General features: G+C 39.8%; 2 protein-coding genes across 10 annotated transcripts in view; both read left to right on the top strand.

Moving 5' to 3' along the window:
- Window positions 1–22,370: 22,370 nt before the first annotated feature.
- On the top strand, window positions 22,371–178,537 carry GRB10 (growth factor receptor bound protein 10). Of its 5 annotated transcripts, none has more exons than XM_064506697.1 (17): window positions 22,371–22,393; window positions 63,300–63,397; window positions 88,379–88,472; window positions 116,858–117,074; window positions 119,829–119,970; window positions 149,175–149,331; window positions 155,138–155,253; window positions 158,194–158,268; window positions 162,210–162,347; window positions 162,965–163,075; window positions 164,449–164,547; window positions 168,349–168,426; window positions 169,093–169,209; window positions 170,083–170,149; window positions 171,176–171,263; window positions 174,084–174,177; window positions 175,402–178,537. In XM_064506697.1, the coding sequence occupies exons 2-17, from the start codon at window positions 63,347–63,349 to the stop codon at window positions 175,546–175,548; spliced, it is 1,791 nt and encodes a 596-aa protein (XP_064362767.1). In that variant the 5' UTR covers window positions 22,371–22,393; window positions 63,300–63,346; the 3' UTR covers window positions 175,549–178,537. The 5 variants fall into 5 exon arrangements, with proteins under 5 accessions (XP_064362767.1, XP_025958084.1, XP_025958085.1 ...); XM_026102299.2 differs by lacking the exon at window positions 22,371–22,393 and adding an exon at window positions 23,207–23,615; XM_026102300.2 differs by lacking the exon at window positions 22,371–22,393 and adding an exon at window positions 38,618–38,639.
- Window positions 178,538–184,150: 5,613 nt separating this feature from the next.
- Window positions 184,151–261,604, top strand: part of DDC (dopa decarboxylase) — a 79,600-nt gene continuing 2,146 nt past the window's right edge. The window contains exons 1-15 of one of the 5 annotated variants that reach the window (XM_064506694.1): window positions 184,152–184,345; window positions 194,071–194,173; window positions 206,452–206,687; window positions 215,172–215,285; window positions 216,004–216,123; window positions 221,389–221,523; window positions 224,927–225,070; window positions 233,449–233,515; window positions 235,425–235,519; window positions 237,060–237,127; window positions 243,008–243,084; window positions 246,809–246,828; window positions 247,583–247,681; window positions 254,599–254,700; window positions 259,561–261,604. The exon at window positions 259,561–261,604 is cut by the window's right edge and continues 2,146 nt beyond it. In XM_064506694.1, coding sequence (XP_064362764.1) covers window positions 206,487–206,687; window positions 215,172–215,285; window positions 216,004–216,123; window positions 221,389–221,523; window positions 224,927–225,070; window positions 233,449–233,515; window positions 235,425–235,519; window positions 237,060–237,127; window positions 243,008–243,084; window positions 246,809–246,828; window positions 247,583–247,681; window positions 254,599–254,700; window positions 259,561–259,776 — 1,458 coding nt within the window. In that variant the 5' untranslated portion in view covers window positions 184,152–184,345; window positions 194,071–194,173; window positions 206,452–206,486 and the 3' untranslated portion in view covers window positions 259,777–261,604. The other 4 variants (XM_064506695.1, XM_026102311.2, XM_026102309.2 and 1 more) reach the window with 4 other exon arrangements.

Below are 261,604 nucleotides of genomic sequence, written 5' to 3'. Positions count from 1 at the left end.
CCTTTCCTTGTGCTGGTTCCTTTATTATGGTATTTGCATTCCTCCACAGCATCCTCCCTCAGTTATCTTTGTTCTCTTTCCTAAGCAGATGGGAGAGCTAATTAGTATTCTTATTATTGGAAGGGAGAAACATGTAGACTAGCTCAAAACCAAGGCCACTGCAGGTATTCAGTGGACTTACTGTAGGTTCTGGGTTGGAAATGTTCCATCAGAGGTCTGAAATGCCATAGGTTTCAGGCAACAACATTTTCATCCTCAGGTCTTTTTGTTCCAAGTAATAGTAGATAGTAGGAGTTGCCTGTTGGGTGTCTGATCCCTCTTCATGGTGATAATACAGAGACTTTCTGCTATGGGTTTTGAGCAGTCTGTACTATTTTGCAGCATAATGGGAGGCTTTTTGTATGCTGAGCTACTATACTGCACGTCATATTTTGATTGCTTCTCATTTCTTCTCTTCCCTTCCTTTCCCCATGCACTGATGTTATGTTGATTGCAAAGCTACCGTTGTAGCTTGCCTGGTTGCTTACATCCATGTAAATGAGGCATAAAATGTCAGCAAACTAGACTGCTAGAAATTTATTCATGTCTGATAAACACATAGGTGGACATGGATGAACAAAGTAGAGGATAGAGAGAATGAGACTGGATATACCTTAGGTGCTCACAGGTGCTTACAGGTTAATTACGGCTTCCTGCATCGATTATGCAGCAAATTATAATCTCTTTTCCTATTACTATAGTAAACTGTTTCCTCTTCTTTCCCTCTGGTCTTCTTGCATTTTTGTAAGATGTTTTTCTTTGCCATAGTTCCCCTTTCCTACTTAAAAGACATTAACTAGAAATTAAACTCACTTTCTTTTCTTCAAGTAATGAATTAGAAATATGACCAGCTGTAAACCCATCAGGGTATATTTGTGACAGGGTTATGATCATATTTTCCTATCTTTCTAAATCTCATTTTCTTCTACACACTGTTACGAGTAGGACTTGCACAAACAGGGAGACCTGACTGACTACAGAGTAAAGACAGAAAAGCTTAAAATACAAAGACAGCTGTCAAATGTAGTGAGTTAGTGGGGAGGAGAAGAAATTTTCTTCTAATCTCTTTCAGCTATTGTAAACACTGATCTCACTTGCAACAGCACATCTTATCAACAGATGTTGGCTGTTCTTGTCTCTAATTGCTGCTGTCGCTTTAGCTCCTAGCTATTGCTGCTGCCAGGGTACAATCAGGAGTCCTCAGTGGAGGACACTTCTCCACTAGCTCCTCAGTGCTTTGATATGCTGCACCCCTCCTGGGGCGCCTATGGGCTTTCTCTCCAGCTTCGCAGCCCTACAGTCGTGGTTGCGCCTCGCTGCGGGTGCGCGTGGGTGGACAGGACAACCCCCTGCGCGCAGGCTGCCCTGCCGACTCGAAGGAGCAGAAAGTCGTCTCCCCTCTGGCCCTGATCCTGAAGCCACAGCAGAACAGAGCAGCAGCTCTCCTAACTCAGAGAGGTCCCCCTCTTCATCCCAGAAAAACAGCAGCAATGTATTTTTCTCGCCGTCATCTGCTCAATTCCTGCCTCTTCACTGCCCTTCTTTCCTCACCCCTACCATGGCCTTTTCTTTTTCCCATGAGACTGGCAGACTCTCAGAGGAAATAAGGAAAGCTTTCCTAATATAGAAGCTCATCTTCTCTGAAACCACGTCTCATTCTGTTAATGGAGTTCTGGAAATGTTTCAGTTCTCTCCCTACACTAATACTTTATTCTTTCTCTCTGATAGCTGTCCAAGCATGAGTATCATCAGTTTTTTTAGCTTTATTAGCTCGTTTTGCAAAGAAATGCACAGGCAGTCTAACCAAATAATAATAATAATAATAAAATGGCTGGAGAGTTTAATAGCTATGTACTCTATTTGAAAAAATAAATACACATCTACAGACATCTTTTTGAGGCCATGCCTTTACTAGGGTTTTACACTTCACAAATGTATATGCTCTACGTACAAATATGAATGGAAGATAATACAGGATGCTTAATAAATTTACACACATTCTTCTCCCACCACCATGCTCAAATACGTTTGGCCCAGGACTCTACTTTCAGAGCCTTTCCACCTTTATAAATGTAACACTGGTGCTGCGTATTTGCAAATCCACGCTGAGAGTTTTATATAACAAAAGCATGAAGCGCCTGCATGTCCTCGCCATGGAAGGGAGTGCTTTTTCTGTGCCGTCCTCCCTCCCCCACAGTTACACTTGTTCTGGGGAGAGGCGAAGGCAGCCCAGAGCAGCAGCGCTGGAGAAGCTCTCGCTCTGCAACAGTGAAAGGGTTTTCTGCCAGGGATGGGGCAGTGAGAGCCAGGGGCGGAGGGGTCTGCCTCGCTGGGCGCCGACCCTCTGCTGTGGGGCAGCTGGGGAGGCAAGCTCAGGGATCTTCCCATCCCCTCGCCACCCCTGCTTTGAAGGGGGAGAGGGGAAACGAGCAGGGAGCTGTGCGCCCTCAAAATAGAAAATGTGGGGAGCAAGAACGTACTGTGCAGGACTGCTTGGCAGAGTGGGAAGTTGGTGGGAACAGAAACTCTCCAGAAAGGTGGCAGCTGAGGAGGCTATGGCTGAACACAGGAAGCAAGCAGGGCCTGTGATAAAAGAAATGACTACGGTCACCCTCTGAGAGAGCTGCTTCTACAAACCAAGCTCGGCAAGAGCACGCGCAAAATACCCCACGTGCATTTCTGAGGCATCCGTTACCTGTGGCTACCTTCGCCGTGCTCTCACCTAGCCGTTCAGGCCACACTTTCCTGCATAACCTTTTCCAGACACAACACGTACCAAAATAGAAACCATCTGAGATAAGCACCATGCAAGAAGTAAATGGTTGCTGCCAGACAGCTCCCTGCCTGAACGCCTTGTCCCACATGCACAGGAGCAGGGGGTACAGGAGGTGCCCGGGGTGGCTTTCCTTTTGGTGTCACTTCTCCCAGTGGAGACTTACAGGTACCCCAGTAATAGGGTGCCCCCAACCAGCGGGCACAGAAAGGAGTTTGCAGGCCAGGTCGCGGTGGTCAGGCTGTTTGCATGGCACCCCTTGGCGACACACAGGCACCCCAACCAGGCAGCCGCTCCTCTGTGGTAGGAAAGAGAAGTATGGGCAAGAAAAAGATACCGAATCCCTGCGAGTGTTGTGTGAAGTGCAGTTTGGGAAAGGACTCGGTCCCGATAACGACGAGCAATGCTAGCCTCCGAAAGCAGGGGCATGGGTTCGGTGATAGCCGTGTGTACTGAGTGAAGAATTAGGTGAACTAGCACCAACTCAAGCTGAAAACTATGTCCTCCAGGATTAACACAGGGCTGAGGGGCTACTTTTATGCTGCACTTTTAGTAGTGGCATCTCAAAAATATCCCTTTCAGCATGTCTTTTTCACTTCTCCCACAGAGGCATGAAAATTAAAATCAGTTAACAAAATTTTGTATTGCTTTGGAGAAATGTGGAGAGGTGTTTATAAATTGTCTTGTTTGCTTCTTTTTTTTGGGGGGGGGGGCTTTAGCAAATTCCAGTCATAATGAAATTAGTTTTTAAAGCACAATTTATTTCTTTCCCCTGCTCACAGAGTTTAAGACATGCACATGCCAACACGCAAAGCAGGAGACCTGTCACGCTAAGTCATTTTCCATGAAATTTCACTTGGGGCTCAGTATGGTAGCTCAGATAAAATATAGAAGTGAAAGCCATGTGGTCTCACACATAGCTCCTGCAAGCAGACAGCAAACTTGTTCCCCAGATTGTTTAACGGCTTCTTCCTGATAGAGCTGATCCTGCCGTGTGTAAGAGCATAGCTCGGTTGCTCTTGGAGATGAGCTGGGGTCACAATTTCTTCCCTGCCTGTCCTCTGTCCTGCAGGAGAAGCATTTGGTCCCCTGGCCTCTCCTGGCTGCCACGTGCCACCTGGAGTGGTCTCTGTGCCACAGGGGACTTGCCCCAGCACCTCTAGTTTTACCACGTCCCTCGGCACTGGTCCCTTCGACGAAAGGGGGCTGCAGAGAGACCATAGCTGCACCCAGTGGTGCGGGCACCTCTTCAGCTAGGACCAGAGGAGAAGACATCCTCAAGCCCTAAGTTCCTTCAACCCTTTACCCACTCACCATGACACATGCCTGTCCTTACCCATTCCTAGATGTAGGAGAGGGAAGTAGTTGTTTTCTCCCAGACTGAAGTGCCCCCCCCCCCCCCCCCCCGCCCTTACGGGTAGCTTATGCAACCCAGGGAGATAACTCTACCCTAACCAGGGACCTAATCAAGGTGAAGGTTGAAAATATCCTGCACTGCTGTTTGGTGTATCCTTCAAACTACCCAAGGTCGGTTTTTATTTAATCATGCTTCCTTCTACTATTTTTTCCTTCCCATATTAAAAAGAAACAATTAGATTAAAAAAGCATATGTAGCTTGTTTTCTTGGATTGTTTCTCAGCTTTTGCCTAAATGTTCACTGCCCCTTTGGACTTCTGCAGTGGGGCAGCTGCCAGGTTTCCACAAAGATGGGAAACAAATTCTATGCAATAAAATATCAGCGCTACATAATTTTAAGCCCAAAATGTACATGGTGACAGTTTTATGTTCAAATAATAAGAAAATCCAAGATATTGGATGTGAGCATAATTTAGGATGGAGAGCTGCAAATATTTCTGTGCCCTGGAACTCTGTCAAAATGCCCTGTTGCACACACTGCGTTTCAGTGGTGAAGTATTGCTTGCCTTAGATTGCTGCAGGGTAAGAGCTTTATTTTTCTAAACTCTAATTTAGTGCTTTCCCTCCCCCTCGTAAAGTGTAACTAACGATGCCCTCTGTGCGTACTGTGATAGCTTAGGGCACAGGGGGAGATGGATGCAGGAGGGGACTGGGATAGGGGGGAGAAGTGAATAAAAGGGATGTCTGCAATGCATAGACATAGCCACAATTTGCTTTCTCAAAGAGCTGAAGGCTGGATATTGGGCCAAAACCTGATTAGCTAATGGCACTGGAGCTCCACCAATTTTGAAGGAACTCAGCCAGCTTGTACCAGCTGAGAAGTTGGCGTGCCAACTCTCAACTGCATTTGGTGCCCAAAGTCATTCAAGTAGGGGAGGTTTGAAACTGTGCTCCTCACATACCATCAAGGGCTCTGGGGGGATAATATTTGCTTTGGCATGAAAGTAGATTAGTTTAGACCTAGGAGGTTTTGCAATGAAGGCTCTATTCTGCTCTGGTAACTCCCATAAGGAGAGCAAATTCATTCAGAGATATAGCTTAACCCACGTCCTTGTCTAATTCATAGGGACTTGTGCAGACCTCAAAGTGGATCCCTGTGGATACTCTGGTGACTGCTTTCACCCCAGCAGGTCCTGTCCTTCCCTGTCGATTGCAGCTTTCACAGAATTTCCCCAGATACCAGACTCCATATTTACTTGCTCGTCGGCACGGTGTCAGCAACTGATAAACTCTTACACATTTGCAATACCTCCTTCCCCAGGTTTGGTCTGGGTTAGTAACATGGAGCTGCTGCATTTCCACCGTCTCCCTTTGCTGTACAGACACCATGGCAAGGTTGTCCCAGACGGTCGGGCAGGCAGCGTCTAGAAGGGAACAAGCCCCTTGCGAGGGAGCTTGCGCTCAGGTTTTCCCGTTTCTAGCACACTTTCTGAACATTGTCCTCTTTTTGCCTCATGTCTTCATCTCTTTTCCCATGATAGCTTCTCTTGTTCTGCCTGCTTAGAAAGATCATCTTCTCCCAGCATGCAAAATTAAGAAGAAAAAGTGGAACTAGGTAACAGGCTTTTTTCACCACAGACTGTCCAGTGCAGAATCTTTCAAGCAGTGCGAGAAGGCCTGAATGAGGGAGGAATGCAGCAGAGTTAATAGCTCATAACCCACTTACTGAAGGCCATATTTTTTTCAGAGAGATGACCAAAGGGGCAGAGGAAAGGTGGATAAGGAATGGTGCCCAATTTCTTTTCTAATGTAATAACTGGAGGACACTGAAAGAAAGCAGCAGAAAAAAGGTTAAAAATAGATAAATAGAGATACTACTTTATACAGCTCATAATGAGTTGTTCCCCTGTTTAACAGCACAATTTTGTGAATATGGAAAAATTACATAAGTTCAAAAAGTGATTGGCAAGTAAGTCAAAAAAAAAAAAAAAAAAAAAACCCTCTAATGCAGGGACTCCCTGAGCCGCGAGTCAATGGAGAACAGGGAGGTGCTGTAGTAAAATAGCACTTTATGCTTGTCCTGCTTTTACACTCTACCCTAGGCATCTACTTACAGTCCACTTTCACAGGTAGGATACAGGGCTAGATGGGCCTTGGTCTGACCCAGTACTGCCACTGTTATGTTCAAAGTCCCAGTCTATCATGTGCTATATGCCATTACAGAAGTGCAAAACTATTCTCCTCAAGGGTTCTGAAAATAGCAAACTGTGTCAACTTTCAAACCACACCAAATACTAGGAAAGAACTGGCTATGCCAGATACTCTCTCCAGAAACTCTGGATTTTCCTCCAGGAAGAGCAAAATGATTGCCCACAATAAATTCTGATTGTACTCACCTATGGAAATGCATCTATTTGATGCATATTTAGTATAAGAGAGTCCTTACATATACTCCACTCAGTGGTAAGGTGCCTACTCCGTCAGCCCTGGAGCTAGAGTAATTTCTTGTTAGCTTCCTCTGAGCTCATAACGTACAGCTAATCCTGATCCAGTTACAATCATGGAAAAGGCTCAGAGGTGAAAAAAGAAGGCATCTTGCACAGCTCCGCAGCTTGCATTTTGTGCAGCCAAGCTCCAAAGACAATCTTTTCCCATTAGTATTTCAGAAGGGCTGTGCTAATACAAAGGACACATATTCATCACGTTCAGGAATGGATTCAGATCCCTGAATGACCACATTGTTTACTTTTCATGGTACATTATCTCTCTTCCAATCTTATTACAACAGACTCTAGAAATCCCAACCAAGCACATGTGTCTACTGCCTTGTATAGGCATTTAGAGCTGCTGCAGTACCTTGTTGCAGGTTGGTAAATGGTGATCCCATACTGACTGCTGTTTGGTGATATATTAAATGTGGCAACTTGAGCAAGACTCTCAGCTCCCAGGTAGAAATGCTTTATCACCAAAGGAGTTGCTTTATTCAGGTTAGCTGTTAGGTCATGGCACACCACACCACACCACAGTTTTGAAATGGTGCAGTTCAGGTTTCTCAGGATCCTGGGGACATGAGTAATATTTATCATTTAAAGGCCATGCTAGTAGTTTATCCAGTTTTTAATAGTTAGTAAAACCTTTGCAGTTCTCTCTTACAAGTATCTAGGCTTTCTTTTCAACAAATGGAAAGTAGATGCCACAGCTTACTATTCACGGTTTCTTCTAAATTATAGAATATATGTCATAATGTCAAATCTGCTTGTTAGGAATAATCGGAAATATCTCACAGTTATCTGTCTGGGGTAGACGTCTATGCTTTGAATGCCCTTGTGTCAGCTAAGGAATATTGAACACGTGGACTTATTAATTCCCCACTGAACAAGCATTTATGGCCTGAGAGTATTTAACAGTGGAATAGATCATTCATCATAACAAACTGATTATAAGCATTTATAGGAAAATGGGACATACGCAAACTTTCAGAACATCACAGCCTGCCACCCTCACATCAAATGCTCCCTCAGCGAGTGGCCATATAACACCTCCGGCTCTCCAGAGCTACTCCAGGTGCAGGGATGACTTCATGGAGCAGCAATGGCATACTTACCAATAGCAGACCCAATGATTTATTTCTTACACACCCCAAACTGTCTCTTGCTTCAGCTCCCTCATTCTGGATACATAACACAAAACTGAATCCATACTAATCTCCAATGTATTTTTTAATTGGCAAAGGTTGTGTGATACCTGAACTATGAGATGTTGCACTAGTTTCTCGGGGACCTACCTGGTGGTTCCTGAAGCTAATGAGGGCAAGGAAGGAAAACTGTTTTTTTCTGATAGATTTTATATGATTCATTTCAATGGGGATCTTCAGGGATTTTCAAAGTACAGCCAAATTAATGCCTTGCACATTGCATGAAGAAACATCAGATTCATAGCAAAAACTGTGTGACCAAAGTAATATCTTTATGTAGTGGGTCTTAGGTGTATGTCAGGTATCTTTAATTTTATTATCTGTTTTCTCCATCCATCCTTTTTTTCTGTTTATTACTAACTCCTTATCACACAGCCCTTTTAAGAAAGTGACGTCAAGTTCTAGGACTTTGTATGCCTCAATGTCAACATCTGACTAACCCGGTATGGTGACCATTGCTCCGTCAAATCTGATATTGTACCTTCAGAAAATATTTGATCTGATCAACCTGTCTACATATTTGATGTATTCAGTATAACTATCTGTATTATAATCACATACCCAGTCATCACTGTAATTTCTGGACACTTTGTAACTACAGCGTGCTGGTTAGTCTTGTTAGCTTTGATATGGGATTTAAAAGCTTTGGGACCTGCCTCTGAGAAAGAAGTCATTAAGACAACAGATAAAGACAATTTAGGGAAACACTCTCAAAGACCAAGATGTTCTGATGAGTAGTTTATAATATTAATCAACTTTTATCCCATTCTGGGATTTCAGTAATGCTTAGGACCTTGCTGGGTGTGATGTGAGCACTGTGTTGGACACAATGTGAGCCTGCTACTTGCTTAAACTATTCTGTAAAAAATTCAGGCTTTCAACTGTCTTTTTTGTTTGTTCTCATTTTCATTCAAGTTCTTGTTGCTTTTTAAGTATACAAAAAAAAAAAAAAAAATTGCATGAAAGTGGTTTGAGCGTACAGATTCCCTAGACTGGATAACTAGATGGATAAAAAAGGTGCAAAGTTTTTTGGCTATTTACTTTTTTGAGTAAAATTCAGCCACTCTCTTTAGTTTGGTCAATTATGGATCTGATCTCATTCTCGCTTATATTAGCAGGGCTTTATCCACCGCTTCAGTGGGCAGAACCTTCTACTATGGTTGTTTATTATAGTCAAGTTTACACCAGAGTTCACATTTCAGCTTGACTTGTAAATCTTCTCATTTTATATGTGTCTTTAAAATCATGATGTGCTGAACCAAAGAGCTGCCTCACTGGAGGTAATAAAATATTTCAAGGAGTTTTATTTGGGGGGAGAGACAGAAAAGATGTGTGACTTGAATAGTAACTATCTAATAAAATGGGAATTTTACATTGGGGTGAATGTAGATTTAATTCAGACAGAAGAGGGAAGACGAAGGAGTAAAAAAAAGGGGAGAGGACAGCTATGTGTATGGGAGAATAGAAAGACAAGTTGCATTGCCCAGTACTGCTCTGAGAGAGGGAGGGCAGTGAAAAAGTTAACATTCCCTGGATCTTCCAAGTCTTTTTAAAATAAATCACAATTTCGGATGGCGAGTCTCAGAACTTTCTTCAGAACCATTTGCATTACAAAATTAAGTAACAAGTTGGTTATCTTCTCAGGAAGAAATGTGCCAAAACTCATACTAAATACATGAATGAAACTATGAGACAGGAGTATTTTTCTTACTTCACTATACTGCCCCTTATATTTTAAATTTGAATTTAGTATCTTTGCCTCCATGATATTCGTTTACAGAGGAGCTTGGATTAGTGCATGTTGCAACATGTCCTAAGCTAAAAATATGATATGTATTTTTTTCTCCTCTATTTATCTTTTATTTGACTATTGGTCAGAACTGCAGCTGTCTCAAGGTACTACAGCTATCTTGCCCTTTTGGCTTTTTGTTCCATTCGAGTTTTCGTCTTTTTTTCTTTTTCATCTCCCTGAGAATGTGCCAAAACCAGAACACTGGGAATGGAAAACTTACTTTAGTATAAAGGAGAAGAAACAGGCACTTTTTTCCATTTCTGTGCCATCTGTTCTCTTTGATCTCTTTATGGTCAGTCGCTCATCACAACTGCCTACAGTGCATTGCATTACTTCTGCTCCTTCTTATTGTACTCTGCCACTCTTCCACATGGCAATCCGTCTTTCCCTCTATAGATCATCCCTTCCACTTTTTTAGCTAATTTTGGTCACCTTCCTTTCTTCCTGCTATAGTTTTGCAAGTAGACCGCGCACATGTCGATTTCCTCTAGAAACACAAATTGATGGGTATGGTCTACCACTTCAAATAGGTTTGTTTACACTGACTTTAGTGATTTTTGGAGTTAGTCATCTCCCTCCAAAATACAGATTTTAAAGAAATATGTTACTTCTTCCTTGTTGGTTCTAGAGTATTCCATGTAATACTGCAATTTCAGTCCATGCTTTGCACACAGCATTCAGAAAGTTGCTGAATGTTGCTTCTGTGCTGTACATTTATTGACTGAAACATTTGAGTTGTTGCTTTTCACACTGGTAATTTTAGAGCACAGATGCCTAGCATGTTTACTCACATACCAGGGCTCACATTTAATGAGCAAAATGTCAAGTATATTGTTATCCACCATAAAAACTGTGAAAAATATCCTTGCCATCTGCAGCGTGCCTTCTGCTTCAGCCTAAAAGACTTTTACAAGCAACTACATGAAATTAAGATTAAAGTCAATATTTATAAATGGAACCACCTCTAAAGGGCCGGATCTACTCCCCTCCCACACCCCATGTTCCTACCGGCGTTAATGAGCTGGGGGAGGAGGCTGGATACAGGAAGCAGAATTGAGTCTGTCTTGGCTCTACATTGCAGTGAGCCATAATGATCTCTCGGGCTAAGGGAAAAGCCGGAAACAGGAGCCTGGCACTAACTGGCACTGACAGCGTCTGAGGGCCAGATTCTCTGCTGGTGTCGACTGGCCTAACGTCATCGTCTGCACTGAATTGATGCAGCAAGCGTAAATCAGCATGAGGGCCTAGCCCTGTTCACAAAATAGCTGGAGAACAGAAAATCTGAAACTGCAATTGGATAGTCTGCCATGAGGCAAGATAGCATCTTTCAAGGCAATGTTTGCTAGTTTTGCGCCAATGTAAGCTTCTCTGGGGCAGGAACCAAGCGTTTGTTCTGCATTTTTATGGTGCTGAGGACAATGGAGATCTCACCTGTCACTGAGACATCTAGGTTGTCCTGCAAGAAGAAAGAAATGAATAATTAATACTAAAATGTCCTTCTCCAGACAGGCTATGACTTTTTATTTTTGCTCTTGAAAAGGTTCAACCCCAGAATGCTTTCTGCACTACAGGATTGAGATCTAAGCATGTTAAAATAAAAATTAAAAAAGCTGTTGTCCACTGCTGTTATCTGAACATCCAGAAGCAGCTGAAATTCCAGCCAGACCTTTATGGGGCAGAGCTGACTAACCAAAGGCAGCACATACTGCCTCGAATGGAGAAGCAAAGATAACTTTTACCATTTGTTCCAGCTGTTCTGCCAACTCGCCCACATAACCTCAGCTCCATCGTGCTCATCCGAACCACAGTCTAGGACAGACATTAGGAAAGCTCCCACAGCTGGAGGCTAATGAAATAGAGAAAGGTAGCATAACTGTATAATCAGCACTGCCTTGCCTTGTTCCTCATACACATGTTGAACAAGAGGATCACAGAGAAAATTGCTACAGCAATTAGCAAATATAGCATAAATATTTATCAAGGAAAATCCAGGTCAAATGGATTTTTAAATTCTTATTTAGAGTTGTTTAGATGTAAACATATTTCCTTAATTGGACTTGAAGGAGGACGTTCACATGTTTCCCTTTGAGCGTTTCTAATATAATCATTGCTTGGGCAATTAGGCCACTCACTAAGCCACAAATCTTATCTTTCACACTGGTGAGTCATAAATAAAGACTGAGTCACGAATAGGCCAGACAGACAAACGGTGGTAGAAAGGAAATAAGACTGGCTGTGAATATATTTAGGCTGGAAATTAAAAGATTGCTTCAGACTACCTGAAGAGTGTAATTCTGATACAGTTTTTTAAACTGGGGGAATTGAGGGGGGAGAAGTAACCTAAATTACTTTACCATTTAGCTTGATAAGTTCATGAAAGGGATTGTACACTAAGTAGGAGAATTTCTTAAGACTCAGGTAGAAGGCAGGAGTCCTTGAATGTTCAGTGCACCTGCCTGCCATGACTCCCTGCAATTACAGGGTTAGGGGCCTGATTACCCAGGTGGCCCCAACCTGCTCTGCTGTTATTAATGGCCCTCCAGGACTCATACAGACCAGAGGAAGTTTGCACAGATGTAACTATGTCAGTGTCATCATACATACAAGGGTCTACTTAATGCAAAATGTTGTGCTTGCATTGGGAATTTAGAGCAGTGCGGTTATGATGCCAAACCCTCCTATTAGAGAAAGTGAGGAGAGTTTGGTCTGTGCCTTCTTGTGATGGTGTTCAAGCCCAAGTGTGTTCAGGTGGGAGGGCACCTAGTAAGGTGGAGACTGGCTAATAGCTCCATCAGCTAATGAAATGCTTCCACTATTTGACTAGCATGATAAATTTCTGCTGTGTGATCAGAGTTCCTGGGGACTATTGTAATGCAAATAATGGGATTTTGGGTGTTGTGCTGCTCTTTACTGTCTCCCTTTTTTCAAGGAGAAAGGGAGGTTGGGATTTTGCTAGTTTTGGAAAGCAATTATTGCTCCCTATGTGTAACTAAATCTGAACATGTTGGTGTAGCAAAGGGTAGCCTGGAAGAATGTCTGAGTAAGTGAATGCTATCTGTTAAAAGATGAAAATCTTGTGTCTGTCAAAGTATGGGTTTAGCTTTGTCTTTCAATTCCAGTTCTACAGCAACAACTTATTCTTTAAATGTGTTCCTTGCTTTACTGTGATGTGACAGAAAAATGTTGTGTTTTTAGTCCACCCCTGGAGCATGGATGCCCAGCCTGTACTGTATTGGCCACATCAAGCATTTTTACTAGTACAGCCAGCACATGGCCTGCTTTGTGTTGTTCCCTTTCCTGCATGCCCTTCAGCTTTTTCCTATCATGTGACAAAGGTACTGGTGCTTCCCCAGAGATATCCATGCCTGGCTATGCAGCAGGAGCATCTATGATATGATGTTGAAATTGAACAGCCATGTATGATTATCACAGGATACTGGGTGCCTGCATTACCCTATGATGAGGGCCATGTTTCCCAGCCAGTCCTCTAACTGCGTGCAAGCCCACAATTAGGTAGTGTTTTACTGTCCTGGAGGAACTCTTACGTTTCTGCTCCTCATCACTCTGTCAGTCCAGACACGGTGACGGTAAGGTTCCCTACCACATTGCCTTTAACATGTTGGACTCTATGGGAAGGTTTTAATTAAACAAAAAAATACAAAGACTTCAAAGTATCTTCCTTCATTTTCCTAGGAATAAGGAGCGGTATAAGTATGCTAGCAGTTAAAATAAAAAGTGACTTTTAACTGTACAATATGTGTTGCAGAATTGGAGATGAAGAAATCGAGTCTGACTTGCACTTTTGCACTATAACCTCACTGGAATCAGCACTGCATTCTAATGCATAATACTGTTCACTTTCTTGAAAAGTAGCATGTCAGTATATGAATGTCAGCCAATGATATAGAATTTGGCTTAAGCTAGGTGTATAAAGCAAAACATTTTTTTCCTTAACCAAAGTACCTTTGTGTACTTGATTTTCTGAAATGCTGAAAAGAGAGATTTGCCTCTCCAGAAACTAATATTGTTTTTGTCTCCTAGATGGTTTGTTTGCCATGGGTTCAGCTTTCTTCTCATTTGCTAGCCTGCATGGTGAAGATCATTATATAAAGATTTTCATTTTGGAAAAATCAACTTTCAAAAATCTCTGAGAAATCACTCTTCCATTAATAATAATAATAATAAAACCTTTGGTTGCTGAATCTCTACCTCAAATCATGTCCCGAGTTCCCTAATCTACGTAAGTGATATTGGGAGATTTGCAAAGCAAGCACTGTATTTGACCTAATGTACACCTGAAAGTCCTGGAGATGATGATAACAGGGTTTTTATAGCTCCACTACTGTAGATAGTTTGTACCAGCTTAAGATCTGCTATTGTTGACATGAACTGTCATTTGCAACAGAATTGTTTCTTGTGTGCCCAGTGCTGTTTGTGCTTGAGGGTTTTGCTTTTGACCTCACTGCACATAGAATAAGGTCTGAGAAGTATGCAAGCTTTTTCCCCACTACCAAATTAGCTTATTTATACCCTCCCCCAATATTTGGGGTGAAATTCTTCACATTTCCATATCATGACTGTATTTGTTACTATACTGGTATAACAAAAAAAAAAAAAAAAGGAAAATCTTTCTGTTTGTCTATTGTAAAAATCTCTCTTTCATTGCAGAAGAAGAGTTTCCTTGGCCCTTGCTGGGGGAGAATACTGAACGTGTGCTTGTGGGGAGTTTCAGTGTCTTGGCGTGTTCCCTTATCCTGCTGTGCTGCAGGTTATAAAGCATAGCTGGTGTCTGCTTTTGGAATTTCAGTTTTCGGTTAAACCAATTGCTTAACTTGTCCAAGAGGCATTTTTTTATTGATGAAGAGTTTCAGGAGTATGTGGGTACAGGCTCAGGGGTGTCCCTAGACAGCGCAGCGCAGCGGTGACCAGTTTTGCTGTGTGCCGCCTTCTGTGACTTGGAGAAGCCCCTTTTTGGTAATGGCTTTCACCTTAATTAACATCCTTTAATTTCATGTGCTTCATGTCTGAGTGCCAAACTTGGGGAAGAGTGCTTGGACTTTAGAGATGGGGGTTTTTTTTCTTCAAATGGAGAATGTGATCTCTTGGGAAAAATATGGCCATAGTAATGGTGTAAGCCTAACTTCCATGTGCTAGGGCGGAGAAATCATACTCACTGTGCTACCAGGGTACTATAAAGTTAAATTAGTTACTGTCTGTAAAAGGCAGCAGGTTTCTTAGATCAATGCCACCACTGAAGTACAAAGTAATACTACTTCTAGAGGAGGAAGAGGATTGCCTTTTGAGTTGCCATCTGCTCCTGGCCTGTTTCCAATTGCTGCATGGTGAGTAATGTGAAGGCAATTTTTTAGAATCAATTTTGTATCACATTTTCACAATATGACATATGTAGCTCTTGGTCTGAAAGAGGGAGGAAGAATCCACCAGTAGTCTGCCTCCTACTGTAAAAGTAAATCCTCTCATTTAGAGGATAGCAATTAGACAGATTCATTGATTTGCTGTAAATATCCTTGCTGTATCGTCACTCCATTCTGGTTCACAGAATGAAGTTTCTCTCTCCTTTCTTTCTTTTTTTTTTTTTTTTCCCCTCCTCTTTAATATGGCATTTTCTAAATGATCTCATCCTTGAAGCATGGGTGAAATAAAGGTCAGTTCAAATGCTTCCCAAACAATAACCAGTGTAAGAGAAGCACCAAATCTTTGGGGGGAGGAGAGAGAATCTACAAAGCAATCAATGTGAGACCAGAAATGTCATTTGTCATCTTAGAACAGAGGCTGTTTGGAACATGCCTTTGTGGTAGGCAATTATTCAAACAGAAGCCAAATTCATGCTTGAAGAGTGGCCTCCTCACTGAAGCCCTAATCCTGCTTGGGCCTTTTAGCCAACCAGTGGTATACATAGGCAGTATATTTGGAAAAATGCTTGGTCAAGGAAAGAACTGACCTTGCCTAATATGTGTAAGAGTTCAGTAAGTCTTTCCCTCAAAAAGATTAGGGAAAGGGAATAGAAAATACCTTTGAAGTCCAGAAGGCTAGTAGTATTAGGTAGAAGTGTGCCTTAATGCTATTAAGTTTAGAAAAATAGAATACATAGCTAAACCTGGGACTATTGCTGAGCAGTTGACCTACCCTAAACTTTATAGATGGTGGGACCTTCTTGGGGATCCCCAGTGGGTCTCATCCCAGCTGCTCTAGTAGCTACTGCAAGAGTCCCGCAGACTTGTACCTGCCTCTCGTCCTTCTTGGTCCCACAATGCTGCTGAACATGAACATCGTTGAACATGAACATCTGGGCTCTGATGTTGCACCACCTCTTTGTTTTTCTGGTTCACGTGTGATAGAGCATCAGAAGAAAATAACTAGGGGCAACTTGATAATAATAACTTTAAATACTTTGATAGCCAGCCAAATAAACAACCCCCCAAAACTCCCCCCACCCCTGCCAAAGGATGCTACAAATCGCACTAAGAATATATGCAGATTATTTGCATACATCTGACAATCAGGGAAAGGATGTCCTTTTGCAAAGAGCAACCTTTGAAATTTCAGAGGAGAAGAGTTCTGCATTTCTTCAGAATAGCAGCTACAAGGGCAGCCCTTTCTGGTAGGAAAGACCTCTCTCTTAACAAAGGATGTATATGGTAAGGAATGGTTGTCCTACAAGTTTTTTCTGTATAACAAAGATACTGTAATTGCCTATTTCTGGATGATGTGAAGCGAAAGCCCATCAGGATTTGCAAATGAGGAATGGGGCCTATACTGACCTCTCTGAAGTGTTCTCTGAGCCCTACCAGACTCACCAGAGTACAAATACTAGGAAAAGATGGCAGAGCTGACTGTTTTCATTTCACAGGCTTACAATTAGATTAGATCACTCATCCTAAGTGGAGAATACTTAGTTTTAACTCTCTCCTTCGCTTGAAGTGAGGTTCTCTTCCATAGAAAGCCTGACCCCATCTGGGATGGCTGGATGATATTCTGGCATGAGACTCTTTCTGCCTGTCTTTTTGAAATTGCTTTGCCCAAAATAATGAATAGAAAAGAGCAGAAAGAGTTAAATTGGTACGTAGTAAACCTTCCTTGAGCTGGGGAGTAAAAGTCAGGTCTCTCCAGTCCTAGGAGAGTACTCTAACAGCTTGAGGGCTGTTCTTGTGTTCTTTCCTTGACTCATTAAATACTATTCCATGGAAAAGGGAATCATTTTCATGGGAGACAGTGGCTTCCTATTCCTCACCTATAGTCTAATAAAAAGTATGTATATAGATAGCAAAGACTTGCAGGAAATACGATTTTTTTAAATCACCTCAGACACAACTGGTATTTTAACATGAGTTTCCAAAACTTTGGGTAAGCAGTCTACCCGCTATTTGCTATAGACAGAACAGGGAATCTCTTCTGCCAGCTGATTTGTGAGGAAAGCTTGGCTTAACCAACTAAGGAGAGTTTGTAAAGGCTTACAACTTTATGACAAGGAGTTAATTTAGATGATAATGTAGTGCAGGCTGATTGGCAAAGATGTGAATTTGTAATTTTTTAAAAACTTCCTCTTGCCAGGCAGGCAAAATGGGACTTCCTCCCAAATCACTTAGACTATTTCAAAGTTTAACCAAGTATTTCCTTTTGACTTAAATAAGTATTGCAAGCCTGAAATTACAGGCATTTTGAAAATGCAGGAGCAGAGAACACAAAGATTTCTACTCCTTAAGAAACTATTAGTTTCTAGCACATACAAGTAAGAGGCATTATTTGTAGATCTTTCTAAGAATTCCACTGAAATATTTTTTTAATTTCTCTCAAAAAGTGATGTTGCATGCTGTGTGTTAGGCAGCCTGGTAGACTGATGAGGCATGGTTAAGGCAGGACATGGTGAGAACCAGCCTGGACATTAAGTCTGCTTCCCCATCACGCAAACCGTGAAAAGGCATGTCAATACCTTACAAGACAGTCTTGTACGGAGACCCCATTTGCTTCTGAGGATGCTGATATCTGCACAGCTCAGTGCATAAACACAGGGAAGATCTGATTTGGGTGCAGTACAGCTGGATTACCATGTCTCTTCTCTTAGTTTGGTGAAGTCTACCTCTGTGTAATGCCTTCCTCTTCGCATCACTGTAGAGTTTCTGGTTTTCAGGTGGCACTAGCTGGGAGATCCTGCTACAGGACTGGTCAAAACATGCTCCTAATAGCTCCAGCATACAAAGCAAGCTGTGGTGTTGAAGATGCGGAGATTTCATATCCACCCCTTCAAGCCCCATGAACCATGAAAAGACTCAAGATGAAATCATGGTTGCACTAAGCTCACAAAATGCATTGCCACTGACTTTCATGTGGCTGGATTTCCTTTTGAGTCACAGTTCTAGTTGTTCTCTCCTCCTCTGTGGCAAAGCTGTGAATGAGCACTACATGTTTTGAATAAATCCCAACTTTTCTTGTCAAAAAAGAGAATATGTAGTATAGCTTGAACTGCATCTCTTCCTATTGCAGTATACTCTTGAATATTTTTTTCTTCCATCTAGTGTTAGCTGGCATGCAAGTTGAAAACTTGTGCATCTGGAAACCAGTTGTCTTTTTGATTTGGAAAGAGCAAAACGTGTTTAAGATGTCATTTCACTTAACATCTTAAATGTCCAAAAATACCTGGTTTTCTTCATCAGAATTGAGGGAATATGGTAGAATATAGCTATTAATATTGAATTAGTCGATGTGTTAATTGTAGGGCTAGAACTGGGAACAGATGTGTTTTTACAGACTGGTGGGCTAAATGTATTCCTTTCTTTTTTATTTTTTTAATGCCGTTTCTGTTTGGATCATCAATGTCTCTTAGAATTCCATTCTCATTTTTACCAACTTGTGTAACTGTTCCATTTTGTGCAGCCAAGAAAGAGCACACATCTTTCACTGGAGCTCAGACTTCTGTCTCAAATTACAGCATGTCCCTGACTATTCAGCCTTTTTCAAAAGCTGTAAATAGAGATATAACTTACCTAGCAACAAAAAGTAGATCTTCATAATGTAGTCTATGAAAACAGTCAGTTTATTCTGCTATGGTTATGCCATAGCTCTTATTTTTCTCTTAATATTAAAAAAAAAGAGACTCCTTTCTATACTCAGCTAATGTTAAAGCCTTTTGATAGCAACTGGGCAGAAAAAGAACTATCTAAACTTCTAAAATTAATGCAGTTGGTAAAGCTTCTGCTGGGTCAGGTGAAGGCAGAGAACTGAGTGAACACTGGAAAAAAGGTAAAGCTTTGAAAATGTCAGTCTTTTGGTGAAATCTGAAATAAAATCTGTATACTTTTGCTCATACAGCAAATGTGAAACAGTGAAGTGAAATGTGAAATAGTTAATGTTTTATAAAAGGTTGAATCTTTCTTAGCCCTTTCCCCTTTTGGCTTTCATTCTCCACCATAAAACAGATAAAATGGGGGAAAAAAAATGAAGATGGAAAGGAGGGAGAATATTTTTTCCTACTTTAACATTAAAAAGACTTCTTTTATTTTTTTCTGGATATTTTAAAAAAATATTCCAAGTATTTGCCTCGACTGTAGTGAAAGCAACAAAAATATTAATTTTAAATTGATTTTGTTCTGGGTTTAACCTTACTAAAATTATAATGTGTTAGACTTCCTCTGTATTTAAGGTGAAAAGCCCTGTCCAGGACAAAAGGAACTTATTACCATTTCAAAGGTTGGTCAGCATTTTTGCCTATATACTTAGTAGGTAATAATGACCATGTTGACCCTTTTTTGATCACTGAAGTCTTTTATCAGTGTATTCATACTAGTTAAAGATGATGTTCAATACCCACTTTCATATAATGCTTTCATGAAAGTGCCTTTGAGAATGAAAGCAGTGGCCAGATTCTGATCTCTCTTCTTCAGATCTTATACTAGTGGATTTTCATTTCCTAAATCAGTGTAAAAGAAAGGAAAATTGTGCCCGTTCTCAGAATACATATGAAATCTAAGACTGTTTAAAGAAAACGTCCTATCTATTGGACATTTTTCATTATTCGATCTGATCAAAACTATTAAAAATGACCATTTTTCACATGCAGATAACTGAATTGTAAAGCTTAGCATCCCTTGGATAAGTTTCAAAAAAGGAAAGTCACCCTGCAGAGTTGAAGTCTCAGTGCAAGGTGGCCCAAGCCCACTGTACTTGAACTTTTAACAGCCACTTATTATTAGGAGCTAAGTCCCAAGTTCAGTGCTAGCCGCGTACAGAATGCCAATATTCTGCTTACATTTAGGTTTCTGAAGCCTTAACGCAAAAATACCTTCCATTAATGAAAACTTCTAAGGGGGTAAAAATGGCAAAGAGGGCTTTTTTCACTCTCTTTCAATACTCTAAGATAGCATGTTATTACGGTAGAGCACAGTTGTTGGTTGGAGTAGTAAATTGGGGAATAAAAGGAGAGGTGAAGCCCCGAGCCGGGCGCTCCCCACCTCTGAGGGGGCCGTCTGTCCCCCCTCATCTGCCTGTGCCCCCTCGACTCCCATGAGTGGGGCAAGGGCCTCTCTGGCAGGGGAAGGCCTGATCATGTCTCTCATTAGCAATCGGTGGAATCAGTCTTACCCTACCCATCCCTCGGCTACTGTAAAGAAGAAGAAAATGGGGAGCTGGAATAAATTTCTCCCTGGCATCGCTCCTTTGTACGGTACTTGTGAAGGCGCGGGGAAGCTTCTGCATGGACGTTTACTTTTCTGGCTGTCCTCGAGGGGAAATAATGTTTACACACTCACCGAATGTTATTGGCCCCTTATTTCTTGTGAGGTTTTCCCTGCAGCAAATTACAATTTTTCTTTTCTTCAAGAAAATATTGGTTAATCCTGCAGGTTGTTTTATATTTGGGCTGCTATTTTCATGATATGGAGTACTTAGGGTTTTCTTGGTTTTTTCAGATTTGTTAGCTAAAGGAAAAGATAAGTATCATAAATATGTCCTTCACTGCTATTGCAAGGATGTATTGCTACTTCTATATTTAAGAGTTTTAATGCTGCTATTTTTGATAAACAATTTTATGACAGTACAGTTTTTGTCTTGAACAATACAGCTGTAGTCTAGGAAACTAAACGTATCTTTCCTCGTGTTTTTATTTGTCAGAGGAACATTTTCAATGCTCATGTATATCTGTTTCTTCTATTCAACCCATCAGAAAATGAAAAATTTTGTGCTATTAAGACATGGGCAGTCTCCTATTTTTGTATGTATGAGAAGGAAATTTAAGCATGGACACATGCTTAACAACAGTTCGATTGGACACTTTATCACTGCCAAAAGCATTTGTAGAGGAATCCATCAACTATTCCGATTTCCATACAAGTCACTTTACCATCTTCAAAATGTACCATTAATGGCACTCAGTGTACATACTGTAATCCTTCAAAATAATGCACATGGCAGACGGATATGTTCTCATGCGTTAATAATTTAAAAGTTAATTTTAGGTACTTACTCCATATGATTAACTGATGGATCGGCAGTCTTATATGGAGAAACAGTGAGCACACTTAAAGAAAGAGCATGCTGGAAGACAGCCAGGTAGCTGCTTCTCTGGTGGCTCGAAAATACCTGAACTTTATGCTTCCAGTTTCACTTCAGCGTTGCGTGTACCACATCGCTGTTCTACGGGTGGGCTCTGGTTTTAATAGGAGATATATGAAGTATCTTGTTATGTTGGAGTATCTGAGAGTTTAGGGAAGAAGCAGCGCATTTGGGAAGCCAGGAATTCCTGCAACGCAGTTCTTCTGCTGCCTCACTCTATGGTGCTGGTCAAGTTATATAACTCCTCTGCTTTCACTTTTTTTTTTTTTTTTTTTTTTTTGAGGACACCCTGTGTGCGGCTTATTTTGTTAAGTAAGTTGATAGCCTAGAAGGGAAACGCTGCAGATGACAAAGTATAACTGTTTCATTATGAGGCTAAAGAATGTGCCGGGGCAAATAGCATGAAGCAAGATGTGTGCGAGGCATGTGGCGAATGCCTTGCCCAGGCCTGAGGCAGCGGGCCCTGCGGGAGGAGAAGAGGAATTAAATAAACAACAAAAAACAGTCTTCTGGACACTTCTCTTACACAAACACAGGTCAAACAATGCCGTACGTGTACGATCTACCCATGCGAGATGGGCCCTGGACTCCTTGTGCACAACGCCCGCACCGGACTCCTGCTGCAATGATTCCTGCCGCAATGATTCCTGCCACTTGCAACTCGGGCAGGGAGGTGGGAAAATCACCGGGGAATACCCATCCACCCCAAAACGCCGGGGTCTGGTCCCAGGGCAATGCAGGGCAAAGCGGCCTGAGCCCGGAGGAGTGGCACTGCGAGGGGCCGTGCACGGAGCGAGCTCTAGAGGAAAGGGGAGGGAAGGGGAAGGGTGCTAGCGGTGCTGACAGGCTGAAGAGGAGAGCTCAGCGCCGGGTGAAGTGGAGATGACAGAGCAAACAGCGGCCGCCGGGGCGAGGCCAGAGGCTGCCGGCACGAGGAGGGCAAGCAGCGAGCCTGCAGCAGTGCGGCACGTGCCTCTGAGAGGCTGATGTGATACCTCCGAGGAGACGGGAGATTTAAGGAGTCAAGCAGGGAGAGTGAGAGGTGAAAACAGGGAGCAAGATCAGAACAGGGTGGAAAACATGGGGGCAGAGAGAGGGAGGACTGATAACAAAATATGCCTCGAAACACAGTAAAGAATGAACCACGGAGAAAGAAAGAAGAGGAGCGACGAAGGTATCGTGTTACACTACCAAATGCATTCAGGGGAGAGTTCAGTCACAGTGCTTCTATCAGTTTATGCCAATATTTACATAAATCGATCTTACGAGGAAAAGCACTAGGAATTTTCCTGCTTCGCCTTGGATTTAATTTCCTTTTATAGCGCTGACCGCTTCTTACAAGAGGTGTTTCTGTGTCCGGCTGAGGGACTATTCCTCTCCCTCTTGGAGGGGAACACATCGCCCTAAAGCGTACGTGCTTTGAAACAGTAGCTCCTACTGAAGCCTGCTTCAGTTACTTGCAAATAAGGTTGCTCCGAGCTACGGGCGAAGCTCTGGCGATCCACGGCGCGAGATGCCGAAGGTCCCCGCGCACAGGCGGGCGGCAGCAGCCCGTGGGAGGGCTGGCGGCGGCGTGGGAACCCGGGGTGTCGCAACGCGGCCGAGCGCGCCTGCACGCTGCCTCGCCTCTCCCACGCGCGGTCGCGGGGCGCGGCAGCCCCCCTCCCCCGGGGGGTGTTACGGCGCTCGGGGCGGGGGGAGAACAAGGTGGGCAGATGGGGCTAAATAAAAAGTCCATGCGGGTTTTTTTTTAAAAAAACCCTCCCCGCAAACAGGAATGCGCGGCGTGTGTCGGTGCGCGGTCCAGCACACCGCGGGGGCAGTTTCAGGGCAAAACGCGCCTCCCCCGCGGGCAGCGCGCAGCGGCGGCGGCGCCCGGCGGAGCCGGCGCGGGGGGGCGGCGGCGGCGGCTGCGGCTGCGGCTGCGTGCGGTGGCGGCGGCGGGCGGTGCCCGGGCGGGCGGGGGCGGGCCGGGGGCGGGGGTAGGGCCCGGCGGGGCGGGCGCCGAGTCAGCTGGGCGCGGGGCGAGAGCGCGGCGGCGCCGTTAGCACCGGGAGCCGGCGGTGGCGGCGCGGGCAGAAGTTTTCTGCGCGGAGCCCGGCCCCAGGCGGGGGGGCGCGCGCGCGCGGCGCCGGCTCCTTCTCCTTCTCTTCTCCGTGGTCGTTGCTTAATCGCGGTTTTTATCATCGCTGTTGGTTTTTTTGTGGTTTTTTTCCTTTTTTTTTTTCTTGAGGCGCGTGGTCCGAGGGCCGCCCCACCCCCGCCGCCCCTGTCCCCGTCCCCCCGCAGGACCGTCGCCCCAGTCCGTCCCCGCCGACCAGGAGCCGCGGCGCGACCCTCCCCCTGCCGCCGGCTGAAACTCGGCGGGGGCGCGGCGAGGCTGGGCCGGGGAGCAGGTAAGGGGCTGGGGGCAGCGGGGGGGCCGGGGCGGCCCGGCGGGCGAGGCTGGGGGGAGGAAAGCAAACTTCCTTTTCCTGCCGCCGCGGAGCCCCCAGCGGCGTCCGGCCCCGCGGGAGCCGCCCGGGCACCTCGGGCGGCCCCGGGGGAGCTGGCGGGGCGCGGAGCCGGCCTGCTGCCGCCGCCGAGGCCGCCTCTCTCTCCCCACCGGGGCGTCCTCTTCTTGTTGTTTGTTTGCTTGTTTGTTTGTGTCCCCCCCTTTTTTTTCCCCCTCTTTCCCCCCCTTTTTTTCGTGTGTGTGTTTTGGTCGGCGGTTGGCCGGGGTCTCTTCCGGGAGCCCGGTTTTCCCGGCGCTTCGCATGGGAGTTGCGCGCCGAGCGCTGCCGAGCCCCCTCGCAGCCCCGCGCGTCGGCAGCCGGCAGAAATGCCCCCAACCCCCCTGGCCCCGAGGGCTGCCCCCTTCCTGCTGCCCGGGGTGGCTGCCGGCGGAGGCGGGTGTGGGGCAGCCGTGCTCGGCGCTGCGGGGGGCTCCCGGTCGGCCGCTGCGCCCCAAAACGGGCTGGGGCCGGGGGTGCCGCTGGTTTGCAGCCGGGAAGGCGGCGAGGCCGGCAGCCACGGACTCCTGGCCCTCGCCTCGTCCGACCGCGGTACCGCGAGCGGCGCCCGGAACTGTGGCATCTCTGCGAGAGCAGTTTGCGGTTAATGGGTTTGGCAGATGAACTCCTGCGAAACCCCCTTGCCCGCTGCTGAAGCGCCAGCCCCCCGCGTCCTCTTCCCCCCCCCCCCTTTGAAGCATCGCATAACTCTGCGTGGAGAAGGGGGTGGGAAGTGCTGATTCAGCAGCCTGCAGCCCCACTCCGCTGAAGTGGTGGTCTGCGTAAAACGCCTCGGTCTGCTGAAACGGGAACATATGTTGCCGGTATGTGGAAGCAGCGTTGATCGGGTTTTATAAAACAGCCTTAAGAATGTGATTTACTTTTCCCTCCTCTATATTAAAATAAATAAAAAAAAAAAAGTCGGGGTGTTGGGGGGGGGTGGTGGGAACAACCCGCACTTAACATGGTGAGAGTGGGATACGAGGGTCGTAGCTACCATGTTAAATTATGCTGCTAAGGGGCAGCTGAAATTGTGTTGCCTCATGAAGGTGCTGAGCAGTTACTCATTTTAACAAAGATTTTGCAGGCTGTATGGTGATGAAGCCTTAACAGTTTGACTTGATTTATTCCTGTATCTGAAGACTAGTTGTACTTACAGCACTGGAAGAGGTACCAAGAAGGGCAACAAGGCTAATCCTAGGATTAAAAGGAGTGAGTTATGAGGACAGGTTTAAAAAAAAAAGTATGGAGATTAGAAAACCTGAATGGAAAAAGAAAATGTGCTTGAAACAGTAAATGACAGGTCTGGCTGCACTTTCTGATCGTTTGGGGGGGTGAGCAGGATGCTCTGTGCATGGGACATGTAGAGCAGAAGACTTAGCTAGCAGCAGGCTAGAAGAGGGAGAGCTATTCAAGAACTGTGTTCCTCTGGCTATCTTTGTACAGTCATGTGCTAATACCAAGGCTGTTCTGGTTTAGAGAAAGAAAACCCTAACTCTTTAAAAATCTGCACAATGTAGAGCAAATGATAAAGCCTCAAGAGCAATGTTTGGGAATCTTATTTCAGAAGGTAAATTGACAGAGCAGCAGACCCTGATGCTTGCCTCCGGTGATCATTTTACCATGTTCTGCTCTGATTTATTTTCTTCACTTGCACTTTATTTGTTCGTAAAGTAGGTCTTGTTTGCCCTGGCTACATATTAAAGATCTTGTGGTACTTCCATTGGTTTTCCTTGGTTTTGTTGATCAAAATATCCCCTCCCTTACTGCTATGCGAGTTGGCTTTCATCCTTGGATCCAGATGGGGCTGTATTTCAGTAATGCATTTCTATTTTTTTCTTTTTAGTCAGGTAGTCCCAAAGCACTGCCTGAACGTGAAATGGACCTCTGCATTTCAGTTCTGTTCAAGAATATACTATGTATTCTATGAATAAAACTAATACTTGCAGCCCTCTTTCTTGCATGTACTTAAATGACTCTGACTGCAGCAAGAATTGTCACAAAGGTTTTTAGAAATCTTTGGTCATGTTCTCAACTGCACTGTGGATATAAATGGGCTAAAAGTATCTGGATTTCTCTAGCAAAGGGATTCTTCCAATGCGGGGAGTTCCCAGCTGGCAGAGGAAAGGTGTAGTTCGGTCATGTGCCATTTCTGCCAGCAGCATGCAAATACTGTGCTGGGAGTTTGTTTTCTGACAGTGCCGAACTAGCAGATGTCCCTCTAGACTGCGCGGCACAGGCGGTTCCCTTGTGTGCGCTGAGCCGGGGGGCTCCTGAGTGGTGTCGCACCGAGGAGGACTTTGCTGTCACTTCTCTTCTCCCTTCCATCATGCTCCCATACATGTTGGGTGTAGAGGTTTACAGTGACAGTGCTAAACGAGGCCATATTTGTAGGCTTTTTTTTTTTTCTTGGACTAGCTGAGGTCTTTCTCAGGAAATGGGATGTGGGGAGAATGCACACAAGCACTTCTTTAGAGACCTGGTAGTGCGGGAGTCTTGGGGGATGGAGTGCCTTCTAACAGTACCCGTTTTTAGGATGCACTTTAAGTATTTGATCTTTCACTGGTTGTGACAATCACTATGGTGCAAAAGAACCTTGATGGTTTCTATCTAGCATACTGTGGAAGCCTTTGTGAGATTTGCTCAAGCTACTTTCAAGCCAAGACTTTTAGGAGCAGGTCCTGGAGGTGAACAGGCAGTGGCAGTCCTGAGTTCCTTGACCTTTTTATCCTAAATCTCTATGTTTACTGTATTAGTGGGGATGCGTGAAACACTTTTCTTCATTTTAAGCCAGTAGTTCTGCGAGAGCCAGAACTAAGGAAGCGTGCTTTCCTTCGGATTTGTCTCCTGATTAATTGCCTTTGAATAAGCTGTGAGCTCTGACTGAGCCATTTCTGTCTCCAGTATTTTCTTGACTACAGGCTATTGGTGCAGGTTCATAGTGCGGCATTTCTTGCATGTGCCCGCCTGGTCTTGTGTTTTCACAAAGGAAGGAGTGTAATGTTCTGAGACCACTGCCTCCGTCAAATTTGCGTGCAGCTTGCCAAATGGGTTGGCTACAGTGTGATTGCATAAGCCTCCTTCTGTAGGAAAGCAAGCTAAAATAAGCATTATTTTTCTTGGAAACTGGACATGCTCTGAGACATGTCCAAAATTTAACAGTTGTGATTCTTCACCTGGGAAGTCTAGGAATGGAAATCCTTTTCCTAAAAGGTGAAACTCTGCATTGTAGGCAGTGTTACAAGGAACGAGGTTTCCAAGAAACCCATTTATAAGCTTTGAACTTTCTTTATTGGTTTGCCATTCTTGCACTGCCTCCTTGTCAGATCATTTTGCAACCTAAACTCAGACATGCCAAAGTAGCATTATTTCTCTTTATTTTTCTCCCAAACCAGTGATTATTATGAAACATAATTAATTTCAAGTAAACAGATGTCACATCATTGCCTTTCTTTGCTTGTACTTGTTGAGCTGCTGCACTTCTGAACTTGTCCAGTGCCAGGTCTTTCTTTTTTCCCATTCCATCTGTTGAAATGGATGAGCTTTTTGGACAGCAGTTCTTCCATTAGCTCAGTAGGGCTCCTCTGTTGCATCTCAGATTTGGGGGGGGGACTATCCAAGGAAACCAGATTCCACTATGAATGCAGCAGAAAATTGTTGATCACATTGAAACATACTGTCTGCATATGTTAATCTCATCAGTGATGAAACAACCAGGATAGCCTGGAATTATGAGATATGGTTAGATATATATTACTAGTCCTTTGCTGGCATGTTTTATTCCACTGGGCACTGTCTCTTCAATCTGATGTTTGTGAGAGAGAGGCATTACATTTTTCATAGAGGTATGTTCCTCTTAAAGTGTTTTTGGTTGTGATTTCTAGCAGCTTTTGGACTTACGATATGCACAGGGGCATGGAAGACTGAAGGATTCATGAAGTGAGTCACCACCATTGCCAAGTTATCCTGAAACTTTAAGAGATATTCACATCCACACTGATGTGCCTGAAAACTCATCTCCCTCTGATTTTCTAGGGTCTTTCACAAGTCCCTGAGGGATCAGTTCACACAGCCCAAATGTATGCAGCTATCAGGACTGAAGTCACTGCAAATTCAAGCCCTACATTAGAGTAGAGCCCTTGTGAATGTGTCTGTCTTTCCTGACCTCTGCAATGGGAAAGACCAATGACTCCACTGGCTCCGGTGAATTTGAAAACCTGTTGGAAAGCACTCTCACTGGAGAGTGAGGTGTTGATCCTGGTGAGTCAGGAACAAAAGTATAGACAGGATGAATCACGTGAGTTCTTCAAAAACCCAACATTAATTCTGTGCTATAAGCCAGAAGGGTTTTTAATGATACCTGTAGATTGCATGGGGAGATGTAGATTACCAGTCCTGAATGGCAACAGCAGAACTGAACCCTGGACATCCCAAAGGTTGGTTGTTCTGAATGAGTGATCTTCCTAGCAGCGTGGGTTTGCACTGTTTATATCTAACCAGTCGTCTGAGCTTCTCCAAGAAGGTCAATTTAAAGATTTAGGAATCCAAGCCTACACACCTCAAAATTGAGGAAAAACCTCACTTATTCCATCTGAAGAACCAAAGAGGGGAAAAAGAAACTTTCTCAGATTTTAAATAATATGAGGAGTTTTTTTTTCCTGTTATCTTTTTCTTCTATCCTTAACTAATTTGAAAGCAGCTAGCCAAATATTAACTAGAAGTTTAACTGCAACCAATACAAGCAATAAATACGCACAATAAAATTAGTATGGGGGACCCTCTTCCTTGCTGAAGCCTTTCAGGAATGTTTGAGAAGTTGCTTTTGCAAAGTCATCAACATGCATCTTTGGAAATCAAAAGATAACTTGGGGGAGAGCAAAATGTGTAGTTTTATGATGTAAAGTTACAGGATGCATCAAGTTTGTAGATTGCTCTGCTAGATCTGGCATAACCCAGGCATGTGGCGTGAAGCTCTGCTTCAGTGATAGTGAGGGAAATGAGCTCTCTGTAGCTGGAAAGAGGTGAAACACTTCTTTTTCTTCTTGGAGCCCTTTGTAGCATTCAAGGCTGTTGGCTTTGAGATAATGCTGGTTCAGTGATGATGGGATAAGTGTTATTTGCTAGAATGGGTTGACCTCTTTTTAGAGAAAGGATCAGCAGTGAGAAATTGCCCCGTTACCGCAGGAAGGTAGTGGAACAGACTCTGCTTGTTCTTCCCCAGAGTGAGAATGAGGGGGGGGGGGGGGTTGCAAGCCTTAATCATGTGGTGCAGTGTTTTTCTGAAAGATGTTTCAGGGCTATAGTCTTTGGGTGCAGAAGTGACAAATGTGGCAGAAGAGTTTACATGGAGCATCTTGACAGTGGCTGCGTTCTGTTCTTGCTGGCCTATACTATTGTATGTCCGCAGAAGAAATGCGGTGTCTTATTTCTGTTGTGCTCTTTTGATGGGCTTCAGGGGAAGACTGCAAGAGGCTTTCCCATTATCTTACCCTCCTGCTGTTAAGCTGTCATCCTTTGACCATCAGCAACAAGTCTGAGCAGATATGTTGATCTTAATGCCCAGCAGTTGCATTATCATTAGAATATGAACTACTGGACAGTCAAATAGCACTGATCTGTTCCGACAATGTATTTCTGAGTCTGTTTAAGCTTTTTCAGAGGCCAAAGCCAATGAACATGGGCAAATTCCAAAAAGGCAGTTTTACACAAGCAGGTCATGATGAATGGGGTAATTGTAAACACATGTTTGGTTAAACCACTAGCAAACCAGCCTCTGATTCTTTGCAGCCTCAATCAATGCCAGCTTCTACTAGTTCTCAACAAGACAAAAATAGGGAATGACTTTCCTGGCAGGCAAACCATAGAGGTTTGCCATGCCATGCCATCCCCTTTGAATAAACCTATAGCAGAGTGGGAAGAAACTCTGTTACAGAGCAGCAGTAGGGATTTCTACATTTATTGACGAAGTAAATTCAGAGCAAAGTTGTTAAAAGCTTCCTTCAATCTCATTGTTACAGAATTTATGTCAACAAATACACATGAGAAACCAGAGTGACTGCTGTGAAGCTGAGCCAGTGGCTGCTGAAGGCTGCCGATAAGTAAGGGTGGATAATACTCCATGACACTGTTTTAATTCTGCCATTACGTATCCCTGGTGAGAAAATCAAGTAGGGGGAATCTCTAAGTCTGTAGACTCTTTTCATAGTAGAGATTAGCACTTGATGAACACTTGGAAACTTCTTTCAGTGCCCCAAATCCAAATTCTCTGCTTCTGATGACTTAGTCAAGTGGCAGCAGCCCTGCCTTAACTTTTCTCATTGGTTCGTAGCAAAAAGTAAGTTTTCAGCAGCTCCTCTTTCTTTTGATGATTAACTTTATTTCTAGGTAATTTTCAGGTGCTAGTTTGGTTGTGAAACCATGGGGAAGGGAATCCTTGAAATACTTACTAAATCTCTTTCACCCTATATATTCTTCATATAGAATAATTTAACACTTAAACATATCCTTGATCAGGAAGTTGCAAGGAGCCTGTGTCTCTGTGCATACCTCATACATTGGTAGTGTGATTCAGATCTCCAAATTGGCAGCAGAGATTTAGATCCTTTTCTGGAGGACAAACTAGTAGAAGAATTTTCCCCAGGTCTTGATTTTAGTGAAAAACAGCAAGACAAGATAGTTTTGTATTAGAAAGGAGCAGACCAGTGGTTTTTGAGAGCCAAAATAAAAATGAGTGGGTTTTTTTTCCTTTCTTCTTTCCTTCCTCCCCCCAGTGTTAGCTTCAGCCAAACTGCCAGGTGCAGACTCAGGTACAAGAACACTCTCTCCTCCAGCATCGAAATTTGGAAGGGGTATGAGAAGGACTGGGGAAGGGTTAAGTCTATGTGTTGGTCTCTGAGCATCCTTAGAAAGGACTGAATAGTTCTTGTATCAAAACTCAAGTGTGGAATTAAACTTCTAGAAGCCTGAAAAGCTAAAAATCCAGAAGCTTGTGGTATTTTAGTCTTGTGCCAAAGCCTTTCTTAAAAGGCCTGCTTTCCCTTCTGGCTTGAAAGTATTAAAGTCCATTTAGGAGAACGTTAAGGGGGAAATGTGTATTACAAGGCCATTGACTCTTCCCAAATTACTGTCTTAAGGGTGATCATTCTTCATTCTAATAGCTGCTTGTGCTGACATCACCTGAGATGTCAGGGAATTATGTCAGAATTCGAGCCTTGATATTTCGCAGAACAACGGCTCAGGTGCCAGCAAACCCTTTTTCTGTGGGTCAGGTTGCTTTATTTTTCCTGTCCAGCTTTAACTGTGGTGTTCCAGTTCCTGTGCTTTGTCACAGCAAGCAGTGCAGTAAACAGTTTCCAAGGGTGTCTGTGCAGCTCAACTGTGAGGACAAAGTATTTATGTACTTGCCACTAAATTTCATGCTGGAGGCAGATCCGCCATGAGGATGTACACTCTAGATACAGAAATAGGTATGTTTTTAACGTGACTTTCAGAAGAGGGCTCACCAGCTGTAACACTGAGTCGAATTTTTCATTTTCTATGGTGATAAAAGTATTTCATTCCAGGAATCTCAAAATACAAAAAGTTGAGGCTGAAAGTTACCGTTTCTCTTTTTCTACTTGTTGGACACCTGGATTGAATCCTTGTTTTAAAATGATGGTTCTTAGTGAAGGTCGTTTCTTAACGGGAAAGCAAACAAAATGGCCCATCGTTATGCCCTGAAGCTGATCAGAAAAGAAGAATGTCACAGATCATATCTTATTTTCATGAACTGATAGTTTTTAATATTCTTGCCTACTGGGATATTATACGTCTATGGGTAATGACATTTAATGTTTCAAAAGAGATATTGCTGTTGTTTTCTAAAAGGCTTCAGGGGAACTGAATGAGGAGGCCATGGGATGAGATGTAGGAGAACAGAGCAAATGCCATTTGGGTTGCTAGCATTTCCAGTGTGTGTGAAGAGTTGTTTTACGTTCAGCTGTTCAACTTGGTTTGCATTCAATGTGCATCTTTTGTTCTAGAGCTGAACACAAAAGGTCAGAAAAAAATCTCTGTGGAATTTCTTGCTAGCAAAGGCGGATTATGTTGTTCACACATGGAAAGTCAGAGTAGCTGGAAAGAATATTTCAGCTGACGCTGTGTGTGACGGGCTGAGTTCATGTTTGTGATAACACTTGCAATGCTTAGTTGAGTTGCAGTCGGGTAACTTCCCCCTTTGTGTCCTTGGCAAAATAGCACTGCTGATACAGTGTTTGATAGGAAGATGGCATTGCAAGATGCCTTGCAAATCCTAGCTGTAGCTAATTTTGGTAAACATATAATTTACCATGGTTTACTCACAAGTGGTTCCACTCTTCCCATTACGGGGAAAAATTTTCTGATAGATGTCTTGAAAATGGGTGATTTTGAAGGCAAAATGAATGAAGGAGTTGTGTGCTTTAACAGCTGGACTTTTAGATCTGCTTATGTTCTTCTCGGAGAATTTCTGAGGCCCTTTATGTCCAATAGTCTAAATCTCCCTTTCCAGGTTTGTTCACAAGGTCTGTCTCATTTAAAACTTTAGATGTGCTAAGCTGACATTTCTGCAGATTGTAAAGTCGTCTATCAGGTCAATTTGGCAGTTCTCTGTGGACTTTCATAGTATACAGCCAGAAGCAATACAAGTTACTTTTTCCTTTTTTAGAGCGCAGACATATAAATTTCCATTATGGAAATCTCTAGATGTGAAAAGCTTGAAGTTTTTCACCTGCAAAAGAGGTAATCTTTCATTTCTGAAAAGGCGTGAGCCATGTTAAGAGCTTGCTGCTACCAAAAGAAGATGCTATTTCTGTCACTGCATCCGTCTCTCTTACCTTGTGCCAGCTTGGTCATACATTATACCTGCTCAAGGCTGATTCTCTAACCAGAGAGAAAACTGGCCAGTGTGCTTGTTGGCTTGCACAGCTCCAAGCAAGCCAACATGTATAAAAGAGCTAGATCTGGTTTTCCGTAGTATCTCCAGACGCTACCATGAGACGCATACCATGGTATATGTTGCCAGACATATACCATGGTTATGTACGGGAGGCAATTTTCAATGCTGGGTATGTGTATTTAGAGAAAAGAACTTGGATTAGCCTTGAATCTGATCTGAATACCGCCCTGAAATGTGGATCTGAATGACAGTGTCTTTATTCACGTCTTTTTTGGAAAATTGACATGCGTTGTTGAGTTGTTTTCTTAAGATGAATAGCAAATGTGTCAGTGCTAGGTGGGTTTTTTTTACTGAGCAGCTCAGCCGTAACAAAAATGTTACTATTGCTCTTGTACATTTAAAAAAGAAAGAAAGAAGAAAAACACTTCCCCGATTTCTGACAATTATGTAAGTAACATGTAGCTGTATCTTGTTATATGATCATCATAAACCAGAACAATCGGGGAAGTAACTGTGGTAATAAATTCATCATTATTCATATTAAAATATTAAGCAGAATAGGGTTGGCATACATACGAACAGCCATGGGAAATGCTGGAGAGTTTATTGACTTGCCCTGAAACACTGTGGTAAAACACTCTTGTTTCAGGACAGTTATGGGTTGAAATGTGTTTTGTCTGTTTGTTTTCTTTTTTTCCTGGGATGTCTCTGCTGTTTTTGAGTCTCACTATTGTGGATTTGCTTGTAAGCTGGTTCAGCTACACAGCTGTGATGAAGAGGGATTTTCATAGCAAAAGTCAAATAAAGGCATTAGAGTTGCCTGCTCCTGTGTGTCTTGGCAAATTGTCTCAGTAGCTGTTGGACACATCTCATTCAATGAACTCTTCTGATTCTTCAAGGGCTCTCTGTGATACTTCTTAAGGTTCTTCCTCCTTGCTAAAGCTAATGCACTTTAGACTTGGAAAAAAAATCCTGCAAAGCAAACACGTAAATGAGATGATTCTTAAGTAATTTCAGTTACTATTCTTGCTTGTGATAAAAGTGAGCAAGAGGTGTGGTTTATCTGTTCCTTTATAAATGTGGAATCATTTTTGGTGTGAGGTAACAGACCATGCCTTTCCTCTGTTTTGCCTCACAGAGCTTATGAAGACCTGGAATTCAGGTTCTCAGGTTTTTGACTGTAAAGCAGTGAAGGCCGTTTCTCTTCAGAAGCACTTTTGTTTGGCCTTTTCCATAGTTTAGCACCAAAAATGTTGAGCTACTTGACTACCTCAGTCTTTCTGGTTAAGTATCAACTGTGTTATGCATAAAATCTTGGATGCTGGGAGGAAGAGATCTGTTTTGGGTCTTCGCTACAGGGGTCTGCCTCGGTCTAAAGTGAGGTTCTGTCTTTTGCAAAATCTTTCTGAGAGAAGGTTACAAAACAGGTATTAAATGTTCTTGCCATCCCCTGTGTTTTGCTTTGAATGTTCTATATGAGCTGCTGAGTGAAGTGCAGGTTTTACAACAAACTTTACTCATAATGTTTCAATCACTTTGCATAGCTATATTTGGTCTTTTGGGTATTAGGATGAGAGGTAATGAATGACAAAGAAGTAATTTTATGGGCATGTTAACTTTGTTGCTTACAAATGTCAGGTTTCTGTGCTGCTCTTGCAGCAAATCTAGCCCACTTGACAAGGCTGAAGTCAAGCAGACATACCTGTACTGATTTTGGCAGCTATTCAGAGAGGACTTGTCTGGCCAGAGAGAATCATCTATGGGATGTCCCCTTCCCTTTCCTTCTCCCTCCCACCTCCTCCCCCAAAGTGTGTGGGGACTAAAGCTTCCTTCCTTTGTGCTACTGCAGCTTGTCTAAAGTCAGTATTTGAGTATGGATCTCTGTCCAAGCTGCTTGGTCAGAGTGGATTTTTGCCTAAACCTATGTTTGAGCCATAAATCATTGCACTGTGTGGACAAGAGTGTTTTTATCCAATAGCTGGTTTTAGTTTACATCTTTTCACAAACTGTGTGAATATTCTCTAATCCCAAATACAGAGTTTTAACCCTGTGAAGCCAAACAAAGAAATGCATGCTTTATGTCAGGAGCTTGCTAACTCTTCTAAATCCTGGCTTGCTGTACAAGAAGTTTCCTCTGCTCCTCTTTTTGGGCCAGGGCTGCCTTCGTACTGCTCATCCTGCAGCGATATCCCCATTCTGCTTCCAGCCTCCCTGTGACAATGCTCCCTTCCCTCTCTGCTGCCCAATGCCCTGTTCCCCTCTCAGGGTTTGGAGGTATGTGTCTCTGTGGCAAGAACTGTCAGAAGCCCCCCTGCAGTTACTAAATACAGGGAGCTGAAGCTGATGGTCAGCACCAATGCTGTGCAGTAGAAGAGGGAACATCTGAAGGATTAGTAGTAATCTCTTCCTGCACTGATCTCTTTTGAAGGTGAAACAGAACATTTCTGCAATAGTTTTGAGTGAATCTGGGCAGTCTCATAGTGTCTTGAAAAGGTAGTAGGTGTATCGAAAGAGAGAACCTTACAGAAAGACCAGTTGGCCGCTTGTGTTTTGCATTTTATTTATGTGCTGTACAGACATTGTATGTCAAAGCAGGTTTTATGGTAGCAGATATATTTACATGAGATAGTTTCTGGAATATCTGCCCCATAGGGACTTGCTTGTGAAAGATCTTTAATGAGTGCTGAAGTAGTTCAGTGGCACACTGGAGGTTGGTGTAGATTTTATAACTAATCTGTTGATAAAGTTGACCACTTGATGTAGCAAAGAAAGTGGGAAGACGGGGGAAGAGGTGAAAGGAAAGCATATATTGCTTTTTGTAGTCAGAGTAATAAACTTCCTTCTGTGAGTTAGGATTAGCGCATCATCAGTATGATTTCAGTTGAAGTTTATCAGATTAGTAAGTGGAATATGTACTCTGACTGTAATTCATTATACAGTCCTTTTATGGAGCCTGAGAGGGGCATATTCTTTCTGCAGTCCCTTAAAAACATGTAGGGTTTCTTTACAGCATCCTCTGCTCTCATTGAACACTTCACTGAGACTTAATGTGAAGCCCTTCGGGGGTGTGATAAGCACAGATACATCTTTCATGTCAGAATGTGGAAATGGGAGCTATAGTGTTTTGAGCTATGGCAGAGGGACCATTAGGCTCTGTAATATCTTGGCAGTTGTGCAGCACTCTAACCGTGTGTAAAGTTGAAGAGTTTGGAGGAGTGAACTTTGGTTTTTCCCTTCCTACAGTCTTCCTGGATTCTTTTGAAAGTCCTGCTGTAACTAGGTAACTCATGCAACCTGATACCACAACTGCTTTGAATTAGATCCCAAGAAAACCAATGGCTTAAAGGAGGATTGCATTAAAATTGACTTTCACCCGAGATGCTGCTTCAGAAACCTGTTAGTGTTTTAAAATTAATCAAGTACTCTAGCTTAAATCTTAATGATTTCCTACCACTTTTATTAAAGAGTCTGTTTACATCCTTGTTGCCTTAATGCAGCCTAGATTGCAGAGTGTTGTGTTTTTTTTTTAATCAGTGAAGATGATTTAGCAACATAGCAAGATTTGTCTGGATAATAAAGTAACCTGATTTGTATAAACCAAGGCAGAGCAGCCTGAATTAGCTATATCCTAAAAATGTCCCAACAAAAAATGACCCAACAGCTTTGAATTATAATGTCATCTTCCACCAGAAAGCACTGCAAAATCGCCTTGCATTTTTACATCCAGAGAGGATTGAGCCATCTTGTTGTTGGGGAGAAAAACTGAACAGATACTTAGAGAGATGAGATATAATAAAAAATGTAAACTTACCCTGGATTTGAACACAAATAAGCACCAACTAAAATGTTTTTTTCCTTGTTACTGTGACACTTACTGTAAAAGAAAGATTAGAAACCATTTTAATCTGCTTTTGTGGATTTGACTGACTTCTTGTAAGTGACCTCTCCCTGCTCACGTGTGTGTTCACAGCAGCAGAAGGGAGGGAGAACTACTTTAAAGGCGAGAATTTGAGATGCACAGTGAGAGCCTGGAAAAGAAAGCATGGACAACGGCAATACTGACACTACTTAAAATTTTTTTTAATTGACTTGATTTTCCCAGTGCACCCACTTGCCAGCTATGTGAGAGGAAAAGGAATCAATTTGCTTTCCGCAGTTCTGTGGATATTTCTGGTGTGATGGAGGGCTAAAGTAAATCAGGCTCTTTCTCTCCCCTTCCTCAGGTGAAGATGATGTGATGGATGGGGAAAGAGCAAGGGATGACTCGTAGCTCACAGGATGGCTATCCCTCCCTCTGAAAATGCCTAGCACTGACTGCCATTTCAGAGTAATGGTCACAAGTTTTAGAGATGCTACTGTGGGTCTGAAAGAGGGATCTTACTGTTTTGGGGGCAGATATTTGACCTGTGAGATTCGTATATATTCTATTCCACAGCCACAGTTTGTGGAAATTAACTTCTTTGCAATGACTATTGCCTCTTCAAATGTGGAGGAAGTGTTAGGAAGAAGAAAAGGGCCGGAAAGAGCCAAGTGTTTATACCACAATATGTGGTAAACATCCCACTTGTGATACAGGTAGCTAATTCACATCTGAAACTTGGACTGACTTCAGTCCTGGTCTAAACCACAAGTGTCACTTTTGAGTAGATGTTTATTTGCCATGTCCTGTGGTCTGGTGGCAATTTGGACAGCCAAGAATTCCCGGGTTTACCACACAGTGAGGTGGCTAAGCAAAAATGCTGCTGGCTTGAATGCAAACTGTGGAAAGTCTAAACTCTATGAAATGGCAATGCCTACTTGACTATCTTGACTTAAAATGTCTACTTTTTACCCCCAGCACTGTCACTCTAGGAGTGACTGGCAATTTACCTTCATGGACTGTCAACCCAGTTCTCCAAGACAGCAGTATCTGCTGTTGCAATGGTGCAAAGCAGGGAGAGGAAAGTCCTTTCTGATAATGAGGGAAGGGCAGTGGTGCTAATGTGGTAAATCCCCACTGGGCCCCTCCTGTGCACTGAGACCTAGGCTCAGATTTCTGATCCTCCTTGCTGTTGCTGTCAGAGTTGCATGTAATTCCTGTTTCCTAGAACAACAAGAGGCCACATCTAGTCAACAGATTTAAGAAAAACTGCATGAAATACACTTGCAGGTATCCCTCCCTGAATCAGCATCTAACTGTAGCACACCTGACAAAAGATGGCAAATTGACTTTATTTTCAACACTGTATGGTGTAAAGCAAATGCAGTCCCAAGGCTTCCCTTAAGACCCTGGGGCTTGCTTAAATAACTTCCAGGTGCATGGTTACAGACTAAACTTAGTCTTGTACCCACAAGGAGTGTATTTGGAGGACTTGTAAAATGCATGTCCCAGGCTACTTTAATTGGTGCAAATGGTGGAGGCTAAACTGGAGGAGGATGGGAAGTGAGAGGGGTTGGAAAGAAAGAATTGGCTGAATTATGATGATAATGTCTGCAGTTCTGTTGAATCACACAAGAGTTCATTCCCCCAAATATTTCAGTAGCTTTTAGGTGTGTGAGGACAAATATAAACATAGTCTGGAATATGCTGGGGGCACACTTTGATACAATTACCTTAAAAAACAGTGAAGGGTGAGAGTTTTTTCTAACCTCTAGCAATACTTAACACACAGTAAGTGTTACTGTCAAGCTACAGAATGATTAAAAAAAGTGGTGCACTAACTTCTCCAGTTAATTGTGCTGAAATAGCCAAGATGATTTTCTTCCAGACTTTTCTAGAAGACATTTCACCACTCTTTGTGTCCTTCAGAAACCTCTGACAGCCAGTGAACCTTGTGATTTTGATCAATGGCTCATAGATTGAGGTTAAGCATATAGCCACGTTCAAGCCATTAGAGCAGTATTTCTGCTGTTTGTCCTCCAGAATGGGACTTGAGCAAAATGCCCAGCGCTGCTCGCTTGCAGGGTCTTGGCTCTTGTCAAGTTTGGGTTTATGTGCAGCATTGGGACATAGCTGGATCCTTGTGTCAACAGGGGTAAGTACCTTTGTTAGACTTTTTTTTAAAAAGATATTTCTACATATAAGGTTTGCAAAATGGTGAGTTTTTTTCAAGGCATTTCAGTGCTGAAAATTATACATGGCATGTGCCTGAAAACATGTTTCTCAGTCCTTATGCTTTAGCTGGCATTCCCTTATCAGACAATGTCCGTCCTTATAAGAAAGGGAGGCCGCATAACACAGCAGTGTTAAGCTTATTTCTGTTACCACACGGTTCTAGATCTGGAGAAGAGACTTTAGAGAGGTCAACTAGTCAATGAAAAGCTGAAGCATATAGTTGTGATTTCTGACAGCAGTATGGTGATGATGATGGGGCAACTCTGCATCCTCCCAGACAGTCTGTCTGTTGACTCACTGTTTTTTTTTCCTTTTAGCAATTTTGATTTGATGTTTGCTTTTCCTCTTTCCCCAAGGCCCTCACACCACACCTCCTTGCCCTCCACCCAATCATGTTTTCCTGAGTTGTCTTTGTTGCTTTTTTAACCTTCTTGTTTCTTGTCCTGAAGCTCATGGGCATGGAGAACAGGCTCTTCCCTCTCTCCTTGCAGCAGGCTTTTAATATCACCGTGACCCTCACTCTTTCTCTTCTTTCAGTTAAGCTTTTCTTTTTTCTCTTTTTTTCCAGAGGTCATGTTTTTCTAATCCTGTGATGTTCTTACTGCTTTCTCTTGGAGCCTTTCCAATAGATCTTTTCTGAAACTTGCTGAAAACTGGATACAATATCAAGATGGAAGCTTTATCAGCTATGAGTAGAAAACTGTTACTTCACCATTCTTGCATGTTTCTTTAAATACATTCCTATATAGTATCTGTCTCTTTCTCAACAGAGAAATCTCCAGTTTGTTAAACTTGCTTTGAATTCAGCTTTCCAGCAAGCTGCCAGATTCTTCCAAGTTAGTAGCTTCCCCAAGTCTCTCAGGTGTCACTTTCTACAGAGGTTATTGAGTATGTCAGGCTGTTCAGTGAGTCTTTCCATTTTTTGACTGTAATTGATAAATAGAGTTATCCGATCATTTTTAAACCTACCATAAGATGATTGTTTTTGTTGTTTGCTGTAAGGCAAAGTTTTCTTAGCTTACTCATGAGAATGTGGTTTGAATCTTTTGACATGGTTTTGCTGTTGTCAAGATTCAGTGTCTACTGTTTTCTGTCCTCAAAATATATTATCCTGCCATAGTAGGAAACTGAATTAGGTTGACCTGGCTTATCCACGAACAATAGGTTGATTCTGATCTCTTATTTTCTTCTAGGTGCTAACAGATGGGTTTAACTGCAATCCATGTGCAAATAAGCAACAGCTATCATTCCCAGGTTCTTCTCTCCCCTCCCACCTTCTTAAGATATCACTATTTGCCTTTCCCCAGCCTCTGTTACCTTGTCAATCCTCTATGAACTCTCAGAAATAACTGCTAATCGTTTGAAGCTTAAAAAAAAAAAAACCCTCCAAACTGACCAATGTGTTCCTGAATGAATTTCATCAAAACCAGCTGATCTGGGAATGTTGATTTATCTAACTAGTGCCCATTCTGTGATTTCCTTTTATATTTTTTATATATATTTAAAAACCATACCATCATAACCAGTGTTAATTTTTTTTGTAAAGACTGATTGGAAAAACGCAATGAAATTCTCGGCTTTCTTGTTACCCACGGCTTTCTTGTTACCCACGGCTTTCTTGTTACCCACGGCTTTCTTGTTACCCACGGCTTTCTTGTTACCCACGGCTTTCTTGTTACCCACGGCTTTCTTGTTACCCACGGCTTTCTTGTTACCCACGGCTTTCTTGTTACCCACGGCTTTCTTGTTACCCACGGCTTTCTTGTTACCCACGGCTTTCTTGTTACCCACGGCTTTCTTGAGAATGTGGTGAGTGGACTGACCTTTCCCTTGATCATTATTTTACAGCTGTGGACTTACAAGAATGAGGTTTTTTGATGTCTCCTGATTCATCTTCATTTATTTGGGTATTTCAATAATTATGTCTTCAGGCTATTGCTCTTGCTCTTTTCAGTGCTGCATTGTACTGCACGTGGATGGACTTTGCTTGAACTGTGCAGCTAGTGAGGGAGAAGAACTAATTGTTGCTTGCTTTTGATCATATATGGGTAAGAGCAAAATTTAAACATCTCAGATCTGAGGATTAACTGGAAGCCCGTTAAAACCCAGAGACGAGAGAGCAAACATTCAGTGTCAGGAGGCTCTTTTCAAATACAAAGGCAAGTTCATTCAGCAGTCATCACCCCACTGAAATGGTTAATGGGCAAATACTGAAAGGTTGAATCTTCACCTCAGCTGCTTTCATAGAATTTGGTTTTGAGAACAGCTGAGCTGGTGTCTGTGATCAGCTCAGTTGTATTTCAGAAGCTGTAGAAGGTTTTATATGTGGTTGTTCTGCTGCTGTCTGAGACACAGAATCATTTAAAATAGAAAGTACTTAAATATACGGAGGAACCCCAGATGGCTAGATAATCATAATGATAAACTGGAGGTTTCGTCCTGTGTCATAGCCAGTTCTAGAAATATGTTGGATAAGGGGATGTTTATAGAGTGGAGATGGTGAAAAATGATCACACTGCTCACAAAATGAGAACTCCTTCTGAAAGGAATGTACAGTTTCAAGAACACATGGTCTGCTGGTAGGAGGCCAACAGATTTCTGTTGGCTCACAGTCTTCCCCTCCAGGTTAGGAGCTTGTCCCAAAAGCTCTTGCGTAGAGTTGGCTTCCTTTCTCCAAAATACATGATAAAAGTACAAAGTAAATTCCTTGTGGAGATTTGTTCTTCCTTGTCTAGCAAAAATGCGCTTACAATGAAAGCACCAGGTAAGAGGCAGTAAGCTCACAGAGATTTTGTTGGAGCAGTCTCTGGTTATTTCACATTCTGCTCTGCTCTTCATGCCCCAGATTAGCTTATTGCAGGAATGCTGTCACCCCTTTGGAGAGGAAGGTGGGAAGGCAGACTTAGAAATGCGCAAAACCTTTACTTTGATCATCTCTCATTTCTTCCACAGTAGCATATTGTTTGTTAAATGCTGTTTACATAATCCTCTCTGTAAAGATGAATAATTTAAAAAGCAATTGACACAGGCCTTTTGTTTCTTTCACTAGTTTAAATTTATCAATAGTGTCTGTGTGGTGGGAAAGGGAGCGGAAGAGGGGTAAGTCACAAGACACATTTTAGATTTCACTTTTTTCTAGTATCTCATAACTTGTACAGCCTCATAACAAGCGAAACAGAAGTGAAAGAATCACATTTTGATTTGCTGGCAGCGTATATCTGTCTATGCCTCTATAAATTATTGGACTACCAGGCAGCTGAAAATTGGACCACTCGTTACTGAAAGTAAGTTCTCATGTGGCAGCATGACTTCCTGACTTAAAGATGTTCTTTTGCACAAAATATTTTGATTCTTCTTTTTGAAGCATTTCTCCTTCAACTGCTGCCTCCATTAGCTACACAAGAAACTTAACTTTCAATTCATTCCATAGATAGTTATACATCGGATCTGACTTGTTTGTTCCCTTTCCTTTTGAAAGGATGTAAACTAGAATTGCAGAGGAATTGGCTAGTATGATGACTGTCTTTTTAGAGCAGACCACCAGCTGCAAATGGCATCTGTATTGCAATGGATAACGGGGCTCAAAAGCTGTATTTCCAGTACGGAGATGATTCTGAAACACAACAGTTTCTGTTCAGCTAGTCTCTCTTTCATACTAGAGCTGCAGGAAAATGCCGTAAATCCTCAGAAAGAAGAAGTATTTTCTCGTTTTCCACAAAATGACTTTTTAGAATAGATGCAGTTCCTCCTAACAGATGATGTTGTAATTAATGCATAATATTACATCCTGCTAAGAGAAATTTGACTGCCTCTTTTTAAACTAATCAATGTTATCCAGAAAAAAACCCTGCTCTTTTCTTAGCATGTTGATTCTGCTGTCACACAGTAGCTGGTAGAGAGGCTTAAAATGCTCTTTGCTCTAACAGCAGCATTAGAGCACATAAGCCTGTGCCATTTTTGGCTTGCTGTTAGTGTTTTAAGTCTTTAAAGTCATCCACTAAAGACAACGAAGAAGAACAAAAGTTGGCTTAGATATGTGGCATGTGTGTTCTTGTTTAATATCGGAATTTCTGGTATGGCCAGGGACACATGCCAGCTTTTGCAGTAGAGGCCACAGTTCAGATACTTAAGTACTATACTAAAAATAACAGGACTATTTTAGACTGGGACCCAATTAGGGAGAGAATAACTTGTTGCTCTACAATCAGTAATCTAAAGTAGTAGGCAGACAGCAATGTGCAAGTAAACTCTACTGTTTTGCTTGCAAAGTTGCCAGTTTTGACACTGCTCTCTCACTGTGCCCCTTAGATGCATTTTGCAGAGGTTAAAAAAAAAACACTTCTTAAAAGAGACTTTGTGTGCTTTACTTCAGGTTTCGATATTGCAGTGTTTAATAGCATTACAGCTTTTAATCCGGCAGCAGTGACCTGGGAAATTCCTAGAAGGCAGGGTGTGGAAGATGAGAGAAGCAGCAAAATGCCCTCAGCCTTGCAGCTCGCAGGCTTTGCTGAGGTTCCCTGCGGAAGGGCAATGAGAGGAAGTGCTGAATGTGAATCTGGGCAAACAAGGAGCAGAGGGGCTAGTTTGGAGAAGGCAACTCTTCCCCTGCTTTGCCTACTAGTGACAGAGGAGAAGGGAGTACAGTTACTGAAATAGGCTGCTGTTGCTTGCTTTCCTATGTCAAGAACAATGCAAATAGCTCTTGCACGCTTTAAGCATCTGAAACAAAACATTACTTTACACTTCAGTAATTTCTCTCTAGTGGTTTTGGTTTTGGTGATGCTGCTTACTGCCATCTTTTATTAGATCAGTCAGATTTCAGTGAAGCAAATTCAAGGAATCTGAATTTCATTGTGCGCAGGGGGCATGGGGCGTTGGTGGGGAATGTGCGTGCTCCAGCATCCGAATCCTCTAGTCTTGGAGTGCTTCAAAGTGAACAGCTGCCTTTGGTCCTGGATCTCTGCTGCTCATCAAAAAGGGGGTGTAGATGAGGGAACATTTTAGGTAGCTGTATGCAAATGTTGAGAAGAATTGTGCTGATGCTCGAGATGAAAGCTAAGTGCATCTGAAATTTCTCTTTTTGTTGACGTCTTTCTGGCATGCTATTTTGAGTACACGAAAAAGCCAGAGTCTTTTTGGTGTTATGACTCTCATACTACTTTGAAAGCAGCTTTCCATTTTATTCAAAATAGAAAGCTGATGGAAGAGGAGTTCAAGTCCTTGTTCAACTGTGGACTCTTAAAAACTTTTAGTATTGTGTTGGATTTATTGTATGTTGTGGTTTCAGGAGGATTTTATTGGATTTGTGCAGAAAGTGTGACATGCTTTAAAATCTTGGATTTCTATTTGCTCTTGTCCTTGCCTGAAGTGCCAAGGCAGAGTCTTCCTAGATGCCGGTTTTGAAAGCAGCACCCTCATATTCCATGCTGAAGCATGTTGCATCTTGGTTGTAGTAAATTCCCATGCAAGCAGTGGGAGAGGCACGCTAGGGAAGCAGTTTGTTTTGTATCCTAGAGAGCCAGGTTTTATGCATGTAACTCGCAAGCTACTTATATTCCACCTTCTGCATACTGCAGCAGCCTGCAAGACTTGCTGTGAAAAGTAAACGTTATATGGAGGATGCCTAGCAACTGTAGCTTTAAGTCTGTGCTGTGTCTGTGTTGTTAAAGGTGCAAATCGGTTCACTTGATGTGGCATTTGCTAGAGGACGGAGAGTGCTGGTGCTGGTGGTGCTGCTACTTGCCCTCTGTGGGGTGGCTGCCCCTCCAGCTCTCGTTCATGGTTGAGGTTAGATTGATGTCTTAGTGCCCATAATTCACAGGTGGGAATATTAAATAAAAAAAAGTGTTAATTTGAATTGCCACTTAGTTTAGGTGAATGTGCTACATTAATAATTCAAGCTGAGGAGCGAGTAGCCCTCCGTTCTTTGCTCTCTGTCTGGGGAAGTGACCTCGGGCTGAGGGATGCTGGGGTGGGCAGCTGGGTTTAGCCATGTCTCGAATTCCCGAGTTTGTGGGTCAGAAACCTGCATTTGGCTTGTGTCTGTGCTTTGAGCCTGCTGGGTGACCTCAAAATCCTTTCTCTCTCTCTTGGTTTATTTGAAACTGGAGTTGGTATTGAGCTCCTTTGGGAAAGCTCTTGAGAATGGTCGATAATCTGCGTAAGAGTGAGCATACTTTTGGCTGTTTCTCTTGATATGAATAGCTGTAGCGGGTCAGACCATAGGTTAACCAGGAATAGTTTTGTGCGTCTCTGGGGCAGCCGGTAGCAGTTGCTTGGGCAGGCAGTTTGAGTTTTCCCCTGTTTTAGGCACTTTACTTTACGGTGATCTGTGCAGCATTTCTCTGAACTGGAGTATGTATCTCCATTACTGTATCTGCTATTCCTTCATGGGCTTTTTCCAGTAATTAGCCTAAATTATTATTTTAATGCAGTAATATTTTTTGATGACCAGAGCATTTCAAGGAAATGATTTTCACAGATCGTGTTTCTTACCTATTTCTTACACATTTTAAAACTGTTACTTACTGCTTCCCCTTTTGAGAGGGAATAGTCATTCTCTACGCACTTTTTCCATATCACTCATGACTGACTAGATGTGTGTCGGGTTCCCCCTCAGATGTCTTTTTTTGGAGGGGTGGGAGTGGGGATGGAGCTCTGAGTTTAAAAAAATAGTAATAATAATAATAATCCAGGTCTATTAGCTTCTTACTTGTTTCTTCTCTGTACTTTTTCTAATATACCCTGTTAATGTCATAACAGCACACAGTATTCAAGAAGTGGGTGTGCCCTGAGTTTAATTTCTGTCATGATTTCTGCTTTGCTTGCAGCAATTCCTTAATTCTTAATGCCGTATTATGTGACGTAGTTTGCTTTTTTTTGCTGAGTGTTTAGCTGGTGCTTTCAAACAAGATTTCAGACTCCTGAGACTTTACTCTGCACAGATAGGATTATTTCTCCTTTTGCGCAATGATTTGTGTTTCAGGGAATTAAATTTGAGATGCCCTCGTGACTGCCCATTTGCGCAGGATCGTGCTATCATTCCACTGTGCTTTTGCTTAAAGTTCTAGCTCTGACGACTGTGAGTACGTTATATTGCCAGGAAATTTCCTATCATCTCACTGTTCATCCTGTTTCAGATTGCTTGTGAATACACTGAAGAGTGGCCAAAGCAGTGGTTCTTGTGAGATTCCTTCTATGGAGAAACCTCACTGCGTTTTCCCGCTCCTGAATTCTCACCCTTCAGGTGGCAGCTAAGGGGGGAAACCAATTCTGTAAACTGTGGGAGGCGAGGTCCTTTTAAGAGTCTTTAGTTAGGGATATTGTCAAAATGTATGTGTGTTCTTTTAATTAAGCTGTATGAAGTAGACCACCTGTCTGCATGTGACTATATCACAAAACTCGAGCAGATTTGCATCGTGACTTATACAAAAACTGTATTGATTCTTCCTTGTGATATCATATTTATCAATGTCTGTATTATTTTATTCTGTGTTTAGTTTTTACGAGTTCTTCTGACATAAAATCACTTACTGATTTGCAGTTCCCTGGGATTTCCTTGAACCCACTTCTGAAGACAGATCTGAGCTTACCATCTTCCACACTATGGCCAGACCAATTTAAGTATGGGGTACAATTAATAGTTTGGCCACTTTATATTTTATTTCCTTAAGAAATCTGGGCTGAATTCTTTCTGTTCTAGCAGCTTATTACTGTTTGTTAACAGTTTTCCTAAAATACTTTCTATTAGCGGTTGCTGAGTATAGTCAGCTTGGAGATTGATTGGAGACTGATGACTTACTGCTGCTTTTTTCTTATAAACAGAAACATAACAACATCTCTTAAGGACCATTTTTCTTTTAGTTCCTTATCTCCTCTTCCTATTGAGAAACCTTTAAAAAATTTGCAAGTAAGATGCTTTTGGGGGTAAGAGGGAGGAAAGGTGTCTTACTGTATTTTGCATTAAAATTGGTAGCAGATGCCTGTCTAGTGTGGTCTTTGGCTTTGGCCTTAGAACCAAGTTTGCTCTTGGCATTTGAAGCTAACCATAAACATGAAATTATCTTTGCTATCCTGACTTTTGGGCCTTTTGCCTTACATTAAAGGGACTGCCTTCTATAGCATCAGTACATCCTGTGTTTTATTTCTAAACTTTAATGTTCCTCTTCTGTGTTACCTGTTCTCAAGTTACTGCAACATCAAGTTAACATCTTCAGGTATGCTTCGGCAGAATAAAATCGAAGGAGCATACTTCTTCACTAGAAAATGTAGTCTCCAAGTTCAACAGCAAAAAGTACAAAAATCCTTAGGATGAGCAAGAAGTCTCAGGGACATCTCCCACTAGTGAAGAAGAAGAACTGGGGAGTTCTCACGTTAGCTATTACAATCTTCCTAGCTCAGGCTGAAATGCTGCTCTCTTGTTGGGTGTGGGAACTTGTTTATGAAACTTAATAGTGCTCTGTGAAACTCGCCATGCTGCTTAATACTACAGCCCGAATGATGCTCAATGAGGTGGACAGGGTGCTTTGTGTATCAGCTGTTTCAGGCATCTTGAAGTCTAAATACAGCACTTCCTTAGTTGACATTTGGAAGCTTCACTTGCTCTCAGGGAAGGGGGAAGGGAGGGGAGAAGCAATCTTGGTGTAGCAGCACAATTCTGTAGCAGATGTATCCTCCAAAAAATAAATAAAACACTGAGTCACTCGTTCCTTCTTTTTCTTCCATACTGCTGGCCAATCCTAATACCCTTGTATTTCATGCAGGAGGGAGAAGACAGACAATACTGTCTTTTATTACTCATACCCTGCAGGACACTATCTTCTTCACAAAATACGGGTGGCGTCTGTCTGTCTCCACTTCATGGGAAAGATTAACAACAATTAAGGTCAACAATTAAGGTTGTGAAAACCCTCAAATAGCTGCAACATCTGCTTTTATACTAAGAAAAATAAAATAACCCTTGATTTCTAATTACCAACAGAGTACTTGCTCATATCTGTTTTGTAATTGCGGACTTGTGAAATTCACGCTGTTAACCAGTCCCTTGCCAACCAGCGCGAGTTAACAGGGATCTGCCTGAGTATTGGTTTCGCCAGGAGCTATACGCTGAACCTGAGCCGCAGTAGAAGTGGGAATCATATAAGATTGGGGACCTAGTGAAACCTGCTGTGGCAATAGTGGCCAAGGGTTTCCCGAGACAGTCTCTGTGTGTGCAACTGGCCCCTCACCTGAGGCCCTGTTGTGGACTACATGAACTTTCTGGAGTGTTTCAATGTTTTCTTAAACTGTCATTGAATCTAAGTGGTTTTACTGTCTTTGAGACAGAATAGAGTTGTTCAGGGATAATTTACTGTATCTCAACTGACTGTTGGTATTTCCGTAAGACCCATAAATTTGATGGAGAAAGAACACCTAGGTGTGTTCTCAGATGCATGTTTCTCAAAGTAATCAGTGAAGAAGCACTGTAAATAATTGTCTTCTAATGCTTGTGGACCTTTTGCTGGTATATTTGTACAGACTTAAAGAAAACATTCTCCAGTTTGGAAGCATTCATTCAGATAAAGAGATTTTGGCAGAAATGAATAGCCTTCTTATGATTTCTGATAACTAGGAATCACATGTTGACTTCATTTGTCTGACCATGCAAGGCAACTACTTAATGTCGCCGATCACGTCCTCTGTGGACATGTTATACCTTCCCTCCAGAGAATGAAGACTTCGGTTCTAGTCATGTGCTGAAAACTGGAGCCTAGTCCATCCTCGCTTGCATGTGATTGCTACTGGGGGAGCTGTTTATGTTCTGGCTCTGCACGAAAGCGGAGTGGTTCTGCTCTTTCTGAGGCTCTTCTGCACTTAACACCTTATATGTTCTTAAACCTTACAAAGCTTAACCTGCTAAACAGAAGTCTGTACCAAGAGGCTGTGAGGGATTTATCATCAAAGTCTGATAGAAAACAGCCATGCCTTTCCATTCCTTAGACTATGGGAGAAATTCAGGTGTGCTGCTCTGGGTTTGCTCAGTATTTCTACTTCCTGCTCTGTAAGTAGTGGTTTTCTAATACTCTGTGCTTCTTTACTCTCACTGCAGTGACTTTTCTGACCAGTACTACTATTTGCTGCTCCTTGCAATAGTGGGAAAATGATACCCTTATTTTTCTTCTTGTTAACCTCAACATTCTGAGTAGCTGCATTGGTGCTTACCAGAATATTGTGCAACCTGCTGTTACACAGAGGGTCGCACTTCAGCGGGAACAGAATATGACTGTTTGTAATTTAGGAGAGAGTGGGGTAGGAAGGTTTACAACTGGAAACTTCCCTGGAAACCTCAGCTATCTCCCCAGCCAGGGAAAGAAGCATTTATTCCCTATTGAGTAGTCTTCTCAAACCTGGCATCTGTCTTGTGTTTTGGGACAGGGAAGATTTTCTGTTGTGTGTAATGAAGAGGTTAACGTTTAGTTAAATGAGACAGCTCTTGTTAAAATGCTGTTGCTTGCTATAGGCTATCAACTTCTATGAATTACAAGGCTGGAAAAGACATCTAGGCAGAGGTGTTCCAGAAAAGAAGCCTGTGATGGCTGCCAAGCCATACTATATTTTACCTAAGACCAAGAACGGTATAAAGAGGAGAGACTATCAGGAATTTGCCTGCAAATTCTGTAGTACTGCTGCTCATCTGAAGGAAAAAAAAAAAAGCTGTTACAACGTAGGCATCTCTTTAAGATTAGTAGGCACCTGAGCCTTAGATGAAGGAACCATTTGTCATCTTCCAATGACAGGAGGTAGCATGAAAGCCTGTGGTAAGTGTTTGTCTAAAGCAGAAAGCTGTGTGAAGCCATCTCTTCTTGCAGATCTGGATTTTAATAAAATAGTCCTGAAAATCAGTAGAGCATTGCAGATTAGTGAGGCTGAAATGAAAACTGAGGGTCTTCTGATGCATCTGCCAAATTGATTGTATTAATGATGAATAAACACCATTATAGATCAAAATACAAAGGAATAAACACTCCTCTGAGTTGCTATTTCATCGATTAACAGGAGCAATTGGAAATTCGGACTTTCTGAAATTCATGGAGGCTTCTGAGAGAGAGCTTATCTTCTGCCTTTTTAATGAGAACCTTTTGTTTTATTTTACTGCAGAGGAGAATTTCATGCTGTTTTTGAGGCGGAAATCATGAACAGAATCTCTGCCTCAAACAGCAAAGGAAACTTAGGAAAGAGAACTGAATTACTTTTTTTTAATTATTATTATTATTTTTTGAGGTGGAACAGTTGCAACAGAGTTCTGCCGTGTCGGCTGCAGGGATTCTTGCTTCCTTTTACATCCTGTACTGCTGGTTAAGAAGCTCTTTGTCTACTTAGTTTCATACACATATATAAATGTGTGTACATATATGTATGTAGAGAGAAAGAATCCTAAAAGATGCTCAGAGAAGCTAAAGCTTCATCAGGATAAACTTCTGCAGCACAAGGGCTAAGAGCTTGGGAATACTTTGGAAATTGTTTGGAATTATTCTCAGTGTTGTTCTGAGAAGATGAGTTTGACGTGACAGTGCTGTAGTGTGTAGCTCTATGTCTGGGGTGGGATTCCTGTGGCTATTTTTGCGTGTCTAGACTGTAGATGTTTACATATGAGCTAGTTTCCAAAACTCCCATTCTACTCAGCGGAGAGAAATGGGCACCCTGGAGGTGTAGTTCTTCTGACCTGTTATAACTACCATAGAATGAGATGAATCACATGTAAGCATTGCCTATTTCACTTTGTGAGCTGGTGTGAGAGTGGAGGTGTATATTTACCCTGTAGGATAAGTGATTATTTCCCCCCCACCCCGCCCCCATACAGACTTGTGGTCAGTTCTGAACTTAGCTCAAACGTGCTGTTCCAGCAGAGAACATACCGCTGGCCTGTAACAGTGTTGCATATGTGGATGCTTACACATTGGCTTCTCCTTTCTTTCTGCTGCTGCTAATACCAGTTGGACTACCTCAGCAGTGGGAGACTGCAGATGGGGCCTGTGTGTGGCTTCCAAGCTTTTGGAATATAAATGTTTTGTAGGTTAAAATACATTGGTACATAAGATGAGAAATTATGGAAGGCGCTTTGACTGCATCTGGAGCCTACACCTTTTGAGGACAAATATTCGCTGTTTCTAGTCGGAAGGTTAACTAGGGAGGTTTCTGGTTTAAGGCATATTTAATTAACCTTCAATGATGATGACGTTCACTGTTTCATGCTTCTTCTATGTCATATAAGGCCTGAAACAACAGGTTTCCTTTACGGCATCCTGGAAGAACAGGGAAGTAGCTCTTAATGTAGGTGGCTTGGCAAAATATTCTAGTCAAGTATTTGGCCTGCTACCCAGCCTTCGATATGTGATCTTTGGGTGCTGCCAAAATACCATTCTAATTAGGTTGACATAGTCTATAAAGCCTGGGTGGTATTACTGCAGTTTTCTTCCCTTTTCTTTCCAAAGCTGCATTTTTGAAAAGGTCGATGGAAGCTGTGACACTTAACCTGACCGGAGTCCTCACGTAGCTGGGATTGCAGGCACCTTGTGACCTTCAGGATCAAAGGAGGGAGTAGTCTCTGTCGTCTTCACTCTGCAGGTGCAAGTTAATAGCAATAAATAAACGTACACTAATGCACATGGAACATGTGATCTGTTGGCCAGACTTCAGTTTTTATTGAACATTAACACATTAACCTTTCTACAAAATATTAACCTATTCTCTAAGTTTATTTTCTGTCTTGTGTATGCTTAGTTGGGAAAGCTATGCCCTGTTTGTCCCAGGGTGGTGTGCTTGCAAGCAGGTCAGTATACTTGCTTTTGAGATGTCGAAACTCGAGAAGGGCGAGAGAAAGACCTTTTGTGTGTGTGTGTGTGTGTGTGTGTGTGTGTGTGTGTGTGTGTGTGTGTGTGTGTGTGCGTGCATGTGTGCACGCACTTTTTTTGTTTTTAAGAAACTCCCAGGCTGCACTTGAGAGCAGAGCACTAGTAACTTTGAAACCTGTTATGTCCTGAGAGTCAGTGTTAGGCTCTGTTACAACACTGATTGCCCTCTGCTAACTGTAAGTCACCCTTGGGTTTGAAGCTTGCATGTTACATAATCTGTCAGATGCATTTGCTGGTATTACAAAATGGTCTCTTTGCTCTAATAAGAGTTTGTTGTGATCTGTTAGGAACGTGGTGTTAAAATACATACAACTGTGACATCAAAATCTTAGAATTGCAAGTATTGTTGCAATTGAGAATACTCTGTCACTTCTAGTGTTGCGTTGCACAGGAGCGATTGAGTAGAGGGTCAGAATTGTAAAATTCCAGCTACATTGGTGCAATTTATATATTCCAGTCAATCAAGGAAGTGTGTGTTGCTTCTCATTTCTTTGGGTTATGCTCTGCGCTACTTGCATTTCTTTACTAGATCGTTCTTCAGTAAGGTTGGATTTTCTGCTCATCTCCAGAGCAACACAGTGTTTGCTGGAGTCGCCTCCTTGTGCTCTTTGCAGCTAGAAGCTGTCCTGGCTGTCGTCTGCTCGCTTGGGGTTGATAGACTCTAGGGCTCAGTTACATGGTTGAGCTACTTGCGGCTTTAATGGTTTATCACTTACCAGCTATACTGTGGTAACTGTCCTATCCTAGTGTGCATGAAAGGCAAAATGTGCTGTCTTATTTATTACTTATTTATTCCACTGCAGCAGTTCAGCTGACTTGTGGTGATTTCTTCATCTTAACTATACATGATCAATCGAATTCTTTGGAATAAATCATATTTTGGACTATGTCCCTGGGAAGCAAAATCCTCTTTAGGGTGAATTCAAATGCTGTTGATACTGGGGAAAGCTGCTGTGCTTACAGCATGTAATTTTTCAGTGACTAAACAGAAAGGCTTCCTTTAGATGATTCCAACTATGAGATACAAGAGGTATGTTAAGAATAACCTGTACACTTAAGTGGACCCCTTATTAGTGAGTAGCATGCTATTTGAATTGAAATGTCTAAACTTGCCCTCTAGCTTCAACCATTTATACAGTATTAGAGAATGTAAATAAAACAGTGCCTATTCCCTAACATAAATTATAGATAACTGTAAAAGCTGCTGTCAATTGATTTGCTTTAAAAACATGAACCTTGCTGTCTAAATAAAAGCTTTTGATAATCCTAGTTAATAACTCTTCAAAAAGAAAAACTTCTACTAAGAGAACAGCAGATGACATATGTATACTTACCGATTGTGTGTTAACTGTTAGTATTAAGCCCTGTAAAACATCAAAATGAAAAACCTCTCTGACTTCCTGCCTTCATGGTGCTGCTTCTCAGAGCTTTTTAAAATCTGGGAAACGTATTTTGACCCACCTGAAAATTTCACAGAGCAGGAAGGACATAGGAAGGAATGTGGCTGTTATGGATAGGTATCTGTCTGTCTGCAGCTTTCTCTGCGCAAGCGTGGGTTTTAGCTTTGAGGTCAGTTTTATGGTCACCTCTCTGGAGGTGGTATTGTGTTGGAAAGGCTACCGAGTTCTGGGAGAAGCTTTTCCGAGCCTTCTGCGTAAATCCTGCTGAGAAGGAAACTCCCTTGTAAAAAGCATCCAAGCAAAATAAAGCAGGCTGTGAATAACTGCGATGATTGAGGAACAGATCACTTGAGTGAAAAGGACTTAAAATGGCTCATGTGACAAAAGATGGCTTTTTTTTTTTTCTTTGTTTCAGTCAGAAAGGGAGGAAGGGCTTCTGCCTGCTCTGGAAGGTTCTCCAAAATCCAGCAGTGCTGTAGAGAAGTGAGGAAGCAGAAGCAGGGAACGGTGTTTAGGTGCTCTAGGCTGCTGCTCTGTTGCTTTGAGAGTCCCTCTTGCGACACCTGTATTTTTGCATTGCAACTCTCTGCTCTCGACTGTTGCAGTCAGGAGTCTGGAGAGGTTACGTCTGTGGGGAGCATCCTTCCGTCTTGACATGCTAGTAAGGGGAAGTGGAGTAAATCGGATAAATCTTTTCAGTGTAATGCTAAACAGCTTTGCGTGTTGACTAAGCTGTATTTTCAGCCATAATCTGAAATGGTGAGATTTTCTTCAACAAAAGCTAAACTCAGTGCATGCGTGCCAATTAACTTCGACACAAATAGCATGCATTATGAGGAAAAATGCCTTGTGTGTAGGTCAGCTGCTCTCCCTATGGTCTAAGAGCATTGACTTTCAATGTCCCGCTCCTGCACAGGGGGAAAAAACTGTTCACACCAATGGAAGGCATAGGAAGGTGTAGAGGCTTGGTGTGCTTGATCCAACAAGAAATACTTTGGTAAGTATGCAACAAAAGTAGACTTGAGTTGATACCACAAAGGGAAAAAAAAGTACTTTCTAGAAAATGTAACCTTATATTTTCTTGGAGACTTACCAAATGTTTATCTCCTGTGAGATGCCTGGAAAGCGGCTATTCTCACAGACCTGTGGTAGGAAAAAATTGCCAGCTCCTGATGACAGTAAACAAAGAGGAAAGTTCACCGGTTGCCTGGGCTGTTGCAGTCATTTGCGGCTACTGGGAAGGGGCCATCCTGTACCCCTCTTCTCCTGCCATTTACTTTGTGGCAGCTGAGCTGCTTGTCACGTCTGAGTTTATTGCACTTGCTTCCTTAACAGAAAACTAACCCAGGAAAACAAATGACACTGCAGAAAATTGTTTTTTTTTGCAAATTGAACTTGTTGTTAAGTGCTATGTATGGCCAAAAGCGAGGCAGAGAGCTGCCACAAAGCTGCTGGAAGAAGTGGAGAAAGCAAGCAGTGCAAGGGATGAGGAAGAGAGTGGGATGTCCCCTGCTTGGCAGTTGCAAGCTATTAAATCATCTTAACTGTTGTATAACTTCACTCTAAGGCTTCAGGTTGGATAACAGCAGCCTAAAATAACAAAGGAGGAGAGTGGTATTTAGATCATTTCCCAACAGTAGAAAATTCTGAATTCTGTGATTTAAAAAAAGGTGACTAGACTGGGAAAAAAACAAAGAGCAAGAAAATGACAAGATGGAAGACAGGAAGAGACAATAGGGGTAGGGCTTTTTTTCCAGTCTCTAGAAGAAAGGAAGGTTGTGAGAAAGTGTGTAGGCCAGATTAGAGGCAATTCGTCCCTGTATCTTCAGCTGAAGTGATCCTTAGGCTGCCTTGGTAGGCGTCCTGTGTCCCCCTCATGCAGCTGTGGGCCTGCCTCACTTCTGCATGCCATTTGCTGAAGGGGTAGTGCCCTCTATGCTGCATTGTTCTTTACTCCAGTTTCTGGCTATTTAACATTTCATTTAGGCTCAGATGCAGCCTGTTTAGTTGTCAAAAGTTCCTACTTCAAGTCTATGGACTTGAAGTCTATAGGAGACGATTTAACTGTTAGGAGGAAGAACAAGAGTTTGATCAAGAAGTGAAATGGCAGAGTTTCACAAATATTTCATAACTTGATAAGTTGAGATTTTAAACTGGAATACATTCTTCAGGAACACAAGGGAAGACCCTTACTTAAATGGGCAAGGGGCTGAAGTAACTGTTTCTCTCTCAGGACTCTATTCTTGCTATCAGTAAAGCTGCCCTGACAAGAGAAAAACATGAATTCACATGTTACAAGTCTTGAGGAGTCTTTTCAGAATTTTAGGCAGCTTCAGGAAACTGAAAAATGCTGAAGTGCATGTATTTTATTTAATTTTTTTTGGCAAGACTTAAAGTGGGATGGCATCAGTTCCCCTGTGCTCCTTCTAAAGCATGTATCTGTTTTGGTTTTCAAAAGCCTGAATTCCTGTTGCCAAGATCCTTCATTTTCTGGCAAAATTACAATGGCAAATGGCTTCCTTTACAAGGTGTAATATTTAGACTAACAGCTTTGCAATTAAGAATGGCAAAGAGAATTATATTCCCTTTTTTCATAAGACCAGATTTTTTAGTATGGAATCGTGGGAGTATTTGGACTTGACTGAAGTGCTTTTGATTGATGATTTATATTTTGAACAGTGTTTTTCATTTTAGTGTGCAACATTCACTTGAAACTTTAACTAGAACAATGCTTTGTTTTCAAAGCCATGTTCAAAGTATTACTCTAGTAATACTTTAGTAATACTCTAGGGCAGTTGCTCTATATCATAAACTTGCAAATGCATTTTGACTATGTGTATTACATAAAATATGCATGCACATATGAGCTTGTGCAAGGGAGATGGGAAGAAATTAGGAAATCTGCAGGTAGTATTAAATATTATCCGGTACTAAGCTCACTAGGCCAGTAAGTGTCAATGATAATGTCTTTGAATGCTTTGCAGTTGGAGAGAGATGGAATTCTGGAGTATTTGAGGAGGTATTGTGGAGGGTCAGGCAAAAAAACTTGCTTGAGGGGGAATTTCCCAAGTATTGGTTTCTAGTGTTGGGAAGATCTGAGATACTGGGTGAAGGCAGGGACTTTCAGAGCTGAGGAGAGAGGTAAGCGTGTGTTTGGAGTGAGTAAGAGGGGGAAGTGGAAAATAAGAGACTTTGGAAATATATTCAAATGCTATTGGAGTGTCCTTGGCAAAAAAAAAAAAGCGACAAAAGGGGTGGCCTTTAAAATTTGCATCTACGATGTAATGTATGCCATTAATATATGACAAATCACAGTTCTCTGAGTGCTTAACTGAGCAACACTGTGGTGTTACTTGCACAGAAACTTGCCAGTATTGGTTTGAAGTTGGAGTCTTTTGGTTGTATTTGTTTGCGAGCCTGCACTAATGAAATGCAGTGAGTTCTGCTGACCAAACGATTGCCTGAGAGCTGGGGTAGGGGGTGGGTATTACCATCCTATAAGATGACAATCTCTACCTGAAAGCAGCACCACAAGAGAAGAAATCACTTGGAAATCCTGTACTGATTGCTAATGGTTTGTTGAAATGCAGTGGCAAATGCACAAACTATATAGCATGCTTTAGGATCTAGTCTCCTTGGTCTGGCCAGCCAGGGAATCTGCCTGCACCTTTTTTCCAGCTTGCGTGGCCAGCTTTCCCCTTATGGGAAGTTATATGGATATTGTCCTCATATGGAAAAGCATGAGTCCCACAGTTTCCACACAGCTGAGGGCACTGTTAGGTTTCAGGTCTTTTAAGAAGGTTCACTGGCATGCCTCGTGCTCTCTTTATCCAAATCTTATTACTGTTTTAACTATGGCAATATGAATAGACTAGTAAGGGAGTGTAAGCAGATCTGTCCTCACATCTTATACTGGTGTTAAGGCCTGTGTTAGATATATCCATGTAACTGTGTTACATCACTGAAGTATGGTTTCAAATCTGTAGGTCTGCATAAAAATTGAAGAACTTTCCTTTCCCAGATGCCATGGAGCAATGAAGACCTTGGACAGGGAGACGGCAGTTGAGCTCTTGCTGATTGCTCTTTGTATGGACCAAGAAGACAGGTCTCCCTTCACTTGCTCCTCAAGATGTTAAAATTTAAGTCTAATAGAGTTGACTCAGACAGTCTTGAAGGTGACTTACAGAGGAGAGTATTTTATGAACTTCGTTGCTTTAAGATTTTGTTCTAATTTATTTTAACAATCCAGGTTTTGCGTGCCCTGGAAATATTACAACATGGGGGGAGGTTATGACACTGGATGTCTGAGAGAGTAAAAGATGTAGAGAGAGGGAGAAAGATGTAAAAAGGAAAGATTTTTAACCTGTATGTTAAACCGGAGGTCTTTGAGGTAGGTCAAGATTTGAGAGAACCCTGAGGGTGTTTGTGTATTTTTTTTAATTATTATTATTTTGTCCTCTTCCTCTTCTTCCTAACTATTGGGGTTTTTTTTATTTTTCTTCTGGATTTAAAGACTTTGACAGATGGCACATGTAGAACCTGGAAAACTTCCTGAATTGGCAGGGTGACCATACCATTGCCATCTTCCTGTTGCAGTATCTGTAGGTGCGTAGGCTGTGTATGCCTCTAGAGCGCTAAGTAAGATACCATTTCCTTTCCTGAGAATATGCAAGAAGCAAGCAGTAAATCAAAAAGCATACCTGATGACAGACTTAATTCACTGATAATTGAATCTACTGGTTTGGTACATAATTTGACTGTGAATAGAAACAACTCGTTCAGACCAGCAGTAATCTCCAGGGTGTGTACCTAGAATGTTTTTTCTGTGCTAGATTGGCACGGAATAGCTGAAGTTGGAAGGGACCTCTGGAGATCACGTAGTCCTCCCCCCCTACTCAGGAAGGGTCAGCTAGAGCAGGTTATCCAGGACCATGTGCAGTTGGGTTTGGAATATCTGCAACGATGGAGACTCCATACAGTCTCTGGGTGACCTGTTACAATGTTTGATCACCCTCACAGTAATGCACACACGTGCACGCACACACACTTTTCTTTTGTTCAGACAATGACTTGTGTTTCCGTGTGTGCCTATTGCCTCTTGTCCTGTCACTGGATACCACTGATTAGAGTCTGGCTCTGTCGTCTTTTAAACACTCCCATCAGATACTTGCACATACTGATAAGATACTTCCTCAGCCTTTTCCTCTACAAAGCTAAACAGCCACAGCCTGCTCAGCCTCTCCCCATGTCAGATGCTCCAACCCCTTAATCATCTTTGTGGTCCCTGTGCTGGACTCGCTGCTGTATGTCCATGTCTCTCTTGTACTGGGCAGCACAGAAGTGGACAGAGCACTTCAGATGGGGTCTCGCCAGCGCTGAGCAGAGCAGAAGGATCCCCTCCCTTGACCTGCTGGTAACACTCTTCCTAATGCAACCCCAGGTGCTGTTGGACTTCTTTGGGGCACATTTGTGTCTTATGTTGTCCACTTGGGAGACAGCTTGTTGGCCTCCTGTGTGTAGTAGTGCATAAGGCTATTCCTTGACAGGTACAGGACTTTGCATTTCTCTTAGTTGAACTTCATGAGATCCATGTCAGCCCATTTCTGCAGCCTGTTGAGGCCCCTCTGAATGGCAGCACAACCATCTAGTGCATCAGCCACTCCTGCCAGTTTTGTGTTGTGTGCAAACTTGTGGAAGATGCACTCTGTCCCTTCATTTAGGTTACTAATGAAGATGTTAAACTGTATTGGCTCCAGTATCAACTCCTGGGGTATGCCACTGGTGACTGGGCTTCAGCAGGACTTTGTGCCACTGGTCCCAACCATCTGAGCCCAGCAGTTCAGTCAGTTTTCAGTCCACTTCACTGTCTGCTTATTTAGCCTGGACTTTATCAGTTGGTCTGTGAGAATCTTTTGAGAGACGGTGTCAAAAGCCTTGCTAAGTTTAAGATAAACAACATCCACTACTCTCATCCACCAAGCTAGTGATTTCATTGTAGAAGGCGATCAGGTTGGTTAAGTATGATTTCCCCTTTGTAAATCCATACTGACTACTCCTGAGCACCTTCTTGTCCTTCATGTGTTTGGAAGTGGGTTCCAGAATTATTTGCTCTGTCACCTTCTCTGGGATCAATGTGAGGCTTACCAGCTTGTAGTTCCCTGGATCCTTCTCCCTGAAGATAAGAGTGGTATGTGCGTTCTTGCAGTCCTTAGGCACCCCTCCTGATCTCCTTGACCTTTGAAAGGTAATTGAGAGTGGCCTCGCAGTGACATCAGCCAGCTCCCTCAGCACTCATGAGTGCATTCCATCAGGGACTGTAGTCTTGCGTATGTTGTTTGTATAAGTGTTCCCTAACCTGATTCTCCTTCACCTTCCTTGATTTAGACTTTTCCTCTGGTCTCAGGGGCCTGTGATTCCTGAAGGCAAATCTTACTACTAGAGACTGAGGCAAAGAAGGCATTGAGTACCTCTGTCTTTTCCTTTGTCACCAGGGTTCCTGCCCCATTCAGCAGTGGGCTCACATTTTCCCTCTCCTCCTTCCTTTCGCTGCCTGTAGAAGCCTTTCATGTTGCCCTCCATGTCCCTTGCTGGTTTCAACTCCAGGTGGGCTTTGTTTTCTGTGATCCCAATGAGATGATAGCCCTGTAACTGCATACAGACTTCTAACTCCTCCTGTTTGTTCCCCATGCTGTGTGCATTAGTGTACAGGCACTTTGGAGAAGCACCCCAGTGTGTTGATTTCTGAGAAGGGCAATGAAAGCTTTCTCCATAATGCACTCCTGTAGGCACTTCCTTACTTACATACATACACTTGGGGTGATTCCGCTTTATCTCTTTTCTTGGTTAGCATGTTGCTTTTGTTCACATCACCCTGCACCCTTTGTTTACCAACCCTGTCCATCACTTTATTTGATTGCTGGTCATTCTTTTCCTCCCCTGTCATCTGTAATTTAAAACTCTTCTTACCAGACTGGCCAGCCTGTTGGCAAAGACACTTTTGCCCTGCTTTGCCAGATGGATCCCATCTCTACTAGGCAGTCGGCAGCCCTCAAAAAGTGTCTCATGGTCATAGAAAACAAAACTGTGTTGCTGACACCAGCTGTGCAACCAGTTGTTGACCCACAGTGCCCATCCAGTCCTCCTCAAGCCCTTCCTTCTCACTGGCAGGATCAAGGAGAAAACCACCTGGAACTCCATGCCCTTGACTATTACTCCCGGAGCCATGTAGTCATGCTTGATACTTTCCAGGTCTCCCCAGGCAGTACGGTTGGTGTCCATGTGGAAGAGCAGGGCAGGTAATAGTCTGAGGGCTGAGCAAGTGTTGGCAAGTCTCGCCACAAGGTCCTGAATGCAAGCACCCAGCAAGCAGCAAACCTCTCTAGACAGCAGAGCAGGTTGGCAGATGGGAGTCTCCCACTACTGTCACTTGCTGCTTCCTCCTGGTGCTCCTGTGTGGCTCAGGGTCAGCGAACACAGATGCTCCATTTGACAGTGCTCCCAATGCCTCATTAGCTACAAGGGCGCTGAACCTATTCTGTAGTTGTAAGCATTTAGGGTGGAGCAGGAGCATTCCTCCCAGTGCCATAAGCTTCCAGCCTTTGCCATCATGGGAGTTTCTGCTTTTCAACCTGATAGGCACTGCGTCTGCCTGCTCCTCTGCTACTCATGGAGATTTGGGGTCTTTAAGCTGCAGAGTCTCAGAGGAGATCTAGTCAGCCTCTTTCTCATCCTCTGATGCTGCACAGTCTGATGACCTCCTCCCGCAGCTCCTGACTTTGCAACACAGCTCCTTAACAACTGTACACCTCGTGAAAGCTAGGTATGCCTCCTGCCCCAGCCTCAGTGCAAAGCCCCAGGCCCTCCCTGCAGCCCCAGAGCTTCTGCCTCCTTCTGAAGGGTTGAAGCCTCCAATGTTGCAGGGACACTTGCTTCTGGGGACCATGCCCTGAGGTGTATCAGCACTGTAGCTGAGGATGTGCGTGCTGGTCTGAGCAGAGTTGCTGGCCCCTTCTTTGCACTCTTCTGCTCAAACTGCAGTGTCTGTTAGCTGCGCTCTCTTCTATCAATCTTTGTTTACATTATGAGAGTTGCTTTAAAACTTCAGAGAGACTGAGATGTCCAATCTATGCATCATAATAGACCATTTCTTAAATTGGAGAATATCATCGTAAATGTGATTCTTTTTATGGCCTTCGAAGTCTGGTTTATCATGATTATACTTCTTTCAAGGACTGTCCAAGGAAGACCTCTTAAACCAGTAAAGCATGTGAAGTCTCTTGGTTTTGAATGTGCACGTACTGTCTGGGTTGCTGCTGCGTGACAGTTCTAGCCATTGAACATGCCGAGGTTTGTAACAGTGCGACTACATGGTTTGTGTTCTATTTAGAAGCCTTCAGAATTTCCCACCCCTATCTAAGGCATTTTAGGAAAAGGGCAGTAGCTTGGCACTTGAATAACTTCTTGTGATTTGTGCTGTTTAACTTGCATAGAAAGAGACCGTTCAAGTTAATACACAGTTAAGATCTCTGAAGAGAACTGACGGGCTAAAAATCAAGTTTAAAGTCTATAGGAAAGAAAACGTTGTTTTTAAATACTAATTTTTATCTACTCAACATATGAATTGTCCCTATACAATTTATTACTTATTGATGTTGTGGTACAATAGGGCTTTAGATCTCAAAGGTGAGCAAAGGCCTTTTGTATTACTAGGGCAGGACTACTGTGATAAACTGCTTTTAGACAGACAAAAGAGATGTGATCTTAAATCAGTGTTAATGTATGACTGACTAGGAATGATACCATCTGAAGATTATTGCTTTCCTCTGTTTCTGCGGTGTTTACCGATGAATACTCAGGAATGTAGCAGTGAAACAAATAGATCTTGATAAATTATGCAATCTTGACTCGAACTATTGTTTGTGGTAATTGATGATCTTCCACTGATGTAATGGGGCTGTAGTGTAAACTACAGCACGCCCTAGAGTAGACAAATTGGTCTGGTATTGTTTTGAAATATATTTAGTGTATCTTGCAATATATGAATCAGTGGCTCTTGCTGAAACATCTAGATAGAGAAAGACTGGTATTTTTATATTCAATGCAGAATAACCTACAGTTAAATTTACAGCAATCATACCTTTTCCTGTTCTGTAAAAACTGAAGTAATAATAAAATTGTTGCAGTGCAAGACTGATTTCTTTTCCCTTATCCAGTTTCCTAAAGTTTCTTTAATCTCTCTGGATTTACAGGCTCATCATGTGGTCCTCTTTGTTCTTGTTGCACTATCCCAACTTCAGGACATCTACTCCAATGACCTGCCTGACTTCAACTTTTGATGCACTTATAAAAACCCATACTTCCCAGAACAAAAGGCTTTTGGCACACATGAGCTAAGATAAAAGGCATTTCCTTAAATCTGTGTTTAATTCTTCCAGAATACATTGGGAGAATGAGGCACATCTTGCCCTGAAAATGAGATCTTCCGTTCCCTGTATAAAAACTAACTGCAAACTTCTAGGTGTGCAGTGGGAGTTAGATAGTTGTAGACCATTGTTTATATGTTTAAAGACATGTCTGATGAAAGGTCCTAGCAACAGTACGAGTTGGGCATCATGCCTGCAGAGTTAGATATTTGAGGGTGTGTTTTATTTCTACTGTGAATCCTATAAGATTTGTCTTCAACTTAAGTAAATCTTATGGAAAAAGTATCTAAAATAAACAACTTGATTTATGCATTGTAGTGCATAAAAATTCATTTGCAAATTCGTTGTTGCCAAGAATACTTTCTTCCCCAAGGCAATTAGCTGTATGAACTGACCCCAGAAGGTTGCTATTAGGGAAACAAGAAGCATAGCAATTCTTCCGTGAAGGGAGCTCCCAGGAATTTGTCTACCTTTCTGGTAGGCAAGAAAGCTACTTTGTCTCAGGCAGACTTTTTCTGGAACTAGATAAAATAAAACTTCCTAGATAAAATTTAAGATCAAACCTAGATGGTTTCCTTGGATTATAGGCTGCAACTACTCCTGGAGCATTTTTGCCAAGATATCCTGTACCTTTGTCCATGACTTAACTGACACCAAACCAAAATTCTCAGCAAGACATCTGTGACAGTTCAAGCCTACTGGAGAGCAGCGGGTAGTCTGTTCAACCTAAGACTTTGTGACTCCAAGTTGATGCAAATCCTTGTCACCTCATCTTGCTGCTCTTGGTCTTCCATCTCCAACTGTTTTCAATAATAAGTTGATGAAATGTCTTCAGTATGGTTTCTGACAGTCTGTTTGTACTCTGCAGGTCCTGTGAAGCAGTAGATGTAATTTGAAGAAAATTTGAAGGAACAAATGGCTTTAGCTGGCTGCCCAGACTCCTTTTTGCATCTTCCTTATCGGATAGTAAGTTATGGAACTGCATGTTTGTGTCAGACTGTAGCATCGTGTTGCTATGTACCAGTGATTGATTGTGAATTCAAACTTTTCATCAGTCTGCTAATAACTGTTTGGCTATTCTCTGAGTTTCGCTAACTTTTGGTAACAGAGCCTCTATTATCATCTTGCATTCAAGACCTACTACTGAAAAAATTGGATTGGTAGGATATATTGGCTAAGATTTGATACCTTTTCTTAGATCAGCCAGTTCATATTTGGAAGAAAGCACTCCATTCCCCCTGAAAAATGATAAGCAACGATACCAGTGAAATGCCTTGCACCAAAAAGTATCCGTGTTTGCTGAATGTTACACTTGTAGGAACAAAGGCAGAGATTTTTACACTCAGTGAGATCATGTTTGTTCAGTCATTATCTTGTATCTGAGCAGCCAATATGGCATACTGCAAAGAACATATATTAAAACACACACACACACACACACACACACACACACACACACACACTAAAACAACTCAGTTCAACGGTGCTAGGCAAAAATGCACATAAGTTCTCCTTTTTTCAGGCAATTGTGGTTGGCATAATGCATGCTTTGTATTTTTGATGGAACTGCAAATCTGTTATTTCAGGCATGACCTGCTTTTTGCCCCCTCCCCCTTTTTTCTCCTCCTTTGTTTTCATGCAATGCCTACTGCCATAAGGATTCAGTTATGATTTTGGGCCCTGCAGATACACAAATGATTAAATAGAGTACCATATAACATTTAAAACTTTTTTCCCTTTGTCTCAAGAGAAACATTGCCAGCAGAGATTACTACGGTCATGCTACTTTCTTAAGAAAAGAAAAAAAATCCTCTATAGGATACTTTCATTTCATAATACATGAACTTCAACTTTTTTTCCCAACAGGAAACCTCAAATTAGTTAAGACTAACTTTACTATATGCTGTTGTCAGTTGAATTCACCCTAATGTTTTTCCTGATAACAGGAAAAATGTAGCAGTTCTGTTCTAATCTCTCTTCCAGTTATAAAGATTGAATAGACTTTGAGAAATCAGATGTTGTGAAAATATGTATTATTATACCTAAGTCTGTGGTTTTAAAAGAATACATGAATTGATATGCTTGGATTTAATGATTTTTGTCACACTGAAATTATACTTCAAATTTACTTGGAGCATCATCTGAGTCATGATGATAAGCTGAAGGAACGGAGATCTATAGAAGAGAAATTTTAAATTGTAGGCAGTCATTCTGAATCACAAGTTCTTTACCTGATATGAAACTTTCTCATGAAAATAGTGTCTTTAGTGACCCAGTTCAGCAGCCAATGAGGTACATCAAAGACTTGCTGCCATTTCACCCAGGCAAATTTGTGATGGAGAAGCCTCAAATTTGTCTCATAGCTGTGGCAAATTCTTACTGCTTATGAACCAATGAGCTGGGGAAAGCAAATATGTGTTATCTTAGGATGGGTTATTTAAATATTTGATAAGAATCTTTCTAAAATGTTTGAGCAAATTTGTTTTCTGTGACTTGCACGTTACTTTTCTCTTGGAGATGGATGAGCCTCTAGCCCAGAAAACCTGCATCTTCGTTCAGCTGTTCTACAGTGTTGAATTACAATTAATAATTGTATCAAACTTTTACCTGCATTTTTTAAATATTGCAGTTAATCTTTCAAATTAGACTAGTCAGGCTTTCAGAAAGTCATCAGATTGGGGTTGCATAAGGAACAGAAGACTTTTATTTTTGAGTTCTGAGCTGTCAGGCTCTGCTTTCCAGCCATGCACTTAGGCTTTTCTTGGTAATTAGGAGAACTAGAAACAAATTAAAAGTGAAATTGGAGATTGTAATGTGATCATGAGAATTTTGAAACCAAAGCACTAAGAGGACAGTCTCCATTTCCCCCATCCCAAAACTTGCTTACCTTTTCTCAAAGTGCAAGAGCATTTGTAGCTTTCCAGCACAGTTGGGCAACTGTAAATTTCCCTTGACACTTCCCCTTTTCTTACAAAACCTGTAGATAGTCTGCTTTAGTCTAGGACAATCAATAGACCAGAAGTCTCTTTCACAATCAAAAGATGCTCTTGCCCATGTCTGCAGCTCATTGGTTGGATTCTGCACACTTGTAAAAGCAATGTGAGTGACTTAAGATGGTGGCAAAGTGACTCCCTGCTAATATTTTTGGTCATAGCTTACTGTATGTTAACTATCCTAAATGCTTGTAACAGGTTTAAAGACTAGCTTTGGAAGCCCATTCACAACTCCTTTGCCTTCTGTCACAAGTTAAATTCACATTACAAAAACTGAACATCTGTTTTTCCACCCCTCCTAATTCTGACTTAGAAGCTTTCATCAACTTGTCTTTCAAATTTGGCTACAGCGCCAGCATTGTGTTGGTAAAGGTCTAAAAGAAGGTTAAACTAAATATGCTCTAGATTAGAGTGTGAACAAGTATTCTTATTCTCTTTTTTTCAGTATATTTTCTGACTTGATATGAATGGAAGTCTGTACGGAACATTCTTCCAAAGTCCCGAAGGTTGGGATCTTAATGCTGCAACTTCGATGTTTAGAATAAATTGACACATTTAAGTTTGGGGTTACATTCAAAACACTGACGGCAAGAGAAACCAAGACCTGCGAAAATGTATATGTACTACAGAATATCCTTTAGGATGGCCTCTGGCTAAGCCCCCTCTGCCCTTCTTTTTTCCCCACTTCTGCACTTCTGGGGAGAGAGGAAAGGCTAGAAGCCTCTGACTAACTTCCATGCTGGGCTTTTTATGTATGATATTTGCTGCTTTTAGAAGCTCTGGAGTCCTGTTTAAAAGGTGTGCTTTTTTAATTTAATTTTATTTATTTTTTTATTTTATTTTTTTTAATCTTAGCACATAAACCAGTCACACTGAGTGCATTCTCCTGGAAACAACCTCTTGCTTTGTGGAAAAAATCAATACTACCTTTTAGTGGCTTTCAGGAGCCCTTTCCAAATTCTCTAACTCTTCAATAAAAATCCGGCAGTGAGAATTGGCAGTGTTTGTCTTCTGTTCCTGGAAATTCAGAACATAGTCCCAGAATTTCTCAGAAAAAATGGGATGATTTACTGTGTTTCCGTTCTTTTGCAATCTGTAGTCACAACAGTATTTATGTGCAGTGACTTGAACTCTTAGGAAAGATTTAATTCTTTAACCCTTTGATGTATGAGTTGTGCAAGTCTCAGTGACATCATAAATAAGAAAACAATTTTCCTAGTTTCTGAACATGAAAATCTGTGCATGCAAGCATGAGGCTTTCTGTTCATCTTCTGCCCCCGTGTCCCCCTCCCGCCGTTTACTTTCCCATAACCAAGTTGTGGGAATGACTGTTTTATTAATTAAGTTCCACAGAGTTTGTTTCCACAGGGCTGAATTCTTATCAGAGAGGAGACTTGTTTGGATCATGTGCGGCATCTAACATTTGCATGAAATGCAATACAAAGCCATGCTCAAAAAATAGGGAGAAAATTCAAATTTTCTCCTATATGTACAGAACTGTATATTGCAGGATTGCAAATAGTCCTGTTGATCGAATAAGAGAGCAGAATTTTGCATATCATACTTGAAAAGCTTTGTGCACTTCAAGAGTAGACAGAGAAGTACTTAAGAGAATTTGTCCATTACAAGCTAACTAGTGTGATATACACCTCCTTTTTAATGCTGTCAGATTTATGGATGTGGAGAAAATTTATAGTTGTTAAAATGATAGAAATTGTCACATATCCTTGCCTTAGGTTGGAGGAACAGCTAGGTACAAGTTCTCCAGAGTATAGTATGGCATTTTGATTCTTGTTTTCCATAAAATCATACAATAAATTAAAAGGTGTCTTTGGAGGTAATCTAATCCAAGTCCATGACATACAGCAGTTATCTGGTGTCCTTTGTCTCTATGAGCTTGTGTTTTTTGTTTTTGTTTTTTTTTTTTTTTCCACAGGTGTTGATTGCTTTGGTAAGTTTTTTTTGGAGAGGATTTCTGGTTTAGCAGAAACATTGAAGATGTTCATATCTCTAATTCAAAGTTACCTGTGTCACGGTGGGTGCTGGAAACCTCATTCCTATGAAATCTGGATGCCTCCTGTATGACTTAGTCCTATTTCTGATACAAAAAAATATTTGGGGATGGAGCAATCTCATACTCAGTATCAGTATAGATGCACATGCTGTTGTATGAATAAATGTCTGAGTGCCATGAGCTTCTTAGTGCTTCATAACAAAACATCAAAAAAACCCCAAACCACAATTGCAGAATTTGTGTCCAAGTGGCCTGAAAACCTATGTGGGGGAGGGCTGTTGAGACCTATGTTTTGGCCCTCATAGTCTGTCTGACACGGTTAGAAAACTTTCTCATTCACTGAGCTATTGACAATTATGTATTGCAACTATGGTGAACTATGCTTTTCTTATTGGTTTTTAAGATTGAAAATAAACAGTTGCTAAGCTTATTCTCCTTGGGCTGAAACGTGCAAGAACATTGCTTGTATAGACTTTCGCCTGGAGTTTGGGTTTTTCTTGCTAGCAGGGCCATGTGGAACAACCACAGGGCTCAAACAGGCTTTCAAAGCACTTGAGCATAGCTGAGTGGAAAACACCAGAGGCATGACTGAATTGCATCATTCCTCTACATATTGTATGAAGACATGAAGCTGAAATGTTGCTACTGCCAATGCAGAAAGTCATCAGATTTCTGAAATATGGTGTCAGTCAACAGATATTTTGTTGATGATGCTCTTGCTTTAGCAGTTTGCATGTTGTAAGTGGTGCATAGGGTTGATGGACTGCAGCAGACTTGAAGTACAAAGCAGTGAGAACACTAGTAAATGTTTTTACAAGACATCTTGCCTCCAATATGAAGTTATGAAATCTGTCTCCCTGAGTGCATCTTGCAAATGAATTTTACAGATAGGGTTGATGCTACTCCGCAGATTTTGTTGAAGAGCAACTGAAGGTATATTTCTAGCCGCTACTATTGTTCGTGGAAAGAGATCTACCACAAGAGTTGTCCCCAAAGCCGTTGTTTGCACTCGCATTAAAATAAAAATACAGTACTTGCATTTTAAAGATGGCATTGGAAGTGTACGTGGCTCCACTTTCAGATGTGATCAGAGTATTGTATAGGAAGCAAAAGAACGTTGAAGAAGTTTGTACTTCACGTGAAGTTGTTTTATACAAATGATTTCAGTCTTCCTTCTCCTAAGAAATACCCATCATTTTGTGTTTTTTGCTGTACCGGCTTATATCTGTCCACAGTTCTAATTGAAAATCTGTATTTAACCTGCTTATCCTTCTATTTTTATATCCTAATTTAGGTGGAAGTTGACTGGCAAAATATAAAGAGCATTTCCCCAAAGTGAATGTGAACAAGCAATTTGAATGTCTAGATCCACATTTCTCTCTACACATGATTTTCAACCTGCAAAAAAAAGAATTGAAAGCATTCTAATGATCACGCGTCTCTTGTACTATTTTTCCCTGGATTTTGAACAGCAGTGAGGAAACAATCTAGGTGTTGAAAATCAAGTGAGGAAATTACAAGTAGTGAAGCTCAGCTTTGCATCTTCCTGTTGATGGTTTCACGCTCGTGCTTGACTGATTGAATCTTTCTGATCTCGTTGCATCGTTCTATATGAACATTCTCTTAGATTTATCCCTAGATTTAGTCATACTTTGCATACACGTTCAGATCTGCCAAGTTTACTGCTTTTCTGAGGAAACTCTTGGTCTTGATCTGCTTTGTCATTCTCCTGGAAAATATGAGCAGTCTGGTGCGGCTTGTGAAGCCAGGCTCTTGGTGAAGTCAGGCAGGTGCCATATGTGTTCACAGCTGAGGGCGGAGTTGAAAACTGCGCCTGCCTTGTGCCATTTTCATTTCACATGTTCAAGCAAGTGTTTTTCTCTTATTATATCTCTTTACTGCAGTTGAAAATTGATGAAAGAATTTATAGGGAAAATTTCATGGATTTTATTCATGTTCTTTGCAAGACCACTTTGCAAGAAAGCAAAAAGCAGTGGATCTCTCCAGGTTCTGACTTGTGTGCAACTTTGAAGATGCCACTTCTGCATTCTAAGAACACCTACATTGATTAAAAAACAGACCCATTTCTGGTGTTTTTTCACAAAACTTCACAAGACACCACTGTGAAGTAACAATAACAAGCAGTTTAGCAGACTATAGCACCAAATTAAGTTCTGTATATTTATTTATTCTGAATGGGATCTTTTCCAAAAGAATAAATATATAACAAGCTATTTACCAACTAGTTATTTTGGAGAACTACCAGGAGGAATGTTTTCATGTTAGTAACAACTCTCTCTTAATGGAAGAAAGAAACTAATGTACTAATCCTAGGACAGCTTCACACTTCCAAGTCTGTGGAGAGCCTGAAATATAACAGAATGGTTCTGTTATTTAAAATTGGCTTTGTTTTAGTCAACTGGAATTACTTTAGTGCTTGTTTTGTTTGGGGGGGTGTCATTTTTGTTTTTAATGAACCTTCCTTCTACAGCATAGTCTGTATTTTACATATGGAGAAATAACTGCTGGAGAAGATTTTTTTTATTTTTATTTTTTATGAGGAAGATCATATTCCTGTGTATTTGGAGCTGTTGCTTTTCAGGAAAATGCTTGTGGCTCAGATAATTCTTAATGTTGCTGTCCATGCCAGTTGGCTCAGAGAGGCCTATTCTGTTCTTGGTGAAAAACAGAGATATAATGTTGTTTTTATATTCTTTAAGTATTTCTAAGAAATATATCTTGATGCAGACCCTGCTAAAAGTTTCACACAATAGACTTTCTTGCCTAGCACAGTTTAAAGGGGAGACTGGTTGATCAAAGAAAGGGCAGAATTTCATAGGCACTTAGGCTGTGACTTTTTTTTTTTTTTTTTAAAGTTGGGGGGATGCAGAAACCCATAGGAAGCTGGTTAAGTGTTATCAACTCTAAAAGCTGAAATTTCCTATTTCTCAAGTGAAAACGTGGGTGAAGTTTCCAAAACTTCCTTTTAATGTGATGTCTTATGGCAGGGACCATTTGTTTCTTTGCTTGCAGACCATGTAGTCGTAATGCTGTGCCTGAGTCCTGGTCTTGAGTTGCTCCTTCAAATGAGAGGACAATCTAAACTCGCTGAGCACAGTGAGCTCTGCTTTGGTTGGGGATATGTCACTTCCTTTGTAAAGCTAGGGATGAACCCATCAATTCTAGCTAGCGCTAGCTATGACTGGAAAGGATCTTCACTTGCTTGCTTTTCATCTTTTAGGTTTCTTTTTTCCTTTTCAATACCTAATATATTAAAGTCTGAAATACTTCTTTATTTTATTTTATCACCAGGTTCCCACAAAGCTTTGCTGCTTTTCATGTTTGTATTTCACTTCCACCATTGCAGGTATGTGCCGTGCTCAGAGATGTGGCATGGAGATCAAGATATAGAACTAGGACTTTATCTTTATTCTTGAAGAATTGGCTTTGCTTTTTTTAGGATGGAATTTTATTGAATTGATCAGATTTCAGTAGTAGTTTACATAGGACCAGAATACTCGTGTTAAGGGTCCTTCTTGCTGCATAGTACTGATGCTTTAATCTGAGGCATTATGATAGCATTTTCTTTCCAGTTTTGAAAGACAGCAAGCAAGCAGTCAGAGAACACGAACATACAACAAAGCTCTGAAGCCTTGCTGCTATTTTAAGATAGCTTTGGCTTGTGTAGTGGTAAGACCAGTGTGCATGTCCTAGTCTCTACAATGAAAAGACAAATCCTCAGAAACAGCCAGTGGTTTTGCAGCATGCTTGTCCTCTGCAAGCTGAATGTTAAACAATGACTTAAGACTCTACTACATGCTGGCTGTAGCTCTTGAAGTCTCACACACTGGCTCCGTTTTTTTTTGACATAATTTTGGCAAGTAAGGGGAACCTGGCAATCCTTCATGCTGGAGGCCTCAGCTCTAATAAAGTGCTTTAGTTATTAGCACAAGTAAATAGTTGTCCATTTGTGCTTCGTTAATGCATATTAGTCATACAGTAAATACTGTCATGCTGGCAAGTTCCCCAGAATACTGAATACTTCTGCACAGTTCAGAAGGGGGTTTCTGATAAAGTGGTGTTGGCACCTTTCTTGAAAGTTCATGAAGCTATTAGTGTAGGAGAGTGACAGACCATTATTTCAATTCACGTAGGTTTTTGTAAAACTGATTCTTCAGTGAGGGCAAAGGAGGATTTCTGATGAATCTACATTGTTGTAGTGGATTCTTCTCAAAATTGTAGTTAACTTTCTATGGTCTTCTGCTGTATCTGCAGCAGATCATTTTGGGCTGTGCGGAGTCCAAATGGTATGCCTACTTTTGTAATGAAAATAATTTGATGTTCTAAATTACTACCATGGGATTGTCCAATATTGTAACATTTTAGCTATATATTAGAAGAAATCAGTGTTTACAACAGTATGATGAAATCAAAAGACAGCACCGTGATCCATAATCTATGTAAATTTCTGAGTTTCTTGAGAGATGAGACTCATAAGAATACAAACAGTGTAAAACTGAGCTGAAATGCCAGGTTAGTTAAGCATGGCTTGTCCTTTGGAACAGATAGCATGGATTTACCAGTTGATTTCTTGTCTTTCATGTCCCTGGACATGACTTCCAGGCAGATTTGTTCTATAATCTTGCCAGACACTGAGGCAAGGCTGAGCAGCTTGTGGTTCCCCATATCCTCCGTGCCCATTTTGAAGATGGATGTGATAGTTGCGCCCTCACAGTCATCAGGACCCTCCTGTGATCACAGTGGCTTCTTGAAGATGATAGCAGCCTCACAGTGACATCAGCCAGCTCCCTTAGCACCCTTTGATACATCCCATCTGGTCCTATGAATTTGTGTATGTCCACTTAGCTTCTGTGGTCCATAACTTCACCTTCCTTTACTAGGAGTAAAGTCCCCCAAACACTGTGCTTGGAGACCTGGGAGACCTGAGGGCAAACCTTACTAGTGAAAAATCAGGCAAAGAAACCATTGATCTTTTCTGTGTTAGTTACAGCATCTCTATATTCCTCCTGGGTAGCCCCTTCCTGCTTCCACCTTCTTTGCATTTGGGCATTTGAGCTTAGGTAGGAGCTCCCTGTCCATTCAGGCTGGACTTGCAGGAAATCGCATGGATGTGGCACATGTCCAAATGGACCATTCTTGTGCTTGGAGGAGACTGCCCTTGGAGACCAGCTTCTTCTCCTGGGCACCTTTGTCCTTCAGGCAGATCCCTGAACAAGACAAAATCTGCTTTCCTGAAGTTCAGGACTGTAGTTCTGCTAGTAGTCTTGCTTCATTTGCTCTTGCTCCCTTCATCTCAGGAGGGTATCGGGCCACCATCAACCTCTGCCTCCCCAGCCAGTTTGTCTTTGTCCATGAGTCAGTTTTAGTGGTTCATCAATAAAGCAGAGCACCTCCCCAATTTGCTCACTGATCATCTGGGTTGTGAAGTTGTCTTCAGCCCACTCCAGAAATCTTTGCAGTGCACAAAATTAGCTTCTGCTGGAATTGCACTGCTTGCTTGTGAGTGGGTCAAAGGTGTGATTTAGCTGAATTGTCTCCAGTTTCTCTCCATCCCACACACCCAGCTGCAAAAATGGACTTACCTGCTCTAGGCAGCTAGAAAGCTCCATGTTTTCAGCTTCTCCAGGCTGATGGATGTCTTTTATTAGCCTCTTTTGGAAACAAGCATTGAGCTGGGACAGAAGGACTCACCAATGTATAACAGAGGTGAAGGAAAACCTGGGGTGCTAGCCTGTGGCCAGGTGGTTCCAGGCCCATTCTGTCCTTTGTGGCTTCCCAGCTGAGCTCTTGATACTCTCTCCCCTGTTGTGGCACCCTCCTACCGTCCCTGGTGCTTCTTCTCTGTCCCAAGGTTTTTATCCAAGTGGGCTCTCTGCTCTGCTGCCTTCGCTGAGGATGTGCTGCCAACCACATCTCCCCACACTGCCTATATGTTTTGCCAGCTTCTGCCTTCAGGCTTCACTGGTGTGGCTGTACTTCGGTTAGAAGCTCCCCTGGCTCTATACCCCTGTGGTGGGGTCAGGATTGGGCATGCTGGGGCAGGAGTCCTGGCCAGGCCCTCTCCTCCCCTCTCCATCGGGGGTCCAGTGCAGAAGAGGTGCCACCTCTTCTCACTGCAGGGGACAGCACAGGTCAGGAAGAGAAGGATTCACAAGAGACCTGAAATGCAAGAACTGTTTTAGTATTGCAAGGACACTATGCCTGCCTGTGGGATTTCTTTCTTCTCCACCTCTCTGGCAGGCACCTAAGCTGCCTTGGACTTCCTTGAGGGGTTAGGTGCAGGCTGATGAGGAGCAGTGCTCTTTTCTCCTGCATAGTCCTCCCATGCACTCTTTTCCTGCTCCTCATCTGCATACCACCCCCCACCCCCATCTCTCCCTTGGGCTTATCCTTGTTCTCTTAGCAGGTGAGTGTGGACCCCTTGGCTAGGCAGGAGTGGAGGCCATGGGGTCTGCCACCACTGGTGATGCTGTTATAGCTGTGGGTGGCAATTTGATGGAAACAGTGGTTGTTGGAGCTGACCTGTGCAACTCTCCCCTGCAGTCTGGACTGGCCATTGGGGAGATGGTCTTTCTTGGGTGTTGTAGCTTCTCAAGGAATCTGCTCAAAGTCCTTCAGGCACCAGCCAAAGGGTGGAAGCAGGTTCCTGATTGTGCACAGAGGGGAAAAACTCAGCAAGTTAGGGGCTAGTCCTTCTTTTAAGGATGCTGGCAATGGTTTGCCCAGCATGGACCAGGTAGCTCATGCCATCAGGAGGCCACTGTCGTGTTGAGCATAGTTTGGTTGCCCAGGTCTGCTGCAGTCAGCTCTCCCCTCAAAGGGGGCTAGTATGGGCTGAAAGATGCCGTAACTTAGAAGTTATGCTCCCTCCTCAGCCTGCGGGCCTGCCACTGGGCTCAATCCAGGATGTCACTGCTGGGCTCATCCTGACTGTCTGCAGAGCCCCAAATGCAGCAGCCCAGGTCTCGGTGTCTCTCTCTCTTGAGCGCACATGCGCGCTCTCTCTCTCTTTTTTTCCCTGCTTTTCACAGTATTTTTTCTCAGCTTAATTCTCTCATAATTTGCCACTGATGGCACCTATAGTAAAGATGAAATGGTAAACATGTTGTGAGAGCTGTTGAAATACATAAACTGCCTTTTGCAGCTTCCCTGGTGATGCTTTTCTCTCATGATATCACCTTCATTTTTATGCAAAATAAATAGTTTAAAAAAAAAAAAAAAAGAGAGGGACCTTGGGAGAGGAATGCTTTAAGATCCTGGAGCCATGTAAATCGTCAGGCACAGAAAGAAGTGGTATTAGTTTAAAAACTGCAAAGAGAATATGTGATGGAAAAACGGGGATGATACCTTACTGGTGTTTTATGCGTGCCTGTGTTCTCCAAGCTGTTTAGATTATTTCAGCCTGTGTTCTGAAACTGCGTAACAGATCCACAAACTGCTGACCTGGCGCTGGAGCTTCTGTAAAAAGCTCTGTTTTTGCTATCTTGCACTAACTGTAATGCTTCAAATATTCTCATTTAAAATAAAATGAATTAATGAACTTAGCTGGTGTATCTTAAAAGGGATCTAACTAAGGAGCAGAGTTCTAAGAGTGGGTTTGGTAAATTCTTTAAGGAAAATTATATAGAGAGCATTTTGCTACATCATCTTGTCAGATATTCTTAATGTAAAGAGCGTGACTTTGTGCATCAAAAGTATGCTTTTGCTTGAATTATTCTTTAGAATAATTCCCTGTAAGTCAATGGCAAATTAGATATCCAGAGTAAATTAGGTTTTTGAGTAACATTCTACTTTCCATCCCCAATACATTTTTTTTTTCTGTGCTGTCTTCTGATTTTAAAAAAGGAATTGCTAAATGAAATGACAAAGGATATGGGAAGACTGTAGCAATAGGTATGATTTATAAACTATTATTTCACTTTTCCCCCTTCCGTTTGTTGTTCTGACTCTTAAAATCTCACAATTAGATCCTGCTTCTGGATTGAGCCTTGATATATAGTTTTAGCTAGAACAAATAGTTCACTGTATTGGATTGCTGCAGAAGGTAACTCTGGGATCATTCATGCATAACATATACGTTCTTTACTATGTACATGGAATGTTTTAGTGTTATACTTGTTAGATCATTTCAGTTTGTCCCTTAAATGTAGCAGATATCCATATATTAGAGCAATTTATAGCATGTGTACCCACCCACATATGCACATTCAATTTTATGTGAATTTTTTTTTAAAAAAACTGATGACAGACTTGGAATTTTTCTAACCAAATATTAATATTAACATTTGGGATAGCTGTCTTATACCTTTTGTGGTTAGAGGCACTTGCAGAATCTCTTCCCTGCATTCTAAGGTAAACATGAATTTCACCTTAGGACTTGAAATTGCCTGTTTCCCTACTGTTGCCCATAAGGAAGTATAGGGTAGCATAATAGAAGTTTGGGTGCCTTCCTACACACTTGCTGATGAAATTTCTACATGACTTTTTTTTTTTTTTTTTTTCTTTTTTTTTTTTTTTTCCCTGACATCACTGACAGGTTAACCAAATGTGCTAAGTATGTTCTGAAAAAGGCATCTCTTGTGATGCTTTTTTCTGGAGCCCTTTATACCCTCAAAATTGTGATAAACTGCTGGCTGTTGAACATGAATTGGCTGGACAATTTAGTAGCAAGATATAACTACTATGTTGGATGAGAACAGGTTGGAAAAATAGTTTTCTGACAGTGTATTTTTTGGAGCACGACTTGCCCAGCAGCTTAAAATAAAAGCAAACCCACAAGATCAGAAACTTCTCATTGCCGTTCCCACCAGCATCTTCCAGAACAGGAATATACTGACGTGATAAGGTACCTTATGGGAACGCACGATTACACACATGGTGTCAGTGTTGCGGTATTGTGCTAATAACTCACAGGTAATTTGCAACAATAAAATTTCTTGTTTTGACTAGATGACATGGTCTTCAGTACAGTTGTATCCAGTAGGTGGCTTGTTCCTTTCACTCAAAGCTTGCTTCTGAAGCCTAATTCAAAGTTTTACTCCTTTCTTCCTCATTCTGCTGTTTCTTTATTTGATCTCTGATTTGACTTTAATCTCTGCAAGAATCTCTCTCACTACCTTTATTCCATCAACTTGTGCTTTCAGGTCAGAAAAAATAGCTCAAAAGTTCAGGAAGCAGTAGAGTAAATACTGATCATGCTGTAATGCTACCACCCTGAATTCTGGAGTTAATCACTCTCTCAGCTGAGATATGGTAGCTGCTCATGTGCAAGCTGCTAGCCTCTCAAACTGCAAAATAAACAAGTCTTGTATTTTCCCCCCTGTTCTTTGGTTTCAGGGGAAAAGTGGGGAGAGAAAGATCTTTCAAAGCCAGTTGAATACTGGTTTAACACCAGCACATCTGATCACATGCTAACTTCCTTGGAGTCAACAGCCTAAGTCGGTTTGACAGCAGGGTTCTTGTGGTTAGTAGCTGCAGCATTTCTGCATTGCTAAAACCAGTGCAATGAAATACTGCAGTATGTGCACACATGCTTCTTATTTATTTATTTATTTATTTATTATCTGTTTGGGGTTTCTTAAGCTGGAAACCCTTTTCTTCTGACTGACCAGGGTTTGCATGGCTGTTGAGATCTGTCATCGTTTGGGGACCCTGTACATGTGTGTCTTGTTTGGGTTGGTTTGTTTGCTTTCTTTCATGTGCTACCTTTGTAATTTTTGGCACACAATACCATCCTCCAATAACACACTGGCAATTATGAAAGCTCTTTGATCTGTTAAGGTCTTAACATAGCCTAGTATTCAGAGAAGTTATGTAGAATTAAAAGAGCCATTGTTGTTAACCATATTAAAATGTTGCAGTGTATGTTCTCAAGTGCTGTGGGTCACTTTGGATGTATCCAGTAGGCCTCAGCAAAACGCAGGGAGAAGCTGAATATCAAAACAAGTAGTCACTCAACACTCTTTGCTGTGAAGTAGTTTAAAAAAAAAAAAATCCACACAAGAAGAGGTGATTGTCAGTCTTGCTTTTAGCAAGCAGTTTTTTTAATCCAGTGCCAGTTTGTGCAAAAAATAAAGATTTAGGCTTTGTATTGGGCTTTCCAGGGACAACTTGCAACTTTACATGTAATCTGTTACTATTTAAATACAAATTGCTGAGCTTTTCAGAATTTTTTTCTTTTACAGAATGTTAAGTCAATAAAGATGTTCTGATAAATCCCTCTTCTTGATGCAGGATAATTGGTAGCGCTACTTTCAATTAGCTCACCCTCCGTGAGGAGGGGAAAAGGTGGCAACCACTGCATTAAAAAAAAAAAAAGACTGTTTTAGTAATACTGGGACAACTGTAACAATGCAAGACATTTCATATTGTAACCAGATTTTTCAAAATCAGACACATAGGTAAAGTATCTGCTAAGAGAATCCGTCATGCTAAAAAGTGTCTATGAGCTGCTCAAATGTTACTGTAGCGAAATTAGTTATTTCTTTATCATACTCTGTTAAGGGATATGGAGATGCTCAAAATACTGCAGGTTTCATTCATTTCAAGAAATAGAGATAAGATACTGGTGTGCTGAAACATCCAAATCACTGGTGTTAGCCTTTGTTTTGTTTTCTTTCAAACTGTTGTGAATTGAGAATTTGTATGTAGGTGGCACTGTAGCATAGTTCGTGTTCAAAATATTGTCCTGCCTTCACTAAAATTTGGGAGCAGTGGCTTTATGAAGTCTAATAAAGCAACACTCTACTGAGGACACTTTTTTTTTTTTTTTAGAAAAACTGCTTTCATGACCAGTCAGAAATATGCAGTCACTTTCTTGAAAATATGAAGGTCAAATAAAATTCAAACATGATTAAAGAATGAAAGAGATGCAAAAATAAATGCATCTTGTTTTATTGGTAACTTTTTTTTCTGAAGACTTGCTGCAATGTAAGGAATACAAAAGAACAACATTAATTTTTTAAGAACCTATATGTTGTAGACAACTTTATTTCTTAAACTCCATCCTTTTCTTTGCATAAACTACCATATTGATTTGCTCTGAAATTCTGGAACCCTGCCATGTGGTTAGTGGGTGAGTGCAGTGGTCTGTTCCCATACAACATCTGATGCTGGATTGTTAATGATGAAAAGGCACAAGTGTCATGGTTTAGAATAGCTATACCTGTGATTTTTTTTTAATAAGTTATAGAGCTGTCAGCTGGGATATATGAATCTTTACCTCATTTCTGAGATCTTAAATACCTTCTTTTTAGTAAGACTTGCTGTTTGGGAGATGTGTGAAAAGTTAATTCCATATCTAACTGCAGCAAGCCACGGGAAGCATTAACATCCCTGTCCGAGGTGTGGAATTAGTTCTGGGGCAGATTGCACCATGCAGCAGATAAATAGTTCTTTAAGCAGAAAGGTGTGTGGTCAATATAATTAAGATCAGATGTTCAGTCGAACGGGATAACCCATTTCTAGACCTAGTTAATTGCTAGCTAATGCCAAGGATCACTCTGCAGGGCAAGAGGGGAGAGGTATCAAGCACACCCTGAACTGCAGCAATTGAGCGGATAGGCTAGGAAATGCAGACAGAGATAAAGGCCATATTGCTGACAGCTGAAGTGGGTAAGGACAGCAGAGTACTCTTGTATATGAAGTTGTTCAGCATGGCATTTGAAATTCATCACGTTTTCAAGATGAAGACCCAAAAAACAATTTCACTGGTACTGTGGGAGTTATTTTGCTAGCAGATGTCCTATGAATTATGTCATTGTGAACGTGGTGGCCCTTGCCACACAGGAAGTTTATTATTGTATTGGTTCTGTCAAGGGCATTGAAGAATCATCTTCCCCTATCAGCCTTTTTCAAACCTGAACCATCAAGAAGACAAAAGGGAACAGTACTATTGCCTTTAAGAAAAGAGACCGATTTTCAGGTGGCATCAATCTCTTTGCTTTCTGTTTCAAGCTATTTTCATTCCTTTGTTAGAGTTTCACTACTCTTGAGTTTTCAGGGGTACCTAGCTAAAAGGGAACATGCACTTAAATGTAACTTAGGCCATCTAGCTGTAGCTGCTGCCTTCCAAAGTGTAGTTTTGAATACCTGTTCTTAAAAGGAGTGTACTTGCATAGAAACAGTAGTTCCTACAACGTAGGTAGCACCTTCTCTCCCCTTTCCCTCCCCAACCCCCCCCCCCAGGGACACACAAATGAACTTCCGCACTGCCAAGTCCCAGAGTCCACTGGGTCATCTCTTCATGCGTTGAGCCTTCCAAAAAGGTTAATGTAGTACATCGTTAGCGTGAGCTGGGACAAACTGTCCAAGGCAGTTCGTAGAACATCTCCCCTGCACTTCGTGCAAGGGTGCTTTCAAAACCCAAATCCCACAGCCAGTATTCTTAGAAGCCGCTGGCTGCCAGTGTTGCTATAACCGGAGCTGTAGTAGGTTTGATGCCAAGTAGAACAGATGAGCTACCTTCTATTTCGTAGGTCTGATGAGTTTGGGGAGGGCAGCAGGTTGAAAATGGTCAGATAACTTGTACCTTCTTTCTGTGTGTAACAACTTCTCCCAAAGGAACATGTCGAGGTTTTTTTGTAGTGCAAGTTAAAACATTTTGAGGAGCCTCTCAGAGTAGACTGGTATGTTGGTGTTGGCAGGTGCATTATATGCTCAGATTTTCCATAGCACCTGCAAACAAATATTCTCATATGTGTTTCTCATGTTTTCCTCTTATAAGGAGGGAGTATAGTCTGGCCAGGCATTTCAGAAACTTGAACAAGCCCTGGGAGGTTAGCCTATTCAAGAATCCTTATGGGGGTCAAAGTTTTACAAGCAGCTGCACTTCCTAGAGGTAAAATACTCCCTTAGATTGGGTGGGCACCCGATCTAGTATAGTAGTTGGTATGGATGTATGCCCAAGCTCATTAGAGTCTTGCTATGTTTTTAACTCAATTTAAGTAGAATAGTCTATTAAATATCAATCCTTTGATAACAGAACGATGCTAAATCCCACTGGAAAACTTTTATTTATTTATTTATTTATTTATTTATTTTTAAAAAGAGGAATATGACATCTTTCCTTGGTTTATCTTATACTCTGTAGTAGTAGCAAAATTCAATTTCTTTTTAACTCCTGTCACCAAGTACAGTGTTCTCTGGCAGAAAATGGATCTTTCAGTGACTTTATGAATAGAGTCAATATTGACCAAAATGAAAGAACTTGGAATGTGCAGTAAAGCAGGGTTTTTGTAGCTTTGTCAGTGGCAGTCCTTTGGCAGTGAGACTGACTTTCTTTGGAGGTAAAGCTAACTTACAATTAAGTACAAACTAAAGATTCATTGTCAGGATCTATGGGCACTAATAGAAGAAACAGAATTTCCATATAAGCATATAATTTTCTACTGTGAAAATCTCTAACCAATGCTATTTCCTAACATAAACTTCATCTATTCAATGGTGTTTTGTAAGAAATGAAATGGAGCCTAGTTTATATATTAAAATGAAGCGAAAAACTTGCATCAGAAAACAAATGCTTCATTTCTGTAAGTGCTTTCTAGCTGAAGACAGGTTTAAGAAGTGATTGCTTTCACTGTGCACTTGTTTTTTTTTCTCTGTATTTCAAGACTTTACTTTAGCTGTAAACTATGTAAACTGTCTCTTAACAGCCACAGTGGTTTTAGTCTCATTAAAAATAGAACAAAGCTTTTAGCATTTCTAAGCCTGTCAGTTGGATTCCCTTCTTGCTAGATGATTAAAAGACAGCAACCATGATGCATTGAATCTCTTCTACCATAATAAATGAGGTCTGGTCCAAAATGTACACACTGTGGAATATATTTATGCATTTTCTCTGTATGCTAACTGTGCGTAGACCCGAAGGGCAGCTAAAGTCTTGCAGAAATTGTTAGTTTGTAGTAAGAAAGGACTGTATCAAGTGAGATATTTATTTAATTTGAAGCAATTTTTGTCAAATTACAGTTGCAATAGAATTTAAAACCCTGATAATGCAGGTTTTACAAAGTTCAACCTATAGAAGCTGAATCTGTAATGCTCATATGTGTGCATGCTGTGGAAGTCCATTGCTGAAGTTTTTAGCTAACATGGGGTGCTGACTCCTGCCTTGCTGGAGAAAAGCCTTTTAGAATAAACTGCTATTACTAAATGGCTTTGGGGAGGTTGCTAATTGTAGTCCAGCTCTTACTAAGTGGAGCAGAGCACTTCCGCAGAGCAGAAGAGCCATTTTTTTGAAAATGGAAGAAACTGGCTGGTTGCTGAAAGTATCTTCTAGCGTGAAACAGTGCTGTCTTGATAGTAGCCGCAGTGCAGGTACTGGCAAATCACATAGCTGTGATAATATTCTGTAAAATAAATACGAAACATCTTCAGAAAATAGCTCCTTTTGGCTTAGCTATACCAATATGCAGTATAAATATGTCAGTCTGAAAGGCACTTTCTTTATATATAATAAAGCTTCTTTTCTTGGTATAGAAGAGGAAACACTTCATTCATTGATTTGGAGTATGCACAGTAGTGGGTTTTGGTGTAGATTGGATCCAAAAAACCCATTTTTTTCTGAATTGTAGCAGTTTCTGGGCAGTGGGTTAGTAAAACTCAGATGGGGTTCAGGAGAGAAGTTCTTCTGAGGTCAGACTGGCAAATATTTCTGCCTTCCCCTGCATCATGGGGTGTAATAAAATTCCTGTGATCACAACTTCATTTAACAAATTCCTTGCCGCTGCAGAGACGTAGACCATGGGCACAGGTCTGTCTGTTTTTCTTTCTTTCTTTCTTAATGGCATGTTGTGATTCTTGTGGGTATTGCATTTGTATCGAATGGGCTTTTCAGTCTATTGAGGGTTGTACGAATGTGTGGACAGCAAAGGTTCTGTGTACCCTTCCAGGTTATTGCATGTTTTCTGTGATTCACAGTGATTATGTTCAGAGGTGATATAGCGTAACAGGTGGACTATAGGAAGCAATGTTCTCCTAGCTTCATTGCTCTAACAATCCAAAACTGGGCATGTTTACTGTAGATCCCTGGGGTTATCTCTGTCAGCCTTGACAGTCAGTATTGTAAAATCAGATGAATTCCAACTGTTAGTGGTTTTGCTACTTCAGGATAGAGCCTGACTTTTGACAAACCTAAGTGGCTTTATTTTAAGCCCTTGTTTGTACAAGCTCTCTTAGCAATGAGGAATGTTAAAATTCTAGGTTCACAGTTGCTTTGTTGACTTACTGAGCCTTTCAGTTGGCTCTTACCTAGCCAAATGACTATAGTTAAGAGGCTGGAAAGCTAGTTACAGCTCTTTAATTATGTAATATGTGGTTTGTCTGAGAATGTACTTTCAAGTTTTTTGCCTGGTGTGCAAAGCCTTCCTGCGCGCCCCCCCCCCCCCCTTTCTATTACATGTTAAGCACTAGCCCAGGGAAGATGAGTTTGGAGCACCCCAGAAACAGCTCTAGGAGAAGACAGTAAAAAATGTAAACTGTGCTTGAGTAAACTTGAAAGCGTATGCAAAACAATAACTTTGGATAAACCCAAGAGCCTCGATCTTCCCTCACAGCTGTATTTGAGACAAATTTCCTCATGCTCTGGGGTGTCAGTGGTAAGGCAGGCTGAAAATATGCTGTACTGAACAGCTTCCTGGTAGGAAACAGTACTGCTGTGTTTAGCTGCTAAGAAGCCCAGTGACTTAAATCTTAAGAAAGGAGCATCACATGCATTACTAATTGGTCTAGACCTTGGAGTTTGGATTAGAGCTTGGACGTTGATCTGGGTCTGTCTGGTGGTTTTCTTCTTGTAACAGTCTACGCGTTTGCCTTCGTAGGGCGAAGTGTAAATTTGAGTGACAGAGGAGAAACTGTTGCTGGCTGCAGATACCAGTAAACTAAAGGAAAGTTCACTTGGGTAAATAGTTGAATACTCAGCATGTCCCATAACTGATTTTGTATGCCACCTTGTAAAATGTGGGGCTTTAAGTAACCCAAAGCTGCAAAAACATGATGTAAAAAGAAGCATAGCTTAGAAAACAATGCAGAAACAGATATAGATCACTTTATTAACTTCACATAGAAAAAAATTAACTTTACTTACATGCAAAATGTCCTTTATTTGGGAAGTAAAGAATGGTATGAAGTCACCCTCAGAAGAAATGCTGCCTGATTTGTTTGTTGTCTAGTGAGACAGAAGGAACTGCAGAAGCATGCTAAGTATGACAGCCTGGGATCAGACCAAAGAAGTGTTCGCCTACCTCTGCATCCAGTCTCTAAGAGTAACAAGTTGTAGATCTAAGAGAGTGTAATTTCTCAAGGTATCCTCTTCTTGCTTCTGGATTCCCTGAGCCAGGAGCTGTAAGTACTCCTTAATAGCCCTTGGTGGACTCCTCATCAGTGAATTTTAATAATTGCTTTTTTTAAACCTACTTATATGTGAATCCTCTGCCATAGTTTCTTTAGTTACTTCAGAAAGTACTTAATTTGGCTTTACACAGGCTGCCTGAACAGAGTAAAGCTAAGGTAGCTCAAGTAATGAGCTGGCTAATTTTCTCTTCATGCTTGATTAGTTTTGAGACATCTACTTTGTGTGATAAAGTGACACCTCTAGGTGGGCAGAGATGTGCCGTAGCTGTAGGAGAGCTTCTGTGCAAACCAAGGCATTATCTGTGTTGATCGTCTCTTAAACTGCAGTGGAGCCCCTGAGCACATCTGACTTTGCTTTCTGTTGTGCTGGACAGTGTACAAACATCAGAAGTATGTCATGATCTTAATTTGTCGCTGTGGGATTGCTGGCAGGAGCCTGCGTGACTCTTGCTCAATTGAACCTTTTGTTCAGGGGCATGGCTGTGTGGGTTGGCAGACAGCTACAGCGAGTCCAAGCTCAGGCACTGTCGTCTTGGTGGTCTGGACATGCAAAGTCTGGACGTGCTCCCAGGGGCTTCCGAGAAGCTCTGCTGCCACTTGTGTCCTTCCTTAATCTCTTAAACTTCCAGTGGCTGTGCAAGCTGGAGTAGCTTTCTCTAGAGGCCAGGAAATTGCCTGTTACTTAAGACTGCAACTTTTTCCATCCTAGTTAAATTAGGGTTGCTTTCTTTGTAAAGAAAGGAGGGGAAATGGAAGTACAGATGGTAGTTTATTATTTGTACTTGTGGATCCACGTCCTCCCTTCTAAACCCCATTTACCTGTAAAATTAGTCTGAATGACTGGAAAATCTTCACTGAAGGAACCAAGATGAGAGCAGTAGTGATGGCGAGTAATACACTGGTCAGCCAAAAACCGTTGCCTCCCACTGTTAAATGCTGCTCTCTACTGAGCTAAACTGCAGACAGGAACAGCAGTCCTTGGAGCCAAGGCAGGCAATTAAGGAACGCTTATGCAGACAGCAGAGCTACTCCAATATGCGGTTGATTGAGTCTCTCTCTGATTAAAATGTCAGATTTAATGTTTTCTTTGATAACTGCAGCAGCTACCATACTAGCACAAATAGCAGCAAATACAGTATGTCACAGATGAATGAGCGTAACTTGAAAGACTTGCTTCTGGATTGAAAAATAATCCCACATTGTCCTGGTTATTGATACAGGGAGATAATACTGTTTATGAATGGACCGCAGCTCTTAATGTGATGCAGACGGGTAGCACTTTGCATCGTGTGGTGCGGCTTTGCAGAGGGCCCTGGAAGCTAACCTGCAGCGCCAGTGTGCTTGGCCATACGAAATTCTGAGCGCACTAAGGGACTCTGTAAAACTAAACCTGGCTTCAGTTCCTTGTAGCGCTCTGGCTAGTCACTTGATTAATCAACCTGGGTCGCAGACGCTGACTGACAGAGCAAATAGCACATGCAAACAAGCTAGCGAGGGCTAATGCCCAAACCGGCTTCTAAAAATACCGTAATAATAGCTGGGCGATACAGTAAGTAAAGTAACATGCTTTAATTTCGTATTGAGAGCGTTTATGGGAAGAGGGGAGCTAGCCGAGGATTAAAATACGGAGAAAACACATGACTCGTTGGGAGCAGGGTTTTGGGGGCAGCGGGGGGAGGGAATGATGGACAAAAGCAGGTGCCCATCTTGCCGGCAGCCCCGGCCAAGGTTGTGCCGAACAATGCAGCCGCGCCGTGGAGCCTTGGCGCACAGCAATTATATAACTTTTTTTTTTTTGTACCTTGTTCCAGTGTCTGTCTGACTTCTGCTGCAGTTGGCGAAGTGCCACTGTTTGTCTTTGAAGGACTTACATAAATAGACTCTGGAGGGTCATGTGAAACTATCATGAGCTCTTTAAAATTGCCCAGTGCTTACCTCTCCTGCGCTGCCCGCATTGCTTTCGCAGGTGTGGTTCTGTTTATGCAGGGCTGCTGCTCGACTTCAGCCACTGCTCCAGCAACTGCGGCGCGCTGGCCCATGGGCCTGGAGGGACATTTTGTTCCTCGCTTTGCTTAAGCCCCAGGCAAACTCTGCTGCCCTTCTGGGAAGGGGCCTTCAGCCACCGTGACAGCAGGGGCTTTGGCTTTGCGAAGGTCGCCCTGACCACCCCTTCACAGCTTCGGTAACTGGAGCCTCTGTTCCTGGCATATCTCATTGTGACATTGCCTTAAACTCTGTGACTGAGGCCTGCGGTTCTAAGCATGGCCTATTACTCTGATCCTATTTCTCTAAGTTAGCAGCAATTGCTCTAAAAAAAAAAAAAAAAAGAAAAAAAAAAGAAAGAAAAAGAAAAGAAACCTTTTAATTGAAAAGTTATTGGCTTGCAGCTAACTGTAAGCCTCAATCTCTGAAGTAAGGTCTTCTCAGTAAAACTTCTGTGTCTTAGGGCCATGGGAAATCCACAGGTAAAAAAACGTGTCTCAGCCACGTCTCATCTCTGTAACTGCATAGCTCTGCGTGAATTTTGCCTTCCAGTGGGTGCTTTTATGTGTTGACATAACTGAAAACACGTTAAAGTGTGAGGCAAATACCTTATGACTGTCTTATCTTGTTCCACCTTACGTTTCTGTTGTGATTACATGTTGCTCTTCCCCAGTGTGAGGCAATGCGCAACTGCATCCACGCAGCAGAAGACGTCTGAGCTTGTTCACGGGAGGTGGAGCTGCCGCTTCATACTGCTAAAACTGCGTCTGCTCCCATGGGGTTTCAGCTGCCCCATAAAAATACAGGATGTTGACTTACATAGGGTGCAAAGAAGAGTCCTGCACTACAAGGAAGAATATTCTGCTTTATTCTCAATGCCCGAGATGTTTAGTGCTCAGCCTTTGTACCAGGTTGTAGTGCTTTGCACTAGGCTTGAAATGCCTGAAAAGCAAGCAACTGCAGTTCAAGTTTTGACTCGGACTTTTCCCAGACAAGGTTTTCCTCCCCACTCTTGTCCTTGGAGCCTTCGAAGGAATTGTGCTAAGCTTTCTGGGGACGTGACTCTGTTTTGTAGGTGCTCTCTGCATCCTGCGGAGTTACCTTGCGGTACTGTTAAGTCTCAACTGCCCTGCGCGAGATTCAAAATTCAGGTGTTTTCTGGTCTACATCAGTGCTGGCTGTGTGCTATCCCAGGGAAAACTAGATATACCTGGGGAAAGCAACGGGCTCTCTAAAAGTGGTACTGATGCAGTTGCAAGGGATTTGAATGAGACGGGAGCTTGAGTTGCTTGTTCCTAATACATATTCGGTTAGCTTCAATGAGACAGTTAACAAATGTTGTGGTATTTCAAGAAAGCAAGAGCAAATACAGTAATGTTGATGGGAAGTCTCCTTTCAGTTGGCTCTTGAATTGAAGCTCAAGGATTTGCCGTTTGAGGTAGTCTCTCCGAAGGACGCAAAATATATTTTTATTTTCATATCCTGTGTAACTATATGCAGTTCTTATCCCAGAACGCTATACACGTTACAATTTTGAACATTCATTTGCAATCCGCAAACTGGAAATGTTGCGTGAGGGGGTTCACAGTTGTGTGCAGTGGAGTTGCCAGGCGCTGTGTGCCTGTTACTGCTCTGCCGTAACTACAGCGTGATTTGCCATGAAGGTGCTTCCTGGGCTTTGATGTACATGTGATTCATGGCACTGGATTTATCTCACATTTTGGGCACAGTAGCAATGTGTATACAGTCACGTATGTCATTGCAGCACACCTTATGGGCTGTAATCTATTAGTATAAGGAACTTCATGGCCTTGCTTCTGTTTTTCCATACCCACCTTAACTGGTATATACAAAGTTATGTCAAGTTTGTAGAACTGTGTACCTACTCCAAATTTCCTTCTCATACTGGTACTTCTAAAAATCAATGATGTGACTTATCTTACTTTGCTTATTTTTTGTTTATGTTTCAACTTTCCTATTCTCTCCTAGTCGTCTCTTTGGCAAGATCTGTGAGAAACTGTGGGATTTTAGACTTAGCCAAATTCAGTCTATGTTAGAACTTCTCGAAACCTGATCTTGTGAGAGTTCTAGTATGACAAAAATTCAGGTTGGCAACCAGAATCATGAATGTTTATCTAAACTGAACTTCTGATTCCTCTTGAGGTTTGGTAGTTCACTACTGAATCTGTTTCAGTCCAGTTAATTAGTTACAAATCCCTAAGCCACAGTCTCAGAATTAAAGAAAACAAAGCCCTAAGCCTCTACATAATTTGATGCAAGAAGAAACTTTTGTTAAACTAGGAAGTACATTTGCATCACTGTTGCTCAGTCTGAAATGTAAAACTGACATACAGATGAGCCAACAGCACAGTCATTTATTCTACATTCATGCCCACCTATATTTTTTGTGACAATCTTGTGCCCCCCTATGTGTATGTGTATCTTTCCCCCACTTCTGCTACATCTGTTTCTCCTTCAGAGTTATGGCAAAGATTTTTTTTGTATCAGTGTTTTGGCTCTGAGCAGTATAGCTTACGGGGAATACAGAATGCCTGTTTTTGATAAGGTTCTCTGCTGTTCTGCTTTTAGGACAATGTAGATCAGACTTCAGCTCATGGTCGTCAGGATCTGGTGGAACCGGGATTCCAAGAACCATCTAACCGCATCTCCCTAAATCACCAAGGTAAGGAAGGGTGGGTGGGAATCCAGGCTTATCGGGGGAAAGCCAGAGAGCTGCATATCCAAAAGTAGTTTTGCCTCCATGTTGCAATTTCTCCTCCTCATTAAAAAAAAATATATATATACACCCACACACACACATATGCATGCATGCATACATACATACATGCATATGTATTTTTCTTCAGCTTTCCTACTCTGGCCATCCAGAATCTTTTATCACAGCTGTCCTGTCTGACCTGTGGAAGAAGATGACTATGTATTTGCTGTGCATCTCAAGTCTTTTAAACAGAACTGGGATTGTTAGCCTGGGAAGGGTAAGGATTTGCTTTTGTCCTTTAGGAGAAGGAGGAGAGAAGTATTGAAATTTATTTCAACATTTGCAATACTAAAGTTGCATTTTAAGAGTTTTCACCTGCCATAGAAAAGGTTCACAGCTCTGGCTTGACTCTTGTACTAGGAGTGAAAGAGGAGAGAGAATGTTTTCTTGCCTGGCATGACAGAAATCAGCTTATTTGGAAAAAGAGTCCTGAACGCACGTCATAGTGCCAGTGCAACAGTCTGTTTAGGTCCTTTAAGTCAACAGGAATATATATCAAAAGTTACAATTAATCTTAAAAGTCTGTCTAGATTATTGAATGATTTGCCACTCTTGAGTGCAGCTGTAATGAATACCAATGCTTCCTGATGAGGCAGATCTCCAAGCAGTGTCTCAAAAATACCATGATGTCTAAATATCTGTTGGTTCACACACCTACAAAAGATGGTTAAAATTGCAGCAGGGATTATTTTGGCTCAGCTTTAGTTTTTGGCTTTGAAATAATAATATAAAGTGCTGTCTTCACCAGTGAACCCCCTTCTCCTCAGTCCTCCTGATTGATTACAAATTAATCCAGTGCTTAAAGCTAGTCTTTAAATGCAGTTTCTTTAATGCATCAGTTTACAGTACTGTAGTCAGCACAAGGCTAATGAAACAAACAAAAATTAATGAGTAAATTAGTTAAAACATTATTTACAGTGTGTGACATACTTAACTTTTTCTTCAGAAAAATCTGGTTTCCTTCATTTGCCAAGGGCAGCAAGACTGGAATTTCATGACTTGCAAATCCTCAGTGCTATTTAAGTTTGACAAACAAGTCCCCAGACATAATGAGTATTGTATTTTAATTCCCCCCCACACACACCCCTCAAATTTTCCAGGATTTTAAATTTATACTTTTAATTGAAAACAGAAGAGAACACGTTGCCGCAAAGAGAAATCCAGAACTTTCAGCAGCGCAAGCCATGCATTGTGGCCTGCTTACATGCATATGACACAGAGTTTATAGATTCCATTTTTCATTCATTTTAGGACAGTATTTTTATATTAATCTCATCTGCTGTGATGGGCAAATCCTAGAGCAGATTTATATAGCTGACATTTTCTGAAGCTATTTGAAGATATCTTTTTAACAAAGGATATTTGTTGGAGCACATTCTGTGTGGTCTAAGTTCACATGATAGAGTGAGAGTATGCAGCTGCTGCTAGTGAGTGAAGGCTGAATATATACTGAAAAGACACGCTGAATTGTATTTTGATGGCAAAATGCTAACTCTGTAGCCTGACATTTTTGTAATAGATTAATACTTCCTTTTCAGATCCTTCCTTTCTTCTATCAATATTACAGTAGTGTAAAAGGATCCATAAAATGTCAGGTTTCTTTAGGCAGCTAGATGTGGTACTGCTTACAGTCCTTTTTGTGAGTCTTTCTCTTGTGCCTTCAAAGGATTCATATCTCTGGGCACCCAGTGTAACACCGGATGTTTTCTCTCATTGGTTACGAGCATTGCATATGTGAAGCATGCTTAACGCCTGATGTGTGGCTCTGCCTGAGCTGCTTTGAGACAAATATCTGTATTTAATTTATGAAACAATTATTTTTAAACAGAATATTTGTCACAGTAGTACTGGCAGTTTAAGGCCTACCTCTAAAGTAAGACCCATTTAACATTTTTCGTAATAGCTTCTGAAATAAAGATCACTTTTTGCAGCTACAAATTGTTTGGATTTTTTTCTACATCAGTGGAGTGACAGCAGTCAAATTATTCTGTGTTTCGAAAATCTTTGATTTGGTTGCTGAAGTAGATACTTAATACATTATTAATCTTGTCTACCACTGTGGTAGACTAGTTGCTGTTAGTGTAAGTGGCATGGGTTAAGTGAATTAGGAAGTAGGATAGTACAGTGTTTTAGATCTAAATATCCAGTAGTGGCCTTTAATACTGCATTTGGCTGTAATACCTTCCTCTTTTTGTGGTTTTGGAGGGACACGCCTTACAGGACTGATGCCTACTTTTTCGGTATATTTTTGGAAGTGTAAGTGGCTGTAAACCTGATGTTACGTCATATCTGATTTTGTCTGCCCAAGTATGTATTTTTACATTATTATATACCTATGAAATACACATTCATATCTGATAACTTGAAAGTGCAAGTATTTTCACATGGAACAGCTGCCATATATTTAAATGACTGATTAAAATATAACATCAAAAACTTCAGAGGGAATCGACATGGTCTGAACTAGATCCAGTGCATTCATCGTATCAGAGTCACACAATAAACAAAGATCAGATCACTAAAAATAAGATGTTTTTTAAGTTCTTTGGGGGTTGTTTTGTTTTGTTTTTTTTTTTTTTTTTTACTGTTACACTTTCTGCCTGCATTTAATAAGTGAATCTGTGTTCGGTGATTGTGTCTGGATTATGCTGACATTAAAAGTATTTGCAATAGGCTATGACTGACTTTGCTTCCAGTTATATAGGACGTTACTTTCTGAGTAATCCCACTGACTTCAGCTTGTACTGACTAGCAGATCTAAAGCTCTTATTCCTGTATTTCCTAAGAATTTTAAGGAAAACTGGTAGGCTCAGACTTGCACCAGAGCTGATTTAACACATCTTTAACATGAGCAGAAATTCTGGAAGGACTACAGTTGGCTAAACCACTTTGTATGTTAGGTTTTTTCTTTTTTCATCCCCTCTTCTTTTTTTCCATTTAGTATGCTGTGTCTGAAATACTGCAGCTGAACTTTGAGCAACCTTACTTATTACGTTATTTTATGTATGCACTTCCAATTCATACCTGACCACACTGCTCAGTGAGTACAGCAGATTTGCCAGTTTCTGTTGAACATTAACTTATAGCCCTTTGCTTTCACTTGGAAAGCTTTGGTGCAAGCACTTACAATTCTAAGCCAGACCCTGCTTTCCATGGCCTATAAAAATGGTGATTAGCTTCCTCTGAGGCATCTGAATCTCTTCAACACAAACTGGAAAAAGAGCATGCGAGTGGAGTCTGAGATATCCCTGCCAACTGTCCCTGCATGAATAAGCTCTTTCTTGTAAAGGGTATTTCAAGTGCATGTTTCCTGCTGAATCACTCTTTTACACAAGCAGATGCTTTATAACTGTTCAGCTTTTTATTTTAAAAGAATACCTTGTAAAGACTGGGGAGCAGAGAATACTTTTTGTCAAGTGAGGAGTCTTAAAATGTGCAGGTTTCACGCAAAGCAAATGTAAAAAGCTGAGTGCAGATGAAATAGTATTTTCTCCTGTAGGTACGTTAATAACTGCTTATGTGTAGATATGCTAAGAATTCCCTTATATGAACAATAAGTAGTATTTTTATATCTGAGCCACTATTTAATGATAATTTTTCAATAATTCTGCTACTTGTGTACATTTCATTAGGGTGCTAAATCCAGACCACAGGAACTGAGATTTCTCACCTATACCCCCAGAAGGCTACCTTGTACATTCAAGGGAATAGGAAAGTTTCTTTCTATACGATTTCATTAAAGCGGAGCAATACTTATATTCACTGCTGTAAGGAAAAAGACACACTTCAGTTAGCTATTGAAAACTATAGAGAGTTAACAACAGTCAGACAGGATTTGGCATTTAATAAACGTCAAGTCAAGTATTTGTCAAGCAGTCACTCCAGAAGTCATAGTAAATTTGCAGTACAGAGAAGAAAAAAAGTATCTAAAGTGTGTGGCGTTTCTTGAAGAGTTAAGGAAAGAGGTGAGGAAACGATCAAAACAGTTATCTGCCATCTCTAAAACCACAAAGAGAAAGGGGAAGTCAGAGCTTTTCTTTTTTTCTCCCTCCCTGCCCCCGGTGTGGAGCGTGGAGCTGGAGGAAATGGTAGTCTGCTTAGCCGAGCCTCAGCTCTGCAAAACGTTTAGCGCAGACGAATGTTTAATATTTCACAGTGCAGGGTTGTCCGTGTTCATCCAGCTTTCATACCCTGTCCAATAGTGAGGGGCACCCCTGGAAAGCAGAAGGACACTTTTAGTCAGAAGTACTTCCATTCACACTGGGCTATCATTTTGAGGCCTTTGCTAGAGGTCATCAAGAGCAGAACCACCCCCCCCCCCCCCCATCCCAAATTATGCTGCTGGTTTTCTTCTCTCCCTCATCGCCCTGGCAGCTGAGCCTCCGTTTCTCTTGGTTGAGGCACCAGCATGGGGTGCTGTAAAAGCCAATCGTGAATGCATGTTGTTAGGAGGAGAAGGCTATCTTACTGATTTGCCCACGCTGCCTAGGAGCACGTGGCCTTGCTATGTGAAATACGACAGCAAAATACAACATGCTATGGAAAGAACTGTAGAACCTGTTGGAAATCAACTGAATTTATTGACTCTGAGACTTCATCAGGTTTTAAGATGCGAGCTGTGCCAACACTGTTTCTTTTCTCTCTCTCTACCTCTGGATTTCTCTTCATTGAGGCATGTTTCAGAGCTCATTTTCCTGTTTGTTTTCTTCTAATAAGTAAATAATGACAACTGCAGTCCTGGTAGTGCAGTTTATGGGCATTGCCTTTTATTAGTACTTGCCATGTACTTTTTGGGGTAGTGCAGCCACTTATTATTCAGGACTTTGAAGTCGAGCATAAATGAGATGCATTCTGTCACCATAACTTCTTAATGGAAATATTAGACATGAAGCTCTGGCACTTTCTTTATGTGTATACTTGTAGAGATGATTCTCGGTGGTCTGTACAAAAGCATTTGGGTCCTTAATGAAAGATTTATGTTCCTTTTACTTCTGCATTCTCATGCAGCCCTCCCTCCAGAGGCTATTTCTCAGCTATTGTTGGACTTGATGCTTTTTGTCGCAGGAGTTTCCAGACAGAACTGAAATGATTACAGCTGCACCTCTGCCTCTGCAGCCAGATTGCTGCAGCAGCAGAAGGAAAATAGTGGTAAGAGTTGTTTTGTCTAACAGCAGTCCTTTGTCAACAGCCAATTCATCCTTTGTTCTTTCTTGGTTGGTCATGGTAGGAAACGTTGCCTGCGGTGAAAGGATGAAGGTGCCGTGATTGTGGATTAATCAGCTGTAGATTTCGGCAGTGCTTGTGCTCTTGCAGGATACCAGTTGCCCGCTGAACTTGGAGGAATCTGGCGTGGCTCCCAGCTTGCCCCTCGCTGCGGTCTGTTCTTGACTGAGGTGGATGCTCACCTCGACCTCACTAGCTACTAACTGATGTATAGCTTTCATAAAGATGGTAATTATAATTTCATTATAATGAAAGCTTCCATTCTAGCACACCACCTGGGTCCAAAAATTAAAAGGCCATGTAAATTACATGGACTTTTTGGGTGAGTACGGACTTAGAGAAAGTAGTACAATGCCTGAGATGTAGCACAGAGAAATAATCTTCTGTAGTCCTTTCTCCAGCCTTGCTGTTCTGATCTGCTTTAAACATCTTTTCTTTTGTATCTGCCTGAGGATAGGCACACGAGATTGAGGTGAATTCATTATTAGTTTCTGTAGCTGAAGAACATGTTTGGTAACTGTCAGTGCTGCTTCTGATATGCTTCAGTTATGGGATTCCACTCGGATGAATCAGATATTTGCTGTATGAGAATGAAATCCTGTTTTTGCAAAATCCAGCTGGTCCTGAATTGAAAATGTAGAATGAAAAACAGATAGTTTTGTTCGTATTGCAGAGACAATACCAGAGGCTGCCAGACATTCATGAATTCTCATGCATTGTACAAATGTTGTTGTCATTGTCCGGGCTGAGAAAAAAACGCCATTAGCGCCAAAAAGATTTACAGTAACTACCATTACACACAGAAGTGAGCACCCACTTCCTGCCTAGCTAATTACAGAATCTTTGTCTTACTTTAGAGAAGGCTTCTCTTGTCCTTCGTGATGAATCTTGCTAGCACTGTTACTAGGAGCTGTGCAGAATAGCTGTGCAGAAGTTTAACTTCCCTAATGGTGTTTGCTCCCAAATGCTTGGACTGACAGCACTGTTTGAAAAAAATAAAAAACGATGAAAATCGAAGACACACTAGGTTAGGTTTTTTTTTTTTTTTTTTTAATAGATAACTTCAACTCAGAGGTTTGCATCAAGCTGCAGGAAGACAGCATAGAGCAGCCTCTGTATATAAGAATGCTACTAAGGATGATTGAAATGAGAAGAAACAGTAAAAAATGTTTGCATGTTCAGAGAAGTATATCTGCAGGTGACTGATGGACTTTCTTATTTTTCATTAACTAGAAGATTAACTCTCTCTCCTAACTAGACAGTAAAAAAGGGAGAAAAAGGCTGTGTGCGTTAACCAGTAAGAGGTCTAATGTCAACTTTGTAAATCTTTAATTTAGTATGTATTTAAAATTGGATGTATTCCTCTGAGGCCACATCGTATGAGTACAAAAGCTCAAATACCTCATAGTCAGAAAGCATAGAGTTTTAAGCCTAATTATAATCTATCAGGTTTCAGTGTGTTTCTCCAAAGAGTAAGATTCTTTACAGGGAAAAAGCCCTCTGTCTTTGTTGTATAAGGCATAACATAGGGTATCTTGGGGCTCTTATTTATTGTAAGATTCACATAAGGAAATAGAGGAAAAAAATGAGAATTTTAAAGTAAGCTCAACATGGGAAGTACAAAGGTATTAGAAATAAAAATTCTCTGTTTACCTGATCATCAAAGTAAATTTTAAGCCTATTTTCCTTTGTGAACTATAGAAAAATAGTAAAGTTATTACCGTGTTCGTAATCAATCTTGGCATGCTGGAGGAGAGATGTTGCTAAGGCAGAGTGACTGCTCTGAGAAGAACAGGTGGAGCTGAGGAGTTACTTTCCTTACTCAAGATAATCCATGACACTCAGTGCCAATCCCTTAGGGACTAAAGCTATATAAATTTATGACATTTGATGAAGTATTATTTCACACTGAAGATAGACGGATGGCGTTCCTACTCCTGTTTCAAGATTTATACCTCCAGTTATCCCTATGGGGGTTCACAAGGTGTGAATGTAGGGTGATTAGAAGCTCAGTTGTTGTTACTCTTTTTTAATTCTTGTTTGAGGCTTGGCAGGAGAGAGATAGATTGTGCATCTGGATACTGCAGTTCTGGTGCTTCTTTGCAAATACTTCTCCATGTGAGAGAGCATTCACTTCCTCCACCCTTTATGAGTATGTATGGGGGAACAAGTTAGCTTAATAGTAGTATGATTCTAATGTATTGTGGTGCAGACTCTTTAAGAAAGTTACCATAAACCAATATTGTAATTTGTTTGGTAGTGTCATCCAGTAAAATAAAATTTCCTTTTTTGTTCCTTTTTTGTCCTTAACATTAAAGGACACATTCTTTCTGTTGCCACTGAAGTGGAACTAAGACTAATTGTTGAAGCAGTCATAATTTTGCTTTCTTCTTTTGACCAGATTTAGGCTATGTAATGAAAGGAGTAGCGCACAGATACCCCTTTCCATGTGTGGGAAGGTGTACTCACAGGCACCTTGTGGAGGAGTTTCTGTCTGAGCTCTAGGTTTTGCACAACTGCTGGCCCAGTGAAGCAGTACAACTTTGGGGGGTGGGCAGGGAGGGGCTGACATGCTATTAGGTACATAAATCTATTAGTCTGTTAGGAGAGCCTGTTCTGTTAGCAGACAGTATGTGTTCAAATAATGTATTTGTTTACTGTTGGCACGCTTTCCCGGAGGTATATCAGTTCAGTGAGGTGATGTCATCACCATCACAAATAGTTACTGTGCTTGTGCAGCTACTCCTGTTGTGTTACGGTGCCTGGCTTCTTGCCTAATGTCTGTCTCCTTAGAGTCTGATGCAACAGCCAGGACTGGCCCCATTGGTCTTGCTGACTCTTTGGATCAGCGGGACAACAGAATAGTTACAGCGCCTCGCGCAAGCTGTGAGGCCTCCGGGGGAAAAGCAATCCTAAAGTCCTTCATAAAGATGACTTTGTTCAGGCTTTTCGTTTCTGTGCCTAATCATCGGGTGTATCTGCTTCAGGGTTCCAAGGAGCGATTGCTAATCCAGGTTCTTCACTGAAGCTAGTGTTAAGAAGTCATTTTGGCAAATGATACAGATCATCTATTTTATGTGATGTGAATCATCTTATGTGATTCTGCATGTGAGCAGATGATAAAATTTGAACAGGGTTGAGTTCTGGTATTTGGTCATCAATGTAGACTGTTAATTGAGGATGTGGTCTTGTGGGCGGTAAAATATGAGACTTAACAGCAATCTGCTTCAGTGACAGAAAGGAAATTACGGCAAACCGTTATTAATTTGGAATGTGTGTTCTTCATCCTGTAGTATTGGACTCGAGTTCATGGGTCCAGTACTTCTAATGGAAATAGCATGCTTGGTTACCAGATGGAAATCAGTGTTTCAATATCTACTCATGACGAGGTGCTTCTCCCAGGTACCTGAACTTAGCTGATTTCTTGTGTAAAACATCTCATGTATTTCTGTGAGTAAAAATGTCCAACATCCTACAGGTAGTATGCTCATCTCCTGTGTAAATGCATTTACTTAGCAATTTGTATCATCCCCTTCCTTTCTGTAATCAGTTTGCTAAAGTAGCCAAGTGTAATGTATTTCAATGCCTTTTGTTGTTTCATATATTTATTTATATATATGATCGTGGTTTCATATTGCCCTCTGCCTTCTAGGTGGCTTATTTCTTTCATTAGAGTTAATGGTCCTTAATTGAGCTGTGTGATTTGAAATGTCTTCTTCTAATTTAATCAATATAAGTTAACTGTAAGATCTTGAGATGAGTTTATATGTTTTCTGGAGTAACTTCATTATCTTTGTTTTCTTTTGTAATTTAACTCGTACTAAATGTCAAGACGTTAGGAGAGTGGAAAGGTGGAAATTAATACTGTCGACAAGGGCTCTTTTGCTAGCTTGTAGATGCCATTTTTAACATGACTGAGTTGAACTATTACCTGTGCCACTCTGACATCTTCCTGCATGTCCTTGGGTTTTGCTTGTTTTTCCCTCTAAGGGGGCATGTTTTAAATATATTTAGCCTTATTTAAGAACTTTTTGAACCTTTCAGGGAAGGTGCTGTCACTAAATGTCAAAACATGGCAGTGGGCACTTAAATTGTCTCAATACCAATGAAATTTCAGCTAGGAAAGTTGATTTATTATATAGCCTAGCTTTTAATCATGCTGTAATGAGGGCAATTGTTCAGTAAAGACAGTGTCTCTATAGCCTCATCATATTGACTTCAAATTTTGACACTGTAACCAAAATGAAATCCTAAGTTTCAAAGGCAATTTGACATGTAAAGAGGAAGGGTATATTTAGAGGTGGACGCAATCCATACTAGCTGCAGTTATACTGCCTGTTATGATACAGTGCTTAAAAGAATATTTTCCAAAGCTCAAGTATCTTTAATTTTTGAGATAAAGGTACAGTGTCACTATGCAAGGTCAACTTTAATGGAGAAAGAGCTGCCTTACAGTATCTTGTTACATGGAAAACTGTAAGGTGCTAATCCAGTTTCATGACTGTTATGTTCAAATCTGAAAGACAGACATTCTGCTTATTCGGACATTTACGGATGTCAGCTGTAAACAGATCAGAAATTGACTGCCACTTATCTACAATACATGTAATGTTTGCGATTACTGTAACTAGGGGGGAAAATGATTTTCTTTATTAAATCTCTTTATCTACTTTGGTGAAATTAGTAACAAGAGCATAGTGTTGCTGTACTTCTCTCCTTTGTGCTTTCATAAGATGACAGGGAAAAACAGACCCTCTTTACTATGAAACTTATTTCTGAGATCTTCCTAAACAGTGGTGTGGCAAAGTGGAGGAAGTTGTAATGCCAGAAACTACTCATTGAATTCTGAAATTGGGTAGGGTTGAACTTTGTAGGGAACCTTTTAATACCCTCAGTTCCCCAATACATTTAGCAATTTTGGGGAGTAGGTATCATTTTTTTTGAGAATTAAATCCATTTAAAGTCTTCAGATAAAGACCAGAGTTACTCCCACCTCCATTTAAAGCTTATTGAACTGATTTGTTTTCTCTCTCAGCCGTATACTTCTGATTTCTCTGGTGATGACAGATAATTTCTAATAGCACAGTGCAGCCCTCCTGTCTGCAAAGAATTCTGTCAGTCACGTATTCAATTTTTAGATTTTTATTTTCACTCACCCTTCAAGGTTATATTTTTGGTCTCTATCAAAGTAGTGGGAGGGCGGAGAACAGGCTGTACAGCTCTTGGTTTCCTTCCATTGTTTGTCCTAATGATAAGTGTCCTAACATTTGGCTTCTATCTCTTCTTTCCATTGCTTCAGGTGGAACAAAAAACAAGTATATTTACCTTTGTATGGGCTTCATCCTCTAAATAAAGCTTTTATCATCTTGTAAATGATTACGGCAATTCACTTTGCTCTTCTTTTAAAGAAAAAAAAAAGTCCTAGCAATGTCTAAATCTATAATCTTCTTAGGGGTAAGAAACAGGGCGTGAGAGTGAAAGTAGGTAAGATTTGTTTGCAAGACTGAAATGGGGCCTATCTGAGATACTGTGGTTCTCTATGCAAAGGTTTAAGTTCCTTTAGGATTCCTAACAGTTTGGTGGACTTCGTTGTAAGTTGTCTGCAGATCTAAACTAGAGGAACAGTTTTCAATGCTAAACAAGAGTTGGCTTGATGCTTAATGATTGAATGGATTTTAAAAGTTGGCTGACACTATTACAGCAAATTTAGGTTAAGCTGTCTGGACAAGTATAGAATTACTTTAAGTTTTTAATATCCTTTTCTACATATGAGAACAACTTTTAGGAGCTTACATGCTAGAAAACCACGGTTGTCAAATAATGATGGAACACATGCTATATAGCTGAGAGGAAAATGTCCACTTCAAGTTAAAGCTCAAACATCATCTTCCATAAAAATGCCTTTTCTAAATGTTTACAAAAAACTTTGGTTCTGCCAACGACCGGGAAATTGAGGACTGCGGATTTTAAGATTTTTTCCAGCATGGGAACTTATTTCCTGTAGTTGAGACAAACAAGTTGCACTGGAATGTGTTGATGGTCAGTATCGGCAAGTGTAGCATAACTTAGTTATGTCAAGATGAGTATACTGTGATATATTTGAGAAAATGGATGTCACTAAAAATACCTGGCTAATAATTTTTGGTGGCGTTGGGTGAATGTGAAAGTAGGCTTTCTTAACGGCAAAGTTGTGTTTATTTAAATATAAACATGATTTCCTATGTTTAAAAATGATTAGAAGTTCATGACTGGAGTCAGACTTTAGATAGCAAGAGCAGTGTAAAATGGTACAGGTTTTGATTGCAGCAGCATGCTGTTTCTTTTTGTGAGACCTACAGCTAGACATTTGTATGTACCCACAGCAAGCCCTCATTCAGATAAGGCAATGTGAAGGCAACAAATGACCTTGGGCCTGCCGCCAGCTTTAATATCAGTCTTGTGGAGGGGGGCGATTCCTTTTTCACTCCTATTGGAAGTTGAATGGAGTAACAACCCTCCAAAGTCTACGCTGCAGGATTGCACAAAGATTCTTATGCTCATATGCAAACTGGATGGATTGCATACCTATAGCAGTTAGTTACGGCAGCAGCAGAGCTCGTTTGCATGTGTCATTAGTTTTTAGTTTATACCTCAGGCAGTTATAAGCTGTTTAGAATCATTGGACTTTACCTGAGGTTTTAATGAAACTGGACCACGTTGCAGAGCATTGCTAGGTGTTCATTTCTTGGGACCACAGAAATCATGGCGGAACACTGCTCCGTGTTCATTTCTGCGCAGGAATGCACAGAAGCATGGACAGGCTGTGCTGTCCCACTAAGCCCCACATGGTAGCTGTGAAATACTTGCTGCGGTTGGGCGTTGGGCCTGCAGGGGGGCAGGCAAAGAGTTAGATACGCTTGTTCTACAAATTAGCTGGTGTATGGGATGAAGCAAATCACAGTACTTGTCTACCTAAGTTTTCCCCATCAGCAAAATGAGGATATTCCTATTGCAAAAGTTCTGTTAAGTATGCAGTTGAGGTTTCCTAGTAGTGTGCATGCTGTTTTTGAAGGTGAAGTGCTGTTTTGTTCATCGTATGAAGTTGGGAGCTAGCCATGGAGATACATAATCAAGACTGAAATGTTTTTGCCTTGATTTTTGAGTCACATATGCCCTTCTGTGGAAATCCTCCTGACCTCAGAGGCTCTTTCAGAGATTTCTGGGTTTGTTTTGAGGCTCTGATATTATACGAAGAGTCATGTAAAAGTCTCTGGGAAATAGGCCATTCTTCCTGTTCTGAATGGTGTATATTTAATAGTGGATGAGGTTTTACTCGTTGATAAGAAAGCAAACCAACTGTCTCATGCCCAGTGCAATATCTTGTTTCTGTAATGAATACAGTAAAGGCTCTAGAGGGAAAAATTAACGTGTAAACATATGTGAGATTGCATCCTAAAATACAGGGTAAACTGTAGATTCCTGCTCTGACATGCTGGGTAGCTTTGTTAGAATGTGACTTGTTTTATATGCAGGGCTTGACTTGGAAGTGGTGAAAGGTGATGTACCTTTTAAGTGCTATAAATGTGCTTTTTAGGAAGGATTGAAGGTACGTAATTCTTGACCCACAGAAGGGAGGTGATCGATGAATTAATCTGAAGGGTAGCTAATTCTGTGTGTGTGTGTGTGTGTGTGTGTGTAGTAAAATCAAAGTCAGATATGGTGAGCAGCCATGCAAATTGACCTTGAAATGTTTACAAAAAAGAAAAAAAAAGTCATTAAATGTGGGATAATGAGATAAGGGAAAACCACTTGAGGCATAATGCGTGGTAAAAAGCTTTGGAGTTTCTTTAGGATGGTTTTAGTATTTTATTGGAGGTGAATATGAGATATAATTCATTTTCATTACTGTAGGAGCCAAGATGTCTACCAGTGCAGCATTTGTTTGTAGTATCTTTCCATCATTGTGTATATCTATAAACCTTCTGTTTAAAAACAAACAAGCAAAGCAAAACAAAAAACCTCTCAACCCTCTATCTGCATGGCAATGGTGCCTAGCTCTTTGGGCCAGGATACGTCTCCCCCTGTGTTAGACTGGCAAAATATGAAACGAAGAGATCCCTTACTGAAGAGCATGTTTTGAGATGAATCTAGCAGGTTGTTGGCTCCAAGGCAAATGGGGACTATCCCTGAGAAATTTGTTAAAGGCACTGCATGAGTGAAAGCCTCCTTTCTTACAGCGAGAGTGTTTGAGCAGGAGCCCTCTGTGATCACAGTGCTGATGACTTTGCCCTGAAAAAAGATGTCCTTTCAAGAAGGCTGTTCTCAGACGATTTACATTCCCCAGGGTCTGATGTCTCCCAGAGGTTTGGTGGTACAGCTGTGCTGGCACACTTCCTAATGTACTTGTAATGGCAAAAACCCCACTTTCTCTGAAGGAATTTTATTCTGGTTTGACAAGTGAAATGAAATGTAGCAGTAAAAGCATTCTCAGGCATTTATACTGGGCTAGAAATACAGATATTTTAACAGGAAAAAAGTTGAAACATGGTGTCATTTCTAATGAACTGGTTGTGAGCAACCTTTCTTTGTATTTCAGGCAAATGTACTGCTGTATACTGAGTGGGGACAGTGAATTCAGGAGGTTAACATCAAATATTGCACGTCTCAACTCTGGCCTGACTTTAGTCCTTTCTATGTTTGTGCTGTAAAAACACAGTTGGCTCAGCCCCTGACCGATACATCTCATTAGTCATTGTGAGCACAGATCTAATGCAGAAAGGAAAAGAAGAAACACATTTGTGCTATGAGTTATCTAGGTAAACACTTGGTGGTTTCAAATCTGTGAGGTGAAAGACAAATATTAGTGCCGTGGGTTAAATAGCTTCTAAATAGGCATGAAGGAGGCTTCAGGGCAAATCTATCCTAAAAACTTTTGTGGATATAGTATTATCAATATAGGTTTGCAATCCCTTTCATGTATTTTATATTTGTAATAGGTCCTCATATAGATTCAGTTATCCTGGAAAAATGCTGCTGTTCAGCATACCTTGTGTTATCCACCGACTCGGTATACGTGATGGGAGTGCTTTTCGCACGTTAAGAAATGCCTGGCCTAAAAACAATGGTCAAAATAATCGTCTTGTTTCCTGCAGGCATCTAGCTTACTTCAGGATGCACTTTGAGAGCAACTGGGAGAAGAGGGTGGGCTAGCGCGGCCTTACTTTTGGAGGGACCAACACAGGGGCTGGCTAATCGGAGACAATTTAAGGGCATTATTGAAGGCGTGGACGATACAGAAGCTAATGTGGTAGAAAAGATCCAGCAAGTAAGTGGCTCTCAGTGAAAAAGAACCTACTGAGGTGAAACACGAAGACGACAGGAATCTGAATTTTGCTTGAATTAAGTACGAAAGAAAGTGTCGCTCTTCAGCTGATACAAAATACCTTTCAGAATTAGTTCATTAAAAGCTTAAAAGAAGCTCCTGTGGAATGTCCCCTCTGGACAATGGGAATCAAAAAAGAAGCTCTTAAGACAAGCCTTTCCTGTTTGCAAACCGTATGTTGGACTTTCATCTGTGATTATGATTAGCATGAAGAATGTGTAGTTGTGCAAACCATCAGAAAACAGAAAAAAAGCTTCATTTATTTTTTACTACTGAAACTTTAAAATACTGTTAGATACTTGTGCATTCCGAAGCTACGAGGCAGCTGCTGTGGTCTGTGCTTAAGCTGTATATTTTTCAGATAGGAAAACAAGCTCCATGTTTGTTTGTTTCTTTTCCTAATTGGATATTCCTGAAGTCCATTAAAGAGCTAAGAAAAGATTGTGGAGAGTCAGCCAAAATACACTGTGGTTCCAAGGAAAATCATTTTGAATTTTGTAAAGAGGGGCATAGAAGCAAAAGATAATATTGCAGTGCTGCATTATTTATGGTGCCTATAACTATGAAAAGTCATCTTATGGTGTTAAGACAGCCTCAAGATGAACTGAAATGGTACACTTCTGTAATTGTAATGTCTTATATCTTCTATAAAACAGCCATACCAAGCTGAGGCCCGTTTTAAGCTCAGATAGTGAAGGAAAAACAAAGAAGAAGAAGAAGAAGAAGAAAATCAGAGTCCATAGTTTAATAAATCACGCAAAGTCTGTAGAAAAACAATTCTGGTGTAATTTAATGTCAGTTGTGCACTTAAATTCTTCACCACAGTGCTGCATTGTAATAATAAACCTCAGTCATCACTGTCTTTGAACTTATAAGCTGTGATAAGCACTAGAATATTTATTTCTGCCTTTATGTAAACACTGTGCTGCAAGTGGTTCATGACAGCACTTCAGTAGGAGCAGGCTGTGTCATGTGAGGATACTTTAAAAATGCAGGATTTCAAAGCTGCTGACATTCTTGCGCTGAGGATGCAAAAGTTTGTGGCACGCTTAAAGCCAAGAAGCTTCAAGGGGAAGATCAATTTGAATTTGTTAATTTATCTAAGTCCCTTTGTGTCCATTAAATGGACAAGCTTCTGTCAAGCTAGTTGTATTTTCAGCTAGAACAGATTTAAAGTGGGGAAAGGCAGCTAAACGTAAGAAGACCAAAATACAGCATTTAAGATGTTACTAAATTTGGAGTTCTTAATAGCATGCAGCTGAGTAAATAATTAAACTATATTAGATACCACTGACCAAAGCAATTAGTATGTAATTTCATTAATATTATTAGAGTCACAGGAACAATATTTGAATCTCTCTCTCCAAATCAAGATTGTGGGCAATTTGTGACATGTATAATGTGAGGTTAGAAGCAGGGCAGTATTATAGTATGTTATAGCACCACTGTCTGAGTGGATTCATAACTGCCCAAGAACACATTTTAAGCTGGCTCTATTAGATGTTAGTGTTAACAAGAAATATATACACATTGCTTGCGAGTTCATATATGCATGCACTTGTACATTTTTATGTGTTTGTAATCAAGCTGTTATGTAAAAATGCTTCATGGGAATGAAAATTTTTTGTCTGATTTCAACTTTGTGATTCAGTTGTGAGCTTGTTATTATTTGACCAAAAAAGATGAATCATTCTTTTTGCCTAGGTCTTTGTGGTTCTGCCTTAAGTTGTTGAAAAACTCTGGCAAGTTCAAGCATATTCAAGTGTTCTAAGTCTCTAGTTGTCTAGTTCTCTGGGTTGTGTTTCAGACTTGAAACAGAACTAGGTGAGTGAGTTGCGTAATCTTGTGCGAGTGTTGATGCATCTTGGGGCGGGGGGTATCTTTCTTAATAGAGCTTTTAGGGATGATTTCAGAAGATGCCCCCTTGGCGGGGGCTGCCTGTCTGTGCTATGTTTGGCTGATGTCCCCAAGCTGGTGGGGGAGGGGAGGGCTGGGGAGGCCGGGACAGCTGTTGAAGGGCCAGATAGGACAGTAAGGTCCATAATCTGGCCTGAGGCGCGTTGTGTTCCCCATCTCTAAGGTGGTGCTGGCGGTCAGGTAGGGTTAGGGCTGTGTCCTGGATGTTGATTTTTTTCATGCCTGCGTCTGCCTCTGGGCCTCAAAGGTTCAGTTGTCTGCGGAGCAGAGAGATGTAGAGAACATAAGAAATACTGGCGTGTTAGCAGAGTAACCTTACGGGGTGAGGCTTGTTCGGTTGCTGGCTTCCAGCACTGTTTTGTAGGCATGCGAGAAGGGGAGTCCAGGCAAGGGTTTTTGGATCGCTACCCAGAACCGTGTAAAAACTGACAAGACTGGGAAGAGCAGCAGAGGGATTTTTCAAAGAAACAGAGTACCCTTAGTAACTGGACTGGAGGTGCACACATCTTTTAAGACCAGGCATACTGGTCTAATAAGGAAAGCTGGAACATAACTGGCAAGTTCGCTTTGCCTCATGTAAAGCTATGGTGAATCTTTTAGGTAGCATACCTGTGGCGGTAGCTTTTAGGTGAGTCTCATCCTAACGTATTTTAACTTGCGCGGCTTGCCTGCAGTACATAAAATGGTGAAGGTTCGCATTTGGATAAGATGATTTAAAAAGGAAACCTGATTCGGTAAGTCTTTGGTAAGAAGAATAAATACTTCTCTATTTTTCTTATCCCTAGATAAATTTAGGCTAACGTGATTTTTCTTCATGGAAGATTATAGAGTGATAAATTCAAATTAGTTTTTCTTTTGCATCATGGTTGGTCTCAAGTGATTGATAGTAAGCAGTTCCTATCAATTAGCTAGTATGTTAATGTTTGTTCATACAGTATGATAAAAAAGTAGGAGAAGTGTTAGACCATCAAGGAAGCTTTATTATGATTCTGTTCTGTGTTATTCCCTGCCTCTCTTTTTTTGTTTGGCATTTTTGTTTTTTGTGTTCTCCATATCTATAGACCTGGTTTCAGCCTCCATTCAGTTTTTTTGTTTGTTTGTTTTTAAAAAAGGTCAATTTAACAGGAGATCTTAGGGTCAATGTAAGGACAGTGGAGAGATGCACTGCAGAGCTTTTATAAATGGCTACTCCACGAAGTCTTTACCACTTTATGAGGTTTGGTTTCTGCATCTGCACAGTATGAATATGGATGCATTCAGCAGCGGATCCACGCAGCCATTTGGGATGCGATTCCAGCAATATGTTCTGCCATCTGTGAAGCCGTGTGACAGGACTGTGGTGTTCCCTCGTAATACAGCAGAAAGGATTGCATTTTATTACAGCAGTAATTCTTGACAATTTATCCACCCTAATCACTTTGTCTCCTTTACTGGCAGAGCTGGAGGAGAGGCACTTGTTCTGCACCTGAAGGGATTGCTTGATTTCTGAAATGAAAAATAGACTGGCATGAAAGGAGTGCCTAAAATAGTTCAGGGACAAAGTATCTATGTGCAAGTGAAACTAAATGCATACCCCAAAACTCTTTTGCTTTAGAAGGACAAAAAAAGAAATGAAAAGTTATACTGAGGTGCTGTCAAGAGAAGAAGAGAACATCTGATTGCAGCCTTCTTCACCTAAAAAGCGAAGTTAAAATGGCAAAGCGAAGTTAAAATGGCAAAACTTGTTCTTTATTACTTGTCAGTTGCCAGTTTTGAAAGTCTCAGATCCAGGGCTCTTCGGAGGCTTTTTGGTGTAGCTTTAGGAGGCTTGAATTATGAACAACTCACTTGTAGTTTACTCTTCTGTAGATAACTGACCAAAATTAAAGTTGGAGTTAATACTAAACTATTAAGGCAAGTGGTAAAAGAACCCCAAAGTAGAAGAATTTTTCTTTTTCATACGACTACAGTCCTGTTAGCTAGGTTCTGACTACAAGTACCTTCAAATATGATATGTTCTTCTTGTCGTCTTCATAAGCACATGTGTCACAGCTAGGTAACTATTATGTGCTGAAAATGCAATCCTAAATTAACTCAGAGGAATAGTTGATTCATTAGTTGTTGTGTGCAAACTTCTGGAACTTGTATTGCATTCTCTTAGACATGCTTTCAAAGCCAGTAAAACTGTTCAAAGGAAATTTTGAAAGCTCATGCTTTAAAGTAGGTAGAATTAAGGGTTAGCCCAGGTATCAAGTAATGAGGTACACCTAATTTAACAGTAGTGACTTCTCAGCATCGGCTCTTAGGATCCATCGCTTCTTGAGGAGAAAAGCTAACGGAATATCTAATTATGTTAATCCAGCTACCTTGCACTTAAAAACTTTATTTAAATTATACTGAATTAGCTTTGAAATGAAGCTGGTCTAACCCTTAAGATCCAAGAAACCTGGAAGCATACACTGTGCTGACTGCCAGGTTGGGAGCATCAAATCCTTCCCGGAGCAGAGACGTAACAGCTCTCGCCTTGCTGGTGGTCCAGCAGCCAGCGAGGTGCTGCAGGCTTTGGTTGCGGCCGAGCAGCGGCAGGTTATTGAGGTTCTGCATGCAGTTTTGTGGAGCTGGGGTAGAGCTTGGGCTTTCTTGGCAGGGCTGAAGTGACTAATCCATGCAGTGTATTTATATGGATTTGTAAGGATTGTTCAACTGGGATTGTTGAGCTGGGCATTATTATGTTTAATCGGGGAAAGAGGACACAGATTCCTTAAAGCAGTAATTCTTTGACTGCGTTTTTAACTTTGCCTGTAATACCTTAAGACTTCTGAGATATGTGGTAGCTTGAGCTTTTAGTCTGTCTAAATTTTTAACTCCTTTTTGGACACTGGCTTATTTGTCAGCATTTTATTTGATTTGCACTCTGTTTAATTTTTTCCTCTGACCCAGGTAATAAGATAGGATATTTAGTGAAACTTAAGAAAAGCATTATGAATAGAAATATATATATCTCTATGGGAAAGTGATAAAATAAATTTAAAAAATAAGAATTTTTATTCAGGTAAGCATAAGAAAATATGGAATGTTAAAGAAATACAGAATCTTAATAAATATTCATGTAAACCTGAACTTTGCTGTGTCAGATCACAGCTCACACTGATACAGAATATTCTTCTAAAGTCATTCAACCTTGGGTATGACTTTTTAATATGAGATCTGCTGAGCATTTACCCTGTGGACAGCAGACAGTATTTCAGTTCATCCATCTGTTGCTGTCCAACATTGTGCTTCCTAATTTCTGACTGGGAGTACCTTAACAGGTCAGTAGGCTAACACTGTTCTCCTCATTACCTGTAAAGCTCAAAAGTGCCCAATTTTGTTCATTCTTCTTGTGGACTACACAGGCTACGAGCAATTCTTCCCATTTTGCTGCTCCATTGGGTTTGCCTGGTTTTACCCCAACCATTTCCCTTGAGGGATGAATGACAGTCTTTTGCTAATCATAATTTTGGAATGTAATGGAGCAGCTTTTCTTCCCAGTTTTACTGTGGGACGCCTAAATGCATCCAATGAACCGTATCAGGAAGATAAGACACAAATAGAGAATCTTTGGGTTTGTTTCTCTCTCTCTCTCTCTCTCTCTATTCTCCCTTCCTCTCCTGCACAAAAGAAAAAAACAAAAAACAAAAAAACAGGTGTATGACTATTAGTTGTATTACTTGTACAGTTGTGACTTAGGCTTTATGTTTCCCTCTGCTGAGTCTCTCGTTATATTGGGAAAATCAGACTGGTCTGCTCACCTTATCTGTGAGGTTTTCCCTGATGTACCTACTCTTGTCCTTCTCCAGGGCTTTCTAAGGATTAGTTTCTTCTGACTCCAGGTTTGGTCTTGGAAAGAATACCCCTGCCTTGCCTGTGTGGTTCTTGTAAGCACTGCTTCTCCTATCAGTTAACGTTATCTTTTTATCGTCTGTGTAACTGAGGCTGTTCTGTCTGTTTTCAAAAACCCAACCAAACAAAACCTTTCCTGTTGAGGTCTTTCACAGTCTTTTTCTTAAACTAATGCAAAAAGTAGGTGATATGGTACAGGGGAGCCACTGAGCCTAATATTTGTAGAAAAGATGCAGATCTGTTACCAGTTTCTTGAAAATGGATCTTCTGACTTTATTTTGTAATCATCCCAAGAATGGCAATTTCCCAGAGGTCTGCTTAAACTCAGATTCTGCTTTAAGTGGTCTGTTTACCCAGTATTTACTATAAAGCATTGTTTCAGCAAGCATTGGCTGTGCAAAGAGCAATTCAAAAGGCTGACAGTTGCTGGTAATTGCTGTTATCAGGAGCTCTGCCATCAACAGTTTCTGAAACAAGGGTGTGTAGTGTGTTCACTGAATGGGATTTGGTCATTCCTACTGTATTTAACAGTGGTTCAACTGGTGTTGTATTTGACTTTTCATTCAAATGTTGACCTGACGCTTCTTTTAAGAACTTGCATTTCTATCACTTTTTTTTTTAAAGACTGCAAATTTCAGCTCACTAAAAAATAGGTTGAATTCAAACTTTATGTTCCTATGGTGGGGGGGAGGGGGGCGTTTTGTATGTGGATATGGAAAGAGGACTGGCCATGACTTATGTATTTTATTTTAGCTCTTATACTTGTAATAAAGCTCAGATGTGTGTGTGTATTTTTTATATATATAGAATATATATATGTATAGAAGCAGCATTCTAGGCATTTCAGATATTTTCTCTTAGATATTTTCCTTCCCGTTCAAACGTCTCTTTCATAGCCACGTCATTAGTACTTCAACTGCTTGAGAATCCAGTGCAGACTCAATGGTGGTAGCTGTGACACCCGCTGGGAACAATCACCTGTCCAGACAATGAACCTAAATGTGTTCCAGAAAAAGGCCAACATGACTCGTTACAATTCTTGGATCAGAAATAGGAGTGTGCACTGAGGTTTAGCTGGAGGACACTCAGAGGAGCTTCTGAATGTTGTCTGTGAATAATTTCAGCTTCATCAAAAAGAGAAACTGTTAAAACCTTCATCAAAGACATGCTTTACCTTAGTAGTTGGTTTGTCTCTGGAACTAAACAGCCAAACCAACCCTCTGAATCATCATCTTCTCTCCATCCCCCACCCCGGCATACCTAGCTTTCGTTGTCTTTATTCTCTATGGTGACAGGTTACTAGCATCTGAAATGGGCGAGCGCTCAAATTTTCATTGACTCACCCTCCATTTTTTTCCCATCAGAATTCTTAAAACTTGTTTTATGTAGTGAAGTTCGATACGAACATACAGTTGCATTATTGCCTTCTGTAGGACATCTATAACCAATTGTTCCTGTACTTGTTAAGGCTTTGATTTTCGCTAACATCTTTCATATATAGCTTACTTTTATAGCTGTTACCTAGCAACGGTAATTTTGTTCAACTTAGTTTGTGTTCTATTTCAAGATATCTTTAAGGTGTGTTTTAAGAATGTTACTGGAGTCCCATCATAAACTTTTAGTTCAGAGGTGTTCATAAGCTAAATTCTCCCCAGCACCTACAATTAATGCACTTATATTTTGTGTTAGCCTTTCCAGCCTTGTGGGCAGAAATTGGAGTAGATGCACGTGGGATTTAAAAGTTCCCCAGAGATTACTGGAGGAGTTGCAAGTTCCCTCTTGTCTTGTCTGTATGGCATTTCAGTGTACTCAGACATTGTAGATGCCTAAATAAGTCTCATGCACCTTCTCGGACCGGTGTCTCTACTTTTTGCCTATGCTTCCACAGCACGGTCCGTTCAGCATTTCGGAAGCTTTGTGACGTTTTGTGGGCTAACAGCCATAGTTCTAGTATAAACTAGAGGATTTCGTTGCAACTGATGAGTGTCAGAAAGGAAAGGCGAGAAAAGGACAGGACTTGACTCTTGGGTGCAGGACAACTTCTATAAAGTATTAGTATGTTCTGGAGTTTCAGGGTTGTCACTTACAGTTCAACATATAACCACTCTGAACTTGATGTTGCCTGTAGGAGACAAAACTGGAGGTGGCACCTCTGCAGAGGTCACTGTGGGTTTTTTTTGTGAAATTGTAAGAAATCTGTTTGGTATCATCCAACTTCTGCTGCAAGATTCTTTCTAAAGATGTAGCAACTGTCAAGTCCTAGATGCTGCAATGGTGTTTGGGGGGATGTTGGTAACCCTTTCAGTGCAGGAAGATTGCAAGTTTGAGTAAGAAATTGATTGAAACAAGTTGAAAGAGATTCTGGTGGAAGTGAGACATTTGTGTAAACATATATAATGTAGTTACAAGTTTAAAGAGAGGAGGGAACAGAGGAAGGTGAGTGTTATCTAGAGTGGACTTCTTTATGCAAATTAAAACTATGTGTTTTTAGCAAGTATCGTTCCAAAAAGTTTTAGTGGCTGAATTTCTTTAAAAACACCTATGAAAACAACATTTGGACATGGTACTGGAAGGGCATGCCATTAGTACTACCATGCTTTTCTTTTGCAAAGGTTCTGCTTAAGAAAAGGGTTATCTTGTAAAAGAAAAGGAGTTTGTATGTGGTAATTGCTGTGGTAATCCTTACCTGGGTGGTTACTTTTGATCATGAAACATGAGATTTCCCTGATACCAAAAAGCTTGCAAAACATGATGAGATCACCGGTATGAATCAGAATAACTTATGTACGAGTTCAGGAGCTCTCAAACAGGATGTTGAGCTGGATACTGCAATTATTTTAGATGCCTAGGTGGTGTGCACTTTATTTTTTCCTAAGTTCTGATGAAGTCCTTCTGTTTGTTTTAATATAAATGTATTTCCCCTGCATTACCTAGAATTCATACAGTGTTTCCCCACGTAGTGCATGCAGAATGCTAGGGCACGTGCAACAGTATGTCCTTTTCTCTCATTGCTTCCCTCTGTTGCCTTGCAGGTTGGTTAATGTGCATGTGAGGGCCTTTTAAACACTTCAATCTCATGCTTTGTTTAGCTAAACTTGAGTGAAATCCTGTATTAATTATATCTTAGCTTCTTTGTTTCATCAAGCAGGATTTCTACTGGGCTACAGCGAGCTTGATCTTGGGGAACTGCTTACCAGATTCAGTGTGTCGGATAGTTGATCAGTGGCTGCCTTGCTGTAATATCGAACACTTGCTTATGTACCCTCTGTTGGGTTTTGCATTGTATCAGACTTGCAGGTAGAGACAAAAAAGTAGTATAGCCTTTGTGTAAATGTTGTGCTGAGTCCCTAGTAACGTTCACAGCAGTCTTTTCTATAAACTAATACAAGGTATAATGCCAAAGATTAAATTCCAAAATGAGCGGGCAAGAAGGAAATTATTTATGCAGGTATGTTTTCAGTTTAAAAAAGCCTCTTAAATCACAGCTCACTTCTAGTCCTATGACGTTTTTCATAGGTGTTCCCTATGAACTGCAGACCATATGTAAGAAGGAAGGCTGTTTGCTGGGCCGCCACTTAGAGAAATAAAATGTAACCTGGTCTCTAAACCAAAGCCAGGATTCTTTCCACGTTCAGCCTTTTTTAGTAAACAAAAGTTCTGCAGTGTAAGGAGTCCCTTGACAGCCATGGAAATACCTACTTTATTCAGGAGGTTGACACAGATGAAACAGAACAGAACTCATTTTGGGATTATACTGTTTTAGAGTAAGTGGGATCCTGCTCATTCCTGTTAGCTGAGGTGACACATTGAGGCCAACAACAACCCAAATAAGGAAATAAAGTAGGATTTAGGGGGCTGGAGAAAGGGAAGAGGCAGAAGGACAAAACGGACTTGGAAGGCTTTTGGTTAAGCACAGATTAAAGTTTACTCAGGACTAGTTGAGTGGTTATCATTCCCTCTTCTGGTATGCTCCAAAAATTCGTAATGGTATTCAAATGAAGTGCCTTTATTTTTGTGGAATGCAACAGCTTAGCTCACTAGCTCAACAGCAGTTTTATAACAAAGTTTTTCCTTCTTTCTTGCCTTGAATAAAACTTTTAAAATTTTTCTTGTAACTGAAATCATGACTTTTTTACTTTACCAAAAATATTGCATGCAACATCCAGGAGAACTGTGTTTGTGAGCAAAGCCAAAGTTTAACAGATTGTGGGCAAAGCAGCAAAATGAAGTTCAAACAGCTGCCAGTGCACTTTGATTCTAGTTTAGGAAAGAAAAAGGCACGCCAGCATTACTCACTGCCATACCAAGTGTTTTCTTATAAGAATACAGAACTACCAGTACCCTGCCACCAACAAAAACTTAACCACGCCAAAAAAAAAAAAAAGTAAATGGAAGTGTGTTAGAGCTAGGCTTTGCTAAAGCTTTCCTTTAAAAACAGCTTCTAAAAGCGAAATGCTGCTTGCATGTTTATGCAATAGAAGTGATAAGCTGGCCACTGTGCAGTTGGATTCAGAGGAAAAAAATAGACCTCAAATATCCATTGTCATACGCCTTGATCTTATTGCAGAATTTCTTGCAGATTAAGGAAAATAGCCTTTAGTATCCCTGAAACATATTACTGCAAGATAGATGGGGAAAGTGGCTCCATGGGTACCTGCAAGTCCACTTGCCTGCAAAGGTAATTCTTCCCGGTCAGCTGCAAAATACATGTGGGCATGCTTCGCAGAGCAGCATGACACCGTTCAGCAAATTTTGCTGTTAACTAGCTAGCCTGTTCAAAATCAGCTCCAGTAAGCTTTTTTCCACTGGAGGATGATCTTGGTGAAGACTAGATTGTTCTGGTTGGTAGAAAAAATACTTTGAAGGATTGTAGTGTGTCTGAAACTTCCTTTTGAATAGTATAACTACAAATGTTTACGGTGGATCAGAAATCCCATGGATGGTTTATTTCATTTTTATTCATTTAAGCTCTGTAGAGAGCCATCAGAAGTAACATACTGTATTACTTCCCAGGCTGAGACATCTGCTGGCACCTCCAAGGTAGGCTACAGCAGTGAGATTTTCTATTGCAACATGCTGAAATATCTCTAAAGCGTAATGGTATTTAGTGGTGAATGCCACGGTATAGAGATGAAACTGTATGAAGTTTGAGATTGTATGCTTTATCTTCCAATAGCTTAAGGATATGGGTTCCTGTAAAAGTTTTATAGAAAGACTGAGGGCCACGTTTAGCAGTGCTGCACCCATGGAGAAAGGGAACTGCCGGATGGAGAAGCGAAATCACATTCTGAACTTCAATGCAATACACTATATACACTATATGCAGCTTATCAACACCTATCCCAGTGGAAACCGAAGTTGCATGTAACTGATATGCTTAAAAGCTTGCTAATGGAAATTCAATGGCTTAAACTGTGTACTTGGTTTCCTTAGTATTTTGCTTGAAGGCCTCATTTTATGCATATTAAATTTCGTATTGCACCTTTGTGCCTATTTGATTTTTCAGGGATAGCCTGAGCTGACTCTTAATCATTCCTCCTATGTTACAATCATCTGGAAACTTAATGATGTTGCACATTGATAGCTTTGTCTAAGTTAATAAATTAGCACCCTCGGGAACAAAACCATGCTGACTTCCACAGAACATACACCTTTACTTTCTTCCCTTTCTGCCTTTGACCCTGCTAAACAATTGTTAGTTGCTGTAATTTACTGCCTCACACTGTGGCCAGGGTCGTCTTTTATGTGTCCTTCATCCAGCACCCAAGTTTTCACTTGACAGCCGTCTGGTTCTTCTCTTAATGCAACTGACGCCCTACGGTTTGCTCCTCTAGTACTTTAGATGAATGATAAAATTCAGAAGCCTTGTAATTCAACCTCTACCTCTTTGTACTCCTACTCTTGTGGTTCCCATGTGATTGCTCAAGAAGTGTTTTAGATATGGATATATGAATAGGATAAGAATCTGGAGGATGGAATGAAACTTAAATTGCAACTCTGTTTCAAGATCCCTAAAAATAGCAGGAAAATTATTGTAGACTTTGTCCAAGCATAGCAAAGCCCAGGTTATTGAAAAATGCATGAACTAGCAAACACATAGAGAAAATCGTGCAGCCTGGTGAGGATTTGTCTTAGCAGTTGATTAGCAACTATTAAGTACAGAGACTAAGGGAAATAATAAACAAATGAAAGGAAGAAACCTTTGTGGTTTTTGTTTTGTTTTTTTTTTTGTCCTCTAGACCTAGGAATACCATGAGTACTCTTTCAGTGAAGCCTAAGTGACTTACACTTTATTAAAGGACCTGCTGACTTTCAGTAAGGAACATAGAGTCTCAAGTCATTAAATAGCTCTCAGACACATGAAGCAAATCTTTGATTCATCCAACACCCTGAACTATGGTCATCAGTGTCCAAAACAAATGCAGTGTTCAGACCCCATTACAGTTATTGAGGCATGTTATTGGCGGACACAATAAAGTAGTACTGTTTCAGATGGATCCTCCAGAAAGGTGATAGTGGTATAAAAACTGTTTATGATATCTCAGAAACAGTCTTGTAATTGGTGACTGAAATACAACAAGCCGAATTGCTGCTTCTGGTGGCTTGAAAAAGTGTAATGCTTGTTTACCTAGAAAATGAGACAAAAGAATTGGTGTCAGAAGCTATTTGGAATAAGAAGCATATTTTAGCTGCATAGTGCTGTGTAAATGTTTGTTAGCTCAGTTGATTGGCTCTACTTTCCATCCATCTGCGTCATGAGTAGTTTTGAAAGACACAAGGTTTGTGGGGAGCAATGGTATCTTTTTCTAAGCCAATTAATGTAGTTGGAAAAAGTGGGCAATTTTTTTGCATACACAAAGCTGTCTTTGATCTAAAGTAGTTGTTTAGCCAGTCAGCGTGAAGTAACCAGAAGCAGATATCCATGTGTGTGTTTGTTAGCGTGTTGAACTTCTGATCCAGAGTGACGTGACTTGTGGCTGGGGAGTGATTGCAGTACTTTGAAATAAGAATTAGAGGGTGGTTATTTCAAAGGACTTGCAGAGTTTTGTTGTCTTGCAAAGTAATAATGATAGTTAACAAGGAATGAATTAAGAAGAGTTACGTATTTATTGTAGGTAAGATGGCGTATGTGGAAGGGTGAGTACGCGTTTTAGGGGCTGATGTTTCTCCAACTACTTGCATCTCATCCCGGGTTGGTTTACTTTAGGCTCTCTAAGGCAGGGGTCTCTTTATTGCATTGAAAGTGTAAGCATGAAAAAGTTTTCATAAAGTCCTTGTAATGACAGCTACAAGCTTGCATTGCCCTTCAAAATGCTTTGTCTCAAAAATATGCAAAAATGTGAGCAAGGGATTTTTTAAAACATGTAATGATAGACTTCCAGCTTGTGCAACAGAAGTGCTTTTTTTTTTTCCACCTACTGACTTATGCAATGGTATCTTTTTTTTTTTTTCCTATCCCTAAATTATTGGATGTTGCACCCAGTGTTTATCATACTGTTTGACAATCTGAACTTGACACATTGACAAGCTGGACTGAGATATTAGTAAGTGATGTACATTTGAAATGTATGTCAGTTGAATAATAAGTGAAGCGGTGTTTCACATTCGCATTGGTGTTATTAAAAATTCTGCAAAATATTAGTGATTGATTAGTAAATACTATGGTAGAAGTATTTCATTCAGCTTTTCACCAGGGAAAACAAAATAAACTTGACTATCACTGGCCTGATATTAATTTGGTTTTCTTGAAAGTTATTATGTGCATCTTTCTGCTATAGAGTAAATGTTTTCTGTAATAAAAATTTTCGCTGTAAAAGTATAGCCATAGAATATGTGATAATTTTCCAGAAACTTAGTCTTCTTTCTTTCCAAACTGCTTTTGTCTGTGACTTCAGATATGTTATGCTGCCTTCATTTTGTCTTTCAGATGATGATGTGGACCTAGAGGCTTTGGTAAATGACATGAATTCCTCATTTGAGAGTTTGTACTCTACGTGCAGTATGCAGTCAGAAACCACTCCGCTCCTTCAAAATGGTCAGCTTAATCGCAGTCAGTTGCCAACCTCAGGATCAAGCTCATTGCAGCCCACATCTCCAAGGCAGAAGGTGCAGAGGTCTCAGCCAGTACGCATTATGGCAGTCAGGTAGGAACAAGGGACTTTCTTCCATTTTGTTAAAATTTTCTTGAACTAGCTTTAAAAAAAAATAAATTTTAAAGTCTTAGATCAGCTTCATTGGGGCCCTAATAGTGTTACAACAGACTTACGCATAGCAAAAACTTTTACCAGGTCGGTGGAGGACGTGATACTTCCTTGTATTTTGTAAAATGTAAACATGTTTGCATTTTTACTGTTTTTTTTTTAACAAAGTTTGATATATTTGTAGTAGCAGACATGCATAGAAGCATTACCATCAGTATGAATTTGCAGAAACGACATCCGTGTTTGGATTTAGTTCCAAATCTTTAAAAACTGTTCTATCAGCCATGGTGCCTATGAACTGCTTCTTGATCTTATAAAACTTAGTGAATCATGTAGATAGATGAGGTTGCATTCAGCTAGTCTTGATGCACAAAAATGCCACTCTTAATAGGAAGTTTCTTGAAAGGCCTAAGGCCAACAAACAAAGGAGCATCATATTTCTTTAACCATTCTTCCCAGAGCACTTTCAGTTCCTTCACTTGAAGACATTACAATAAAAAAGCATGTAAATTGTCTCACTCTTGTCAGGATGGGGACTTGAATTCAAGCTTCAGGTGGAACACTCCTGGTAGCGATTGGAGACTCTATACCTAACGGTCAGGTTCTTAAAAATCTTCTTTTAAAGTGGCAGGAAGAAGGTAAATTCGATCCAAGTAGGTAAATTGCTCGAGTCAGATATGTTTGTAGTTTTTCTTTCCTTTTAGTTAATGGTGGCTTTCCCCAAAGAAGTGGGAATCAATAATCATAGAAAAATAGGTGTCTAAGAGTTGCTCCTGATTTTTTCCACTGATGTACTTCGTATAGGAGTGGTATTCTTTAGACAGGCAGCTCTTCTATAAGAATGGATAGTATGCAGTAACTGCAATACAATCGAGTCAGCTAATGACATAGTGATGTTTTTACCAATATTTCAAATGTAACCTTGAATGGGGCTGCACTAGAAAATGCACTCTCTAGAGTGCTATAATTCTGCATGTTTTGTGAAAGTTTCAGTGAAAGCATTTCTAAACTGTTTTTGGTATTTCAAAATGTCACAACCTTTTTGGAAAACACTTTGACTTTCTGAACTCTCTACTTCCATAAGCCCTAGGACATCATGTATTTATCACTAAAGAGAATAATAGCAAAACTTGTATTCTAGGTTATTTAGACCCCTCTCCAGTACCGGGGAATGGCTGTTTCTTTTTCCTCAGCCAGAACAGAAAGGTTGATTGTGGTGATTCACTTTAGCATACAGCTTTATTTATATCTCAGTAATGTGGTAAATGATGAACTGCAGCAGTATAGACAGAGTGGAATGCACTGTACTGAAATACTGAAATTTCATTTTAAGAAATCCATGCCTTTCTAATTGTACTGAATCTTTAATTCTGCTTATTATAATGGGGGTCAGCTCAAGCACCTAGTTACAAACTTGCAATAAGGAGGCCTGTTTGTTACATGATTGCTGATACCTTAAATGTACTGCCTTATGCTGTACAGAATTGGCAGCAAGAAAAAATCAAGCAGATCAATCTTAGTCATTTGTGCAGTCCATAGTTGTGACTGGAACCTGCTATTTATGGAAAAAAACAAATCCATAGAGCTCATTCTTGGAATAGCAAGGAAACTAAATTGTGGAATAGAATTATCTGTGGAGCAGATTTCACGCTAGTTATTTTATGAGCTCCTAAGTTCTCATATCGGCACAGACAATGAAGGTGCCCAGAATGGGACCTGTAGCCAGAGGCAAAACAAACAGTTGCATCCAAGGCAATTGTGTTAAGAGTCTGTTGGCTGAAGGCAGTCGCATGAAGAACATGAAAAAATGGGAGCAAAACTATGCTTGGCTTTTAATGGTTCCCCTATTCCAAATCCAGGAGTTGATTGCCTTTGGAGATTTTTGTGATCACCACTAGATGGCGGATTCTGCAAAGGAGTTGCAGATAATCCTGATTTGAACAGTCAGATAGTATTTCCTCAAGGCTGGTGCACTGGCAATAAGAAAGCTTAAAGCAATGTGTCAGTGTTCATGAATAGGTCTCATGTCTTTCCAAACTTTTCTGTGGTAACTGGCAGGCTTTAATCTTCTTTCTGTTGGTGAGGACAGTACAGGTGTTTTACAAACTGGGACTTTGAACTGTGTTACTCCTACTTGGAGTCATGAGACCTGTCTCAGGAAATGCATGTAAAAGTTGTCTAAACCATAACATTACAACTAGCATAAGATAAGAAGGTATAACTGTTACTGCTCTAGCTGAGTCTTTGCCTTTCCATCACTCCAAGAAATGCTGAGTTGCTTAGAGATGGCATCTTGTATTGTAATAAGGTGGCAATACTGGTTTCAGTGTCATCCTAATGACTTTACTCAGATACACGTTTGTTTGCAGATCCATGTGGAATTTGTCTCTAAATTACTGCAGTTGTGTCCTCCTTTTACGACTGGTATCTCTGTTTATTTTATGTACACGATTACCTCAGTTATCCACCCAAGTGACCAAGTTACAAGCAAACAGGCATAGATGCGTGACTGGTCATTTTACACATGCAGTTACCTAATTTGTGCTTGCAGTTGCTGTAATCCTAAAGTAGTTGCTTAGCAAAAGAATGATTTTGATTCTTTTCTTGAGCGTGAATATATCAAAAAGTGGGGCAGGAGATCCAAGTGGCATGATGCTGGTTTGCTGTTCTTGATGCCTAGTTCTTCTGTGTTTGCAGACGTCTACAGGAGGAAGAACAGCAATTTAGAACATCATCTTTGCCAGCCATACCAAATCCGTTCCCAGAACTCTGTAGTCCTGCAAGCTCTCCAGTGCTGGCCCCTGGATCTTTACCTCAGAGTCAACCTGCTAGTAAGCATGTGAGTATGGAACAAAGCTTGGTGTCAAGCATTCACGTTCAAATCAACAGTGGACTACTTCATTTTGAAGGCAGAAAGAAAATTTCAGGATAATTAGAAACATTCATAGGCTTTGCCCTTGATTAGAGCAGCACTGGCAACAGAATATTGCTTGCAACCAGGATTCAAGTCTTTGAAAGATGTGTAAGAATAAAGTGTATGTGTGAGAATAAAGCAAGTCTTTTTCAGGTAATGTACATGTTTGTTGTGAATGAAGCAATAATGCCCAATATCTTTTGGATTTCATTATCCAAGTTAATAACTTGTTAATTCAGAAGTCAGGATGATTGGCTTGGAGTTGGAGCAGCATCTAGGTATGTTATACTGCATATTCTATGTGCTTACTTCTGGTTTAAATTCATTGTCTCGCTAAGTAGCTGTCTGCTTTCTCGGGATATGGGTCCTCTCTATTTGTATTTTTTCATGGAACTGCTCAAAAAGTAAAATATTACTCCTAGAGCATGTAACTATGCAGGATTCCTTGCAATAGGACTTAAGAGAATATCCCATGGAAAGCTGGCTGAGTGGCATTTAAAGAGTACTTTATAATGAAGATAGCACAGGTGGAGCCCTCCCATGGTTCAGGGTGATGAGTGTGTCGGTGACACTTTGAAGAGTTGTTCTTCTCCATTCCTCTCTGCTCCCTGAGAGAGAACCATCTTGCTTGCTTTGTATTAATCCTGGAGCACGTTTAAAGGCTAAGGTTGGGCTCAAAAGCTTTGTTTTGTGAACTGTGCTGAAATGCACTGGGATGAAAAGATGGCTCTGTTATATTAACTTTTGGCATGGAAAGGATTTGCACTTGAATACCCAAAGATATGGTGACATTTGGTATCACTGCTGAATTAGCTTGTACGTTGTTGCTGTGGGCGCTCTGATTGGTAAGTGGTGGAGGTGGGCAGTTCACCTACAGGCAGTAGACCATAATGTGCGCCCTGACTTCTCTTGTGTTACACCTCTCCATAAACAGCTGTCTGCTTTCTTGAAAGATACAATGCATCTTCACTGGTTTTACTGTACTTCTCATACATCTGAGTGAGACAGATAAACACGTAATGGCTAACAGGCCCTGATCTGAGACCTGGTAAGTGCTAAGCCGAGAGGCTGCTTTGCCAGGGAGCGGCACTTTGAGCCCGAGGAGGCAAAATCCTGGGCAGTTGTCTTGTGACTCCCGCACTTGCAAACAGAGCAACAAGATCTTTGCCTTTTCTGAGACTGACTAAAGTTACTGGTGAAACTGTGTTTCTCTTTCCAAATATTCCACTATTTCAGAGGTTATTTGCTCTTTAGCTTTATATGTTACTAAAATTAGCCAAAATGCAACCCAAAAGATTGCTCTGTAAAGCCTTACGAATTCTAAATGATCTGTGCATCAGATTTTGATGAAATTCAGAAACTAGTGGTTTAAGAGTAGTTAAATATAAAAGTTAAAAAATCCTTTAACATATGCCAAAGGATTGCTATAAAGATAGAATAAAACTAGATTTTTTTCTAAATCCTAATTTATTTTTTGTAATTAATCTATTTAATTTTAACATGAAAAATTATGACAAGCCTTTGCAAGACCTAAAACGAAATCAGTATTTATGTTGAGTAGATATGCTTGCTGCTGAAACTTTTAATCAAAGACAAGCCATTGTAACGGTAAAAGTTGTAGGGTAGGAAGTGAACCTGAGTATGTTAGATAGTAATGGCTTCTTCTGTAGATGTAAAGACACTGTTCATTTCAGCTTGTCAGCTGACTGGCAGCAGATGAGAAACACTGTGGCTCAGGCTGAGGGATGTGTAGGAAAGCATTCTTCTCCTCCGTAATGAAAGAGCAGAGGAACAGAAGTGAAAGAAAATCTTCTAGTTTTAAAATATTGATGGACAAAAGTAACAATAAAGGAGTAAGCTTGTGTTCTTCATGAAGATAAAGCTTAATTTTTGTTTAATAAATCATTTTTAAATGTGAAGTGTTTTTCTGATTAATAAAAAGTATGTCCATTCAGCTTCTTTGTAGAAGTTGCATTTAGTTATATTTAATCCAGTTCCATTCAACAGAGTCTGCTAAACATCATGAATAAAAAATGAGCCACTTAGGAAATGTAATCATCATTTCACTTTCATCCAATTAAGAAAAATGTAAAGATTGGGAATTTGAATAAATTATTTTCAGATATGTTCTTGGTTGGATAAATATCCATAGATACAGTATAAACTTTTGGTTAACAAAGTCAGTGATGAGTTTAGTTACAGAACTGCAACAGCACATTTCAATGGCTGGCAGTTAGTGAAAACTGGCTGTATTTTGAAAAGTATAAATGAAAGCTATGAACTCAGAATGCTAAAAGCAAACCAGGATTAAACAAAATGATGCTTAATTTAAGGTTCTCTGCTTGCAGATGATAAATTAGGAATTAAAATTGGAGATTGGAATGAGCCGATTCTGATTACAGGAGATATACAAGGTGTTAGTGAAAAGTAATTCCCTTCGTGCCTATGGAGCCTGTGGGAGTAAGGAGGCGAACAGCAGTTCCAGTCTGTACTGCTAGAAGCTGTACCCCAGCAGCTGTAATCAGAAATGGCAGTACACACAGGGCTTGAAAGAAATGTTACCTGTAGTCAGCAGCACTTGAGAAAGAACCAAGATAATGTAGTATTAGGAGATTTCAGAAAAGAAAGGATGTTTTGTTTGCTGATCATGTGAAAAACTGGAGTCACTGGGGAGTTGGGATGCATGGTATGGCTTCATAAGAAATGAGGTGTCATTAGTGTTGCTGCTTGTAGAACAACTCACTCTCATTTTTGAGTAACTTTAAAACATGACCCTGTAATAAAAACCTTTTAGCTGTAATGCAGGAGGAATTTAAAGATCCAGTCCTGTAAAACACAGAAGGCTCTCATGTCAAATTGCCCTGTCTTGGGTGTAAAGAAGTAACAGTTCTGTTAAATAATAATAAATTAAAAGCTTTTTCCAATATATTGTTCCATATAAGAGTGGGACGAATGTCTGAATGGAAGAGTTAGTAAATAAAGGAGCTTCCAGGCCATAAATTTATCTGCTTCAATCATGTTTCCACCTAAAAAAAGGAATGATGTCTTCTGCTTTTATTGGCACAACTTTATTAGTGTAGCTGAAGCTTGAGATGTATTTTTTGTCAAGGCACTTTTGATCTATTTCCCCCCCCCCCCTTTTTTTTTTTAGTTGCCATTGCTTTTTTCAAGAAGTGGTTTGCAACATTGCTTATATGCTGGTTGGCATTTGTTTCACAGTCGTTCTTTGCCCAGCTCCAAAGGGTGCCGAATTTTGGATTTTTCAAAAGGGAAAAATCCTGAATTAGTCAAGAATCTTTGTCCATCTTTTTTCCTGCCATGTTCTTGGTATTTCACTGGTAAAGCAGTTAAAATTAGCTGTAATAAGCCATTCTCGCTTTTTTGCAGTAGGTACTGTTTTTGTTTGCTCATGAAGATAAACCATTCTCTTCATTTTACCCAGAAAAATGTTCATTCCAGGGATCACTTCATTTTTTCCTGAGGTCTGTTGGGTTATCTTACTGATTTCAACTCAGCAGGAAGCAGCATGCCATCTCTAGCTGTGCTGCCAGTCAGACACTGAATACTGCTTTTAAAGCTGGTGGTTGCAGGAATGCATTGCAGCTGCCTCCCAGAAGACTGAGAGAATGGTGTGAAACAAGGAGCCTTCTGTAGAAAACAAAAGACAGGCGTTTCTGGGACTACGGTAAAGTCCAGGCCAAATTTACCTGCAGTCCAGATCTCTGATACGATCTGCTGCTTTTGTAGTCTTGGCCTGTATACTGTGTTGATCGGCTTTCTTCAAAAGTAAATACATGTTGACAAATGGGGATAATCATTTAATGGGAAGCATCAGTATCAGTCTGGGATGTAAAACTGGAATGCTAGGCTTATTGAAATCATCAGAGTGGTGGGGTTTGGGGTTTTTTTGTTTTTTATTTGACTCTGGATAATCTCTGTTTAAAAAAAAGTCTCAAAAAATATCATAGTTTTTTTTGTTAAAGCAGATAAGTTGATTAACCAAGATATAATTTAATGGTGAAAGACTGAGAAGACACCCTACTGTGAACCTTTAGATTAAATTACGAAGGCCGTCCTGCGTTGAGCTCCTACAGTGTAGGGAGTCTGGGCTAATACGACTATGTGACCAAATGTTTCTAGCGTTAGAGGTGAAAATATGAACTGTAATTGAATAGATGTATGCTTCTATGGAGTTCAGTGCTATAATCATTTAATTGCAGTTCTGCAGCTAGAAACAGCCATTTTGAGTTAAGTCTCTTAGTGAGAAATTTTACATATCAGTGTGTTTATGCTGAATGGCATAGAGTATATAAAAGTTAGCCTCACTGACATTTTAGTGATAGGACCAACCAGCTAGTGAGTACACAGGCGTAAAGAACTGAGCAGCTATACTATTGAATCAGTAAATAGTTCAGAAAAGCAACTACAAATTGTTGTAATTTCATAAGCTACTTGTGTGGTGGACAAGGCACCTCAGATGTCGTTTTTCTGGAGAAATTCTGACTCTCTGCGCGATATCTGCCAGAAAGCTCTTAAGTAGGGGTGGGGGTTGGTTTTTTGGTTTTTTTTTTGGTTTTTTTTTAACCTAAAGTAGCAAGGAAAGAATTGAGCCGAGAGCAACGTTGTCCATGAGTTTCGAGGTGAGAACGCTGACCTGAGAAGCTACCTGATCAGCGCAGGTCCAAGCGTTTGTTCCTATATTGTGTGCGTTCCCTCGAGGATGCTCCGTGCAGACCACCGAGCCCGCTCACTAGCCAAGTGAAACTGCAGCAGATCTCTGCTTGCCTGCTTCTCGTGTTGGGGAATGAAGATACCGGGGGCAGGAGAATGGAAATCCTCCAGGAGAAGTGCCAGGGGCGTTCCAAGACTGCCTGATTTTTCTCTCCCTTTTCCCCACATCTGTGCTCCTAAGACGCGTCTGCGCGCACCAATGTGAAATCTCCTCACGTCTGAGGGGGACAGTGATTGCGGGGTGGGAGAAGGGACAGCTGAAAGTTTTTAAACATCGTTTACTTAACAAGATAAATATGTTTGTCTAAGAAAAATGGTAACTAGAAAATTATACCAAACCAAAACCAAACATTAGTCTAGAAGATTGCTAAAAACATCAGACAGCTAGATTACCACTAATTGAAGTCCATCTTTGTGTTGCTGGTATAAACTAAGAACTAGTTGGTAACTTAGGCTATAATTTCTGGTTGTGTACAAATATTTTGGAAAAAGTATGCAATAATTACATGTAGGTCACTGTGATGCCACAGGATATTAGTCTAAAGTATCTTGTGTGAGTCAATGAAGCTTTCAACTGTAAAAATAGGGCAAATTTCTCACATCCCCCCTCTATACAGCCCAGGCAAACTTCCAAATAGCATTTTGATGTACCAAAATTATTTACTCTTTTCTAGCAAATTAAACTCCCAAATGGGTTTGAATTAATGTCATCGTTTTCCCAGATTTAGTTGCCCTTCAAAGGAACCCTTATAAACAGACTTTTTAGTTTTAATTGTTTTAATTACATGTTACTATATGCATTTGGTAATTTTTCTTCCCATATAACTTTTATATTGGCCCTTTTGAAGACAAGGATGTTGATTTCTGAAAGATAAGCTGTATAAAAATATGAACTTGCCTATAATGAAAACTTTATGTACCAAATGAGATTTTGCATATGTGATGAGTAGCAAATTTTGTATTTAAACCTGTATTTAAATAACATTCAGCAACATTACTTGTTGAAAATAATTATTGGTGTCAGGAGGAGTCAACAAGTCTTTACTTCCTCTAAGCAGGCAAAATCCTGTAGCTGCATTAATACAGAAAATTCCTTAGGTCCAGGTCCAGATACTACTGTTGGCCCAAACAAATATGGGTTTCCATGGGTATCTGCTATGGTATATCAGGTTTTTCTCAAATCTTTCCTCAAAGGAGGACTCATATGCTAAATAAATGAATCAGACGTAGATAGTTCTGCAGCATGTTTAACTTGGATGCCTTTTCTAAGGAAGTTGCTATTGCATTAGGGCAAAATTGAGGAAAATCAGGCCTCCGCTGTGGAGCTGTGATCAAACAGACCTTGCACTTCTCTGAATGCCTCTTCTTATTTGGAGAGATTAGAGGAAATAATACTTCCCCAAACTAGATGGACAACTGCTAAATCAGCAGTGTGGGAAAGATGGACCATTACTTCTGTCCTTGTCACCTGTGCCACCATGACACGTTGTCCCATTGTTACTGGAGAAATCAAGTGGTGTGCTCACGTGGTTTTGAAAGTTGTATTCCCTTGTTGCTGAAGAAAAGCTTGCGCTCCTCTGGGCTAAGCTGACAAAAGCTGGTCCTCCGCACTGCTGCTGCCGTGCTGTCAATAGATGCGTAGGCTTTCCAGCCGAAGCGCTGCAGTGTGCCAGGGACCGGGACCAGAACAGACTCAAAGCTGCTATTTCTTATTCTTCACGCCTGTTATATCAAGAGGCTTGGAAGAAAGAAGTGCATCTCTTTATTCTTGTTTTTGGAAAATGCCAGGACAGTAGTTATAGTCCAAACATGAATTACTGGAAATATTAAGGGTGTCTCACATTCAAACTCAGAAGTATGTTATTTGCTGTTTTTTTGTTTTTAATGACACAAACCTGGCCATGCTCCCAGGAGCATTTTGTCTCTCTACTAGTAAGCAACGCTTCAGCAGCACAAATGTGCTCAGAGGAGGGCTGCTTGGTAAGGACCGACGGCAGTGCTCCGGAGGGATGCTGGCGTGGCAGAGTGGGACCAGGCATGCTCTGCAGAGCTGGGTCCAAATCTGCACTGCTGTACGTGTGCTGGCAGCCCCATGGGCATTCAGGGACATGATCATGCTGTTATTTTAGAAACTGTTTTGCAGTAGTAGCACCATTGCAATTAACCTTTAGGAATGCTTTGTGTAAATATTGAGCAGTACTGTAGTATAAGCTGTAGTGGCTGTATGTTAACATATTCACACTAGATTTTGTATGTGCATCTTAATTGTGTGCCCTGACATGATTTCTATTATTTAACATTTCTCTTGCTCTGTTTTTCATAATGGTACAGTGAAAATATAAGTGATCTATCCTGTGCTTCGATCAGGCATTGAAGGAATTTGGAAGCTTGCGGGCTGAGAGTGCAGAGAAAAAGGAAAATGAGAGAAATTCTAATTCTTAATGAGCAGACGGAGGTGGGTTTTAGCATAAACATCAGTGCAGTGATTCTAGTTATACTGTAGGTGAATGGTTAAGATTAAGCAGGGATGTTCTAACTTAATACTGAAAGGTTTGAAGGATGCAGTCAACACAGTGGGTACAGCTATATTGAGTCCAAGCACCCTCCTTTCCAGTCCTGCTGCCTGTCAGGGCTTAGGATGTGGATTCAGGTCAGCTTTAGGCATTTGAGATAGAAACCTTTTGGACCTCTGCTATTCAATAGTAGGACAGGTGCAAGAAAGCATCAACTCATAGGTTAGATGCCTCGATTAACCACTGCTGTGTGTCCTCCATGTCCTTGTGCCCCATGTCATGGCCAGCGACAGGCAGATGAGTTGGCCACCAGGTCCTTTCTGAAATCTGAGCTGAGCTGAAGCAGCCCTTAGAGCAGCACAGGCACCCACAGCTGAGCTGCAGGTGATCTCCTGCCAGATAACATGGTCATGCATAGTGTAGGGCTGGGAAGGCACCCAATTTTTTGCTTGTTTATTGGAATATACTTCTAGGGCCAATAGGCAAAGCCAGTGCTTAGCGTGTTCACTTTCAAACTGTCAGAACAGTGGGTTGCTTAAATATTAGGAGTAATGGTATTCTTTCTCAGCAGGAAAAAAGCTTCAAGCTTGCTGTAATTGCGTGGGCAGCGAACTGTGCCCACATTTAAAATGGAAATATGTTTGAAACTTTGGTCTTTGCTCATGCAGTATTTGTGTGTGAAAGTGTAGAGGAAGAATGAACTTGCAAGTTCATTGGCATGGTAATTAGATAATTATGTATTGCTCTAAAGTTTGCGTATGTATTTTCATTCCACTTCCTAGATGGAGAGGATGTTAGTTAGAATTCAATAAAATTTTTGCATTAGAAGAACACTGCTGAGTTAATTAAATCATTGTGAGATGAGTTTCAATTCTCTGCTCTCTTGATTTATAGTCTCCTTGTTACTATCAAATTCCTATTGTATTATTCTTTTTCCTAATAGGATTGGAGAATTTCTGTTCTAAAAAGTGATTTTGTTTAATAAAAGTCCTTTCAATCTTAATTTTAGCCTGGCTGTAATCTTCACATTATTTACAAAATTTGCATAACTTGTACCCAATTTAATCTGAAGTTATGCAAAGGCAAGCCATCACTGATTCATAAAAGCAGCATGTCACGTTTCCTTATTGGCATTAGGATTGCTTCTTCCCTCCCATGATAGACCCTGCTGCTGCCAGGGTTGCTGGGGCCAGTTCCTCCTGCTGCAATTCAGGAAGCAATGGAGTTGGAAATATCTTCATTATGGCATGAAGCATAACTGTTTGGGTTTTTCTTTTTTCTCCTATTAATAAGCTTCAGAATAGGAGGGAAATGAATAGTATTTGAAAGCAAATTGGGTTAACAACAAACTGGAAGTTGGATGTGAGGTCCATTACTGAGCGTGGAATATTTCTGGGTAGTGTGGATAAAGCACCTTTGTCTCAGCAGATTTGGCATAAGTGAAATGTTGTTAACAGCAAAACAGAAAAATGTCTTATAGGTTTTTGGATGGGGAGGGGTGAAAGTGGGAAGGATCTTTTAAGCTTGCTTTGTTTCTCCCTGTGAAGGGTGCTATTTTAAGGCATGCGGATCTTTCCAGCCATCCTTTTTGTCTGCCTAGATCTCATCTGGCCAGAGCAAGAAATTGCTCTGTTTTTCTGGGATATTTAGGTATGGCATATACCCATGCTCAGTGGGTGGTTTTAGCACTCACTGACCCTGCACATAACTGATGTCAGCAGTGTGCACTATGTACCCAGAAATCTCGGCGTACCAACATCTGCACCTTGTGGCTCCCTAATGTCTCAAGAATAGGCCTAAGACTTTGTAAAAGGCATCAGATGTGCTGAAGTATGCTCGGCAGTCGCAGAGGCCCTGAGCGTAAGCAAACAGCTTAAAGCACCCAGAATATCTGTGCCCTGCAGCCACAGAGGAAACTTAAATATGTGGTAGTCTTGCACGTGTTCCTTCTCTCGTCTTGTAGTTCACCTTTAAAAATTCTTTCCTACTATCCTTGGCAGAATAGGCAACGAGAATAGGAGCAATTCATCCCTAAGGAAAAATATTTAGTTAAAAGATCGGGATCTGCAGCTCAGTATGCAAATCACTGTGGAAAAGGATGTTCTAAGCTGCACAAGAAGCACTCTGATAGTAAAATAGTGAGATCTAATTTTACAGGCAATTTGACCTTGGGCTTCTGTGCATTGTTTTTGAGCTTGTCCTTGCCTGCAAACTGTTAGAGCAGCTAATCACTCTTTAGCTCATCATACTGTTGGTGGTCACACTTATTTTCCCCATTGCCTACTAAAATCCACTGAAAGCTAGCAGATCACAGTATTTCCAGACCTTATAAAAGCCCTCACAGACATCCACAGCCAAAATATTCAGTTGTGTAGACTAAACTGTAGATATGGCTTATGATAAGTGACAGGTATCAGGTATACAGTTTTAACATTAAAAAATATATATCATGCTTCTGCTTAAGAGCATTCTTTAGTGAGGTGTCCCAAGCTCCAGGATAGTGTTATTTTTGAATATTACAAGTGTGTATATATATAAGAATATCAGAAGATTGCTTGTGGTATTGTCACAGACCTTGCAAATGGTTTGTGGAGCAGGATGAAAAGACTGTAAATATAAAGAGATCACCCTCTTCTTCAGTGGGAACAACAGAAAGCTATTATTACAGGAATAGCAAGAGCTAATCATACAAATAAAACCTCACATTTGATGCTTTCAAAGTCATTTTCGGAGTCACATGGTGTTTGGCTCTGCAGATATTTTTTGTAATGGTTGAGCTTTGAACTTTTTTCTTTAACAAACTACCCAGCTTGGCAAAGCTTTGTAAAACTTGTCCGAGCGAGACAGCGACTGAGCCTTGGCTCTTGTGTTACGGCCTTGTCACATGGATGTGCTCTGATAGGCAGCCCTAAATAATGTCTCACTGGAAAATGTACTTGCTATGCTTGAGGTTGATGTCATTGCACTTGTAGCATTTAAAAGATACTGAATATATTTAAGAACCTAACATTAATCTCCTCCTTTGTGTGCTTTGTGGGAGGGGCCATGGCTAGGTTTTACTCCTCAGTGTGGATCCAGTTAATTTTTTTAAGATGCTGTTTGGTGAAAGTTTTGTTTACACTTTTTATTTATCTTTGAGCATCCTTATCTGTCATGATTTGCATCCTGGTCTGCTGGCAGGGTTTGCCTTTTTTTTTTTTTTTTTTTTCCTAAACATTAAAAAAAAAAAATCCAAATCCTCCTCCTCCTGCAGAGAGGGACTAGCATTTCAAGGGGACTAGAGAGCTCCTGAGCTGGAGGTGGCAGGAAAGCATTGAATTCAGCTCCAAGGAGAAAGAATGTGTATTTATAACCAGTGTGACACATTTCTTAATATTTTCTAGGATATTAATAAGAAAGCAAAGACTGTCAGGAGGCAGCAAACTGTATTTGTGCAAATGTACCTACAATGTATTTTCCCTACACTCTTAGTGAACATTTCATTCTGCGTTACACTGCATGCAAGTTATGCGTGAGCATTTGCTTACAGGCAACTGAAGCATAGCTTAGAGGAGTACTTAATTGCTACAGTTGGAGCACAGAGAGGCTGAAAGCTATTCTGGCTAACAAGAAGTTAACCTATTACTCTGCCCAAGGTTGCGCTGGTTGCTGTCTCTGTAAGGTTTCATTACTGCTTCCCTTTTCTTATTTGTGTGGAGTGGCATTTGGGCAATTTCCAGAAGTCGCTCTTTGGGAGAAGTTTTTAGGATTTAAACTACAACAGGAAATACTGCAAGGAGAGAGATGGGGTGAGGGCGTGATGGAGTCTTTCGGTGAGTTGGGAAATTGCTTGTGCAGCAGATGCTGGCTTTGAGTGTCTCTAGCAGTTCATCCATCGAGCAGATATCCAAATGGGTCTAAGCTGAGAGACTTTGCTGTGTTGATATATAAAACCATTAAAATAAAAGAGCTGAATGAACTTTGTAGAAAGCTTTCTATACATTACTTTTATGCATTAAATAAATAAATAATGTAGTCCTTCTGAAGATGAAAACTTACAGCACTGTAAACACACTTTCATCAGTTTCTCCTCTTCTCCTCCTTCTCAAGTCTTCTCTAACAGGCAGCTGTAAAACTGTGGTCATTAGCTGATTCCTGTCAAGCAAAACGGTTGAGGATGATGTGGATGCAAAGGGCTTGTTTTTTCCCTAAGCCACGGCCTTGCAAGTGCTGATCACCCTACATTCAAACAGCAGTCATAAAAGAAGGAGAGACCTAATAAAATCCCAGCAAAAATAATTTTAAAAAAGGAAGTTTATAGTACCAGACGTGATTCACAGTGACTGCACTTGATGATTCCTTTATGAGTTTGCAACAACCTCTGATTTCTACATAATTAATTACGTCTTTACTAACATTTTTTTGTCTTCTGAGCATTCATTTGCAAACTATTTGGAGATGCTACTTAGAGACAATGTCTGCATGAGTACTGATGAAGAAGAGTGTGAAGGAACTGATTGCTTTTCTCTGTGAACTGCTTTGTTACTCTGTTTTAAAATCTATGAATTTGGGAAGTAGAAACTGAACTTTGTTTTTTTTTTGAACAGCGTGACAATGTGTGACAATACTTAAACAGAACAGCCAAGTAGTGAAGTCTCATTGAGTTCAATAAATGTAATAACAGAAATACTTGAGGAGAAGATATTTAAGGTCTGACTTTGTAGTGGCTCAGATTGCTTGGTTTAGACTTGTGTGTTGATGCAGAACTCTGACCCTGGTGTAAGAGGAATTCTTCCATTATTTGTGTACAAAAGCACTTCTGTTGGTGAAAACTTCCATAAGGCCAGTCTTGCTGCAGTGACTTGGCAGACCTTTTAAAAGACTTTTGAAGAACATTTTTTTGATGCTGAGAGAGCCTTCTTTTCTTTAGACAAAAATTAAACAAATATGCAAAAGTTTTTATATTAAAAAGTGTGTTTTAGATTTTTCACTAGAACTGTGATGATATGTTTTGGGTTACTCAGAACACTAGTGGTATTTAGGAAGGATGTATTTGACTTGTTTGCAAAACATGTTTGGGTTTGAATGCTGCAGTCGAACTGCCAATATCTGGAACTAAGTACTTCTGGTGATTGCATATTAAATTATAAAGGATGTGCACTAGTGCAAGACATATACTCAGAGGTCTGTAACTACATCAGACTAGCAGTGGCTACGGTTTTCTTACGGCTTTCCATGCAGTGGCGTTTTTTTCAGACTAATGAACATATCCAGCATAGCTGTTTGACCCAGATATAGGTAACCCCTTCTTATATCTCAGCTTGCAAAAAGCTGATGAAAATCTTTAACTTTGGGAAAGGATACTGGAATTTCTTGCTGGAGATAATCTTCACCTTTCCATGTCTGTCTTGGTGTCAGGCATGCAGGCATCAGCAGTTGGTTGGAACTCAACATACAAGTCACATCTAAGATCTTACAAGGAGTCTGCTTTAACTGCCCTTAAATTTAACTGCCCTTAAATTATCAGACCCCTGCTAACAGGCTTATTCAAGGTAAACAAGATAGTCCCAATCTTTTACTGTCGTTCCGTTCAAAGACCTCTTCAAGTAGCTTCTTGTTTCATTTTAAAAACAATTTACAGACTCAGTGCTAGTTTTGGAAGTTGTTGCATTCAGCATTTTGTTTGCTCAGTCTCCCATCTGACCATGGGAACTTTGTGCATGCTCCACCTAATCCCCCAAGTTTTGTTGTTCTGTTCGGGGACAAAGAATTCTTTAAGGAATTTTATCTATTTGCTTTTAGGTTTATCCTGTAGTAAAAGCAAAATAAAACTTTCTAACAAAAATCAGTACTAAGCAAATGTTACATAATACTGCCTTCCTTTTAAGGAAAAAGAGAGAAGACGATGTAGTATTATGCAGCCATTTATTATAGTTTTTCCAGTGTCAGGGGACAGGATCACCTTTACGGTCTTTCAATGGGATTTATTTTTGTGAACGTTAGTCATATAAGCATTAAATCTCTAATTTGAGTTGGTTGTCTGGGTGTCTTCAGTCAGTGGTGAGATAGAGAAGCACCCCCGGAGTACACTTGTGGCATTTTAGGGTGTCAAACCTATAGAAAAGGTAAGTTTAATTGAAGTGTCTTTTTCTGTTGACTATAGTAGGAACCTAGATGATTAGTGAAGACTTCATACTTAGACTGAGATGGCTAACAACAGCTGAAGTGAAGACCACCTCTAATATATACGTTGGGTGGGTTATAACACAGACTGTAAACTAGCTAGTGATCTGTGGTGGAGAATATCCTTGTCCTTCCCTAAGTCACTGGACTGTTTTGTTAGGAGCAAATCTGCCTTTGTTTCTAACCAGAAAAGTTTTTATTGACCATTCTGCTGAATGGCCAACCTCCTCATCAGTTACTTCACATGGCAAAAATAGAGTTTGTTTATCTGGAAAGATGTTGGCAGAGAGGAAAGCTGTAGGGCTGATATTCCCATCATCTGTTAAGGGCCCATGAAAAATGGTCAGTATATAACCACATTCTTGTACAAATTAATCAAAGTCCATGCTCTTCTGCATGTCTGCTTAGTATTTTAATTTCAGTATGTAGTGTTCAGATATCAGAGGGAGCAATTTTCAGTAGATATGTGTACACATACACAGTTTGGGGAAGGAATATGAACTTTCATAGGCAGATACTTTTAGTATTCCGGATTGATACCTGTTAGTGACCTCAGTTCTGTGGAAGGATTTTTCTGAAGAATAAGCAGGAATTTTTGAGAGGGAAAAATGGTATTACAGGGCCTGTAAGCCCACAGGTTTGAGTAATGATAGGAGTTTCTAGAATAGGGTTTTGTGGGTTTGGACCACAATTTCAGAAGTAAATGACTTCTGATTTGGCAGCTAATCCTATGATAAGAAAAGCTACCCTCAAATATTTTGGGTAGAAAACCAAATGCAACAAGCAAGCTGGTTTGTGAAGAGGGAGAGTTGATTCCCCAATTTAATTATCCTCCCAGTTGACTATCAAAGTTGTCACGCTGTCTCTCTGAGGTTTTAGATAAAAAAGTTAATTTATCATCTCAAGGTGGTTTCAGTGTTGAACTGCAGATTGAAGCTACCTGCTAATTTATCTAATCCATTCTATACACATGAAAAAAATGGTCTTTACAGAAAAAGTTAAGTCACTAGGCTTAACACTGCACTGTCTGTGAAAGTAGAAATACATTATGTGGCTTCTAGAATAGGATGAACCTTTTCAATTATTCTTTAAAATGTAGTTTTCATAGTATATCTTGGAATAAGCTGATGCACTAGCTAGTTTATTAGGTTTTAAAAAGTGGAATTAAAAGAGCATATAGGTTGGCATAACCCCAGGTGATGCAAGTACAGCTACCAAACTTGGATTGTTTTCTGTACAGTTGGATGCACTGAAGGAAGAACCTGGAGTGATCTGGTAGCAAACCCACAAAACCAGTTATTTCTTATAAGTTACACTTTGGGTCTGATCAATGTCTGTTTTGTTGATGGGGGTATAAGAAACATTTGAACTGAAAATAGTTTCAATACAGTCTGTTTTTTGTTAATACTCTGCAGTTGGCCAAAAATTTTTATTTTTGCCACATGTATTCTCATGCAGTAATATGGGGGAGTGGTGGAAGAAGCAAGTGTTGTGTCGCTTTTCTGCTTCGTACAAAAGGCGAAGCACGTTTTTCTCCAATAAGAAATATTGTTATGCTAAATCAACATCAAAAGCCACAGCCTTCTGAAGCGGGAAAGGGCAATAAAGATTTTTCTGCGTGTGGAATCGTCTCTAGAGGAATGAATGAATAAATAATGATGGATCAGAATTTGATACATTTGCTGAAGTCAGGATGGATTTTGTATTGAACACATCTGAAATTAATTTAACAATTTTTTTAATGGACAATTTTCATTTCAAAATAAAATAGCTTTGACACGTACAACTATGCATTTAACTTAAGAAATTCTATATGGTGATTGAATAGAAGAGAGGTAGTTGTTGCAAGTTAAAATCTGTGGAATGAAGTTTGAGCGTATGTTACTAGTTTACATGAAAGACAGCAATAAGCATATAGTTCAAAGCCAGCAGATCTTAATAAGTTCTCAAGTTCATATAGAAACCAAGCTATTTAAAAAAAATCAGTTTTCATTTATTTATTTATTAATAGTGTGTGGTTTTGGCTAGAAAAAGTTATTGAATATATTATGTACTCCAAGACCATATACTGAGATGCTTATATTTTCTCTGTTATATGTTGATCTAAGTTGTACTTACGCACTTAAAGCCTAGGCATCTTAAAGTTGTTCTTATATAGCTAGGCCTGTTGGGTAAGTGTACGCTGTTTTTAAAATGCTTTATTTTGGATGGAAATGGAATTAACTCATGGAAATGGAAACTTCAGAAGAAAGGTGATCAAAAGTTGATCTACCTTATGGTAGTCACCTGGAAAAAAATGAGCTTGTGGAAGGTACAATAAATTTGACATGAGCATCTTTACATTCTCTTTTGGTTTCTCTGCTTCAGTTTGAGAGTTCAGGGAACCTCTGCACTCTAGTTCAGGGAAATAGATTTTTCTTAGCATAATTCTTCAAGAAGATCCATGATGTAAATACAGTGCCATCAAAATCCTTCTAAAAACTCCTGTTATTTGTGCCAGGAAGGAAATAAAGTTACTAGTGTCTTTTCACAATGGGTTTCTTTAACTTATTGACAATAATTTAGAGGGAGGGGGAAGGGGAAGAGGGAATCATGCTTGAACATAGCAATGACTGTTACTTATGTTTTGTATAATGTGTAAAAATATAGAGTCAAATCTCTTGTTATTTTCTTTCTGAGTCTTGGGAATGGTTGATGCTTCCACCCTAAGTTACAGTAGCAAGACCACTGTTACAAGATTTCCCACTTAATACCATGCAGAATTGGTTTCCAGGGAGTGTCTGTTGTCTTAAAGAAAAGAGTCACCCAACATTTGATCTGTTCCTCTAGGGATCTTTTTCACATTCATTTGCCTATGCTAAACAAAGAAACTAGGCATGCGAGCTATTTGAATATAAGTTTCTTTCTAATACAGCTAATTATTCTAAACGTTTAATGGGAGTCTCATGAAAATTGTTGCATAAGCTTTTCAATTAGAAGGCTCATTGATTACATTGGTGCAAGATGTTTAATTGGCTGGACAACACAGAATAAATACATTTGGAAATTACCTCAGATTATCTAGCTTTAGGGAGATGCCTGTAGGGAGGAGAAAGCTTTGCTTCCAGTGAACTTCAAAGGTAAGATGGCTTAATTGGAAGCTAGCTGTGTCTTGACAGCTCCAGAGCAGCAGTGACTTCCATGGAAAATAATCTGAGGCAGATGCTGAATGAAGAAGTAGCATTTTCTTTCATGCAAGATTTGGCATCAAATCTCTATAGATATGCTATCTGGTTCTATATTAGGAAGCATTTTTTATTGTGACATTGATTTCAGCACACTCCCTCATATTTAGACTTAAATGGTTTGGGTCAGTTCATCAGCCTTTGACGAACTGACTTTAGGCGTTTCTGAAACACATACTATACTTAAAAAGAACTTTGAATTGCTGTGCTATGGCTTGGGAAAATACTGATGAAAGATCCTAGGAAAAGATCCATTTAGGCTTCCCAAACTTTGATCAGACTTCACTAGATTTGTAATGCTTTTAGTTAAGTATGGTGATATTTATGTAGCTCTGCACTATTTGTATAAGAGATTGTTCTTAAACTTTTGTAATGGGGGGAAAAATGGTGGAAGGCATGTTGATTTTGAAATATACCACCTTTGTGTTATGTCCTAGTATTAAAGTTGTTTGGAATTGTGAGGATAAATCCCACTCTTAATTCATTTATAAATATTAAGTTTCTAAGAAGAGTGCTCTTTTTACTTAGCGCACACTCTGGTTGCCTAGTGTATACATTATCAATATGATCCACTTAAACGTCTTGTAAGAATTCCATTAAGGTGGACATTTTGGGGGGATTTCTGTGCTGAATGTTTGAATCCTATTTGGCCACATATAGGAATGAAATTAAACAGTGGCAACCAAAATATACCCTAATACTTAGTCTAATTCATACTTGAGCAAAAATAGAGAGGAACCAGTTGTCTGATTTATTAATGCTGAGGACCTGGAGCGGAGTGCTTAGAAGATGATCTCTTCTTCTGGGCAATCCTCAGTCTTGGAGACACTAAAATGAAATCACTCAAAGGCTTATTGAAGTAATCATAAGTGATAGGACAACGTGAAAAATGAAACATTACCAGCTGGCAAGAAAGATGATGGAAAATGTTTTAAGGGCTGTGAAATGAGATTTGTATGATTCAGTGAAGCTTTTCGCTGAAGTCTGTTTCATAAGCAGCAAGGGGCTACTGATAATGATACACCTGTAGGGCTGTAAATGTGGTCCAGGAGCATGACGTGAATCACTCGGGGTGGGGGGGATGCACTGATGTCAAGGTAAGAGGAGCTGCTTCCGGACAAGTGGGTATGTTGGTCAACGACACAGTGCAGCACTCACGTTTGAGAGAAAAACCCCAGTGATGTAACCTGTCACAGGAGATGCAGAGAACCAGCATGTTGATCTTCAAGGACAGGTTAAGGAGAGCATTTGTGAGAAGGAAGGAAGGAAAGCCAGTCTGAGGGAGCGCTGGGCAAGACTTCGAATTAGGCTGCTGAACGCGGAGAAAATGGGAGAGGAGAGGCGAGGTGAGCCTGTTATCCCTCTGAGGGGGCTACATGGCCACGGGCGCTTTAAAGCCTCCTGCATGGCTATCTGCTGAACATTTCATTGCAACTTTAGTTATGTAACCTTCTTTTTGAAAGTTAGAGTGCACGCTGAAGATTTCCAGCCCAATAATGCTGTACACGCTGAGCTGACTGCTTTGCTTTTGTGCCCCTGCTGCTCCCAGAGTTAATACTGGGAAACCTCTGCACACCTACATGGTGAGGGAGAACTTCCAGAGGGTATTGTTGCGAGTACGACTGTACAGAGGACCATTGAGTTGCCTTTGTTTCTCAGCTTTTAGTAAAAACTGGCTGAATCCTTTCATTTCCTAATAGGCTGTGTTCAGATATGGAGTGCTCTGTTTCCAGAATGTCATGTGTTGCTTGTTCGGCATCTTTTTAATTAGTGACATTTTATTTAGTCCAAATTAAATATGGCAGATGTAGCTGATTTAGTGGCTAACAATGATGAGTGAGGGGAGGGAGCGAGAGCTAATGCTATATAGCCTTCTGTTCTCCGGGAAGTTTTTTTTTTCCCTTTCTTTTTTTTATATTTCTAGTTCCACAAGAGAAGTTGGAGTGGTAACCATGGCAGCAGGGAATTTGTCCCTGTAAGCTAAGCAAAGGGTTGGGTTGTGTGGGGTTTTTGTTTTGGTTTTTTTTTGTGTTTTTTTTTGGTTGTGGTGCTCCCACTAGGAGGAAGGGGTATATAAAATGGTCTGGAGCGAGCCCTTGAGAGGGAGGGCAGGACAGATGAAGTTAGAGACACTTGCCATGGATTTAAAACTCCTATCGTTGTTCGTAGGTTGGTCCTGCCATAGCATGCAAGGCTGAATGAGTATAAAAGTGAACCTGAACAGGGGAGTTAGACATTGTATATTAATAATGGGGGGTTTTCTCCCATATTTTTCTCACTTTTTATTTTTCACTGAATGTGAGTAACTCTACTTTTCAGCCGGTTGAGATGGAATGAGATGTGTATGGGGCTTACTGCATTCAAGAGGGAATATCTAGCTTAGTCATGATGGCATATCCCCAGATTTTGCATCAGCCTGGGAAACCTGTGATAAATTACTCTTGAATATAGAGGAGACTTTATCATTCTCTAATATGTAAATTACCAAAAATAAAACACCAGAGCAGTTTTTTTTTGGAGATGTTTCCCATTGAAACAATTGCTGAAACTGAGAATTATACGTGGACTGGGGAGAGGATAACATGAGCCCTTTTCTCCCATTGATGTAACCTTTCCTGGGCTAAAATCCATAGGGGTTTAATTCTGGTCACACAACTGATGCCTACACAGTTGCGCAGAAATACTTGCCCAGCGCGAGCAGCTCTGTATAAAGCATTCTTGCATGTGACAAACTGACCTATAAAACACTCAGGAAGTTGCAGTCAGCAACAATTAGCCGATACTCTCTGCTTGAAATCGCTGGCTTCCCGCGCCAGTAACTTGGGAGACAGGAAGTTCAGCAATATCGCTGAATGCTGTACATTGAGGGAGGACCTGACGGCTGGGCATTAGCCATGCTTTGCCATGCTGCTGCAGTTAAGCCTGTCAACCATTCATTAGAAAGCACCCCTCTGTTCTTGTCGGAGCAGTATGAACTCAGCCCTTTGGGGAAAAAACCCTGTTGTGAGTTTCAACTGATGCTATCAAAGTGCAAGAAATTTATAACTCCAAGGTGTGCTTGAGCTTTCAGGATTTTTGGCATACAGGGGCCATTACTCTGGGACTTTCATGTAATGTATTGGAGAGCTTTATCGTTCAGGTCCACCTCATTAAACGGTCATCGTTCCTCGAGTGCCCATAGGTTATATCCAGTCTTAGGAGTCTTTTTCTTTCTCCTGTTCATCCCTTTTCCACTACCCTGAGTTTCTCTGAGCTGCTTATCTTTGTATTTTCACACTTTTGTTTTGTTGTTGCCCTGTATTGTGTCCCCATGTGCTCTACCACAGCACAATTGATTGTTTTCTGGTCAAGCTGTGCATATTAAGTTCATAGAGTTTTTCTTAAAATGTTTAATTTTTTGTTTTTGTTTCCAGCTGCCTCCCCCTCTCTTTCTGCAGTTTGATTATAACTTTATGATCTGGGATATCAGCGGTGGTTCAGTGGTGGGTTGTGGAAGGGAACGAAGGGACTTTTGGAGAGAAAGATCATTGCTTTTAATCTAATGCACTTCTGTATGTGTCATGAAAACACATTTTTATTCAGATATTGTCACGTCTGGCAAGAATTGTCAGAGGCAGTTGCTGGGGCTTCTGCTGAGAACTTGTTTTCTTTAATTTCTTTTTAGCCTTCAGGGCTGCAGAGAAAACTTCAGGGAACTCTGCATTTGCCAACACTAGGGAGCAAACTCAGAAAGCCTTTGCTTTTTCCCTCTCCTTGTTATTTGCTTTTGGGGGAAGGGAGGAGAGAGGAGATAGGGGGTGGGAAAAAGGTATATGTTTGTCTACCTCTGTATTGCATTTTAAGTATTGTAATAATTGTAATTTCTGTCCAAGTCTACATCTTTTGGGTCTCAAAAGTACAGTGCTTGCTTAGTTTTCTTTGTCACCAGATGAGGTAGATTGGATTGCAGTTGTTCAAGGCAAATTTCATAACTACTGGTTCTTAAAATAATGTGTTTGTTTTCAGCACGGTCCAAATATAGCTTATTTGGCTTCATCCCTCATTGTTGGGTTTTTGTTGTTTTTTATTTTGTTCCTGTTATTATATCAACCACAGTCAAAAACCCAGGATCCTATTATATTACGTAAAATGCAGTCACTGACCAAAAGATTTTCCCATTAAAAATGCACATATTTTTAAATACTAGTCCTCAGTTTTGAAAGACCTCTTCAGAAGTTGTCTTTGGTCCCTTTCCTAATAATATGTGACTGGACCAGTGCATGCAAATTGAAGAATGGAGGTCAGTCCATCCAACTCTTAGGGGTGCTCCTGTTTTCTGCGTGGTAACCTCTCTGCTGCTCTCTCCTCAAATAAGCATGAGAGGGAAGGGAAATTTTGTAGACTATCCATGTGGAAGTTGCACTTGGACAATAGTAAATCATAGTGGGAAGCTAATTGTATGTTGCTGGACCCTATACTGAAATGGCTTTCTGGCTCTTAACTTGGCCTGAGCACTCAAATGGCAAGTGCCTCAGCTGCAATTGTCCCGGTATCCTACTGGGTAAGAAATAGCCGTCCAAGTCACCAGGACCTGCACCGTTTTTCTAAATCCTATGTAAGGCTGCTCCCCGGAGTCTTGTTATGCTGTCTGCCAAGTTTCAAATTAATGCGGTTCTTGTGGTTGAAAGCCTGTACAGCAAGGAAGATGTGGTAATAATTCCTTTTCTAAAGAATAATTTATAATGGCAAAACAATTTAAAATGCTCGGTAACTAGCTTGGTTACTTAAGAATTTTAATCAAGAAATTATCATGGTTTTTTTCTTTGCATTATCCTTTCTAGGATTGTTTGTGACTTAAATTGTGTTTGCAAGGACTTTTCTACTAAACCTTTTTCTTGGAGCAAATTCAGACAATAAATGATGCATTTTGTAAGCACAGCTGAGGAAGATTGCAAACTATCTAGGGATAAATTACACAATAAAATATATGAAAGATAAAGGTTAAATGCCAGCAGCGCGACTTAATGTCTTTCATTACATAATCAAAGGAGTATAACAGCGTCTGTACCTGTCTTTTCTTCCTTTCGTAAAAGATCTAGAAATTAGGAAGGATTTTTGCATGAAAAGCACTTGCTGTTGGGAGGAGCTACGTGGAGAGAAGGAACTCATTTACAGACTCATAATCAAAACTAATGGAAGAAGCTGGGTGGGGAAGGACAGGAACAATGACGACAAATGGGATGTGGCCACATAAAGAGGCTGGACCCCCAGTTTTAGGACTGGGTGAGAGCTGGCTGTTGCTGGGCTGCCTTCCAGTTGTGCAGATTGATACCATTTCAGAGTGCACCTAAATTCCTTCTGAAGCTTTCTCACTTTGAATGTCCTGCAATACCCAGGAGCTGCAGCAAAATTCATAGATGCTTGTTGTTACTCTGTAACAAGGATGGAAAATTAGTCTTTCTCCCTCTCTTCTGACCTGAAAATGTCAAATGGGTCAGATGACTTACTTGAAGGTGTAAGCAATAAACCAAGATGGGAAAGGGAGTACGTGAGAGAGCTTTTGGGGATACTGTCACAAAAGCAGTGTGTTGTCTATCTGTAGGCATGTATCACTTAAAACTGCATTCTCCTATTTATTTATAAAATATGGAAATTATAGGGTAACTGACTTACAGTTTCCAAACCTTCAGTCTCCAAGTATGTGAGTACATGCTGGAATAAATCTCTTCTTCATGCAGGCAGTGCTCATGTCTTGAAAACGTGCTCTGTACAGCCTTCTCGTGAAAGTACATTGCGCAGTTCGCACCTTTACATGTAAACAGCTGGGCTTTTTGAAGAAGCTTCAATGCAGTTATTATGCAAGCCTAAGCCTATACAGAGTGTAATAGTAGTTGAAGTTTTGAGAAGATAAAAACAGATAATGAGTATAGATTTCATCAAGTGTCTCCAAAGCAAATAACCACTTTCATACGTCCGTTTGAAAGAGAGGAAGAAAAAGGCAACTATTTTGTAGAGGGGAAATAAAATAATGCTAGAACTTTCATTTGTTTTCACTATATTCTGGCCTTAAACTTTAATAGTACTTCAGGTTCTCATTGTGTAAGTTGTTTTAACTGTTCTCTGTGTATATGCAACATCACGCACTTCAGAATTTTTTTTTTTAAGCTCAAATGCCAACAATTGCAGTGTGTAATTATGCCAATAGTGCAGAGAGACATGTTTGCTTGATTAGTCACTGAGGCCTGAATTCAGCCAACATAGCTTAAGGCATTCAACTGAAGTCCAGAGTTAGGAGCCTAGATTCCCTCTGCAGTTAACGGAGGCACACAAATGCCTTTATCATGTGCTTTAGATCTTAAGTTACCTCATGTCTCTCTCTTAACTACAAAAGTAATTTAACTCTCTAAAATTACCTGGGGTGAATCCGGCCCTGAACGTTTGGACGTGACCAGTTCTGAAGCGCTAGCAAACCAATTATACCTGCATATTAAAATTCACTGTTAATCCTGCCCTGCCCTTCTCTGCCCATACTGCTGTAATTCTCCAAATCTGTCTCATTGGTACAGCCCTTGGCAAATTTTGTGAGTATAATATTGGCGTATGATGATACTGTGATTCCCCATCAAGGTCCAGTTGTTTCTCAGACTCTTGGAAATGGGTTTAAAGTTTGGTAACCCAATAAAGAGGGACAGGATCAGGGTTTTATGACATTGACAAATTAGTCTGTTAGACTTTATTTGTTTTTAAGATTGCTGTTCCAAATATGAAAGTCAAAGACGAAGACATTGTGCTTACAATTGCTTTCCTTTGTTGTTCATAGGCTGTTAAATGTGTACCTAAATATAGTATATGCCAGATGAGAGAGTTAATGTTGCTATGAGAACCTTAACCTCAGCATTTCCTAGGGTTTTATGTTTATATGCAGGAAAAAAGCAATGATCAAATAACTCTGATTTTTTTTTTTTAACAAGGAAGTACTGCCTAGTGACTTGTATTTAAGTGGTACTATCTGCAATTTATTGCTGTTGCTGCTGCTATTTTTCTGAAGGGCTTTTTTTCCTGCATGAGTAGTGTAACAGAGGAGGTGAAAAGAGCTATAGGGTTGACCTATATATTTATTTCATTGCAGCACTTGAAATTCCCTTGTCTTACAAAGCTGCCTTACTGCTGCCAGACAAGTAGGGGGAACTGGGTGGTACTCCAGTGGGTAGCTGTGCTTGACTGAGTCGCTGGCCTGTCAGGTGAGCACAGAGCAGCCCGCTTACAAGCTTTTCTTTATCAAAGGTTTACAACTTTAGGAAGCAAACGCTTCCTTTTTTGTTACCTCTTGAGCTAGGCAAATAGCCATTCAAGGATAACCTGCATGCAAAGCTCGAGTCTTCAGCAGCTTTAAGTTGACTGATTCTAACTGAAAGCTCTTTCGCTTCCCTGTTTCTCCAGTGACTTTGATTCTGCTCTTGTGAGCCTGTGAGCTTTGAAAATAGAAAGCTTTCTGGAAAAATGATCTCATCATTTCCAATGAAAACTGCAAGTATAATCTTAGTGTACCTGCCTGTTATGTAGGTGCCTTCTGTAATAAATCACTTTTTCTGCTTGTGCAAGATACATGCATTTCAATTTAATTTTCTTTTAGTTACATCACTAATAGTATGTTTCTCATGTCTGAACAAACTTGATGAGTGAAATCTGCATATATGAGTCAAGACTTACTGGACTGATTTTCAGTTTGTGGGGCTCTTGCATGCAAAATTTTGGTATGTCGAACTGAAATCACTTTTCAGTGTATTTTAATGGCTTTCCGTGATTGTCAGCTGTTATAAAAGAAAACATTAGAAGAGATAGTGTACTGAAACCTTTTATGTATTAGATTTCAAACAAAGCGCCTTCTGATAACTGGAACTCTTCTCACTATAGCTTAGTCTGCAGTCATAATCCACAATACCAAAGGCTGGTTAGCACTGATGTAAATTCTCCTGTGATCCATTTCATAGACTGAAGAATGGCAAATTTGGAGCAATTTGCTAAAAATTTTCAGCATAAAAGACTTCATTCAACACTGTGATTTTTTTTATGATAATTGTATACAGTCAGAAGTTGTCTTTTTCAGAAAAAAAAAGAAAAAATAGTACAAATAGAAAAGTGGAGGAGAAGGTAGAAAGCAATGTGACTGTGACACAACTGGGTTTGTCTTTTGTCCTTTTTCCTAATAATGTTTGGACTACTTGATGCACACGAAATACTTCAGTCGCTACAGTGCAGTTGAGGAACCAAGGCTGGAAGATGAAATAACCATGAGGGTGCTCATGATATGTGACCCGTTATATGAAACCACTGAAGTGATGAACATTAGCGTTCTTTAAAATTTTTATTTTTTAAGTCTTTCTGTCTTTAAAAAAGCAGGGGAAAAGGAAGAATGCTTTGCAGAACAATGGTGCAGTCTGTTATCTGCTCCTTTGCACTGTAAAGTACTGAATGTTCAGCCAATATAGTGCTCTGGTTGGCTTAGCATTCTTAACCTTAATTTTGAATAGAAGGTGCCTTGTGCTGCTGATGTAATTAGGGCCTTTTGTAAATCACTGTTGCAGGCAGTCTGCTGTTGCATTTCATTGCATTTTTTCTGAGGGATGCAGGAGAAAAGTAGCAAACTAACTTTCTGAACCCCTCTTCAGGTTCAGTGTTCTCCTTATTGGAGTATTTTATGCAGAATGCAGCCTGCTCATTTTCCTTTATAGATATGAAGCCTCAAATCAATTTTGCTTGTGAAACAGTCTTCCTGGTGAAGAAGTTTGAATAAGAAGCCCTTACCAGCTTAAGATAATAGACTCTTCCTAGAAAAGAAAGGAAAAAGGAAGTCTGAGATGGGTGGATTTAGCTAACTCGCTTTAAATGAAGTCTCCCCTTTGATACAGGAATCCCTCTTTTGTCACTGAAACCGTCAGAAATTTTTAAAAGTTTGAGCTGCGGCTTTTTCATGGAGCTGGTTTCTTACATGTGGTTATACATCGTACTCGGCAGTATTCTGAGGGGGACCTGGCGTAAAATCCTCTTACCTTTTGCATAAACCTCTTATGGACCATCACACTCTCCTCCACAGAAATATGGGGCTTCCTCTCACTTCTGTCTCTCCCTTGTCCTCTATTGCAGGGTTCAGCTTGGGCCATCACATCCTCTACTGATGTATTCTTTTAGATCTGTGATGTCAGTGGTGATACATAGCCTTGTGCTGTCCTTGATAGCAAACACAGCACTATTACTAGTCCATGAAGTTAACCTGTTCATTTCTGTGTTCCCTCCCTCCAGCCACTGAATTCTAGTCCATTAGCTTTAAAGGAAGCATTTAGGAAAAAAGGAACCACCATTGACCCACCCTGTGAATGAATGTAACGGTGTTTTTAATGCAGCTCGAGGAGTAACTTCAATGTGGGAATACTGGGGTGTTGCCTATAATGCATAACTACTGGAAAGAAAGTGTGTGGAGTTATATCAGAGTCCTACACAGAACAATATCAGTTTTGCATCCTGTAGTGGCTTTGAAATGCTGTTGTACTTTAAGGTAGCTGCCCATCAACTGAAGCTCAGGGCAAGAGAGAGAGGGTGGAATACCTGCACATAGACCACTGTTTCATGCCAGGGAAGCAGAGCAAGCAAATGTAAAAGACAGCTGCAGCTGTCTGCTGTTGGCCTTACTTCATTAAGTCCTTCCATTCTTGCGAACAGGGAAAAACGTGGTTATTGTCTTTTGGCTTTCCCTTTTCCGCATACAAAGACTCAAGAGGCATCCTCAGTTGAACAGCTTTTCCCCTCAGCTGGGACTTGACAGTGACAAGGATCAGGTGCAATCTGTCCTACATCTCTGCCTAATTCCCTGCAAAACACCAGCTAAGGAACAGCGCCTCTCTATGCTGCCAGCGTCGCAAAGGTGGTGGTTCCTCCGGTGCATGCCTGGCAAAGGCAGGGGCCGAGGGCGCAGGGCTGTTCTTCCCCGGGAGTTATGGATGAATGATGTCACCAGGTTGGGTCCTGAGGCAGGAAAGCCATCCGAAAGAGTTTGGTGCCAATACAGAAAGTGGAGTCACATGCGCAAAGTAAGCTGAAAGCGGAGATAAATTCTTTCGCTGCCTTCTGCTCGGTTATGTCACACCTTTTAAATCTAATGCGACAAAAAGCAGTAAAAAAAATTGAAATGGGTGTTATTCCCTCCCCGTTCCTCACTAAAAACAAACAAAATACCAACTTTCTGACTTGTCAAATACTGGGTTTTAAGTTTGCTTGCACATTCAGAGAGGGAACATGAGAGTTGTGCGCCCTGGTTGTAAATCGATGTCATTTTTGTCCAGCATCTCAGGCATTCACTCATTTTCCCCCCATTCAACAAACACATTGTGGCAGTGTGGGCTGGTAATGCTGCTAGTACCTCAACACTGAGCTCACTCTGTGTGTGCATATAAAGCACTTCTTCACTGTAAAATGCGTGCTAATTACAGAAAATAGACTTGCCCAGAGGACCAAAAAAAAAAAAAAAAAAAAACAGGGGCAGCCCCCTTCCACACACACAGAGCACACAGCTTTCTGTATGCGAGGATGTCTGTGACTTAGTGGAGTGCGACAGGAGTGGGAGTGCAGCTGTAACATTGTACAGCATGCATACCTTCCCCAGAGCTACAGCAACCGGGATTCCCCCCCTCCGCTCCTCCCGAGCCCCCTTCTGAAAGAGCTGGCTCATCCCTGCTGTCAGATGAAGCGGTTCCCTGAATGCAGGGGTTTGAGTCACTTTAGCTAGCTTAAGCTTTAACTCCTCCCTAACTGGGCTCCGGTTTGTGCACAGCGGTGGGAAAAGACGAGGGGGGAGGAAAGAAGGTGGCGGTGGTCCCACTGCACCTCATCCCCGGCGCCTTGCCAGGTCCAACCTGTGGCACCGAGATGAGCCGCTCGCGCGAGCAGCTCAGTTTCCACTAGTGAAATCGCCAGCGCCTGGTTCCGGGGCTTGGACTGCCGAGCGGGCGCTTGGTTGGAGGAGCAGGGGGATGGAGCGAGCCTGCTGGGGAGGCACGAGGGGCAGCGGTAGTGAGCAGCGTAGAAGTTCAAGTGCTGAAGTTGCCTGTGAATGACATCAGCCGCTGCGAGGCTGGGCCATCGAGGGCTTTGGCAAGGGAGTGGGAATTCAGGCAGCATGCGTGCTCCTGGCTCCGGGGTTTTTGCTTGCTTCTCCTTTGAACTTTTTGATTATCGGAGGGGTTTTAACTGGCCGTGGGTGGTCGCAAAACAAATTTCCTTTGTAATTTTTTTTTTTTTTGGTGGGGGGGGCGGGAATAATTTGGAAGTCTGATAGTGTGTGGGAAATGATTACATCAGTCACAGGGAGGGCTAGGATTGGTCTGCACAGTGTGGTTTGATTCACTACTGCAAAGATTGCGTGTAACCCTTTGAGTGGAGCTCTGGCAGAGTTGTTTCCCTCCCCAGAAACAGTCCCCATAACAGGGGCTACGTGACAGGTACAGTACAGTGATCCGCTGACACTACAAACACCCCCGCGTGTGCAGCTGTAGTCTGCAAAGGGTTGGAAGAGGCAGAGAACAAACTCTCTTTCAAGAGACAATCTGTGTTTAAAATGCCATCTTGTTCTTCTGACTGCTGCCTTTTACGTGCTGTTGAGGTAAGATTTTCCATATCCAGTTACCCTCCAGGTTGTTGTTAGATTTGTCTTCTCTCGCTAGGATGCAGAATGTTTTAAACATGAAGTTAATCTAAATCCTGAACCTGCACATTTGATTGCACAGGGAAAAAAACGTGCAGTAAGTGTGTCTGGTTTGAGCAGAACAATGCAAAGAGGAAAGCATCTGTATGAATCAGGAGGTGAGGAGAAGCTTCCTGACTTGTTCTTTCATCTCCATTAACACTTAGAACATGCAATATGTGCATGTTTGGGTTTGAACTACTTTAAAGCGAAGATCAAAAGAGAAGCCAGGAAAGGGAGAGAAATGCGTGGACTGTGCTGGCTAATTGATCCGCGAGCGAACTGCAAGTGGAACTTCCAAAAGCGAAACAATCAAAAGTTAGCAGGGAACCAGAGAGCCATTTTTTGATTTTCAGGGGTTTTGGCCTGTTTCCCTGTAAATGTTCAAAGGCCTCAAACTGCATTAAAAGGAAAACTGTGTTTATTTTTTGCCCAGGTTTAATTTCTTCTACCTGCTAATTGCAGAAGTACTCTCTTGATATTGTTTCATGTTTGCTTACCTTATACAGCTTTATAAAGAGTGTGTGTGCTTTACCTTGCTCTGTGTATGTGTTCACATTAACACTGCTTAATCTTTGTTTAGTGCAGGGAGGTGTTGGGGCAGGGGGAGGGGAAGCAGGCAAGGGGCATGATGAGAAAGTGTTATAAAGTAAATCATACATGTTACTTGTCCTGGCTGCCAAGACGCTTGCAATTGTAACGAGAAGAGGATGCTTTTCTGCGGTAGCTGTGCGGTTTACATCTTTTCGGAGCTGTTGATCTGTAAGTGTATCCTTTATGTTGCAGGATGTAAAAGTCTTTAGTGAAGATGGAACGAGCAAAGTGGTGGAGATTCTAGCAGACATGACAGCCAGGGACCTCTGCCAGCTGCTGGTTTACAAAAGTCATTGTGTGGATGATAACAGCTGGACTCTAGTGGAGCATCACCCTCACCTAGGATTAGGTAGGGAACAGTCAAAGGGGTGGCGTGGTTACCTGGGAATATAACATATGTATAATTCGTATTAATGTGCTTCCAGCTGGAACATTTTCTGGTCACTGCCTTTATTTGTAAAATTAGCCGAAGTCAGATACATGCTTTTTATGTGTTACAATCTGATGCGGTAAGCATTTAAGCCATTTTAAGTCCTTTCTTGTCTCCCATCCTCTATTTTTATTTTATATAAATATGTATATGTGTGTGTATATATATATATTTGTCTAATCACGCTAGTGCTCTGTTACCTTGCCGTGATATGAAGCTATTGCAAACAAACAGCTTAGGCAAATTAAGCCTGATCCTTAGAGTCCTTGTCCTGTGAAACAGCTCAACTCCTGCCCAGCTGGGAGAGCTGGGTGAAGCCTCAGCCCCGGTACCTGCAGGAACGCCTATGAAAGCCAGGCGTGCTGAGGCGGAGGAGGGGGGCGGCCAAACTTGACTTCCCGAGGCGGAAAATGGTAGTGCCACCCGCCATCCAGGGGCAATTTCTGGACCAGTGGTGGCATCTGCTCTCCAAGCAGCAGCTCCTCCACCTGATTGAAATTAAGGTGTCATGGTTACAGTTTCAAGAAGGCAGCAAGAGGAAGAACTGTGGGGAATTAAATAACACTGTGAACTGGTTTAATTACAGTACCTGAAAGAATCTCATGTTATTCAGTCTTGCTTTTGCTGTTATTTTGTGAAACTGATTAGTTGCAGGGTTCTGATGTGCAGCTTGCAATTGCTTATTGCTGAGATACCCTGTGTATAATTCTATGTGACACAGAATAATTGCTTTAAAAAGTGTGGCATTTGCAGTATTACTCGCTATGGTTCATGCTGAAATTTTGCTAGAAAATACAGGAAGGCAAATTGTAAGCTGTAATCCAGCACTGGAACTGTGAATGCTATCTGCAGCTAATAGAGGCTTTTATGTCTAAAAATGTAATTTAGAACCCCTATTTTACAAAATGAAACAATTTGCTGGAAATGTAATGCCTTGAACTGATACTATTAAACACACAGATTCACTACTCCACAGAGTAGCATTCAAAAAGAAATCTAAGAATCTTAGGATATCCTGATTACCCAACGTTTTTAATTGGGTATCTCTCTTAATGTACAAGTATGTGGAAAAAATAAACATGGAACAACACTTCTTTGTACGTGTGCGTGGCGTACTTTCCATTCTGAGGACGTAGGACAAGGTGCAGAATTAAGGTATAAATGACGGAATCTTTATTTCCTTAGCTTATCATGCCACATCTGCACTTCTAACGACCTTTAAAAATTTCTAGTTTTATCAATGCTTATTAAATGACCAGGCGCTCTTTTTCTATATTCCCTTTCCCATCCTTGCTGATTACCAAGGTATTGTGTAAACAGAAGCCTTCTCCTTTGTAACCAACATCCTTCTCCTGCCAGATTCATTCAATGATGCCACAATTCAGTGTTTGTGACATCACAATAGCTTCCATGGTGACTAATTGTGCTGTCAAACTCTGGTGTGTGACATCTCTGAATGAACTGGGCAGGAGGCTGATTAGGAAATCAAAAGCTTCTGTTTACACACAAATAACGTGGTAATTAACAATGATGGGAAAAAGAGCAAGATACTTATCAGACTGCATCTATATACATTAGAACCTGCCTGTCTCGGAACTCCATTTCGCATGGAAGCACAAAGCCAGGCCCAAATTGTCCCCAAGAAATATGGTGCACAGCTTACGACTTTGGCTGTCACGAAACTTCCTCCGTTAGTGCTGCTTCAAGACCGTCCACTGCAGACCATGCAATAGATCTGGGTAGAAAGTAATCCTTTGTTTTAGAGTGTAAAAACAAAGTATTAAAATGTTTAAAATCTCGGAGAAGATGCAACGGTGCAGACTTTATTTGTAAAGTATCTGAAAGGATATAGACACTGAAGTGTTTGAAAAGATGTGGACAGAAAATGGAATAGAAGGGTTCACTTTGTGGGAAAAAATAACATCCAGTCTCTTGTATTTTGGGACCAAAGTATACCCTGTGACATATTCAATGAATTTCAAATGCCAACCTTTATCCATCCACCCAGTTTTGGTTGCTGTTGGAATTTTTTGTTTATATGGCCACATATTTCTACTTCTCAGTAGCTTAAATGATTCCACGCTTCCCTGTGTATTTCAACTACTGTCAGATCATGGCAGTAATCTGTAAAAAAGAAACTTAGGTGAAGTTCCTGCTAGGTGTCTGATGTTCCATATTTTTCCCTCTACAAATAAAATTGCTTATAGCACATCTGATACAGTAGAAGTATGAAACAATGATAGGAAGGTATTTATCAATGTGGAAGGAAAAATGTTTCTGGAGCAGTAAGAATTATGTGTTTCTAGAAGACATTCTTTCTTACTCAAGATGTCCCTGATGACTTTATGCTGCAGGTGGTAATCCTGAAGCCCACCAGAACAGACTACTTCCGAAAAGTTTACTATCTTTATTTTCCTGGTCTTGCTAATATAACTCTTATTTTCCAAAGGAGCTCAGTTTGCAGAACCAGTTCATATTTTTTCTATTGGGCAGCCTGAGGACAAGAGTAAATTTATAAAGCAGACTGTATATTTATCAATGTGGTGATCTTCTAGGTCCCACTGTTAGAGGGACCTTCCTCTGACTGGTTACTTTGCATGCATAGTCAATTGTATTCCAAATAACATGTGTGCTTGCAAATAACTTCAAACTGCTAGTGGACTGCACAAATTATTTGTATTCTCATTGGCGGCAATGCTGTGACAATTTATCATCAGCCTGGCTTACATTTGACATCTGTAGATGATTCATGCTGCACTTCACCACTAAGAATCTAAAATACTTTGTGGTCAAGATGTAAGCAGTCTGTGAAGCTTGAATTCCATCACATTAGTTTGTTTGTAACTAGAAATATACCCTACCCCCTCTTAAAATGTGATACTCTCCCTATCTGCTACTCCATTCTTAACTATCATCAATTTAGAAAGAGGCCTGAGATATTTGTATTGGATATTAACAGGAATAATAATAATGAAGACAGACTTCATGACAGTATGTTTCTGGATATGGAAAGAATCTTTACCTGCCCATCTCATTTTTTTCCAGCTCATGAATTGACTGTACATCTTATTTAACATAGCTGAAGTAGAAAGGAAAAGTAGTAGAGCTCTCAGTTGTATATAGGGTTAGAAAAAACAATCACTGTATAGTTTCATATATGGATTTTCTTGTTTATGTGTGTACTGAATTTGCTTTGCCTTCAAAAAGAATTAGAAATGGAACACTTTCTTAATAGACATGCTTCCTAAAATATGAAAGCAAGGCAGACTTTCACACTTCTGTTCTCATGTCATTTATAGTGATTCACTAATTGGAAATTTTGGGACATGTCTATAAGTTGTTCAACATAGAATCCAGCTCACTTTCCTATCTTTTTTTTAATAAGTTATGCACTTCTGTGTAAGTTTGGATACTAATACAAAGCAGTTTCAGGGGAAAAAAAAAGGGAGTTGTGTTCCTCTCCAGGAAGTGCATAGAGAACACTGAATTGAGCCTATCAGATAAACAAGGAGGAGACATTTCTGGTCACTTTAGCTGCAATGACACTTGAAAACGGACTGACCTATTAAATTTCTGTGACTGACATTTGTGCTTCTAGTTTTGTAGCAGAAAGTTCAATGCAGGGCTGAAGCTGAATTGCTGGTGTGTCAAATAGCATTTCATTGCATTTGCACTAACCAAGTGCAACTCACCAAGGGCTGACCAAGCGTGCAACTTCTGTTAAACGGTAGCAAATGGACTAGGACTACCTTGCTTTTTACATGCCCATCCCATAAATTGCTGCACCTTTTCCTCAAGTTGGCTTTCACTGTGAAAATGAAAATGTGGCCATTAAACCAGCAGGAGTGCCACCACAGGATCTCAAGAGAGTCTTAATTTGGTAAGAAATACATCTCGGCCAGTTACATAAAGCATCTAATCATTTACTGGTTGTATGTGCGTACAAGCTCACAAGTAAAATACAAAACAAATTGACAAATGTTGAAAGCAAAGATCACAACCTTGTAAAATAACAGAAGAAGCCAGTAGCAGAACACATGCTCTTTCAGGGTTCATACTGTGATGAAGGTTCCTATCAATACAATTGAATGTTTTGGATGTAATTTAAAAAACAAACAAAAACTCCCTCTTCCACTAGAGACCCATTGTCCTCACAGTGTGGAGAGAGGAGATTTGACTTAACCAGCTGCTTAAAACCATGGCAGTAGCCACAGATGAGTAGCAACACCTGGAACTTCGCCTGGGAAGCCCCTAGATAATGTGATGGTTTAGGTGATGAATGCTCAGGTGGTGCAAAATGTCCTTAATTAACTGGTACTAACAGTAGTGTACACTGGTACATTAGTTGAAGAACTGCCATTATAAAATGATGTTATGGCTAATGCACTAATAAGCAGCTCTTTATAAGCGAACAGCCAAATATTAGCAATCTTCAGTGTTAACCTCTTGAAACACAGTCTATCCCAAGGCTGGAGATCCAATAAGCATGGTAAATTCTGAAGTTATCAATGAACTGGTCATGGCTGATACTCTAAATGAAAGTGAAAAAGATAATGGGATCATTCAGAGATAGGTTAAGTTTTCAGTCAAAGAACTTAATAATTAAAACTTAGCATCCTAATGTAAGTGCTATTCAAAAACTTGCTAGTGTTTGAGATACCAATTACTGCTTGCTTTATATCCTGAAAATACCCTAAGAGAATTTGAATGGTAGCTTGGCATTTCCAGTGCTGAGAATGCAAGCATTTGTGAATATAAAGTGGGAAAGAGGCTATCCAAACTTTTTTGGTCAGCAAATCACATGCATTTTATGTACAGCTTTGTGAAAGGGGTTTGGTTTTTTTTTTTTTTTTTGGACCTCACTTTTTACTTTCTATTACATAAGAGATGAAAGTACTGCCTATTAGACTTTGGAAAAATACCTAAATATTTTCCTAGAAACTTTTGAAGATTTGCCAAGATAATGATTCATTAAGTAGTGTACACTTGTGCCAATTGCCCTCTTTGGAGTTACTGTTTTCAGTGAATTGGATTCGTTACGCTATCTGTTCATGTTTTAATGTGCCATTCTTTTGACCAAAGTAGTAGTGGTTGTGGGGAGTTACCTTGTAACCAAATCTAGAGCAGAAAATTGCCCTGTCGTGTACAAAACATTTGTCTCCTTCAGTATTCCCGTAAAGTAGATCCTGTGACCTCTTTCATAATAAACCTCATTGTCTAGCGTCTACAATACAGGCTTGAAGTGCACCTTGAAATGAACTATTTTTATAGAGTGTGGTCAAATAGAACACTATATTCCTGTCACAGTTCAAGACCTAACAGTGGTCTTTTCCCAACTTTTTTTTTCTGAAATTTTTCTATCTTACCACTTCCAGAACATACCCCAAAGACCAAAAGAAGTGATTAGTGTGTATTATTTAAGCTACTGCCAGGCAGTAAGGTACACAAACAATCTTACATACTTCCCTTTCTCTAAAGTCTGTACTTATTAAGCCCTGATGTAGGAAATCTTTGAAGAATGCTTGCCATGCGATGACAACTTCTTTGTATTTATGTCCTCGTTCTTTTACTTGTTACAGTATAATTTCAAATGTATAAAAGGTTTGTTAAGTTCATAAAAGATAATAGAATTATTCTGAGTTGTTTTAGTTGTGTTCTTTGGAAGTTATAGTCTTGCTTTTTTTGCTAGTTGGTCATATGCTAACCTTATGTTCTTTTTCCACAGAGAGGTGCTTGGAAGATCATGAGCTCATAGTCCAAGTCGAGTCCACAATGGGAAGTGAAAGTAAACTTTTGTTCAGGAAGAATTATGCAAAATATGAATTTTTCAAAAATCCCATGGTGAGTTTTATTACGTATCTGCTTAAGCCAGAAAGAGGGATGTATTGCAGGGGCAATGGGGTATGGATGTGAGTGGTAAGGAGTGGTAGGAGGACTGCAGAGTCAGCAAGGAAAGCACTTAACAGAGAATAACATTACTGGGCACTGTTAGGTATTAAACATCTATTTTTATATATATATGTGTGTGTGTGTGTGTATATGTGTGTATATACATATGTATATACACACACGTATATATACATGTGTGTGTGTATTTATATAAAAAATCTTTCCTCACAAATTTTAACCAGTGTTTAAATTCCTTGTACTCTCCTCCAAGTCCAAAACACTCAACTGTTTTCAGGTTACCAAATATACTTGTTTCAAAATGGCTATTGCTATGTTGGAGAGTGACCAAGACAGTGAAATCTTGGTTGTTTTGAAAAAAAAACCAAGCAGAGGTGCAATTTACTCGTTGTCTTCAAAGTTCCTTGATTTGAAGCAAATTGATCAAATATCCAGACCTTTTAATTTCTGCCAGTAATAAACAAACCCCTGGGTAACCCCTAAGACAGTTCTTACATGCAAATAACTCCCAGTTTATCATTATATATGTTGAACAGTGATTCACCTATGGCTGTGCTTTACTAGTGTGCTCTCTCTTTACTGTTCATAGTAACTCACCCCTTCCATTTCCTCATATCTATCCGTGTTGGAAAAGTCAGTGGTATTATATGGCATAGCTGTGCTCAGCCCTGGTGTTATAAGATCCTTAAAATGTTGTAATTTTTAACTGTTCGCAGTGTAATTGCTTATTTGGTGATTATTTTTTACATTTTATGTAAACAATCAAGTGGGAATGGGCTAGTGATGTGGAGCTGTATCAGCTGGCACAATCCATCTTGGTAGTTGAAGGAAGGAGAATCCAAGGAAGATTTGGGTTAGAACAAATTTTGGGTCAGTCTGACATTTGTAGAGAAGATCTTTGGTCAAATGAAAAGTCACTGCTCAAGTTACGGCAGATGAGAAATTACTGCCTTTCCTCATGAACACACTAGTGCACAACTGCTGCGTACTCACATGTGTATTTGCACATACATTTGTCATCTGCTAATGCTTGTTTAAGAACCTGTGCCCTGAATTACTGCTGGAAACATTCCTGTGCATGGCATGCTGGTAATCTTGCACTTCTGTTGAACTTCTCAGATGATAACCTATGAACATCTGAGTGTTTTACACAAATTTTTATACTGTAAGAACTGGCACATTGGTTTAATGTGGTATACTTTAATTAATAACAGAGTATGGGAGTAAAACCCAGAATGTTTGGCAGTCAGTCCCAGGCTCTTGCAGTCAGCGAATAAATCATTCTTTTGGTTTAGGAATGCAGTGGCTTCCTCCCCATTGCATTAGCTATTGCCATATGGTACTGTTTCTACTCAAAGAAGCTGGTGAATGTTAGCTTTCATAATTCATCTTGCAAGTTACCTGACAGAAAGGTGATTCCTCTTCAGCCCTTCTCTTCCTGCCTGAAGGAATGGAATTTATATGGCCTGAAGAGTGATGGATGTTCTAAACTAGAATCATTTTTGCTGTTATTCATTGTGTTAGAATCAGTCATTGTTTTATCTCAGGCATTTCTGCATGTCTTCAGCCTTCAAATAATGTTTAAAAACTTCAAGAGTGTTTTAATGTAATTGCAGTATATAGTAAGTTCAGTGTACTGAATTACATAGGTATTTTTAAGCATGGCAAATGAAAAGGAGAATTGGAGGAAAATATCTGAAATTAAGTCATTCATTTAGCAGCCAGAAAGCTATCTGACCTTTGCGATGTAAAGATTCAGCATGAATGAGATACTGTAGGGCGCATACAGTTTAAAAGCTCTGTAGAAGCACGATGTTTGCGTGTTGCACAACATTTGCTTCTGACTATGCTGTGATGGCATGATGGGGGAAAGGAGGGACATGTCTGCTTTGAGACTGTTCATACCTGGCTCGTGAAGCAGGGAATGCTACACAGTGTTCAGGTCTAATTTTGGCACATATGTCCTCTCTGAAGTTTTATTATTTCATTTATATAGAATATGTAGCTGTCTGATCATTATAAGAAAAACACTGGGCTCTCTTACAGGGATAGATTTTGCAAAGGGACTTTTTCTTGACAGACTGAAGGGTAGCAAGTCTCGAGCATAAACTGAGGGTTGAACCAATAAGCAAAAACGTCAAGAATCACACATGAGTTCTTTCTCATAATTAACGTCTGGGAATAGCGGTTCGTGTCAAGCAGTCTGTTGGCACTGAACAGGTCATGTGTTAAAGCAGATACAGCACTGACCTGTATTTTGGACAGAAGGAGAATACCATCAAAGGTAAAGGTACTTCTGGTCTGGAGATCTCATAGCATCCCCACCTGAGACTTCCTTTAATATATTTTCATCCCGTCTACCCCTGCGAGGTAGAGAAGACTGTTCTTTCTCCTGCTCTGCACCTCCCACATGACAAGCAGGGTTACAGAGAGGTTGCTGACAGAACGGTCTTCCCAGAGGGGGAGAGAAGCCCAGAAATCCTGTGGCAGAATATGCGGTAAGCAAGGAGTCACTGAGTACCCTATCTGCTGGACCGTTCTTCCTATCCTTTTCTGGAAAATAGAGGCAATTAAAGATCCTAAAAAGCCCTTAGCGGAAGAGGAAGCAATCGGAAAATGCCCTTATGAAATACTGCATATCTGATATTTTAAAAGTCCAAATTCTGTCTGCATGGCTTCATTTATGGCTTTTGGTGATTGAAAGGAAGGAAAGAATTGCCCTTGAAAACCCTAGTATTACTTTCTGTGAAAGGGGATCTGTAATTTGATTAAAGAATAATAGTTTTAAAAAATTATGACTGGAAGAACATTCTGCTGATTCTAGGTAAAAGTGTGCAAATATAACTTCAAATTGTCTTCTCTTTTTGTGTCTAGAATTTCTTTCCAGAGCAAATGGTTGCCTGGTGCCAGCAAACAAATGGCAGTATTCCACAGTCACAGCTTTTGCAGGTACTGTAAGTTATCTGTATGCATTAAGAAGGTTTTGGAGATGGAGGGAAGGAGCTGAGAGGAAGAAAGGTCTAGAAATGAAATAGGTGGTCAGAGAAAGTCCAGTGTAGGTAGTTAGCATATATTAATAATGTTGAAAATACCTAACAAAGACCTGACCCAATGGCACTGAGATATAAATTATAAACAGAAAGTGTTTGTAGTTATGTTCATATGTATTTGTAGCTGTTCTATTATTATTCAGCTTCCCCACTTACATCGGGGCTATGCGGTTTGGTCCCGTCTGTGCAACTTCATCTTGTCCACTTAAAGACACAAATGGACTTTTTGTTTTCTTTCTCTCCTTCCCTTGTAACTGCCAGCCCCTTCCTGACTTTTCACATTAGATCAGTCAGAGGTCCTAATTTGTTTTTTGGGCTCCTAATCTTGACCTATCAGTTTTTAAAAAAGTAACTGAGTTCCTATTTTTAAGAGCATTCACATCAGCTTCACACATGGTAAGCCAGTAGTGTTGTTCCTAAAGCAGTATCAGCAGATATATTTGTAGAAAAACAAATATACCTTGTAAAAAGCAAAACAGGGGTATTCTTCTGTATACTGCACATCATAGCATAGGAGAAAGTGCAAAAATATATTTGTACATTGGAAGATGGGCTTGGGATAGAGAGAGGTTTGGCCTTTTGGGTTTTAGTGTGCCATGTTTTATGTCTGGTGAAGTTAACAATAAGGACCAAATTCTTGATGGTTCAGCCAACTAGCTGCCCTTTTATATAGCAGAAATAATGATCTACGAAGTAAGTACAAGTAGTTACAGATAATTGTATGTAGCATTTGTGAAGTAATCCATTTAAAGCTCCGAAAGTTAAGTTACAGGTGTGTGTAGCTTATACACGTGTTGGTAAAGTTATGGAATCTGTGTGGCAATGGCATGTGTACTGAAGTTTTGCTGTTATTGTAGAATTTCTTGCTTGCTCATGAAGGAACTGTAGTTGTGGCAGAGTTGGTTGAAATAGCCTTCTTCCTCTGAGGATGATGCCAAAGGATCAGTTCTCTGACCAACAAGTCATTCACTTAAAACTCTAAATTGGAGCACTCCAATCTAAACACTGCAGTCTACATCTTTTTCACCTTAGCCATTTTCTCAAATGGGGGACAGTCAGCTCACAGGTGTGTCGAGGCCAAATTAAAACACATTGTTTCTTAAATGGTACTATATTAAAAGACCGTGATGCTTGGAAAACAATGCCATGAATGACACATGCAGATTATAAAGCAGGAGGCACAAATACAAAAAGAGAATAGAAATACAGATAATGGATTTTTAGCATGATTTCTATCATTTTGCATGTTTGCAAATATGCCTTGACCATCTATTTAAATAAAACAAGTTTCCACTGATTTTTGAACTAGTGTGTTCATTTTGTCCTGTAACTGCTTCAAAATCTATTAAATACTATCTCCAGGTTCACTGAAAGGAATTTAAAATGTTAGCATTCCCTCTTAATTGGGAAACAAAAATGAAAATCAAACCAATTTCTGGAATTAAAAACGAATGTCACATGCAACAGGGTTAAGCATCCTTCAGTCAGCTTCGTACTTGTGCTGCTCTAATTAGGACCCTCCTTATCGTGGCACATTAAAGACCTGCAGAGCAGGAGCGTCTCCCTCAGGTTGCCATGCAAGTATTTCATGGCCTGTTTAATCAGTCTGGATTGTCTGCAGAGAAGTAGGCCAAACAGGGAGAAAGCACACTGAATGGGCAAACATTTGCATTTCCATTACTTGATCTAAAACCTTGTGGAGACACAACTGGGGTGAACAGACTGCCACAGACTTTTGCATGGAGGCGCTTACATCTGGGACCCTTTCTTGTGCAATACACTTAGAGGATCAAGTTTGCTTGTGTTTCTAGAAGGAGGATGCCCTAAAAGAGGAAGATGCTCTTGAAGATGGAAAAGTTTGGAACCTAGTGTAACTCAAATAGTAGAGAGAGGAAAATCTCATGGTTTTGCGACATCCAGTAGTTTGTTTCTGGGAAGTTTTAGTTTGGTACAGTCCTGGAAAAACGTAAGTCTTGGGGATTAACAGTGAGTTTGTTTGAGGAAAGAAGATAAATACCTTCTCCTTGGTTTGTTGTTTAAGCATAAAAATCAATCTTACTTAAAGCATTTATATTAAATTCACTTTTCTTTAAGAAAGATAAACCTATTTCTCATAATTTCAATGACAGTAGTAATTTGTTAAAGGTAAACTTCCTGCAATCTAATAATCATTAAGCATGTTGCATCTGAGGCCTCCTCAAACATTGAGTTAAATGTGCTGGGCTTTTTAATTATATAAAAAATAGGGAAGAACATTAAACATCATCACAGTATCATGTGCTGCATTAAGAGCTAGTATTTTTAGTCTTACCAATAGCATTAATAATGGTGGGTACTGTTTTCCCTAGTATCCGTCTTGTTCAGATGTGCAAAAAAGCTTGCATCTTAGTTTATTTTGGTTTAAGTTTATCTAGCTTGGCAGAAGGAATATTTTCTCCTTGTGGTCTATTCTCTTTACAGTTGAGAAGTGGATTCATAGTACAAATAGAAGGAAAACTGACTATTCTTTTCCAGTCTGTTATGTAAGACGTAGTGGGGGAAGAAAATAGAAAAAAACAAAGTTTTAATACAACCAAAAATTCTGACAGAGGGCATCGATTTTTAGTTCTGTTTCCTGTGAGCATTGTCTACCAAATAATGCCAAAATATGACTGTCAAGATTTTCAGAGGCACGTAGGCCAACCAGGTTTATGCATTTTTCTCCCTATTATTGAATTTGTTGGGAGTTCGGCATTTAACCTACTTACCAAGCCTTCTGTCATTTAAAAATCTGGCCCAGTGTAATAAGGGAGCAATCCATCAACTCGCTAACCATAGTTAATACTTCCTTCCTTTGACGTACTGCAAATCAGATGATTCCATATGTGGTCCCTGTAATTATGTCAAGAACTTAACTTCCTTACATATTTCTGGATCTTGAAGTCTAATCCCATTGTAGACGTTTATTTGATTGCTCTAAGTTTCAGTTTGCATTAAATATTGTATTTTCTGTCATACCCCTTGTCATGGGACGGATGTGTGTGTATTGTGTATGAATTCGGTGTGGGAAATCCTGAAGTAGGTAGTTCACATTCTGAAACTTCTCTGTGAAATTCCAGATTTTGGCCAATGAGTCCAAGTTAGACTAGTTGGCAGAATTGTTGTGGCAAGCCATTATGTTAATTTATTTTTAAGAATTAATAAGCTTACTTTGTGACAATTCAGACCAAGGCCAAGAGGAATGAGGATGCAGAAATACGGTTAGCCTTTTGGAGATTTAAGTATTCACACAGAAAACACAGGAAAATGTTAGTGCATGAACTTAAGCTGATTGTTACTACAGCGCTGGAAATCCGCACTGTATATAGTAAATACAGCCATCCTGCCTGAGAAAACAGTATCTAAGGCTGCTGTTTTACATCTGTATTCAAACCAATCCACCTGCAGCTGCCACTGAAGGGTGGTTGTCTTTTGCCCCTGGCTGTGCAATCTAATTACCTCCCTTGCTTTGGAGCTCAAATTGGGTGGAGACTGGAGGTATCTGCACACTTCACTTAATCTCTCAGGAAATAATTTTACCTGGGCTGGGGAGGGTCAGTGAGTGAATCAGTAGTTCATCCAACTTTGCATCACTCAGCTTGCTAGTGGTGATGCAAGGGAGGTGGCGGGAATTGTTAGGTAGATGTAATGGGAGGAGGAGGTCTATCCGTTTTGGTCCTAGGTCAATTTAAGCATAACGTTAAACTGCACCCTAAGTCAGAGAAGTGACTCACCATTTGCTTCTCCTTGCTGCAAATACAGTGCCAATTTTATGATAAATGTAGGAGACACAATCATTATTTACATTTTCCTCTCCAACAGAACTTTTTAAACTCCAGTAGCTGCCCTGAAATTCAAGGTTTCTTGCATGTGAAAGAGCTGGGTAGGAAATCATGGAAGAAATTGTATGTGTGTTTGAGGAGATCAGGACTTTATTGTTCTACAAAAGGAACTTCAAAGGTAAGTTTAAAATAGAAGTTGCACACTGCTAGCATGTGAAATGATTTTCTGCTTTTACCATGGGTATTCTTGGTTGTTTTTTAAAATCTCCATAAAGTCCCCACCCCCTTTTTCTAATCAAGTAGAAAAGGATAAGCAGGCCATGATCAAATGACAGTCCAGTCCTTGGTTCTCGTTGCATGAAAATGGCTACCTAACATTGCTGTATAATGAAACCAAGGTAGCCAGGCATCGAACTGTGGCTACGGAAGTCACAGTGACAAGGGCAGCAGGAGAAAACATGCAGTCTCCAAATGCGTTGTTCATTAATTTGTTTAAAATGGTATCTTGAACAATATTTTACATTATCTCATTTTTAGATTTCTCAGGAGCATTGTAATAGGCTATAGCATTTTGTATCTAAATAAGTATTTTGTCAACTTTTATAAATCACCTTCTGGTAGCAGGCTGATATTTAAAAAGTGACATGCACTGACAAGTTTTAAACTGTTTGAGAGACAAGCAAACCGTTCATACACTGCCCTCTGTTGGATATTGTTCTTAGAGGAATGCAAAGCTTGCAGCAAGATGTTCCAGTATCTTATTCTTACATTTTATAAACCACATTATTTCCACAGGAGCCAAGACATTTGCAATTGTTAGCTGACCTAGAAGACAGCAATATCTTCTCATTGATAGCAGGCAAGAAGTTGTACAATGCACCTGCAGACTACGGTTTTTGTATAAAGGTAATTCTTCTCATTAGGTTCTTCCAAAGTTATGGTCATTGTTCATAGCTCAGATTGCCCTTTCTCAACCTCATACTAAACTTAATTTGGGTGTAGAACTCCGCAAGTATTTCTGTTGACTTCAGGAAGACCTGATCTTTAAAGTTTTTCATTTGGGAGGTTTGCTCTGTGACTCTTGCCGTGGTTTTACATGACACTTTTAACATTTTGTCTGGTGCTTCTTTTGGATCAAGTAGGAGTATTTTTTTTTAGCATTAGGCTTACCAATACAGCCTCCCTTACAGACGATGTTTTTCTAGAGCATACACTTGTACAGCTTATTCCTACAGAGGAAGTAGAGTAAGGCATAGCAGCATAACCATCTTTTTCCTGATCAGATTGCACCCATAACGGGGACAGAGCTGTCCCTTTTATGTACTGTCACCCATGTGTCAGTAAAAAATACTTCAAAGCTCCATCTAATTTTCTGACAAGAAGTCTGTATGTCTCCATATTACAAGTCCAGTAAGAGTATCTGAAAAACAAGGCTGGGAGCTGCTTTTATTGGCAGAAATGAAGTAGTCTCCTTCCTAGCAGCCATTCCAGAGCTAGATGTTTGGGTTTGCCTCAGGGAGTGGAGACTGGCTGCAGGACACAGTCTGAACTCATCAGACATTTAGGAAGATACCAAGTAGGAAGAGCACAGGTGCGCTCTCTGTAGTACAGCATCAGATTGCAATATAGGCAGCTCATCTGGTCCGTTGTGAACAAGGCCTGCCATTCTCTGCAGGCACAGGCAGCTTCTCCTATGGTCCATGCTAGCAATGATTCCTCTGCCCCGCTGCCAACAGCTGAGTAGTTTAGAATGGATAATTCTGAAAGAGATGGGTCTCAATGCTAGCACTGTAGAAGACTGCAAGTGTAACTGGTGTGAGTAGTGCTGGTGGAGTAACTTAGCATCTCAGTATCAACAGTAAAATCGCAGAAAAAAATCCAGAGCAAGCACTGGCTTTAGGAGAATGATGATGGTAAAAGAAATGGGTGTTGAAGGGGAGATGTGGTTTCCGGATCTGCTCCTGTGGAGTCTTCAGTGTGCCTTTGGGTGCGTTACTTTGGGTGCGTTACGTTGGTTCTTCATCTTGAAATTGGGGCTAATAATTTTTCCTCTTATAGTTATAAAAAAATACTTGATTCTGGGTGTAAAATAGCCTAGTACTTGTTCCTATAAATTGCTAGAATTGCAGAGTTTTTCAAGGCAGGCACTGAAGTTTATCCTATCTGGTCTAGCTGTGTTTTTAGGTCTCTCTTTCAAAATATGTTAAACTTGTACAGTAAACTTTCAATGTTGGTGGTTTCCTACTGAATGTAGCTGAATTACCTTGAATACTTTATAGCCCAACAGAGTGAGAAATGAAACTAAGGAACTGAGGTTGTTGTGTGCTGAAGATGAGCAAAGCAGGACATGCTGGATGACTGCCTTTCGACTCCTCAAGGTACCTAATCTCTCCTGTGTGAATAGAGCAACATCTGTGGTTAAGTAGCATCTGTTTAAGAGAAAATATAAGATGGTGTTCTTAACCATCATCTACTTCCAAATCAGTAGCAAAATTCCAGATAGATCTGTCCCTCCTAAGCATTTGTGCACAACACTGAGCTGAACTCCTTGCACATATGATCGAATACAATTTTAGTTTTTGGGACAAACTTATGTGAATGAATCAAGAAATTGCATAAGAAAATATCTGCAAATATCTATCTATCTATCTATATTTATCTATCATAAAGCTAAAGAAAAGGTTTTCATCTTGCTAAGTGGTTATCTGAAATAGAACAGAGTGCTTTCTAGAGCCATTGACGTTTTCTGAAATTTTGGAAGGTTCTGTAAAATATGAATAACAAAAGTAAGCAAGCCTGTCTCTGGGTGAAGGTTATTCTTACCTGAGAGCAAAGAGTGAAGTTTCTCGATAATAGGGAAGGAGGCTTCACAGTGTTTTGAAACAAAATCAGCATAGAAAGAACTGAGGAGGAAGTTGAATGTTTCGTGCTCTTTGAAGCAGAGCCCTTCCTTATCTTCGCAGGGAAATGTACAGAAGTTTCTTTTATTCCTTCCCTGAAAATACTGCTTTGAAAACTACTAAATTCTTCTCCATGCCTTACTAAGTCCTCCTTAATATTAAGGGGAATATATGTATGAATATCATAATCTATTGTATGTATACACTATATAATATATCATAGATATACTATATATCATATATATAGTGTACTACCCATGCAAATCCCACTTCTCTTTCATGCCGTTATCCTACTTTCTAATACTCTGTGCCAAAGTCTAACATACAACATGTAATAAAAACTGGAGGCATGTACAAACTAGTACTGCAGTATCTAATCTTACATACTTGTCCACCAAAATAGAACTGAAAGCCTTGAGCTCAATCAGCTTCCACTGTCTCTGTAGTAAGCAGATAATTTCAGATGCTTTGAAAGGGCAGGCCAGAAAATCCCTGTACTTTATGTCAGGGAGCAGGAGAAGCAGGGCCTGATCTCTGGGCAGGGAAGCCGGGTGCCGTGAATGGCATGAGATGGCAGGGCAGCCCCGCAGCACCCCAGCCAGGCAAGCAGCGTGGGGCTGGTGATGAGGACTGGGGCACACCTAGAGCATGGCCAGCGCTGGATAGTGCCACAGGGATGAGGCCAGGCCAAGACATCAGGTCAGCAAGGCTAGGGCAGGGTCAGCGAGGTGCAAGGCATGCTTACAGCATGGCACCAGCAAGGGCCAAGGGCAGCAGCCTGAGCTTAAGAGCAGCTCCCAAACAAAAGTGCATGGCCCCTGAGGCAGTTTGTCACAGCGCTTTCTCCAAATTTAGCTGTTTTACCAGCAGTATTTGACCTGCCTTGGGCACAGGAAGCCAAACCTTGTCTGGGGCCAGGTGGAAGAGGCTGCAGAGCTTGCTAGGGCATACAGGGCCCTCGTACCACGGTGAAGATAATGGCTAAACCCTGGGACCATCCGTTGTCCAGCGCACTGGAAATTAGACAGACATGGCACTCTGCTGAGCATGTCGGATCTGGAAATGAAGGCTCGCCTACTTATCGCCAGCCTCTGAGGTTGGCATGCCCATGCTGGGTCGTTCTGGTGACCTCCTCATACTGAGCTGTTCCCAAAGTGGGGGATTTGTCGCCTAGGGGCACCGTGAGCAAATTGCTAGAATGTGGGCGTAGCAGGGTTTTAGAGGTTATGCCAGGGTGTGTCTTGAGGCCGGCGTGGGTTTGCTGTCCTTGGTCTCTCTGAACCGAATGACCAGAACCACCTTTCTTGCCTACATTGCAGGCCATATCAGCAAAACCTTTATCTCCTGCTCTACTGCAAGCTTCTCACTGGCAAAATACCCTCCTTCCCACCATAGTTTCACTGCCACCAGCTGCAGGTGCATTCCTACAGTATGTGTCCAAGGAGCTGAAGGGAGGAGGGTGTGTATTGAAAAGAATATGAGGTTTTACCACTTCCCAGTCTGTATGTGGCACTAACTAGCAAATCTCCAGAGATGCCCATTGTTGCATGAGCATTTTTTGTTCCCCATCTCTGTACCTCTGAAAACTTTATCTTGTTACTTTCTTCTCAAGACATGACAAATTTTCACTACAACTACCTGTTCCTCTCCTTAGATAGACTTTCCATCATGCAAAACCCTGTAAATGTAGGGAAAGCAAATTGGAGTTGTAGGCCTGCAGGTATGAAAATGCAGCTTTTTAGACCCCTGCCTGTTCTCTATTTACATTAAGTATTCATCTTCCAAACCAGAGCACATCTATTTGAATGCTCTCCAAAAACTAATTCATTGATCTTAAGGAACGATTATGTATAAAGTAAAGTACAGAAATTCCTTTTCTATTTCAAGTTGTTACAAGAGAAAGTGTACTAGCCATAGGTACTTCAAGTGTGGTCCAGGAAAACAGTCCCACTTATAAGACGCATAATTTATTTCTGTGGAGTTGATGCCTCTGTTGACTGTCATAATCCTCTCTCCAGTTACTTAACTTTGCTCAAATTTAATGTATTGTAACACCTGGGGTAGGAGTTTTATTCACCAGTCAATTCCAAATGCTTCCTCTCAACTGTCTTTTACTTTTCCTGTTTACACAGAACTTTGTACTGTGGCAAAACTGCTCAAACAGAGGATCAGTATTTGTAGTAAATCGTGTCTTAAAGATACCGTTTCTCTTGAAGGAGCAAAAACTAGGATTTAGTTACATAGGTGAAGGTGCTAATGCTCATGAAGAAAAGGGAAAACGTTACCAGTGTGTAGAAATAACTGTTCTTATCAAATGTGTAGACATGCCTCTTGTTGTGCTATCAGTAGCAGTAGATTTGGCAGTAGATTTCTGTACGCTAGTGTCTAACATTCACCCTTAGACAGTTAACACAAGGGAAAAACCGTTACATTTTTAAGGAACACTAAGAGGATTAAAGATGTTCAGTCAGGCAATGACAAAATTAAGGCTGTGCCACAAGGCTCTTGTTGTGACCCTCCTTTTATTTACCTACCAATTTAGCTTTCCATAGTCATATAATATTACCTCGTTTACAACATTATATATACCATTTTAATTAGAACATTCAATACGTAATGTTGATATGCTTTGGCACAGTGTCTCTAGGGAAGGCACTGAGTAGGTGTTTTCCTACCGTCCTAGCTACTAGTGTTTCTAAAATTTATCATGCTCAATGAGAAACATGACTGGAATTCAACTGATTTTTATAAGGATGAGAAATGAACAGAAGTGTTATTTCCTGATGAAATTTATTAAAAGTGCTAATAACATTAACATTTAAATTCAAAAGTGAATTAGAAATGTTCATATTTTATTATCATTACAAAAACTGAGTTCATCTTTATATTACCTTGTATAGAACTTGACATGCAGATTTTTTTTTATTTCAAATTATTAGAGGATAAAGAGAGGGGAAATTAATGTGTGTTCTGTCCTCAAGTGAAAGCTTATATTCTATAAGGAAAGCATGTCCATATTTGAGCGTGGCAGAAATACCTGTGTATTTCACTACAGCTTGTAAAGGTGTTATCTTTTAAATAAACTTATGCACATTTACTGCTCAGTTGGCACCTGCCAATCACTATTGCTCAATGCAAATTGCTTTGGGACAGCTTCTGATCGTGAAAATAATAAGCTGACAGCACTTTGCTCCAGTGTAAGTGGTGTTATGAAATCACTACAAATTTTTTCCTGGGGTATATCTTTGAATAATAATTTCCTTGCATTTCTGTTGGCAGTATGGAATGCTACTGTATCAGAATTACAGAATTCCCCAGCAGAGAAAAGCCATGCTTCCACACTTTTCCACTCCAGTAGTAAGTAATGAACTTTACTTCATCAATGTATATTATTGGAAGAGATACATTTGCTTTTGCATTTCAAAAGTGGTAAATTTTACACTAATAAATGCAAACTCAGAATTGTATAGCAAATCATTGTAAAGTTCGCGTTTTGAATGAGTACAATTTATGTAGTTGGCTCTCCAGTATCTTAGGCTGATAGTATCCACGTGGTTTAAAAATCTTGGCAGTCTCAGGTATTCTGAGATGTGCAGTACAGAGACATCTGGCAGTCCCTGCAAAAGCTAGCTTAGGCCTGGCAAAACTAACACTTAAGATCTCCTAAAATAGGTTGGGTCAAAGCTGACCGTTAGCTATGTAAAAGTGAAGATCCTATATTTGGGTCCAAACTGGTTCTGAAAATGCCTGGAACATAGTAATAGGGAAATTGGGCAACTTGAGCAATACAGATTTTATCCTGACTTAGGATTCTCTCTCTCTCCCCCATGGTCTAAAAAGAAAAAGCCATATATTTTTTTGTCTGTGAACCTTTTCTAAGGAAAAAGAAATTATCTGTGTTCTGTATGATGTTAAAGGATAGCTTTGGAAAATCTTCTGAAACCAAAGTATTTTGAAATGAAGCTCTCTCAAGTTGGTTTTTTCTTTCCCTGTTTTTTGAAACAAGTGAAAATTCCTTTTCAGAGAAGTGTATCTGAAAACTCACTAGTAGCAATGGATTTTTCGGGGCAAATAGGAAGAGTTATTGAAAATCCTGCTGAAGCACAGAGTGCTGCCTTGGAAGAAGGACATGCTTGGAGGGTAGCTATCTTCTCTTCTTTTCTATTTTTATAATTAGTAAGTGTCTGTTGAGAGCCAAAACACAGAGTGTGCTATGATATTAGTGCAGTGCTGGTCACAGTATAGCTTAGCTCCGACCTGAAGCAATCACACTGCAAGCATGCAGATCTGAAAGTCAATATCCATCTTTAGCAAAACTGTCACATTCACAACAACCTTCTACCACTGCTTCTCTGTCCCCCTAGTGTCCAGAGGAAAGTTGAGGGGGAAAGCAGACCCACCAGAACTTTACTGCCAGTTTGCAAAACCAGTCTCTGAGGAGGAATATGTCAAATTAAATGCTTCCCCACATGGAAGAGGCTGGGGCTCTGACTAATGGCTTGCTCCCAGTAAGTTTAATTGCAGAATCTACAAGAGGCAGGACCTCTTGCAATGAAAACTGATGTAACTTGTTTATAGTGTCTTGTGGACAGACAGCTGCAGTACAAGTTTTCCCACATGCTCGTCTCTCAGGGAATAGGAGTTATTACTGAAGCACTAGCTAGTGCTTTATGTATGGGAGGGAAATACTGCTTGATTTACTGAGTGCCTGGTGTTTTGCCTGAGCAGAAACATATCAGACTTTTCTTTTTTTCTTTTCTTTTTTTCTTTATTTTTCTTTTTTTTTAAGATACTGAGCTTTCATCATTAACATCTGGCTTCTGTTTTAAGCCAACTGAAATGAGCTGCTGCTTGTAGATTAGCCCCCTTCAAAGTTGCATTTCTTTTTCTCATCCTTGCATTAAACTTGCCCAGCCCCCAGTTTCCTGTAAATTAAATCCGTATTGCATGTGCACTAATTCTCTTCTGTTGAGGTTTTAGTCTGGATTTAACGGTAATTCATTTTCTCTATAGAAACGTAGCACAAGAATGAACATCTTGGGTAGCCAAAGTCCACTCCATCCTTCCACACTGAGTACAGGTAAATTCTGCTGTTTTGTAAGGATAGTATATGAGGCCCCTATGGGCAAATGAAAACTATATTTAATACAGGGATAGAATGCAGCCCCATAATATTAATGCCTTGATTTGAAATACTGTGTTTTATCTTTATCAATAACTTGTATGTTGTTAATGTGCTTACATGTTTGAAAGTATAAATATATAGAGCCATAGTAGAAGGACTACTTTTTTCCTTTAAAGAGACACTCAAGCTTCTTTCAATTTTAATCATTTGAAACACAGATTTTATGAAAATTAAGACTCCATAAATGTTTCCTTTAAAAACAAAATCCAGAAGTTGATTCTTCATTTTAGACAAGAAAGTTAATGAGTAATCTGTTAATCTTTAAGGAGTAAAAATAGAAGTCTTTAAAATAGCATTCATTCTATAGTAATTGAAAATGTAAAATATGGTTGCCCATAATGTTAGTCCTGAGATTTTAAGTTTAGTAAAGTAATAAGATATTGCATATTAATACCCTGGACTTCTTAGCGGAAACACAACTATTCCGTGTTTCTATTCTGTTGAATAGAATTTAAAATACCATTTGAAAAACAACAAAACATACAACACGTTTGGAGGTATCTCCACCCTTGAAAGCCCAAGTTGAAGTGCTTTTCATCCTACAGTTAAAGGGTCTTGGGTCTAACTTTCCATATTAGCTCAGACACAGTATTCTAAGAATTGTTTTGTTACAGTGTTTTCAAGGACCTATGAGAAGACAATGTTGTAAGAGATATCTCTTGATAACCTAATAATACATTTGCAAGTCATAAAATACATGGATAATATGCCTATGTACTTGTGTATCAAGTATATGCAACTGCTGATGCATTTTTTCATACTGATTAATTTTTTAGATTGATTGATTAAAGATACATTCTGTAACAAATCTATACCCACTTTTAAAATGTTTAAATAATTAGTGTGTCTGGGGAAAAAAAAGTTATTCATGTTACTGTTATTAAGCATTCTCTCTTTCCCTCTTTTCCCTTTGGCTTCCAGTTATTCATAGGACACAGCATTGGTTTCACGGCAGGATTTCTAGAGAAGAATCTCACAGGATTATTAAGCAGCAAGGACTTGTGGATGGGTAGGTACCCCTGTTGTTTAGTGTTTATGTTCTCATGGAAAGCAATTATAGAAAAGAGCATGACTTCTGCTGTAAGACTTTACAGGGTATGAGCATTTATGAGTAGCCTGATTCTTGAGTAGTTCCAGTTTAGCCTTCTAGGATTTCAAAAAGACTGACTACATAAGTGTTTGTAGGAGTGGATTCTAACTCTTAGTCCAGAGAATAATATATTAAGAGTACACATAAACTCTCTCTTCTTTTTTCAGTAGAAGCAATCAAGTTTTTGGGAGAATGTTAGAAGTTGAAAGTAATTAATTCCTGTAATCTGTATTGAGGGAATAGTTTTTCAGGCAAAGCTATAGCTAGTTATTTGCACACAAATGTATATAATAAGCCATTTGTGCTCTTTTGCATGTATCAGAACAGTTGATGATGATTTCTCACTACTTATTTCTCTTCTAGAGCTAAGAGATGCAAGTACCTGTTCCAGTTCTCTGAAATGTCTGTAGCTGAGATTTAAGTATTTTCTCAGCATCCCTGTTTCACTTACTTATATATGTAGTTGGGTTATTGTAGGGAAGTTGCTTAACCTGCATTCAGCAATTTTTTATTTGTAGGATGAGAAGAGCATGGATGTCTTTAGTTTATTAATCTCACTGCAGCCAGGATTAAGGTAGAAAATTCCATGCTGGCTTTGCAGAAGACAGTGAAGTTGAAATCTCTCTACAGCATTTTCTGATTCAGGAGCATCACTAATCTTTTCGACTGATGGCTTGTGAAGAATGAAATATATTAGAATATATTAGAGAAATGGCTAGTGCCTGTACACATTGATCAAGCAATGAGTTTTTATTGTCTTGTTTTTCAGCCAGTGTTGCTGGGCTATAGTTACTAGGACTCAAATGAGAAAAGATTTTGGCTTAGCAGGCAAAGGGAAATCTGCAACAGAGAGAAGAGCTTCAGTAAGCAAAAGAGCACCACTGAAGGGACACACTACCGATTTGCTGGGTTTCTGCTTCTCTCACCCTACAGAACTTCTTTGCACTCTTTGACTCGTTTCAGCTTTTTGTCTTAGAAATATAGTGGCCCATCCTTCTTTGGGTTTTCACAAAGGAGTTAATGCTTTTGAGACAGTGTTTTATTTGTGCTATAGGCAGCTTACTCACTGTGGAAGGCTCAGATTGGTTAGTTGTTGGCTGTGTTGAGGTCAATTAGTAGCAGCAAAGGAGCATGTTTCTCATGTGCTCCAAGATCTAAGGATGGTGCTTTTCAGGATTGAAAAGTCTTGCCTGTGTTTTCCTGCTCTTTATGCTCTTGAACAAAAAAGGGTAGAAAGTCAACCCTGGGGAAGAAGTGGAAATCTTCTGATGGCTCATATAAGATGTTCAGCAGTATGTGTATGTATGTATATAAGTATACACACAGCTGGTACTGCTAGCTTGTGATAGTTTCCGGAAGCTATTGTTGAGGGTATGTCTGTATTACAGTCATTGTGCGGACAACCCATTGCTTGCCAAAGAGGTTGAATAAACACTTGCAGGATCAGTTGTGCTGAGTTTTGTGCCGTTGAGCTTATGTTACCATTACATTATCTGAGATAGCTAGATCAAAGGTAATTTAGAAGTGTCTCCATAAGCTGCAGTGACCACAGAGCAGGTAGATTGGCCTCCCTGAGAGGGAGCCTGATGTGTAAGGTCTTAGGTCCCTTTTCCGCACATCTGGTCTTGTTAGGAAGAAAAAGGAGTGCTCAGATACCATGCATATTTTCCAGCAGTGGCAAGACATGCCTGACTTTTAGTATTGGCATGATCCTGGTTATCATAGTGCATTTTTGTGGTATTGACATTTCTCAATTGGTTTTAAGAAGCTAGAGTAAGTTCTTTCAGGTCCATAAAACTACAAGCAGTTCTTGCAACTCTGCCTAAGAGACGTTTGTTCCCGGCATAGTGGTTAGCAATTCAGAGGGCTTGAGGCCTGCCCCAGTAGTATGCTTGGCCATCTCACAAATCCACTAACGATTAGCACTTTGAGCCTTATGCCAAAGGTATATTCTTGTTTCCTGTTGCATGGAAAGGTTTTCCTTCTTTAGTTAATATATGTTAAGGGAAGGAGCCATTTTTGACTGCCTAAAATGTCTACATTTTTTTCTTTTTCAAAGTGTGGATTTAACTGTTTGAGTTAAGACTTCAGTTTTGTGGTTCAGCATAAAAGTGTTATCTTCCACTAAGCGCAATAAATTAGTGTACATTGTCGCTAGCTGTACTTCCTAAACTGTATTCTTCTCTGATGCTGCTGTGAAAAAAATACTGCGATGGTTTTAAGGCAAAATCAGTGTGTGTTTTTCCCCTATTGATAATGTGGATTCTACCTAATCGATAGTCATTTTAAGAAATTATTGAGCAATAGCTTAAAATTAATTTTGCTAGCACTGTGTTTCTGAAAACTGATGCAAGATACTGGAGAATGGGAACAGATTCTCACGTATTAGTTTCTCATCTTCAGATTTTCTTAGAGAAATCCAAATGTGCTTTTGGAGTTAAGAACATTCTCTTCATGAGAGTACATATCAGTAATAGCTGAATTAGAGAGACTGAAAAAAAAAAAAGCATCATACAGATAGAGAGGAAGAAATACTATCATTACATTTCATTTTATTTCTTGTGTTGATTAGTGTTGCATAGACCTGGTATAAAGTAAATTGTCAGATATAGAATTGCGTGTAAATGCAAATAAAGAAGAGTTAGGCAATGATACAAAATGACAAAGTGGTTCTGATTATTTATAAAGAAATGTTTTGTGGTATTCAAATCATGAATTTAAAAAAATGTTCTCTCCTAGATTATTTCTTCTCCGGGACAGCCAAAGCAATCCAAAGGCATTTGTACTTACACTGTGCCATCATCAAAAAATAAAGCATTTTCAGATCTTGCCCGTAAGTAAATTAGTTTTGATACTAATCACAAAAAAAGCAATTTTAAATCAAAAAGCTTTGACGATATCCAAAGAGACCTCTTTAATAAGTACTGATGTAATTAATAGGGATATTCTCATTAACAAGTATAATCCTTAGAATTTTTCAAATGTCTGACTAAAATTCCATGTTATCATTGCCTGGACTACTAACTAATATAAGTCACTTAGGTTATTGAAGTAATGCACAGAACTTCATCTCTGTGACTGACAGTTCGCTGCAGTTGGCTGCATATCACTTAAGCAGACAAAGAATAATTTATGGAAACTTTAAAACGTTTTTTTTTTGGGGGGGGGGGGTTAGCCAATGATATGTTACACTGAGATTTTGAGAACCTATTTGATTTTATTTTGACCACAAAGAGCATCAGAACTTTAAGATTGTGTATATCGGTTTATTGGTCCAAAGACTTTTTTCTCTTGCTTTTTTTTACAAACAGCTAACAAATATTTTTGTGGTGTTTCTGCTTTATATAATGGAGACAAGTGTGGTCTCTACAGTTTTCAGTTACTGTGTGCCCATGAGCTTTCACTTTTCTGTAAAAGGTATTTCTAGTGGGCTTAAGGTATGTTCTTTTCTAGTGGGATTCATGGAGACCATGGTTTCCTGGAGATCTCTGGGCACTAGATTGTTTGGGCAGTGCCCATCATTTGGGCATTATAAAACTAAGATATTTTTAAAAAATGAGGTCTCTGATAATGGGGAGATCAGTTTTAGAGATGCAGTCTTTCTTACACTTAACTTGGGGAATCTTTTTGGAAACTTTGCTGTAGTACAGCAGTGCATGTATCCTATGAGAACTACACTGTTGGCTAAAGCCAGGAAGTTCAAAGACAAATCTCTCCAATCCTGTACGAGTCCATTGCATAAATAAACATGCAAAAGCCTACCCAAATGCTTCTTGTAAGCCGATTAGTGCTATTAGTACTGGGGCCATTTTTGCAAATACATTTGAAGTTAACATCTCAAGAAAGGTCTCGGCCTGCAGGCAGTATTACGCTAAGTGAGTTTCAGAACAATGCTTTTTCATTGAGAAGCTGTCAAATTTTGATTGCCAAGGTGTTAAAAAGCATTTTTGTTGTAGTTATTGTTATCTTACACCACACACTTTGAACCATTATGTTTTGCCATGCTTGCATCTCTTCCTGTGCTGTCTAACTTGAAAAGGACATTTTATTTCTCCAGTGTGAGGATGATGGACAGATATTTTTCAGCCTGGATGATGGGAACACCAAATTCAGTGATCTTATCCAGCTTGTTGAATTCTATCAACTAAACAAAGGAGTCTTGCCCTGCAAACTCAAACACCACTGCATCCGAGTGGCCTTATGACCTCAAATCTGACTCTCACTGAAGACTGGATTTGCTAGAAGAGTAATTGTAAGAGAAAGTTGACACTGGGGAATTGGCAGATCTGTAAGTTGGTAAAAATAAATAAAAATATTATGCACCTTGGGACTCTGAAAGGGATGGATTCGACTGGTGCCAACAGACCAAGATTTACTGGTTTGTCCTACACCTAAGAGTGATTGCTGCTGAGTGTCCCAGCATCCCAAAAATGGGGGGAGGGTATGTAAAACCATTAGCAAATTTGAAACAAAACTGGAAACTATCTTGGCTGGGCCACTTAACAGGAACAAGTGTGAAGAGAAATCTTTGAAAAGAACTCTTGCCCTGGAATAATCTTGACAATTAAGACTAGTGTGTTTACTTTTTGTATTGATCACTTTTTTTGCACTCCTACTTTGTTTCGGATATTGTATGCAGCCTATATTAGGAGCTGATGTGGCTTTTAAAATTCATGCAGGAGTTGGGTATTAATCCGCACCCTAAAATGTATGGAAAGCTCCAGCCTAAAAGGATTTAGAAGAAAATCGAGAAGTATGTGGGTGTGTGCGCGCGTGCGCGTGCGTTTCAGAACTTCTCTGGAGACCTGAGGTCCGATCATCTGCAGATGTCTTTGAAGAAGCAATGTGGATACAATTCTAAAAGAACATAGCACCATATATGTAATCTTAAAACTGTTGATTTGTAGCATTATGGCTGTAGTATGTTGATGGCATATTAGTGGCACCCAGTCATGCAAAGACTGTGTTAGATTCTATGCACAATTTTTTTATTGAAGTGGTGGTTTGTTTTTTTACAGCCTTTTGACTGTTCTCCTGAGGAAACTTAGTGTTACTAAATAGTAGTAGGACTGAATGACTACACTTGTATCTAAAACCACCATTTTTTTTTGTGAGAAGATTCTTCTGCTGGTAGTCTTAGTATGACAACAAAAAACAAAACACTGTTGTTAGCTTTATAGCTCCTTGAATTTTCAGACTATTTCAAAGAGCTTTTTCCATATAGTAAAGCCACAGTGACAAAAAGCTCTTTTGGGGAATAGGACTTCAAAAGAACTATACTCCCTCTGCTTTCTGTAGGGCCATGAAAGTTTACATGGTGAGAAAGAACATACTGGGAATGGAAACTCATTTAATTGTGACTGGCATTTGTGAACTAGCTGCTGGCAATATCATCCATCCAGGTGACTGGTGATTCTTGTGTCACACACACTAATGCATGCTGGTATCTATTGCAGACAAGCATATATCCTGCTCTAGTGCTGATTTGTCATCAGAACTCCTTTATTGTTAATGTTGAAATTAATTATTTAATGTTTACACAATAACTTTTCTGATGATAAATCAGTATTAAAGTTAGGGGAGTCCCATTTTAATCCTCCATTTGCAAATACCATTCTTTCAGCAACACAGTTGGTATAGGAACTATTACTGAATTAATTTTCCAATACTTCATGGAGTCTATCCATAGTGGGGAGTATTTCGCCCTGGGAACTTTCAAAACATAGTGAAGAATGGAGCATTCTTAAGATGGTAAATGATTTACACAGACTAGTTCATCCTTTACTAATATTTGCCACTGGGTTTGAAATCCTAGCCATCTGAAAGGGTAAAGAAGGAAAAACAATTTTACACCCTTAGGTCTTCATATAGTGTTGAGAATAGCTTAAGACAAACCATAACCTGCCTGAGTTGTCCATATCAGCTTATAACTATGTCAATGGTATAGAAACACTGTATTTTAGTTTACAGAACACATTTAGTATTTTTTTCCATTTAATGTCTAGATATAAAAATGAAGAAACTTGATTTGTTTTTAGTAGAAGCCTTTTTTGTTTTTTTTTAATTGTACATAGTGAAATGAGTGTTCCTGCTTTCTAGACAATGTATTTTAAAACCTTGAAATTAAGCTAACTTAAGTCTGACTTCACTTTGCATGCTTCTATTTGGCCCCTATTAGAAAAAAAAGATACTTGTATTGACTACATTACCAGTTTAATAAGACCATTTATGCTGTAGTTTTAAGTTTTTCTGTTTACATAGCTTAGTGACAACCATGCATTTTTCCCAGTAGGCGCATAGTATTTGCAGTGTTTCATATTTATAAAAAAAAAAAAACTTGCATCTTATTTAAATTGAGAATAAAAGTTTGACTATGAATCATGATTTTTGTATGTAGATGGTTGACTTAGTATTTTGTACTTTTCCCAGCTAAAGTGAGCTGTTTTGAGAAAGTGACCACCTTCAAAGTGGCAACAATCTTACTTAAGCAGATCACTGCTTTTGTCTTCTTTCTGCTGGAAAACAGTCAATACCACCTTAGTTTTCCAACAGATTCAGCTGGCTGCCAGCTCAGAATACCAAGGACTGAAGGACATTTGACTCTTATTTTTGTATTTAAATGACATGAATGTAAAGGGGATGCTCAGGGTTGTTTTGGAGCCTGTTGAATTTTTATCTTTTTGCCTGTGATTTTATTTTCTAAATAAATACTTCATGTAGCAATCTTGAATATGTTGAGAAGGAAAATGCCAAACCATTTTGGTAATGAGGTTACTAGTTAAGTTATGTTACGATAGGTGTTAAAGTACAAAAACTTTTTATTTGTTAATTAATCTTGAAGAAACACGTGCCTCAGTTTAGATGTTTTGTCTTATCTTTTCTGCACTAAATACCTGACAGTTTGACCAATCAATGCACCTTTCCAGTGGCAAGACTTGCTTATCGTAAATTATATTGTCACAATGCAAGACTTAGTGACTGTAAAATGGAATAAAGTTTAAAGTTTCAGGGAATGCAAAAGGTATTAACTTAAGAGACAAAACCTTTATTCAATATGCTTTGCTTCATACTGTAAATAGCTTTTTGGCTTGTGAACCTAATTGTAATCTTTCAGGTATTTTTGTACAAATAAGGGACTGATATTCTGTTTCTTGTAATTAGAAATAAACGTTAATACAATGCTATTCATTTTATATTGGAATTTATGTCTTCTTTTGGGTATATCTCCATACACAAAACATCTCTTGCCTAAATTCTGAGTTATTTGGGGTGAATTGTCATATTAAAGATCCTTTAAGAAGAGTTAAAAGGAAAACAGAATCCACATGGTATGTTTATTGTGGCTGTTCTGTTTTATAATTCCTATTAGGACAGTTTGTCATTTGCTTAAATCAGAGCTTGTTCACACCTGGTGTTTGAGGAAAATGTTTTTTGATATTCTGCTATGATATTTACAGTGCTCATTTGGGAAATGTTGCTCAAATTGAATCGGCAGTTATACCACTAGCATCTTTGGGATCATAAAACAAAACTGTAGTTCACTGGAAATGTAAGCTGTACATAAAGCACTCCAGTGGCCTGAGAGTTGCTGGATCACAAAACTTTTTAGTAGTACTTTTAGAAAGCAGTTATTTAATCCTGTAATGCTTGTATTCATGTGGTCTTTCTGCAGTTGGATGGAAAAGCACATCTGCACAAAACATGTTTTTGCTTAAGAAAGCAGTTTCACTGTGGAAGGAGGTTGGGGGTTCTTCTGTTGGATAGAATATATTTCACTTCTTTTGTTCGCGATCCTTTCCTGTCCCTGCTTTGCTAATCCACAGAAGCCAGCAAATGCATTGTGCTTAAAGCAGCAGGCACACTCCAGCTTCTGCATGCTATGATTTTATGTGAGTTTGTATTGCACTAGGGCATAACTGCTGTGTTCTGTATTATGGAATCCATTCAGCAATACATAAAGGCAAAGTAGTTGTTTTGTTTTTTTGATATTGCCACGATTCTTTCTATCTCGATATGCATGTTACTTTAGAGACCTATAGCTGGTAAGCCCAAAGTTAAAGTGCTTGGAGTTCACTATGCTGCATGCAGCTAAATCAACTTACGCTTTCACTGAGTTGCATAAAGGGAAGTACTGGCTTACAGAAAGTTTTTCAGGTGCCTATTTCTTGCTTAGCTAAAGGAAGCCATGCTAACATTGAAACTGTCCCCCTCTGTAATCATAAGAAGTCATTCTCATGTTATTTTACAAAAAAGTAAAAAAGAACCAACAATCTTAGTGCCTTGTGTATATCATGTTTGGAACAGACAAGGAGATGGCACACAAAAAAAGCAGCATGGTAGATAGGTGTTGATAAGCTGGCCCAATGGCAGGGCAGTATTGCTTGCATATTTGTCCAAATGTGCTCATTAGCAAGGGGTGGATACCTCTGCCATCAGAACATCCAGCAGGACCAAATTAGTCAGGGTCAGAAAGAGCTATATGGTACAGATTCGAATTAATTGCTGTGCCTGACAGTTTGTGCTGGTTTTATGTTAGCTACAGAACAACAGACGATATCTGACATGATCAGACAATGTCTGATCCCACATGAAGCCCTCTAGTATGAAGTTAACATGGCAAAATATTTTAAAAGCGTTTGGATCTATGAGTAAATTTATATCAGATTAGTGTTTTACAGCATGTGACTGCAGCACATTTATCCTGACATATAGAACCCTAAGGCTGAGTTTGTTTTAAAATCAAATCACTGCTCCAGCCTTTACCCGCAAATCCAGATGAGAAAAACACTATCAGATGAGCCATTTCCCTTCAAGTAAGTCAAACTATAGATGATCTTGGGTTTGTGTTACTGCTAATTTAGTGATGCTTTAATCTGGTTTGTTAATGTCCAGCTTGTCTATTGCTTTGTGTCTCAGGCATTGTTTGTTTAACATATTGGAAACTTATGCAACAATATCAGCAGATGGAGAAGAGAGAGATCTTTCTTTGAAATACCCACATTGCATTAATTTGGGTTGCTTCTGCATCCTAACTATCATGTCTTCCTTCCTTAACTTTGAGCACAATTTAATTAGGGATTTGAAAACTTAATATAGCCACAACTATGTTCAAGAGCTATATGACTTGCATTAGATACTGCGATTACTCACATCTGAGTCTTCAAAATAAATTAGTTTATACAACACTCACATTGCAAACTCTTAGCCCAAAGAAATTCTGCTCTAATTGCTCATCATTTTGCACAGATACTAGCAGATGTTCTTACAGGAAGGATTAGTTCATCTCTAGACACTGAACTGTGACTAACAGGGTCTTACAACACTTGTTGGTTACCCAGGTTGTGTGCTTTGCTTTAATCAGGTGTTTTTCATCTCTTGGCTGCAGGATTCTGGTGCTACAGCTGTCTGACAGGAAGGTGAAAGTATAAACACAGCTGCCAGCCCTGAGTCAAAGTACAGCCTGGTTTTATGGACTCTGAAGCTCAGCTCAGCTGCAGACAGAAGTGTAAGTCTTAAGAAAAGAGGGCTCAGGAGAAATAGGAAGGGAAGCAAGGGAAATGAAGTGGGGAAAAAATTACCCTTAGGCAGAAGACTCTAGGTTACAATTTGGGTGTGACTAGGGACACAGCGAGGATACTACTGTCAGCCTTAAAGAGCCATTTTCCCCTCCCCTTCCCTCGGACTTGTGAAGACACTTCTAAATAAAGAATGCCCTTTTATTTGCCTTTCGAAACACATTCTCCAGAGGTTGGAGGATTGCTTTTTTCAGTCATCAAACGGAAAAATAGCTATGAAATCAGCATTCTCTGCAGCTTGCCCAGTCTCAAAACAGATTGTCTGTCCAACTGTCATCAAGAGTAAAGGAAGATAAAAGTATGGTTCTACCAACAATAATTTTATGATAAGAATTATTAAGGCAAATGGATAAGTTAAATACTGAAAATCTACTACTTGATTGCCTCTCAAAGATTGCGAGATGCATCCTATGTTGACATTGAAATATTTCACTTTTCATTTAGCTAGACCTTTTTTGGCATTTAATTTTTTCAATGACCTTAATATCTGCAACGTGTTCATGTGTTCTGTGTGACTCTTACATACTTAGTTTTTCAGTGTTTAGTATTCTCAGAATCAAGTCCAAAGACAAAAAGAAATACAGAAATGAGGCAAGCAGTGAGGATTAAAGCTTCTTGAAAAATTACCCCACAAAGCAGTTAGTCACAGAAGAAAACAAGTTAATTATTAAAGGATGGGTGAGTGGAAGAAATCACCTAATTTTTCACCAAAGAGCATGTGGTTTGTCAAAATGACTGGCCCAACAAGGAAGAAAATGGTTGAAGGCTTAAAGTTTCTCTCAAAATATTTATGATGAATTGCCTGAACAAGCCTTTGACCTGCCCTAGAAAATGGACTGCTTCAGCGAAGAGGGTGTGACTGAGAAGACATTGCATCTTCTTTCTTGTATGTACACCTTCACAAACAAAATCCTAGAAGCTGCTGTCTCTGAACAGAGAAGGGAGCAGGAGGTCCCGGGCCAGGAGTGGGAGGAGAGGCTTAGGACATCGTAGAAATGGAAGAGGTACAGGAAGAGCAAACAGGATGGGCAGAGGAACAATCAGACTAAGATGGTTCAGCAGACTGGAAAGTGGTAACTTTTGGAAAGCAATGTAATAGACTTCCATAAAAACATAGGCAGCTGATGGAAGGGGAGAATACAAAGCATTTAATTCCTGTTTCTTTCACTACCAAGGTTACAGAGCATCACCTGAAAAGCATAGGGGCCCAGTTCAGTAAAAACAAACAATTTCTTCACAGGCTGCCCAGGTAAGCTCTTAGTATATGCTTCACTGCAAAATGTGGCAGGTGATAGAGGCTTACCCAGGTTCACAAAGGGATTAAAACACAGTCATAGAGAAGGAGCTTCCACCACTTCCCTGATGGATGGTAACTACAAAACCACCATCAGGAAGTCCATGGGCCACTTGTCACCAAGTGCTGGGGTATTATTCAGAGCAAGAATCACAACTTCACAGCCTATATCCATACTCTGCCCTACATGTCTGCTGTTACGTATTAGACCAGCTATTGGGCTAGAGAGATCTTTGGTCTGATCCAGCACAGGTGTTCCCATGAAGGTCCATCTGTTTGAAAACCTCTGCAATTAGCACCACTACTTGGGGAAAGACTAGGGAAACCTGTGCTACCATTCATGTTGATCAAATGGCAGCTGCACTTGTAGCAGCAGCTGTGTGAAGATCATGTTTGCTCCCCACCACTTCAGTGGGAGCTGCTCTAGGGTGTGTGGTAGCTGTCCTTCACAGTTTCTCTTGTGTGGGATTTATCGTTAAGCTGTTATGGCTTGGCACAGCCCACTGGGGCTGTAGGAATGCAGTGGCAGGCTTCACTTGGCCCCAGGATGGGGCAGTATATGACAGGGACCTGAGCCTCCCTAACATCTCCTCTTCTGCAATGAGTTTATTTGATGTGATTTACTTGCAAATGCTGGAAGTTGCTTCAGATACTGGCATATCCCTGGGGAGCCTGCTTCCAAAATGCGTCCCAGAAATATGTAACGAAGGGTGGCTGTTTGACAAGGGCCAGCTGGGTGCTCTCCCTTTTGGCGTAACTCATTCTGAGTCCCTGTTTCCACGTGCTTGCCCTGCAGAAGACAGTATTTTCACTGGAAGGGACCCAGAATTGTTCCAACACGAACATTACCCCTAACTACCAGCACCTTGTGACTAAAATCAATTTGGCGAGTTCCCAATCAGAAAAAAAAAAATCAGTCTTCAAAAAAAAGGCCTGCCTGGCCCTGGAGCCGGTTACACTTCACTTGTCGGAGAGAGAAGGGCGGGCAGGTGGCAGCCATTCCCCCCCCCTCCCCGCGGCCTCCTGGGGCGAGGCGAGCGCCGGCCGCGCCGGCAGGGAGCGGGTGCGGTCCTCGCGCGGGGCCCCTGAGGGAAGGGGGGTGGGTGGTTTGGTGCTAAATGCGTTTTTTTGGTTTCTTGTGTGTTTTTATTATTATTATTAGGGCAACCGATCCGGGCCGCACCGTCGGCCACGTCGCCGGTGAAGCGCCGGTACAGCAGGTCAAAGGAGATGGCGGTTTTTCGTCACGGGCACGTTGCTAACGGCCGCCGCCCCTGGCCCGGCGCAGGCTTTGCCCCTGCGGTTGTGCCGGCGCTGTCCCCCGCGGGCGCCTCCAGGGCGGGCCGTGAGGGGCTCAGGCGCAGGAAGGTCCGGAAAAGGGAGCCCTCCGCTGCCGCGGGCGCTCAGTGGCGCCTGGGCTCGGGGGAGGAGGGCGCTGATAGCGGCACGCCGGCGGGGCGAAAGGGCGGCGTGGCCTGCGCGGACAGGTCACGCGTGGGGGCGGTGCAGTGGCTATGGTAGCTGCGTTACCTTGGGGTCCGGGACAGGAGGAGGGACTGAAAGCAAAAAGAAGAAAGTGAACTGACGCGTTTTTATTTAAAAAGAATCAGGCTGTGTCAGACCTCATAGGAGTTGGGTCCCTGATTCTCCTACTCACTTTCTAGTGTGGCCCTGCAGACATCTTAGTTGTGTAGCTACTTTCGAAAACGTGACATCCTGCTTTATAAACAGAGACAGGCTCTGTTTATTCCACTTTGTGTTGACATCTAGTATATTTTTACTTTATGCTTGCTGAGTACATGAAAAGCCACATATCCATCCCATCTTAATATCCATGTACTGCTTCTGAACTAATTCACAAGTTTTCTTTTTTCCCTATTGAGGAAGACTGATGGGTAAAACTAATGAACTTAGTACTGCAGGTGTTTAATGATTAACTAAAAAATTCAGGATAAGCTCAATAGCCATGAAGGCTAGATCTTCACAGGTACTGTAAATGTCTAGGAATTTCTTGAGAGTAAAATTCCATAGCTGCTTGTTCTGATCTCATTTTCATAGGATGAGAGTGTAAGGAAATTGCGGAAGATAACTGTTTCCAAAATATCTGGAAAAGGAGAGAAGTCTGCAAACAGGTAGGGATAAACTCGCTAATGTTTGAAAGCAAAATTACCTCTGTCCTTTCACCAAATAACACAACCTGACAAGTCTACATAATTTGTTAATCATTAAATTAGTATTTAGAAATGTAAATACTAAATTCTATTTTAACTGTCATCTAATTAAGCTAATTTTCTTGAAACAATCGGGAGTTCATAAAGTATTTTAAAATCAGAACGTTGAAATTAACAAAAGTTTTAAGAGAATCACTTTTTAGTTGCCTCTAAAAATTGACTTGAAAGTGCTGCTTATAAGGTGGATGAAGGGGGCTGGAGGAACAGCAATACCTTTGAATGATGGCATACTGGACAGTCTGGGAACTGAATCCCAGCTGACAAAGAGGAGAATGTCGTTAACCCTTTCAAATGTCATCAGAAATAGTTTTCATTTTTTTGAAAATTCAGCTCTCTTGCTCCTGCAGCTGGATTTTGTTGTAAATGTGTGAGACGGCTTGCACACTTGTAGAGGTCCTGTTTATGGCACAGGAAGTGGAGTGTTCCCCATGCATTGACATTACGATTTGATGTGTGGTGAATATATAAAATAGTAAAAGTTACTTCAGCACTAGTGGAGTTCAGAGAGCAAAAAGATAATCAGATGAAAACTACTGTTACAGATACGTCTGGAAAAGGAAAAGGGTAGACTGTGTTTATGTGGATGGTAAATAGGAAAAAAAATAAGGCTAGATGCCATAATTACAGCATGATGAAAAGCACGTTTCTAACACAACTGTGGCTTGTGCTGAAAGGTTTCTTTGGAAGAGAGAGACTTTAGGGAAGAGCAGCCTCAAAGTCTGGCGTTCAAAGTACACATCTTACACCAGTAATGTGAATTAAAAGCAAAGTGGGGGAACTGGAATGTCTGTTGTGAGAACTAGAGATTAACTAAGGGCAAGCTGGCAAACTTATGCAACTCTGTCCTGTCTACACACACAACGGGGTAAAATTGTTGCTTCATTGGTAAATCAGAGACTGATGTCTGTCCCATACGGTAAAGTGAGTAGAGAGAAGTAGCAGGATTGGAGGAAGTGGAAGTTTCATCTGTTTAAAAAAATACTACAAAAGCTCTGTTAACAAAGAGGTTGCTGAAACCGCATGCATATTTGGGGGTATGGTACAGGCTAAATAAGGAGACAAGATAACTCTTCAAAGAAGGCTGGCATGTTCATCTTGCAGTAGTGCAGAAAACTTCATATATATTTTGCCTTCCCCTCCAGTCAGCTGGCTTCTGTTGAACTTCAGTTGCATGGACTGTGTGTAGACCCCAGACAAGTCAGTGAGGGCATAGGCAGTGGTATTTGGGATGGTTAGTCATTACACATTTGCAGAAAAGAAACTACTTAGAGTTGTTTAAAATTATCAGAGAATCTCTTTGCAGAGGCAGTAGAAACAGGGCTCTGAGAAATTTCCCTATTGCTTCAATCTTTCCCATATTCTCTCTTTAATAGGTTTTTCTCACTCTGTTCCTTCTGAGGGACATAACAAAGTGGTCTCTTCTTTCTTCTGCAACAGCAAAAAATGTTATAGAGGGTTTTTTTTCATCACATAACATATTGCATAATCAGCAAAAATGTGAGGACCAACAGTAATTTGTCATACTAACATTCGTAAGCGAAAAGACTTAGTCCTTTTTCCAACCTATACAGCAAGTTAAACTTACTTTAAGTGTATTGCAGTAGCAGTCCTATTACGTAGCTCAATTAAATCCCTTGCCTGTACCTGTACACAGGCCTCCATTCTTCCTCAGATGAGTGCTTCCCAATTTAACCAGTGCTCTTGGCTATTACGTGTCTTATGTACTGGTAAAGATACATCTGTTATCTTTCCCATAGAAAATGTTTCGAATACAACAGCAATTTTGTTGTAAATTTTTCACCTTCAGATTGTATCTCTACAGATTGACCAAAAAATAAACAGGAGAAGAGATCATTTAGTAAATAGTCATTTGTTGAAGAATAAACTGGGATTTTAACATTGCTTCCTTTGTCAAAAAGAGAGATGGTGAAAGCATTGTACACTTAAAAGGTGCAAGTTACTCATAGTTTACTACTGTACAATACTGTGCCTACTTTTTCCTTTTGTTTTAGAAAAGAACATTTGTTTTTAAAACTCATGGAAATTTTGGTCTTCCTGAAGGTGTAGTAGATTTTGATTTTACTGTTAGTTTTATATTTTCTGTAAATAACAGAGGAATTGGCTGGTATATAGGAATTCAAACATAGTTTAATGTTGATATTCTTGTATTATATCAGACATATTACTTTGTTCTTGATATAATTGTTTACAATTTCAAAAGCAGAAAATTAGAGATTCTTTCCCTAAGAAGAATAAATATATATATATATGTATATATGTACTACGGTAGTCTACTAAAATGAGTGTTAATGGCAATATGTTACATGTTTTCTTGAGACCTTTCATCAATAAAGTGCTGTGCTGTAAGTCTGTATGTAAGGACACAGGTGGCTTGAAGGCAAAGATGTGATTCCAGACCTACATAATCTATTACTGGCTATCTACAGAGGATCTAACCGCTGTGTAAGGTACAGCCCAGCTCTACAACAGTGGCTATGGAGTATCAAAACATGGGGTGGGGATGCCAGTGGAGAAAAATAGTATGGGTAGCTTGGGAGATCTGAAGTGCTTAGAGGAAAGGGAGTCACGTAAACATGAAGAGAATATGAGAACATGGGAAAGTAGGAGGCTTAAGAGAAAGGGGTTCAGAGGAACAGAGGTTAGGAAGGTTTTGAAGTGACTTGAACAGAGATAAGGTGATAAGGCTTCAGTCATGGAAAGGAATATAAGACGACAGGACATAGGAATCATCTGATCTTAAAATAGGAGACAATTGAAGCTGTAGTGGCAGTAAGAGGATAGAATACATATAACCACAAGTGAGGGTTATTTTTTGCATTTCGGAGTTTCAAACCAGGTTTGCCAAACTTGGGTTTGTTACATTTCCTTCTGTTTCAGATAATTCCTTTTCTTCTATACCAAGTACCAGCTACTGTCTAATTGCTAGGATAACATTAAGCACTGGTATTAGCAATACTTCAATGTAATAGGGAGTTACTTTGTTCAGATAAAGAGAAATGTTAACTTCTTAAAATGCATAGAAGGGTGCTGCAAAAAGGAAAGGAATAATCTTTTCCTGCTCAGTGAATAGGATGTAAACTAACAGGCTGAAATTGAAGGAAATGAGACCCTAGAAAAAAAATGATTTATCAGTAACAATAGTGACACACTGGAATGTATTGTTTAGGAAGTCTATCAATTCACTGTCACGGTAATATTATCATTAAGTTTGTTATACCACCTCTCTTTGTTTTGCCGTCTTGGGCACACAGTTGTCTTGTTGACAGACCGTTTCATTTAAATGAAAATCACATAGTTTTTTTGTTTTCTTTTTTCTGACAATAAGTCCACATGACAGAGTGCAGGTATGGATATCTGAAATAACAGGAATATTTCTGTGGGGAGTGCCCCATATTGCTTGCCTAATGCAAGCAGCATTTTTATGACTACTTAGTCTTGTAAAAGTGAGATTGGAAATTACAGAAACACTGTACATAGTGCTTACAATGTTTAAAACATTAGAAACAATCTAGCTACTCCTAGGACCAGATATATTCACATTTCCAGGTGAATATACATTTCCATATATTTTGGACAAGCTAAAGTTTGCTGAAATACCAATGTGCCAGGAAGATGTCTGGCAGACACCTTTTCCTTCAGACCATAAAAGAACTGGTGTTTGCAAGAAGGCTCAGGTTGTCCCTTTCTGTGCTATTCCTTTAAAGGGAGGGGGAGTGAGTGAATGCAAAGGATTTAGGAGGGGTTGCCTTGTCATCTAGACATTTCTGTAATGGCATCCAGTGTGTGCATTGTTTTGCACATTCAGAGGCCTTTTTGTTTGTATTTTACTCTGGTTTGCATATTTCTCTGTGCTATTTTAGAATTCTTGGACAGTTGTCCTTGAAGAAATGCATGTGCCTTCCAGCAGTTTTAAATTGGTCTGGATATGTTTGATATCCTTACACATCTGCAACCTCATCAGAATCTTGCTGAGTTCTTGACTGCAGTGCTTCCTGTGGTAAATATATTTTCTGCAGTTTTAACCACACATCATGCAGGAAAAGTGTTTCCTTCTGCCTGTTTTTAATCTGCCATCTTTTAATTTCACAGAGTAGTCCCTCTTGGGCTTTTGAAATTTGAAAAACAGAAATTCGTTATCTTTTCCCTTTGCTCTTTCTTTCCTTTATCCTTTCGTTTGTTTCCTTTATGTTCTTCTGTTTTCAGAGCTAACCAGTCCCACTTATTTGAGTCTTTCCCCAGAGGAGGGAGTAGTATCTTTGAAGAGAAATCTCTTAACTCCAGGAGGGCTGCAAAGTCTTTTTGAGTGTGAGTATCTGGGAGAATATTGAATATTCCAGAACCATTCCACCAACAGATCAGAAGTCACTAGAATATTTCTGTCGTAACTCACCAACTTGTTCTTATTGGAGTTGAAGTTCTTGTTATTCTTGGTCATACTACTTACTAAGCAGAGGTTTTTGCTGAACTCATACAGTGCCACTAAGGTTCCTCTCTTAAACTGAGTCCATTAACTTGACTCTTAAGATTTTGGAAAATTTAATCTCCACCTATGCTATGTTACATCATAATTAATGTTACTGAGCTTCCTGAAGCTCTGTACTATCTATTTGACTTGTGACATTCTTAGATGTACTCCCTGATTCTTGTGGCTGCATCTTTAATAGGGAAAAAAGGGGGATGATGTCTCTTACGTGGTTACTAAGAGACAGAAAAGCTTCAGCTTTTCTAGCTTTCAGCTGTAATACAGCTTTCAATATAGCTTCCTCCTCAGCAGGAACTGTGATGAAAGAGGGAAGGACAGCTAAGGAACGGAGTGGGGAGATCAGTCAGTACAGTGGTGGCTAATGACAGGTCTGAGACAGTAGATTATGAATAAGCATTTCCTGTACTAACATACAAGACAATTTGTGGGAGAGAGAGAGGGATATTGGGTGTATCTCACTCCCATGATTATTGACACCTACTCAAGGTGTTCCATAAAATGGTAATACTACCTGCCCAAACGTAAAAGACCAATTAAATTTTATGGGATTTGCATAGGAAGTGGGAACACCCAGGGAATGGAAGAAAAGAATGCATTTTTTTGGAGTGAAAGAAATGACTGGAAAAGGGTGTTTGGGGTGGGGTTTTTCTTTTTTTGTGGTGGTGGGGGAGTTGGAATCTTTGGTCATGAGAGGTAGAAAATACAAAGGTATTGTGATGTCTTTACGTGGAAAGCATGTTCAAGTTGGCATAAGTGGAGTTAAAGGGAGAGAAGCCATCAGGTATGAGAGCAGAGAGTTCTCTACTTTTCAGGAAGGGGAAAACTCAATGAGAAGTAGCCACGTGGAATAGGGCAGGCATGGAGGAGAGGGTGAAAAAATGAGGCTTGACTGGAAAAAAGCTCAAGAAAGATCAGCAGAAATGAACTATGTTTGTGGAGAAGGATGAGAAGAAGGGGTATCTGGAAGATAGAAAGCAGAAGGTGCAGTGGAGTATTGGTCTTGATATGAATATTTGTTTTGAGAATAAAGATATCAAAGGACTAGGTGGGAACAAAGGATTTCTAGGCTAAACTATAATATTGAAAAGAGACTGGATGACCTTGAGCTCTAGACATGGGAGGAGAATTTTTTTCTTTGTGGGGAGCTCCAGAAAAACAGAATGTTTTCTTGGAGGAACTGTGGTTTGCAGTAGCTACTCCTGTCTTAAAAATAACTGGTCCTTTTTTAGAATGACAAATTATTGTGTAATTAGTACATAAAAAACTGCTCTCAGGTAGTTCATTAAATATGTAAGTATGCAGTCTACATGTGAAAAATTGTTTAAGAAATAGCTAGTATTAATATTGGAACTGCACTGCATATGAAGATTGGTAAGTGCAACTTCTGCATATCAATATTTCTCTTTTAAACAAAGGGAAATACTAAAAGGTTAATGGCTAAAAACATCCATATTATTGACCTCTATTTGAGAAGAAAACTCTTATCAGTAAGTTTCAGAAAGAATGTGTAAATAAAGTTTAATGTTTATAATGCGGATGCAGAAGAAAGGCTTGATATTTTTTTAGAGAAACAGCTTGGAAATCTCTGTATTTATTCACTATAGTTAATTCTATTCAGCATTAAGCACCAATAGTAAATTGGGGTATGCAGTTAAATTTCGTAATAGACTTAGATACAGAATTATCATTGCCCTGTAATATAAGTCCTGAAATCAAGTAAATTAATTGAAATCCATTCATTTGCCTTACTTAACCAATTCAACTCATTAATTCAAACAAAATGATAGAAAACATGAGAAAGTTTGTGATGCAGCAACAATGACAGCAGAAACATTAGTCTAAGGAATGTTTATACTGTAACAGAAAGCATTTCACACAAAACTTTCTTTTCAACTTTTTGTTAAACTTCCCATCCCCAACTGTACTGCAAGCGTAGGCATCCCTGGGCAGTTGCCAGCTGGTAGCAGAGCCTTGTAATAGTCCTGAGTGGGTTAACAACTGGCCATGTGGCCTCAGCCAGCAGAAAAACTGCCCACTGTAACTGAATACACACTCTCCACACACTCCTGTGTTTTTCCTTTTGTTTTTTAGTTGTCTCAATTGCTTTATTCTGGCAGAATCCTCTACTCCTCCAGTATTCTTATTCCTCCAAGGAAATTTATATTTAATGTTCGCATCTGTCCCTATAATCCTCCTTTTTATCACCAAGTCTTAGAGTTCATTGAATTATTTAGTGATACCTTCTTTGTCATGTTTGTTGAGAATATGAAATACTACTGCATAGCTTTTACTCAGGCGAGATGTGAACATGTGTTTGTGTATGTTAAGCTCCTGTTACAAGCCATCTTTCCAGGCTCTCAAAAGTCCTTTCCCTGCCGGTTGCTAACATGACAGGTACCTCATGATCTTTTTCCTGTTTGCTGTTGCCTTTCACATGCCAGAAAGCTTTCCTGGCACTGCTGGCTAGGAAGTCTCTACTTCCCCTTGCGTGCCTTCATGGCCAGCTTTTAAGTGGGCCCATATTCTGTCTGTTATCTTTAGATACCTGGAGAGCAGGAACAGATGTGTTGATCACTGCATAAGCATTGCAGGGCCACTGTTCTGGGGCCTGCCACACTGCTTGGGTAGGTGCCTTACTATGCTAGGCTACTAATAATAAGGTTTATTACTATGCAAAATGTAAATAAAGCCCATAGGCTTACAAATGTGTTTTGCACTAATGAAAGATTGAAAAAAATAGAATACGTTATTATGAGCATATGCAAGTATAAGCGTTCTCTGTAGCTGCATCAGGCTGATCTCAAGATTATCTGACTGCGACACACAACTTCTGTGTGATTCAATGCCTTGGGTTGTTCTACCTTTTTACCTTCCTGCCTCCTTTTCAAGGTTACTTGATGAATGTTTTTGTTGTATATCCTAATGAGCACACTCCTGGCTTTGGGTCATTTGCTTTATATCACTATCCAGCCAGCTTACTGTGACTTTAGGAGTTACAGATTCACAAAGAAAGTTCTCTTTAAGCTTTCTGAAGGTTAGTATGCCACAAGTTTTGCGAAATCTACTCAGGACAGAAAACACAACCCAAGCCTGGTCGCCTGTTCGTCAAGACTCTGAGGCAGTGTTGCCATAACTACCCCTCTCTGACCTCATTGTTTGTTTCATTTTGAGGAAACTGTCACAATCAGGAGGGATTTAAAAAAAAAATGCTGCTTGTCAACACAGCTAAACAAATGGGATTTGGTTAATAAATGGAAAACCTGAATATATGGCTGTATATGCTGATAATTGTCCCAATTTTTTGAAATTGATTGTTTCAAAGATATAATGGATCTGAGAAACCAGCATTATTTTTAACCATTTAATCTTCCTTTTTCTAAAAAACTTTTCTTTCCATCAGTATAATTTGTTACTATGTTGAAAGTTGTTCTGTTCAGCCCAGTGATTATTTACCTATGTACTAGTCCTTAAATGACTTTTTGATTGAGCAGTAAAGTACTCATTTGTTATTACTGTGACTTATTTTACCATGTTTCCTTCAAAGTTAAAGAAGAGTATCTCCGTCTTTGTTGCTAAAACTTGGCCTTTACTGCTTGTGATTTTTTGAGAGTAGATTTCTTACCCTTTCTTCTGTGCAGTATATATTTCTTAAAAACACATTGCGTCCTTCTGGAACAACAATTTTTGATGTCATATTTTATCTTTTTATAAGTATTCATTCTAGGGAGCCATAAATTTTGGAGAAATGTCATTGCCCGAAGTAGGTGTTAGGTGTTAAGGGAAGCCAGTTTTGTTCTTATCTATACGAGGCCTTACTCCCAACATAAGCTACTCCTGGCTGGACCCAGTTTTGCTGTGTATGAGAAGGACGAGATTCTGCACCAGTGAGGGCACAACAGAAACATGCAACAAGGAAAATATATGCAGCAATGAGCTACGCTGATGGGGAATAGAGAAGAAATATTACTGTTGTCATTAATTCCCCTAAAAAAGCATTGCTGTGGAAAATGCTGGTTGAAAACCATGCTTTAATTACCTCCTTTTATTTAGAAAATCTTCCCTAACTCTGATGTTTCATTGTTTTTGCAGCTTAAAATAAACTTAATGGTCTGCAGGTTCCGTACTGGACCTATTAGTCTTGTTTCTACTACGTTACCAGGAAAGACATGTTCAGACACCTTTGATTTATTTGCTCATTCCTAGCATAAAGTTTGCCTTCCACGGGCTCATTTTCAAAAAGAACTTACGATGCAGGCTATTTGCTGCAGAATGCTTTTGAAGTGTTCATTTTTACTTCACATATATTAGGTACATAAAATGCAAAAATGGATGTGAAGAAGGACAATCACTATTCTGAAGCATTGAATGTTGTCAGGAGTATCACATCTAATAATGCTGAGCTTGCCAGCAAGTACTGATTTGTCATCTTTTTGCATTTCCTACTGCTCAAAACTACTCGGTGTTACAGGTGAGATTAGTACTTGTTTTCAGAAGATGATTGTTCTTTTGAAAAAATACAACTCCTACAAACTATTGGTAGTTATTTTAAGGTTAGAGGCATCTGTAGTGATTAGTAAAGATCTTTTCATATTACTAAGATGATACAAAAAAGTTTGTTTTATCCAAAGCAGCATAGAATAAATGGTACTTTTGCTCAAGAAACATATCTGTAAAAGCAAAGCAGAAGAAAAACAAGAAATGTAGACCTAGAAGCACCTTTTCTGGTATGAAATGGGACTGGTATGAAAATAAGTGGCTCATTCATATATTTCAGGAGGTATCCTGCAGAACAAACGTGGCAAGAAATAATGAAACAGATAGTGCTGGGTAATGGATTGCAGCTGAGCTCTGAGTACAGAGAGTTGTGCCCTCACTGCTGTAACCTGTAAGCTATTCTCTGCTTCACTGCAAATTGTGTCTGCAATCCCAGTTACGTCACTTCAGCCCATTTCTTCTGGAAAAAAATAACTAATTTTAGATGCCTGATGCTATGTAAGGATGTGAATATAGGTTCACTGTAAAAAACCCCACAGTTCCACCTATCTCTATTCCACACTCAAAAGGCAGAGCCACAGTGAGTGTTTTGAGTCCTGATAGGTATCCTCGGTCTTCTATTCCCCAGACTCCTTCGACATGCTAGTTGGAGAAGCTCCTGGTCACTTGGTCATCAGAGTTTCACAGCTTATTTTCCAGGGTAACAGCAGTAGCAGCCAGCAGAGCTGAAAGTAAGTGTATTGTTTTGAGGATCCAGAAACACTGTTGTGCTTTTCATCACAGCTTGTTATCCTAGGATTGGTGGAAATCAACTATTTTTCACGAGTATCCATTGACTACGTAAAGCTATTTCACATGGTTATCCTGTGAATAGGAAGCGTTTTCCTATGCACAGAGGTCATGTAATTCATTCCTTGTTTAACGTCACATTGCATTATTTGCTTTATCTTAGCAATGTTGCAGGCCTGCAATGTGCTTGATGTGCACTATACAAACTTGCAGTTGAAGAATTGTGAGTTAAGTGTTATGTTTTCTGTATAGTAGATTAATTAGTGTAAATATTTTTCTTTAAAAGTTCAGCTATATAACAAGTAGGCTACTGACCTGGATTGTGTGAGTTTATTATTGTGTAAGATACAGTAAATCATAATTTGGATGAAACACTTGTGTGATTTTTACATATGATCACATGTATCAAGAAAGAAAATCGTCAACCAATTGTAGAATATTTACTGCTGGTAAATAAGTCACAAGTCAGAGTATGTAGATGTAGAGCAGTTTTCTTTGTTTCTGCTTTGATGGGTAGTAGGCATATGTTTCGCCTGGTGCCTTGTTGAAAGGGGGACATTGAAAATAATATTGCCCAGAATTCAGCGGCAGCTATGGGCACTCAAGGTATTTTGCTCCATTATATTCTGCAATTTATACAATATAAAATTGTACTAGTGATTCTTGTTGTCTCAACATACTTTCCCATCCATTCCCTCTTCTCTGAGCACTGAAGATGAATGAAACATGTCATTTCTTAATCACTTCCTCCTGTTGAAAGTCAGCCTGGTAGCAGATGTGGAAGTGATGTCTCAAAACAAGAGATGCAAGTCAAGGTCATTCCTAAATAAAACAGATAGTTCTAGATTTAAAGTGTTAGCAGAAAGAAAATACAGAAATTGCAAAAATCCCTAAAAGTTTTGCAAATCATTTTTCACAGAACTATGTAGAAGTCAGATAGGCTTAAACACAGGTTGCTTCTAGACTGGCAGCTCTTGACTTCAGCACACAGAGATTCAAAATTTGTACCTCTGACCAGAGACAGGTTTTGCCGGAGTATGGATGGGGGTGTGCAGCTACTTTAAATCTGACACAGATTTAGGCAATATGGACTCCAACTGGAGTCAGAACCAAATGTGGAAACACACAAAAATGAGCTGGAAAAGAACAACCTTTCCTAGCAAAATATTACATGGAAAGTGCTCCTGAGTGCTCCAGAATCACACAGCATATGGTAAGAACTTGCATCTGTACTAGAAAATAAGAAATCCAGCTAAGGTCTCTGAGCACAAAGGTAATGAATGAATCACAGGGCTGTCCTTCTTGTTTAACTGCCTGTCTCCTCTAGTCACATTTAAATCCTGTCTAAATGAGTGCCTGCCTCTCCTAATCACAGCTTTCACATTATCATTATCTGAGGTGTGGAAGTTAACAGTATTGTAAAGAGAACAGATGGCAGGCGATTCTGACTGGGAATATGGCTAGCTGTGCTGTGGTGAAGCTACCTGCAGCAGCTTAAGCTGTTGTCATTCCTGGTTGGCTGTTTTGCCTCCTACCTGGAGATGATTACCCTTCTCACAGAGTTGGCAGGATGGAGTGTGTGAATGCTCAGTGGCTCCAGCAGAAAGCCTCACATCTTAGTTTAAATGCATCTTCCTAAGCAGAAATCACACATTGCACTCAAGCAGTCGAGGCATGTACATATATCACTCTGCCACCTCCAGGATAGAGACAGTAAGGTTTGCTACCACAGCAGAAGGTAGCCAACACAGCCTTCCTCACTGATTTGGCTGTGAATGTGTTTCTGTGACCAGGTAGACCCGTGGATGTGGAAAGTTCAGTTCCCCCTTGATTTTCCAGAGCCCTGGGTTTGTGTTAGGCATAAAGTGATTTCACTTTCTGGGATAAAGTTTAATTCTATGTAATCTATAATTTTTATTTTTGTGTGTTATATTAAGCACAAATTGTCCAGTGAATTGGTATTTGGATGGTCTTTTCTAGTAAAGGAGTTCAGGTTAGCACATGAAGGGGACTCAACACCTTTTTTCCAACAAAGTTGTCAGGGAAGGAGGGCAAGAAACACGAGTTTGATGCTTCACCATAGTACTTTCTGTGGTCCAGACAGCACCAACATGCTCCTTACAAGGAGACTCCAGTGTTGTTTTTGTCCATAAGGAATTACTTGAGGCTTATATTGGTGGCCAAGGCTCTTATTGTGAGAACTGTGTGGTAGTGCATGGTCCTCATGACAATGCATTAATCACAGCCTGTGACAAAATGTCACCTTCTGGATAGAAAGCTATGTGATCTTTGATCACGTTGCAAACAGTGATCAGAACAAATTACTTACAGGCTCCGTATTAGGTTCGGTCTGTATCTCAGGCCATTCTGTTCCTCATGCCTGACCTGAGTCTGTCTTTTTGCCCACACAGAGAACATTTCATTCATAAACTTACTGCTGTAACTCACTTTTCTGATACAAGAGGCCTGATTCACGCATTGAAGCCCTTACAGCAGTTTATTTATCAGCCACAGCTTCCACCTGCCTTACAGTGGTCAATACTTTAGCAGTTCTTTTCTGTGAGCAATACGTGTCAGGATGGATGCCCCAGCAGTATACCTAGGTAAGCACATCTCCTGTGTTCAGAGCACAAGTCACTCCTACGTCTGTGTTGGAAGAACCTGCCTACTGTGATTAGCCTGCTCTCACCATCTTTATGACTCTTCAGAGCTTGTCAGCTTTTCTGTTGACAGTTTTTTGAGTTCATCACAACCTCTCGTTTCCATAGGCTTTCTTCCATAAGAGTAAAATGCTTTAGCCTTACTTGAACCAGGAGATGGTGTGTTAACTCCTCCAAAGCTGTGTACTTGAGTCTGTCCATGTCACTGTTTAAATTTTTCTATTCACTTTGTTAGCAGTTCCTTTTTACTCTTCTTTGGTTTATCTTCAGCTGTTCACACAGACAGCAATACAGAACTGAATAGAAAAAACAAATCACATATAACATATTCATAAAAGATAAGACAGATACTTCCCCAGTTTGTCAGCTCTGTCTTCTCTGATTCATCTCCTGGCTAATCTGTTGCAAAGTCTACTTATGTTCTGCAGGAGACTTAGTTTTTATCCTTGTATGACGCATGTAATCCATCTATTTGTGTCTGAGGGCTTTATTTAATTCTTACTCTTTTTCAAAGCAAATGCACCCTCTATTTTATGCAGAAAATTGGTAGTTGAACTTTTTTGCTAAAATATTCTCTTCTGTCTTGTCTCATCTCATGCAAATTTGGACCTTCTCTATGGAATATATATAGACTTTTCATTCCAGTACACCTGAGTGATTCTTAGGGTTCATTTCTTTCCTCTTCCTTTTTGTAGTCAATTTTCTCTTCCATTAGCAGTATTATAACATTCATGGAAGAATTTATTGAAAAAAAGCCAGTCAGCAACATTGTACTGCTGCTACTACTACTTCCTTCTGAAGGAGCAGCAGTGAGGGAAGTAAGAAAAAAAGGCATGCACCCTCCGAACAGCCTGCTTAAACTACAGGTGAGGAGTAAACCAAGTACGAAGCAACAAACCAGTGCTTTTTCTTATGTTCAGGCAACACTGACTCTTCTTTCCACACCAGATGTTGAAAGTGAGCACAAACTTCTTGCTACTGCAACTCCTAAAGCATTGCTGCAAGTTATTTGCTCGGTATCTGAGATACTGATTGTATCTTAGTCAGTTTAAAGCCCTTAACATTATAGCTCAAAACAAGTTTGTTCAGTTAACATTAGGCTCAATGATCTACAGTGCAAACACATCTTGTCCAAATTCAGTAACTGTAGTCACACCAGGAGGCTAGTATGAGTGTCACTCTGTTTAGCACAGCTAAGGGAAAGGTAAAGTTAGGAGTAAAGCAGGCTAGTAACAACTGGACCAAAAACTTGGGAGAACTGCCTTCTAATTTCTAATCTGTATTGTATAATGATGGAAGTGATGAAAAATACTGGGAGGTGGACACAAGCTGTTTAGCTCCCACTGGTTTCATCCATGTCTGTGTACGTGTACTGGCACCTGGGACTGCAAAACAACTGATAAGACCTTGTCTGTATTGTTCGCCAATGCTGAGCCAGAGCCTCCTGTTCAAATATGTTATCTCTCTGACCTCATTTGCAAACCAGAACTCAGTGAGGATGTTACGATGATAATAAATTGGTACCATCATTGCTTGGGCATAGCATCATTGTATATCATCATTAGGGTGACATAACTCAGTGTGCGGTAACATGCTGAACAAAGCCTGTCTCCCATTACCTGTTGTGAGTAATATGATCTGATGGTTACTTAACAGCATACCCTGACCTTTAAACCTTTCAGGATAGTCTGTTATTTCTCTCACACTGGTATGTCAAATTTCGGAACAGTTTTACAGTAAAGGTGAGATCTGTATTCATTGTGTTTCAGCAATGAGATAAGTTCTTTGTGAAAGAGCCAGCACAGTCAAGGGTCTGGAATAAATTTGCAGGGCCACAGCAGTTTCCACTTTGCCAATACCTGATACAGAAAACTTAATGATCTTGGTTTTGTCCACTACAGAAGGATTGTGTTAAGCGATGATTTATGTATTGTCAACAGTTAATGAGAAGATTTAAGAAAAAAAAGTATGAAGCCAGAAGAATTATTAGAATTATAGAGACATGGGATATGCTGTTTAGAAGGGCATTTAATTTCCCCTTTTCACCTTACCTGTTGTACGTCCCCCTCTTTACTTTCTTTTTCTTCTTGAGGAATAATATAAATACGGTTTTAGTAGAAGATGCTAGTATCCCTTGGTCATAGCAACTTTTAAGGCAAATTACAAGTACAGCAGAAAGGTAAAAACACATCAGATAATACTTTGAGGTGGTATTTCAACACAGTAATTGATTAAAACAGCATTTTAATACTCCAATTTTAATTATTAATTTCATTTGAAATTTGTTTACTTTTTTCAAGTCTTTTGGTGAAACATCGAAGCCAGATTAACTTATCTTTCTGTTTTTGCTAGAAATGTCTTCAGTTTCCATATTTCCTACCCCCTCACAGGACATTTTGAATTTTCCACCTTTTCAGCTGAATTTGGGGAGAAGGAAAGAATTAATTAATAGGACAAATCTTCAAAGCACTTCTATTTCTGTGGAATGGAAATTTGTCCTGGCTGTAACTGTGCTCACTATGGAGTTGGTTTGCAATGAAAAAAACAACTGAGCCAACTGACTCGAGGATTTCTTGATGCTCACAGGATTATGGACATTATAATAGACACAACCCAAGAACTGAGTATGCAAGTCATGTCACAGAATCAAGTGTAGCACAACAAGCACAATGAAACCCTTGAGCCCATCTCTGTTTTACGTCCCATCAAATAGGCTCTTTCACAATTGTAGCAGAGTTATAATTGGGCTAATATAATAACAGCAAACATGGCCATGACGGTTTAAAAAAATATGCAAAGTCAGAAGACAGCTTGTCCCTCTTTCAAAAAAAAAAAAAGGTTGGCTGTAGTATTCCAGGGTGCTGTAGACCAGTCAGAGAAGTGGCTGTCCTACGTCTGCTGCCATCACTGTCTAGCTATGAGCTGTTCAGGACTATGAAATGCTGATGATATTTTCTAAAACAAGCTGGAACAAGCTATGAAGTGACAGAGTAACCACCTATACTTGTCTAGGAAAGAGAACTCCTCAGAAAACTTTTTTTGGAAGAATAGAGAAAAAAATGTATTATTGCTTTTAAGCATACATGTGGAAAAACAAAGAAGCTGGGAAAAGTTAGATACAGTGTATCTGCAGATTATTGTTACACAGTCAATCCACATGTATACCTATTTAGAGCTTGGAGTCACTTGAGTGATGTTTCAACTGTATCTGTGTTTCTTTCCTGAAAATAACATTTCACAAAAGTGGTTCAGAGAGCTGCTTTTGCAGCAACTGGAGCAATCACAGTAGGAATGTTACAGAGCGTGTAACACACACTGAGAGCAAGTGATCACACACTCACTGCAGGACTTGTTAGAGTTCATATAATGAAAAATATCCTGCTTCACTTAACAGTGAATATAGGCAACAACTATTTCTCTGTTAGATCAGTTTGCCTTTTGTGTAGCTTATTTTCTGATATATATTTAGGATGAGATGTGGGAGGAGGGGGAGATGCTGCTGCTGAATGTTAAATGCAAAGCACTTGGCTGTGATAGGCTGAGGAGATGAGGATACTCTGCCTATATATACTGGGAACTGCATCCTCTGAGCTTTATAATTGTCACAGAGGGGGACGAGAAAGAGGGGGCAAGGAAGATCCTTACCAACTCACTGTAAGTAACATTCATTGTTCTTTAAGCTTTGTGGTTATTGGTATATCCAAGTGGGTAAATTTGGATTAATGCAACAACTGGTTACTGAAATTGGGAGCTTGGCTAATAAAGAGCCAACTTATGTTATTTCAGGGATAAACTGAGATGCTCAAAAAGCATCTGCTTTTAATCTAAGTTTGCACAATGTAGTGTGCACCTCTCATTTTGTATTTGCTTGTTTTTACACAGGCTGTAAATCAGCTATAATCGTTTATGTACATTTATGCAGGATCCCCTATATCCAGAAGTTTATATTGTCTTTCCAAGTGCTACAGTTTGGAACAGCCATGCAGAAACCTTCAGAAATTCTCTCCCAAGTGTTTATAATAAAAACATTTTCCAGATAATTTCTGTGCATGACTTTTTAGGGTGAGGTTTTTCTTCAGAAATAACCCTTTCCCTTCACCATAATAAGAAATCAAAACTGAAGGTTAGTAAGTTGCAGACTCTTTACAAATGACAGCTAGAGATGGACATGGTAACTTCTAATCAGAAAATGAAATTGTTAAATGAAATATAAGGCCTGTTACATGTATACATAGTTTTTGCCCTACGTAAAGGTAGTACAAAGCAGAGCCAGTCTCTTTCTACTCATGCTGAAATCAAACTCATCCTGAAGTCCTTATTCAGGCAATACTCCTATTGCCAGTAGTGGAAGTTCAGCCTAACAGCAGCAATAGCTGCAAATTAAGCCTCCAGCTTGTTGGGTTCAAGCACAAAAATCATCATGGTTTCAGTGGGGTCACTGTACTATCCCAAGCCTTTAAATTATGTTTGACTCTGCAACAATTAGTTGGCAGAATAGAAAGTGCACTTGTCTCATGTGTTGAAAAGAAATACAGTTAATACATTTTTGAGCCAATGGAGCCATCAGTTTAAGGTGCTATTAATGTGTCTAATTATGCATTCCTCCTCTTTGTGTTTAATGAAAGCTGCTAAAATATTTTATTGATGTTAGTTGCTTTTCTGTTTTACTTTGATGAACTGGAGAGCAGCTGCTCATAAAATTATAATCTGTCAAATATATCCTCATTTTCTTGCTTTTCTCTCTTTTCTCTCCTCTTTTCTCTCCTCTTTTCTCTCCTCTTTTCTCTCCTCTTTTCTCTCCTCTTTTCTCTCCTCTTTTCTCTCCTCTTTTCTCTCCTCTTTTCTCTCCTCTTTTCTCTCCTCTTTCTTTTCTCTCCTCTTTCTTTTCTCTCCTCTTTCTTTTCTCTCCTCTTTCTTTTCTCTCCTCTTTCTTTTCTCTCCTCTTTCTTTTCTCTCCTCTTTCTTTTCTCTCCCCCCCTCTCTTTCGTCTTTCTGTCTGCTAGTCTGTCTTTCATTTCCTGGTAGTATTTAGATAGCTTTTACATTTATATTTGGTTACAATCAAAAACCGATTCTAAAGAAAATGTGAAATTGTACACAATAGTTTGTTAACAGAAATCATGTATAATCAGAAAGTTTCTCTGCTCGTTTCACTGCTCCGAGGTACAAGGACTAGTTTAAACAAAGCAGCAAAGGATATGTCAGCTTTAGATTGTGTAGTATATTTGTCCTGTGACAAATCCCAGTAAAATTAAAGAGCAAAGTGCTTATTTATAAATAAAATCAAAGATACGTTAAAGATACGTTCATGATTTTCCTGAAGTTAATAGCAAAACTCTGTCTTATGCAGTAGAGCAGGACTTGGTCCCAAGATGTATACGTTGGTGAGAATATCCATATTTTTTTGCTGGGAACAAAAGTACTCTGACATAATATATATTTGATAAAATTGTATTTTACCAATCAGATTGAGGCTGTTAATGAATTTGAGTACAGACTGCAGTTATGAAGTAGTAGAGGTCGATAATTGGATAGGGTGCCTCCTGAGGAGCCATGCTCACCTCAGTTGGGATTCAGCTGGTAGATATTGAAGATGCTAAAATTCCTTGTGGCAGGTGTGGGATCCCTGGGAGCACAGGGCCTTGCTCTTTATGGCCTTGGAAAAAATAGGCCACTACTGAACACGCCAGAGAAGCCCAGTTTCTGTGAGATTTCTGTTTAGTTTTGGAAACTCAGATCCTAGGCCTGCATTATCTTGCAGTTGAAGTCCTTTTGATTTAAGTGGCTCTTTTGAGCACACCCAGATTGTAAAACTCAGCCCTTCAGAAAATATGGATGCTCTGAAAAAAAAATTTTTTTTAATTTCAGACCCTAAAGGCTGAATCTTCTGAGGTATTTTGCTTCTTAGAAAACCGCATTCTATTCTAGTTTTAAAACTTGCTAGCATAGAGGAAAGTTCTCTGTGCGTTGTGTTGTTGCGTTATACATGTCGTGTAGGCATGTGAGAGGTAGATGAGAAATATTCTGTACTGGTGGAGAAGTAGAAGAGAAATATTCTGTACTAGTAGAGAGATTTAAAGTAGGCATTTTTAGAGTATTAACTGGAAAGCATTACAATTGTCAGATATTCAGTCTACTAGATGTGGCTTCCATAGCAGGTAATACTTTTAAGCAGATGAAATGAAATCTATAAGTAACAGTGGAGGAGGAAAGTAAAAATAGGGATGAGACTGTAAGTGGGTTTTGTCACTCACAAGAGGACAGACACAAAATATGAAAAGGAAAATTTAAATGACCAGTGTGTTCCTATGTAAGTACTGCACATTCACAATTCCCTTAGAGATGCATGTATTACAGTAGGTAAGGAATTTTCAGCCAAGACATTTTAGGAAAGAAGATGCATGGATAGATAGATAGGTATTTATTTTAATTTGTCAATATTGTCATTGGGGAAAAGAAGAATTTTGCTTGAAGTTGAAGCAAATTATGTATTTCAGTATATCAAACTGAATTGAATGAGTTCATTTGAAGTTTGCTAGATACTAGTTTAAATCAGTCTATAACACTGCAGTAACTCGTGTCAGATTTGGGATGGATATTTCATTCTCCCATTCTTTATGCCTAAGCTTCCTAGATGAATTACTTGTCCCATGCAAAACAGTGGGCTTCCCCTGTAATTTAAGTCTTTTTCCTGAATTGTGAGAATCCTATTGTAACAGAGTGTTACAAGAGAAGTAGTGCAGCCAAAACAATAGTAGGATGAGCCAGTAGTCCTCCAGTTCTTGGGAAGAACCGTAGTTAGGACAAATAGTATCTCAAAGTGATTATCTAAAATGTGTATTTTGTCAAATTGAGTTGACAAATTTTGGTTCAGTGGTGATAGGCCTGAATCATAGAATATGTATCAGATGTTTAGATCCAAACTTTATTTGCTTAAACTGATACCCTGAAAGAACTATGTCCAAACTGCTGATAATAAAAATGACAATAAATTATATTAACATCCTATATAGGAATAAGATGATACAAGTATTACTTGGAATAGAAAGGAATTTCAGATCCAAAAAAATCTAGTAATATAAAAACAGTGACAAGATGTATAACATAATATCTATATTGCGGTAATGTGATAAAGCACATTATTTTTAAACTATGTGTTATGAGTTGCTTTGAGCATGTACACGATGCTATTTAATTTATGCCTTTTGATTTATATTTTGGGAAAAGATCAAGTGATGCACAGAAACTTCTGTGTTAAATGATGGCCTACCTTTGAGCAATATAATGTACAACTAGAGAACCACTGAAAGTATAGTGGTACTTTTATCTTTTCTGACATTATACTAACACGTCATTGGATGCACAGATATTGAAGGAAACATTCAGCTGAATTGATCCACGTTTAGGAGTCCACAGAAATAACTGCAAGTCAGTGTTGAGCAGCAATGTTACTAGAAGACCAAATCCTCAAGTTCTGAGTCAGTTTGCTTGCAAACAACTTGAATGCCATTATTTTGGCACTTAGGAGTTAAATTCTTACTTTTGCAATGTTCATCTCTGAGACCAGAGTTAAAAAAAAAAAAAAAAAAAAAAAAAAAAAAAAACAGATTACCATGCAATTACTACATAAAACAAGTAATAATCACATAAGTTAAGGGTTAAGATAGAGATATTTTTGAAAAAGAAAATAATACAATATTTAGATTTCTTCTGGTGAAAATGTCTAAACCAAAGAGCTGTTTGCTGGGATGTAATTATATTGCTGCAACAGAGATACATATTGATTACTGCATTTCATGCTGACTTATTTAGAAAGGCTATTATAATTTTGAACTATGATCAAAGACGTGTTAAATGAAAATGCACTTAAGATTTGTAGGGAAGGTATAGAAAAAATAGAAGCATCCTGATTGTAGAGGAGGAGACACAGAACTGCTTGCTTAAACAGTCTTTCAAAGGGAGATGACACACAAAGCTGCCCACCAGAATCCTCTAAGGACCATACTGACTATTAGCAATGTATTTCCGGCAACCTAGCAGCAAGATCTGAGAAAGGTCCTAATTCTCCTCTCAGAAAGGCACAGAGAGAGCCAAATAAACACTAATGTAATGGTTAAAGACAGTAATATAACTCTAACACAATAGCAACAAGAACAGCAATTTCCTGGTGGGCTAGAAGTCCCTATTATGCAGATCCCCACTTTTCCAAGTGGTTCATGACCTACAGCTGCACACTGCCTTCTTACATAGCAGCAGCAGCTGCTCCACTCAAACCCCAGATCCTCTGTTTGTAGCATTAGAGATGTTTCTGGGATGGAAGACATCAATGATGTCTTTTTTTTATAATGTGACAGTACTAATTCTAATATAATAAATCCCCTAAAGGTCTCTTTTCACTCAAAATGATGTCCTCCACTATAAATCTTCAACTGAATTCACTGCTATTTAAGAAATTGTCTCTTAACCACATGATACTTAGGTTGTGCTTAATATAATTATTCCCTTACAAAGTGAAAATCTTTGGTATGTGAACTAGGTATAACTGTTCTTTACAACAGCAGTGAGCATCTTTGTTTCACCTGCCAATTTTTATACTGGATACCAAGAAATAGTATCACTTAATCAGTGTGAATGTTTAAAGACACTTGGAGCTTTTTAGGTGCTGTGGTCTCAACTTTGTATTCACTGAGCAGTCAAAACCCACAACCACATATAATACAAAAGTTGGGTGGGCCGTATTGGCAGGAGCTGGCAGCCTAGTAATGTAAGTTTATGTTTGCACGCCACTGTGCAAGCAGACTCCAGCTTTCCTAGCCTAACCATACATCACCTTGAGCGTGCTCACAGTTTCTGCCTGGCTCATAGCACACTTAGAGCTCCAGCCCAACTTATTGGGAATAGAGATATCCCTAGGCAGAGCTTCCTCGCATCCTCCTGCAAAATACAGTACGGATGAACTCTAGCTGTTTTCTGTTAGAAACCTCAGTAAGGAATAAGGCTCTGTTGTAAAAGGCACAACATGTGGATTCACAGTGTAAAGTGTAAATAAGCTAAAATCTAGATGAAAGACGTGGAGGTAAGAAGTAGCCATAATAAAATGACGGGGCAGCATAGTGGATCACTGTGATAACTGTGATTATTACAGCTTATGATTATAGACACACAGCATGCTTTTTCCATCTTTTTTAAAAGCAGGAGAGTTCATTATAATGCATGAACAATGTCAGTCTTGTGTAAACCGGTAGCAGTTAAGGATTCAATCTGTGATTTCTGAATCTCTGAGATAAAGATACAGACTATCTTTATTAAAATCTAATCTACCGCACAACCTCGATGTCAAAGCTCTAGCAGCCTGATTTACCTCTATACAACATCCAGCTAACACTGGAGCGGAGCAGAATGCAGCACTGTGCAGGTTTTGGCCTCATATGCAAAAATAAAAGAACACAGTCTAGTTTCTGCAAAAAGGACATGAGTCATCCTCTAAATCACCTAAATAACAGGTCAGTTTTTTGAAATTAGTGATATTTTCTTTCAAAAGTGACTTTTCTTTCTTTTAGGGCTTTTCTGATACTAACTTCTACCTCCCAGACCCATGGATGCTGCAGAGTTCCGCAAGAGAGGGAAGGAGATGGTGGACTATATTGCAGATTACCTGGAGAAGATAGATAAAAGACAGGTTTTCCCAGATGTGGAACCAGGATATCTGAGGCCCCTCATTCCAGACTGTGCACCCCAGGATCCTGAGAACTTTGAGGATGTCTTTAAAGACATTGAGAAGATCATTATGCCAGGGGTAAGAAAAATGGATCTATAGTGTAATACTCAATACTGTACTTAGATATTCAAAAGCTTTAAGGAAAGTGTGGATGGAAACTGTCCAGGTAGACTTTGCAAATAGTAGTGCTATTTGTAGTGCTGATTAGCTTTTAGAAGGCATGGGTCTACTGTATATCCATAGCTAAATATGATCCAATACTTCACACTATTCATGTTTTCTGTTCTTGCTAAAAATAATCAAATCATTCTTATGCTTCATGTGAGGCTTGCTTTTGGAAATAATCCCCCTGCCCCTCTTAAATTGGCTATGGCAAAGCTTCATAACTTTCAGTTTCATGTGATATTTTTGCTGTTTGTAAAGCGCAGTAGATATTTTATAAAATGGGAATTTTACTAGTCTGCCTTACATAAAGTGTTTCTTCAGGCTGATCTTTAAATGTCAAAGTTCTCTCCTGAGACTTCTTTTTATTACAGAGTTGACCAGAAATTATTCTTCCCAATACTTGTTCTGTTGACTTACTTTCCTAAATGTTGACTTCGTCAAGTACCTTTTAAGGCAGATGGCTACTACCTAAATATCCTTTGGATAGATCAGTACTGAACAGACAGTGCGAAACAAAGCATCTGACATCACTGGTTGAGTTCTGAATCTTTCTTGCTATTTTTCCACTCATGGTTTACTTTTTGAAATTTGAGTACATGCTTGTCTCTTAAGGTCTTTCGGTAGCTTGAAGAGGACCAGATGATTAGTGAATGTTAATGAGGAGTCTCTTCTTTGGATCTCTGCAATAATCAATTTGGGCTGCTTCTCTGGATATAGATAGGTCATATGATCACTGTATGACAAGACATGGAACCACTGCTCTGCGAATGTGTTTAGTCAGTATATAGTAATACCAATTCCTTTTCATTGACCAATGTAAATATTTGATATTTGATATGTTTTTATCTTGTTTGCCTTCGTGCCAACTGTGCTGTCCTTTCATAGGCAAATCTTCCACTGAAGTCAGTGGAAATCTCTCTACTCTGCTCAAAGATCTCTGAAGTTTTAATCGAACGGAATTAAATCAGTACAGGTTCAATAGGAGAATTATGGCCAACACATGAAAATCCTTTCATTGCTGCTCATAGATACCAAGGTTGCTTGCTTCTATATAATCATGTGTGTTTAATATTGCATGCAGTGTAGTATGTTGTAGTTCATTTTAAAGACAGTTTGTACCAGATCCTCATACCCAACTGATCATAGTATGACTCTGAAAAATATTTAATTATGAAAGCCTTTTCTTTTCGACAGGAGAAAAATAAGCCATTTCTTTAGTGTGTGCAATAGAACAGAAAACAGGACCACTTTGCTTTGAACCAATCAGAATACTGTTTTGATAATATTCAATAAAATAATACCAAATTAAAAAAAATGAGTCACTTGAAAATAGAAAGTGAAACATTGCATTCCAATTATGTCATCAACACGTCATGTTCCCTCTTCTGTAAATTGATTTTTTCATTGATACTTACAGGCCCTGCAAATAAATTGACTTTTACAAAGTAGTACATTCCGAAGGAAAAATGCTCTATCCAAAACTTTCCTATGGTATGAAATATTAGTGGTTTTGACACATAAAAAGGAGTACATAAGTCCTAGTTCTTGTAGCAACTCTGATTACTCCTTATGTCTTGTTTATACTAAGTACTGAAGTCTTGTGTGAACACAGAATTACAGAATGGTTGAGGTTGGAAAGGACCTCTGGAGATTGGTCTAGTCCCACCCACCTGCTCAGAGCAGGACCAGTTAGAGCAGGTTGCTCAGGACTGTGTGCAGTTGGGTGTTGAATGTCTGTAAGGATGGAGACCCCATAACCTCTCTGGGCAACCTGTTCCATTTTTTGACTCACAGTAAGAAAAGCTTTTTCTTATGTTTAAGTGGAATCTCCTGTATTTCAAATTGCACCCATTGCCTCCTGTCCTGTCACTGGATACCACTGAGAAGAGTCTGGCTCAGTCTGCGTTACACCTTCCCAGACGGTATTTATACACATTGATAAGATTCCCTGAAACTTCTCTTCTCCAGGTTGAACAGCTCCAGCTCTCTCAGCCCTTCTTCATATGCCAAATGGTCCAATCCCTTAATCACCTTCATAGCCTATTGCTGGGCGCGCTCCAGTATGTCCATGTACTCTTGTACTGCAGAGCCCAGAACTGGACACAGCACTCTAGATGTGGTCTCACCAATGTCAAATTGAGGGGAACAATCACTTCCCTCGACCTGCTGGCAGTACTTTTCCTAATAAGGCCCAGGATGCTGTTGGCTGCCTTTGCTGCGAAGATACATTACTGGCTCATGGTCAGCTTGTTCACCAGGACCTTCAGGTCCTTTTCTGCAGAGCTGCTTTCCAGCTGGCTAGCCACCAGCCTGTACTGGTGCAGGGGGTTATTCCTCACCAGGTACAGGACTTTGGATTTCTCTTTGTTGAACTTTGTGATTCCCGTTGGCCCATTTCTGCAGCTTGTCCCTCTGAATGGCAGCACAACCATACATTGTATCAGCCACTTCTCCCAATTTTGTATTGTCTGCAAACTTGCTTAGGGTGCACTCTGTCCCATCATACAGGTCATTAACGAAGAGATTAAACAGTATTGGCCCCCAGGAGTACTCTGGTAGTGACTGGGCTCCGGCTGGACTTGTACTGCAGATTACAACCATTTGAGTCCAGCAGTTTAGCCAGTTTTCAGTCTACTTCACTGTCCACTTATCTAGTCTGTAATTCATCAGTGTGCCAATAAGGATGTTATAGGAAACAGTGTCAAAAGCCTTGCTAAATATCAGGGAGCCATGAGGGCTGTCTGGTTTGCAAGGGAAGGTGAGCTGGGAGCAGAGGGCGATAATAGGGCAGGTGCAAGCAGTGACCTAACCAACAAGGAGCCAGGATGCGGAGTGGCAAGTCTGTTGTGACGAGGCAGATCCAAGGCCAAGCCAGGAAGCTGAGCTGGTGGGACCAGGTCAGGGTCAGACTCACGCAGGTAGGAGACTGAGTACAGGCTTAGCTGCTGCATAGCTGTGCTGTAGCACAGGCAGGGGCCAGTAGTAAAGCCTCAGCTTAAAATGTGTTCCCAAGGGAAAGGAAGAGTAGGCCTTCACTTCAAGCTTTCTTCACAACAGCTCTTCTTAGAAATAGAGCTGACTTTGGACTCAGCCAGCTAAAATCGCTACCTTATCCAACTAAACTAGAAGGGAGATGCTCTCCAGGCCCCACTAGTAAAGACAAAATAAACAATATCCAGTGCTCTCCCCTTGTCCACTGAGCCAGTCAGCATGGTGTAGAAGGCTATCGGGTTGATTAGACATGATTTGCCCTTCATAAATCCATGCTGACTACTCTCAGTCACCTTGTCTTTAATGTTTGAAAATGGCTTCCAGGATCCATCATCTTCCCTGGGATCAAAGTGAGGCTGAATGGTTTGTAGTTCCCTGATTTTCCTTCTTGTCCTTGAAGATAGGAGTGACATTTGCTTTTTTTCAGTCCTTGAGAACCTGCCCTGATTGTCATGACCTACCAAAGATGCTTGAAAGTGGCCTCACAGTGACATCAGCCAACTTCTCCAATGTTTGGGGGTGCAGCCCGTCCAGTTCCATGGGCTTGCGTATGTCCAGTTTCTTTAAATGTTCCTTAACCTGATCTTCCTCCAGAGTAAGTCTTCCTTGCTCCAGACTTCCCCACAAGTCTCAGGAGTCTGGGACTTCTGAAGGCAAATCTTACCTAGGTGAAAAAGACATTGAGCACCTTGGCCTTTTCCATGTCCTTTGTCACCAATTCTATGACCCCATTCATCAGTAGGCCCATATTTTCCCTACTTTCCTTTTGCTGCTGATAAACTCGTTGAAGCCTTTCTTGCTACTTTTCACATGGCTTGCCAGATTCTACTTCAGATGTGCTTTGGCTTTCCTAACCCCATCCCTGCATCCTCAGATAGTATTTCTATAGTCCGCTTCTCCTAGGTCACCTGACCCTCCTTCTTTCTCTTATATGCTTCCATTTAACTTTTGGGTTTTGTCAGGAGCTCCTTGTACATCCATGCAGGACTCCTGCCATTCTTGCTTGAATTCCTGCTGGTGGGGATGGACCATTCTTGAGCTTTGAGGAGGTGATCCTTGAAAATCAACCACTCTCTCGAACCCGTCTTCTCTCCAGACATTATTATGGATTGCTTCCAAGCAGGGCCCTGAGCAGGTCAAAGTCTGCTCTCCTGAAGTCAAGAGTTGTGATCCTGCTTTGCGTCTAGCTGCCTCCTTGCAGGATCCTGAGCTCCACCATCTCATGGTCACTGCAGCCAAGGCTGCCTCTGACCTTCACATATTCAGTGAGTTCTTCCTTGTTTATAAGCATCAGGTCCAGCAGACTATCTCCCCTCATGGACTCCTTGATCACCAGTGTTAGGAAGTTGTCATCAGTGCACTCCAGAAACTTCCTGGAATGCTTGTGCCCTGCTGTGTTGTCCCTCCAGCAGATATCAGGGCAGTTAAAGTCACACATGCTGCATGGCTCACGCTCAGCTGGCTCAGGCGCTTCATTGGACACAGCTCCCAACCCCTCATCTGCAACCAGGGCATTGCATCTATTCTGTAGGTGCAGATCTGCAAGTGGAGCAGGAGTCATCCTCCTTGTGTCAGCAGTCACAAGCCTTCAGCTTTCACTGTCTTGGGAGTCTCCATTTCCTGACCGATAAGCATAGTCTCTGCCTGTCCCTCCTTTGGTACATTTCGGGGTTTAGGTTCTTGTATCTGAGATATCCTGTATCGTGTCTCGCAGAAGATCCAGTCAATCTCCCTTTTGTCATCTCCAGTGCTGTGCAATCTGCTGACCTCTTGCCTTTTCGTGGTGACACAGACCCTCCGCCAGCACACACCTCGTGCAGACTAGGAGACTGTCTTCCTTGCTCCAGCCTTGGTAAGAGGCCCCAGGCACCCTTGCGGCCTCAGACCTGCAGAGCTGCCTTCTCCCTTGGGAGCTTGGTGTGAGTTGAGGCCTCTGACATGACAGGGATAGTTGCTTCAGTTGATGCTGGGGACATGCAGCGCTTCACCACCACTGCAGAACCCATGTACACTATCCTCAGCAGAGTTTCTGGTCCTCTTCTGTGCACCCTTCTGTGCATAGCACTGCACTAGCTGCTGTGTCTGTTGGCTTCCTCTGTGAGCTGTGCTCACAGAAACTGAAGTGTGAAAATGACGGTACTGTGCAAACACATGGAAACAGGAAGTATTGGAAGAACTGTCTTAGCATAGGAAGACTTGTTCACGTTTGTTTTAGAGACCTTTAAAACTATTTGTAGTTGATTTTAGGGACTTTTAAAATTTGCTATGGAGACAGTCCCGTTATATTTTACCTTAATCTTCTTCATCTGACAGTATTAACTTTCACACTTTTCCTGACAATACTAACAATTGTAGGTAGCACCTAGTAATCTTCTGCTATAGTGCTTTTCCAGTGTTTCACAGGGGAAAGTCTTATCTCCATTTTATAAATTAGGAGCTGAGCTTCTTCAAAGAGAGTAAGTAACATGAAGGAGGTCACACCGCCTCTCTTAGCCAGATCTGGTAGTGTCCCATATGTGATTCTTTTTTTGCTTCATATTGGCTTATATACTGTGGTGACTGTGTTCAGATATTTGCTACTTATTTGATGGCTTAAAAAGTGAAAATGCTTTTCCTTCAACAAATTCAGAAGAGCAAGGATCAATTAGTTGTCTTAAGCAATAATGCAGTATCCATTGCATTCTGTCTTTACCTAACAGGAAAACAAGCATTCATGAGTTCATAGTGGTAAAACTTATTTATGAAGACTTTATGTAAAACTGGATATAGACCTTCAAAGGGCAGTCCACTATATGATAATGACCATAATGGTTCTAAGTTCCTAGTATTAGCACAGGGACTGAGGGAACAACTGCTGAACTCCAGTTGCCACAACAGTGAGTCTGGGTGAAAGGGATCTGGATACAAAAATATTAGTGGCAGTCACCTTTGTCTCTCAAACTTGCTTTGCTCTCTGGAAATGCATCTCCTTTCTAGAGCCAAAAATGGTCAAGTTCAGTTGGCGTTGTAAGTAGCAGTACTGAAGAGGTTAATTTGCCATCTCACATTGGCATTAAGCTATAAACTTTCAGCTGAAATACCAATCCCCAATATGTGGTAAAGGAAGACCCTTTTTCTGACTAAGCAAGTCACAGAAAGAAAGGCATCCTTAGATGAAATCTGGGAAATAAAATGTCTCTGAGAGGCATTAGAGTGGGAATTATTGAACCCAAGACACTTGTCTGTTATTGTTTATCATCAGAGGGCTGAATAAACAAGCATCATTAATGTTGTGCTCTTTGCAATATTTGCGTATGCGAATCTGTTGCAATATGGCAAAAGAAATGAGTTTTACGAAGGGGAGGCAGGAGGAGAGAAGAAGAACCAGCTGCACTTGCCCTGGGGCTTTTGGCCTTTTTCTGCTTTGTGTGAGTGGTGCAACTAGAATCTGCTGTGTTTCATCAAACAAATGGCTCCCAGCAAGCAGGCAGTTTAATTTGATTAGCCCAAGATGAATGTCACAAATCTTACAGATCACAGAGGATTATAGCTGGGGAGATGAACAACAGTGGCCCTGGCTGATTACGGATGTCAGTGAAAGTCTGTGAATGTGAGTCCTATCAGGGACTGTTGGTTGTTGGGATTTTTTTTTAGCTGTTTAGTGTTTTCCTGTGAGGAGCTACGTCCCAGCCTATTTTTTTCTGTTTTGCTAAAGATGACACACAGAGAAATACACTTTTGTGCCTCTCTAATATCTCTGAAACTCATAGCTGATGCTCTTCCTGTTTCTTACTAAAATACAAGCTTATCTCTGCCTGGGCTAAAAGCATATACTTAAGATTTGTTTTAGATAGTTTGATTTTGGAATATTTTATCACAGTCATATTTTACTTAATAAAAAATAATTTCCAGCAGAAATGGTATTAGAAGTCAATGTAGATGTTTTCCATATTTAGGTGACTCCTTTGGCATAGTGATCTTTGTCTTTTAGCAAAATGCTTCCACTATTGGGTCATCTTGATCCTGAAGACAACTCAAACCTACTCAGAAATTCTAAAGAAGCAGAGAATGGGGGGAGGAAAGAAGGAAGGAAAGAAATTATTAAAAGGCTAAGAGATGTCACAAGACAATACTCCTTGTTTTCACATGGCAAATCAGAAATAAAGTCTTTGCCACAAGTGCTCTAAAAAAGATCATTGCACTAAAGAGAGAGATCCTGACCATATACAAGAAAGAAGCCAAAAATGTCTGCAGTGGTTTGCCTTTGGATACCTTGTTTGAGAAAGTTTGCACCCAGTGACCAGTAAGAGTGAAATCTTGAATATATCATGGACAGGGCTAGCTTAGAGACTGGAAAATTGCATTGGGCCAGAGCTGGTTTGATTTGAAAGAGATGGGGCATCCAAAAGATAATACAGGTTATACTGCAGCAGAGAAAGTTGTATCTAATTCATTATGTATGCAAGAGTTAAGACAGACTTCCCTTATCATGGAGCATATTCCTTAAGAAAGAGCTGGATGCTAGCATGAAAAAGATTAGAAGAGGAAATATAAGGGTTATTTGCATTATGCAGAATAGTGCAATACAGAGATCTCTGAGTTAGCTACAGAACCAGCAGCCTTATCACAGGCAGTACATTTCCTGTTTTCAGATTTTATTAGATTCAAATTGTGGAGCACTATCAAGTATCTTACAGATTCTTAAAAACTGCATAGAGGTTGCACAAGATGATTCTTACTATTGTTGCTGTAAGCTAATACACTAGTTTTTGTGCAGGTATTGTAGTGTTCTCTCATAATAGTACGTACAAATTTGAATTGTACATAAATCACAATTTGTTATAGGAAAGGACAGTGTAATTTTCCACAGAAAGTATTGGATACTGAATTGATTGTTTCATTTTGTGGTGAGGGGCTCTTTGGCCGGATTTGGTGTCTGAATTTAAACAAGTAACTCTGGAACATGGGCAAGAGAGTGTTATGCACAGGATAGAGGAAGCATTTAGACCTCTGCTCACTAAGGCACCCTTGCTAATTCACTCCCATGACAGAGATGAAAGAACAAAATAACATGGAGAGTCCCTGAAAGCAGAGGTGCAAGCTCAGTGTCCTGCACCGAAACACACACTGCCACTGCCCATGCAATTCCTGTCCTCTAGGCAGAGAAGCTGAGAACTCCAATTTCGAGGGGTGTTAGGGGTTGTAAGAACTAAATTCAGTTTAGCTTTTTCATTCTAATTTGGGAAGACGGGAGATAAAAAATTGAGAAAAAAAACAAGGTAGGCTTCTCTAAAAACTGGGATCCTATGTTACAGCTGTACTGTGGAGAACTGTTCACTCCAGGTCACCAACCTCAAATTCTTTCATGATTTCATGACAGTTTGTTTCCTGTAGTAGTTAAAAATGACTATTTTTCCCCTAATTTAGGTGACTCACTGGCACAGTCCATACTTTTTTGCCTACTTTCCTGCAGCCAGTTCCTTCCCAGCTCTTCTTGCAGATATGTTGTGTGGTGGAATAGGATGTGTGGGCTTCTCTTGGGTAAGTTTATTGGTAGTATATACTGCTGTGTGGTAATGATGCTTCACTTTGCCAAGATTTTAAGCATTTCAGTAACATTCTTCAAATAAATTATTGATTAATAGCAGTGAAGTCACAGGACTATTATAGGTAAATTTACCTATATAATTAAGTGTTTTCACATAGAAGGCCTGAATGTCTCCGGTAATAAAAGCCTATTTCCTCTTAGAAGTTTTGTCCTTGAAAAATTGCCAGCTTTTAGAATTAGTAGTGGCAGAACCTATGCACTTGCATTTCTGGACCCATAATAATCCTAAGAAGTGAGTGCAAACTTACTGATAACTCATTAAATAATATGACTGTTGCCTATCACCTGGTGTTATGATTTCTCTTATTATCTGCATTAATGGAAAATTGTATTGAAAAAAACATTCATTTCAGATGAGCTCTTCTCAAAAGAGTTTGCTACTTGCTGTGGAAAAAATATACAAGGTGCAAATTCTGGGTTTGACATTTGACAGTCATGGTTCTATGTGAGGTCCTGTGTGGCAGTTTTTAACGTGTTAGGAATACCATGCACAAAATGATCTTCATGTCCCTAATTTAGCTGGTGAAGTTAGCCAGCTAGTCTCTTATCTCCATAGCCAAAGACAGAGAGGGAGACACCCTTGCTGCAGTGGATCCTGTCCCTCCTCATGGTCTAGTGAGGTCATTCCCTTTGTTTTATTTTTCAATACAGGCTGCAAGTCCAGCTTGCACGGAGCTGGAGACTGTTGTGCTGGATTGGCTAGGAAAGATGATTAATTTGCCTGAAGAGTTTTTAGCTGGGAAGGATGGACGAGGTGGAGGAGTCATTCAGGTAAGACAGAAAATGAAAACAGAGTATGTGGTGAATTTGTGGTTATGTTTTGGCAATGCTTCATACCAAAACACTAATAAAGGGAAGATATATTTTTCCGGCAGCCTGAGTTCCTCTCAGATTTTCAGAATGACCAACGTGCTATGGGAATATCCATAGATGGATAAACCATTTATGCATGTAATGCTTTTTTTTTCCAGAATAAACACAGTTTGACTCACAAACTGTCTTCTCTGTGAAAAATTTATTAGTAGTCCAACTTCACAGCCCAATTTGGGGCTTAACATTCAAACCATAATGTTAAAGAATCCAGTAGGATGAAAACTCTAATTTGTTGATCAAGTAAAGTGAGCACAGAGAAGCTTATCAGCACTCTTCAGCAATGTTGCATGGCTGAAAATAGAACATAACTTCTCAAATAGAAATTATCTGAGGATTTTGAGTAGCGACTGCAGACATCAGAGCACCATGGAATGGGATTAGAAAGGCTTCTGTGAAGTTCACCTTAGACATGTTCAAGTATTTGCTTCAGCCAGTTTACAAAACACTCCTTTTTTCAGGAATAAAAAAGTGTCAGAGATCAAGCAATGGATAACAAAACAAAATGTTGTCATGTTATGATAAAATGAATCTGCTTAAAATTAGAACCTGAAGGATTTAGATAATACAAATTGCAGGCTAAACTCCAGTATCCAAAATAGAAGAAAAGTTCCCAAGCTGTTGGAAAGTTGACTGCTTAATGAAAGCTTGCAGATTCCAAACAGAGCAAAATTCATACAGAAATGAATACATTGTCAGTGGACAAACTTGCATACATAATAAAGCCATACTGTGTATTAGATGTGGCTCTAGTGGTGTATGGTCTTTCTGCAAATGCACTGGACTCTGATCACAGCTATTCATCTAATTAAAACAGATCCCTACAGTGATGAAGACTAAATTTTAAACAATTGTTCTGTGCTCCTTTGATAATCTCTGGAGTGTGTTTGTTGGAGGCCAGGGCACAATACATTTTATCCTAAAGTAGACCTCTAAATGGATTTGAATTACATGCTAAAAATGGGGGCTTCTTTCACTGATCTCAGCTGCAAATATCTACAGCATATTCCAATGAATTTTGCTGCACATTTCCCAGGAAAGTATGAATTTAACCTAACTCCTGTCATGACCTAATGCAAACTTTTGCTCCACTTACACCAAGGTGTATCCAGAGCAACTCCTGACTCATCCTGCTTGCTGTGTTATGACCTTTTTCATTACAATGAGTCTGGGTTTTTTGTGTTCAAGAAATCAAGCTTTCGTCATGTGTCTCAGCAGTATTTATTTTATCCCAGTGAAAGCAAGCAATTATGCCTGATGATTATCAGCAGGAAATATTGCCCTTCCAGGCTGACAACACTGGATTGCCTATAATTTTCATCAGATACCAGTCAGTTTCAAGAATCGAAAGTGTTCTCTGTGTTCCTGCTTATGATGAAGCCGTTTGTGTTGTAGATCTTCACATCTTGTTCTTGAAACAATAATGATACACGTAAGAGAGGGTGAGGCAAAGAGAGCATGAGTGTGTGAAACTGCCAGTCATTCCCTTGGTAAATACCAAGTAATTATTGTAGTATTGGGTAAAACTGAGCCTGTGAAAATTGGCTCTTAATTACATTTGAAAATCTATGTCAATATGAAGCACTTTGTTGTGTACAGGATGACACTTGAAAATGGCAAAAGATGAAAGAAAATTTCAGTTCAGAGCTCTGGTGGACATGAGCATCACCTCTCTGAAATTGCTTCTGCCTCTTGAGCCTGCTTGCCATGGCAACCTTTGTTTGCTTGCGGTAAAAGGAAAGGTATCATCATCCTTCACTTAATCCAGAGTACAGCATTCAAGAGGGGAAAAGATATCTTTTAAAAATGAGTGAGAAAGCAACTTTCTTTCCGAAGCTTGTCTGAATATAGGTATCCTGCTCTTTGTTCCAGATAAAGTGCTGAAAGATGCACCTACTTTGAATTTTCTTGTTCTGCAAAAAAAAGAGTATTTTACAGGTGAAACGAAACAAGACTCAGCCTATCACCGGTCTGGCAAGGCACGCTCCTAATTCATGTTTGTTGTCAGTAAACTGAGTAATTCAAGAGCCAAGGCATCTTTCCCCAAAAATATTCAGTGCGAGACTTTGGTGCCAAGCGAAGAAAATGAGCCAGGTTCTGCAAACACTGTCAGCATTAGTATAAAAAAGGTGACTAATGAAAACTGAGGCAAGGTGAAAAAGAGCCTATGTCTATACTGCACATCCAAATGCATTTCCTAGTTGCTGGATTCAGGCATCCTAAGGCCATGTCCCAACTCTATATCAGGCAAGATTCAACTGAACAGCAAACCCTTTCCTGTTCATCCTTGTTTCCATGCAAGGAAACTCATACAAGAGCTTTTGTGTATGCTGACTAGGCATCAGTCTGGATGACCAACAGCCAGGATGCCAGGACATTTTGTGGCACTCATCAGAAGACTGACCCTATTGTTGTGCCTAAGTGATATTCCCAGGCTCTTCCTGGCAGTCTCCAGCATAGTGAGGACTTAATTTTCCAGATATGAAATTAATGCCTTAACTTTTAAAATTTCCTGCAGCCATATATGCATATGTGTATCTATTTAATGTCTATATTCCTAACATGTACTGGAAAGACACCAGCAGTTTTACAACTGAGCCAACCTTAGTACGAAGAACCCAGGTTTAGAAAACTTGTTTTGAGTGACTTGTTCAATATGAGATAGACCTAGGCCTTTAACACAGGTTTTATGTTGCACAACTTTGTTATGTAGATACACAACTTATCTGAAAATACTGAATGGACACCATAATAAGTGGCAGTGATTTACAAAAATGAAAAGTATTGTCATCTACTGAATTGCTGGAAATTGCCTTTCAGGCAACATTGTCTGATGGCATATGCCCATTATGTAGGTCATCCGATTATGAAGATTCTTTAGAAAGTTATATACTGTTTTGTAAAAAAAAGAAAAAAGCTTCTCAGAAAATAGGTGATGTTCTTGACTGTAAAACATTCATCACACCTGCTTGATTTCTTCAAATAACTAGATACCAAGGACCCAAATCACCGTGTTCTAGCTCACTAGACTGTCCTGAAGTGCAAGCATTTTTCACTGTTACTTAGATATCATTGTGCTGAGCATGTTAGAAATAGATTCGCTAACAAAAGACCTGGTGACAGAAGTTTCTTTTTAGGAAACTTGCACTGGGTTCAATTCATCTCACATTTTGTCAGCTAGAAGTTGAACATACAAGTAGGCACTTTTAGAGGAGCAGTTTATCTCAGCTGAGGATATTTCCCTATATAGATGGAATTACTGCTCTCTGGATATGGTTACCTCTCTACACTGAATACTGAGGGACCCTAGACAATTACTTTATCTCAGATATTTAGCTTTTTAGAAATTTAACTTTTTTCTAAAGTAAGATGAATCACATCTTTTAAGTTCTTCATGTGTAAGATGAAGATAATAGTGTGCCCACGCTCTTATGTCGTGAGTTTTGAGAATTACTATATGTATGGTTTCTAGGTGTTCAGATACTCTGATGAGTATTCTGAGTATCTGGCTATAGACCATAGGCAGAGTAACATTAAATGGGGACCTTTCTATGTTAGCGTTTCTGTAATTGATGGACAGAATTTCCTTCACCCTTTGCCTCCACATGTAAGTGCTACCTTACGTGACCCAAGAGGGATATTTGTCTTCCTCTGCTATTCTGTGTCTGTAATATTTCCCTCAGTTGCCATAATGATGTGTTCAGTGGCAGCCAAAAGGAATGCACGAAACTGTCTCCTGCTCATCTTTGCCCTCTACATTCCTCAAATCTCATACCCATGGAAAGGCAGATAAAATATCTTCACTGTGGTAGTGCATTTACTAAATGTTTAGGGACTGTCCTTTCTCCTACTTAATCCGTTCATGAGGCTGTTGAGTTTCAGCTGGAATGGGCTTACTCATTGTTGCGATGTTGGCACGTCTAGAAGGCAGCTACATCTTAGATGAATAGCTCAGCAAACTTTGGTGTTCATTAGAAGAAAATCTGAGTTCACTGGAATCATTCACATAAGCAAGAATGTATGAAACCTGTAGGATCAGGCCCATCTCCAGGAAATGAATAGACTTCTTAAATGTTTAAATATTTGTTGTAAATAGTAAATGCGCTGGTTTTCTGTAGAGTAAGACTTGAATTCTGGTACAGAATAAGAAAAATCACCGCAAAATTAGATTGTTGATGCTGGGGATATTTTGGAGACATGTTTATTAGTATAAGCAACAGTATTCATTGCAGTGTTACCTACTTGGCAGGGGAAGATTCACATGACAATTGCTCAGCTTTAAAAGTCCCTAAAATCTCTTTCTTGCTTATGGGCACCCAAGAACATTGAAATTTCTGAACATGTGTTTACAAACTGTTACTTACGTTTTAAAAGATGAATTTACAGTGTGTTTCATCTGCCTGTGCTAGAGGAAAAACATACTAAAAAAAATTGTGGAAACATGTATTCTCTTGTGAAATTTACAGATCAATAGATATAAAAAATTACCCTCTTTATAGTCACAGAATATCCAAGACACAATTAAAACTCTTCTATTTTGTGAGTCAAACTGCAATTTAAAAAATACTGTGTGACTGTTCCTTTTGTCTGTATATTTTGGATGAAGAGAAGGTGGGTAACTAATACTTGGAAAAGTAGTCAGCTATTTTGAATCATAGCTTTTATGTTTTATCTGTGCTTTTCTCTTTTGGCCACAATAATTGACTTTTGTCCAGGGTAACTCTAAAGATTAAATAAGCTTTATATTTACAGATGTTGCCTGAAAGAAATAAGAGTTGAGAGTCAGATTCTGAATGAAGTTAAATGTGTGGAAATCTAGAGTAACAGAAATCAACAGTTACCCCACAGTTGTTCCTGGTTAAGAAGTGATTGGTGTCTGACTCTGGAGAGCCTTTTCACATGCTCCTAAGTCTGTGAGTCTGTTTTTATGGTCTGATTGCAAGACTGATGCATGAACTGAAGAGAACAAACAAGCAGAGGCACAGGAAGGAGGAAACAGATTAAATAGGGATTTCTCCCTTGCTGTCACATGTATCCTTAAAAAGCGTGAGATTGTGCAGTTTCTCATATGCCATTTCTGTTATCAACTTCTCAAATTCATACAGAAGAAAATACTGATTTTCTTGTGGAATCTCCTGTTGAACCTTCCTTTGAATTATCCCACAGGGAAGTGCCAGTGAAGCCACACTGATGTCACTGCTTGCTGCAAGAACAAAAACTATTAGACGGGTGCAGTCAGAAAAGCCCGAGCTAACAGAAGCAGAAATCATGGGCCGGCTGGTGGCCTATGCTTCTGATCAGGTGAGTACCTCTTGAAAACATAGACCTGGAAGCATGGGGTCTATACTTATTAATTGCAGCCATCCCACTAGGCAGATATAAACGCTTTGGAGCAGAGACTGTTCGTTTTTGCTTTTTCCATTCTTTTTGTACAGTGTAACTGATCTGGAGTCTCATGTGTGCTACCATAATACAAAGAATAAATTTCCAGAGGTCAGTGTCGTGTAAGTGTTGCTTCTTCTCTGCAAAGAAGCCCATTTGAAATAAATATACTTGAGTAAGGTGTTTATTTCAACTGTGTTCAATAAATCTAGATCATCTGCTGTCAGCCCTGGGCACGTGTCTCCGTGGGTGCACACATACTTTTCCCCTGCATACACACATACAAATATATGTGCATATATCCACCCCTTGTATGCATGCATGCATGCAAGTGCATGCACACACACAAACCTGCTGCATGAATATAAAGCAAACTGGTCATAGTACTTGAAGCAGTCTAAAACTTTTTTTTTAAAAAGGTCCTAATATATGCATGTATCACTCTAGCTGAGAAATCTTCTAAGAAAACATAATCCTTGATTTCTGACTCTGAGTGGTATTTAGCAGTCCAAATTGAGCTGGATTCTCAGCAGGCTGGGACCATGAGAGGCTTTTACTGCTAATGAGAGCAAATTTTTGTCCTGTGAGTTCTGCTGCTCCTGCATTTCTAAAACTCTAATCCTGCTGAAGGGCTAAGCAATGTTGCTTCTCTCGATAGCTGTGACATTTTCTTATCTAAATGTCAATGAGATAGAAGGAACTTTTTTAGTACTTGGTGTTCAGTTCAAAGTAATTTCTAATTATGCAGCATAAACCGGCCAGGTTTCAGGTTTGCCTTGATTTACTACTAAGTGTATGTTAAGAAGGAGAGCAATTTAAAAGTACTCTTGCTCTTTGCTGGTGGGAAAAGGGACTACACTTGTAGGGTGGGAATATGAGTGAGAACAGTCACAGTAAGAAAGTATCAGGAAAGATTACTGTTTTCAAAAGACACAAAAATGTGTGTCCTTTTTGTGCCTAGGCTCTGTGCTGTGCAGACTGCTAATCCCAGTGCTCTAACTCTGACCCAGTGATGCATATAGCCCTGTTATTTGTTTTCCTTTCTTTCCCCCCTTGTAAGTGGCTGACCTGAAATGAGGACTGACAGGCTTCCATGCATGCTGAAGGTCAGAGGCTTTTCTGTTTACAGAAGGATTCGCCTTAAGATATTGCTGACCTTTCAAAGAAGATTGTTACTGAGCTCACCAGTCCTTCTGCATTAAGAATGGACCTGTGTGACTCATATACAATAATCCATGAAAGAAAGAAAGCCTAAGCCATCCTGTGGGAGAGAAAACCATGCACTCACAGAGCAAAACAGTGCAAGAATGGATTAGGAGGCAGGTAAAAACTTGGCTAGTAGGGAGACCTGGAGCAGAGAGCTGAACCCAGACCTCCCATATCCTGGGAGATCACCCTAGCTTCTAGGCATTTCAGGAGAATCTTCATTCCCATTGATAATGTTCTCTCTGTATAAATGAGTACAGAGCAGAATTGGGAATGAGTCTCCCCAGTGACTACTTGAGAGTTTGGAGACAACTGAAAAGGATCCCTGCCTGTTTTAGTGCCTGGGCTATTCTGGCTGAGGATTCTATTGCAAGGGACACTGCACCTGAGACCTCGGAGCTGAGAGGAGCATCCAGTGACCCTTGACAGCAAAGACTGTTTGGGATGAGGACAGAAGTTGGGGTAGTTGTTTGATATTCTGAAATTTACCCAGGCCATTCCCTTCATCAATCCTTCTTTGCCTTTTCCTCTGGCTATCTTAAGCAGCTGCCCATTCATATCACTGATTTCTGTTTAGTTAGTCTTCCAGGATGGTGGGAAATTCCTGAGCACACTGCTAAGCATTAGGAATTCCACAAGACAACAAGGCATTAAAGATTTGTTGTAATGCAAAAACATCTTCATGGTTTTAACCCTAAGATTATGAATGGCTGTAGTTATGAAACAGCCTTGTTAAATGTTTTTGTGAGCCTTGGGGAAGCAATTCTTAGGTTCTGGCTAGCAAATAATCTCAATGTATTACTGTAGTTTTCTCACTTACAACTCTTTCCTCATGTAAATTGTTTACAAAAACACCTCTTTCCATTGTACACTTGAATAAAGTATGGCACTGCTATGGTAAACACATTGTATTCCACTTCAAAGGCAGTTATATTCCACAACTTGACCTTCAAATTCTCTCAAGTTGGTGCCTAATTGGTTTACCAAGGTACTTTGACAAGAGGCACTACTGAGATACAAGTTAATAGTAAATCTGTTTTTAAAAACAGTCATTTCAGGGATGTATGAAGTTGAAAGGCAGAAACTTCATCTTCATCTGGTCTTGTTGAATCCCTAGTTTAGATTAATCTTTTCAATGATTATATGCTAAATTATAATATAATTAATAAGTGCTCTTGTAGATACTAGCAAGAACCAACAAGGATGGCATGGAGATTATAAGTGAGAACAGTCAGGATATGAAGAGGTGGGGAATTTTCTTCTTTCATATTAGTGATGATTAAAGAAGTCTTGTAAGGTGAAAGGTAAAAGAGTTTTTTTGGTTTAGTCATGCTGCAAAAGAGAGCATTTTGTGGCTAAACTGACCTTTTATTATTAACAGAATTACTTTTGTATCGTACTGCTCTATTTTAGAGGAGGAATTCCTAGTGATGTTAAGGATTAAGGAATTCCATAGTAATATCTTTATTTTTCTGTACTGAAATATGCTTTATGTAGTAAAAAATTATCTGAGGGGTATCCAAATAAAAGAGCTTATAAGTAAAATAACTCATCGAGACTGCACTATTAATTCTCTAACAAAATGATTGAGTAATTGGACTGCGATTTATTCAGTTGGTAATCTAAAACAAAATAGTAATGTAAGAAAATATTTCAATCTATACTGTACCACGATGTATACTTTTTATGGTTCAGCAAACCTGCACACTGTAAAAATATTCTCTTGAGCAACTAAATTATTATCTGGCTGGCTGGTTGTCTGTGGGTTTTTTGGTTGATTTGGAGCCAAATCCTGAAGCTCTTAATCAATCCTACCTAATTCTGAGAGCATGTTAATTAAAGCTCTCATTAAGGTTAATTGAACTCTTCTCTGAATGAGACCTTAGCAATAGTTTTAGGAATACTTCAGAGTTCTATTGGGGGTGGGGATGTGAGTGTGAATGAGTATGAGAGAGAGACAGAGAGAGCTTTATAATGTTTGTTACATACCAGCAACAGCCCTAGGATCTCTGATGTTGCTTTATTTGCATGAAATCATTCTTTTTTTCAAGTTCAAATGAACTTCTTACATTCCAATAAAAAGTGTCTGTCTTAAAACTTATCCGCTTCCTTGCAGGCCCATTCATCTGTGGAAAGGGCTGCATTAATTGGTGGTGTGAAGATAAAAAATGTTCCTTCAGATGAAAAATTTACTGTTTGTGGTTCAACTCTAAAGAAAGTTTTGGAGGAAGACAAAGCTGCTGGTCTTATCCCGTTCTTTGTAAGTACTAGGTTTTAATTCATCAATGGATTTATTGCTTCAGATAGGTGATTTTGAGAGGAGTAGATGATCTCATCCCTAACAGAGGGATTAATAGGCAGGCTAGATAGAATATTAGGCTGGGTTCCATGAATGTTCTTCACTCATGTGAACTTTGCTAGAGTCATTTTAAGTATTTATGCATACAGGAAAATAACTGTAATTTAAGGCATTCTGGAAGTGTAGGAGGCAGTTCTTTGCAGGGGGAGCAACTCATTTGAGCAGTTGGTTGCACTTCTGAGCAAAAATGATATTTTAAAATGAGTTCAGGTTAGATTACACAGTTGAGTAGATGCAGGTGAATTTGTAGTTACATTTAATCCTGCTATGTTATAATCTCTTAACACTTGAATTCTAAGGTGCCTCTGTCACAAAGGTATACCTTTACTCTTCAGGTTCTCATTTACACATAAAACAAATTTGAAAACAATAAATTAAATCATGGCAGCATTCAACAAGCAAAAATCTCCCCTTCTCACTAGTTTAGCAAAGAAAAGCCTTCACAATTTACCCCAAATAATAACAAGATCATACTTTGTCAGACAGGTATTTGTGAGTATGTGCCTTATCTCTAACAGGTGAACTATAGCTAATCTGTCTGTGGCAGTTCTAGGTGTCATCCTTTCTTGTTATCTGTCCACTTTCCTTTCCAAAGGTTACCGTTTCGACAGTAGTCCAGCAGAAGCAAGCATATTTCTATCACAGTAGCTGAATTTCATAATTTCATAATCCCCCAAGTGTTGACACAGAACAGTCTTGGATTGGATAAAATTGTGAAGTTTGGTTCTGAATATTTGCTTATTCATCAGATCTGCTCCTCCTGTCAGTTCAGAACACAATCTTATTATTTCAGGTTAAAACAAGAGTTTACCTTTTTTTTTTTTTTTTCATGGAGCAAGTAAACTCTGTGTGCTTGTACATCATGAATAAAATGCTTTGCTCATTTCCAAGCATTATACCTCTGCAAAACTTGATATAGACCGTGAGCTGTATAGATTTATAAAGGGGTAAAATATGCTAGCAATAATATATTAAACTGGCCTACGAACTTTATAAACTGCTATTTATAATATAATATTGATATTTACGACTATTTATAATGTAATACTTTTTACTCTTAACAACTTCCATATCTAAATATCAGTATTATAAAATATATTACTTTTTTTTTTCCCCTCAGAGAAGTTATATCTGACTCAGCAGTTATTTCTTTTCTTTCATGTGGTAACATTTTCAAAAGGGCCAATGTGCCTTAAGTTTCTATGAACTCTTTTCAGAATATTTTGCAGATTAAGGTTGCTTATAGTCATGGGTAAGTGCCAGATGAGACAAGGAAGCATAAATTACATGAAGCCTTTTAAAAATACAATGTTTTTTCTCTTCTTGTTACTGATCTTTACTGTCTGGTTTTATGTAGTGTGAGGATAGCGAGAGTGAAGAACATTTTTCATAGCTGTGCTATGCTGCTATTTTCTAGCCTGTCTAGAACTAGTGAGTTGTTGGGATGACTGAGCACATCACATTGATTGCTTTCCAATACAATAAGACTATGACTGAGGAACAAAGCATCCATAGGGCTTTCTAAATGAACTTAATTGTACTGGCTGTGTCGGTGGAAGTGGATATGTGTCACAATCCATGTGTTATTTCTATTATATTATACCAGCATGTAATATCTTATATAAGGTCCTACTTGATTATCTTACTATTCATTTTAAACAATTCTGTTTTCTGGGGTTTTCTTTGTTTTGTTTTTCTTTGTTTTTCTTTTCTTCCTGACAACATACTAAGTGCAACACTGTATCACCTCTCCATGCACTAACAACAAAGATAATGTGGTTTGTTGCTCATCTGATATCCATTAACAAAAAATGCAACTTGCCCCTCATAAATATTAATTCGTTGTTAATTTTTCTTGTGTAGCAAGGGGAATCAAATATTCTGTTTATGCATTCAGCAACATCATAACAAAGAGTGATTTAACTGTTGTTTTTCCTCCTCTGTTTGCTTAGCTGTGCAAAACGGGCTTTCAAAGGCAGCACAGGCTCAGTCTGATTTATATGGCCTGTGCCAGGTCTTCCATTTATTTGTATACATAAAACATGTCAGCTTAGATTAAACTAGATCTCATTATCGTTATGGTTGGCCTCTTAATTCAAAAGGTGTGTTAATTCTCTGTCATGCTGAGCAGCAGTTTATGCACTGTATTAGTGCTCCCTTCTCTGGCTTGCAGATTTCAAAAGCCTTTCCATTTCTTTTGTTCTTGAGTAATTTGGTGCTATTTTATTTTGTTCTCATGACAGAGATATGTACATTGCTAAGGAAACACCTTGCTTCACTTTATTCCTTGTCTCCTGCATTCACTGATCCTTTGCTAAAGGGAGAGATTCAACATCAAAGCAGAAAGTTTAACAGAAGAAAGGCTGCCTGAAGAGACTTGTGAATATGAATCCTTATAAAGAGATCTTGGTTGCCTCCAAGCTGATGCAGTCTCTCTTTTCAGCAAAATGATTTCGTTAGGGGATCAAAAAGAAGATACAAGCAAAGTATCATGCTTTATGTGGCTGAGTCTCTGCTCATATTGAATAAATCGGGAATCATCATACTAAAGTTGATAGAAAGGCTTTTCTTTTAGAGGTGAGTGGAGAACCAGGGAGGGGTTCATTGCTGGGCTTGATGTGAAATGGGATCTCTCATTACAGCAATCGGGTAATTACAGATTTGCTCTTCACATAAATAAGGTTCGGCAAACAGTCTTTTCAGAGGGGGAGAGGAAGGTGGGGCTTTGTTTTTAAAAAGAGCATCTTTGAATTCTTGTCCACCATCAATATCTTTTAGCTCTAGTAGTTAATCACCTTGTTCAGTAGAAGCTATTGCCAAATTGAAGCAATGTGGCTAGACCTCCGCTTTTGTTTCCTTTCCTTATTTCCACATTCAGACTTGGGTTAATTTGTTTCTTGCAAAATACTCATGCAGAAATTGAAGCACAGACTTAGTTTGATATAGTGAAGCAGGGCATACTGTGCAAACAATACACTCAGCCCCACCAAGTGAGGAGGACCTGAAGCTGTCACAATTTACATAGTAGCAATTTCCAAGTGTGGCCAATATCCAGCCCTTCATGTGGCCCCTAGTTCAGCAGAGCTTTAATGCATGTTTTGAAGTCATGTTCATTTCATTAAATATAAACACTCACTGGAGATTAAGCACGTGCTTAAATGCTTTTCTCAGTTGGGCCCCTCTGTTCTGAGCTTGATACGAACCTCTGGAGTAGGTGAATGTTGACCAGGATATCCAGATGTGGAGATCCCTAAGTTATGCACTACAAAATTCACAGGTATAGTGCACTGCATTCAAGCGTAGTTCACTTGAATGTGTGTAAATGGCCTGCGGGCTTTACATTGTCTTTCATATATCATTACCGATATATTGCATCAGCTGGCATATATATAGTACAATATACTTCAACAACTTCATCCAATATAATGCTGCTGTAACATGATCTCTTTTCTGCTGAACAAAGACCCAGCATGAAATCTCTCTGATTGTAGCTGAAATGACTCTTCTGAGTGATGATCTACAGGATATTAAGAAGCAGGCTGTTTGTATCTGGACTCACATGGGAAACAATAAATCTGAATTAGACTGACAGAGGAGCCATCTTTTCAGTAGGAGTTAACACTAAGATCCTGACCACAGATCCTGTTTGGAAGAAACATTCTCTGAGACATATACAGACCTCAAGGGCGATGTTTCTTAACCCACCATTCTTGTGAATGATTACTGTTTCATGAGATACTGTATGGTGATTTAGTAAACCATTGCAATTTTTTTAAGCCACAATCATTCTTATGAGTGCAAGCTGGCAAGCAACTGAGTAAGAGAAAATAAAAATAAGAGAACATTAAAAACTCTGTATCATTTTAATTAATTGCAAATGAAAAGCTTTATGGCAAAAATATACAAAATGTGTCCACATGTTTTCATCTCCCCCCCCCCCCAAAAAAAAAGTTGTAGGAGGTTTTCCAGTAGAAAAGGTTGAGAATCTCAACCTTTGCTTTATGCTGCCTGAGAACTTTGCTCTTGAGCATCATAAAGTTTCATGCACATTCCCTGACATAGGTCTTGATTTCAGGAAAGCAATACAGGAGACGACTGACGCAAGCATTTTAGCTGCTTTGTATTCACAGCTAGGACTGAGTCAAATTTGAAGCTCACAACCTGAAAAGGATAAGGCCTGCGGGCTCTACTGAGCCAGCAGTCTCATTTCTGTGATGCAGCCTGTCCCCTGCCCCATGCGCAAATGTGATTATGCTGCTGTTATACAGGTTACAAATTGAGTTAGATTCATTGTTTAGTACTGAGGCAGGCTGAGGACAGCCCTGACAAGAGTAGATGCTGTCACTGTAAGGGGTTTTTGAGAATTAACACAAGTAGCTTTGAGGCTTAGACATGCAGAGAGGACAACAAAATTATTTTAGAAATTGAGGTATGCTTTACAGAATAAGCCATTTATTTAAACAACTAAGTCTGTGTTTGAACTCATGCAGTCTTTTACTGAAACAACATATTCCTTACAGTGATTAGGAGCATGCTCTAACTCCAGTGCAGCATTAATGTCAATAATTTGTAACTTTCTGTTGTGAAATTGTTCAGTAATCGTCATCATTTTTTTTTTTTTATATCGGTGGACTGGCCAAGAAAATTGTGCTCTAATCTTGTCAGAAAGTCCAGAGTACGTTGTCATAAAATGTATGCCAAGAGTGCAGAGCTAAGACTGTAGAGCACGCTTCATTTCAGTATTTGCCAATGCAATGGGTTAACCACTATTCTTATATAGAGAGAAAAATTAGATTTATTTTTCAACATGGTATCCTCCATTCTTTTGTGCCCCTGTTTCTAGATCTGTAGTTCAACCAAAGATGAAATGTAGGTTTTTCCTGACTGTGGGAACATCTGAGGTAGGCAGCAATGCAACAAATGTATTATTAATTACTTTATATGGGCATGCTCTACTAGTGAAAAAGGAGAATAAACCTATTCCTTAGTAAAAATGCATCCTGCATTTTCATTTTTTTTTTATTTTTTTAAATTTTTTTTAACCTCTCACAAAGGATGATTAAACTTCTAGGGTGGTCATAAACCTACCTCAAGCACCATTAGCATTCCACTCTTTTCATTTGTCTCAGGATTATGGGAGGGCCCAGTATACATAAAGGTTAGATTATTTGGAGGAAAAAAATGTGTCAGGAGCAAAATTTTATTATCTCTGTGTTCAATATGCTTCTCATTTTCAGAATTGTATTTGTTTCCATTGCAGGTTCTTAAGTGCTTGATATGGAAAAAAATTCTGAATTGGCCCTTTCTTATTTTAATAGTCTCTTATCCTGTAGCTAATTTTTTTTACTGGTGCAATGAAACATCATTATAGTTATTAATTTTGGTGCAGTGATCAATTTGGGCGAATATGGGAAGTGTAAGAGGTAAAATGCTTTCTGGATTTTGTTAATCAGGTCTTCCCTACACAAAGGCAGGATATGACTTCCTCTAACAGTATACCCAAGTTTATTTAAATTGAGTACTGTCTGAGTACCTTCTATTAAGCAGAAGCATTCAGCTCTGCAAAGAAGCAGAATTTAAAATACCTTTGAGGTATATTGTACGATATAGATGCAGATACATTTGAAAGTATACTTAAGAGAGAGGTTTTACCTATAGCAATGGGTTGTTTATTAGTTCGGTATACTTGGTGCATATCACTTTAAATTTGTGGCTCTTTTGGAATGCATGTCCACATGCCATTTCTACTGGAAGTTTCTGTTAGTATGGGTATCCCTAGGATTTTTGGAAAGTCTGGCTTAAAAGGTGGTAGAACAAGCCTCTCTCACCTTGCATTAATCCTCCAAAAAACTAGAGGCTGCAAATGAAAATCCCACCATGTTTATTCAAATCTCTGTCTGAAGATCTAGTTATTTTTTTAAGATGTCTGGTCTTATGCTGTTACTACTTTTTATTTTGTAACAAAAAGAAATAGAAAAAAAGCTGCGTGTGAAAACCAAAGATAAGTAAGCATCTTAAAACTTCGTGACAGCTTCTTGGAAGAACTAATCAGGGAACCACTAAAGGGAAAAACAACTTTTAGTTAGTCCCAAGATATGCACAGGACCTGCTTCAAGATGTGCCTGTAGATGTTTCATAACAGTCTGAAGTTCAATATCCAATAGCTGGCGAAAAAGTCAGGAAAATCTCGCATAGCAATTCATGTTTAACTTCAGAGAGGGCAGCAGCTTACAAATGAGAATGTATGTTCAAGACAACAAACTAAAGGGTTAAATATTTGCAGGTATCAAGCAGACTGTTTAAGTAGACCAGAAATGTTTAGCACAAATTTGTATCACCTTTTAAAAAAAGATGGAAGAAGGACTCTCCCCAAAGGTTATATAGTTTAGCATTTGTGTAACATGACCTTCTAGAAATAAAGAGACATCAGTGAAATGCAGAGGCTGTGTCCAGGCTTGAAGAACAGAAAGGGGTATACACTTGGCAAGTTAAATGTGCTATTAGGCTAAAACAGACTATAGGATTTTGGCAAACAGCTTGCTACTGGCATAATAACGTTTTCTTTTTCCCCACATCATAGAAAACTTGTTGGGCTATGCTGACACAAACTAAAAGCCTAAAGAAGATCAGACCATAGCAGGAAACCTAAATGCAAACAAAATCCTTCGTTTGCTACAGGAATGCTTGCTTACATCAGGATGACTGTACGAGATGAGACTGAAAGTCCCCTCAGCCCCACGCAGTTGAGCCACCAACTGCGCCTCTTGGCTGGGTACGGGCAGCGCGGCCTGGTCTCGCAGCAGCTCCACAGCTGAAGCTGCAACGACAGCAGCGCGTGCTGCTCTTTGCTGAGGACAGCCTCTAACACAGCAGGAAGACGTGCTGTACTGGACATACTAAGCTGTCACTTAGCTAGCTGGATGGGCCAGAGAAGTGCAATATAGAAAGGGAACTGCTGGAGATGTTTCCTGCTGTTGTCATTCATGCTGCAAAGGGGAGCACTGAGCCCAAAGGCGCTGTGTACATACTCATAATGGAGCTGAGAAAGAGAACTGGCGTGGAGCTTTAATGTATAATTGTATCTATATTTTGCTAAGACAGTATGTTTTTTCTTGAAAGGTATAGTGGATGGACAGATACCATCAAGGTGTTCGTTTCTTTTCTTACGGGACTTGTCATGAATTCAATGAGAGACATTTTCAGAGAATAAGCATGCCTTAGTGACATGCACAGGCACATTCAAGCACTTGTCCCCAACAGAAACAGCCTCCCCAAAATGTGGCCAGTTGTAGACGTCTAGGAAAAAAACAGTGGAAACAAAAGATGGTGGGTTGACAGTGTTCTTGCAGTAAAAGTAAGCACAAGTACAAAAATAAAAAGCTTTCTGCATTTGAAATGTTTGTAGTCATCTCCTAGCTGTGGTATGGCGTGTGCGACCTTGTATAAATGATCTAATGCCTTAGAACGTCAATATTCCAGGTAAAAAAATAGTATACTTTCTCTATTTAAACTGTAAAGTGTCTTTTATTACATATAAATTCAGTACAAGGCACAAACCTATCCCAGCCTTTATTGTTTGCAAAAATGAGACTAGGTGTTTAAAACATAAGACTAAGAATAAAATATAAAATAATGTCAGTTTACTTGCACTTGGTAGTTGTTTTCCAGATTACAATTCTATCTGCTTACTCCCAATACATTTCCACAGCTCACTTTCACCTGCTTATATTCTCTTACTAGTGTGAAACCTACTAGTGATCAGGTTCCAGCCTGCAGATCCCCTCAGGATAAATCAGTTACAAGTCTCTGTTACAGAGCCTTGGCTCTTTAATTCAAGCTGTAATGTTTTATGGTCGACTTTGTCAACAGGAATCCCAGTATCTTTACAGTTGCCCGTGTTCAAAGTTTGCCTGCACTAGCATAAGCTGCAAATCATTTTAATGATAAATGCATGTGTGAGAAGCATATAAGACACATAGAAAATATATAAAATATAACATTAATTTATGTGACTATATGTTATTATCAATCAGTTTTATATTAACATGGTATTTTATGCATTTGTCTCAGTGCAAACTTAGGGGAGCTTTGGGAAAAAATTAGATTCTCAAAAATTCCACTAAAGGGTAGGTATTGGCTAAAATCAATATATTTTGTCCTATGTCATATGCACTCCTTCTGTTTGTTGTTGCCTTTGCAGACAATTTTGTTCATTTGGTAATTTTCTTTGCTGTAAGACTTCTGTTAATTTTTTTTGCCTTTCTTTTTTGGCTCTGTAGTTTTGTGCAACACTTGGAACCACACCTTGCTGCTCCTTTGACAAACTGTTAGAACTGGGTCCTATCTGTAAGTCTTTTGCCTGCTGCTACTTTCTAAAATTGCAGATATCGGTGTAAGCCATAGTGAGTCATTTCCAGGGCATTGTGCAGCGTCAGTGTCTAAGTTCAATGCAGCTACTTATAAATGAGACCTTCAGTTACAGTTTTCTTTCTAATATTAGGTCAAGCATCTGGCTTGTATTCTTAGACCAGTAAAGAGTACAGAGATCATAGCTCCAAGTTTTGTTTTTTGGGGACTTCTTGGAACACTTTCAGTGGAAAAAAAATTACCATAACTGCTTCAGTTTGTAACATTTTTCTTCAAGCTCATCTACTTGCAAGAGGATCTGGAGCAATGGAGAAGATCAGGGAAAGGCTGAACTCTAGTTCTTCTCTGCACCAAGTGTTTTGTTTCTCTTTGGTTCTGATGACTATAAAAAGCAGGGAAACAAGCGCCAAAAAACCATGCATATTCTCCTTAACTCTTTCTCTTCTATCCCCTATTTCTTTCCTCTTACAAGAAGGCCAGACAAGTGCAGGGGTGTTTAATACAGTGACTGAGTCATGGACTCTTTGTAACTGTGTTATGGTCTGTTGTGGCAAGCAAATGCTTGCTCAAAAGCACGCTTGCTGACTGGTGAAAATGTGACAAAAGTGCATCAGATATTTTCAACTGTACATATAGAGCAGGCAATTTATAGCTAGAAGCAGTCAGAAGCAATGTCATAGAAACATGGCAAGATTTGATGTTTTGTTCATTCATTCAGGTGGGGCCTAAAACACTTGGAGTTTGCACAGTGGTGGCTTGCTTCATTAGGTTTTCTCCCTTTCAGCACAAGCATCAGAGAGAGACTCCTAATCCTCCTCTCTAAAATGGTTTCTAGTACTCTGCTTAGCAGCTAGAAATGATTTTGCTGTTCAAGTTATTCCTACAGACCTGACCTAATAAAATAGCAACACCAATGCTTTTAGGTACAGCAAGTGATCATATGTGTTTCATCAGTTGCTCTCCTGACTTTCTGCTTGTGCGGTGGAGACCAGCAGAAGGATTGCCCATGCCCCAAATCATAAGCCTTATGATAGCTTTTCTGCATACAGATGAATTTTAGAGAAGTCCTGTAAATTAAAGGCAATGTCTCAACCCAAGTAAATTTAAAAAAAAAAAAGTCAAATGAACTTTCAACATCTCTTCAACTAAACCCAATTCACATAGATGTTATGAATAGTATTTTCCTAACCTTTTCTAGAGATTTATGCAAAAAATAAATTTAGTTCACAAGAATGCAAATTCCAGCATGAACTTGGTGCCCAATCACAGATCTGAATGCATGTGCCCCTCTGTGTAAAAATATGCATCAGCATTGTTTGGTGACTTGTGTAAAGACGTTATGTGGGCTTCAGTCATCAGCTCGTAGTTGAGATTTGTTACCTTGTGAATTACTGCATATGATCAATAGCAGAGAGTGAATAGTAAATTACAGAGAATACATGAGACCCATATGCTAAAATATTTTTGCAGAAACCATTCAGTGAGTAATCAAAACTAGCACATTCCTTACCTTTCAGTGCTTGCTCTTGGATAAGTGTCTCAGTCCTCAAAATAGAAATGAATAACTACATCTCTAGATATATCTTTAAAGTATATTTTATAATGGTCCTTAAATTAAAATTATTTAGTCTTTATGTTAGTTAATAAGATAAATCGAAATATTTAGGGACTCTGCTCCATTAGGGGAACTGAGGAGGAAGAAGAATATGTATGCACACATCTTTATGTATTAGCAGAAACCCAAGTGGCAGAAATATTTCATCTCTTTTTTCCCCAATTTCAAATTAAATTAGTAACATCAAAGAAAATCTCTAAGGCATTTGGTTTAATGCAAATTAATAAGGATTTATAATCTGCTGTTTAATTTATTTGCTTTTTTCTTTTTAAGGTAATAAGGAAAATATCTGGATGCATATCGATGCAGCCTATGCTGGGAGTGCATTCATCTGCCCTGAATTCAGACATCTTTTAAATGGAGTGGAGGTGAGTGAAATATTTCTTCTCTGACAACCTGAGAAAACCTTGTTCTTCCATAGAATTTTTTCTTGTTTCTTATGCATACAACATGAACGGCTTTTCTAGAATCTCTGAGCATGCTGCACTTCTCTACAAAATATCTATATAAGCTATTACATTACCAATATTTATATAGTTTTAACCAGTTTATTCTGGCAGTATGCAAGTTAACACAATATGTAAGAATTTGTCATTCAAAATCCCAGATAGTATTGAATCAACAAAATGTCTTGCAAGATAGTCCAGAAAAGAGGAACTTATTCCTGAATGTCCAAAAAGCACATTTGTAACTCCCTAATTCTACATTATTCTCCTCCCACCCCACGAAGTTCAACAAATTAATGACCTTATTATGTCTGATATTTTCCATACATCCTGAGAGACGTATAGGATACAGCTAGTAGCTGTGCCTCAGACAGATAGGGTTTAATGACCAAGAGAGAGCTAAATGAAGTATCCCCCCAACAGCACTCATGTTCCTTTTTTTCATCCTCCCTGAGCTACTTGGCATTCAGTTCCTTAGATAAGAATACTTCAATTTCCTGCTGCTCCCCTCAGACAGGCAGATAAGTCCTTGTCTTCCACGTCAATGGAGAAAATATTGCTGTTTGGTATAGCCAGAAGTTTAAACACAGCACTGATAGGTAGCAACTAATAAAGAAGAGGAGGACTGCCCCCGCTACCACCCTTCCCACAAATAAAGCATTTCTTTCTGTCTTTTTTTTAAATCAGCAAATTAAGCTTCTTGTAATTTCCTGTATGGGAATATTTTTTAAATTATTATTATTGGTTACTGAAGGAAATGAAACAGCATCCCTTGTCTGGGCTTGCATATGTCATTTGAGTCAATATTTAACAATCATGAGTAGGTTCCCTACCTTACTTATTACAGGGAAATAGATAGATGGATAGATAGATGGATAGATGAATGGATAGATATTTCCTCTAATGTGAGCAGTTGTCATTTTCTTCCCAGTGATATTAACAAATGCGAAAAGCTGGGCTGTTATTATTTAACATATCACCATGTACTGTGAATGCTTGTTCTGTGCTGGACTTACCTAAAAATTAATTTATATTGGACTTCAATGAAAAAAATGACTATTCCACTAAAAGAAAATACCTTGGTGGTAAAAAAAATAAGTCATTTTATGGCCAGTTGAAATTTTATGGATGAATGCAATGCACAGATTCAGAACTAAATGTATCATTTGTCTCTATATGCAAGTCGTGTACAGGTGTAATTCTTAGTGAATGCTCAAAATTTAGGTAATACCAGAAGCTTAGCTGCACACCTAACCTGAATTCCGTCCCCAATATCAAATGAAGATTTAACTACAGTAGTTGTTACATAAGGTTATGTCAGTGTGAACGTTGTAAAGCCACAATACAGAAATGCATTCATAGCTGAGGTGTACTCAGACAATTTGACTAGGTTATATCATAAGCACATGGATTCTTTTCTTTTTCATAATTCCTTTTTTTCTTTTTATTTATCTGTTCTCAGTTTGCTGATTCATTTAACTTTAATCCTCACAAATGGCTCCTAGTGAATTTTGACTGCTCTGCAATGTGGTAAGTATTACAGAGAAAGGAAACATTACAAGAGAGAGAAAAATCTCATGGTAAAATAGTTTGCTTTTCTAACAGTAGACATTTATTTTTACTGCTTTAATGAAGTTAGGAGTTCTGGATATCTTTAACTCTTGTAAGTTATGTACAACATTCACTCTTTCATTTAATCCAAGTTAAAAAAAATAATAATTTAGAAATAGACCTTAGCTCCACATTTTGTTCCTGGAAGAAAGCCTGAAAAGTCTGCAGATTCTTATCTGCTCCATTTCAGGACTGTGCAAAAAATAAACAGAAAAAGCTCCCTTTAAAGGTGTTAATGCAATGAACGGAATACTAAATGGAGCTTTTTCTTCTCTTTCATAAAATTTCCCTCAGTTAGAGTCTTGATCCTTTCAAAAACCTTTCTAAAAACGTCTGGGATTTGGCTGACAAAAAGCAATTAAGTTCAAAAAGGACTATTTATGCAATTTTGTACTGATTTTCAGTGTCACCAGAGGATGGAAGAGACTACATTATGATATAGAAAGATGCCAAAACAGAAATGAGTAGACGTACTTTGAAACAAAGCAAATTATCATCACAAGGAGAACAGCATTAACAATGATGCTATTGTGTCCCAAACTGAAATTTCCAGAACTTAGTGTATTGCCAGTGTCACAGTTAATGATACTTATAAGCAAACCAGCTAATCAGTAAATGCAGACTATTTATCAAAATAAATGAAAACATCAATTTCAGTTATACTAGAAGAAAATTTCTGCAAAAGTGAAAAAGTTGAAAACTGGAAGTCAAAAAAAACCCCTTAAACATCATCCAGCATCTTTTTTAAATAAGGTGAACTTGAAACAATGATCGCTCAGTTGCTTTAGGTTAATCTTTGGCTCTTTTAATATAGTTAACAAGGATGACTTTTGCACAAATGTGTGTATTATTCAGATAATACATTTCTGAATGTAAGAGTTTTCCCAATATAAGCACTTCAAATTCTCCAAGCCATAATGAAATTTTTCTTTTTATTAGAATAAATGGCTTACATTTTGATCCCGATTCATCAGGAGTGGCAGTGATTAACCCAGGGCCCCAATTTATAAGTACTTCATGAGTCGTCATCTCTCTCTGTATGTGGGAATAGGGAAAAGATGAAACTCCTTTGCTAGTTTCTCCCATCTTTTTCTCATCATTCAAAGAAACTCTCAGAAATGACAAAATTCACCATCATTCTTTTTAATGTCCATAGGACAATTAGGAGCCAGAGTCTTGTCCCTACCAGTTTAACTTCTCATTAATCCTGCTTTCCCCTATAGCCCTGTGAAACCACATTCAAATATTTTAGTGTGACTTTCTCACAAACAAGATATATAAAATAACGCTGTCCATCTGGTTTTGTTTCCATCCCAGGAGATTTTAGCTTCCTCCAGCAGAGTACAGACTATATTATTAATTTCAAAGAAAGCTGGCAGGGGTTTCAAAGATATAAGGCTCTTAAGGTGGAAGGGAGAAGAGAAAAGCCCCAGCTTGATTCTCCACAGAAGCAAAATGTACAATTCTTTAGTCACTGGGGCAATCTCCTTTCCTCACATCTAGGCTATCTCCCAGAGATCTCAGCTGAATATTTCCAGAATCCACTGAACAGATATTAATGGGTGCTGAGCAGACCTGAAAAGCTCTGGAGAGTCTGCTCCACGTGAACTCTGCTGTAGTTCTGGCTGCAGCAGGTTGGCTCATTTAAAATATTCCATTTGTAAAAGTAGTATGTTTTTACTATTAATAATATTACAGCAGCCCAGAAGATATCCAGAAATAACAGACGTACCCCAGCACAAACAACTGGTAGCAGGTATGAAAATGAAATCTAGATGGCAGGACTTTCCACTCTGGAAAATGACTGATCTATGTCAGAAGGAGCCTCTGAGCTATTAGGACTGTGTTTGCTCACTGCGCAAATACATGGCACAAGAGTTTCTGAGCTCCTAATGAAGACAGAAAACTGGAAATAAATACCTAGCAGACTAGATCCAGGCCATGGGTTAGCCCTGGAATCAGGCTGGGGTAGGCAGAGTGCCACCTTCTTGATGATTTGGGGGCACCGTAGACTCTGAGGGAAACCTACATCTTTATACTGGTCCTAAAACTTAACATTAGTTCTAAGTTCTGAGAAAATATATTTGTACCTAGGAATGAACTCTCACATTTGTCTGAATGATTTATTTATTTACGTCCTACATTATGGTATTCATGTACACTCGCTATTTCTCTGACACCAGGAAGGTTTATTTTGGTGGCATTATAGTAAGATTTTTCTTGAGAAAATAATCTGCGACAGTCACCGTCACCTTCTTTTTTTCATCCTCTGAAATCAAAGGTGAACCCTCAGAACTAACCTTTACAAGATATGTAGTAGTCAAATAATGCTGGAAAGACCATTGGGGTGATCCAGGTATCTTACACTTCAGCCCTAAAACAGCTGCAGTAGCTGCTTTCTAAGCAGAGCTGCGAAAAAGTGTGCTTTGTTTTTTTCCATTTTATTTCTTGCTTTTCAAAGATAGGAGCATTTACATTAACGTACCTGGACAAGTCAAGCTGTTCTTTGATTTTATATTAGCATACTTAATCTGCCAGTATGTACAAACTGCAGGCTGATAGCTTAATGTTTTAATGCATGTCCCTTCAAGTTTTGCTTTCAGTGCAGAAAATACACATTTTTGATTCCATTAGATAAAACATCTCATAAAAGAATATGTTTTCATAAGTATGAAGATTCCATTACAAGGAATCTCAAGAGGTCTTGCAAAATATCTCCTTCTCAAAACTAAAGCTTCACAACTACAGCCATTAAGGCTTCATTTCAGCAAGGCATTTATGTATAGGTTTCATTCACTTAACAAGGAATTAAGCATACATTTAAAGTTAAGCTCTTTGGCTTGAAACCAAATCTGCTGCCAAAAAAAATCCAACTACTCCCAAGGCCCAAGTCCAAAATACACCTCTTATGCACTGTAACGCTTCATGAAAAGGCAAAATTCGATAGAAATGTAATAATAAAGGGTGAAGGGGCCTTTTGAGAAAAAGTGAATGGGAATGATATGTAGTCTTAGCCTTAGAATCCCTGTGAAATATCAAACATAATTTTGTACTAACAAGAAAGTGTTCAAAAAACAGTTTGTACCTTTGCAAAATCAAATTGCACTGACTTCCAGTGAAGGACAGGCTTCTAAATCACTCAGACTCCTTGGCACTTTCTCTGATATTTAAACACTCCCATTTCTTTCCCCTGCAAGCTGATTAAGATAATCCAGCCATTAGATCTGTTATGTGATTATATACTACTTAGTGCAATATCTCGCACTGATGTCGTTTGGGATTTGGAGGCAATTTCATTTTAAATCTTTTGTAAAATATTCTCAGACTTCCTAATGTACAGAAAAGAGTAGTCATCTTCCTAAAAAAAACCAAGAGTTTAATATTGCCACTCTGAGAGAGGCGCATTTTCCATACCACAATGTTGGGGTCCTTTAGAGACTCTGCCTTGAAACTACAAGTCAGTTTTGCCCAAACTGTTGAGTTGTCTGTCTGGCTTATTATAAAATAGCAAAAAGTGTCTCTTTTCAGAGAGAGCAAAAATAATAATCTCGCAAAGTCTTGGTATTTTTGCTTTTCTGTTGTTCTTTTCAGGGTTTAAGTGTTAAGCTTTGATTGGGAAGGGTTGTTTTAGTATTTTAAAAGATGCTCACTGCTTATTTTAAGGAATGCTCTTCTGCAGGTAGAAGTGAGATTTTACTCTTGGCCCATAATACAAGGTCATCTCTTCGGTTATGGTATTTATCAGTTAAAATGGACAGAATAGAGTGATGCTGTTAAAAGCTGCAGCTGTGCAATCCAAATAAGAAGCCACTTTTCACAGATTTTCAGCACTTTATTTACTAGGACTTTTATTTTGCACTTTGTATTATGAATATTTGACTTGTAAATCTATGCCAGTGAAGCTAGATCTTAATAGGTCCCTTAGCCTAGCATCAAGTCTTTGAAGAATTCTAGTTTATCAATGAAATTTTTGAAATATATATTGAAGATCCTTCAGTCAAACCCTGATATTTGCAAAAAAAGTTAAGAATGCCTCTTCTGTTCATTGCTGGACCACGCTAGCACTTACTGCAAATAAGTAATACTTCTAGGATCAAATATAGACTTAGTGTATAGATGTGCAACACAACTGGTTCATATACATTTATGTCCAGGTTTGGATTTATTTTAGTAATCCTTTTAGATAGTTATTCATGGTTACCAGATTAAAACTTGTGACGTCCCCAAATGGAACAAACGCCATTTTTAAAAAAGAACAATAAGGTCACAGTGGTTACTAATGTCATTTTAATAATGAACTCATACTTCATGGGAAATGCAGGATGACAGCATTTTTATATCTTCTATAAAAATTGTCAACAACATAACTGATGTCTCAGCAGAATAGCTATCTGTTATATTGTTTAGTACAGCATATTACAGGAGAAGGAATGAAACTCTCACAATACAACTAATGATATTGCTTATAACTTGTGTTTCAGTAGCTCATTCCATAAACAATTAAGCTGAGTATATCAAAGTAATAAATATATCGAGAACACTTCCAACATAAAAATAGGTTATTAATTTTTTGATTGTGAGTATTCTGAATGCCTGTTACTACTTTTCATATGCATAAGCTTTCTTATTTTCAGTTAGGTACTTTCCATACTTGAAGGCAAGTACTTTGTGAACTTTGGTGCTTTCCTGAACATTAAAGTGAGAGGAGGGCTTTTTGTTTGTTTGAATGAGATGTTTAATGTGTATAGTCTAGATGTGGATGAATGTGAGGTTATGCACTGGTCTGTGCGTTTATACATACAAAAATACTAGAAATTAGTTTTTTATTTAGAATTTTGTAATAATAAACATTAGAAAAAAGGATGTGCAGAAAATCATAAAAGGTTTGGACTTTGGTCATTTAGAGTGATGTTCCCATGTTGACATAATTATTACTTACTTTGTGAAATATTTATAGGCATAATATAATGATGTAGCAGTCTTTACCTTTTTGATTTCTAGTTTCTTCTTGTTCTACATATATAAAACCCATCATTTGTAGAGGTGAGTCACTCTTACAGATAAAGTGAAGAAGGTATCATCAAAATCTTGATATTACTCCCTGGCAAAATATAGCTTGTTCTCTCTGTAAAGGACACATTGGCTTTTGAAACCCAGTCCAGTTACACTGTGCACTAGTTGGCAATAGTAAAGTATGCTTCTCAGTTTTACTATGTGCTGTGGTGCGTCTTTCAATGCAATCAAGCCAGACTGCTAGTAAGGGTGGTACAAGAGGGAAGCCTGCCTTTGGACAGGATGGCTGGTGTCTACCAGTGGCTGCTGCTGCCACCACCCACAGCATGGAGAGAGGGCGGCCAGTGTCCATAAAGCCTCACCACAGCTACACGTAGTGTCTAAGAAGCCACAGCTCTTCCCACACGCTTTCTACTGCAGTAATTGCAAAGCAACTTCTGTTTATTGCAGACATTAGTGTTGCTTTAACTGGTCTTACATTCTGGTGTGTCTGTCACTATAAAAAGGTCCCTTGTGTCTGCTTCTTGTCTGTTTTTAAACATGCAGTCACATGCTGCCTGTTGCTGCTGAGCATTAAGCTTACTACTTCTAAGTACAGTACTGGTACGGCTGTGAAAGAGCAGCACACTGAAAATGGCACAGGCTGTGCCCAGGAAATATGCCAGTGATGAGGCCTTGAATTTCTCTGTTTAAACACATTTAATTTTCTTTCACTTCTTGTGGAAATTTAATCCCTTAAATTCATATTTCTTAAATTTCTCAAATTGATTTCTTTTTTTCATACAGGGTGAAAAAAAGATCGGATTTAACAGGTGCCTTTAAATTAGAACCTCTTTACCTGCAGCATCATCATCAGGAGTCTGGTAATTTTACGATTAAATGAGATTATTTTATTTGCACACTGATATTTAATAGAAAAATGATTAAAGATGAAAACTAAAATGCTTAAAACTACCTGAGTGGTTTAGGAGCCTATTTCCATTTCCAAAGTGCCTTAGAGAGTTAAGCTTATTAAAGTGCAGGCACATGTCTAGTGAGATTTTTAGTTGATATCAAAAGCAATTGAGGGAAAGCCATTTTATGAAGCATTATATTAATACTTTTGTACTGGGATTTCCTCAGCTCCAGATTTATGGCTGACTCTTTGTATGAGTGTTGAGGAAATTCTTTTGGAAAGTCTTTGGGAAGTCAAGTGTATTATCCAGGGCTGTGTATCAGTCCCTAACCCCGCTTTCGCCAACATATCTTTCATTAGAATGGTTTCATGATCTGTTTTGTTTTTATCATTTCTAAAGTCTGTCACCCTTTTTCCTGGCTATGCATCTGAGCTCTGATTCAAATTTTCAGTTACACATGTCAGGAGCAAACATTCCCTGAATCTGTAAAGAAGGAATGAGCTGTGTTTGATAAGTGTACTCTATTTTGCGTGCCAGCTCTCTGGGACATGATCCTGGGGTACTCATCCTTATATTGACTGTAGCAATGGAGGTAAGTGCAGCCTATCAATCTTGCATAAAGTAGTGTTCCTCAGAAAATGCACATAAAGAACTTAGAGATCTTAGGCCCTGCACAAAGGCTCTTCATGAACTGGTGCTGCTCCTGACACATACCTAGCAATTGCAGAAGGGCATTTGCCATCCTGAAGTCTGATTGTTTTTACACATTTGGTTGATAACTGATTAGTTGTGAAGAAAATCACAGCAATGCAGTGTCAACACGTGGCACAAGTTTTTTCATAACTTTCTCAAAGGGTGCATCCCCTCCATGTGGATGTTCTTGTCATTTACCTTATCTCTATTTTTCCTGGAATTGCTGGTCATCTGTGTTCAAAAGTATATCCTAAATACTTTTCTATTCTTTCTGTTATGGCCACTGACTCTCTGATGTTTAAATGAATCCCATCCAGAGAATTTCACTGTTCACTAAAAAGTGCTAGGCATAATGGAACCCTATGCCTTAATCCTGAACTGGCAGAAATTTCACATTTTATTGCTTTTCTACATTTCCAAGCAGTGCAAATATAGAACAGTGCAATGAACAGGAAAATGCACTAACTCTGGAGCTGAGGTTCACCGTCCAAAGGTTAGAGGTGTTAGGAAAAAATGTGCCTGTTTGCCTTTTTTTATGAAAAATACAAATTATGGTAATTACATTTAAATCACTGGCTTTTACTTACCATACATAGAAAAGGTTTCTCTTGAGGGGAAAAAAATCCAACTTTAACTGAAGTGAAAATATGTTCTTGTGACAACTGAGAGTGCTGATACAAGAATCTTAGGTCTTCCCCAGGTTAAATAACACCCAAAGAAAATAAAACCTTCCTTAAAATTAGCTACTTTCAGTGAGGCCACTTACTTGACCTGAGAGCTTTCCCTCCCCATTTGGATAAGGAATTGTTCAGTCTTTGTCTTGCCTTCACTAGCTGTGATAGTATGTTATGTGATCTGGACATAATGATTCCACATAGGTCAGCAGATTATTAGCAGTCTAGAGACGCTAAGTTTTTCTATGCTCCCTTCCCATTTGCTAGCAATTTTCCAAAGAACTGGACAACACTTTTCAAATGCAAATGCCTTTAGCTGAACTGCTAAATCCAATCCACACTTATGCCTTCAATAAAAATGGCCAGATTTGCAAAGGTGCTAGGTTGTTACAGTCCCTATTGATCTCAGTGTGATTTATGGGATGTCAGCACTCCTGGAAATCAGACTTGTCTTAGTTTCTTAACTGAGTATGTCTCAGGTTGGAGAATTCCCACCATAGTTTACAAGGCAAATGAAGTGGCATTTTTGAACTCACTCATCTCTCACTCAGGAATTTAAATGAGCAGAAAAATATATCTATCTGTGAGCAATTACTCTTAATAACCATATGGCAATTATGTATGCCCCCAAGGGGAAAGTCTTTATTTTGTCATTAATTATAATTTTGTGTGATTTGCATCATCACACCAGGAAGATTATACTAGCTTGCCTGGCAACCCTGGATATAGGTCAAATCCTAATGGCACTGTTAGAAGAATGCAGCTTTATACTCTATTGTGAGTGCCACATATGCTCCCACAATTCAATTCCTCCTGGTTAAATACAGATGTAAGAATAAGGCTTGTAATCAAGGACTAATCATTGATTGCATTCTGCTTCACAGCTTGTGAAAGGCGTTGTTGTGGATCATTAGATGTAGCCCGTTACAGGAGTGTAGGATTATTTATCTATCACCAGTTGCTTTACTCTTTGCTACTAGTCTTTCAGCTATAAAAAGAAAATGGCTGCTACAGTGCAGAAGAACATGAATGTTATCAAATTACCTTGATACTCAGCTAAGACAACAATGGTCATATCCTGAAGTCCAGGAACAGGTTAATGATTGTTTGGGACTTTTTCTCTGCTAGAAAATACTTAAGGAACAGGTTAATGAACCTGTATAATGGGTATGTATTGCAGGGACGAAGGATCATGTGTTTTCCTATATTTTTGCTGCATACATGAGAGAGTGTTGGCAAAAGAACCTGGAACACAGAAAACACTGTTGTTATCTTTCCCCCAGAAAATATGAAGGCTGGGAATTACATAAATGACATAGACTGATCAAATTCGTAAGCTGCAGTTCCATGTAGTAGTTTGTGATGCCAATTCCAGGAGCACTTACATGGCACTTTCCCATGAAATTTAAGCACGTATTTTCTAATGAAGCTTCTACTCCATTGCAGAAAAAGAAAGCAGAATAATAAAGCTAAGCAGATTCCTAAAGAAGATTTTAGGTCCGCTCTAATTTCTGTCACTGGCTTACTGCAAGTAATTCAGCGTTACATTACAGTTTCCTCTACTGTAATGTCAGTTTAATTAGCCGACTTGAAGAAAATGTAGGCACATTTTGACCCTGCATGCTGTTATAAAAGACAACTAAAAATGCCTTCTACCTGCCTCCCTGGATTGTTTTGTGGCTTGGTTAATCAGTGTCTGTAAGGCACTTTGACTGCATCAGATAGAAAGGCATAAAAATTCAGAATACCATTCTCCAAATGCAAGAAGAGACCAGTTCTCAGTGAAATTTCCCAGTCACTTACTGGACGTACTGAAAAATGGGCAACAAATGTGTGAGTGGGTAGATAAAGTGGTCAGAAGTACGTTCTTTTAAAAAATGTTATCAGTCCACCAGGGTACAGGTGGTGACAATTTCACAGCAGAGAATGAGTGATGAATGAGTTTGGGAATTCTACAAGCTGTTTCAAACAAAGTTAATAAAAACTGTTTCATCAGCTATTTCTTTTCCGTGTAAAAGGAAAGGAAACAGGGGATTTCGTCTGAAATATAGTTGAGAAAAAAAATTGTGGGTTTTCTCCTGAAAACTGTTTAGTTCGTTATTGCTATATTCTCACCAGCTGAGGACTGAAGCTCATTAGCGCCTTATTTTAGTATGCTGCTAAATATCCTACTAGATATTTACTGGTCCTGTGGGCACTGATGATGCTGAAGTTTTCAGCAAACATGCAGGATAGCTAGGGGTGGCTTCTCAGTGGTGTTTGAATGATTGTAGATTTTGCCTGTTAAGATGAAGAAATGTGAACATTTTTTCTTTAACTTTCAGGCCTTGTAACAGATTACCGGGTAAGTACAACATCGAAGAAATGATTAATATTCCTGTTTGCATACACTGATATTTCCAGGGCTACATTTTTCTTTTTCATTACTCTCATAACCTCAAATCCTTAGCTTTCTTTCCAGGAAAGAGGCTCAGCTTGCTAAATTCTTAGCATTCCTCAAGCCAGAAAAAGCTGAAACTTCAAACCCCCTTTATTTGAAAGATTTTATTTAAAGGCAAAAATTGTCTTGCATAGGTGAGAGCTCAAGATTTAGGCAGTAGAAATAAATTTCCTAAAGATTTTTTCCCTTAACCTAGTGAATAATATGTTTTTAAAAATTGCATATGCATTTTAGCTTTGACAGGAGAAATATATTTGTTTCCAAATGGGAAATGGGCCCATCATTCTACAATGACAATACTAGCTCACAACTGTGAACAAATTAATGTATGTGAACTGCTAAGATACTTAATTTTTCTAAAGTCTTCAAGGAGAACATGGTGTTCCCAAAGAACATTTGATTTTTGCCTTGTGACCCTTCCATTTGGACACCAGCCCTCTCTTCCACTTTTCATTGGAGAATGTGGAGTATCAGCAATAATGCTGGGGCATTGGCCAGAAACAGATGTTTCTGTTTGGTATTTGACCAACCTCTAGCAGCTGCCTGTAGGATCTGGAAACGTGGTATGTTTCAAAACATCGCACAAGGTACAATTTCTGGAGTATCACTGCAACGGTCACTTCTAATGTGGGTGTTCTCCCTTCTCCCTGTCTTGCAGCACTGGCAAATCCCCCTCGGCAGGAGGTTCCGCTCCCTGAAGCTCTGGTTCGTGCTGAGGATGTATGGGGTGACGGGACTGCAGGAACACATCCGCAAGGTGAGTCGAGCTTGCTTTCTCGGGTAATTTGCAGTGGGATGCAAAGGAAAGTGAGCTAATACCTATCTATGTTCCACAACTTCTGTACACAACAGAAAGCACAGACAGTGATTTTGGACAGCTCTGTTCAATAGGAGTACTATTTGTTTGCTGCGTGTAGTGTCACAGTTTCACGTCATGGCAGGATCCAAATCATCATCCATTTTTTGTTAATCTTTGGGAAAGAAAAATCTAGGAATTTGGAATTTCTGAAATGTGGGACCATAGTTCCCTCTCAGATTAAGCCAAAGCACATTAATGGTTTTATTGGGGAAAAAATGGAAACGTTCATTACCTCTTGATTTTACTGATGGGCATACGCTGATGGTATGTTTAGATTATGCTTAAGGTTTTGGGGCTGTATTTATGATACAATAATTTACTGACCATTTATACCTATCCTTTAAGTGATTATTTCCATTGTTTCTTTTTTCCTTTTTAAAATTGACTTTTTCTTTAAAAAAGGATTTGCTCAATTTACAATTTGTTAGCGTTGCTATGAATATGTACTAAGTTTATTGATGTGAAAAGATGTGTGTGTGTTTTTTTAATCACTAAAAACACACCTGGCATCAGTTTGAATGATATCTATAATTGCTCTGTAACAGTAAAGTCAAATTCAAGCATACCTTTCATCTTTCTGAAGTTTAGGGAAACTTCTAGTGATGGGAGATCCGTTACTTGGCTCTAAATATTTATAAAAATATCCATTAGCTGAGAATCTGGCCTAGTATACCAAACTCTCTGTAGACACACATTCCTTTCTGTTGTGGTGCTAAACAGATTAATTCCTAAGGAAGGTTTCTATCATTGTAAAACCACTGCACGAATAAATCCTTTTTTAATTTGGAAAGGTTCTGGGGTGGGAGATACTCCCTCTCCCTCTCCCTCTCCCTCTCCCTCTCCCTCTCCCTCTCCCTCTCCCTCTCCCTCTCCCTCTCCCTCTCCCTCTCCCTCTCCCTCTCCCTCTCCCTCTCCCTCTCCCTCTCCCTCTCCCTCTCCCTCTCCCTCTCCCTCTCCCTCTCCCTCTCCCTCTCCCTCTCCCTCTCCCTCTCCCTCTCCCTCTCCCTCTCCCTCTCCCTCTCTTAATCACACCATGTTTTTCATTTGGCTTTACAGGTTTCTAAATTAGATTTTGATCTTTAATATAGCTTTGAGAAAAAAATTTTGAAAACAGTGGCAGTCTGGCATTTAGTCATCCCTAGGCAATCTGATACACTCCCTTCCAACGAAAAGTTGATACATGATTTGCTATAGCTATGGTTACAGCCACCAGGCTAATGTTACAGCTTCTAGTGGATTGCTCTGTCAGGTTAGGTTTTGGAAACTGCAGTTATTTCAATATGATGCCAAGTTTTTAAGTAAGACTAAACCTCTCACTGAGACAATTGAGGGTTGGAAGCTTCAAATTAATTACATGGCCTTTATCAGGCTGGAGTTTCCACAGCATAATATTTATGTTCAAGAAGTTGCTTTCCAGTTTGCTCTTTTCCTGTCTCCCAGACATTTCCCTGAGTGTCCAGCCAGCAAGTCCTTGTCTTCCCATACTCATAGCTAAGAGCAGATTTTTACATTCTCTGTGACAACACCATTGCAGAAGGCAAAGCAAATTAATCTTTTTGTAAAGGTATTGGCTATATCGTCCTTTATTTCTAAAGGTAATTTAGAAAGCCAGATTTCCAAGAGCTTGTTGAGTTGAGTGTATATGTTTAACATTTCATTAAGCACTGAAATCTTCTCTGCTATATGGAGAAAAATAAGTTATAACCTCATTTTTGCAACTTCGAAAGGTCAATGGGTGTAATTAAGTGCAGAATTTGGGTCATTGTATACATCTGTCAGACCGGAATTATTAAGTTAAACTCTCCTCCCCACCCCCATGTGGAATGGATGAGTGCTGCTTAAATTAAAGGGCTTTCAAAGCATCTTAAAAATATATTCTTTTTTTTCTTTCTTCAGCAGTTTTCAGTTGAACTAAACTTTCAAGAAATAATTGAGTTCCATTTGCTTCCTGCTGTATTGGAATTTAAGATACCTCTTGTGATTTTGCAGACGTGTTGCTTATAGTTCAGGTTATATCAGTACCTGCAAAATAGCATTTATAAATGTATTTTGTATCTTACCATTTTCCTGCCTTCTCTGGAATTACCTGGAATCTGGGTTCCAGATGTACTGTGATGACTTTTCTTTTGGTAGTGTAGTAATGAAGTATGTAAACCAGCCTGACACTGGCTTATATTTTCAAAGCTATGGACAGTTTCTGAACAAAAAGTAATTTGGAATTTAACTTCACTTTCCCATTGCTTGTCCCAGTGCTTAGCCTTGAAAGGTTACTTTTTTTGAAACACATCATAACATGCAAGTAACAGCTTTTATATTCCCATTGTATGGGATGCTTGGCAATGGTAATGCTTGAAGAGAATAGCCAGTACTATGTCTTCTGTTGTACTCGGTACTTTCAGTTGTGCCTTGTAATCCCTGTAATTGCCAGAGTTATTTCTTAAGTTGCCTTTATTACAGTGGGTCATAGAGGGGACATACACAGAGTGAGAAGAGATGTAGATTACAATGACAGAAGCAAGTATTGCAACCACTAAGTAAGTGGAGAAGAGAGTGGCTGGAGTTGCAGGGAGTAGGAAGAAACGCTCTCTGCTGTGTTAGTAAGCAATTGCCAAAGGGAAAAGGTCAAGCAAAAAGAATCAGGCAGAAAAGCAAAGCGTTGAAGCAGTTTCCTTGGCCTGGAATATGGAGAAAAGGATGCATGTGTTTGGGATGTACCATTCGGTTAGTGCACCACGTAGTTCTCATACGCATAGATTTGTTGATGGTATGGCCTGTTCATTCCTGTTCACTCTACACAATATCAGCTAAAAAAAACCTGTTCAGATGCATGGCTGGATCCTATTAACAGACTTGGGACCCCGGGGTTCAGTTCCTTTCTGAGGTTATATAAATCTCAATGCAGGTGCCTTGATTGCCTATAAAAATGTCACTTTAGCTGCTAAGTCACTAGAAACTCAGGATATTTTTTCCAGTGTTTATATACTTCTATTCAGGCTTCCTTTGCATAGCCAGGTTTTACTTGCGAAGTGGCTGACATTTTCAGCGATGATGAGATTCTGACCTGTAAAGAGAACAAACACTGAATATGCTTGAGAAGCCACCATATTTGCTGTGCAATTAGCAAGATTCTTTGGAGAAGACCAAAGCTATCTATCTGCAACTACCTGTTCTCAATATTTTCTCTTCTTTTGGTTTTAAAATGCCACAAAAAAACTATTTGTTTCTTCTTTTTTTTCTTCTTTTAACAATATGCTTTAAGAAAAAGATGTTTGTTATGTCTTCAGCACTCTGTATCAAAATGACTGGATAACCGCTGCAACCTGGCATTTACTTGTACTGAGAAAGGCATTTAGGGACCAAAATATTCTTGGGAGATGAGGATGACTGACTTTGATTTAGATACAATAACTTTTTTTGTTTTCAAAACCTTCCAGTGGTAAAGGGGAAGGCAGTCATCTCTCAAGAATGTGGAGAGAGAAAAATATAAATGTTGGAGGTATGTTCCAAAGACATGGAGGAGACACACAAAGTGGGCAACAACAGGCTTCTGGGCCAATTCCAAACACTCTGAGTCAGTATAAATGTGAAACCCCAAAGTGTACATGGCCCACCTGTAAACAGCCCATGGAAATGGCCTATATATTACTCTTGTGCCATTTTAAGTCATATGAGAGAGCTCAGAAGTCATTTGAAAAATTCAGAAGTAATGTTTTTATATGTGATCCCCATGAGCATTTTGATTCAGATGAATCCTCTGTAGGTTCAGAAGAAATCAGTGCATTACCTCCTTCTTTTCTCACCAAGGATATGGAATTTCTTTAAAAAGTAACAGCAGAGGTCAAGAGATTGGAACTGCACAGACCAGCAGTGCCAGGGATGGTATTTCAGCTGGGGAGTGGTGTAGTCCAAATGGTTGTTGAGAAGACTGTTTTGGCAGCATTTTGATTCAGACTGCAATGTGCGCTAGAGCAGGCAGAGGGGTAAAATCTATAGAAAGAAAAGTATCAGGTGATCAAGGCTATTCAGATATGTGTACATGCGTTACTGTATTCTGAAGCTTTGGAGAAACTCCCAGCAAAGACTCCTTTGGTTCTTTACAGATTTGTCTGACAATATTTAGTTGAAACACTTCTATGCAGGAGCTCATACACACACACAGAGATGTGTGTGTACATATATATGAACAAGCATGCATACATGAACATATGTATTTTTTTATATGGACCACTTCTTAATGCCTCACCAGTTTACTGCTCCCATTAGTGATTATGCAAGAATTTCCCTTAATCCTGAATAGTCACATGACTTGAAGCCCTTTTTTTTTTTCTCCCTCTTCCCTACAAAAAGACAGTGGTTATTTACCTGAGACAGTGATACTTTAAAATTCATTTTAAGCGCCTTTCCTTCCATCTGCTGAATTTCCCTAAGAGAAGGACTGCTATCCAGTTCCTGGTTCCTGAGGCTCCTCAGGCTGCTGACACACTATGTGTAATTCCATTTGGGGGACCCATGTGGTAAAAGGACAGTCTGAATGCTACTACTAGAAATAGGATGTGTGTGAGTCGGCGTATGTATGTATACTTTTAAAATTTAATTAAAAGTGGTAAATAAAGTCATTTTTAGAAGTTAAATACAATCTGAATGTCCATTTTAAAGTATTGGTGCTTGGGACACAGCGTGACACAAGTGTCAAAATCAAGAGAATCTGGAGGGTTAAAATACTCATAGGTCAGGCCTATTTTGAACACATACAACAGAAAGCTGAGAATAGCTGGCTATCTTTGACCTCTCCTTCCTTCCTCTCCTTAGTTTCTGTGTCCTTGGTTCTCCGAACAGGACTGTACTTCCACAGTTTACCTGTATGTCTTGAAAGGCAGAAGTATTAAAACTGCATGTGTCCTGTGTGAGTTGTTACCGCACCTGTATGCAGAGTGTAGGTACAGCTCTATGGGTCACAGAGAGGCAGGCATAATACCTAAAAGTCCTTTGATTTTACAGAGCTGGAAATTCTAGGCTTAATAATGTTTAACTTTGTTGGGCTTACTTCTGTTTGGCTGCAGCAATCGTTGTAAAAACAATTCAAGATAATTCCTTGTGGTACAAAGGTGCAGAGCCTTGGGTCGCTGTTAAGCAAAGCCAAACAGGTGAAACTTCGGTTAGGCTGTACTTTCTCCACTTTCCGGTTCTGTAAAACCTAAGGCTCTTGGTGCCCCCCAGTGGCTTGACAAATTATTCATACTTACAAAGGCTTGCTATGGATAACATTACTTGTATCCAGATATGAATACAAGATACTTTCAGCTTTTTTGCTGGATTTGTGTTTTACTGAATATTCTCTAGTTTCCTTGCTTTTATTTCTTTTAAAGTCCTGAAAAAATCTTTAGTGAAAAAATGGACATAAATACCTGCTAAATAAGGTACAGCAAGAATTTAGAGTTTTCTTGTACAAACTAATTGCAGTGAGCCAAATCTTTTTTTGTTTTTATTCAGTTTTTACTGAGGCAAATTTTGATCGACTTCAGTTGGTAATTAAATTCAGTCATACAGTTTGTGAAATTCTGGTGTCACTAAACATGAAACTTCTTATGGTCTTGATTTCCAAGACCTGATACACGATCTGTGAAACTCTGCATGGCTGTGTACAAGACATAAATTTGGTTAATGCTATAGGACAAAGGATAGGAGAAGATAGTAAAAGATTGTTACAGCATATATGCATGTTTCATATATTTTACGTGCATTTATGAGTACAAATATATGTGTGTATACATATAATTCTGGTCAGTTTTCATTGCTGTGAACTCATGCTATTTATATTAGCATAACATTCAAATGCCTTGGGAGGGATTCGATATTTTATTTTTCTTATTCCTGGCTGAAAGAGCTTTCAGTCTAATTTAAGAGGGAGAAGATAAATGGATGTAACAAACAGCAGAAAGGAAGTGGTAACCAGAGTGGCTAGTTACACAGGCTATCAACATGCCTGGTCTGAAGGTTTTGAATCAATGTTTTGATTCAATATAAACAATGTTTTTCTATTTTAAGAAATAAACAAACATCAGAAAACTATAATTAAGATTGCAAAATGTTTTTTTTTTTTCCTGTAATTTCCATTTTGTCTTTTTCTTGCCTTTTGGAAAAAGTTCTTACGAGATGAAACATTCCACATTTAGCCTTGGCCCAAAGTAAAGTTTTTATTTTTGCTCAATTATTTTTCCTTGAACTTGTGGAAATGGATAGCAGAGGTTTGCTATCCATTTCCTTGATCAGACCACCATCATTTTTCTTTTCAACTAACCCTAAGCATCCCTCTCAGATGAGTCAGCAAGTTGTCCCCTTCTTCACAGTTATATTAAGTTAATTATACTAAAAAGTATATTTTAATGCCTTTTTAGCTTGTTTTCCACTGGAATTGTGATAATTGTATATGTCTGTTCATTTCCCCCTTCTCCCATAGTAGCTTTTGGTCTTTTTAGGCATTCTCAAGCAAAACTGAGTGGTAGAAGAGACCTAAAGAGCAATTACTAATATTATTTACTATTAATATGGCAGCATAACAGGTATAAAACTGTGCCTAAACAATTCATTAAGAAATGGACTAGTACTGCCTCAGATAGACTGAGCATCTAATACAGTAACTGCTCAGTTATGATCTCTGAAAGTCATGAACGGGATGCAAGCTAACATGAAGAGATGGCTATGTGTGAATATTGACACACAGCAGAAGAGATAAAAGAGACTAGGAGTGGAAACAGTTTAGCACAATTTTGATGAATTAAATTTATACAATATAGATACTCTCATTGTCTTCCCAGCATGTCGAGCTGTCACATCAATTTGAACATCTAGTTCTTCAGGATGAACGATTTGAGATCTGTGCTGAGGTCATCTTGGGACTAGTCTGTTTTCGACTAAAGGTAAGGCAGCTAAGGCTTCCTATTTCTTCTGCCATGTTTTACAGCAATATAATAACCTGCAACAGAATACAGTGTTTATAGTTAATAAACTTCTTAATTATTTTTTAAAGATAGTAAGGGAAGTTTACATAGATCAAAGCAGATCAAAGAAAGAAGCTTAAGAGAAATTTTCTTAAAATTTAACCAAATGCTTAAGAGAAATTCAAGCATATTAGGGTATGGAAATGTATAGTCAAGACACACAGTCTTGGCTCTACACAATGCCACAAAATGACTGTTAAATTATAGGCTCGATGGACATTGATTAAGCTGGGTTTTTTTAATACATTTCTTTGATTATTTTTCTATGGTGTCATTGAAATCTTAGGTAAGGGTTTTTTTTTTCTTCAATATAGTCCTTTTCTTTTTAAGCTCAACTATAATGCTAAATATCCTAATTTTTAGAGGATAATTGTAATATTTCTCTAAATTTGTTTAGGTCTTTCCCTAATGCTTGTCATCTTCATTAGTCATCTTCATTTCTTTTTAATTCATAAGGGATTTTGACTGGTAATTCTTCTTGTGTTTTCATTAATAAGCAGTAGTAGCAGTATTAGTAGGAAAAGTACTATTTTTTGAGAGAGGACTTAAAGGAAATCATGACAAATGTCACATTTGTTACAGTCTAAAGTATCAATGTAAAATCCTTTTATTTTAATTTTTAGGGCCATATTCATCAGTATGCTTTGGCTGATGGTGCTGTTGGAGTAGATTGGACTGTTCAATTGAAATTAATAATGATTCTATGTTCATACATACTGCTCAGAATGAATATGATTATTAAGTTGTAGCTGTCTTATGGATTTACTTATTGAAAAGAATGGGTACTCTGCAAAATCCTCTTATATTTATGGTGTGCATGTATCTGTATATACATATATATACACACACCATATATACTAGATGCTTCTGATCATGTTAATTTTGTATGTATGTATATATAATATACAATTTATGTATATGTAAAAAATAAATTGACCAGAAGCATCTAGTACAGTATGTGAAAGTAGACCACATCTATCATAGATTAAGATTAAAGTAGTAATGTTTTTTTTTGTTCTTTTCTTTAAAGAAAACATTTTAATTCATAAAATCCTAGAGCAAATTGGACAAATTGGAACAAGTTATGGGTAAGAACAGGTTGCATGAGAGGCTAGGTTCCCAACTGCCCTTGGTCCTGGTCTCTGGTTTGTTTGTTTGCTTTTGTTTGCCAAACACCACCCTTTTGACCTTTCACTCCCCCAAATTTCTATATGTGCCAAGTCCATTAATGTAGAGACTTTGCCTGTCAGAAACTAGAAAACCCACACTGTACTCAGAGCGTAAGAGCTGCAGTAGTTGGGAGGGTTCAGTTGCTTAATTGAACATTGAAAGGTGATGAATTTCTTCTTTTATGTAAAGAACTCATTTAACAGAGGAGCTTGCAACTAATGCCTCTGTAAAGGGCTGGACTGGAACACTGAATCTGAACACTGAACAATAATAAAAACAGCACTGGTGTTTTCTAGTTCACATGATACCTAAATGAGCTTTTTATCTTTTCTAAAGGTTCATAAGCATGTCTCGGCTCCTTCTGGGTTGTGTGGTATTACTTTTCACAAATTCTTTTCTCATTTGTTCAGTTGCCCCAGTTACCCGACTTTGATGTAATCTAATGAATCATTGACAATGAGGGTTACAGTAAGCGGTAAATTCATCTGGGATAAGAAAATGATTTCATTTGCATTTTGATGTTAAAAATGTTTTGCATATTTAAAAAAAAAAAAAGAAAAAAATGATCTGCTGCTAGAGGAACAGGTGGGTTACATACTGAGGAGTTCTTTCAGTAAGTGGAAACCTGAAAATAATTTCTTTCCTGACAAGAACTTTTTAAAGATTTTGAGGCATACGTTCTGTGGCCTTCATTGCTCAGTAACAAGATGTTGCTTGTAGTCTGCTCTCTCACGTGGAACAGGCAAACACTGAGTTTTGCAGGTCCAGAGACAGCTGTTAGTCATGCTCTACATCTACTTTAAAAGAACAGTCCTGGTGAAGTAGAGCATAGCAACATAGGAATTGTCACATTTGATCAGACCAGTGGTTCATCTGCATCTGGTCTCCTGTCCCTGATGGTCCAGAGAAAGAAACAAGATCTGCAGAGACAATTATACAGAATGCCTACCTAAGAAACTTTTGAACAAGTTATGGAATAAAGGTGGGATTCTTCTGAACACCAGTGCTGAAACAGCAGTGTTTTCATCACTTGCCCTCCCTGTCCAAAAAAAAAAAAAAGAAAAAGAAAAAGAAAACAAAACTAACAAGTTTTAAAATGAATAGTTGTTTATAGTTGTTTTTGCAACTTTATTTTCTTTTTAAATCACTCTTTCAAGCATATTCGTGTGTTTTCTGTAATTCATATTAAAATGCACTTTAGAAGTAGGATACTTGTGACTTTTATATAGTTACAGTAGAACAGAAGGACAGGGGACTTGAACTGTAATGCTATACAGATGGAAATGTAGGAATAGTTTTCCTTCTTGTGTTCTTGAGAAATCTTTTTGTTCTTTTTTTTTTTTTTGCTTAGCTATAACTTTTAATTCTTTGCCTTTCACACTGTTGAGCAGACTAATAATCTCTGACTTTCATGATAACTATTTCATCAAATGCCAAAGAAAGATCTGATATCATGCCAAAGGGTTAACTTTTGGCTTCTCTGTCATATCTGCAGAGGAATACAAGTCAAGCTAGTCACTTCTCCAAGGGCATGAGAAGACTGTCTTATTAAAACTGACAGACCCAATCAGAGCTGGCTTCTAGCTTCCCAAAGCTCTGGGAGAGGATTAGTCACTACTAACCTCAATGTGATGTGACACCTGAGTGTCACAGAAGCCCCTAGGTGCAGCTGTGAGAGTGGAATAGAAGATACATGAACCTTTCTCCTGCCTCCACTCACCCCTGCCGAGGGCATTAACTTAAAATCATGTAACTGCTTGTATTGCCTAAATGGTAGTGCTATGCATTTAATATTAAAGGTAGCGATCATCATTTTAATAATGGATTACCTTTGGTAAGAAAGCAGTATATTATTGTCCTAAGAGGTTGGCCTGTAACAGGGAAAAAAAAAGTTGTAAACCACTAAGCTTAGTCCTTTTTTTTTTAGGTTGGAGCATTCATGCTACTCTCACAAAAGTTGCAAGAATATCTCCTCTTATCTCAGACCCTCATCCAAATTGTCTAAAAATTCATGCTAAGTCAGAACAATGATTTGACTTGGGATCATCTCTAATTGTAGTATGATCCACAAACGAGGGATGAATACACTTATCCTCTGTGCCAATGGGAAACCGTCTCCCTTATGCTTTGTTTTCATATGGAAAAGGCTAAGTAGGCAGGCCACAGCTGTGTAGATTTGAGAAACCACGTACTCTGATGTGGAGGTTTTCAAGAAGACCTATGGCCATTACAGTAACAAAACAGCTGCTGAACATGTTACAGAAAGATTTGTCCATTTGCGGCTCTCATACTGCAGTGCTCAATAAGGGAACATCAGAGCTCTCAGCCTCTCTTGCAATCCTGTGTCACCAGCAAGATAACAGAAATGAGTGAAGGTAAAATTATAGCACTCAAGACTAACACAGTATATCCTAAGCTATTATGGCAAAATGCCCAGAAAAGCTGAAGCCATCTTTCAGTCTGCTGATATAAAAATTAGACAGGCAGGTTCCTCTAATTTGGGTAACAAAGACATGCAGTTAGGACTTTATCCTGCGTTGCTAAATCAGACATCCCAAGACCCTGTAGTCTTTCAAGTAAGGTTTTCATTTAAAATAATTTACTTGTTTTTGGAAGTCTGATGACATTTTTTGTTTTATTCTCAAATGCTGATAAACATAAATTGGGAAAGCCATTAATTCAACATTAGCTGAACCTGCAATAGAATCAGTACTCCCCTGTGCAGTCCTGTTTCTATCAGGATTTTGTATTGAAAGTATATAGCTCCTCTAAAGGAAATCCTCACAATTAGTATTTGAGAACAAAGAGGACTGACTATGTTGGAAGGAGACAAAATTTAGTAATGCATGCATGTTGAATCGCTCTAACCTTCTGCAAGATATTTCACATTTATACCTGTTTCCCTGAATGCAGAGAAAGGATGATGTTTGCTTGCAGTGGGAGGGTCCGTTTACCGCATTTCTAGAATCCCCCCAAAAAGACTCTGCAGGACTCTGGAGCAGTTCTCTCTTGCTATAGAACTTGAGGCAAATACTGTTTTAGGGTTTCTGCTGATAGAATGAACCAGATTTTTGCTTTGATTTTACTGACGTTATGCCGGGGTACATTACTTCAACTATTTCTTAACTAAGGGTAGGATTTCCATCTTCATAGTCAAAAGACTCTCTAATAGGAGCCTTGTTTAAGTGAAGACTGAAGATTTGTTTTACAAAGGTTAGTATAGTTCATTGCAAAACTGCCTCCCGTGTGTTTGATTAGATCTCAGAAAAGTGTAATGAAATGGATGCAATAATGAATGCTTTTAAATAAAGCAACATAGCTCGAGTCCTTAGGTCATGAAAAAGCTGTCAGCTATCACAAATGCCTCAGTGTGAACACTGCTTTTAAGCCACAGTTAATCCATAAATCTCTTTGTGACTGAAAAATGATCTTTTGAGCCGTCATCTTATGATCCTTTGGTGGCAAAGCACTGAGAGACTTGAGCTGTGAGAGGAGAAAGTGGCTGTATGTTACTGGTGATACTTTGGCTTGGCTGCTTGGTGGGATTTACATATTCCAAACTAGCTTCTGAAATTCATCACCATATCTGTTGAATTACAATTATTTCAGGGCTCAAATGAACTAAATAAGGCACTTTTTAAAAGCATAAATGAGGCCAAGAAGATTCATCTGGTCCCATGCTACCTGCGAGAAAAGTTTGTGCTACGTTTTGCTATTTGTTCCCGCACGGTGGAATCCACCCACATCAAGTTCGCCTGGCAGCACATGTCACAGCTGGCAACCGATCTTCTAAAAACATGGGAGCCAAACCAGCAACAGCAGTAGCAGTGGTGAAATAGCAGTGGGAGGAGGTAATTAACTGGCTTTGTCTGTGTTGCCAAGTTATATTTTAGGGGCAGGTGGGAAAGTTTAAATTATGAGAGGAAAAAATGCAAAAGTGGTGTTATATAGCCCAGCTGTATTAGCAAAAACATTGCCAGCAAGTTGTGTTGTAACCTTAATCATTGATTCTCTGTACTGTAATTTCATCTTGACTGTTTTGGGGATGGTCATAGCCATGGGTGCTGGAGCTGTGATTTCTTTCCTGTTTGTAATCAAGAGCATTTACTGAACCAGCCAATGGAAGCAGAACATTGTCCCCGTTAAACCCCTGGCACATCCACCTGGCCTTTCTTCACAGATGAAACCATGAGGTGCTATAACCAATTAATCTAACATTATTATGACCTCCTCAGAAAAATTCAGGTTATCAGAAGTTCAGTAACCTGTTTATAGCACTGCTTGGGTCCTATCTAAACTGGCAAGCACAAATGTTGTAACAGTTTGGGGCACTGTCATGTCATGACACACTTGCCACAGTAATTTTGCAAATGAAGTTAGGGCCTTGAGGACGTCTTTCATTAGAAAGCCAAATCAGGGGTGAGTGAGCATTAAATGAAAGCTAGCAGTCCTTATGGCAGGCTGAGTAGTCTCCCTTAAAAGGTTTGCTTTTAAGACAGCCATTTTCTCAAATCTCAGCAAATGGTTTATACTGCCTATTGCTTTTCACTTTGATCATTCATAATGATGCCTCTTACAAGCTCCTTGTTAAGAGTTTTGTCAAAATCAATGTGCTACCTGATCTTCTGTATTTTTAATCAAGTTATTACAAGCAGTAATTACTTGAAAAATAATTTGAAAACTATCTTTTGTGAAATGTAGCCCTGTGATTTTTATGCCTACCATTGTATTTATTTCAGTGTGTGTGACTTTAAATCTTTGACAAAATACACTGAAAAATATGATTGCAAAAATGCTGCTTTCAGTTTCTCAAATTAGTTAAAAAACAAAATAAAATTAAATATGTAAAGAACAGACACCCCCCCCCAAATATACTTTGGGACCCCCATCAGTGGTTTTTTTCCCATCAACAAGTAAATCTGGAATATAAAATAAATGTAATTAGGTATTGAAAAATAATTAATCTTCAGAAAGTCAAATAATGTGCAGTTAACACACACCATTGATATATCATCCTGCTGAATGCAGGTACAGTATAGAGATGAAATAAAGGTCAGAGACAGTATCTGACTTAAGTATTTCTGCCATTTTGAAAAGATAAATTCCAGTCAGTTCTGCATAGACAAGAACAAAATGCATGACTACTCCAAGAAAGATAATCTGTAGGACTTATTGCTATGTTTCATTTATTTTGATCTTTCCCCTTTATTGTTCTGTTTACATTCTAATGTATTTTGAACAACTTTCAAAATTGTTGAGTTTCCTTCCTCCATCCCATGCAACGTACTTCCTGTATGTAGGATGTTGCATATGACGTTCCATGAAATATGCACCAGGACAGTTTGGCACAGAGTCTGCTCCTATCCACCATCTCTCCAGAAGGGATCAAGGAAGCAGACTGTGGACCAGGAGGATTTTTCTGATGATTCCTAGTTACTCCACTTCTGTGGTGCAGATTGGGGGAGGATTAGTCTTAATGTGTATGCAGCTGGCACAGAGAGATGCGCGCTACTCCTGACACTTAAAAAAAAACAAAAAAAACAAAACAAAAAAAAAAACACCTGACCAAACTCTGCATTTCTAGCAGGTTAAGTCATGAGACTAGGGTAGGCAATGGCATACAGCTCTTCTGTTGGGCTAGTTAGAAGCTATT

Source organism: Dromaius novaehollandiae, chromosome 2 (genome assembly GCF_036370855.1).
Source record: "Dromaius novaehollandiae isolate bDroNov1 chromosome 2, bDroNov1.hap1, whole genome shotgun sequence".
Lineage (NCBI taxonomy): Eukaryota > Metazoa > Chordata > Aves > Casuariiformes > Dromaiidae > Dromaius > Dromaius novaehollandiae.
This window is presented reverse-complemented; position numbering and strand designations above follow the sequence as displayed.

Excerpts from the sequence above, each read along its gene's own strand:
- GRB10 (XM_064506697.1), top strand. The coding sequence starts at position 63,347 with ATGGCTTTAGCTGGCTGCCCAGACTCCTTTTTGCATCTTCCTTATCGG. Across the intron at positions 149,332-155,137 it reads TCACCCTCACCTAGGATTAG|AGAGGTGCTTGGAAGATCAT; the intron begins GTAGGGAACAGT and ends CTTTTTCCACAG. Across the intron at positions 168,427-169,092 it reads CACACTTTTCCACTCCAGTA|AGAAGTGTATCTGAAAACTC; the intron begins GTAAGTAATGAA and ends ATTCCTTTTCAG.